This window comes from Mauremys reevesii, linkage group 1, assembly GCF_016161935.1.
Source record: "Mauremys reevesii isolate NIE-2019 linkage group 1, ASM1616193v1, whole genome shotgun sequence".
Taxonomy (NCBI): Eukaryota; Metazoa; Chordata; order Testudines; family Geoemydidae; genus Mauremys; species Mauremys reevesii.
In genome coordinates this window covers 86,398,942-86,653,528 of record NC_052623.1, presented here as the reverse complement: position 1 = coordinate 86,653,528, position 254,587 = coordinate 86,398,942, and the positions used below count along the sequence as shown (strand labels likewise).

Below are 254,587 nucleotides of genomic sequence, written 5' to 3'. Positions count from 1 at the left end.
GCTCTTCCATTTTAAGGCTGTGCAGCTGGCTAGCCCAGCTAGTGCACGGATATCCTTAAAGGGTGAAAGGCAGTGTCATGTGATTCTGCCAAAATAGTTTTTATTTTCAAAATATTGTTGTGTCTATACCAGGGATTGGCAACCTTTGGCATGCGGCCCGCCAGGGTAGGGTAAGCACCCTGGCAGGCTGGGCCAGTTTGTTTACCTGCCGCGTCCGCAAGTTTGGCCGATTGCGGCTCCCACTGGCTGCGATTCGCCGTCCCAAGCCAACGGGGGCGGCGGGAAGCGGCAGCCAGCACATTCTTCGGCCCGCGCCGCTTCCCGCCACCCGCATTGGCCTCGGACAGTGAACCGCAGCCAGTGGAAGCCGCGATTGGACGAACCTGAAGACATGGCAGATAAACAAACTGGCCCAGCCCCCCATGGTGCTTACCCTGGCGAGCCACATGCCAGAGGTTGCCGACCCCTGCGCTAAAAGTTCAAAAATATTTTTAAAGTGTTTAGCAAACAGCTGTATTTCAAAGAAATGCTCTACAGTTCTATAGCACTTCACATCTTCAGAATGCCTTGCAAATATCTAACTATATTTTAAAAGCTATTTAGCATCCAAAAGATATCACTCGATAACAATTATTATAAAAAAAGGATGAAGTGTGGGCCTAAATGCTTTTTAAAACATTACTTTAGAGTACTGTACATTATCAAAATCAACTTCGTTTACAGATTTCCCCCAAAAATTTTTAGAGATATTTCACGTACTCTTTGGGAAGAGTCTGCTGCAGCAGCTGCCATTGCTGCAGCTTTGGTTTTCTCTGCTTCATCATAAGTAGGAAGAGAGGTAGCTACACTATATGGAGGTGGTATAGGGTAAAATTCATTGTGTTTCTGTTTCTGTTAAAAACAAAAAATGAGATACATGCTTTGTGTATCCCAGAAAAATATCAACAAGAACCATAGACTACAGGAATCTTAGCGGCAGGTAAACAAACTGGCCCAGCCTGCCAGAGGGCTTACCCTAGCGGGCTGCGTGCCAAAGGTTGCCGATCCCTGGTCTATATATCTCACCACCACTGTCTGGTTTATATGTTCCTTTGGTTTTGCTTTTTACTTTTACATGTTACAGCATGTCATGGGCTAGTCCCCTGCTAAGTCTTGTCACACCCTGAGTGCAGACCACACCACTTCAGGTCTCCTTCACCATCACCATGTTTTATGTTGTTGTTGTTGTTGTTGCAGCAGGCCTCCTCCTGCAGTGCTATTTACAAGGCCCCACCAAATCCCCCAATTATGGGGTGGAGGAGCCAGCCAGCCTGCCAGTCCGCTGCCTGCCCGCATGCCCATCCCCTCCATTCTGACTCTTGACTTCCCCATTCCTTCCTCTGATTTTATCTGCTCCCAGCTGCTGGGGCTGGTTCTCCCACTAATTAATCCCTGTGTTGAACTTGTAGCTGCACTTGTGAATAGGTCTTCCAATAGGTCCAAATTAACCTCTATTAGTGGGGATTTGAGTGACAGAGTGGGCCGAGGGACTTACTGGCCGCCACTTCCAGCAGCTCCCATTGGCCTGGAGCAGCGAACCGCAGCAAATCGGCCAGACCTGCGGACACGGCAGGTAAACAAACTGGCCCGACCTGCCAGAGGCTTTCCCTACACAAGCGGCGTCCCAAGTTTGGGAAATACTGGTCTAGATAATACTTAGTCTTGCCATGAGTGCAGAGGACTGGACTAGATAACCTCTCAAGGTCCTTTCCAGTCCTATGATTCTATGATTATTTTAGAACAGAATAAGGAGATTTTACTTTGCTTTTTGCTGGCAAGATTATTACTTTTGAACTTAGCTCTTACTCATTTGTTGGCATGTTTTTCTGTCTATTGATAGTAATAGTTATTGCAATTCAGTATTACTGTTAAGGGGTGTTTTGTTCTAAATGCAGTTGACTTAAGGACACCATTCTGGTGCCTTGCATATTGCTGTAGCAACAGAAACATATGGTGGAAACTTTTATAAGTGATGTCATTGATTCTGCAGAGAAACTTGATTGTAACAGGAAGTCGCCTCTAAAGAGAATGGTTATTTGCAATTTGGAAGTGCATTGAAACCATCTGGGGCTTTCATTCTATTTCACTATTACTTAAAAAAAAACCTCACCTACATTAAAAGAAAGTTATAGTACCCAACTGAAGTGCTCAAAAGTTAGGAAATTCCAGTATTAAGTTTGCCTGTGCAACCTTAATTCAGCCCTCTGATGCAAATGCAGTATGATACAGTCCTTAATTCCATTATCATGTACTATTCCTTCCCAACAGCAAACTTGTCTTTGGTCACTACTGCTATGTCAATGGTGAGTAAAGAAAAATGTGCTAGCCTTAGAATCATAGAAGAATCATAGAAAATTAGGGTTGGAAGAGACCTCAGGAGGTCATCTAGTCCAACCCCCTGCTTAAAGCCTTATGTCTACACTTCCTTGTCTGTGTAAATTTAATTCAGATCTTTAATGCTGTTTTATCACAGCTCTTCTGAAATGGCTGGAGAGCAGAACTAAGTCCATTCTCTCTCCTAATAAACAGAGAATACTACACTGTTGTTACCATTACAATATAAGTACCTAGAGAGAGCAAAAAGCAACACACACTTCTTCCTCCATCCCCAAACACTCAACGATCACAAAAATAAAGGCGAAAAAACATTCCATTCTTCATAGCTTCATTTTGCATCCTAAGTAATACTGAAATTCAGACCTATTATACAAATACATAATACAACTGAGAAATAAATAAATTATTTGCTAGATCTATTTAACTAATTTACCCATGGAATGTTTTAAAGCAAGTCATGATTTCCCTGAAAGTACTTATTTGAATTTATTTGTTAAAATATTTTAACTTGAAATTTGAACTGTAGTAGCTACTGGCCATTGGTTATGTAAGTCTTGTATTGGTTCTGGTATCTGATTGGATCAACGTAACTACTGTTATCAGGAAGGGGGCTTGAAGAAACAACTGGGGCTTTGAATTTCTCATGAAGAACAGATAAACAAGACTAGACTGTTTTAGAAAGTTTTATATTTAGTTCCCCCCAGGCCATACAGACCTTGCCAAGGCCATCATTGCTAGGAAGCTGGAGTACTGTAAGATTTACTAGCAGGGTTTCAATTTAATTTCTCACCATATTTATGGAAAGAGAGAGAGAAAGGGAGCAAGAGAGAGAGACCCTAGCCGTATACCATCAGCACACAGTTTAAAGAAATCATTATAGAAGAACAGGAATGAGAAAGGTGTCTGCCAACAGATATGGCTATGTTTCAGGAAGATGCAAGGAGCCAGTCCTCACATTAGCACCAATTACATTACATTACAGCCTGGCATTTCTGCAAGAAAAAGCACAGCAAGGTCCCACAGGGAATTTGATGTTTTGCCAATTTCAGGGACTAGGCACCATTTTTGAGTCCACAGGACATAGTCTAGTTTGTCTAATCCAGTGTTTCCCAAACTTGGGATGCCGCTTGTGTAGGGAAAGCCCCTGGAGGGCCGGGCCGGTTCGTTTACCAGCCCTGTCCACAGGTCTGGCCGATCGCAGCTCCCACTGGGCGTGGTTCGCCACTCCAGGCCAATGGGAGCTGCTGGAAGCGGCGCGGGCCGAGGGACATACTGGCTGCTGCTTTCAGCAGCTCCCATTGGCCTGGAGCAGCAAACCGCGGCCCGTGGGAGCAGGGGCGGCTCCAGGCACCAGCACGCCAAGCGCGTGCCTGGGGCGGCAAGCCACGGGGGGTGCTCTGCCAGTTGCCGTGAGGGCGGCAGGCAGGTTGCCTTCGGCGGCATGCCTGCAGAGGGTCCGCTGGTCCCGTGGCTTTGGCAAACCTCCTGCAGGCGTGCCGCCGAATCCGCGGGACCGGGGACCTCCCGCAGGCAAGCCGCCGAAGGCATCCTGCCTGCCGTGCTTGGGGCAGCAAAATACCTAGAGCCGCCCATGAGTGGGAGCCACGATCAGCCTGACCTGCGGACGCAGCAGGTAAACAAACCAGCCCAGCCCGCCAGGGGCTTTCCCTACACAAGCGGTAGCCCAAGTTTGGGAAACACTGGTCTAATGAAAGGCTGAGGCAGATAATGTCAGTGTATTCTGGAGAAGAGGGTTCATCTGAGGATGGCATATTTCAGGGTTATTATACATGAGAAGGAAGAGCAAGTTGCTGTTGATGCAGAGTATCACAGAATGTTCTGTAAGTGGACAAGAAAAAGGGCTTAGCAGTAGTACAGTGCCTAGCATCTTGCTTCAACAGTGCAGAAAATGAAGTATGCATGCCATTGTAGAGATGGGAGAAGTTGGTAATGAACCAATTGCTGCTGCAGACATGTATAAATACATGGATGGGCAAGTTTTAAATTTGCTATTCTTAAGACTAACATCTGAGTTTAAAACTTCTTTCTGCAAGCATTCATGTCAGTAAAACATGATTGCTAAGATGTTTGTGTCAAGCAAATATGAAAGGAGCACAAGCATAGACAAAGCAAATGTATTTTTAAATTTGAATAAATACACATGGAATATTTTTGCAGTGTTTTCCCAGATGTAGAATGGGGGGGAGGGGGAAACTCATCTATATCAAAACCTAACCTGTCCACTTCTCCAGCATGTACTATCATAGCAATAACATTAATATAAACTAGATTGCTGTAGATCCCTGCACAGACACTTCAATTTAGCTGACTACCTTTCTGCAATGAAATGTACAAGTCAGGCAGACAGTCAGATACAAACAACCCCCATCCCCCAATGAAAACGGTTATTAACCTGTTCTATAACTGTTGTTTGAGATGTGTTGCACATCTCCATTTCATTCTTGGTGTTGGTGTGCCCAGTGCACGGCCATTGGAAAATTTCCCCTCAATAGTATCTGTTGGGTAGCTAGAGTTCCCTCAGCTGTTGCTCGCTACTGTGCATGGGTATAAAGGGCAGAGCACAGCTGCCCCTAGCCCCCATTCAGTACCTTCTTGCTGTAACTCTGATAGAGAGGGGAAGGAGGATGGGTCGTTGAATGGAAATGTGCAACACACCTCGAAGAACAACCATTATGGAACAGGATAGTAACAGTTTTTTTTTCTTTAAGTGATTGCACATGTGCATTCCACTCTTGGTGACTCACAAGCCAGAAGACTGGAGGCAGGATTGGAGTCCATTTCAATAAAAATTGGAAAACAACTCATCCCACTCTAGCATCATCTCTGGAATCTTGAGCCATAAATTTGTGGGAGGCAAATTTGTGGACAGAGGACCGGGCTGCAACTCAACAAATGTCTGCAATTGGAACTTGTGACAGAAAGGCTGCCAAGGCCGATTGTGACCTCATTGAATGAGCTGTGACTCAGCTGGATGGAGCAACATTAACCAAGTCATAGCACATATGTATGCAGGAATGAGATCCAAGAAGACATTCTCTGGGTGGAGACTCATTGACCTCTTCTCTGTCTGTCACTGCTACAAACTGCTGGGAGGACTTACAAAAGGGACTGATTCTGTCCATGTAAAACATGAAGGCTCTTCACATGTCCAAGATATGCAAACGCTCTTCCTTCCTGGTTGTATGTGAGTTTGGCTAGAAATGCAGGAAAATAAATTGGCTGATTGAAGTGGAAAGAGGAAACCATAAGACCATAAGAATGGCCATACTGGGTCAGACCACAGGTCCATCTAGCCCAGTATCCTGTCTTCCAACAGTGGCCAATGTCAGGTGCCCCACAGTTAATGAACAGAACAGGTAATCATCAAGTGATCCATCCCCTGTTGTCCATTTCCAGCTTCTGGCAAACAGAGGCTAGGGACACCATCCTGACTAATGGCCATTGATGGACTATTCTCCATGAACTTATCTAGTTCTTTTTTGAACCCTGTTATAGTCTTGACCTTCACAACATCCTCTGGCAAAGAGTTCCACTGGTTGACTGTGCATTGTGTGGAAAAAATACTTCCTTTTGTTTGTTTTAAACCTGCTGCCTATTAATTTCAATTGGTGACCCCTAGTTCTTGTTATGAGAAGGAGTAAATAAAACTTCCTTATTTACTTTCTTCAAACCAGTCATGATTTTATAGACCTCTATCATATCCCCCTTTAGTCATTTCTTTTCCGAGCTGAAAAGTCCCAATCTTATTAATTGTTCCTCATATGGAAGCCGTTCCATACCCCTAATAATTTTTGTTGCCCTTTTCTGAACCTTTACCAATTCCAATATATCTTTTTTGAGATGGGGTGACCATATCAGTGGTTTGAGCATTGACCTGCTAAACCCATGGTTGTGAGTTCAGTCCCTGAAGGGGCCACTTAAGGATCTGGGGCAAAATCAGTATTTGGTCCTGCTAGTGAAGGCAGGGTGCTGGACTTGAGGACCTTTCAGGGTCCCTTCCAGTTCTATGAGATAGGTATATCTTCAGATCTGCATGCAGTATTCAAGATGTGGGCATACCATGGATTTATATAGAGGCAATGTGATATTTTCTGTTGTATTATCTATCCCTTTCTTAATGATTCCCAACCTTCTGCTCACTTTTTTGACTGCCGCTGCACATTGAGTGGATGTTTTCAGAAAATATCCACAATGACTCCCAAGATCTTTCTTGAGTGGTAACAGCTAATTTAGATACCCTCATTTTATATGTATATTTGGGATTATGTTTTCCAATGTGCATTACTTTTCATTTATCAACACTGAATTTCATCTGTCATTTTGTTGCCCATTCACCCAGTTTTGTGAGAAACTTTGGGATGAACTACAGATGAGGACACAGGTAAATCTTGTCCTTAAAGAAGATTGCATATAGAGTTCCCAACATTAATTCCCACATTAACGCTCCGTTACTTTTCTGGCTGAGGTAATGGACACTGAAAATGTCACTTTCACTGATAGATGCACAAGCAGGTAGCCAAAGGTTCAAATAGGGGACCCATAAGTCTTGGCAATGCTAAGTTTAGATCCCACAGGGGCATGGGGTCTTGCACTTGAGGGTATAATTTGACTAAGTCCGTTATGGATATGTTACTGGAGAAAATAGTGATTGTCCAATTTAGGATGGAACACTGAAATAGTAGCCAGATGTACTTTGATCGAACTAACTGCAAAGTGTTTCAGGTATAATAAGTTGTCCAAAATATGAAGAACTAGTTGGTGATACTCCATATTGGCAAGATGACTAGATGAAGAAATACCTCCATTTAGTAAGGTAAGTAGCTTTCATAGAAGGCTTTCTACAGTTTAGCTGGACTTCTTAAATGACTTTCAAGCAAGCCTGCTCTCTAGTGTCTAGCCATGGAACATCCATGCAGTTAAGTGAAGGGTGGAGTAGGTGACTATGGTTGTGGGAGATTAGGGCTAAATCCAGTGAAAGTGAAATTGGAGGTTTCACCGACATTGATAAGAGAGTGGAGATCCAGTGCTGAAGGGCCCTTGCTTGGGCTATAAGTATGACTCTGGCTTGGTCCTGTCTCATCTTTTGCAATACCGTGTAAATAAATGGGAATGGTGAAAAAGCAGAGGAACCTGCCTGACCACATCAGTAAAAATGTATGTTCTGGAATCTGGGCTGTCACCCTGTAGGGAGCAGAACTGCTGATACTTTATGGGACTTTGTTGCAAGTAGGTCCACTTGAGAAACCCACCACCACCACTTTGGAAGACCCCACATATGGTGATTTGGAAATTATCTGCTCACATGGTCTACTGGATCATTCCATATGCCTGGCAGCTAAGATACTTCTAGATCTATTGAGTTAGCAATACAGAGTTTCCAGAACTGAGTCACTTCTTGAAAAAGTGAAGAAGAGGAGGCTTCCCCCTGCTTGGTGAGGTAAAACACTGCCCCCAGGTTGTCTGTGAGGACTAGCTGGCTGTTTCTTCTCATCGCAATAGAAATACTTGGCACGCCAGTCTAACAGCTTTCAGTTCTCTGACATTGATGTGAAAGACCCCTTAGGAACACAGACCTACTTTTGTAAAGAACCCAGGTGGGCTCCCCATCCCAGAGCTGAAGCCTGTCACTACCATGAGAATTGGCTGTGGGTGGGCAAACAAGAATGCCTACAAATACATTGGCTGGAGCGGTCCACCATCTAGGGAGGTGAAGACATGGGAGGTCACTCTTACTACCTGGAGTAATTGATGCCAGCCAGCCCTGCAGAGTTCTGAGGTGCAGTCTGGGGTTTTGAACCACATAGGTGCAAGAGGCCATGTGACCCACAAACCTCAAACAGTTGAGTGCTGTTGTGACCGGGGAGCCTTGCAATCTATAATAATTAATTGAATTGCCTGTGTCAAGCTGACCTACAGTGGCTCAAAAGCATGAGTACCAACCTCAGGACAGACTTAATAAGCAAGGCACAGACCCCAAATTGGCTGAGAGTTCTATAGTTAGATTTCACCAACCTAGTATCAAGTGTGAATTCCTCAAGCACTGTAACAACCTATACATGGAGTCACAGCCACAGTAGCATACAGGTGTTTGCATCATTTTCCTTTTAACTAGGGTTTGTCCACATCTCCTGTGAGATGTCCTGATGTGATTCAATCTGCACCAATCTTTCCGATGTAAATCAAAATGTGGTGGTTCCTTGACAGGGTCAATGATGATCAGTTTGTTTTGAGTGGTCAAAACGCTCCATCTGATTCTCCATTGAGCCTCAATGTCAAAGGTGCGTGTAAGGGTCTTGATATGGTTCCATAGAGGGTTGCAGGATTTTGGTGGGTTCTGCAGGTCATCGTGCACTGGGATCCTTGCGTTTGCATTGACATGGTTAAAAAAGCAAGATGTCTGAGCAGCTCTTCTAATTGTGGAGGATGGATGTGTGATAGGACCAGGAGCCAGTCGACTGGAGTAGATTTAAGCGTTCCTGACACTATGCGCATAGCATTATTGAGTTGAGTGTCAAGGAATTTAGTGTGACTGCTGTGAGACCACACTGGCGCACAATATTCAGCTGCAGAATATACCAAGCCAATTGTTGCAGTTTGTAAGGTCCGTGGACTGGAGCCCCATGATGTTGCGGCCAATTTTCTCTGAAACGACTGCTCAGTGTGAAGCAGCAGTCAAAAAAAGCTAACAGAATGGTAGAAATCATTGGGAAAGGGACAGGTAATAAAACAGAAAATATCATAATGCCACTACATAAATCCAAGGTACCCGGTCCATTGCAGACCTTATGGAATACTGTGTATGGAAAGACTGCCATGAGTACTTGTAATTTAATGGATGAGTAATGAGCAGTCTGCTATTGGGCTCAAATAGGGGTCCCATTAAACCTAGTAGGACCGCATTAGGTCCCAGGAAGGAGCTGGCTCCCTGACAAGGGACAAAAGAAGTGTAAGACCCTTTAGAAACCTAGCAACAGTCAGGTGGTGGTTGAGGAACTGTAGCCTCACATGGGGCAAGTGGGGAGGGTGATATGCTGATATGGCTGGCAAGTGAACTTGAACTGAGTTGATGGACAGTCCTGAGCATTTTCATGTCAGCAGATAATCAGAATAGGTGGAATTTGGGAGTCAGTGTTGCTCAGCCCAATTAAGAAATCTCTTACCCCTGGCAGCATGTGGTAGTCTGGTAGAATCCTTTCTACTTTGTTTTGGATGTGCAGAGAGCAGGATCTTCCTATGTCTATCGTCCAGCCAGCACCCATGCTGTCAGATGTAGGGAGATTGGATCCAGATGTTTTCATTGTCCTGAGATATTAAGAGGTAAGGGTTCTAGAGTGCAAGCTGACAAGACCATCAGATCTGGACACCAAGCTGTCTTGGCCAGGCAGATGTTATCATGATGATAGTGATCAAATCCTGTCTTATCTCTCTCAAGACAGATGGGAGAGTAAGCGTATATCATTCCTGGAGACCGTGGAATGAGGAATGCATCTCATAGGAATCCTGGGCTTAACCTTCCATCAAGCAGAACCGGAGGTATTTCTTGTTAGTGTCTCTTGCAAACAGGCCTACTGATGGTTGACTTCAATCCTGAAAGATGTTTTGGATAATGGAATCCTTGATTGCCCACCTGTAGTCCATAGAAAATTGCCTGCCTAAATGATCTGCTAGGATATTTTGCAGCCCTGAGAGGTATAGTACTATGCGGGAGACTCACTGGCTGATGCACCAATTCCAGAATCGAACTGCCTCCTTGCATTGGAAGTGGGGGCGGGAGGAGACTGGACTCCTCCCTGTCTGTTTATATAAAACATGGTCATTATGTTGTCAGTCATGATTTGTCTGGTTGGTGCTTGAATCATTGGTAGAAATGCAATGTAGTCTCAGTGTATTGGCCTTAGATTTATTACATGTATGTGCTGTCAATTCTCGATGCAGGCTCATAGACCTTGTGCCTGGGGGCATCATAAACATGTGACCCCCATCATAAGAAGGGTGCATCTGTCACTAACGTCTTGCTTGGAAGAGGTTAGGCGAATGATACACCCCTGCACTCTTGATTGGGATCCTTCTACCATTTCAATGACAAGAGAACCTCAGAGGGAACTTGCACTGACATGCCTACATGGTGTTTGTTTGGCAGGTACACAGACTTCAACTAGCTCTGCATGTAGTGAAGGTGACATCTGGCATGCTATGTGACACATATGCTGCAGCAGACTCAGGCACATTCTTACCATGGTGCATGGTTGTTTCTGTAAGGGTCTGTCGTGTGGCAGGTAGGTCTTGGCTGTGGTGGAGTCCAAAATGGCTCCTATGAATTCTATTCTCTGTGTAAGTGTTAAGGAGGATTTTGTTCTGAGTTTTAGGCTGAACTCAAAGAGTTGGAGAAATCAATGGATGGTCTCCTGAACCTGATCTGATGACTTCCATCAAACCCAACCACTCGTCAAGGTCTGGATACATTATTCTTAGTTTTCAAGGGTAAGCTGCTACTATGCCACAATTAATAGAAGGTACAAAATAAATACTACAACCAAAGAGATGGAAATGAATCTAAGAGTGTTTTTGGTAAATGCCTAGTGCAACAGTTTATAAAGCATATTAGGTACCTTTTATTCTGTAACAATAATTAAACACTTTTTCAAATGTGGTTCATAAAATCAGGCTTATCAAGATAGACAGAAAGTCCAGAATTAAGATATCTGATGTATAGAGTTCACAGTATAAACAAATCTCATTGACTTCAATAAGAACTTATAGTTATTTCTGCCTGGAAGATTCTAGAGAAGTCATAAATACACAGGAATGAACTTTTCCTCAAGCCCCATTTCTTTCCTGTGAATTTCTGCAGAATATAAGCAGATTTCCTGCAAAGCTCCCATCAACTTCAGTGGGAATAAAAAAAACAGTCCTTAATTACAGAGAAAAATGTTAAAAAACAATAATAGTACTTTACAGCTCCCTTAAGGGGTGGCCTATTTTCCCTGGCTCCTGCACCAGAGCTACAACACTGTGTAGTGTTTTCCTGAAGCAGTGTCCTTGTCTACCTAGAGACCAGACTAGATAGATTCCATTTGATCAAAAAGAGGCACAATTTCTAAGGACATATTAGTATTTGATTTATCTTTTTAAAAAATACCCTTTTGTCTGAAGTTTGGAAACTAACAGTAATGTACATTTTCCTGTTTCCTGGTACAGAAACACATTGATTTCACTCTTAATTCATTCCCCAAGTCATGCCATTATTTCCAGGGCCAGCTCTAGGTTTTTTGCTGCTCCAAGCAAAAAAAATTTTTGGCTGCCCCCTGTCCCAGCCCTGGGCTCTCCCCCTCACACACACCCCCTGCCGCCCCAGCGCTGGGCTTCCCCCTTTCCCCCCCACCAGTGCCCTCCCCTCCCCGCTGCTGCCCCAGCCCTGGGCTCCTTCCTTTCCCCACCAGTGCCCCCCCACCCCTCCTGCTGCCCCAGCCCTGGGCTCTCCCCCCGCACACCTGCACCCTCCTTCCGCCGCAGCCCTGGGTCACTGGTAACTCGCTCTCAGGGCGGGTCATTCAGCAGGAATTTTGCATGTGTACAAAACACAGACAGGATTGGTTCCCATATGGTTACAGAGCTGCAGTAAAGTGGAACAATTTTCAGCTTGTGTGATTGGAGGATATCTGAATACATATTATAAGACTGTCCTCCATAAATGAGGAAAATTTGAAGTGCTTTTATTATTCTTTTGTTCCACTCTTTCTTTGTATGGGGAATTTGCCAATGCAATATCACTGTCTTCCTTTTAAACAAACAAACAAACAAACAAACAAACAAACAAACAAACAAACAAAAAAAGGCAACGGCTGTTGAAAATAGCAATTCCAGTCCTAAAAACCACTGGGAAGCATTTCTTGCTCAATTTTGTCCTACTTTTTCTACAGCACATTACAGTGGATCAGTATATTTGATTTGGAAGAAATGAAGTAACAGCTGCCCAAATTGAGCTTGAGCACTCCTGAATTTTGAGGTGTTCAAATCTGGAAGGCAGGTGCTGGGTGTGTGTGTGGTGGTGGGGGCTGTGGGCTCCGCGGGGGAGCATGGCAGCATGTATGCAGCAGTGTGTCTGGAGCTGTGCGGAGCCAGACACGCTGGTCTGAGTGGCATGGTAAGGGGACTGGGGAGTTGGAGAAGGGGTAGGAGGTTCCGGGGCAGTCAAGGGCCAGGGGGCGGGGGGGGTTGGATGAGGTGGAGGTTTGGGGGGGCAGTCAGGGGCAGGGAGAAGGGGGTGTTGGTGTCACTAGGCATAACCCTAGGTAACTAGGGAGGATGGAAGACCACGAGTGTCGATGAAGCCCTCCTGCTCTAGGCCTAAGTGAACCAAAGCTCCCCCATGATGAACTTTAACCAACCTAAGTGGCTGCAAAACAGAATGTGTAACAGTTCAGTTATCAATTGCAACACAGCTCAAACTGGTCTCAAGATAACTGCAGAAGGAAAAATCACTAACGAGCTGCAGCTGCCAAGGTTGATGTAACTGCTACAGGGGGAAGGAGAGGGTGGGAATCAGCTTGGGTATAAAAAATGGGAAACTGCTTGTATCAGTGTGCTTGATTTGAGACGTGTTAGCCTCCTTGCACCCGCTTTGAGATCTCAAATAAACGTTGTCTGCTTCTCCACCCTGGTGTGTTCATTGGCGCGAAGCACACCGGGCAACGAACCCCGCTGTTGCCCCCTCGGGCCTTCTGTGCCAGCAACAGGGGGGTTAGATGGGTCAGAGATTCAGGGGGGCAGTCAGGGGACAGGCAGCGGTTGGATAGGCATGGGAGTCCCAGGGGTTTGTCAGGGGACAGGTAGGGGGTGGGGTCCTGGGGGGAAGTTGGGGGGGTCTCGAGGGGGCAGTTGGGGACAAGGAGAAGGGAGGCTTAGATAGGGGGTGGGGTCCTGTGGGGCAGTTAGGGGCAGCGGTCCCAGGAGGGGGCAATCAGGTGACAAGGACCAGTGGTGCTTAGATAGGGGGTGGGGTCCTGGGGGGCAGTTAGGGGCAGGGGTCCCGGGAGGGGGTGATCAGGGGACAGGGAGTGGGGTGGGGGGTTGGGGTTTCTGTGGGGGGCAGTCGGAGGGAGTGGATGGTGGCAGGGTGGGGGCTTCCCTCCCCCTGGAGTGTCCTGTATTTTGAATGTTAAAATAGGGTCTCCCTACCACTCTCCACTCACAGCACGGCTGCCGCATGAGGTCCCCCTCCTTCCTTTCCAGTTGGTAGTGGCCAAGGGAATGCTGGGAAATGTAGTTCTTTCCCTGCTCCAGGGCTGGCTCTATAGGCAGGGAGCTAACCAAGCAACTACAGCTCCCAGAGCCCCCTGTTGGTTCTCAGCTCCCATGCCGCCCCTGCAAATGGGCTTCCCCAAGCAGGTGCTTGCTTTGCTGGTGCCTAGAGCTGCCCCTGATTATTTCTGTCTGTTTCAGAAAGGTCTTTGATGTACAGTGGAATAATAGCTTCATTTGTAGAGATAGTTACTTTCACAACAGCTGGATTTCCTACAGTTAATATATGTATTTGATCTTCAAGGACCAGATCATCAAACCTGCTCCAATTGCTTTGAGATGCGTTAGTGGCACAAAATCATAAAGCCAGTGGCTACAGTCTCATGAGGATTTCCCCTATTTAGGGAGATCCTTGAGGGGCATAGAGTTACCATAGCACCACATCCTCTCCCAGTACACACGGCATTTCCAGGATAAAGTGGGCATGGCTATCCGTACATCCTGGCTGCCAGAATGGCCCCTCTGCATCATTGGCATCTAGTTAGTCAGAAAGCTGCGCTATTTTTATGCTAGGATCCAGCCTTGCCTCAGACTCAGGGGAGAGTAAAGATGGCTTAATGCGATTCTCCCCTTCTTCTCGCCCCTGCCATCTCAGTAATTGCACTGCACACAGCTCAGCCAAATCACAGGAGCTGGGGCCAAGCAAAGTCAGTCATAACAGTTGTTATGTTTCTCCTTATTCTAATCATATTCCAAACCACGTGCATTTTCTATTTAACTGTCTGTATTGCTCAACACATCCATGTAACACCTTCCTGGTGATATAAATGAAAAGTTCATATTGGCAACTAGCTCATTTGTGTACTGATAAATATAATCATTCACAGATTAGTAAACAATTTTAAAAGTACAGATCTCAGGCCTGGTCTACACTACAGGGTTAGGTCGAATTTAGCCGCGTTAGGTCGATTTAAAAATTAATGCGTCCACACAATCAACCCCGTTCCATCGACCTAAAGTGCTCTTAAATTGACTTCTGTACTCCTCCCCGGTGAGGGGAGTAGCGCTAAAATTGACTTTGCTGGGTCTAATTTGGGGTAGTGCGGATGCAAATCGACGGTATCGGCCTCCGGGAGCTATCCCAGAGTGCTCCATTGTGACTGCTCTGGACAGCACTTTGAACTCTGATGCATTAGCCAGGCACACAGGAAAAGCCCCGGGAACTTTTGAATTTCATTTCCTGTTTAGTCAGCGTGGTGAACTCAGCAGCACAGATGACTATGCAGTCCCCCCAGAATCATAGAGCATAGAATGTTTCTACGCTCCCCTTATCATCTCTGTCCCTGAGGTTATTGCAGATTAGAAGGTGAAACATGACATGACACTCGCAATGTCCTGTTTTCTGAGCTCATGCAGTCCTCCCGCACTGATAGGGCACAGCTTAATGCATGGAGGCATTCAGTGGCAGAGGCTAGGAAAGAATTAAGTGAGCACAAAGAGTGGAGGCAGGATACAATGCTGAGGCTAATGGGGGAGCAAACGGACATGATGAAGCATCTGTTGGAGCAGCAGGAAAGCCAACAAGAGCACAGGCCCTCGCTACATCCACTGTATAACTGCCTACCCTCCTCCCCATGTTCTATGGTGACCAGATGTCCTGATTTTATAGGGTCAGTCCCAATTTTTAGGTCTTTTTCTTATATAGGCTCCTATTACTCCGCACCCCCATCCCGATCTTTCACATTTGCTGTCTGGTCACCTTACCATGTTCCATAGCCTCCTCATCCAGATGCCCAAGAACGCGGGGGGGAGGTTCTGGACACCCAGCCACTCCACTCCAGAGGATGACCCAACCAACAGAAGGCTGTCATTCAAACAGTTTGATTTTTAGTCTGGCTACAATAAGCAGTGTGGCCTTGTCCTTCCCTCCTCCCCCACCCCACCCCACTCGGGCTACCTTGTCCGTTATCTCATATTTTTTTTAATTAATAAAGAGAATGCTTGGTTGCAAAGTAATAGTTACCTTATTTCAAAGGGAGGAGGATGGTTGGCTTACAGGGAATTAAAATCAACAAAGGGGATGGGTTTGCATCAAGGAGAAACACACAACTGTCACACCAAAGTCTGGCCAGTAATGAAACTGGTTTTCAAAGCCTCTCTGATGCGCAGCACACCTTGCTGTGCTCTTCTAATCGCCCTGGTGTCTGGCGTGAAACAATTGTCTGCCGTTGCTTTCACGGAGGGAGGGGCGACTGACGACGTGTACTCAAAACCACCCGGGACAATGTTTTTGCCCCATCAGCCATTGGGAGCTTAACCCAGAATTCCAATGGGCGGCAGAGACTGCAGGAACTGTGGGATAGCTACCCACAGTGCACTGCTCCATAAGTCGATGCTAGGCACGGTAGTGAGGACGCACTCCACCGACTTAATGTGCTTAGTGTGGACATACGCAATTGACTGTATAAAATCAATTTCTAAAAATCGACTTCTATAAAATTGACCTAATTTCGTAGTGTATACATACCCTCAGAACTGAAGAGGTTGGTTATATCTATCACAGAAAAAAAGTAAATCAAAGATGAAATGTAAGAACCATGACACCCTACCATTCAGGGCATAAATAAAGTACTAGATGGTGCCATGATTGCTTCTTGCATTGAATAATCTGCCATTGCAAAAGTGCTGTAGCAAATCATGGGTATTTTTCAAAGTTATACGTATAGCATCTTTTTAAGTAGGTTTCAACCCCACTTTACTAAAAGGTAGGCACAGACCGAAGGCAATATAATAGCAAGCTACAGACACCACTACAGCTCCAGAATGCTCTCCACCCCTGCTGGTTCTCTCCCCAACACAAAAGCCTCTTGTTCAGGCGTTCTGTGGGGGACCAAGATTTGGGCTTAAGGCCCATGATATGCTTCCAGCAGTACCGTATACTGTATTCTAATTGGGGTCCAAACAAGTCTTAATGCAAACTAATAATTCATATGGAAAATAATCACACATGTATGGCAATACAAGCTATTCATTTAAGGGCCATCTCAAATAATTTATAGCCACCTTAGGGGGTAATTTCTTATACTTAGGCATTGGCAGGATGACCTGTATGTACAGCAAACATTTCAAGAAGATTATATACCAGCTGCTGTCAGTTAATTTTTGTCTGTCAAAATACAAATATTGTCTGCTAGATTTAGAAACTGTTAAGGCTTTTTCCCCTTTAAATCTTATAATGAGATTTGTGGTTTTCTTCATGGTGAATAACACTGCATTGATTGCTGAAATAGCTTTTCCTTAGCAGACCACCAACTCAGAACCAGTAGCAGTAGCCAGAGTAACATACTGACATGGAAGATTACATGAGCTTTAAGCTCTCATGGGATAAGAGGGAAAGTCCTTCCATGGACTGGTAACTGGTTAAAAGATAGGAAACAAAGGGTAGGAATAAATGGCCATTTTTCAGAATGGAGAGAGGTAAATAGTGGTGTCCCCCAGGGGTATGTACTGGTACCAGTCCTATTCAACATATTCATAAATGATCTGGGAGAAAAAGGTAAACAGTGAGGTGGCAAAATTTGCAGATGATACAAAACTACACCTCTACCCCAATATAACGCTGTCTTCAGGAGCCAAAGAATCTTACCGTGTTATAGGTGAAACTGCATTATATCGAACTTGCTTTGATCCGCCGGAGCGCACAGCCCCACCCCCATGGAGCGCTGCTTTACCACGTTATATCCGAATTCGTGTTATATTGGGTCATGTTATATCAGGATAGAGGTGTACTCAAGAGAGTTAAGTCCCAGGCAGACTGTGAAGAGCAACAAAAGAATCTCTCAAAATTAGGTGACTGGGCAATAAAATGGCAGATGAAATTCAATGTTGATAAATGCAAAGTAATGCACATTGGAAAACATAATCCAAAATATACATATAAAATGATGGGGTCTAAATTAGCTCTTACCACCCAGGAAAGAACTTGGGAGTCACTGTGGATATTCTCTGAAAACATCCACTCAATGTGCAGCGGCAGTCAAAAAAGTGAACAGAAAGTTGGGAATCATTAAGAAAGGGATAGATAATATGACAGAAAATATCACATTGCCTCTATATAAATCCATAGTATGCCCACATCTTGAATACTGCATGCAGATATGGTCGCCCCATCTCAAAAAAGAGATGGTAAAGGTTCAGAAAAAGGCAACAAAAATTATTAGGGGTATGGAACAGCTTCCATATGAGGAATAATTAATAAGATTGGGACTTTTCAGCTCGGAAAAGAAACGACTAAGGGGGGATATGATAGAGGTCTATAAAACCATGACTGGCTTGGAGAAAGTAAATAAGGAAGTGTTATTTACTCCTTCTCATAACACAAGAACTAGGGATCACCAACTGAAATTAATAGGCAGCAGGTTTAAAACAAATAAAAGGAAGTATTTCTTCATACAACGCACAGTCAACCTGTGGAACTCCTTGCCAGGGGATGTAGTGAAGGCCAAGACTATAACAGGGTTAAAAAAAGAACTAGCTAAATTCATGGAGGATAGGTCCATCAATGGCTATTAGCCAGGATGGGCAGAGATGGTGTCCCTAGCTTGTTTGCCAGAAGCTGGGAATGGATCACTTTATGATTACCTGTTCTGTTCATTAACTGTGGGGCACCTGACATTGGCCATTGTCAGAAGACAGGATACTGGGCTAGATGGACCTTTGGTCTGACCCAGTATGGCCATTCTTATGTTCTTATGGTTATCTAAGTATCAAAAGGCAAAATTTGGCCCATACTGTTTACCAGTTACAAATATTTAAAAGGGAAGAAAAAAATTAATCAGTTGTAGGCTGAAAGCTGATGTTTCATCTTATATAGCTCAGTGGTTTGAGTATTGGCTTGCTAAACCCAGGGTTGTAAGTTCCCTATTTAGGTCCAGTAAAGAATAGAGACAACCATGCATTATTTTTATTATTGAGTCTACAAAAAACCACTACACAAATAAGTTACATTATCTGGACATGTGTATATATATGCATTTTTTTTTTCTAAAGTCAATCTAAGTACATCGACTTCAGCTATGTTATTCAAGTAGCTGAAGCTGTGTAACTTAGTTCGATCCCCTCCCCACAAAGTAGTGTAGACCAGCACTTACTCACACTCTGAGGCCACTAAAAAATTTCTTGTGAGACCCCCAGCAAGCAGATCCCCTTCTGCATCCTAAGGTGGTAATAGATCTCCCTCCCTGCCTAGTACTTTCTAAAATATTTAGGCCCAGGTTTTCAGCAGTAAGAACCTGAAGTTAGGCACTGAATCTATATTTTGTCTCCTAAGTGGCCAGATTTTTAGAAGGGCTGAACACCCAGAAATTTCCATTTACCTTATCACATGGCAGGGCTTCTCCCAGGCTTTCAAGCACACTGTCACACCCACTCTATGTTTACTGTGCAAACATAAGCGAATAAAAACAAACAGAAACAGTCCTTCAGCTCACCTTTTGTCCTTGGGTTTCATGACCTCCCCATCCATGGGTTGCTAGTGATCCTGCTTCTTGCAGCTTCTCAGTCCCATCCAGCTCAATTCCCTTTCTGCAACATCAGCCCCAGGGCTATCTTCCTGGACACCTGGCCCCTTGCTCCAGGGACTCACTCAGACACAGAGTGTCCCTGTAACTCCTGCCCTCTGACAGGTCTTCACAGCCTCAGGTATAGCCCTGTCCCCTTTAATTAGCTCAGTTGGGCCTACCTGCTCTGACCCAGGGGAGCTGGGTCTGGTCTACTCATAGAGACCAGCTACACTGTGGTACATCTCATTGAGAGTCAGGTGTTCAACAGTTACAATAATCAAACAGGTCCCTAAATATGGATTTAGGAGCCTACTGTTTGGATCCTCTTTTTCAAAAACATGGCCTAAACTTAAAATCCTACTTTGTTACTCTACAGAGATGAGGGAGAAAAGACCCTCCCAGCTGTCTCCCACATCCCCCACTGCACCTTCTGTGTTTTTTCACACCTCCCCCACTTGCCCAGGAGAGAGATGGAGCTGGTCCCCAGCATTTACTTCTGAAAAGTTATTATTTGATTGGTACATTGCTATAGATATGCTGTTCCATTTACAGTACTGATTTTTTTTTAACGTGCAGACTGTGATACCCTTACTCACATTAAGTGGTACCTTCCTCTACAAGTAGTCCATTGACTTAAATGTGACTACTAGGCTGTCAAGCAATTAAAAAAATTAATCGCAATTAATCACATGATTAAAAAAGTTAATCATGATTAATCACACTGTTAATAACAGAATACCATTTGTTTAAATATTTTTGGATGTTTTCTACATTTTCAAATATATTGGTTTCAATTACAACACAGAATACAAAGTGTACAGTGCTCACTTTATATTTATTTTTTAATACAAATATTTGCACTGTAAAAACAAAAGAAATCATATATTTCAATTCACCTAATACAAGTACTATAGTGCAATCTCTTTATCATGAAAGTTGAACTTACAAATGTCAAATTATGTACAAAAAATAAATGGATTCAGAAATAAAACAATGTAAAATTTTATAGCCTATAAGTCCACTCAGTCCTACTTCAGCCAATCGCTCAGACAAACAAGTTTGGTTACATTTGCAGGAGATAATGCTGCCCGCTTCTTGTTTACAATGTCACCTGAAAGTGAGAACAAGGGTTTGCATGGCACTGTTGTAACCAGCGTTGCAAGATATTTACGTGCCAGATGCGCTAAAGATTCATATGTCCCTTTATGCGTAAACCACCATTCCAGAGAATAAGCGTCCATGCTGATGATGGGTTCTGCTCGATAATGATACAAATCAGAGCAGACCGATGCATGTTCATTTTCCTCATCTGAGTCAGATGCCACCAGCAGAAGGTTGATTTTTTTTTTGGTGGTTCAGGTTCTGTAGTTTCCGCATCAGAGTGTTGCTCTTTTAAGACTTCTGAAAACATGCTCCCTCACCTCTTCCCTCTCAGATTTTGAACGGCACTTCAGATTCTTAAATCTTCGGTTGAGTGCTGTAGCTATCTTTAGAAATCTCACATTGGTACCTTCTTAGTGTTTTGTGAAATCTGCACTGAAAATGTTCTTAAAATGAACAACATGTACTGGATCATCATCCGAGACTGCTAATACATGAAATATATGGCAGAACGTGAGTAAAACAGAGCAGGGGACATACAATTCTCCCCCAAGGAGTTCAGTCACAAATGTAATTAATGCATTTTTTTTAACGAACATCATCAGCATGGAAGCATGTCCTCAGGAATGGCGGCCGAAGCATGAAGGGGCATATGAATGTTTAGCATATCTGGCATGTAAATACTTTGCAACGCTGGCTACAAAAGTGCCATGCGAATGCCTGTTCTCACTCTCAGGTGAAATTGTAAATAAGAAGCAGACAGCAGTATCTCCTTTAAATGTAAACAAACTTGTTTGTCTTAGCAATCGGCTGAATAAGAAGTAAGCCTGAGTGGACTTGTAGGCTCTAAAGTTTTACATTGTTTTGTTTTTGAGTGCAGTTATGTAATAAAAAAAATCCACATTTGTAAGTTACACTTTCACAATAGAGATTGCACCACAGTACTTGTATGAGGTGAATTGAAAAATACTATTTATTTTGTTTATTATTTTTTCAGTGCAAATATTTGTAATAAAAATAATATAAAGTAAGCACTGTACATGTTGTATTCTGTGTTGTAATAGAAATCAATATATTTAAAAATGTAGAAAAACATCCAAATTTATTTAATAAATTTCAATTGATATTCTGTTGTTTAACAGTGCAATTAATCACGATTAATATTTTAATCGTGATTAATATTTTTGATCGCAGTTAATTGTTTTAAGTTAATCATGTGAGTTAACCGTGATTAATCGATACCTTAGTGACTACTCATGATGGAAGGTAGTAGTACTTGATCTTTTCCATACAGTGACCCTATGTTTCAAGATAAATAATTTTGGGACTGCCCCTCTTCTCTCCCCATCTAGCTGTAATGAAAGAATGAGTGGCCACAATCTGAGAACTCACTGTGGAAGGTGTTATTCAATGTGAGTAGGGTATCACCATCTGGCCCAAAGTAGTTAAACACCAATACAACTAATATGGATGTTTGACTATAGTCTCAATGTTCCATAGTGTGTGTGTGTACACACACACACACACACACACACACAAAGAGTGAATTATGGGAAAAATTCAACCCTGGTGTAAAAAGATGGAATTCCTTTAGTTTCAATGGCCTGCTTATGCCAGAGATGAATTTGGTCCTGTGACTTTTTTAACGCTTTGTATTTGCATTGAAAGAATGCAGGAAAGCAAGAGTTGTGCTTTTAAACTCACATTGCTTTTCTGTGTTTTTTCACTCATGTATGCCAGCCCAGTCACAGGTATGCCACAACATTTTATACCAGCAGGAAGGCAGAGTCTTACAGAAACATTTTATGACGAGGGACACTGTCCCTAATTCACTTAGTTTTTTGTTTGTCCATCAGGTGAACATTTGAAGCTTTTCATCGCACATGACAACCTAATAAATCCATAAAAAGAGAAAAAAATAGATCAGAAGATTGGCTAGTAAATTGAAAAATAAAGACATTTATAGTAAGATGAGAAGCAGCTCTCAAAAAGGAAAAATATCAATCAAGTATTGATATCTTGCTCATGAACATTCAGCTATCTGACCAAGAAAAAAGTTTGTGAGTGTGGGCAGGTGTGTGTTTTGGAGGACAGAATTTGCTGTAGCTCTTCAAAAATAAACACTGTGAGTTACTTTAATTCACATAAAGACCTGATTTATCAGTAACACCTCAAATTGCTCAAGGCAAGAGAAAATATGCTTGAGAATTTAAAAATTGCTATCTTTATTATATTTATTTTATTTATGTTCTAATTTTCCTTAAAGATTCCAGTCACATAAATGGCCACTGAATAACAAGGAGAAAGTGGTGTGATATGGTCTCCTTTAAAAACGGTGACACTTATTATTAATGTTTCTAGTTCAGATTTGGATTGTTTGACCATTCTATAGTGAAAAATCTTTCATTAGATTATAGAAAGAAAGAAGACAGGGAAGCCTGGTATAGCGCTGTTAGCTTTGATGTCATTTAAGGGCAGAAGGTCCATTTAGATGAGCACTCCCAGCAGTAACACCTGGATTATATGAAAGGGCAACTCAGTAAACTGAATGCTCCAAACTTTAGTACAATACTTTAAATAACAATGGCTAGGAGTCTGATTATTTATTCAAATGTGTCTTTTAAAGATATATAGTCTGTTTTTAAAATAATAATAAAAACAAATTCATTCAGATTTCAAATTAGATTGTATCTGTAAGTAGGAGTAATATTAAGACCATCTGAGAAGAGAACAGTAATTTATCTGTATCTGAGTCTGCAGTTGTATGGTCCTCTGAAAAAGGCTGCAGAAGATCAGGACAAATATAATTCTTTTAAACCTGAAGATTTAAACCTAAATTATTCTAAATCTGAACCATTTAATAAAAAACAAGTTTCTGAACTGTCTGTTGGGATGCAGGCCAATAAGATTTATAAAAGGAGACCCAATTCCTTCTGACTCTTCAGCAATAGTATATTTTTCAATTTAACTTCTTCCTACGATGATATTGCTTAGAGGCTGGGACTATCCAGATAAGATCTTGAACATTGAATAGCTAGGCTTTATAAGATTCCAAAACAGAGAGCACCTAAATGGGCAACAATATCTAAGGCTTATGCACCAATTTCCTCCGTAAGTGAGAAGACATATTTCCCTGTTGAGAGCGTAGCATGACTCAGGAATCCTGCTGACAAAAAAATCGACACAGTTTTAAGGAGAAGCTTTCAAGCATCTGGCACAACTATTAGAGTTGTTACCTGTAGTGCTTACATCTCACTAGCCCTAATTGCTTGACTGCATCAACTGTGCAAAATGGCTTAAATAAGAAGTCAGGAAACATTTTATGTATTTTTCATTCTCCACTTCGCAGTAGTTAATCTAATGCCTGACATGACACATAGGGCTAAATTCCTCCCATGTATCACTTTGTCAAAATAAATAGAGTTGTACCAGAAATTAAATTTGCCCACAGTATAATAATGTTTATATTGAGGTAGTGCCCAGAGGCCCTATGCAAGTCAATGAGACTGCTCGCATGAGTAAGGAGTTCTCATGAGAGTTAGAACTGGTGAAAACTGGCTCCTATTTGCATGTCCCCAAAAAGCACAGAAGGTTTCACTAGATGTAAAATGTTGAACAAATTAATTCTGAAATCCCATTTCAAATAAGAGTGTCTGAAACCAATAAAAATAATAATACAATCAACAACATTTGGTTCAAGTGGGAACCATCACAAATAGATCCACAGAATTCTCACTTACATGTATCTATTTATTCTTTTTACAAGAAATATCCGAGGCTTGTAATCTCCAGAATGCATTTTTAATACCAGTTACCACCATTTGGGTGAGCCATAACTGCAAGTATATCCACAAAGGCAATGATATAATTTAGAGAACAGAAAAGCCACAGAATTCAATATTTAGAGATAATGGGCCAAATTTCATCCCTGGAGTAACTCCAATGACTTCCATTCCAGCACTGTGTAGCCTGATTTGGGGTGTGTTAGTAATGTTGATTCAATTTATTCATTTCATTTAATTTTATTTAATTAATTAACAATATTAATACTAATAATATTATTAAGAATAATGATTATGGATATTAATTAGTGTGGGTTTCGGCTCGCCAATTTATTTGATCAGAAGATAAAAGTTTGTCCTGAATCAGGCTTCACAGAGGTTATAAAAGGACCTTCAGTGATATGACAGGAAGCTTACACTGAAACAGTTACAGTCATAAAGACCTTTTATTAAAATCAATGAAACAATAAGCAAATGGTAAAACAGTTAGAATTACAGAGTTACAATTGTATTACTGTTATTCAAGAGATACATATGATAATACAATATTATGTGCTACAAATGTTGGTTAATACTCACACTCTGTTTTAATAACCTGGTGTTGGAAGATACGGGACCATGTCTGTGGCAGTTCCGTTTCACACCTCTGGCAGAGGAAGCTAATGCAGAGCTGTTAAAGCTGTTTACATTCTAATTTAACTTAATAAGCCTTAAACTAAAATAAAAAATAGGGAAACCAAGCTTAGCCTAGTCCCTTAAACTTACAGTTTGAAAAGAAATGAAGTACGGCCTATTAATAGTTAATAGCCATCGTAGATGAGTAGCATCGATATGTTGTTGAAGGTGGAGGCAATGAAGAGTAGACAGGAGTAGATAGGTGGGTAGATTTGCCTCCCTAATGGCGAGATGAATCCCCTTTTTATAGGGCATTGGTTGGAAATCCTTCCTCTTATGCCCAAATTTCATCCTTCCCCCACAGAAATGTTAGGGTATGTACATACGGATGACAGGTATGTACGCACTTGTGGTGTACTTGTTAGGTCTGTGGAAAAATCTCCATTTGCCATCCTTCATTCTTTATTGGTTTAGGCAAAAGGTCTCTAGACATCTGTGTGGGTGTTTTATCTATTTTTACTTTTCTGGGTAAGGGTCCCAAAATGTGCTAACTTTGCCTTAGTTTAACATACAGGGTTTTGGCCTGTAGGTCTCTTCCATTACAGCCAAACTTATTTTTAATATAAATCTGTAAGCCTATTACATCAAATACTCAAATTTGTAAGAAAAGATATATTTATACAAATAAGCAGATTAATCCTTAGGGCTACAACTGTGTTGGTAAATTGATCTCTGTGGTCTTGCGATATGGTGACAATGTTTTTTTAATCATGCATGATAACAATCACAATTGAAGTGGGATACGCATTACCTAAAACTGGTCAAATAATTCATCATGGTGAAAAATATGTGTTATAAATTTTGACAAATTTTCTATTGAATATTTATTTTGAATAAATTCTTCAATTATTTAATAGCTCTAATGGCAAGAACTACTTTAATGGTGACGTTTGTTCAATCCTACATCTATAATAATAATGCAAGCCTCAAAGGATGGGAGCACAGGGGATATTAAGAACCATTCAAAGTCATTGATCACTGACAGTCAGCACTACAGACTAATATTCTAGACATTAGAACAGTGCACCTAACATTAGTGCACTTCTGCTGACTGATTAATAAAACTCTTGCAAAGAAAATATGTGGTAGCCAAGTGACTGTCTCCTATAGCAAGCAACAGACAGATATTTAAAGCATGTCAGTGCAGAATGAGTGCTTGTCTGAACAGAAGAAATTACATAAAATCCTAGCGATGTAGAAGGTATAAGAGAAAATGTTATCAGATTATAAAACAGTAAAATTCGCAGAAAACTTTGAATAGCATTTGCTTTGTTAAGCAGGTAAACTGAGTAATACAATATATTTTTGGCATATGATAAAGCCTGCGTACTGATAACAGTGTTGCGGGGGAGGGGAGAATTACTTGTGGAAAAAGGACTCGTGTTCTTTCTAGAAGTTACTCAACAAGGCCCCAATCCTGGAAAGACTTATATACGTTTAATTTTACACACGGTGAGTAATCCTATTGGCATCAGTGAGGCTACTCACAGTGAGTAAAATTAAACACATCTAAAAGTCTTTGCAAGATCAGGGCCCAAAAATGGGGAAGAGACAACTTTTTGAAGAAGGATTTTTCTTATAGTGAAGAAAAGAACAGATTCTTCAGATGAGGATCTGGACAAATATTCTTCTCCAATCAGTCTTTTAAGATTAACTTTCTGATATTTGTTTATTTTTTTAACCTTTCATTTCTTGGCACTTTCTTTCTGCTCCCTCCCTCTCCCATTTATTCAAATAGGAATGAGCCCAAACCAAAAACCCAGATTCAAACACTCCCTAACTTTGGAAACATACATCTCTAGATCCAAATAACAATCCTGATTCTTTAAAATGCTGAGCACCTTCAGAAAAGTCCTGAGTGCTCTCAATTCCCATTGACTTCAATGGGACTACTTATGTAAGTATATACATAACTTTAAGCACATACCTTGCTAAATCAGGGGCTTACTTAATGGCACTAATTACATATTCAAAATTAAACATATAAGTTCTTAGGGCCTCACTATATGCAAACATATGTTATTTTAGTGGCTAATAAGTTGTTCTTCTGGTTTTGTTATTTATGAGGTGGCTTTCATATGACAGACTAGCAAACCTGATGCATAAACCTGACCAGATTGTAAACTAGAGTTGTCAGGCACAGTCTAGTACAGACTTCATCTATTAACATGTAATGAGTCTATTGTGTACAATAAACATGGAAACAGTTTGTAGATGTCTGTGAACTAGATGCAGAAAATAAATGGCAATTGGTCCTTGTTTCAGTGCTCAGAAATCTTAACTTTGCACCCTGTAGTGAATTAGAAATTCAAACAAACTTCAAAAGAAACTGTACATTCCCGGAGCTAAGGCATATGTCTGCCTGGGGGCAATAATGTTTGAAGACAGAATAGACCATGGAGTAGCAGAAATTGTGTCAGAAACACCTACACCTTTGAAGATAATATCAGATTTCTGCATTTAGTTGTTAATACAAACAATAATGTTGTTGCTTGGAATATAAAAGAGAAGGGTAATAATATTTAAAATAACTTAGAGAGACAGACAAAGAGCAACATAAGATAAGGTGACTGCAATTCCATAGAATGGAGGGGTATATAAATACATGAATAACGAATGTAAACTCAGTCATAAATTGCAAAATACTGATAAGGAACTGAGGTACTTGTGGATATAATTAAAGTTTTCTTCATAGTGCATTCATTTATCCGCCTAGAAAAAGAGATGCAAAACCTTGCCTAGATTATAAACTAGACTTTTCCAGGCACAATCTAAAATTATATTTCTACCATTTTATTAGGAACATAAATAAACAATCTTGAAGGTTTTTCTACAGATATAGAGTAGAAGTAGATGTTGATGATATAGATATACGAGAGATAAGGTGCGTAAGGTCTAACCTGAAGAAGAGCTCTGTGTAAGCTCGAAAGCATGTCTTTTGGACCAACAGAAGTTGATCCAATAAAAGATACTATCTCACCTGCCTTGTCTCTCTAATATCCTGGGAACAACATGGCTACAACAACACCGCATACATAGAACATCAAACAGTTATTGTTACATGAAAGATATAAAAAAATCATTACTATTTCAATGGAAATAACAAATATAGCCTCATAAATACTTATAAAGTATACAAAGAGAAATTTTTAATAATTTAAAACTCAAACCCAGCTCATTTACTTTGGCTATTAATGGAAAGTGACCTAACAGGAATACCTACATTGAGTTTTTTAGTTTTGCTGGTATTCAGGCAAAGCAGCAACAGGCATATAAGTATATCATTGAAAGATACAGAATTACATGCAGATATTATGTAAGGAGAATTTTAAAGTGTCTTTGAAGGAGGAAAGTTACATCCTTGAAATTCTGATGTTAGGTCAAAAGCATAGCCCCCTTGACAGTGCTGGGTTTTAATTTCTATATAATAAGAGTAGGACTATTGTAATGAGTCTTCTGGCAGCGGCATTGTGCTTCTGCCTATCAGAGAACATACATAAGAACGGCCATACTGGGTCAGACCAAAGGTCCATCTAGCCCAGTATCCTGTCTACCGATAGTGGCCAATGCCGGGTGCCCCAGAGGGAGTGAACCTAACACATAATGATCAAGTGATCTCTCTCCTGCCATCTGGGAAGTTTTTGGTGTCACAGCTAGCAGTGGCAAAAGTGGAGTCCATTTTGATCTCATTTTTTATGCTGATCTTAACACAGTATTTGAATTCTATCCAGCACTGGATTGGGGATCCAATAATGTATAAACTATTTCCTGGATAACATCAGTTATTTTAATTAAGAATCCATTCAAATATGTCATCACTTGGACATTAATATAGGTCACCATTTGTTTGTACAGCATACTTTTTACAATAATATTTCTTCAAAGTAAATCACGTTAGAACAAGCTTTTACATGCTTGACTGAACAGTTCTGATTACTCAAAATAGGCAAGACTTGATATTTAGCCAATAGTATAAGAAAAATAGGATCATATGTACTGCAGTGAATTGTAGGATAGGTGCTACATTCGTAGGGTCTGATTTGCACAAGTGAGTTCTCACTGGCATCAAATGGAGTGGTGGAAGCTCAGCACTTCTGAAAATCAGGTTTTGAGTGTCCATCCACACTAAGAAAATGATCCTCTGCTAACAACGGTTGTCTGCAATAGGTCCTTCCTGACCCATCTCCCCAAACCGTTGTTGAAAACCAACTGCTGTAAAACTATGTTCAGCATCATTATGGAAAGCATGAATGAGACTTAGACCTCATCTACCTAAAAAGTTAGATTGACCCACACTCTGGAGAAACACAGTTAAGCTGATCTAACCCCTGGTGTAGACAGTGCTAGATGAAGAGAAGAATTCTTCTATCAACCTAGCTACCACCTCCCGGGGAGATGGATTGCCTACAGTGACAGGAGAACCCCTCCTGTCAGTGTAGGTAGTGTTTACATTGTAGCATTTCATGTGTAGACAAGCCCTTAGGGGTACATTCTCTCAAACACATTTTCTCTAATTGTGTTGAAAATTGGTCCATTTACACTAGCAGTTGAACAGCTTTCAAGGCCGCTTGAGGAGAAGTAGAAATGGATCCTTTCCCTAGTGTACATGGGGGCCTACGAGTACAGTCCTTTAGCTGAGGAATGTCACTGAAGTTCTTTCTACTGGAGCTGGTGAAAATTAAAGATCCTATGGGACTTTTCAAAGAGTATGGGAAAAAACCCAGTGCCTTGGCCAATGTTCCCTCTCCCAGTTAAAAGAGGGAACATTTAAGGCTCCAATTCACCAAGCATTCCTTTTCAGGACTGCACTTAAGCATGTTCTTTCATGCTTACCTGAATATGGGCCTAAGTATGTGTTGAATGTATGGGCACTCCATTTGCCCACAGTTACTGCACTGATAACATGTAATTCATTCAGTACCTTGGGATATTTAGATCTAGAATATGAGACAATATGTAAAACTATTGTACAAATATCTCCTGTTAAGATTATATTACTCGTTTTTTTAAAATGTTTTCCTTTTCCACTCATGTTTCAGAGGTATTTAGAGTACACTTCCACTGTCTCGCATATGTATACAGGCTGTTTACCTGCATGACAGTTCTGCATTGGCTAAGCACCCATCTGCAAGACTTGCCTTTATTTTAAATCATATTTTTCCAACCCACTTCTCGATGTATCACTTTACCTAGGGTGCCTGGAGATGCTTTCTCAAAAGGATTACATCAGTAATATTGCTACAGGCTGTTGACTGGGCAGCAGGTACAGCATATGCAGAATTCAATTTTTTTAAATAATTTTGATGGGTAATATCAGTGCTAATTTTTAAGCAGTTTTATTTTTATCCATGAACATTTTCAAAGTTGTGCAAAATTATGGGTTTTAAGCATTTTAGATTTTTATCTATTTGAATGTTCACAATCATGGGAATTATAGGGAGGGTCGGACAATTATTTAATGACAAATGTTGAGATTCAAAAAATTAAAGCTTTATAAACCATCAAAGCACAAATTGTCAGCATCACGTCAAAATATACAAAGTAAATATCCTTAAATCAACATATCACAAATGTTTTTAATATTCATTCACTAGTTCATATGTAACAAGCCTAGTTCAAAGTTGACTTTAAGTTCTCAAGCAGTACTTTTCTTTCTTTGCCTACCTTTAAATTTTGATTATCAATGAAAATATTGTTTTGTTGATTTGTGTGTGCCTGGCGAAATTGATATTTTCCGATTAAAAACTGACTCCTTCTAAGCCTATATATACTGTACACAGAGGAAATCAGCCTTTCATAGGAATTAATTGCATTACCTCTTTGATTAACTTAGCCTTTGCTGGAAAAATCCTAGTATTCTGAATGTGTTCTAATAATGTGAGGGCTTACATCTATTTTAAACTAGTATAGAACTGCCAATTAAGTAATTTACTGATCATTTGCATCCTACAAACACACAAGTAAAGCTAGGTACATGTTGGATTTTGGCTTCAGAGGGACTACTTATGAGGGTTATGTTAAGCATGTGCAGAAGTGTTTGCAGAATAGGGGCCTTATTTTACATAGAACGCAGATGACTAATGGGGTTGCAATTGTGAGGATGCTCAAAAAATGTATCTAGCAACCAAATTTCTTGTAAGCTATTTTTACTGAATCTGTTAATCTTGCACAATCATAGTTTATATTTCTTAATTACTGGATTTTTCATGTTAATTCAAACAATTGGAGACAACAACCCAAAAGAAGGAAATTCACTAAAAAGATGTAATGAGACTACTTGTAAATAGTTGAAATCTCTTATCAATTAGTAAATAAAAAGGAGTGTAACTATGTGGTCTTAACTGCTGGAGAATTATTTGTTTTGTGAATCTGTGACTTTCAGAGATCTCTGTGACATTCTCTGCTTCAGCCCCTGGGGCTGTGGTACTCTGGAGGTGGCAGCCAGCAGGGCCCTGGCAGGGTTCCAATGACAGGTGACAGACTTTGGTTCCAGCAACGGGTTATAGCCTCATGAGAACGGAGGGTGTGGGGGGGAATGGGGACACACACCTCAGGTAAGTGGCTGCGGGTGTCCTGTTTTCTCTTTGGGAAATATGGTCATCCTGCAGCTCCCAGCCGCTGTGGGCAGAGGGGGAACCCCACAGCTTCCAGCCACCATGGTGGCAGGGGAAAGCATGGAGCCGCAGCAGCAAAAGTCACAGACAGGTCACGGCTTCTGTGAATTTTTGTTTATTGCCTGTGACCTATCTGTGACTTTTACTAAAAATAACCATGACAGAATCTTAGTCTTATTTATGATATCCACAAACATTTACAAAATATTAGGTTTAAATTTTAGCAAACATAGTTAGTCTATTTTAAAATCTTATAGCTTATAAACCATTACCAATTTATCTTAGTTTTAATTTCCACATTGTAACATTAGAACACAAAACAACCCCCCACAGGATAGGAGATATTTACTCTCATGCCAGTCAGACTGATAACAACATGTCAGCATGTGTTCTCATACCTGAGGTTTTAGTACATTATAATAGGATGAAATACAAGTCAGCTATTTACCACTCAGAGAGACTGATTAAACAGACTTAATCAAGAACAAAACTACTTAAGTCTACAGCTGATTTGCATTTAATTGAGATTCCATCATACATTCTTAAACTAAGACCAAACTGCACAGTAATGCTGCCGTTTATCTTTCAAAGCACAGCTGTGAACTCTTCCATTACCAGACTATCCCATATCCATTTCATCCATTTGGATTCATTTGGCAAGCTGCTTTACTTTCAGGATTGCATAATGATGTTTTCAGCCTTCTCCTGGATCAAATGACAACAAAAATCCTTGCAAAATTTCAGAGGAATATAAAGAAACAGACCAAACAGAAATAGTAGCCTAAATTCTCTGTATTGCCCTGTTTCCCCTGTGTGCAGAGAGGGTGTGTGTGTGTAGGAGGAAAGTGGTATCTCATTGATTCCCTGATTTCCTGGTCGATTCTGTGCTGACCATTGCTATGGCAGAGTTTAGAGCTATTTGGGGCTGAACTCAGCTGTGAGCTGGTAAAGAGGTTGAGATCATAACTAGAGTTCACAGAGCACTTTGTCCATTCTCCCTACAATAGGACTGTAGAGGGGGTGGCCCAGGAGCCAGGCTGTAGGGCAGAGTTCCCTATCTATGTTTGTTCATGCTTACTTATGCTTGTTTCACTTTTCACATTTGAATGTATTGTATTTGTATTAAAATAATTAGTTATAAGGCATTTTGGACAATGGAATCCATGTTTTAAAAGGGAGTCCAGTTTTGGTTGTTTACAACTCACCTTCGCTCCTTTTTTTTTGCAGGAAACAGGGTTTGCCACAGAAACTGCCTCTGAGGAGACTAGATCAAACCGGTCTGGACTCAAACTTTCATGACACAGAAGGCATAAAAGCACCGCACACCCCGTCAGCAGGGCTGTCCGTCTGAGAGGCAGCCAGTGACTGTCATGTTTGCGCAGGCATTGAAGACTTTGTTTTCAAAGAATTTCCCTCTCTAGTCTTCTGTTACCTACCTGGTCGGTGGGAAGATTTTAGTTAACTTACTCGCAAGGTGATTAGATACTGGTATTGCCAGTTGAAGAACCTGGCCCTGTTACCTGAGACCGAGTAACAAGGCATGCCAGCTTTCCACCCATTGAAGATATTTCTACAGCAAGGGAATGCCCAGTTGGGAATATGTAACTAATTTCCACTGCCCGAGTGCTGGGCAGAGAATCTGGCCCAGTATTCAAACCATGTAAGGAAAGAAGGATGGTTTTGTGGGTAAAACACTAGGCTGGGATTCAGGATATTTCAGTTGAATAGCCACCTCTGTCACAGACTTCCTGTGTGAATTGGAACATATTATTTAATCTCTCCATTTCTATTAATCTATGATTAAAATGGGTTTAATAGTACTCCTTTGATTAGATTGTGAGGTCTTCAGGGTCAGGATTGTTTCTTACTCTGTGTTTGTGCAGTGATGAGGACAATGGGGCCTTGGACACTGTTGGGGTCTCTAAGCACTAATGAAATAGAAACAATTTTTAAAAAGAAAGATGTTAATGTATAGCCAGGTCCAGCAACAACATTTATCTAACAGAATATTAGATGAAAATATTACTAGTGACAAAGAAGTCTGAATAGGTCAATATTTCCACCTTGAAAGACTTGAAGAACTCTTTTCTGGCCATATTTTCTTGAACAAGGGAGTGACAGAGAACTGAATATTTGTAAAGCAGGCATCAGCTACAATTGCATTATCAGTTTTATGTATGTTTCCATTACAAATGCTGCTGCCTATAATTTTGGAACTGCCTCCCATTTGCTACACACGCAATGATCTCCCTCTCTCCACTGAAATCTCATCTTAAAATACATCTCTTCTCTTAAACCTTTCAGGGATGACCTCTTTCTTTAACACCTCATGCGCATACCATCACTCCGAGTATCAGCTGTGTCTAAACAGTCTGGTCTGTGCTTAAACTAAACTGTACATTCTTTGGGAAAGGGCCACATTTCCTTACATCTGTATAGACCAAGCACAGACTTAGGGCTCAATAAATAATAAAATTGTGAGCACTGGCTTGCAAGCAACACCAAATTCACAATGACAAAGGCCTGGTATTGAGGATAATTTAGAGGACAGATTTGTTTGGCTCAGTAATTTTTTACTGTCCTGCTATTGCTTATTCCTTTTATTTCTTTTTTCAGCTCATTGACTTTTGGTGAAGTATCTCTCTTAAAATAATCTGACATGACTAGGCCACATCTTTGAGAATAGCTGCAGAAGATGCTTGTACATTAGTCTAATGGATGCTGTTTCTTTTATGATATTTCTCAAAGTGGTGGATTTGGAAAAAGAAATAGACACAGTATAATGTTGGTTTATCATTCTTTAGTTAGCTGTAACTCTTGATAAAGTCAAGTTAGATTATGTCTCCCAAGGTTGTACTGTGCTCTTGGATGATAATGCCAGCTGGCTTTGAATACTGACTGGCTTTAATGGGTCACACTTTAACGGGCATAGCCCATTTAGAGCTGGCCAGCCTTCAAAGCCAGCTGGCGTTCTCACTGCACTCCAAAGTTGAGAACCCTGAGTGCAATCCTTTAGGCTTTCCCACGGGTTCCCTCATCATTTGAAACTCCATTTATCCAAAGGTTTTGGGCATCCACTAAAACTTTTGGATAAATAAGGCTGTACAGTAGTTCAGATCCAAAGGACATTATAGCAGTTGTGGTAGGAGTCAAATTTTGATGCTTAAACAGTTGACTGTTCCTTTATAAATTTTTTTTGCTCACCAAAACAAAAAGGTGTCTGATATAATGACCCCTCTTGTACATTGGGTGCTTCTTAAACAAGTCCCAAGATTTTCTCTCTGCATCTGCTTCTTTGTAATGTGTGCTTATAAATTATAGATAAATAATTCATTGGCAATATGTTTAAAACTTCTGAAATATTCATTTTTCACACGTTAACTTTCCAGATTGTTCAGGTTCAGAAAAAGCTTGTTTTCCACATTTTTGATTGTTTCACACCTAGCTACTGTACCTACACCAAACCATTTCTGTTTACCTTCTCGCCCCCAATATATTTTTCTACAGTCATGAAGAGAGCTGGACAAATATAACAAAAAAGGATATATGACCATTCTTTCCATTTAAAGCTCTTTGTCCTAATAATGATAGTTTTCTTAAATGTCCTGCTCATTGTATTGATTTATCTATTTGTTTGAGGGCTTGTCTGCAAAAATAAAGAATTAAAAAAAATATTTGTGATGCCATTTACTCACTTCCCATATATATTTTTACAAGCATATTTTTGTATGCAGTGTCATGAGTACTACTGCAAATATTCATGGGAGTGTGTATTGGCAGGGATATTCACACTGAAAATGTTTGCTTGGCATTCTTGAAATGTCTTTCTTGGTTTATGGGTTGGAAGGTCATGCAGTTAGGGAACAGAACAATATAAAGTAACTTAAATGACCAAGTGAGTGACTGGCAAATATTGAATTCTCATGGTGCCTAGCCCATGAGCAATCAACAGGCTGAAATTTCTTCACACAGAATATTTTCCAAAATGTTGCAAATAGCAAACACGTTTATAAAAATCATTTTCTGATAGCAGAAACATGAAAAGGGCAAATAACATTAATTGTAAATTGTTCACGCAACTCCTAACTACAGCTATTATAGCCTGCATCTTCAAAAGTGACTAATGATTTTGAGTGCTGCAGGTTTTGGGTGCCCAACTTGAGATGCCTTAAAGGGGCCTGATTTCCAGAAAATGTTGCAATCAGAAATAACTGCATACCCATCTCTGAAAAATCAGCCCTCTTTAAGGTGTCTCCAGATGGGCAACCAACAACTGAAACACCCAAAATAACTAGTCTCTTTTTGAAAATGTAAGGCACTATTGGTGAAATCCTGACCTATTAAAGTCAACTGCCATTGACTTCAATGGGGCCAGGATTTCACCAACTCTTTAATGAATACATTTTACACAACTGTTATAGGACACTTGTAAAATATCTCTCTTTCTCAAATGTAATATTTTAACTGGCACATTAGCTTTCTTGTGACATTTCAACATGCTCCATTGCCTCACATTCAGAGCTCCGTTCTTTGGACTGTATATCTTCTTCACAAGATTACACTAAGCCACATGTATCTTAGTATATTAATAGGAAATATCTTCCCCTCATGGGACCCCTTCAATGAGGTAGGTAATTTATATTTTTAGTTGAACTATCTACTGAGCTCTAGTACAGGTGTTTAGTTTCAGATTTGTAACATAGTAGACTTTAAACAACCACCAACTTTCTGAGTATGTCACTGAGTGACAACAACATAGCATTTAGTTCAACATATATTAGTTTCAATTTTAGGTTTCTAAAATGCTGCCAATTTCATGTGTGTGTGTATACTTTTTTGTTTTATACTAAACAAACACAACAAAAGAAGAATCCACATTCATCAGAAAGAAGGTAATATCAGTCTAATGATCCCAACCTTCATGCCTCAGGCAAAAGTCTGGGAAAAGAGATTCTGTTCTATTCTCTTCAGGTTCTTTTACTATTCCCATCACCCTGGTATTGGAGTGCCATTCAGAAGTGCATTAACTGATGTGACTAGGATCTATCACATGTTCTTCTTTCTTTTCCCTTTGTCTCCCTAGGAGGGAAATTACGAGTTTTAAAGTTATTTTATGTCTCATGTGTTACATGTTTTACTGTTGAAGACCAAGTCACAGAAATGCACCTTGCAGTATAAACAGAATGCAACAAGATCTTTGGTGGTTCTTAGTTCCTGTAGGAGCTCCTGTGGGAGTTTACTCTTGGACCAGCACCGACTAAACTCTGTCTCTGGCATACATGATCTTTTCCCAATGCTTGAGAAGTGGAGTTGTTGATCATGGTCATTGTCCTTGATCTTTAGGCAATCTTTTAGGGAACCTGGGTTTGGGCCATTAACAGCCTTGAAGATAAAGACTGAGGCCTTAAATTTGACTTGATATTCTCTGGGAAGTGAATGTAGTGAATGGAGGACAGGTTTGATGTGCTCATGGTAACCATGCTGCACAATTATATACTAGTTGGTGTTTTCTAAGGGATGATGGCTTCACTACCAGGTGGCTAGTATTCCTGCAGTCCAGCTGGAAGCTGATGAAAACATGTATAATTTAGACCAGGTAGAATAGTTACTGTGTGAGAGCTCAGCATCAACAGAGCATCCAATAGTACTCCTAAACTACTGACTCAACTGACCAGTTGTGGATGTGTATTCTCAACCAAAAGAGACTACACTGTAGCTGCAGACTCCTCAAAATGTCTTCCTTTGTCCACTAACACAACCTCAATCATGCTTGGGTTCAGATTTGACTAGTGGTGCTCCATCTACGCATTGGTCTTAGCCAAGCACTGGGTGAGTTTGAAGACAGGGAATCTAATCATGACATTGACACTTGATAAGCAAGTAATATGTCCCCCTTTTATGGTGTTTTTAATTTTTTTTTCATGGATGGGGAGTGAGACAGGGCCAAGTTCATTCCTGGTGTAATTTCATTGCAGTAGAACTACAGCAGGGATGAACAGAGTCAAGAACAAATTCATCTTTGATGTAACCCCACTGGCTTTAGTGGAATTGCGCTAGTGATGAATTTGGCCCAGTGAATTTAACAAAGGTGAGGAAACAGTTTGTGAACATGTCTATTCTGCAATCTCATAGGAATATGACTGTCAACACATAGTTCATTAAATACCTTACACAAAATACAATACAAAGAACAAGTCCTCGAGGAACATCCTTTCTAACAGTCCCAGTGATGTCAACCAAAAGTCCTCTTTCAAATTGTTATTATTTATAGAGAGTACCTAGGCCATTGCCTTGAGGAGCTTACACACTAGACAAAACAAAAATGAAAACAAACAAACAAAAAACCCACATGATATTAACTTCAAATGACAATAAGGAGTATGGAGACATCACTGATTAGATCACCTGCAGAAAATATTGCAAAAGAAATTGACTACTAAAGTGCATCTGAGGGAGTAAGCCCAGCAGTCTTCAACATGTAGAGGTTGACATGAAAAAAGGCACAAAGCCAAAAGTGAGGGGAGATGACAAAGGGTGAAATCCTTTCTCCAATGAAGTCAATGGCAAAACTTCCATTGACTTTAATGGGCCAGGATTTCATCCATAGGGAGCAGTAAGGAGCAAGAATATGGAGAAGTTTAAGGAGAAAGAGAGGTAGTTAATTCTGATCATCCTAGGACAAGACAATGATCATAATACCAAACGTAACTTTCAAATATCCAATTTTGGAAAGAGTAGTCCATGGATGATTTTGGGTTCCAGTCCTGCAACCCTCATTCAGATGTCTAAGGGCTGCAGGAGCAGGGCTTTATGTTGCTGTCACTGTGCCTCAGAGCTGAGGATGCCAAATTCAGGACAAACTGCTGAGAAATAAGGCAGACACATTCCAAAGTGGTGGTTATTCTTCTACAAAATATACTAAGCCAGTAACACTGGTAACATACTGGTTACCAAGAAATCCAAACTGCAATCTCCTTAGGCATCCCAGCCCTTGTTTCACCACCCAGACACTAGACTTTATGATGAGTGTTTATTTAAAACCAATTTTAATCAAATATAAGGTCCTTCTAATCCCAAGAGATCAGCCACCGCCAGGTCAATAGATAACTCAGATCTTACCCAATAATTATACTATTGCTAATCCTTTAGTCTCTAATATCTAAAGGTTTATTTATAAAAGAAAAGAATAAGGAGAGAGTTAAAATGGTTAAGTATCAGAGGGGTAGCCGTGTTAGTCTGGATCTGTAAAAGAAGCATTCTCCCACGAAAGCTCCAATACATCTGTTAGTCTATAAGGTGCCACAGGACTCTTTGCTGCTTTTACAAAATGGTTAAGGAAATCATATACAGCGATCAGAACAGGAAAGAGGCAAAATGGGGATGCTTCCAGGGTCCTTTATATCTTTTCCCATGTGGAGGGGACTCTCTCAGTCTTAGTTTGTGGAAAATTATATGCAGAAGATGGAGTCTAAGGTCACATGAGATAGTCACATGTCCTTGTATGTTTTGATAACTCATAGGAGCATCCATTTCTCATAGTCTGGCTAAAAAGTCCATAGGAAGGCTAACAAGTTTCATCTATGGCCCATTGTGTTCTTCAATAGGCCATCAGCTTGAATGGTCCATTCACAGTGTGCTGGCTAGACTGGATGTAAACTACCTTGTGGCTGTTACTCCATGAGCAAACACATTTGAAATACTGCTGTATAGTCAATATTCATAACTTTAGAAGATACATGCATATGAACAGGATAATCATATTTGATAGATTTCAACATTTCCATTGTTACCTTACATGCCATACTTTGTACAAGCTTTGTTGCAATTGTCTAGCAGTGGCAATATTAATTATATAAACAGGGCCGGCTCCAGGCACCAGCCGACCAAACACATGCTTGGGGCGGCACCTTGGGGCGGGGCGGCGCTCAGTTGTTTTTTTTTGGTTCGGCCGGGTGGCGCTCGGAGGGGGGGGCGGGCTTCGGTGGCGTGGCGCTTGGGGGGACAAGGGGCTTCGGCAGCACGGCACTCGGGGGGGCGGGAACTTGGGCGGTGCGGCGCTCATGGTGGTTGGGGCCTTAGGCGGTGCAGCGCTCGGGGGGGAGGGGACTTGGGTGGCGCGGCGCTCAGTGGGGAGGGGCCTTGGGCGGCAGGGCGGCACTCGGAGGGGGCGGGGGCTGTTACGGCAGGGCGGCGCTCTTTTTTTTTGCTTGGAGCAGCAAAAAGTTAGAGCCGGCGCTGGGTATAAATGGTCATATTTCAATCATACAGCATCACAGTTGCTGTTTATTGTTCTATTCTTTTTTTGTATAATGCACAGAACTGAACCACTGTATAGTTCTCTAGCTTAGAAGACAATTCTGTCATCTTAATTACATAAAATAGTTCTTTACTCCATGAGTAATTTCAATAAAATATTATTCAGTCAGTATAAGGTAGGTTGAATATGGTCTTTAGTGAGCAAATTGTCTGCTACATAGAATGCACAGAATGGATTACACTTCAGAAATGTAACAGCTGATTTGATGGTTTGAAAGCTCTGTATGATAAATCTTATGAAAGAAAAAACAGGCTTGCCATAGTCAAAGACACACAGTGAATCTCTTTTCAACAGTTCAAAGGAGTCACATAGGTTATGTTTTTAATTTTGTTTAGGGAAGTCTTTATAAAGAAGTTTCACCGTTGTTAATGTTTATAACCTGTTATATGAAAATAATTGACTGGCAAAGAGTAGAGAAGATTACTGGCTCCACATGGAGTGTAGATAAGGATATATGAACATTGTTATAACCCTGATTTCAGACCCCTAATTTCTATCCTGGATTCAATGGGCTTAGGAGAGATGGCCAGTCACAGGATTTTAATTTGTCACAAATCCTCAGCAGATGACTTTTTGTAGAAGCATACCTCTGGTAGTATAAGAAGTTACAAAAACAATCATTCAACAGTTGGAGGATTTTGATATATTTTCCGTTATGTATTTAAAACAAAACAAAAATCACAATGGTTGTCAGTATGTATGTCTTGGAAAATCAGAACTATATTGAGTTAATTAAAAATCTGTAGTTTAAATTCAAGGTACAATAGCCCAGAATTGAAAGGGTTAATAACACATAGTAAAAGGTACCTTATTGTAATAGTTTAAGGTCAATAATACACACTTGTAGAGTAGTATTCTCTAATCCTTACAGCATCACCTCCTTATAACAAAACTGCAAACATTTGAAAATAAAACTATCTGATAAAAGTGAGAATTTTGTATTTGTACTGTCATCATGCGAGCCGTTCATTAAAAACGCCATCCGATTTTATACTTTATGAGGATACTTGCAGTTCTGCAATTTTGTCTCCTCCAACCACCAGTTTTGCCTAAAATATATTTTGTTATAATATGATGGAGGATGACTTCCAGATTTTTTTAAATACCTCACTGCTACCTTGCCTTTGAAAAACAAGTAAATAAACCCAGCAAGCATTATTGCATCACCAACAATAAACAACGTTTGATCTCCCTCTGCTGGCTCTGGAGCAGCAATTCACTAAGCAAACACTTTCCAGAGCTGTACTGGTATCACGAATGGGGCCTGTGCATAAATCAGAAAATAAACGTAAAGGGCCATGTTCATTTCAACTCTATTATAAATAAAGGGAAAAAAATAAAAGCAATATCAAATGAAAAGTGATAAAATGGCTTAAAAAATTACAAGCTTTGTTGAAGGTATTTCAAACACCTGAGAGTAAAAAAATATAACAAAGTGGATCATAAATTAAATTTTAAATATTTTTGTATCGAATCCAATGTAATGATTCTCAACAATTTTGAATAATGAACATAACACAAGAACTAGAAGTTACCCAATGTAATTAACAGGCAGCAGCTTTAAAACAAACAAAAGGAAGTACTTCTTCATGTAACGCACAGTTAACCTGTGGAATTTTTTGCCAGCGGATGTTATGAAGGCTAAAACTATTACAGGGTTCAAAAAAGAACTAGATACGTTCATGGAGGATAGGTCCATCAATGGCTATTAGCTAAGATGGGCAGCGATACAACATCATGATCTGAGTGTCCCTAGTCTCTGTTCGGCAGAAGTTGGGAGTGGATGACGGGATGGAACACTCGATAATTACCCTATTCTGTTCATTCCCTCTGAAGCATCTGGTATTATCCACTGTTGGAAGACAGGATACTGGGCTAGATGGACCATTGGTCTGACCCAGTATGGCCGTTTTTATGTAAAAATTAATTGCAATAATAAAAATGTTTAGTACAGAAATTCCCCAAGATAACGACCACTCAAGACAGCAACAAAGTGAGAGCACTACCTTTGAAAATAATGTATTTTAAAAATCTTGGCCTCCTAGGAAATGTATATTTATATCAGTTTCCCAGTCACAAATCTAACATTCTGGAGCAAAGTTACTAAACATATAGTCTAAGAAACAAATGTTCCTTTAACGTGCTCCCTCACTTCTCCCTCCACCACATCCCACTCATAGTTGTTGTCCTTGAGACCCAGAGTTCAGAGGTGCTTTCACGTGAGTTCACCTCCCATCCTGGAGGGGAAAAGGCACCTTGCTTGTTTCTCCAGCCACTCACCACTCACTCCGGCTGCTCGCTCGCTCTGGCTGCTGTTGTTTGACATGCCACCATTCATTCCACTGTTCTGTTGTTGATGGCCCTGCGCCATCATCTTCTGCAGCCACCTACCACTGTGACCTCTGAGAATCAGTCTCTTGAGGTTCCACCCAGCTCTCAGTGATTTCAGATCTCAGGAGGAAAACCTCACTGCTAGTGCATGCTGGGCTGTCTCTTCCACAGAAACACTATCCTGCATATGACACTGCACCCCATATTATTCAGTGATATTATTATATGATTATGATGTAAAGTGTAAAGCAAAATGAGAGGAGCACTCCTCATAAGCAGCAGAATTCTCACTACCCCTGGATGTCTGAAAGCTTGAGGAGGTATTGACTCCCAGGACCTGAATGCCTCCCAGTGATACCCTAATGCAGTGCAGCTACACATTACCCCTTACTTGACTGCCTCAAAGTCAGATCTAGCTGTGTATGTATGTACATTCCCGTGCTTCTCTTTCTCTGGCTGTACATCTTGGCACCTATGTGGTAAGTCACTTGGCCAGATCCAACTAGCTCAAGTTGTTGGGCTAGACGCAGTTATCACTCACTGGGTGAAATCTGTGGTCTCTATTATGCAGGAGGTCAGACCAGGTGATCCCTTCTAGCCTTAAAAATCTATTAATCTATGAATTCTCAATTGTGGTGCAGTTAAGGGATGTTAACTGCAGTAAGGGTGATTCGATTCCCCAGTAGTGTTGGACACGGGATTCTGTGCTATTCACCCTCTCTACTGCTTGAATAAAAGAAGAAAGGTGTATGGCTGGAGAAATAGGGGTGTGGTCAGAATGCCTCTATGCCAGGCTGATCTCAGGCTGCATTTCAGCTCCTGTGAGGCATACTGAAAGGGGCCTTTCTCCTCCTACCCCTCTATGGGACCCAAGCACATATGTGTTCCCTGAGCTAGCCCCAGCAAATGGGGGAGAGTGGGGTAGAAAGGAGGTGGACCACAACCCTGCCCCTATCCCACAGGTAAGGGGATGGCTTTCAGCACCCCCACTATTAAAAATGTTCCAGCACCACTGCCCATACTCCCTGTGCAGTCTACCTGTCACACAAGTAACAGCAATTGAGGGAGAGCACACTCTACAAGGCTGTTATACCCCAAAGCATCCAGATAAATGTGCCAGTCTGGGGAGTGGGCAAGGCCTGGATTCTGCCTTCCCTCAGCTGAGCTGGTGCAGAGGGAGAAATCTTTACAAGGTAGGGGTGGTGCAGATTATGTCCCCCCAGGAACAAGAGGGATACTCTGAGTTACAGTATGGTCCCTGGTCTGCTTCTGGGACATCGCAAACTATATAAAGCCATAATCTAGCCCCATTAAAACAAACAAAAAAACCAGGAGCTATCACAAACTGTACTTTGTTCATTTATTTCGAAACTACTATGTTACTTTTAAATACTGATTTTGTAAGTAATTGTTTAGTTGAAATGTAATACGGAGAAATCAGCAATCTTAAGTGACCTCTCAGAAGAGCAACATAAATCACTTTCTAGTGGATGCAACCAAGATATCCTACTATAGATGGAGGAGAACTATACCCAATACATTTAGGGATACTTTGGAAGATTCTCCATACCAGTCAAGATTTTATAGACCTCAGTCATATTCCCTCTAATTTTCTCTTTTCTAAGCTGAAAAGTCCCAGTCCTTTTAATATCTTCTCATCTGATCCATACCCCTAATCATTTTAGATACCCTTCTCTGTACCTTTCCCATTTCCAATATATCTGATTTCAGTTGGGGTGACCAGAACTGCACGCAGTATTCAAGATGTGGGCATACTACAGATTTATATAGTAAAACTGGAGGAACTTGGTTTGCCAGACCTATCAGCAAAGCCAATGATGACAACCTATGTGAAAAGGCTGCAAAACACCAAGCCTCTGAACTGCACTGACATGCAGAAAGCCTTATAAGATAGTCACTGTCAAAGCCAATTTTAGAAGTACTTAATGAGACTATTAAGAATGCTGAAGACACAACACAGTTTATGCAAACAAACATGGCTGTTGGATCATACTTTCTATTTAAGCAAGAGATACCATACGCTACAAGCTGGAGGCCAATGTTAAGTCCATTGTCACTTGTTAATCCTGAAGTTCAACATTGGTTCCCAACAAGACCAACAAATGCTCGCTATCTTTCTGCAAGAAACTTAGCTGACTGATTAGAAGCATGCAGTGCAACAGTAAAAGACTCAGCAGTTGAAAAAGTTAAGAACTCTCTCATCACATTAAAAAAAAATATGCCAACCTGGGCTGATGAATGCACTGATGCAAATGGGCATCAAGTATTAAGTCATTGTGTACATTATCTTGATGTCACTGGCAGGCCAGAAGATGCATTTCTAGATGTTCAGGTATTAGAAAACATATCGGCAGCACCTGTAACAACTCCCATCACAGAAGAGTTAAATGCTTGTAAACTGGACCCCAAACAGAGGGCTGCTTTTGCATTTGATGGAGCTGCAAACTTCTCTAGAAGACATAGTAGAGTACAAGCTTTGCTCAGAGAAAAGTGTAACCCTAATCTCTCCTATATACACCACAGAAGCCATCTACTCCAACTAGCACTAGTATGAGCTGCAGAATCTTCAAAAGACATTAAAAAAGCCATAGCTTTATCATCTTTGTTATATTTTTTTTTCAGCAAGAGTCCTAAGGAACTGAAAGTCTTGGGAAAAAATAGATGATACACTGGTAACTTCAAATTAGTCCAACCTGGCAAAACTTGCTGGCTTTTTCATGAGTGATCCTTGATTGTTGTCTTAAAATTACCTCAACCATTATTACTGGCTTTGCAAAGTATCTATCAAGATGGAACGGATCTAAGTAGTGAGGCTGGTGGACTACTTTTGCTCCTAAGTTCAGAGAAGATTATCGCCATTCTGTCTCTTGTAACTCTACTGTTGAAACCACTTGAGTCATTAAACAATGCATCTGCTACAACAGTAGTAGATCTTTGTCCAGCAATAGAAACCAACACTTGGATCAATCAGAGAGATGTCCATTGAAAATATACTGAAAGATGCAAAGACTTGGTTCAGAAGTTAATTAAGTAAGGCACTTATATTGACTCCTTAAGTGAAGAGGAAAAGAAGTGTTTGTTAAGCCATCTGAAAAAAGCAAACATACTTGATTCTTCCAAATCTACAACAGCAACTTCTGGATTCTACTCAACCTCTACATAGCTTTTGCAGATGACAGTCATAAAACACGGCTACCCCTCTTAAACTTATAAAACACTGACAGTTGAGCAGACTGAGGGCTGCTATGTGATCAGGGTAGAATAGAGAATTTGAACACAGAATGGAATATCATATGAGGAACAAATGAAGATTTGACTTCATCAACTTCTTTATCATCACTAGTGGGTCGACCCAATCTTTGTGCTATGTTTCCTGGGATGAAAGATGTAGGGATTAATCTCTTGCTACTCCCCATCACAACAGCTACAGTAGAGCGCTCTTTGTCCTCACTGAATAGAATTTTATATTCTGAAAAAAGTCACCTTCTGCCTGATCATGAGAATCTCATGAAGGACTTGAAACACCGGCGACCCGAGGAAGTCACCAAAGATGAAGGCACTGCATTTGAGAAGTTCATTAACAAAGTTGTGCAAAATTACAAGAAGGATGCAGCTGCAGTGCTTCACAACAGTCGGCTTGAGTAGCCAATTTTAATCTATGTGATAATCATAAAACATGAACTAAAACTAATAAAACGGCCGCAAAACACACTAGGGAGCCATACAGCTCCCCTTCACCCCCACCGGCTCACCCCTCCTTGGCCCTCACCCCTCTGTGTATTCAAACCCCGCCCCCCGCCATTTCAATCGCTGGAGGGTACCAACAAGACCCAGTCCCCGCCAGAGCCTAAGATCAACGCTTCCGCCAGCCGCAGGACCTGGGGCTGGGCCGCGAGACCCCAGCCACAGCGCGTGACACCAATGAAATTCAACCACCCCCCTCCCATCCCTCACTCTCACCCCGCCCCTCTGCAATCCCAGCGGCCTTTCCTTCCTCGCGAGGTTTTTATATTCTCGCGACATTTCAGGGCCGCCATCTTACCTGTTCGTGTTGCGGCTACGGGGGAGGGGCCGGGGCCGCGCGTTTGGGAGCCACGGTCCGCGCTCGGGTCCTTCCTTCGTCCGAGATTTTCCCCGTGTGGTCGGGATCTTCGGGGCTGTTGCGCCGGGCTCCCCGGGGAGGCTGCGGCGAGAGCGGGGGCCCGCAGAGCGCGGCCCGGCGGGTTCCGAGCCCTCCGCGGCGTCGGGCCCCTGTCCCGTCCCCGGGGATCTAGACAGAGCCGGGCAGGCAGCTCGGGCGAGGGGCGCGGAGGAGCCGGGAGCCGGGACCCGGCCTGCGGGCGGGGCGGAACCGCCGCTGCTGCTGCTGCTGCCAGGGAGGCGGGAGGCCCGGGCCGCTCTGGATGGTGGCGAAAATGATCATAGAAAACTTCGAGGCGCTGAAATCCTGGCTCAGCAAAACCTTGGAGCCCATGTGAGTAACCGGGGTAACCCTCCCCCGGGACACCGCTCCCCCCCCAATAGAGCCCGTGCGGGTAACGGAGGTAACTCTCCCACCTTCCCCCCACCCGGGACACCGCTCCCTCTCTGGAGCCTGTGAGAGTAACCGGGGTAACCCCCTGGGGTAATACCCTTCCTTTCTCCTCAGAGCCTATGTGAGTAACCAGGGTGACATCCCCTCTGTTACAGCCCGTGGGAGTAACTGGGTAAACCCTGCAGCACTCCGCACCCATCCCCTAAAGATCCTGTGGGAATTACTGGGATAAACCTCCTAAAACACTCCCATCACCTCCTCTGTGCTTTTACAAATGGGCAGCGGGTTTTACGAATTCTAAGTATAAGAGTTGTGGGCTGAAAGCTCATAGATAGAGGATAGTTCTTTAGCAGGACATATAGTTGTGTACTACAGGCAGCAACTTAAGCATAGAAAAGACTTAGAAACGTATCACTGTGGTTAAGATTTGTTGTTTTTATTTTTGAGTTAAGTTTTTCAAGAAGTTTAATTTTTAATTTAGGATTGGTTAAAAACTAGCTTTGAGTTATTTTATGTGTGAACATTTCTAAAAAAGGGGCAAAAGGCTTTGCTGGAGGAATGGTGCATAATTATATTATGAGGTGCTGTATTATATTTCCTATATGCACATAGAGGGAATTGCTGGAAGTCCTCTGAGGACTAGTGGCACTCAAGTGGTGCTACTGTATGTCCACAACACAAATGTAGTCGTGGGAGCAGCTGCTGAATTGTGCTACCTCAAGCTTTAGCCTGTACTCACTGACAAACTGTCCAACCGGAACTGAAATCACCAACACATGGTGATTAAGAGGTTATGTGTATGGAAAGGACTCAAGTTAAAGGCAATCAAGTTATAATTCAAGTTAATATTGCGATGAAGACACACTCTTAGACCTACAGGACTATCTAGTTATGCCAAAACTGTGGAGCTGCCTGGAATTTAGATAGTGCAAATGAGTTTTTAGAGTCATACTAGCCAAAAAAAAACAACCCCAAAAAACCAAACTCATCCCCCATAGCCCTGGGCTGTGGTGTAGGCAATATGAAGATGGAACTCTTAGGACACGTCTACACTACAGACTTATGTTGGTATAACTACACTGCTCAGGGGTGTGAAAAATCCACACTCGCTTCTCCCGTCAACATAGCTACCACTTCTCATGGTGGTGGGTCAACTACGTTTACAGGAGAAGCTCTCCATCAGGGTAGCACATCTTCACTTAAACACTGCCCATACGAGTGAAAGTGACCCAATAAAATAAATATTTTTATTAAAGCTAATGTTAAAATCATATAATACACAGGTTGAGAAAAGAGTGTCTGTGCATCTGGATATAATGCTTGGATTATCCACAAATACAAAGGACTTCCAGTAATTCCCTCTGTGTGCCCAGAAAGGACAGAAGTTCTCCCACAAGTCACTGGGGAAGAATTCATAGAGCATCTCAGCTTATTGCCGTGCAAAGAATGTACCATGGAATATCCTCCTAGAAGTCTTAGTGCCACACGTGAATTAGTGCTATGCCAATGTGGACACAGCAGCTCCAGTGTTGTTTCCCGGTGAGGCTGCTCTCACTCAAACTGGACTAATGAAGGGATTAACTTGGACATAGATAAATGGAGCTAACTGTAGTGCAGCCATACCCTGTGGTTAATGTAGCCTGTCTCCACCTGCTTATGAACTACAGCACCTCCTGTTATCTGTAATGGAAATACTGTGTCCCGGTCCCTGGCATATCTCCTACACAGGGCTTGCAAAGCTGCCTTCAGAAGACAACCTTAGGTCAGACATTTGCAGTTCCTGTGGTTGGAGAGTCTCCTCCCTAACCATATCTCTGGCCTTTAGAGACCCTTTATGCCACTCTGAACTATTCATTTTTTGTAAAGGGACTGAAGTGCAGGTGAGGATCTCATCATTAGTGTTTAACATCCACTAGAACCAAGTTCTGGTTTAGCAAAGGTCTAAGCAATTTTTATAGCATAAATATGTCATGTTTTAATTACCTTCTTGTAAATCAAAAATAATTAAAATCTTCTGTTGGCACATTGACTTTCCTCCATACATGGTTTAAGACTCACAGGTATTTAGTTTTTTTTTTCTTTTGGTTTTGGATCTTTGTGCAGGCTTATTTGGTTTGCTAATTCAGATTTATAGAAAAAATTTACTGTTCAAAATGTGAATTAAAGTAGAGTTTATATGCCATAAGGGCATAGCCTCATAAAAATGGAAAGTATTCCTTTCTCTGTACTATGGGATTTTGGTATTGTAACTACTTACTACAGAGGGAATAAAAAACAAATCGTTTAAACACCATTTCTAACTAATATATATAATACTTTTATTTACAACATTTCATGGCAAAGAATCTGTCAAAGCACTCTGACCATTATTAGTCTCTAAACAGTCTTTCCTTCTTTCCATCATTTTACTCTCATCCAATTCTATATTGTTAGCTTTTCTCAATTAACTGGACTCAAATTCTTGCTCAGTCCTAACTCTTTTGTAAATTTATAAATTAGGTGAGTGCTGTGGTCTGCCCTACTCTGTTCCTTAATAGAATTAGCAAGCCAACTGTTTAGTGACCATTAAGGTTGTGGCAGGATACCACCCAAAACATTAAACGATTGGACAATCTTAAAATGAAAGACTTGTGCATCCTTTCGACCTTTGTATTACCTACTATGCTATTAATTAACACTATCAACTAACTCTAGAATGCCACAAAGCTTTCGTTTCAATCTCTAATAGATACCGAAAAGCGATATGTACCCCATTTTCATCAAACTTACATTCTAACACAGGGTTCGGCAACCTTTCAGAGGTGGAGTGCTGAGTCTTCATTTGTTCACTCTAATTTAAGGTTTCACATGCCAGTAGTACATTTTAACAGTTTTGGAAGGTCTCTTTCTATAAATCTATAATATATAACTAAACTTTTGTTGTATGTAAAGTAAATAAGGTTTTAAAAATGTTTAAGAAGCTTCATTTAAAATTAAACTAAAATGCAGAGCCCCCCCGGACCGGTGGCCAGGACCTGGGCGGGCAGTGTGAGTGCCACTGAAAATCAGCATGTGTGCCATAGGTTGCCTACCCTTGTTCTAATGTAAACAGTGAATTTATATCAATACTAGCAACAGATCAGCACATCTGACTGTCTCAGGGCTTGTCTAGACTTGCTTCTATAGTGCTTCAGTGTAGGTAATCCACCTGCCCAAGAGGTGGTCATCAGATAAGCATAGAAATTTGTCTGTCGACCTAATGCTGGCCCGGGGCCTTAGGTTGTCTTAACTACATTGTTCAGGTGTGTGGATTTTTCACACTGCTGAGTGACGTAGCAGGGTTGAGCTAACTTTTTAGTGTAGACCAGGCCTCATACCCTGTAATGTTGGAAAATTATTGTACATGAACACTGTTGAGGTAACTGGACATTACTGGAGTGTGTCATGCTGCAATCTTAATTTCCATTAAACATAGTTTTTGTTTGCTAATTTCCTGGTTTTATATATCTCTTTTGTGCACCTCAGTGGACAGCTCTCTAGAATCAGGAAAAAGGGAGCTGTACCTACTTGGGAATCAAGGAGAAACTAGTGCTGCTACTGCTAGTTTCCCCTACTAAAGAGTGAGAGTGGCTGTTAAGTGATTTAGTAAATCCTTTGTTTATAACACTTTATCCCCATTTAAAAGTTTACTGAAAGTGAGTGCAACAAGAACAGCCCTGCACTTGAGCATTGACAACATAACTTGTCAATTGGAGAGAACGTTTGTGAAGGAATCTATCATTGCTCTTATACCAAAACACACTCGTGGATATCTTGAAATTGGATACAACTAAAAGTGGTTGCAGCAGCAGGTTGGGTGGTCCTGCATTACATTACCAGGTCTACCAATATGCCGAGCCCCCACACTTTTCCAGTATGATGCATACCTCTCTTACATTCCAAAGTACCAGTGTGGGTCATCTGCAAGGGTCATCTTGGCTGAAACTGGGGATTGAAACCATGATCGCCAAAGAGAAAAGCATGCATCTTTACAGCGTGTTACAGCCAGACTCTTAAGCTGAAAGCCACCACCGGAGTCTCATCCTCAGTGGACTGGGCACAGAGTGGTATGCATGTTGCATACGCTGAAAAGTGAGCCACTTTGTAGACCAGCTGCTGTGGGAGGATTGACACACTTTCCCAGTGTGTTACACACACATTTAGCAGTAGAATATTGCTGATCAGGAACTCCAGATTCTATCACTGGCTCTGGGAAAGTGTAGACTTACAGTGGTTATAGAGGTAGGTTAACTGAAACTGCTTTAGTGACTTTGAAAGAAAATCTGGTGCACTGGGATAAAATTGCCTTTTTCATGTTAGAGACCTGGGTTCTTATGTAACCTCTTTGATGGGATATGAATCGGCGTTCATGTCGCACTCCCCATCAGTTCCTGGCCTGGGCCGGGGAAACTAATGATCCATCCAACAGACCATCATGGGCCACCTTGAGGCACGTTGCGCCTACACTAAGAAGGCTAATTCAAAACATAATGGGGGCTGTTCAATAGCTGTTCCTTTTGTTCCTGAGTTGAGGTTCTTGACCTTAGTCAATAATAAAGATAGTGAATTGCATTGGAATTTTTAAAAAGTTACCTCTAGAGTTCAGGGGTATTTGGTGAAAGAATCCGTCGGTCTCTTCCCCAACTTTTCTAAGTGAATGACTGTGTTCATGCTGTGTTGTCAAAAGAAAATTAGGTTCAGTTTGGCAGATGTTTTCCATGATGGCTAAAAAGTTATAAAATATTTTGTAAACAAACAAAGTAATACTAGGAGTCGGCACAAGAATATAAGTAATTCTAGGAGTTGGCACAAGGAGCAACAGTGTGGCCAGATGGGCAGGTCCCAGAACATTAGATTTCTTGCAGAAGGGTACAAGAAAAGCGAGATAATCCAGTGAAAAATTGCCCCAAGAGGTGGTTTTCAAAGTCCTATTATTCTCGCTGTATCAATTTTGTTTTTTATCAAAACATCATAAATTTAAACAGTGTCCAAAATTTATATTCTGGTTTTAGTTTTTGCCATTTCCATGAGATCTTAACAAAATAAAGGTTGAGAGCTCCTGTTAAAAATGAACTTTGTACCAGCTACTGCTGCACCTTAATAACAGGTTTCCCTAAGTGCTGCAAGAACAAAACCAGGTAGATGAAGTTAAGGGGAAAATGAGGCTGTGGAAATTTTGACCAACAGATGAAAACTATTGATGTTCATATATTCAAATTTTGGGCAAATCGGAGATTGCCCAAAATGAATAATTTAATGAAGTGATGCTCTCTAGTGCGCACAGGCTGTGGAATTCAGAGGTGTTAACAGGTCTGTGACGATAAAGGCTGATGGTGACCCATTCCCCCTCTCCTTTACAGGTAGCAGCTGCAGTCTGAGATGGAAACTGAGAAAACATTCTTTCCATCTAAATGTTTCAGGCTTTTCTTCATGTAATGACTTAAATAGTAGCTTAAATGTTTCAGCTTGATACGTACATTGTCAGTTTCTGCGTCCTTGCCTCCCTCCATGCCGTGCCGGGTTAGAAAAAATTTGCTTGAGAAATAAAATTACAAAGGAATTAGAACAGTGCATTGTTCATTCTGCACAAGTACAGAATTAATCTTCCCTGCAGATTTTTTTTTTACCCCTGCAGAAAATAGATTCTGCTCTGGAGGTGCTGCAATTTACACCTTTCACCCACCAGGGGTTTCTGTGGCACCAGAAGAAAGGGGGTAGCAGCCTAAGGGTTGGAGCAGGCAGCTATGAAAAGGGAGGGAGCAGATGCTGCTTTCCTCACAGCACCTTGTTTGCAGGACCAGGTGAGGATATATGTGTGTGTGTGGAGGGGAATGGACAGAGTGGGACACATGGGGCTGCTAGGGTGTGTGTGTGTGTCACATAGACTGGGGTTCGGAAGGGCTAGTGGGAGGGGACAGAGAGGGGCAGAGGAGCTAGTGGGGTGACAGCTTTGAGCCAGGGGCTGAATGGGAGTGCAAAAACACATAGGAATGGGGAGGAGGAGGGGTGCAGGGACACACAGGGACAGGAGCAGATGTGCCTAACTGAATGGGAGAGGCTAGGGGGTCAGCCAGGATCTGCCTGGGGAGGCTCTCCAGCTCCCTAACAATCCCTTGCTCAATCCTCCCTCCACTCCCCCCCCCCCCCAAAACAAACCCCAAACAAACAAACCTGTTCTATACTTCCCACCCACACCCAACCACCTTCCAGGTTCACTCCCAGGCTCCTTCCAAACAATTACTTCCCTCTCCCTCAGCTCCTCCTTTACCCCTGACTCCCCCAAGCCTTTGCACTGCTGAGCGGTGCAGTAAATACTTTTCTGTATTGTAGTTTAAATGAATTATTACTCAGAGTTGTGTATTAATATGCTTAGTAAGGAATCTGTTTGTCAAAAATCATTTGTATGAATCCTTTTTGTAGTCTGTATTGTTACAGAGATACTTGCTGAAAGCTATTTTGAAATAAATTATCAAAATAATTGAAATTGGTATGATTCTGTTGTATTAGTTTGACAAAATATGCAGAATTTTAAATTATTGTGTACAAAATTTTTAATTTTTTGGCACTGAATTCCCCCAGGAGTAGTTACTGTCTGTAACAACCTTAAACATTCATCAACTGTATCCCCTTTTGTTGTAATAGTATAATCTAGACTTGGCACAACTGTTTTAATGGATGCATGTTTCACAGAATTATAGAAATGTGGGGCTGGAAGGGACCTCAAGAGGTCATTATTCCAGCCACCTTCATTGAAGCAGGACCAAGTATACCTAGACCATCCCTGGCAGGTGTCCAACCTGTTCTTAAAAAACTCCAGTGATGGGACTCTACAGCCTCCCTTATAAGCCTATTCCAGTGCTTAACTCTCTTTATGGTTAGAAAGTTTTTCCTAATATCTAACCTAAATCTCCCTTGCTGCAGATTAAGGTGATTACTTCTTGTCCTATCATCTGTGGATGTGGAGAACAGTTCATCGCCGTCTTCTTTATAACAGTCCTTAATATATTTGAAGACTCTTATTAGTCTCACCTCAGTTTTCTTTTTTCAAGACTAAACATGCCCATTTTTATTAAATTAAACTCTATAACAGAACCCTTTATCGCTCTTGACCCTTCCTGTATCCTGGTCGGTCCTCTCTAATTCCCTGAACTGCTTCCCTCACATCTTGCCTTAAGAATGCATCAGAGACACTCAACAGTCTGGTGGTCTTCCTATGGGGTCTTGGTGCCTACATATTCATAGTTTGTTTGTTGTGGGGCTTAGATTCCTGAAAGTTTGCAGTTTGCTGTATCCAGTCCAACAGAGGTTGCCAGACAAGCTGGTCCCTTTCTGAGGTATTCATTTTAAAATCAAGATTGGATATTTTTATAAAAGTTTTGTTTTAGTTCAGTGTTTCTCAACCTTTTTAGGTTTAATATAGGGTTGTAAGAGTTTAACCGGTTAACGGATAAGCTTGATGCTTATTGGTTTCTGGTAACGGTTAAACTCCGCCCAGGGTCTCCCACCTCCAGTTGCCAGTTATGACTCGAGAAACCATGGTCTAGCCCAGGGGTTGGCAACCTCTGGCACGAGACTCGCCAGGGTAAGCACCCTGGCGGGCCGGGCCAGTTTGTTTATCTGCTGCGTCGGCAGGTTTGGCGGACCGGGGCTCTCACTGGCCGTGGTTCGCCGTCCCAGACCAATGGGGGTAGCGGGAAGTGCTGCGGGCCGAGGGATGTGCTGGCCGCGGCTTCCCGCCACCCCCATTGGCCTGGGACGGCGAACCGCGGCCAGTGGGAGCCGCGATTGGCCGGACCTGCGGACGGGGCAGGTAAAAAAAACCAGTCCCGGCCCACCAGGGGCTTTACACAAGAGGTGTCCCAAATTTGGGAAACACTGGACTAGATGATCCTTCTGGCCTTGACATTTTTATATCTGGGAACCTGTATTTTTGTTTTGGTGAACTAAGGCAGGATCATTTGAATTCTGTGGCATGGTGAATCCAAATTTTGTGGCAAGAGTCTGGATTCTATAACAGTTTGTTAAAAATTGAGTATTCGTGAAGTAATATGAAAATGAATAATGCAGTCCAGTGTCCTGTATTTTGATAACTGAATTTATTTCACATTTTCCCCAAATTTTTAGTTGTTGGTGTGCTGCACAAGTTCTGTACTACCAGTGTTTAACTGCAATGTAGGAACAATCAGAGGAAACCTGGAGATTTTGGTAAATGGGTAAGGGACAGATGAGGCTTTTGTCACCTGGAAGGGCAGAGGAAGTATTTTGGTGTTGTGGTTAAACACGTTACTTGGATGCTTCTGAAAAAGTTAGCAGTGAAATAGTTAAGTGCTGACATTAAATAGTCTTTTTTAGGTTTCAGAGTTAACAGTCCAGTGAAATCAATGGAACAGTTGTATCTTTTAGAGCTATTGTTCCAGTGCTGTCTGCAGAGGGAGAGATTACTGCATGGTTTATGCTTGGTTCAAATTTTCAAAGTAACTTAGCTTTGTATCCATAAGGGCTAGAAATATAATAATAATAATAAATTAGGCCTGGGCTACACTTGAAACTTTTGCCAGTATAGCAGTGTTGGTTGGAGGGGTGGTGGTGGTAGTGGTGGTGTTTTGGTGACATTTCTATACAGGTAAAAACCCTTAGTGTAGATGCAGTAATACTAACACAAAAGTGCTTTCACTGGTATAGTTTATTTCACTTGCTGAGCTAGTATATGTTCTGGCAAAATAACTTTCTTGCTGGAATAAGCTTTCTCTCCACTAGGAAGGTTTACTGGTTGTTTGACAGGGTGGGCCTGCACTTGAAACAGGGAGCGAGGTCTAGGGCACTTGTAACGGATTACCTGCTGGCTATTTCATGTCTTGAACAGTACTGCCAAAAACCAAGCATTCAAAAACAGTGGGTCAGGTCCCCAAAAATCATGACTAAATTAATTTTTTTTAAACGTTGGGCTTATTATTTACCTTTGGTTTCTGAGTCTTTAGGGTACACCTGAGATACATTTTTCAGCTTTTCACTGCCACCATGAGAGCTAGAAAGTTACTTAAAAAAAAAATTGAAGCCAAGATGCTCACATTATGTCTTTGCTCCAGAAGCTTTAAGAAAAAAACTCTCAAGACTTGCAATAAAATTTGCAGGAAGTCAGGCAGCAGATCTTTTAAGCCTCTTAGACTGAACATAAGAATGGCTATTCTGGGCCAGACCAAAGGTCCATCCAGCCCAGTATCCTGTCTACTGACAGTGATCAATACCAGGTGTCCCAGAGGGAGTGAACCTAACAGATAATGATCAAGTGATCTTTCTCCTGCCAGCCACATCCACCCTCTGACAAATAGAGGCTAGGAACACCATTCCTTACCCATCCTGGTTAACAGCCATTAATGGACTTAACCTCCATGAATTTATCTAGTTCTCTTTTAAACCCTGTTATACTCCTAGGCTTCACAACCTTGTTAGGCAAGGAGTTCCACAGGTTGACTGTGCGCTGTGTGAAGAAGAACTTCCTTTTATTTGTTTTAAACCTGCTGCCCATGAATATCATTTGGTGTCTCCTAGTTCTTATATTATGGGAACAAGTAAATAACTTTTCCTTATTCACTTTCTCCACACCACTCATGATTTTATATACCTCTATCATATCCCCCCTTAGTCTCCTTTTTTCCAAGCAGAAAAGTCCTAGCCTCTTTAATCTCTCCTCATATGGAACCTGTTCCAAACCCCTAATCATTTTAGTTGCTCTTCTCTGAACCTTTTCTAATGCCAGTATATCTTTTTCGAGATGGAGACCACATCTGTATGCAGTATTCAAGCTGTGGGCGTACCATGGATTTATATAAGGGCAATAAGATATTCTCCGTCTTATTCTTTATCCCTTTTTAATGATTCCGAACATCCTGTTTGCTTTTTTTGACTGCCGCTGCTCACTGCGTGGACATCTTCAGAGAACTATCCACGATGACTCCAAGATCTCTTTCCTGATTAGTTATAGCTAAATTAGCCCCCATCATATTATATGTATAGTTGGGGTTATTTTTTCCAATGTGCATTACTTTACATTTATCCACATTAAATTTCATTTGCCATTCTATTGCCCAATCACTTAATTTTGTGCGATCTTTTTGAAGTTCTTCACAGTCTGCTTTGGTCTTAACTATCTTGAGCAGTTTAGTGTCATCAGCAAATGTTGCCACCTCACTGTTTACCCCTTTCTCCAGATCATTTATGACTAAGTTGAATAGGATTGGTCCTAAGACTGACTCTTGGGGAACACCACTAGTTACCCCTCTCCATTCTGAAAATTTACCATTTATTCCTACCCTTTTTTCCCTGTCTTTTAACCAGTTCTCAATCCATGAAAGGATCTTCCCTCTTATCCCATGACATCTTAATTTACGTAAGAGCCTTTGGTGAGATACTTTGTCAAAGGCTTTCTGGAAATCTAAGTACACTATGTCCACTGGATCCCCCTTGTCCACATGTTTGTTGACCCCTTCAAAGAACTCGAATACATTAGTAAGACATGATTTCCCTTTGCAGAAACCATGTTGAGTTTTGCCCAACGAGTTAATGTGTCTGACAATTTTATTCTTTACTATTGTTTCAACTAATTTGCTCGGTACTGACGTTAGACTTACTGGTCTGTAATTGCCGGGATCACCTCTAGAGCCCTTTTTAAATGTTGGCGTTATATTAGCTATCTTCCAGTCATTGGGTACAGAAGCTGATTTAAATGACAGGGGACAAACCATAGTTAATAGTTCCACAATTTCACATTTGTGTTCTTTCAGAACTTTTGGGTGAATGCCATCTGGTCCCGGTGACTTGTTACTGTTACGTTTATCAATTAATTCCAAAACCTCCTCTAGTGACGCTTCAAACTGTGACAATTCCTCAGGTTTGTCACCTACAAAGGATGGCTCAGGTTTAGAAATCTCCTTAACATTCTCAGCCGTGAAGACTGAAGCAAAGAATTCATTTAGTTTCTCCGCAATGACTTTATCATCTTTAAGTCCTCCTTTTGTATCTCGATCATCCAGGGGCCCCACTGGTTGTTTAGCAGGCTTCCTGCTTCTGATGTACTTAAAAAACACTGAGTTTCTAGTTTTGCTCTCTTCCCCTTTAAGCTTCTTCTTTTGATGTATGTGTATTTTATTTATTTAAATAAAACGAAGAAAATTTCATAAACTAATAAAAAAGTTAGTTGCGAAGTGAAACAGTTAAATCAGCAGTATAACAGTTAATTGGGAGTGTAGTCGTAACACTCCTCATGTATGTACAGTACATTACATTCTATACATTCTAATTATGTGATCATATACCATTTCTCATAGATTGTTTTGCATCCTAAAACATGTTCTTGTATTTTTAAAAAAATATGTAAGAATTGCCATACCGGCTCAGACCGGTAGCCCAATATCCTATCTTCTGGCAGTGGCCGTTACCAGATGGTTCAGAGGGAATGAACAGAATGGCAATTATTGAGTGAGCCACCTCTTGTCATCCAGTCCCAGCTTCTTGCATTCAAGAGGGGACATCCAAACTATGGGGTTGCGTTCCTGACCATCTTGGCTAATAGCCATTGGTGGACCCATCTTCTGTGAACTTATCTAACTCTTTTTCGGACTCAGTTATATTTTTGGCCTTCACAGCATTCCCTGGCAATTAGTTCCACAGGTTGACTGTGTGTTGTGTGAAGAAGTACTTCCTTATGTTTGTTTTAAACCTGTTGCCTATTAATTTAATTGGGGACCCATTTTTTGTGTTTTGTGAAGAGGTAAATAGCACTTTCCTATTCACTTTCTTCACAGCATGATTGTCTAAGGTTTTCTGGAAGTCCAAGTACCCTATGTTGACTGGGTTGCCCTTGTCCACATGTTTGTTGACACCTTCAGAGAATTGTAATAGATTAGTGAGGCATAATTTCCCTTTACAGAAGCTGTGTTGACTCTTTCACAACCTACTCTGATAATTCTCCTCTTTACTATTCTTTCAACCAGTTGCCTGGTGCAGAAGTTAGGCTTACCAGCCTGTACTTACCAGGATCGCCTCTGGAGCTTTTAAAAAAAAATCAGTGTTACATTGAGTATCCACCAGTCATCTGGTACAGAGGCTGTTTTAAGGAACAGGTTACATACCACTGTCAGTGGTTTTGCAATTTCATATTTGAGTTCGTTTAGAACTTTTAGGTGAATAACATCTGGTCTAGGTGACTTATTACTGATTAATTTATCAGTTTGTTCCAAACCCACCTCTATTGACACCTCAGACTGGGACAGTTCCTCAGCTCTATCTCCTAAAAAGAATGGCTCAGGTCTGGGAATATCCCTCACATCCTCTGCAGTGGATGTGAGGATCCAAAGAATTAACGTCTCCACAATGTTCTTGTGTTCCTTGAGTGGTCCTTTAGCAACTGGATTGTTCAGTGGCCCCACTGATTGTTTTGCATGCTTTCTGCTTCTGATATACTTTAAAAAAAAAACGTGCTGTTGGTTTTTGTGTCTTTTGCTAGTTGCTCTTCAAATTTTAACTAAGTCACTCACTTTATATGCCATTTTTGGAAAAATGTCTGTCTTGTAAAACTAAAAATATAAACATTAAAGCTATTTCATCTTTTCTAATTCTGTGTAAAAATGTTGTAACTTTATTAAGACTAGTGAGGATAGGTACTATTAAAGATAAAAAAAAATATTGTGGTGTGTTCCATATAATCACTAGACAGTTGTTTCTCTTAGGAGTAACTGGTATACACCTTTTGAAGAGGGAGGGACAAGAATCTTGCTTATATGTGAAGTGACATTATTAAAATTGCATTAAGGAACATTAAAATATTAATCTTGCAAAATCAAGCACTCCAAAGGTAGGAAATACTAGAATTAAGATTGCTTAGAGAAACCACATCTCCACCACTAGACTCCTCATTTGTGTAGGCCCACAAAGATCAGTTCTCCCTTTGGCCCTATTCAACATATGGATGCAGCCACTAGGTGAACCGGTCAGGTGATGTGGACTTAAGTGTCAGCAATGTTCAGATGAGATACAGCTCTACTTATTTCTCACCGTTACTCCTGAGGGCATTATACGCCAAAAAAATTAAAATTTTGCGTACAATATTTTAAAATTAGGCAAATTTTATTTGTCAAATAAACGTGGAGGCTCTAGCATGGCATTGGGGAGCACAGGCTACTGGCTGCACAGAGGTGGGAGGTTACTGAGCAGCTCCCCCCTTCCCAGGACATGGACTCATTGGTGAGGCTGCACCCAACTCTGACACAGCACAAGTACTATGCCTGCCCCAGAAACACCCCAGAGCACTGCCTCTCCATGCCAGGTGTGGGCAAGCAGGTTCAGCAAAGCAGGATCCTAATGTGGGGGGAATCCAGATGTGGGTTGAGAGGATTCTGTGTGGGGCAGTCTGGGTGTAGGCAGTTCAGTGGGGGATTTGGGCACGGGGGGATCTGTATGCACAGGGGCTTGTTGGGGAGGTTCTGGGTGCAACGGTAATGGGACTCTGCAGAGGGGGTCCACGTGAAGGTTGTTGGAGCTCAGTGGGGGGGGTCTGAGTGTGAGTAGGGATAGAGCTCAGCAGAGGGGTCTGGATGTGGGGGGTTCAGTGGGGGGTCCGGATGCCAGGGTAGTGGGGCTCAGTAGGGTTGGGATCCAGGTGCAGCTGTTTGGGGCTCAGGGTGGGGATCTGGGTGTGGGCTGCTCATCGGGGTGGTGCAGTGGGAGTGGGGCTTGTCGGGGGGTACACCATACCACTACAACCAAGCTGGCCCAATGCTTGGATCAGATCTGCTTATGAATGAAGAACAGCTGGTTGAAGGTGAATTGAAGCAAGATAGAAGTGATGCTGGTGCACAGAGTTGAAATTTGCAGCTACTATGCAGTCTCCTTTGGATGAAGGTACATAGCCACAATTAGTCAGTTCAGTCTGTAGTTTGGGAATGATCTGATTTCTCGCTGACAGGTTCTTAAGTATTAATGTCCTTCAGTAATACTTTCTGCCATCCCTGGCTGGCCGGGAGACTGTCCTGTCCTGGGAGACCATGACCTGGTCTCAGTTGTTCATGCCTTTGTTGCCTGAGGACTGGACTACAGCAATGCAATATACCTGGACATGAAGCCTTCAGCCCTTAGGAAGCTCCAACTAGCATAGAACACTGGAGCATGTCTTTTGAGCAACACAGGTTACTGTGGACACATCAGACCTCGCCTCCGCTCGTTACACTGGCTTCCTTTATAATACCGAGTCAAGTTCAAGGACTTGGTCCTTATTTTGAAGGCACTCAGTGCCCCGGGCCCAGCATATCTAAAAGTTTGCCTGATGCCTCAGAATGAAGACTGGAGTTGACACCTTCCTCTTCTGGCACAATGAGGGTAAGCTTATTCGGTGGGGGAGACAGAATTTTCTTGTGGGCAAGCTTGAAACTGTGAAACAAACTCCCCCGGTAACTAAGGACCACTACAAATCTCTTGATTGTTCACTGCAAGTGCAAGGCACATTTTTTTGACCTTGCCTTCTCCAATATGAGTAAAGAGGAACGTGTTTATATATGAGAAAAAACAAAAAAAACAACCCCAAAAATCCAACAGCAACAAAATACAATGCTCTACTGCAGTCGTTTTCAACCTGTGGTCTCTGGACCCCTGGGGGTCTGCAGAAGATGACTAAGGAGTCTGTGAAAGTTGGTCATTACCATAGAACGGTGGTTTTCAGTCTGTGGTCTGCGGACCCATCGGGGTTTGCAGACTGTGTCTGATTTCCAAAGGGGTCTGCACCGCTGTTAGAAACTTTTTAGGTGTCCGCAAATGAAAAAAGGTTGAAAACCACTGCTGTACTGTATACTTGTTTCCCCTTGGTGAAAGGATGAGAGAGCAAACAATAAATCACAGATGTTAGTCAACTCACTTAATATAATACTAGACAATGCTCATATCCTACAGTGATGTGTGGTATAAGAACCTACATATCTTAGTCTTAATTCAGCCCCATTGTGCATATGCATTATGATTGCCTTACCCAACATCATATAGAAAGTCTATGGACAAGCCTGGAAAACTATTAAACTCTCCCAAATGCCAAGCCAGATGTTTAACACAAGGGCATCTTTTCTTAATCACTGTCTATCCATTGAATGAAGGCGAGTTCTGTAGGACAAATAGTATGTTATAATGTAAATAAAGGCTGCATTGTTATGCATATGCATTGAGGGTACTGAATTAAATTTGCAGGAGCATCTTTAATTTTTGTAGTTCCCTATTTTTGAGTGCTTGATCATGCAACTCTAGCATCATTATTTCAGCTTAAGCTTTATGCATTTCCTTGTTTGTTTTTTTTTAAATTAAAAAACAAAACACAGATTTCATCATGTGGAACCATATTGACATCTCTTCCTCCACAGGTCATCCCTCCTGCCAAATTTCAAGTCCTTGCTCTAAAACATGGGGGCACTAGAGCATCTCAAAGAAACAGTTGAAATACATTTTTAATACTGACAATTTATTTTTCTCTAACCTCCTTCTTGGAAACAGATTAGCTTTTTTTTTTCTTTTTTTCTTTTTTCCCCTGAGTCTTTAAAATATGTATATAAAATCCACCTGATGTAGAGACTTGGCTGGGCTGGACATTGTGTGCAGATATCACAAACTGGGAGGAGCAAGCCACCACCAACCACACTGGCACCACATCCTCCCATCAGGCCGTGGCCCGCTTTGAGGAGAAGTGTCCTGCCCTCGAAGCTGAAAAGAGAGAAGGAAGGAAAAAGAAAGAACTTTCTCCCAGCAGGCAGCTGGCCGACCAGGAAATGTCTGTACCTACAGTGGGCGGATCTGTGTTTTCCAGGATTGGACTCCTGAGTCATTTCAGGACCCATATGTAAATCTGTGGTAGAGATCATCCTCAAATTGAGGGATCGCTGCTGCTGCTGCTGATCTACACTGGAGGTTATGTCGGCTTACCAACATTGCTCGGGGTGTGGATCTTTCAACGTAGCTGTGTCAATCTAACATATTTAGTATAGACCTGGCCTTTGAGTGCTTTGCTTGAAGGCCTGAACTTTTATCCTTTGTAGCCTTTGCATTAATGTTTTTGATTATTTTTGCCTCAGTGCTTCAATGCTTTTCCTTGAAACCTTCTCCCCGCTCTTTCCCCACCCTCCTCCGGCATTTTCAGATTTCATTGAAACTTGAACACACTTGAACAAACTTCAACACCTCATTTCTCCCATGTGTTGGTGCATTTGCCTTTATGTAATAATGGTGCATGAACACTGTTTCCAGGGGTTTTGAAAACAGATTTTTAACCAACTCAATCTGTTACCAAATACATGACAAAATAAGACTAGTTAAAGTGCTGGAAAATATAGGGTAGGGGTTCTCAAATTTATTTATAATGTAGATAATTTTAATACAATCTTATGGTGCCCCATTCTACCCATTTGTGATTATGCAGATCATCTCTCTTCCCATTCACTATTTGACTTTCCCTGTGGCAACTTCAGGAATTCCTACATGAAAAAGTAGGGAAGTTTATTGTGTTTTTAGTTTCCTTTAAGGCCATTTAGCAGCTGGAAACAAAGATCTGGTACAATGTTAACTGACTAACTCTGCACATTGCTACCAAGAGCTTTGTAGTCTACAGTTTAAGAACCTCTGCTCTAGGGAACAGTCCTCCTTTGGCAATGTGATGGAACTCAAGGATGTTAGAATACAAAGAATCTCTCCTGCTTTACACTTGCTACTCAAGACCAGGGCCGGCTCTAGACCCCAGCGCGCCAAGTGAGCACTTGGGGCGGCATGCTGCCGGGAGGGCAGCAGGCAGCTCCGGTGGACCTGCCGCAGGCATGCCTGCGGAGGGTCCGCTGGTCCCGCGGCTCGGGTGGACCTCCCGCAGGATGCCTGCGGATGCTCCACCGGAGCCGTGGGACCAGCAGACCCTCCACAGGCACGTCTGCAGGAGGTCCACTGGAGCCGCAGGACCGGCGACCGGCAGAGCGCCCCCCGCAGCGTGCTGCCCTGGTTGGGGCGGCGCAATTGCTAGAGCCGCCCCTGCTCAAGACAACATTTCTGTCTTCCTTACATTTGAAGAGGAGTGAATAGAACTTTTTTCACAGTGCCACTACTTAACTGACACAAGGTCTCAGTTGGATGGGAGGTGTTCTTTCTGGTATAGGGATCAAGAAGAGGATACTAGATATCAAGGGTGAAATCCTGGCACTATTGAAGTCAATGACAAAATTTCCTATAACTTCAGTAGCATCCATATTTCACCCACCAAAATTAACCTTTACTTGTCATTACAATTCATGTTGCCTTCCTAATTATGCACAAGTTTTTCACTTTAGTAACACTTCAACACTGATATCTAGATGGCAACAGGTCCAAAATAATGTTTGTGGTCAATGCTGAGGGGCAGTCTATGTTTTGTAGAGCAGGTAGAAATAGCAGCTATTGTTCATATCAGCATACTTCAGAAAAATTTACACTAACCAGGTGTAAGTTATTATCCTCTGCTGTAATCTTATGTTTTGAGATGAACTACAACATGGTGGTTAATATGTGTTGTCTACTGTGCATCAGTACAAGCGTGGCAGAAATGTAATATACATTCACTTCATTTTTCTATGAAGGAGGTTAAATGACATTATCTTCTTGTGTAACATAGGTAGATGAAGATGAATTGCTAATATCCAAAAGATTAAATATTTTAACATAACTTTGGGTTTTTTTGTGGCCCAATCTTGTCATTTCCTATTGAAATTGATTGGAAGTTTAATTGACTTTAATAGCAGCAGAATTGAGCCCTAGACGTGTGTTTTGTACAAGGTTCGGGCAGTCTTGAGTTTTTCATTACTGAATTCTATATTTTTATCAATTATTTACAGATGTGATGCAGATCCATCAGCCCTAGCTAAATACGTTCTTGCCCTGGTAAAGAAGGATAAAAGTGAGAAAGAGCTGAAGGCATTATGTGTTGATCAGCTGGATGTATTTCTTCAAAAGGGTAAGAAGTCTTAGCTGTGACTATAAAACTTCAGTGATTTGCTTTGCTTATTAATGTTTGTGTACTCAGCTTAATTTAGGATTAACTGCTATTTATCTTTTTTATGAGCCTTTGTTAAGTGCAGTTAATTCAGTTGCGTGCAGAAAATAATTTATAAAATTTAACAAAAAACAGCAGTATTGTACGATATCAGGATAATATATATCCTGGGTACAGCTTAAATTTTCCACCAACTATGTAAATAAGGACACTAAAGTTTTTTATTATAATAGATATACTGGAACTGAGTACATATTTGGGAGTGTGAAATATACGTTCCTTTACCTTCCCCCAAAAATTAAACTTGAGGTAAGATTGAGAGCATACATCACTAATTTTAGGGTAAATTGAGGTAAGATTGTAGTAATTAAAACAGTTTTGAAATACAAGAAAGTCATTAAGTTTAAATGTAAAGAAACACAAACATTTTTGATTATGGCAGTGCTGTTATAAGACCCTCCAATAACCTTCATTCTGTTCTTTCTCAGGACATGACTACAGAGGGCAACTCTGAGACAGTCTTATCCACTCATTTCAGTTTTTTTAATTTGTCCAAGTTTTCATCCTTTGTACTGCTTATGTGCCAACCTTTTAGCCTCCATTAAGGTCTCTCCTTAAACCAGACTTCTGTTTACCCATTCTTTTGTCAGTATGCTGTATGAGTTAGACGGTAAGATCTTTGGGGCAGGGACTACGTCTTCCTCTTCGGTATACATATGAGGGCATATTGTACTTACTGTACAATTAACAATAAGCCTTCTATTATTGCTTGCAAGTAGACTGGTAGATCACTAAGATTACATCATTTTGGGGATCATATTTCCATTGTGTGTTTGGCAGCGTAAGCACACTGTCTACTCCCCCTCTTATTACGAAAATACTTCTGATTTGGGGAAAAAATTAGCAGGAATACAAGGCTAGCTGTGTTAGTTGACAAGCCATCTTTAAAACTCCATTCCAAAATGTGTGTACCATGGGCCATCTTACATGGAGATGGACTTGCTAACATTTGGTAATTAATTTCACCATGTTGACTCATAAACGTCAATGTTATGATCACCTAGTCTGATGACCTGCACATTGCAGGCCACAGAACCTCACTCACTTCTGAAATGAACTCCTAACCTCAGGCTGAGTTACTGAAGTCCTCAAATCATGGTTTAAAGACTCCAAGTTACAGAGAATTCACCATTTACACTAGTTTAAACCTGCAAGTTTGACCTGTGCCCCATGCTTCAGAGGAAGGCAAAAAACCACCAGAGTCTCTGCCAATCTGACCTTGGGAAAAATTCCTTCCTGACCCCAAATATAGCTGTCAGTTAGAATCTGAGCATGTGGGCAAGACCTGCCAGACACATACCTGGGAAAGAATTCTCTGTAGTAACTCAGAGCCCTCCACATCTAGTGTTCCATCTCCAGCAGTTCAGGATTTTTGTTACTGACAGTCAGCAGTGGGCCACATGCCACTGTAGACAATCTCATCATTCCCCTCCATAAACGTATCAAGCTCAGTCTTGAAGCCAGTTAAGTTTTTTGCCCCCACTGCACCAGAACTTCATTCCTCTGATGGTTAGGGTTCATTCCTCTGATGGCTTGTCTAATTTCAAGCCTAAACTTGTTGAAGGCCAGTTTATAGAAGTTAGTTCTTGTGTCCACATTGGCATCTAACTTAAATAACTCCTCTCCCTCCCTGGTATTTATCCCTCTGATGTATTTATAGAGAGCAATCCTATGTCCCCATAGCCTTCTTTTGGTTGGGCTAAACAAGCCAAGCTCTTTGAGTCTCCTTTCGTAAGGTAGGTTTTCCATTCCTTGGATCATCCTAGTAGCCCTTCTCTGTGCCTATTCCAGTTTGAATTCATCTTTCTTAAACATGGGAGATCATAGCTGCACACACTATTCCAGATGAGGTCTCACCAGTGCTTTGTATAACGGTACTAACACTTCCCTGTCTCTACTGGAAATACCTTACCTGATGCATCCTCAGACCATATTAGCCTTTTTCATAGCCTTGTCACTTTAACGGCTTATAGTCATCCTGTGATGAACCAATACACCTCCTCCTGTCTTACTTCCCTAGCTTATAGCAAAAATTCTTGTTAGTCCATAAATGCATGACCTTGCACTTTGCATTATTAAACTTTATCTCATTTCTATTATGCCAGTTTACAAGATCATCCAGATCTTCTTGTAAGATATTCCAGTCCTCCTCTTTATTGGCTGTACCTCCCAGTTTTGTGTCATCCACAAATTTTATTAGCACACTCACTTTTTGTGCCAAGATCAGTAATAAAAATGCTAAATAAGATTGGTCCCAAGACTGATCTCTGAGGAACTCCACCAGCAACCTCCCTCCAGCCTGAAAGTTCATTTTTCTGTATGACTCTTTGTAGTTGCCCCTTTAACCATTTCCTTACCCACTTTTCAGTTCTCATAGTTAGGGCCCTACCAAATTCATGGTCCATTTTGGTTAATTTCACGGTCATAGGATTTTAAAAATCATAAATTTCATTATTTCAGCTATTTGAATCTGAAATTTCATGGTGGTGTAATTGTGGTGGTCCTGACCTAAAAAGGATTTTTTGTGTGTGTGGCAGGGGGAGGAGTGGGAGGGAGTTTGTGGTACAGCTGTACTTACTTCTGCGCAGCCGCTGCTGGCAGCACTGCCTTCATAGCAGGGCAGCTGAAGTGTGGCACCTGCTAGCTGGAAGTCCAGCTCTGAAGGCAGAGCTGCCACCAGCAGCAGCACAGATGTAAGGATGGCATGGTATGGTATTGCCACCCTTACTTCTGCACTGCTGCCTGCAGAGCTGTGCCCTTAGTTAGCAGCCACCACTCTCTGGCCACCCAGCTCTGAAGGCGGCAGCGCAGAAGTAAGGGTGGCATGGTATGGTATTGTCACCCTTACTTCTGCGCTGCTGCTGGTGGGGCGGTGCCTTCAGAGCTGGGCGCTTGGCCAGTAGCCGCTGCTCTCCAGCCTCCCCACCCTCCGAAGCTCTGATGGCAGTGCAGAAGTAAGAGTGGCAGTAGCGTGACTCTCTTAAAATAACCTTGTGACCTCCTTCAACTCCGTATTGGGTCAGGACCCCCAATTTGAGAAATGCTGGTCTCGCCTGTGAAATCTATATAGTATAGGGTAAAAGCACACAAAAGACCAGATTTCACGGTCTATGATGTTTTTTTTTTCATGGCTGTGAATTTGATAGGGCTCTCTACTCATAGAAATCTCCATCTTCTCCAATTTAATAATTTCCCATGTGGAACTGTATCAAATGCCTTACTGAAATCCAGGCAGATTAGATCTACTGTATTTCCTTTGTCTAAAAAATCAGTTATCTTCTCAAAGAAGGAGATCAGGTTGGTCTGGCATGATCTACCTTTTGTAAAACCATGTAGTATTTTATCCGAATTACCTTTCACCTCTATATCCTTAAATACTTTCTCTTTAAAAATTTGTTCCAAGACCTTGCATACAATTGAGGTCAAAGTAACAGGCCCGTAATTTTCTATATCACTATTTTTCCTTTCTTAAAAATAGGAACTGTATTAGTAATTCTCCAGTCATAAGTTACGATCCCTGAGTTTACAGATTTATTAAAAATCTTTGCTATTGTGTTTGCAATTTCATGTGCCAGTTCCTTTAATATTCTAGAACGGAGATTATCCGGCCCCCCTGATTTAGTCCCATTAAACTGAGGTAATTTCTAACTCCATATCCTTGTTGCCATTAGCTACAATGCCACTAATCCTAAACTCTTCATTAGCCTCATTAAAAACTGAGGCAAAGTATTGGTTTAGGTGTTGGGCCATCCTCAGTGCTTAGTGGTCCCACTTCTTCTTTCCTTGTTTTCTTCGTAGTTATATGACTATAGAACTTTTTACAATTGGTTTTAATTCCCTTTGCTAGGACCCACTCTGCTTGGCTTTTGGCAATTCTCACTTTATCCCTACATTTTCTGACCTCCAAGAAATAGCTGTCTTTGCTGATCCCTCCCATCTTCCAGTTCTTGTAGGCTTTTTGCTTTCACTTGTTTGAGATGCTTGCTCATCCAGCTTGGTCTGCAACCCTTCCCTGTTAATTTTTTCCCCTTGCTTGGCATGAAGGCTTCACATACCTTCTGCATCTTCAACTTAAAGTAACGCTAAGCCTCCTCCATGTTCAGATCCTTGAGTTCTTCAGTCCACTTTCCTAAAAATGTCCTTAATTTTTTTAAGTTAACTCTTTTGAAATCAAGGACCCTTGCTGCAGATCTATTTTTGTTTATCCTTGCATATTGTTTAAACTGAATTAACTCATGATCACTCAAACCAAGGTTGTCCTCTACTCACCAATACCACATCTAAAATGGCATCACCTCTTGTTGTTTCAGCACCTGTTTGTTGAAGAAATCCGTTAGCTATCACATCCAGGAAAATCTGGGTCTTACTATTATTAGTAGCACTTGTCCAATCTATATCTAGGAAGTTAAAGTGTCCCATAATCACATAATTCCCAGTAGTATTTATTTCATTCAGAATGTTAGAGGTGTCTCTGTCCATATCCAAATCAGATCCTGCTGGTCTGTAACACTCCAGTATCAGGGGAACCTTTAGTAGCTTTCTTCCCCAAAGTGATTTTGTCCAAAACAGACTCCGTTATCCATTCCATCACTTCTGATTTCTTTACTGTCTACCTCATTGTTAATATACAATGCTGCTCCAGCACCTTTGCCTTTATTTCTGGCTTTCCTGAACAGCACATACCCTTCAATACCTGTTCTCCAGTCATGACTACTATTCCACCATATTTTTGTTGTCCCTGTAATATATGGTTTCACTTCTTGCAGCAGTAGTTCTAGTTCCTCCATTTTATTACCCAGGCTCTTTGCATTAGTGTACAAACATCTTAACTGTTTTTACTTGGCTTCTCTCATGTTCCTCACCCAACTGGGTACAGTCATTCTACTGCCAGTATTGCCTATCTGACTGGTATCGGCAGTATCCTTCCTCTTAATGTCCATTTTCATACCCACTGCTGTTCCTTTCTCCATTGCTGCATCCATTCTTTCTTGATTTTCCTCCCTTTCAGTGTTAAAATCGGGTGTGGCGATTACATGAGCCTCTCCCAACAGTCTCCTCTGAGTTCCTAGTTTAAAGCTCTTGGAATGAATTGTGCCAACCTCCATCCCAGAAGTCGATTTCCCTCCCTACTTATATGGAGTCCATCCCACGAGAACTGTCCTCTATCCATGAATGCCTCCTCGTGGTCAAACATCCAAAAGCCCTCCTTAGAGCATGACTGCCTGAGCCACCTGTTGATCATCATAATCTTGTCTCACCTTCGTTTTCCTCCTCGAGGGACAAGCAGAATCCTACTGAAGATCACGTGAGCCTCCATTTCCTTAAGCATCTTCCCCAGCCTGGCATAGTCTCACATGAAGGGTAATCAGTGGATTCTTTCCTATTCCTGTTAGGCTCCTCTTCATCCTCAGGTCCACATCCGGTATCTAAGCTCCTGGTAGACAGCGTACCCTTTTGTTCTTTGGATCAGCTCTGGTGACAAGCCTGTCTGTTCTTAGTAGGGAGTCCGCAATCACTTAGACTAGGGATCAGCAACCTTTGGCATGCGGCCTGTCAGGGAAGTCCGCTCGCGGGCCGGGACAGTTAGTTTACCTGCAGCGTCTGCAAGTTCAGCCAGTCGCAGCTCCCACTGGCCGCGGTTCGCCATTCCAGGCCAATGGGGGCTGCGGGAAGCAGCGCGGGCTGTGGGATGTGCTGCTTCCCGCAGCCCCCATTGGTCCGGAATGGCGAACTGTGGCCAGTGAGAGCTGCGATTGGCCGAACCTGCGGACGCTGCAGGTAAACAAAACGTCTTGGCCCGCCAGCGCATTTCCCTGATGGGCCACGTGCCAAAGGTTGCCGATCCCTGACATAGACCTACCTTTTACTAGTGATGGTATGATTTGCTGGCCTTCCTCCTGTTCTTTGTGGCTGCAAGTCATCTTATCTTTTATTCTCCCTTGTAATCTTCTGCAAGTCATCCTGTATCCTCCTGTGGCTCTGAACTCTGGGTATCTCCTCTCAATACATCCAGCCAATCAGAGCAAAGAATTCAAACATCCCCTCGATCATTAAGTTTGGCTTTTCCCTTCTTCTTACAGGACTAGCTGTTCTACTCTTCTTCCTTGCCCTCCTTCCTTCAGTTGCAGCCTGCTGTGCTCCTTCTTCATTATCCAACTCAGCAAATCTGTTCCTGAGCTCTATTTCTCCTTCACTAACTGATCTTTTCCTCTGCCTGGTTCTTGTAGCCACATGCTTCCACTGACCAATTTCCTCACCCAATAGTCTCCCCTCTGAGTTCTTCAGTCCAGTTTGCACCTGCTAGTCTTGACTTTTCCTCTTGCCTTTGCTCCATCATTACTCAAAACTCAGCCATGCTTTCCACCTGCATCTCCAAGCCTTGAGTCTTCTCTTCCATCAGCTCTGTCAAGCAGCGCTTCATACAAACAAAGCTTTTTTTCAGGTACCTGCTCTAGGATCATGTACATCCTCCAGCTTCCACATCCAGTCATATTCATTGTCTCTTCCATGGCTTCAGTCACTACCACTGTACCTCTCAAAGCCTTCCTTACTAAATTCCTGCCATGGGGGAAAAATAAAAACCACCAAAGACCAAAACAAAACCAGAACACCACATACACCTCATTCCCACTCAGACTCCCCTGTTTACAGATCTGTTTGCTGCTCCTGAGCCACTGGCTGACTGTTTGGTTGCCTTTATAAGGCCCCTAACCATGGAAGCCCTGCCCCCTAATCAGGGTTCTGCTTCGCTCACAGCACACTGCCCCCTACCAGCCTCTACAAAATGAAGAGGAGGAGGAGGGGAAGCCACCCACACAAAGCAGAAAAAGACACACTACACCCACAAAAAACTCACTCGCTGCCCCTAAAGACCAGAAGCTTGTTTCCTCCCTTCTCCAACAGAACTACCATTCAAACTCCCCTATTGATAGCTCTGTTTGCTACACCTGTGCCACTGCTCTTAAACCAGTTGTATTTAAGATCCACTTTTAAAGTCTTTAATCAGAGTAAATGCCCTGGTGCAAAAATCCATCTCTAAATGTTTTGCAGTGCCTTCTTTAAAGTACCATGTGTATCTATGGTCCTATTAAAACCATATTTATGATCTTGATTCTATTTTCTTTGCCCCTTAGTTGTCCAGGAATGGAAGATATCCAAAACTGATCTTTAAATACATTTGCACTGCCTAAATTGTTCAGAATTTTAGAGAATTATGTTCTCTAGCAATTAAAGACAGAGGAAAAAAGCAGTCTGCTACATAATTATCTTCATTTAAGTTAAATAACTTTTAACGATGCAGTTTATACTGTTATGAAACAATTCCTGGTGAGCTATATATTTGGAAGATTAATCAGTATCCATTATTTTCATTGCCAATAAAAGCATAATACTTCTAACTAGTGTTCATTGGTTTGTAAATGTAAGCAAAGGGGAAAAGTTGCATTATATTTAAACGGACTGCAGAGGGTTGAAATAGCCAGATACTAGAAGAATTCATTTATGAATTCTTGGAATCTTTGTTTTTCCCTTAATCTTTAGAGACCCAGATATTTGTTGAAAAACTTTTTGATGCTGTGAATACAAAGAGCTATCTACCTCCGCCAGAGCAGCCATCATCAGGAAGCCTAAAAGTTGAATTTTTTCAACACCAAGAAAAAGACACAAAAAAGGAAGAGGTAAGAATTTAAATCATACTTTCGAGTGCAGTCCAGTCTCTATCCCTGAACCTGTAGCAGTTTTACAGGATACGCCACTCTACGCTGCTTCTCCTTATCAGTTTCTTATCAACAACTTCCCCTTATCAGTGCCAATTGGTGCTGCAGGCAGAGGAGCCTGAGCAGTAGCATTGTGAATCAAAGTTAGGTCAGCCTGTCATCACTAGACCTGTGTTAATTGGTTTTTTGGTTTGCTGTTAATTCCCTAATGAAACCAAAATTCATTTTGGGTTGACCTGAAAATGAATTTTTAAAAATTATAGCAAATCAGAAGGTCTCACACACACACACATATTGTTTTGACCTGGAACAAAACCTTAAGCTCTAACACTCCTGCCTGCCTTGGTGTCTCTCCCTTTGACAGTACCCATTTTATAACAGTTTTGACTAGGCAAAACTTGGCTACTCCTGAGTCAGACATAGTGTGGACATAGTCAAAGGGCAGACCTCCTAAACCTGTTCAATATAAGCATCTGATCTGAAGCAGTTCCCGCTATTCCAGTCCCAAACCCTGTGCCTCCCAACTCTGTCCAACCACCTCAGTCCTGACCTGCAGTGTTATTTCCGGACTCATTTCAAGCAATGGGATTGAAGTATGGAGATAAACTGGAGGGAGTGTCACAATGTTCCGCTAAATGGCCATTGTGGGAGTCAGGCTTTTCTGGTGGTTTTCCAGTTTCCAGCTGTCATCAAAATAATAGGGTTCTCCTATTGATGCTCAGAACATTCCCTGAAATTTTGGAATAGGTCGGGCACAGTCTTAAAAAGTTATCATGTTTCAGAGATGCCATCAAGTTGAGTGTTAGGCCTCGCTTCACTTAGCCAAAACTGAATTTCAGATTCTTTTATTCTAGTTATGTCTGTTTAAAAAAGCCTTGTGTGTTGTGCTTATCTTTGATTTCCTGTTTACACTTTAAAATCCAGATAATTAAAGAGGAAGAGCGAGAAAAAAAGTTTTCTAGAAGACTAAATCACAGTCCCCCTCAGTCAAGCTCTCGGTACCGAGAAACTAGGTAATTATAAACTTAGTTTGACTCTTGCATTATATCAAGAACCAATTATATTGGCTTAAATTTTGAAAGCTTTTTTTTTTTTTTTTGCAGTGCTGGCATATCAAATGTTTCATTTTTCTGCAGTGATATGCTTCTAAATGTTAATAGAGTACTTGTGAAGCAAGCTCTTTTGTGGATTGCTTTTTTTATATGCAATCTTGAGATAAGTACAGTTTACAAGCAACAATGAAGACTGTTCATATTTTTATTAACTAAAAATCATCAAAACTCAATTTAAGAAACGTTTACAAAGCAGATTTGAGTGTAAATGATTGGTTATATTACAACATAAAACCCATCTAATTTTGAAATTTAATCTGAATACTTTGTTTAATACAGCACTATCATTCTCTTCAGTAACTCTCAGTTGTTGTGATGCTGTTACCTTGGTGAAAATGCCCTACTGGGAAAGTAAGTCCTGGCACAAAAGCAATATTTTACCCACATTTTCTTGATATGGTGGTAGGCTTTTATACAACAAAAAATTACACAATCAGATGATTGAACAGGTTTTTTTTGGAGGAAAAGAGGACCGATAGTTAAAGATTTCATACTCTGTTAGAGGCATGCATTCAGAATGAATCAGAACTGCACAAAAGTCAATAACAAATGTAGCATCAGCTTCAGATGTGTATGTGCCAGTATTCTCTAGGAACAGGACTTTTTAATACCTACACTTATTACAGGTTTACATTACAGTGCAGAAAATTTCAATGTTTCATTTTCCTGTTTTAAGCACTTACAAATACTGGAAAAATTCTGTTCTTCGAATATGATTTTGATGAGATTTTAGTAGCCATTACAAGGTTTGAGTTTACATTTTAAATGATCTTTTCAAAATGTTCTTATTTTTAAATAACAATTAACTCCCCAACATTTAGAAGCCGCGAGGAAAGAAAAAAAGATGACCGTTCTCGCAAGAGAGATTATGACCGTAACCCTCCTAGACGGGATTCATATAGAGACAGGTACAACCGAAGAAGAGGACGGAGTCGGAGCTACAGCAGGAGTCGAAGCAGAAGTTGGAGTAAGGAACGATTGCGGGACCGGGATAGGGACAGGACCAGGAGCAGAAGTAGAAGCAGAACACGAAGCAGAGGTAGGTGTTTGTTTAGACTTTAAAAATATGGGTTGATGATCCGTATGAAAAACAATATTTATCTTGAAGTACAACAGCTTTTTACTGAATAAACTTATCTACAAGACTGTAGGTCAAAATGTTAAAACTTGGGTGCCTAAAGATAGGTTTAATAATCCTTATTTTAGGCACGAAATATCCTGATTTTTTTCAGAGCTCTGATGTACTTCAGCAAATACAGTATAAGTGAATGAGAGCTAGAGGTGTTCAGCACCTTTGAAATTCAAGTTACTTTTATTTATGTGCCTAAATGGATTTAGGAACCTAATTTTTAGGCACTAGGTTTGGGAATTTTGGCCAGAGCACAGGCGCCCATTTTTCTGGGAGCCCCCAAATTGGCCAGGGCCCCTGCGTTAATCTGTCAGGGGACTAGCAGCTTAGGAGCCTCCCATCTCTGGGAACCTCCTCTAGCTTAAGGAAGCTTGGTGGCTGCTGCCTTCAGATCTGGGCTCTGAAGGCAGAACAGAAGTGAGGGTGGCAATCCTGTGTCATCCCCTCACCCCCCCAACAACAACTTTCAACACTCCCCTTTTCCCCCTCCCCCCCCCGCCCATTATCCCATTTTGGGTTGGGACCCCCACAGTTACAACACTCTGAAATTTCAGATGTAAACATCTGAAATTGTGAAATTGACTCATTTAAAAACCCTCTGAGCGTGAAATTGACCAAAATGGTCCGTGAATTTGTTAGGGCCCTAGGCTTTATAAAGCTCTACTTGAAGTTCTGTCTTACGGTATTTGTGCACAAAACTCCCACTCCAACTGACAATTAAATTCTCCATTTAATGGTGTGTATCCTCATCACTTTATATAATGATTTTAGATCTAAAGCACCTTAACAAAGTGCTTCGATAACTTGAAAAATTTTTCTGATTGATAATTCTTTGAAAGTACTATGTATTTACTTTCCATATTTATTTTCTCTAGCATCATATACAGGTTAGACTTGCTCATGAGTGCTGGACTGTTGGTGGTGCATTTATTCCCTGACTACAAAAGTACATTGAAATTGTTCCTCCCTCTTTCTTCCTCTTCTCCCCCTCACCCCCAGGGTGGGGAAGAAAGAAACCGTATATAAAGAATTGTATGTATTTTAGGCCTGGTCTGCACTGGGTGGGGAATCGATCTAAGATACGCAACTTCAGCTATGAGAATAGCGTAGCTGAAGTCGACGTCTCTTACATTGACTTACTTCGCATCCTTGCGGCGTGGGATCGATGGCTGCCTCTCCCCCGTCGACTTCGCTTCCGCCTCTCACCTTAGTGGAATTCCGGAGTTGACGGGGAGCATGTTTGGGGATCAGTGTGTCTCGTCTAGACGAGACACGATACATCGATCCCCGATGGCTACCCACCGGTCCGGTGGGTTGTGTAGACATACCCTTATAGACACATACAAATCCAACAGTTAGTCTAATTTTGGAGCTTACAATCTTTGACATATTGTTACTTTTAAACAAGTATATTATTTTCTTACAGAAAGAGATTTGGGAAAGCCAAAATATGATTTGGATAGAACAGATCCATTAGAAAACAATTATACTCCAGTTCCGTCTGTAACAAACATTTCATCTGGCCATTACCCTGTCCCCACACTGAGTAGCACTATTACAGTTATTGCTCCTACTCATCATGGTAATAACACTACTGAAAGTTGGTCAGAGTTCCATGAAGAACAGTTGGACCACAACTCATATGGAAGACCTCCACTGCCAAAGAAACGCTGCAGAGACTATGATGGTAAGTTCAGATACCTTAAACATATATGCAACAATAGCGTCCAGGCACTGATGTAATTTTGCCCTTCCAAGCTGCATTGCCTCCTTCTTTTAGCACTCCCACCCCAAAAGCAGTCTCCTTCTACATCTCATTTTCAATCTTTTTTTCTAGCAAAATTCTTAAAAGCTAAACTTACCTTTATAATCACTTATCTTAACCAACCTCATTGTTTCCAGCATAGTTTCTGTCCCTGTCATATTACTGGCATTGCCCTTTTACATGAACTTATTGGTGGTGATTTCTTGTTTTACCTTAATTCTCTTACTCCGTATCACTCTCAAACCTAGTCCTGTATTTAATAGTTTGGAGCATAATCACCACCTTATGGTATGATCCTGTTCACGGAACTCTTGGACATTTTTTCTCTTGGTTTTACTCTTACCTATCTGCTTAATTTTTTCACTGGCAGTGACCTTGAACCTCACATTTTAGGCTCTTCTTCTCGGTGCACCACTTTACTGTCTTTTTTTAAAACTTACTAAGTGCTGTGTTTATACAGGCAATACTTTAAATCCGTGTCTTCTACACTATTGAATCATTTTGCACACTTTCTGCCTGTATCAAATCATGTTTCTGCCACCGTTGGCATTTGTCTCAGTGAGTCAGATTGATCCAAAGCAGATACCCTCTTAACCAGTAAGAACTGCATTTTTAGCCAGAGTTCTACAAGTCCCAGCTATTTTCTCATGTCAGATCTCATACTGGCAGTAGCTGTTGAGGATGTAGGTCAGGTTTACACTTAAAACTTTTCCCGATATAGTAATGTCTGTTATAGGTGTGATTCTTTTTTGCAACTTTTTTATATTGGCAAAAGCCTTAGTGTAGATGCAGTTATCCTGGCAAAGAATTGCTTTTGTAACTCTAAGCTGCTTCTAAACTAGGAGGGTTTGTCAGTGTAGCTGCTTTCTAGTGTGGACTATGCCCTAGAAGTTTGATTTGATCCCCTACTCAACATCCACATTTCTCAGGTGCATGAATTTTTATACTTTTATTTCTGAAGTATTTTCATCAGTTGCGATTGCTGAAAGCTAATTTTTTCTCTTTTCATTTTCTATTGTCACCTAGATATCACTTTACAAAGTTCAGTCTTCTGAAAATATAGTAGATAGTAGCCTAATCATTGTCTGAAAACTATCCTTAAAATCATCCTGTATTTTGTGCATTTCAAAACCTGATAGTAAGATCCCAGTCTTCAGAATCTTCCTTGGAGTTGTCTCCCTCTCTGTTCTAATGCTTGTTACCTACATTTCTCTCTCCTCCTTCAGTTGTTAGATTGTTCTGCTATACTGCCCTTACCACCTGGAGCAGCTTTTCTGCCTCTTTGAATCTAATTGACACCCTTATTAACTTTTCCAGACACATTTCTTCTCCCTAAACTACTTTAGTAAAACAGTGAAATCCTACTAACTTAGTTTTCCAGTTTCTGTTCTATCATTCTCCCTGAAACTAGGTCGGGCCACTGTATCCTCTTCTACTCTTATCTGGTAATGGTAAAGAATGAGAAGAATTAAAGCTTGTATCTCTTATTTTACCTGTGGATATCAACTGTTTTAGCAGGTGTTCCTATAATACTTATGGAGAATATTGCTAGACCCAGTAACATTGTACCTCCTAGTAAAAAGAGAATTACTATTTAAAACAAAAACAAAAAACCAAACTATTTTATTACTCTCTTGCATGTACAAGTGCAACAAAGAATGTTGATACTTTTGGATAAATATTGCAGTACAGAAATATTTTTATACATGGACCATTGACTAGTGCTGAGTAGTCAATAATTAGATACTAAATATTTTCAAAAGGAGATGTTTTGTCAATACCAGTTTCTTCTGCACTTAGCTAAAAAAAACCAAAAAAAACCCCACTAAGTTTGCATTGAACTTGCTGATCATGGAAAAATCCATGATTATACTTCAAAAATCTGAAACTTGCTCATTCCTAACACTATTTCATAACATCCAGGTTCCCCTCTTTTACCTCTTTGTTAGAAATAGGCTATGTTGGAGAAAGAGCCAATTTGTAAATAGAGTAGGTAGAAGTCGTGCTAAATGACCAGATGTTCACTTCCTAATTTTTAAGTAATTTATATTGTTATGCAAAAGTCTTACCTTTCTAACTGCTACGTTTATGTGCAGGATATTTAGTATCTGCTTATAGATCAAACATCAGCTGTTAAATGCTAGTAACATTTAATTGTGCTTTTCATTTCTCAGAAAAGGGTTTCTGTATGAGAGGAGACATGTGTCCCTTTGATCATGGAAGTGACCCAGTTGTTGTAGAAGATGTGAATCTTCCTGGCATCCTGCCTTTTCCAGCACAGCCCCCTGTTGTTGAAGGACCACCTCCGCCTGGACTTCCTCCCCCGCCACCAATTTTAAGTCCTCCACCTGTTAATCTTAGACCGCCAGTGCCACCTCCAGGCCCTTTACCACCTAGTCTTCCACCTGTTACAGGTAAAATAAATAAATAAATAAAATTTCTTAAAGATTTAAAATACCTTTATGTTGCTTGAATTGTATTCAGTATTGAATAGATTAAAATGGCCTTCAGTAGCTTTTTTTTTTCTAAAATGCTTTTAGGACTCTGGTTTGCACATCTTAACCAGTGAGTCCTGCAGTATATGTGTGTTAATATTGGTAAAATGGATTCTCTTCATGGCAAATTGTTTTAATTTCAAAATGTCTCTAATGATACTATCTCTGAAACATTTGATCTCCAAAGCTCAAGTGGACAGCTTCTGAGAAAACATTTAAATCCACAACAAATGGAGCTAACTCCTTTGAACTATCAAAGTTAAAGGCAACTTCAAAAATTAAACTTTTGTCTGAAAAACTTTGAACCTATTTTTTCTAGGGATGCCCAACATTATAGAATGGGAAAGGTGGTGGTAGGGAGGTGTGCATTTGGAAGTGCTTTGGCTGAGATTTTCAAAGCCGCGTAAGATTTTGATGCCTGTTTCTCTTTAATTTTAGTGGGAATGGGGTGTAGAAAGTGTTTAGACAGCTTTGAAATATTCAGCTTTGGCTTATTGTTGGTTTTGTGACTTTCCCTCTGTTGATGAATAAGAGAAAAACAGAACGAAGTACAAATCACAGTAATTTCGTAGAACTATTCAAGAACAATTAGTACCTGAAATTATATTAAACTCTTAAAATGTCTCAATTTTAAATTGATGGTGTAATTTTTAATGATAAATAAGCTTACTATTCCACTTTTTTTCAAAGATACCTTTTTTGGTGAATGTCTCTTTGCCAGATCCAATTTTTAATTCTAAAAATGAATGGATGGGCCAACATCATGTTACAACCATCCTCACTGGCACCTTAAGCTGTTAGAATCCACCTAGCAGAGAAAAGAATGTGAATAGCTTAATAAACTTTCAAATTTTGTTCCTCTGCATGTGTTCATAAGGCCAGACATTTATTGCCAACCCAGTATTACTTCATGTACTGAATCTTCCAAACATTATGTTGTATAAAAGAGAGAAAAGACAAGTTAGATCTTACAAATTCAGTAAAATAAAGCTTCTGTAGTCTGTATGGAACATAACAATTTGACTAGTCAAAAATTATTTTGACAGATATGAGGTACTGATTGCAGTTAAGGTTACTATATGCAATTCAATAGAATGTTTGAACTGTTCTTAACCCTTTCTTTCAAACATATTTCTTTGCAGATGTAGTTGTGACCTTGGATAGCTGAGTCCATTGTCAAGCAGATAAAAATATTAATGCGATATTTTTCTTTGTTTCTGGTTTGACAGGACCACCTCCTCCACTTCCACCTTTACAACCTGCTGGCATGGATGCTCCTCCAAACTCAGCAACCAGTTCCGTTCCCACTGTTGTTACAACTGGTATTCATCACCAGCCACCTCCTGCTCCACCATCACTGTTTGCAACAGGTATAGTACTGATACTTCGCCCACAATCAGAAATAACTTTCTAAATTTACTGCATTCAGTGTTTGCAAAATAGAATAACATTCATTGTTAATATAATCGTATGGTGATGCTAGACATTATACTTTTGTTTGGGAGGAGAGATTCTTACCTCTGAAGGTCACTTGACATCAATCTGAAACCCCTGCTTTTTATGTTAATTCTGTCCTGAAACTTTGCATTCAGGTTGTCAGGGTGGGAAGAATTTTTTAAATCTATTTTACAAAATTTTGACTTGACTATTTGCTAAAGTGCTATAATTATACAATTGTCTGTGCCATTTCTCATATTAATCTTAGCAAGCATTAAGCCATTGAGAACTTGGATTTTTATATTTACAGGTAATTTTAACTAAACAATTTCTTTATTATCAGAAACATATGACACAGATGCCTATAATCCTGAAGCTCCAAGTATAACGAACACTTCAAGGCCCATGTACAGGCACAGAGTGCATGCCCAAAGGCCTAATTTGATAGGACTTACATCAGGTGATATGGATCTGCCCCCCAGAGGTATTGCAAAAGATTTTCTTACTAGTGTTCTTGGTATTCTTGTGTTACTACAAATAGTGGTCACTAAATAGAATTATAATGTTAGAAATCATAACAATATTCTAAAGCTCTTTCTGTTTTTCTACTAAACACCAGTTTATAAATAGGTCATCAGTGAATAATCTAGACTTCAGTGTTACTGATCCATTATTTTGAAGGTTCAAGAAAGCTAGTACAATGAAACCTATTAAGATAATGTAGAGGTTTCACGTTTTTTGGCTGTTATACGTGTTCGCTTAATACATCATGAGACACATTCAGATAATTTTCTGGCATTTTACAACAAAAATAAACAAGTAAACTATTATGTACCACACATAGGAATGCACAGTTCTGGCCCTAAAGATCTTACAGTTCAATAAGACAAGGGAATACAAAGAATGAGAGGTGATGGATACAGTCCAAATTTAGATCTGTACATTTGGGGTGGGGTTGGGTTGGGGCTTCCCAGTCTGGCTCCTCTTCCATAGTTGCAAGTTCCACTCCCTTGCTGGTGCCTAGTTTTTTGGTGCTCAGTAGTGCCCCATTCACCATTAGCCCCTTCTCCAATCATCTGCTACCTCATAGTGTAATATAAGCTTCTACAAAAATAGTGGCAGGATCAGAGCAGTGCATAGAATGCTGTGAACAGGATGGGTCCAGTCTGTGGCAGATGCCTTCTGCCTCACTTAACCTTCATACAAAAATTTCTATAATAGGGGCAATATAGATGAGATTAGGTTCTTTATGATACAGTGATAAACTGAGATTAGGAGGAAACGTCCTGTATGGGCAGGATGAAATCTTTCCTTAATTGTCAGTGTGGAAATTAAACAGAATGCTGGATTAGTTGAGATCACTAGTTTGAACAAATACAGCAGTTATGATGTTCTAAAAATCAAAAGGCATCTTGTAATATCAGGGTGAAGTCAGGTAATTGTTAGGAACAACAAAAGTCTTACTACAACAAAATGCACAGAAAATATAAATGAAAAATTAATGCAGTCTCCCATTTGCATGCAGAAAAACCTCCGAATAAAAATAGTATGAGGATAGTGGTGGATTCTGAGTCCAGGAAAAGATCAATTGGCGCAGGGGATGGAGGAATTCCTACAAAGAAGGCTTGGTTTGACAAGTGAGTGCTCGTCATTAAAACTATGTTTAGTTTAATAATCCTGTTGAACTTTAGGGGAGTTCTTGTTTCCTGTTCTGAAATGAACTGGTTGGAATGTTCTTGGGCCTCTGAGGTAGCCATGTACTCGGTAGGCCTTCGAACTTGTACAGGTGGCGTAGAGGGTCATATATCTTAAAAATGAGGTAATTTAACATGACTCATGTTAGAGGGATGAGACACTAAGTGTGATAATCCAGCATGAGTTTTCATTTTATTTCCTTTAAGAATAACTGGCCTTTTAAAGGTGAGATAAAGTTGAGAGGTCTGAAAAGTTACCTGCCAAGTGGGATGCTCTTATTTACATATGTGATTTACATATCTAATTGATTACTATTGTTTTGACTTCAATATTGACTTGGGATGACAAGAGTGTAATAGTGTCAGATTCTTCATACATCAGTCAGGATTTTGATTTTACAAACTTGGGAGTTAAGGAATTAGACTAAAATATTTTGCATCTAGCCAATGATTCAAATTTTTTTAAACCATTTGTTGCTTAAAAGTCTATAAAGTGTCTTGAATTCTGGCTGACTTGATTTTTAATTTTATTGCAGGCAAAACTTTAACAGAACAAACAATCCTGGTTTTCAGAAGAAGGTGCAGTTTGGAAATGAGAATACGAAGCTTGAATTGAGGAAAGTTCCACCAGAACTTAACAATATCAGCAAACTTAATGAGCACTTCAGCAAATTTGGAAACTTAGTCAATTTACAGGTAAAAGCCACAAAATTCAGTGTTCTGTGATCACTTCTTGTATTAAAGGGATTCACAAATGGGAAGAAAGTAAGTGTGGGCTCTTTTTTTGCTGCTTTATAATTAACGAAGGCCTGAAAGCTTTTGCATTTTTTTCTGCCTATTTTTTTTTTTACTTTCAAATTATTATTAATATAAAGTCTTGTCTTTTGTTTTTGATGGAAATCTCCTTGAAAGTTCACAGATCTAAAATGAGAGCTTTCTCAGTCCTTAAATGAAGGTTTCAGGGCCTAATGTTTTAACTAAGATCTTCCTCACAGCTATTTTGTCTGGCACTTACGATAAATAATTTAAAACTCTTAAAACCAATCTGACCAAACATTTCTTTCCCTCCTCAACTGTTCAAGTTTCATACATGTCATAATCCAGCTATTTTCCCAACCTTCCACAGTTATTCAGGATAAACAGGGAGTATACAAGACCTGGATTTCTCAACTTCCATAATTAAGATATGGTTTCTTCTTGACATTGGCACGTACAGAGGACTGGTAGACTTTTTAACCAACCATATTTAAAAATTGAAAATATGAACAATGGAGTGTAGATATGTGATGAATATTCAAGTACTGTCACATCAACTGCTGCTTAGAAATATATATGTGAAGTTCAATCTTAACTTTGCTCTTGTACCCAATCTCAGAAACTAGATCAAAGGTGTGCTTACTGTTGCCCTCCATCATGTTTGACTGCACATCCAATGCATGGTACACAGACCATCCTCCAGTTAACCTGTGTTGCCAGATCTTTAGATGTACAGACACTCCCTTGCCCCAACTTCACATTGTGAAGAGACCACAACATACTGTGTCTTTTTATATATTAGTACCATTTAGAAAAAATAGTTGCATCTACCTGTCTGCTATAAGGACAGCCTAGTCTACCCTCTCCATCCTTCCAATACAGGAAACTCCACTGTAACATGCAGGTGCCTTTACCCTAACTCTCTCTTCCTTAAATCTTATACATCAGAGTCCCATAGTTTAAGCAAGTAGTATGATTCAGCAAGATGAATAACCAAAGTCTTTCTGGCTGCCCATGTTACTCCTGAAGACTTTGGCTTTTATTCTTCAAGGTGTGCAAAATGTATTTATTACTAAGATCTAAAATCAAACTGGTCTTATCTAGCCAGACATCAAAACCAGATAAAGAGATTGAGTTTCCACATAATTCCTGTAGTGACTGTGTATAGAATCTTCCTTACTCTGACGTAACCTCCCCATAGCCTTTCCAGTGGCTATGCTTTGTTTTGTACATTTATTTCAAACTGTGTGAAATATTAGGGTATTTGACTATTTAGCAACCTTCTCTGTTTTATTCAGTTTTTTAAAACAATCTGTGGTATGCATATATTTACTTCAGCTTTCAGGTAAAGTTGCTTCTTGACATTAAGGATGTTTATCTGTTGATTTCCTTGTGGCTTTCAAAACATTGGGCCGGAGTAGAGTTCCGAACTTCTGCAATGTCCACATCTCTCATTGGCCTGCAGTATGTAAGAGCTCTGAATAGTTGTAGGGTCCCCACACTTTTCCTTTCCACATGGCGCTTAGAAACTATTATGTACATGCTTTGCTGGCTTTGTCTGGCCTCTGGAAGCTTGTACAGTTCTTCAGGTTTTCTCAGGAGCCTGAATTCCACCATCATTACAAGGATTCCACTTCTCCTTGCCCTGTATAGTATTTATAAAATATAACTAGGCCTAATGCACATCATTATGCTGGACAAGGTAGACTTTTAAAACATTTTTTTTAGTTAAAGTTGGCCTATGCCTTACATTTTAACTGTTTAGTTGTATACATTTTTTCCAAATAAGCTGTTTTTAGGTAGACAGCAAAAACTTCTAACATTTCAAAATGTAACTTTAAACTAACTAATGTAAATTGTTTGAGCTATTAATTGCTTTCTTATTTCAGTGACTTAGAGTTATAAAATCTCCTATGCCTAGTGGCACATAAGGCAACCCAGTATTCCCACTCTTGTCTATCCAGCGCAAGATGTTTGATTCCATCGTAAGTTGTCTCCATGATGGCAGCATCATTTCTGATTTGTCCTGTATTAGTCATTCTTTGTCCTGCATGCTCTCTTTTCCCTCCAGGTGGAATCCAGTGTAAGACTTGCGTTGTATTTCTGCCACAGGGTAGCCTGATAACATGGCCAAGCCACCATAGCTGTCTAATTATTCAGAAGGCAGCCTACTGACATATGCAGCACAGCACTTCCACTTTGGTTTCACAGTCTCTCCGATAAATTCCCAGGATTCTTCTTAAATAAAGTTTGTGGAATATATTCAGCTTTCTGTTGTGTACTTTCACTATCTGCCATGTTTTTGAGGCATACTGTAGTATCAAAAGGACAGTAACTTTGTACAATATCATTTTAATGTGTAGATGTCATCTTACTCGCCAGATCTTTGACAGATGAGAAAATGATCCACCACTTTACCAATTCTTGCCTTCGCTTCTTTACTGCGCTGGCCATTAGCAGATATTGTACTTCCAAGATAGACAAAAGTCATCAACTCTTTTGTAGTCTTCTCCATCAGTCACACATCCACCAGTGTTGACAGTGTTCTCTCTTATCTTTGTGGTCTTGGTCTTCTGCATACTGAATGAAGTCCCACTTCAGCAGCTTCTGCTTTTATGCTCATTAACTATTCTTTTTATTCCATCCAAGTTTGTATCCAGCTTGACTATGTAATCTGCAAAACCTGAGTCTCGTAGCTTATCTCTCATCGGAACAATACCAGTGTCCTTGGCAGCAGCTGTTGCTCTTTTCGTCACAAAGTCTATGACAGTGCACCGTAGAAACAGGGATAGTATGCAACCTTGCTATCAGTAACAAATTTAAACTGTTCTGTCTCAATTTGTCACACAAAGCTTTTACTAAATTAATGATCTTTGCTGGAATTCCTTAGTGTCTCAGTATCCTCTAGAGGGCTTCTCTGTGGACATTATCAAATGCTTTCGTAAAATCAGAAGTTTAAAATCTTCTGGTATTCTAGGTCTTTCTCAATAGCTCTTCTCAAGGTGAAAATCTGGTCTGAACTCAAACTACCAGATTGAAATCTAGCCTGTCCCTGAGTACTTTTCAACAGCAGTTTTCATCCTATTCAAAATGGTAGTGCAAAACAGTTCTTCGGATGCTGGTAGGACTGTCACCTCTCCACAGTTATCACAAATAAGCTAGTCCCCCTTTTAAAGGATTTTATAGATGACATATCTTCTCCAGTCTTCAGGACAGATCTCCTTTTCCCAAACTATTCTATACAACCTATACATGTAATTCACCATAATTTTCTCGCCTGCTTTTAACATTTAATCATCTATCTTATAACCTGATGTTTTACCATTCTTCAGCTGGTTTATGACCTCAGTTACTTCTTCAAAGGCAATTACTTCTAGTGATATAAGTAAGTCTGCTATTTCTTCACGTCTCTGAGTGTGTTAATGGTTCTACGTGGGTGGGCGCAACCTGGAAATATTCTATTCAATGGGTTCACAATCCTTCCTCTCCAGTTAAAATTGTACCATCTCGAGCTTTCATGATGCCACAACAGTTTGAGAATTGTGATGTTGGTTGTTTATCTATTAGAAAAAGATTTTTAGAATACCCTGCCTTTTACACCACGTTGGCTTCTTTTGCTTCATTTTCCATCCATTTTCTTCTCTGTTCTGGCTGATCTTTTAACTTTCTTGTCTTTGTCTGCATGCTCTTATTGCAGGATAGCTCTTTTACTGCTGTCTCATTTGTGGTGAATTCTCTTCTTTAGTTCTTTCATCTCTTAAACTAGCCTCCATGTGTTTGGTTGGAGCCATTCTGCTTTCTTCGATCTTCTCATCTCCACTGTAGTCGTGGCTACATCCACACTTGATTTTTTGAAAATTTGCTTTTATAGTTTTCCACACACAGTTTTCTGATTATAACCATAATTATGAAGCTGCTACTGAATAAACACTATTATATCAGAAGAGGGAATAATTAATAATTTCTCTCAGCTGTTTGGAAGATATAGGATTTTTTGCTAAGTGTCTGCTCACTGGTCTACATGTTTATGTACACTGTGACCAATATATTAGTTTACTTTTATATTGCGATGTTGTGTATATATCTTGGGCATTACTAAGCTATATATACCGTAGAAACTTGGAATATTTCAATTCAGTGTGCTGGATATTTCAATTTAAAATACAAAAAATCAATCTTGGGAGGCGTGATGGTGCTGAAATTTTAATAATACATTGGGAAGATACTAATACAATTTCTCTTAGGCTTGATTTGTTGCACATAGATTTGTAATTGACTGAAATGAGACCAGGCTTGTTATCTCTGGGTATCCACACATACAAATATATATACAGAAACCACATTAAATCAGAGTGCTGATGTATATGAACCCCAAACTATTGTGTCCCATAAGCTTAGTTTGTACTTTTTTTGAAAAAATAATATATATATTTCAATAGCAAGAAGTCCTTATTGAAAATTAGTGCTATTTGTATATAAAGGTGTCTGGTTTAAAACTGGTGTTTTAATTTACAGGTATATAAGTGATCTCATATCTTTTCTTTGTCTCCCTATTTTTAATAACAGCCAAACTGACATCTGAAAACTGGAATATTAAAAATAAATCTTTTACGTTTAAAGTCACGAATACCAAATACCTGACTGATAGTGCATTTAAATTGGAAGCTTTTGAGTTTCTGAAAATAGTGGTTTAATGGTTATATTGACTGACGTCAGCTTGAGTATGTGTTGTAGGAACTGCTGTGTAAGTTTGACTTTTCAATATGAAATCTTAGGTTGCCTATCATGGTGATCCAGAAGGTGCCCTTATCCAGTTTGCCACCCACGAAGAAGCAAAGAAAGCTATATCAAGCACAGAAGCAGTATTAAATAATCGCTTTATTAAAGTCTATTGGCATCGAGAAGGCAGTGCTCCACAAATGTCAGCTCCCATGCAGAAGGTAAAGGAGTTAAGTCTGTGTACTGGAATTTTATCTAAATGTTGTTAAAATTGGTCATTGTAATTAAATTTACTGAAATGTAGACAAGTCAGTTTAATAGTATACATTTTAAAAACAGTAACTAATAATAGTTGTAATTGATTTTATTCAGAAGTTTTATAATAGAGCCTTGCTTTTGTGTCTCAGGTATAAGGTTCAAAAGCTGATTAGCAAAATATGAATTAAGCTCACATGATGGTTTTACCCAAGTGCTATTATGTGACTTGCTGGGGGGTAGGGAACTCAGGGTTGTGAGTTCAATCCTTGAGGGGGCCCTTTAGGGATCTGGGGCAAAAATCTGTCTGGGGATTGTTCCTGCTTTGAGCAGGAGGTTGGACTAGATGACCTCTGAGGTCCCTTCCAACCCTGATAGTCTATCATTCTATGCTTCTTTTGGTAGCAAGGATAACATATTATAATGGTAGAAAGGAAATAGAATAAATTTAAAAAGAGACAATAACAGCTTCATTGTACCTTTATTGGTCTACATAGGCAGCAGTCCCCTATTGTTAGTATGTTAGTGTCTTTGATTTAAACTTTTTTTTTCTTCTTTTGAAGGTAATACAGCCTTTAGTTCAGCAACCCAGTTTACCAGTAGTGAAGCAGTCGGTCAAAGAGCGATTAGGTCCTGTACCGGCAAGTAATATTGAGCCTGCAGAGGCTCAGAGTGCCAGTACAGAAGTTGCTCAGGTATGTATAGCTTGACTAGAGAAATGTCTGTGATAAGTAATTTAAAATAATAATATCTTTCCTCATGATATGTTTGTAATGTTTTCATAGCTCAAAAATGTATGCATAGAGATAATGTAGTTGTGGAGGACATCATATAAAAATGTGCATTTATCACATGAATGTATCTGTCATTTTGTACGAGTAACATTTCTGGAGAGTCTTTCTAAATCTATTGATATTTGGCTAGTTCTAATGTTTGGGTTTGCAACACTGCAAAGGAATAGTTCCTAGCTTTTCAATTAAATTTTCAAAAAACTTGAAAACATTTCTATCCATGTTAAATCTTTAATAAAGAAACTAGTTTTTTCATTATTTCGAAATTAGCTTTTATTTTTTTGATAAAAACCTAACTATCTTTCTTGCATCACTCTGAGTTGCGATATAGTGGTTGTTATGGCGGTGCCTCTGAACTCATTTTGAAGATCACTTTTTAGATGCTGAGGTACCTAATTTTTGTTTTATGTTGCTGTGTTGGACAGAGTAAATCTTGTCACAGTTCTGGGGCATGGGTTAAATTTATCGAGCTATTTCTACCTTCCCATTGCTAAAGCACTCAGGCACATCATGAAAAATAATCTTTCACAGAATAATAAAACAATAATATAAAGATTTCTCAACAGAATAATTTGCATATTATCAGGAAAAAACCCCACCTCTATTAAAATAGGTTAACCAAAAGCTTGACCAAATAAAGCTGTCACCTTTAAATTTCTAATGTTTTGGAGCAAACATAGGTCATCCAATTGATATCTTTTTATTTTGTTCTGATTGTACAAATATTTTCTTAATATTTGCATTAAATTGTGAAACAGCTAATACTTGCACAGTGTAGCATTTATTAAGAATTGTCACTTTAAACACTTTTGCTTCAATAGTCACTAATTTATTTTAGATGGCAAAATATGTGTTAGAAATCAAGATAAATAGGAAACCAAATTTACTTGTCCAGTCCATCTCCTAAATGTCAGTCCACTGCAGTAAAAGCTGTGGAAACTATTGAGTCCCATTTCTTGGAATTCATTGTACCTTCATAGAGCCCCGTTGACTTGCAGGGTTGGAGCCAAACTGTCTACATGAGCAAAATTTTAAACATATTAGTAAGGCTGTGTCTACACTATACAAGTGCGGCTTAGGATGACCTTACTGTGTTGCACGGGACATGAAATTTTTCACAGCCCTGAGCGACATAGTTAGCCTGATCTAATTTTCAAGTGTTGAGCAGGTCTAGGACAGCTACTTTCTCATTAAATAAGAGAACACAGTCTCTAGCGTGTATTCTCATTTTGAACCACATACACGGTACTCATACCTATGCAGGTTGGAAAAGAATGGGGCATCTTTGTTCCCCAATTTGAGTGATAATGCAGAATATTCTTAGCGGAGAAAGAGCTTTCCCAATGAAGATGGACTATTAGTGTTGCCAGCTTTCTTCAGTAACCATTATCTTTGATTTTAACTGTCTCCTCCTTCTGAAGTCACATACTTAGATTCTTGATGAAGATGGTTATCAGTAATTGCTCCTGTTGAACCTGCATTGTAAATGGTCTGAGGCGCTATCCTGCGATGGGTTTTGTCCTGTCTACCTTCACAGTTAATGTTTGGAGCACTGTTTCAGGGGACCAGTCATTAAGAGGTGGCAGAGATAGGTCAGATCCTAGTTCATATGGTGCTTAACTTGTCTGCAGAAGCAGTTAGAATCTTCACCTGCCAAAAATCAACAGATGTTTAATAGATGTTTCAGGCTTTTGACAGCTCTGCCAGCTCACCAGCAGCATTATGAACAGATGGTGATCTTGTGGTTTGGAAATGTTTCCAAGAATTTTACGTAACTCCTTAATACAAGGAGGCAAAGCACCATAGTACACACTATGATTCCTGAGAGATTTCAAGATGAATGTCTACCTTTAAATACTCTTCAGGTATTGGATCATGTCTATAAGTAGACATTTTCAGATTCGGACAATTATTTAACCCTCTGGCTACTCCAAAAGAGGAAGAAAACCTTAGTTTAGAATTTGCAAAATGCATAAGTCCTGAAAGTGCCTCATTTGCAATTGATATCTGGAAATTGCAGCTTATAATGTTCTGTCTTTAGCAGGATTTCCTTTTAAATTGTGATTTATTTGTAAGTGCCTACAGAGATACTCCTTGGTCTGCTAGTGTGAAACATACTTTTTCCACAGTAAGGCCCCTGATGCTACAGTTGGATGTGTTTGGGCAGATCCTCATGCCATGTCAATTCAATTTTGGAATCAGTGCCTATCTTACCAGACAGCTCTTACATTCAAGCATCTGATACCATTTTACCTAGATTGTCTCACTTAAAATCGGGTAATTTTTAGGTCTTAAAAAAGAAAAATCCTCCAGACTTTGCTGACCCCTTTTGTTATAGTCTGCATTCAGCATTGTACAGTTAAAACTTTAGTACTTAGTTATAATCTTATACAATTACACAGGATTAGAAAAGAACTACTTTTTTCTTCTTGTTGTTAGAATGTGACTAAATTATCGGTGAAAGATAGGCTGGGTTTCGTGTCAAAACTGCCTGCTCCAGCAACAGAGAAGGTAAGAAAATGCATGTTGCATTATTCTTTCTGCTCACGTTTGTCTATCAGCTGTATCCTTGATACAAAATTATTTTTTTATAATTTTGTTTGAACTTTGCCCTTATCATAAACATCTAATTGAAATACAATTAACTGCCAAAAATAGTCTCAGAGAAAATATACAGCAAGTATACTTTGCTTAATGAATGGTTAAATTGCAATAGGAATAAAATGCAATGGGGCATGTACTACTATTTCACATTTTGAACTTCAGATATTGGGTTGTATGCTTTCTACCACCAAAAATTTGTCTGAACTGAAATGCTTTTAGAGAATCTATTCTAGAGCCTAAATTGTTAGCACATTACTAGGTTGAACTTTCATTGCAAATACATTTTAAGTAATATTTAAGTAGTTTAGCTGGTCTCTCCTTTATTGTTAAATGGCTGCTGATTAATCTTTGTTTGTGTGTGTCATGGCAGTAGTAGCCAGAAATTTCAGGAGATAAGACTGGATTTAAGGCGAATATCAACATTTTTTTTTTCTTTCATTGGTTTCCTGCCTGTTTATGAAGCAGACTGTCCTGAAGTCATTTGTAGGAGGACAGTTTGCAGGAGTGTGGAATTTTTTGTAATATGTTAAAGCAACATTTCAGCTTATCTTTAATTAGCCCACTAAGGCACTTCTTTTGGGCTTTTACAATTGACATTGATAATAACACTTCGATTTTTTTCTACTCTCAACACATCCACTCTAGAAAATACTGTTCTAGTGGAAGGAGGAGAGGTAATAGTAGAATAAAGTTGTAAAGCCCTTTTTGTGATACATTTCAATTGTAAATCCCTCTTTGTAAGGGATTCATTCTAATTCATTTCTTTCTGCTGTTTCCTTCCTGTCACTTTTTTCTCTTGGTATCATTTTTTTATGGAGTACATGGCTGACCAGTGGATTCACCAGCAAGCTGCATGCAGCTTTTAATTTTAACTTTCTCCTAAGTTATATTGAAGCTATTTAAATGCCTATTATAGAAATGCAGTGGCCTCCTAATGAGGCAAGTAATGATTTTTGTGATATTTATTTAAACATGAGTGTGACAATTCCAAAGTAGCCTAACTGGCTAAAGCAGATAGTTGATGTAATGCTGCATTTTTCTTTATCATTTAACTCCAAGCTACTCCGAACTTGTTTGTTACTTTAATTTTGATATGGTAATGAATTATAATCAAAGAAGGCAAAAGGTGTCTATATTGTGGAAAAGCCAATGCATTTTGAAGCACTGAAAAAAATCTAAAAACTGACATAAAATGATTTCCTCTTATAGGTATTGTCCACGTCTACTGGCTTGACAAAAACTGTATACAATCCTGCTGCTTTGAAGGCAGCACAGAAATCTTTGCCTGTTGTTTCCACTTCCATTCTAGAGTCCAATGAAGCACAGAAGAAAAAACAGGTAAAGTAAATATGCTTCTTTATAAAACGGGTATAGTAAATTTAGGAGTTCTGCATTTGATAGAGACAGTGTCAACATATTTCCTCAGAACAGCATAGATGGAACAAGTTAATCAAATTATCCTCACTAATAACAGTGCAGTTGGTGTTGAAAGGACAAAAAAATGCTTTCAGAATTTGTTTGCACTGTTTACTTTTTTCAGTATATTTTCTATCAATATAAGTATATGGTTGACTTAAGATCCTATAGGAACTCAAAATCTGAAGCATCTTTCATGGAAATAGAATCTCCAGTTGGAGACACACATTGTCTCTTGGATAATTGTGAGAAGGGAGTACAGAACAACCCTAACTTTATCTTCCAAACCGTTTAAAACTGACTTGCGTTTTTGCTACATTCTGGATTCTTAGTGACCAAGTATATTCTCAACAGAAAACTGTCCTGCTGTTCGTCCTACAGTTTCTTGACTGCACTTTAGTCCAGAATCTTTTTTATTATTAAGTCAAACTGAATTTTGAGGTCCTCATAATTTTACTTTGAGATTATGGAAAATAAAGCAAAAAAGCATGCTAATCTCTGAATGGGTCAGACCATCTCAGCTAAAGTTAGGCTTAAAAAATGCTTTTGATTCCTGTAGTTAATTTTTCTAATTTATGTCAGCTAAATACAGAATAAATGTTGTTCTTCGAGTGGTTGCTCATGTCCATTTAACTTAGGTGTGTGTGCTCATCACATGCACTGCTGCTGGAAATTTTTTTACCTCAGCAGTATGCGTAGGGGACTGGCTCCAGCACCCTCTGGAGTGGTGCGCACATGCTGCGGTATACAGTGTGCTACCGGCTCCCCCCCACCCTCAGTTCCTTCTTTCCCTCACTGACAGTGCTGCTTCAGCTCGCACTGTTGCTTTGTCGTTCGTATTATAGTGTATATAGTTTTCTGTTAGTGTTAGTAAATCCCTTAGCTATAGTTAGAGACTTCGTAGGTCCCGAACGGGACTTTGCCTCCGGATGGGATATGCCCCGGTCCCAGGCTTTAAGCCCTGTGATCGCTGCAAGAGACCCAGGCCCGTTATTGATCAACCCAGCAGCCATCTGTGTTGCTTGGGCGAAGGGCACATTAATGAAAAGTGCAAGATTTGGAAGTCCCTCAAGCCAAGGACTAAGAAGGAGTGCGATATTCGTTTAATAATGCTTGTTATGGAGTCGGGCCTCACCCCGGCACCGGAGCAACGCTCTGACTCAGCGCCTAGCACCGAGACCTCGGTACACTGTCCAGCACCGGTCCCCATCTGTGGCTCTGACCAAGAACCCCAAGAAGACAGTGTGAGGTTTGTCTCTAGCTTCCCACAAGGGAAAGAATAAGACTGCGTGTGAGCAAGGTCCTGCGCTGGGCAACTCTTCACCCCCGTCGGTATCTCAGGCCCACGCTCTGGTTGAGTGGTGTAGCCCAGCCTGCTCCCCGCCGGCCACCCTGGTTAGTGGCAGAGGCTTCAGCCAGGTCCAGTTACCATCCGTGCCGGAGGCCCTGCATGCAGCGCAGGAAATCATGTACCTCCTGGTGCTGCGCACACCAGCACCTGTGGTTCCTGTTCATGAGGTAAACCCGCATTTGGACCGCCATGGTCCCCACTCATCGCGGGGGACGTCCCACCGGTGTTTGCCCTCTCATAGCCGCCATGCTCTGACCATGAAAAGACCTTGGCCATGGGCAGAGAGGCTCAAGGCAGCTTGCCGATGACTGGGTGCAGACCTCTGGAGGCACACGCCCCCTGGCAGGAGTACCGGTCCTGACACCCCGTATCTCTGTGACCACAATACTGCTTCAGGGACCCATCGAGGGATCGATGCTTCCATTTTTCGGACTGTCACCGATCACCTAGGAGGGCATCACTGTGTGTGGGCGCTTCCCGGCCCCAGGCCCATTCCAACTCCTGGTACCGCTCCTCATCTTGGTACGGTTCGTCAAGTGCGAGACATAGATCACTGGCTCCAGGCCATTGCAGATCCATTGAGCGCCACCGGTCCCCAAGACCCTGTTCCAGATCGGACTCCAGGCAGAGTGACCAGCATCAGTCGGGGCAGAGCCACCATTCCACTGTCTTCTGGTTGCCTGGGAGTAACCACTCAGGATCCAGCCCTGGTTCTGAGCGTGATTCCCTGACAGCAGGACAAGCTCTGGTACCAGCGATAGTGGCTACATTTTCAGCACTGAAACTGGCTCCATGGTCTCAGGCCTGGTGGCTGGCGCCGTGGTACTCATGGAACCTGTGGGGGTTCACCCAGCCTTTCCAAGCCACCCGCTCCATATCCGGAGCCTTGGAGAGACCAGCTGCCTCTCTCTCCTGCCCTCCTCTTGTGCACAAAGCCTCAGGCGCAAGGACCCTGCAGGTCCAAGAGGGAGCAGGGGAACAAGCCACTGGGCCACCATGGAGGACCCTACGGCACCGGCGTCTTCCTCGTTGTCGCCTGACGAGGCTATAATGGGTCTGTCGCCCCCGGATGACACTAAAGCGCACCAGGAGCTATTGAAGAGGGTTGCTGTCAATCTGGGCCATCAGGCGGAGGAGTTAAAGGAGCCCTTGGACTCTCTCTTTGATGTCCTCTGCTCCACAGCACCAGCCAGGGTGGCTTTGCCTCTTCATGAAGGGGTCTCGAAGATCACCAGTGCCCTGTGGCAAACTCCTTCCTCCCTGCCCCCTCTTGTAGAGGTGGTTAACCACAGGGAACGACACAGTGAACCTGAGGCTACCCCTAAAAATAAAGACACCAAGAGACTAGACTTGTTGGTAAGGTTTATTCATCCTCTAGTTTCCAGTTGAGGGTGGCCAACCATTAGGCCCTCCTGGAGTCCTTTGAGTTTAACATGTGGCAAGCCATGGCCAAGTTCGAGGGCTCCCTTCCTGAGGCTTCTAGGAAGGCGTTCCAGGCTATTATGGAGGAGGGCATAACTATGGCCAGGGCGATGCTCCAGGCAGTGTCGGATGTGGTGGACACTGCTGCCTGAACTGGTTGCTATGCACCGGACATCCTGGCTGCTCCTCTTTGGCTTATCCATGGAGGCTCAGCAGTTGATGCAAGACCTTCCCTTTGATGGGCAAGCCCTATTTGCGGAACAGACCAACAGTAAGCTCCATGGCCTCAAGGACTACTGCACGACCCTTAAAACGTTGGGCCTATATGTTCACGGCCCTGCCCACAAGCATTTCAAGCCACAGCAGCCTCAGGGCCAGGGAAGCCACCTTTGCCAGGAGCCTCCCCATAAGAAATCCAGAGGCTATAAGTGGCGGCCTAGTCACCAGGCTTTGCAGTCGAGCTCTACTTGCAATAAGCAGGCGGGCAAGCGTCCCCTACAGGACTGTTCCCAGGATCCTTCCTCCCCTATTTTTGCCTTTCTCCTTTCCTTCGTACGTGGCCATCTATAATATCAGACTGATGGGTCCTTAGTATGGCGGTGCGGGGTTAACACCCTTCAGTTGCTTCCTTCCCACCCTTTCTCCCGGTCCCTCCTCAGGGACCCTTCTCACGCGAGTCTCCTCGAGCAGAAGGTAGAGGGGTTACTGGAGCTACGTGCAGTGGAGGTCGTTTCTCCAGAGTACAGGAACAAGGGGTTCTATTCCTGCTACTTTTACGACCTATCCTGGACCTGCTAGACTTGAACCGCTTCCTAGCAAAGCTGAAGTTCCACATCGTCATCTCCCTGGGTCCGGAAGACTAGTACGCCGCCCTCGATCTGAAAGATGCATATTCTCACATCGCCATCTTCAAGGGACACAGATGCTTCCTCCGGTTTACTGTAGGTCCAAACCACTATCAGTTTGCGGTCCTCCCATTTGGCCTAGCAACAGCACTGCTGGTATTTACCTCAGCCTGTTGGTAAACGACAAAAAAACCACGTTAGTTCTGGTATAGAGGATAGAGTTCAACAAAGTGGTGCTCGACTTTACCTGTGCCAGGGCGTTTCTGCCACTGGAGAGATTCAGGGTATTGACGGACCTCGTCGCGGAACTCTGTTTCCCCTGACCACAGCCAGGGGTTGGCTGTGCCTCCTAGGTCACGTGGCAGCGTGTACCTGTGCAGTGCGCCACACCAGGCTCCAGATGTGACCCCTGCAGCAATCTATCTACTCCCAGTCCAGGGACCGCCTGGAAATGTTGTTACCATCCCCGCAGCAGTGCTTACCTCGCTGGGATAGTGGACCAACCCCAGCAAAGTCCTGGAAGAAGTTCCCTTGGTCAGCACTCCTCACTCAGTCGAGTTGGTTTTGGATGTCTCGGCGGAGGAGGGGGGCACCTCAGCACTCTCCAGACCCAGAGTATATGATCCCCAGAGGAAATGAGGCTACACATAAATGTCAAAGAGCTCAGGGCAGTGCGCAGTCCTCCTACCTCACCTGTCAGGCAGAGTGGTCAGAGTCTTTACAGACAACACAGCTTCAATGTTCTACATCAACAGACAAGAGGGAGCACGATCCTCTGCGAAGAGGCACTCCGTCTCTGGGACTTCTGCATCGACCATGGAATCCACCTAGAAGTGTCACCTTCCGGGTGCCAAGAACACTCTAGCAAATCACCTACGCAGGGACTTCTCCTCTCACCATGAGTGCTTGCTCCACCCAGAGGTAGCCGGCGTGATCTTCCAGAGGTGCGAAACTCCCCAAGTGGATTTGATCGCCACTAGGCAGAACAGGGATGCCACAGGTTTTGCTCCAGATGGAGTCTGGGTAAGGGCTCCCTCTCTGATGCCTTCCTCCCCAACATGGTGTCTACTTTCCATATGAGTCAGGACATCTTCCTTCCGGTCTTCTGCCCCAAGCCCCATAAGACTAGTGAAGAGAGGCACCTTCACGCTTTGGACGTAAGCAGGGCCCTGGCTTTCTACCTAGTTGGATAAAGCCTTTCCATAAGTCGACTCAGCTTTTCATTTCTACAGCTGATAGGATGAAGGGCCTCCTGGTGTCCACACAGAGGATTTCTAAGTGGATCACCTCTTGCATTCGGACTTGCTATGAGTTGGCGGGAGTCCCTCCACTGCCAATCGTCAGAGCCCACCCAACAGAGTGCAGGCATCCATGGCGACCTTCCTGGCACACTTCCAGATCCAGGACATCTGTCACACTGCAACATGGTCTTCGGTGAACACGTTCACAGCCTGTTATGCCATCACTCAACAGGCCAGAGATGACGCTGGGTTTGGCAGAGCTGTGTTGCAGTCTACATGTCCGTGAACTCCTACCCACCTCCACGGGGTACTGCTTGGGAATCACCTAAGTTGAATGGACATGAGCAAGCACTCAAGGAAAAGTTAGTTACATTTTTCCGTAAGTGGTGTTCTTCGAGATGTGTTGCTCATGTACATTCCACAGCCCGCCCTCCTTCCCCACTGTCGGAATTTCTGGCAAGAAGCAACTGAGAGTGGGAGGAGCCGACGGTGCCCTACATACAACAGCATGTGTGCGCCACTCCAGATGGCGCCAGAGCTGGTCCCCTACGGATACCTCTGAGGGAAAAAAACGTCCAGCACCAGTGTATGTGGCGAATGTACACACCTAAGTTAAATGGACATGAGCAACACATCTTGAAGAACACCAGTTAGGGAAAAAGGTAACTGTCTTTTTTCAGTTATAACAAATGAGTTGACTCTGTCCAATTTAGGTTCATAAAAAAGCATTGAAGATGACATAACTCCTGTATAGAGTGTTTAAGTTAATAAACACTAGCTATAGAGATCTTCAAATTTAACACATACACCTTTGTTAACTGCAAGCCACCTGTAATATGGGGTCAGATTTTCAAGTAGCCTCCAACATTATACAGCTATAACCTGACTTTTCAGAAGGCTTGAGCACCTGTAGCTTCCAGTGACTTCAGACTTATTGAATAAGTCTTAAAGATAAAGAGAAACAAGAAGTTTTGCCCTGTTGCTGGTTCACTTTTTTTGCTGCTCTTTGCTGTCTGAAGAGATGTATATTTATTATAATACAATACCTGTGAGAAATTCATGGCTCGTTGGGACTGATGTCAAATGTAGCTCCCCTCTCCTCTTCCTGTCTTCCTTTTAGTTTTCCCCATCTCCCTTTCCTCTCCTCATTCTCCTATGTTTATAATCCTCTATGGACTGCAGCCACTGGAGAACAGGATCACACACTATAGTAAATCAGATATTCTGAGCAGGCAGAAGTCAGGTTGATGTTTGGGAGGAGAGAGACACAAACATAGCTTAATATTAACATTAGTGTTTTGTAGCTGTCAACATATTTGTGTTCTGCATAAGGTAATTCGCCTTGCAGTCTGAGCCCAGCTGTTGGCTGACTTGGAAATGCTGACTCAGAAATGCACGTAGATTTTTATGTTCCTTCTTCCCCCTCATCAACTATGTTTGTATAAAATCCCTAAGCTCTTCTTGAAAAATATGCTGAATCATGAGCTTCTGCTCCCATTCTGTGCTATAGAGCAGGAAGTGATTGTTTTCTTTCCAGCAAGAAGCTGAATAGAAGCTCTGGCATCTCTTCCGCTCCCTCCTCCAAGTACAGTATTTTAGAAATAGAGTAATACAATTTTGAAATGGACAGATTTACATTTCATACTTCTGTATTCACAAATATGTGGCAAGATTCCACTTTTAAAACTTTGAGTTATGTTTCGTATAAGTTATTCTAGCCAATCATAATAAGGTTACTTTCCAGGTAGCAAGCTTTTGATGATATCAAAGTTTTTTAAAAACTTCCTATGAACTTTTGATTTTTGTGGCCTGAGACTGTACTATGAAATATAGCTAATCTATTGTAGGACTCAACATATGGTTGCTTCTAGGATACTTCCTTTACATGTCTGAACTTGTGCAATAAAATCATGGTTGCATTATAAAGAATACCAAAATTCCTCTGGTAATGTGGTAATAAAATTGTCTGCTTTTCACACTGGCGTAGTGATCTGTAAAATGATTACCCTAGTCCTAGGGATAACAAAGTTTGAAGCTTTCCTGGCATCTGTTTAACTAAGTCTGGTATCAGATTTACCACTAACCCTGATGTTTGATGATACATCCCTAAGGATAGCTTTGATAACCCTCTTTTTGTACATCAGATGAGCTTATTTCTATTACTAGAATTTATTTTTGTCAATTTTTTTGTAATCACTTACTACAGTAGGCAAACTGATTATTCTAGTTTATTCAGTGACAGAAAATTCTCTTGACGAATTCTTGATTCCAAAAATCTTAGGAACTTTCTGTAATTTAATTTTATGCCCCTAGGAAACACTAAGACTTCAACAAGATGTGAGAAAGAAAAAACAGGAGATCTTAGAAAAGCACATTGAAACACAAAAGGTAAAGTATTTAGATGCTCCCTGATTGGAGCTTTCTGCAGCGATAATAAAAGTAACAGTTGACATTATGAGTTGTAAAATCATTACAATAGTTTGTCATAATCATAAATTGCAATTATTGGTATGTAAATATATAACAATACTGTGCTTTTCATCCATAAATCTCAGTGCAAAAGAGGTCAGTATCACACAGTGTTCTGACTGCTGGTTCTCATGCTTCCCTCATTAGACACTGTGGGATTCTTTTATCTCTAAGATTTTTTGTTAGTGGGGGCCAGTGTTTGAGCTTCCTATGTTTTCCCTATCATGCACTGCTGATCCCTCAATCTCTAGAACCATCTAACCAGTTCCTTCTTGATTGTGTTCAGCAAAGGAGCCACATGTGGACTTCCAGCTGTTGCTGCTTCTGACCATCTTGCCAGCCTTGTCCTCTAGGTATCTTGTTCCTGGTGTCCTTCCTTGCAGTCAGCGCTGTAAAGAGAGAGAGGAAGAAATGCTGTTGTGCTTTTATTGATGCTCTGGTTTACTTATTTTTGAAGTGCCAAGTCTGTCTGCTCTTTTTTTTCGGTGGGCGGGGGGGTCTCCAGAGTTGTTTTGGTATTTTGTTCCAGTTGCTCAGTATATTGGAGTTCTGTATTCTGTATGCTAAGTTTTTCTTGTTGGCACTTCCATGTTTTTTTACTGCCTTGGCGCATTTTTGTTGGTGCTCAAGTGCCCTGGCACTGCTCCTCAGCACTTTGGCACATTTTTCTAATGGTGTATTTTTGTTCGAGGAGGATCATTTCCTTTGCTTCCTTCCTTCAGCTTTGGAAATTTTAGGATAGTGGTTCCGAGATACATGCTTGGGGCAAAAAATTCTAATACAGTTTAACCTGATTGCTGCATCTTTTACCTCACAATTGATCATGGCATGCAAGGATGTCAAGTACGCCTGGAAACTTCACCCAGAGCAGTCTACTTTTGTACAGGCCCCATCAAAAACCTCCTACTGGCACTCATGGGAAACATAAATTCAGCCAGCGCCAGGCTTTGGAATGCTTTAAAATGAAAGCCTGAGTATAGTCATTTTTGCTGAGCCCTGGGACTTGGTGTTGACACCTCCTGCATCATCACACCCCCATGTGATCATTTTCCATTGCTGTTGGGAAGGCTGAAAGGGAGTCTATTTGTAAACCAGGGGTACATCTTTTTTTTTTAAGCTATATTTACTGCAGACTTAGACGCTAGTGATCAAAGTTAAACTTGTTTTTATCTAAAATAGTTGTTTTCAAACACACAGAATCAGTAGATACAAACATGAGCTCTTGAGGTTAAAATGTAACGTGGTAGAAACTGGCATGTTCATTATAAATAGACCCTTGATCTACAGGAAAACTGAAGTAATAGGATATGTAATCTAAACCCTGACATTCACTAATGATGTGCATGGCACTACATAGAAACAGACTTAACACTTGTCTTCAGTATGAAAAAAAGGTGTGTTCTTAACTTGAGTTATCTAACTCAAGTTACAATACTGGTAAAAATCTAAGCAGTTCATAGTTTTTACTCAGGTTAGCTGGTTGAGTTAGATTAGTCTTCCCCATAGTCTTTAACTTGACCTACTATCTCATTTGCAAACTACAAACTGTCTTGTCTTCACTAGGATTTTAACTTGAGTTAGATAACTCAAGTTAAGAAAACACCTATTTTTGTGCTAATGGCATGGCCAAAGACAGTTCCTGCCCCTAAGAGCTGTTGAGATGAGCTGTCAAGGCAGAATCCCCACTCTGTCACTCCGAGTGCAGAAGTGGGGGCCGACAAGGATTTTAAAAATTAATACTTGCACTCCAGGCTTATATTACACTCACAAGGTTACAGCTTTTCTCTGACCTTGGCTTGGTAAATGCTGCCGCCACCCAAATGCAAAAAAAACCCTTTGAACCCAGGAAGTATCACTTGGGAACTTCTCCCTGAGGGTACCCTCAAGCCATTTCACACACCCCTCTGGGAAGAGCTGAGAAAGAAAACAAAGGAAATTAGCTGTGGCTAGCAGCTAATCAAACAACATGCACAAACCTCTTAGAACATCAAAAATCCAATCCAATGGTTCTTTTGGTCAGGTGCCCGCTTTTTTTTCTTTACCTGGGGGATTTTTTAACCCCTTACAGGTAAAGCAAGTAAAGTACAGCTACGAAGAGGGATTTTACAGCTAACTGTCTGGCTGGGTGTCCATCAAAGGGAGCTATCCCCCCACTTTATTTATCACATGAGCACAAGAAAAGATACATAGAACAGTTGGGGTAGAAGGTAAAAGGCAAAATCATAATTTAGGTTGGGTAGAATGCCTGAAAAACTTTCTGGTATGTTGAACTCTCTATTGCAGAATTTGAATTCCCTCTTAATAAGATTCTCTTTAATCATTACAAAAAGTAATAGTTAAATATACCTATTTACCTGAATATAAACTATATAAAAAACCATGTTGATCTTGAAAGCCAAGTCTGTTTTCTCTGTTATAGCATTTTAATCAACATATCTAGAAAAACCCACAATTACATCTAGAATATTAGATACATTAATCCTCCCAACGATAATAAAACTGGTTTGAATTGGACAGATGCTGATTTCAAAGCTGGAGAGGAATAAACCTATGATGAAGTCAGAAGACAAGGCAGAAATAATGAAAACTCTGGAGACTTTGACTAATAGCATTACCAAGTTAAAGGATGAATTAAAAGGTGTCTCATCTGGAGGTGCTCCTCTGAAAAGCTTGAAAACTAAGGCTCAGGTACTCAATTTCTGTTTGTTTTTATTAATGTTATATAATTGCATCATGTGCTGATGCCACTCAGTTAAAAAAAAATCCCACCACTTTGAGTCTACCAGTAAGTAAGATTATTTTGTTTCACTCACTTTAAAGGGATGCATTCAATTTAAAATCCAGGTAGCTGTCTGAAATTGTTTTTTACCTTGTATTGTTACTTGTATACCTAAATTTAGTACATCTGAAATATATCAGAAGAAAAATATTTTTCACTTTTTTTCTTTTCTCTTACCTTTGACAGGACTTTGTTAGTTTCACTGCTTCTCTTGAATAATCAATCATGTTCTCCTTTTCATTGTGGGTCTTTCAAGCAGCAGTGGGGGGGATGAATATTTTTTTAAACAAAAGGAAACTCACACTGTAAGGGTTGGATTTAGAATAAGAAACAACTACTTAAACTCACTAGATTTAAGTTGGTGTCCCTTCATGTTTTGATTGTGTTATACAGTGCTATCAACTAAATTGTCATTTGGGTGGGCCATTATAGTACTGCATTGAACTCTCACTGTGAACTTGACCCATATGCCATACTTTTTAGATTTGAGACAATGTCAGTGTATTTATTGTCAGTCTTTTGAATTCACTGGTCGTAATGAGGTTTTCGCTGGGAGAGAAGTTTCTCTTCAGTGGTTTCTTTTTGCTGCTACAGAAGGCTAATTACTCCCTTTGGTTGTTTCCAGAGTTAGACTTGATCGGTAAACCTTTGTTTTCTGACCCAATTACATGACCTTTTTATGATCCTGATATTTTGTTGTCTCTAGGACGATCTTCAGCCCCAGATTGGAGTGAATGAACAATTTTAAAAGCCCTGGAAAAGTAACAACATTAAGGAATTAAAATGATCCTCTAAACGTGTCATTCTAAACAAATAAATCACACATTTTCTGTTCTGCCTTACTAACAGACACAAAAACATAGAGGGGAAAAAAATCCAGGGAAGGTTTTTAAAAAAACAATACCTTGGTGTAGTGCAGAGTGTTTTATCAGATACTTCTCTGGAAGACCACAGCCAGTCTTTTTCTGTTCCAGTTTATGTTCAGAATGCCAGTCCCTTGGAATGTTTATTTCTCCCTTCTAAAGTTTTAGTTTTGGGATGTTACTCCAAAGACTTCATGACTTCACCTCAGACTGGATTTTAGGAAGGATCATCAGCTTTAAATTTGCAATCATATTTGAGAAAATACAAGGCAGCCTTACTTATTAGGCAGATTATAATGAAAAATAGTAACTATAAAATAATACACCGCTACCCCAATATAACGCCACCTGATATAACACGAATTTGGATATAGCGCGGTAAAGCAGTGCTTCGGGGGGGTGGGGCTGCGCACTCCGCTGGATCAAAGCAAGTTCAATTTAACACGGTTTCACCTATAACGCAGTAAGATTTTTTGGCTCCCAAGGACAGCCTTATATCGAGGTAGAGGTGTAATTGGGACTGGCAGTTGGACTTATGCTTCTGTGTGACTACTTCTAAAACACATCTTAGTTCTCACTTTGAAGTTCTTTCTATTAAACTCCTGAGATTGCTATATTAAGAAAAGGATTAATTTGGGTGCCGCTAGTTCTTGGATAGAAATTGTAGAACAGGGTTTTCCTAATCTTTTTCGAGCTGATGACCCCTTTCAGATCAAGAAATGTTTTATGACCTCTCTCCCCCAAAACCTCCTACCCCAATCATAGGATGAACTTTTTCATACCAGAAATAACTGAGCTTTTGCAAAGTGATCTCATTTATGGAGATAAATTACAAGAATATTTGTTAGATTGAATTGTATTGCTGATGAAAGATGTTCAATGAAGTTGAATTGCAGAAATAGTCTTGAATATTTTTTGTTGTGGTTGATACAGATAAGTATACCCAGTGGTCTGTGATGGGATGTTAGATGGGATGGGATCTGAGTTACTACAGAGAATTCTTTCCTAGGTGCTGGCTGGTGAGTCTTGCCCACATGCTCAGGGTTTAACTGATTGCCATATTTGGGATCGGGAAGGAATTTTCCTCCAGGGCAGATTGGCAGAGGCCCTGGAGGTTTTTCGCCATCCTCTGCAGCATGGGACACGGGTCACTTGCTGGAGGATTCTTTGCAGCTTGAGGTCTTCAAACCAAAATTTGAGTACTTCAGTAACTCAGACATAGGTTAGGGGTTTGTTATAGAAGTGGATGGGTGAGATTCTGTGGCCTGCATTGTGCAGGAGGTCAGACTAGATGATCATAATGGTCCCTTCTGACCTTAAAGTCTATGAGTCTATACCAGCACTGCTGGGGATTTTTTTGTTACTGCAGCTGAAAAACAATTTGACTAAAGCTTCAGAAAACAGCCAAAATCTGCTGAATTCCTGGCTATAAAATATCCTGTAATATTATAATATACTATAATATAATAACTATATACTATAATATAACATATTGTAATATTATAATATACTTTACTATATTATTATAATCTGACAGGAGAACTGTCAGTTTTTCTTGCACTGATTCAGTGAGTTCTACAAGTAGTTAAGAAGCTAGTCCTACACTTGGGGGGTAGGGGTGGCTCAGTGGTTTGAGCCATTGGCCTGCTAAACCTAGGGTTGTGAGTTCAATCCTTGAGGGGGCCATTTAGGGAACTGGGGTGTAAAAAAACAAACAAACAAACAAACAAAACACACTGTCTTGGAATTTGGTGGTGAAAGAAACCTGTTATCTGAGCAACTGGAGGTGAGGGAAAGGGAGAACCAGCATTCATTGTGTAGCCTTAGGTGAAGTTCACTACTTTGACTGCTTCATGAGGTCCCGGCCACAGGTTTTCAGGCATTTTTTGAACAATTAAAGCTTGGTAGTGTATGAAGTCCCGAAAGTATAATGCATGGTATATATGTGACCAGGCCGTAAATTTTATTTGTTCTTGCCTTGGTGCAATCTAAGGAGATTATAATACACTGCTCCCATTGAAATCTCTGTCTCCTTATATGTCAAGTAATCATTTTCTTCTTGAGGGAGTTGCACAGCTTTACAAAAGAATCTTCAATAGAAGCATCAGCAATATACCTAAGAAACTCCAGAAGTTATGAAACACCAGAGTTTCTGACTAAGGAATTTGAATTGCTAAATAATCACTTTTCATGAGTTTTGAAAGCAGTTGTTTTCAGACATCCACAGCCATGTTGCTGATACACTTGCAAAACAATATTTATCAAAAGCACTGCTTTTCAATTTGGTAATCACTGCATGACCTTTAACTTTGGAAACTATTTTCATTATTTGTGCATTTTATTTTTTCTTTGAGGCATGATTTGGAACATCTGGACATGGTCCTCTTCACAAAACCAGTCCATGTTTCAAAATCACCCCTTAATCAGAACCAAACTCCAGTGAAGATTGACGTATGCAACGTGATCATATGAAGCTCAGTCGTGCGCTCAGACCTTAGAAATTGCAGCCAATATGTGTGGATTTCAGTTCAGTGACACATTTTGTCATGATTTGTGAGCATGGGTACTTGCAATTGGTGTTGTATATAACATTTTTTTAATAGTTCATATACTGTGTTCTGGAAGGAAAAGCTACATACACAAAGAGGCTGACTTTTATTAAGAGAGGTGCTAGTAGTCTACTGCACATACCTGTGTCCTGCCTTAGTCTGCAGTGAACTACCATTTGACGTTCTCACATTACAAAAATATTTTGGTGTTAAAAGAACTTGCCATTAGAGTGTGTATTGTGTATTCATTGTCATTTAAAATGTACTGAATTGTGTTATGCAGAACTTTTTAGATTTTTGGGGCTCTTCCCACCATCACACAAGTTGCAACCCATTACTGGGGTAACTCCTGCTTTAAAAGAAGAAACACCAAATTTCATTATCATGGTTGGCTGTTAAATCAGTACTGGGGGCAATGACAATATAAAGTTTTTGGAGACTTCCCGTTATTAAACACTGAGTTTAACCTTCTAGTCTTAATCTCCTAACCTCATGCATAGTTCTTTGGAGGCTGCTCACAATACCCAATATAGTAGCAAGTACTCCTGCTAAGTAACAACAATAATATAATTTAATAAGCCAAAAATGAAAAGCCCATCATCTAGATTCCCAACCTTTTTCTTCTGTGCTTGGTTGCTCCATTTTCCAAGTACAGAGAGAAAGGGGAAACTTTCTGTTGCCGTAAGAGTCATCTAACTCACTTGGAGGCCCTGCTTATTTTTAAAATAGCCAGTCACGACTTCCCACTACTAGCAGTGTTGTTCTGGGCCATCAAAACCTTGGTCATTATCAGTGGAGTCTTTTCCCCATTAGGGAGTAAGGAATGTATAAACTAGTAACTTCACCTTGACAATTTCTTAGATGCAGAAAGAATTACTGGATACTGAGCTTGATTTGTACAAGAAGATGCAGGCTGGTGAAGAAGTGGCTGAACTAAGAAGAAAGTACACAGAACTGCAGCTTGAAGTATGTTTGTTTTTTATTTCTTCAGTTAACCACATATTACAAAAACTTTCGTTTAGTATATTTTGCTTAACTTGCATGTTACCTTACAGTGTAATCTGTTGTGCAATTAAAATAGTTTTTAAAAAATCTTCTTTTGGTAAGTAGTACACAACCCTTTTCTCTTAGAGTCAAGGTGGGTGAGGTGGTATCTTTCATTGGAATAGCTTCTGTTGTTGGACAAGACAAGCTTTTGAGCTACACAGGGCTCTTCAAATCTGCAAAAAGTAATCAGTGTTGCAGATAAATCCAAGATGGGACAGATTGTTAAGCATAACACGTTGCAGGAGACCAGTTAAAGGACACCTCTGCAGTCATGGGGCAGAGGAGAATTAGTGGGTTGTGCATTGGTGTAATGAGTCCTAAAACCAGTGTCTCTAAGCCTCTGAATTTTGGTATCTAGCAAAGTTATGAATTTAACTTCCCAGGCTCATCTTTTGATGGTGTTGTGCAGGTTTCGTTTGAGGACGAGGACTGAGAGTTCCAGTGTAGAGTGATCATTTTGTGAAAAGTGTTTGCCCACAGATGACAGGGTGTTTTTGTCTTTTATCATTTTTCTCTGAAAGTTTAATTATAGACAACTATATCCAAGAAACCCAGGGATCACCATGCTTACTTCCCTGGATCCAGGAACCACTCCAGACACTAAAAAAAAATCTCATCTACAGCCAGGCACTCAGCTACTGCAGCATATGCTCTGAGGAAAAAGCCCAGGATACACACCTTAACACCTTCACCAAACAAGGACACTCCACCAGAGGAATAGATCATATCATGGAACTGGCCACCCAAGTACCTCAATGGAGCTGGCTTCAGTATGGAAAAAACGCAACCCAACCACCACACAGTGGAACCCATATGGGGGATATCATCAAACAATTGTTGATTGTCTGTTTCACTTTAACTGGTCTCCTGCAACATGTTAATGCTTATGTTTAACTATCTGTCCCACCTTGCATTTATCTGTGACACTCTGATTACTTTTTCCAGCCCTGAGGGCAATCTCTTTGTCTCTTGAAAGCTCGTCTGTTCCACCAACAGAAGTTGGTCTAATAAAAGATATTACCTCACCCACCTTGTGTGTCTCATGTCCTGGGAGCAATGTGTCTACAACAACACTGCAAATGTTTCCTCTTAAGGTATTTAGCAGGGATGCTTCACCTCTTCAGTCTCTGGATAGTACTCAGAAATATGCCATTCTGGCTGTCTTCTATTTTGATCATTCAGCTGCTGAATGATCAAGATTTTTACACTCTAAAGATTTTTAAAGGGTATTGTCACCTGATACTTTATAGATTTGCAGTAGGTAACTTTTGTTAGCATGCATTTTAAAATTTTGTCTGTAGATGGTGCTGTGGGTGTTTATAAAGAAAGGCTAAAGCTGTCCTTACTTACTCTTTTCTTTAAAGGAACATCAGTCTGTTAAAAATAGCCTAATATTAACAAAAGTGTTAAATGTATTAGAGAGAAACAATGTTCTTCTCTAATAGTTGTTTTAAAAGGTTGTAGATTAACTCTTGTGCTGAGATTAAAATTCTGTTACAAAAACTATATGTAAATAGAATTTGTTCAAGAAATGTGCCATGTACAAAAATATATGCCTGCATTTTTTTTAGAAAGTCTTGTTTGAAAAAAAAAATACCAGCTTTAAAAAAAAGTCTGATTTTCATAGCACGCACTTTTAAGCAATTTTATGTGCCATTCAGGATTACTAATTAATAATTATTAAAATACTCTGGAATGTATAATATCTGTTTATTGCATATATTTATAAGATACTGTAATCTTTTCTTTACCATCAATTTATGGGGCCTAATTGTCTTCAATTAAAAATTAACTGAAAGTTTTGCTGATAGTGTGTGTATCGAGATGCAATATAGCTTGCTCTTTAACTATAGTTGCTGGGCAGTGCTGACAATTGATAACATGTCTTTCTGTAGTTACACTGAGCAGACCACACGGAAATGGTATACATTTTCAAACAATACATTTTCAAGTGTTAAGGAAAATAAATGTACTAGGAGTGTACATAAAAGCTGTGAAAGAAATTTCACATAATTCAACTGCTTACCAATATTCAAAATACTAGATTTTCATCAAAATGAAGGAGAAGTTATTGTGCTTAACTTGCATCTTGATTATTACTTCCTTGCTGACTAACATATGCTTTCCTTGTGGTGCTCTCATTTGCACTGTGTAAACTATTTCTGACAATTCCCTTTTGTTAAAATAATTTCTGTAACCAAAAAGAAAATTCGCATTTGTATGCCCCTTTTTAACTAATGCTGAGACAATACCGTTAATTCCTTACAGCATTTTTCTTTTCCAAATGGCCTTGTAATGCCTTGATGATAGGTTGTAAAACTTATACTTCTGAAATACTGTGGCAAAAATACTGTCACTTTTATTTACATTTCATATGAGAGATATGTGTGGATCTTATACTGCAAGATTTTGAGAGGCTTTTCATATGAATTTCAACAGGGAGGTGTAGTCTTAGGGAACAAAAATTATTTGCAATCTATAAAAAGAAACTTTCCCAAATAAGTTACCTTGAGGGCAGACATCTGGCATGGGAAATATCATCTTGACCATTTAAAAATTGGGAAAGTTAAAAGCTACTGAAAACAGGTTCTTATAATATGAAGTGTCAGACCACCTTTAGTGTTTGCAGTGCAACCAACTGCACCTATAATAGGCTTCTAAATTGCAGAGACCAATAAGATACACATTATGTCAGATATGTGCCTGTATACGTAATTACATGGCCATTTAACTGTTGATCTACTCCAAATATTTGGATTCACAAGCATGATTGGAATTTCTGGAGAAGAAAACTACACGTTTTGGCGTCTCAATCAGTATGAGTGGTTCTGAAGTTTTTCCTCCTTCAGGCAAAAGGAGGATATGTGATGCAGTTAACAATATTCCAGTATTATATGAGGAAACAAGGAATCACACTGTCTTCCTTGCTCAGCAGTGATATTTTAGGACTGGTGTATTAAGTTCAGATTTATCAAATAGCCCTCAAGTTGTCAGGGAAAGGCATTCTTATAGCTTGAGTCGCAAGCGGCCTTGTGATCCCTAAAAGACTTGGTAGTATAATCTCTATTCAGAAAGTGGAGTGATTGGTAAAGAGACTTGTGTTTCAAGGAACACTCAACGTATATCCTGTTCATGGCTTAAGTGAAGAGGGGTCCAGATTTCCTGAAGGATATCTTCCTGTTTGATTTGGTTCAGGACTTTCTATAAAGTTTATCTTCCATTACCCCTATTTCCACAAAGTCTGCAAGATGCTTGAAGCAATGTCTGTGTCTACTTCTGCGTTTGTATAGTGCCTAGTAAAATGGGGCTCCAGTGCTGATAAGGGTCCTCTGCGCTCTACTGAAATATGAATATTAACAATGAGAGATACTTTACTGGATTCCCTGGGTGTATTCTGGTATTCAGATCTTCTGGGCCTGTCATCAGTCTCTAATTCTTCCTATACTTCTGAATCTTCTGTCTAAGAGTAAGATCAAATTCTCTGTCATCATTGGGCTGTTTGGATCATGGTACCTTGTTAGAAATTAAGGTGTTCTCAGGAAGTGCACAACATATTTTTACACTCTCAAAAGGCATTTACAAGAAAATGTAGTGTTCTAAAATGAATGAGCTTTTCACTATGGATCTTGGCTGTCAAATTGTCACCTTTTGTCAACATCAATTCCTACATTCTTGGACTGCCAAAAAAAAAAAGAAAAGCCAAGACAGTCTTACTATTGTTAAGTGCACTTGGCAGCCATTTCTGCTTACCATCCATTAGTACAAAGCTTTTCTGCCTTCAGTCATTGTAGGATTACAAGATATTTGAAAGTGCTGATGTGTATACACCTGCTTCAGAATCTCCTCCATCTTGGGACTTCTGTATGGTGCTTATAAGATCTGTGTAAATTCTTACTCCGGCACCCATCACTGCTATGAGTACTTCACAAAATTATAAATTATACACAAATGTATTGTTAATTCTGTCAGTCTCTCCCTTTATGTCTCCAGAAATTGGACTCTATTTTGCAGGTTCAAGAGAATAGATTAGTGTTCAATACAAGAAGGCTAAAGTTGTGTGTTGCATCCTAATCTAAAGACAATGGTGTTCATATGGTCATGACTTCTGGCCCATAGAGTTGTACTTCCCATTTGTAATTTTCTGCATACACAAGTTTCACCCTGGACATTGATAATTCTGTTGTCTCAGTGGAACACAGCTGTTTCGGGAGGTCATAATCGTAGAAGGCCAGACCATGGAAGGATTTGAAGATAAGGACCGGAACTTGGAACTTCACCCTGTTTTCAATGGGGAAGCCACTACGGAGAGTGGAGGACTTTTTCTAGTGTCCTGTGTTTATCTGTAGGTTTTTTAGATTCAAGGTTTCATTCTTAGGTACAAGGAGTTACAATAATCATGCCTAGAGGCCATGGATGAATGAATCATTGTGGCTAAATTTAAAATTGACTGGCATGACTGTGACAGGATGTATTGAAATGAGGAATCGAGGTAAACACCAAAGCAGAAAAGTAGGGTTGAGGGTGATGTTATAATGGTGGCAAGTTTTTTGGAGTGCTTCCTTCATCCCATCATCAGTACCTTAATTTAATCTCTTCTGGATTCAGTTCTAGGCAGTTGTTAAATCACTTGCTGATTGCAGACAGGCCCTTTCCTTGGAAAACTCGTGTGGAGAGGTGTTGCTTGCATCTTATGTGCGCGTGGAGTAGAACTGGATGTCTTCTGCATATTACTCACATTTTAGTCCCTTCTATTTCGTGATCTCCCTTAGTGACTTAAGGACCCACAGGTGAGGGTTCTGGAGGCTGGGGAATAGAATCCCCCCCTTATTCTCAGGGTGAGTGGCATAAAAGCACATTTCATAGTCAGCTGTATCAAATACTGTAGATGTCCAGCAAAGAGTTGTCTGACATATGCCCGTGACCAGGAGATCATTCTGTAGAGTCACCAGTATGTTCTGTTCCATGTCTTGGCCTGACTCCTGATTAACAGGGCTGTAGCATATTGGCAGTATCTAAGACCATGTCTACACTACAAACTGTGGTTGACACAAGTTACATCAGCTTACATCTACCAAAGTTAGTATGTCACTTGTGTGTATGCGTATTTGGCTGCTTGCATCAGCCCTGCATGTACAAATTAGGAGTGCTTGTGTTGATGCAAAGAACGGTGCACCATGGGTACGTAACCCAGTGTGCCACATGCTGCCATCTGCATTCACAGTGTGGAATAGAAATGAGTCATGCAGGCATCTCTGGGAGCTAGTGGTCAAGTTCCAGCATGCAACTTTCTCCATCCCATAATGTCATCCATATACCATAATTTTTGTGCTTTTTTTTTTTTTTTTTGTATTCCACAAACCTGCATGGCACTTCTCAGTGTCCAATATCTTTGACGAGGAACATGGAGCCTGCAGAGTTATAAATTCTCATGAGCGTTGCAAATACAGGACTTATGCTTCTCTTGTACTTGCAGACCTGCAGGAAATTCTCCAACAATGGGGGGACATGACAATTAAAAACAATTCAAGTCTGTTGTGTTCATGGAGTAGGTGGAGGTGTGCCACTTCTATGACCAAGAAATGAGCATTGACTGGTGGGATCACATTGTAAGACAAGTTTGTGACAATAAGCACTGGCTGCAGAACTTCTAGATGCGAAAGAGATGCATTGACAGTGGAGAAGCGAGTGGCCATGACACTCTGGAACCTTGGAATGTTGGGTTGCTACTAGTTAGTGGGAAATCATTTTGGAGTTGGAAAATCCACAGCGGTGGTCATTGTCATGCAAGTGTGTAAGGCCATTAATTGTTTCGCTCAGCAATGTGCAGGACATAGTTGATGGATTTTCAGCAACAAGGTTCCCAAACTATGGTAGGGTGATAGATGACATGCACCTCCCTAGTTTGGCACCAGCCCACCTTGCCACAGACTACAACAACAACACTCTCAAGTTTCCTTCTTTCTTGTGGTTATCAAAGAATTATGAGCAGCAAAGAGTCTTGTGGCACCTTATAGACTAACAGACGTTTTGGAGCATGAGCTTTCGTGGGTGAATTATGAGGATCTGTGGGGTTAGTAAAGAAGCAGTAGATATTCCAGGGCCAGAATCTCTATAGCTTTCCTTGAGTGGTCAGTGACTCACTCGATTGACTTGCCATGAGGAAGATTAACTTGTAAGGATTCACTGTCGTTTACTGGGTACTGAAATGGATTACTGTGTTTGATGCTTCTTGTCTGGAGTCAGAGTGGATTCTAATCTTAGTTTCGATATGATAGTAGAAAACCCAAGATAGGGGGAATGTTTCATCTTTTCATTTCCAGTGTGATCAGCTGAGTGTGTTTAGTTCCTGAGATTGAGCAACCAAGAGTGCAAAGTGTGAAGCCATGGTTAAAGGCCATTATACTAAAGATGTTGTCACGATAGTAGCCGAGGTGTCCTAGGACAATAAGTCTTGGAAACTTTATAGATAAGTTCATAGAGGATAGGACAATCAATGGCTATTAGCCAGGGTGGGCAGTGATGCAAAACCATGCTATGAATTGTCCCTAGCCTCTGTTTGCCAGAAGCTGGGAATGGGCAACATGAGATGGATCACCTGATGGTTACCTGTTCTGTTACTTCCCTCTGAAGAACCTGGCCTTGGCCGCTGTCAGAAGACCCAGCTGACCCAGTATGGCCATTCTTATGTTCTTGTGTTTTTATGTTCAATGACATACTAAGAACATAAGAACGGCTGTACCGAGTCAGACCAAAGGTCCATCTAGCCCAGTATCTGTCTACCGACAGTGGCCAATGCCAGGTGCCCCAGAGGGAGTGAACCTAACAGGCAATGATCAAGTGATCTCTCTCCTGCCATCCATCTCCATCCTCTGACAAACAGAGGTTAGGGACACCATTCCTTACCCATCGTGGCTAATAGCCATTAATGGACTTAACCTCCATGAATTTATCCAGTTCTCTTTTAAACGCTGTTATAGTCCTAGCCTTCGCAACCTCCTCAGGTAAGGAGTTCCACAAGTTGACTGTGTGCTGCGAAACTTCCTTTTATTTGTTTTAAACCTGCTGCCTATTAATTTCATTTGGTAACCCCCTAGTTCTTGTATTATGGGAATAAGTAAATAACTTTTCCTTATCCACTTTCTCCACATCACTCATGATTTTATATATCTCTGTCATGTCCCCCCTTAGTCTCCTCTTTTCCAAGCTCAAGAGTCCTAGCCTCTTTAATCTTTCCTCGTATGGGACCCTCTCCAAATCCCTAATCATTTTAGTTGCCCTTTTCTGAACCTTTTCTAGTGCCAGTATATCTTTTTTGAGATGAGGAGACCACATCTGTACACAGTATTCGAGATGTGGGCGTACCATGGATTTATATAAGGGCAATAATATATTCTCAGTCTTATTCTCTATCCCCTTTTTAATGATTCCTAACATCCTATTTGCTTTTTTGACCCCCTCTGCACACTGCGTGGACATCTTCAGAGAACTATCCACGATGACTCCAAGATCGTTTTCCTGACTCGTTGTAGCTAAATTAGCCCCCATCATATTGTACTCTCCCAGCTTATCTAGGAAACTGGATTAAAAGGCTGTAAACTACTTGTCTCTGGGTTCATGGAATAATTAGAACATCATGTATTTTGCCCTATTCATCAGGCTATACACCACTGACATATTTAGAGACAGAAGGCCAGGGGTCAAAGTAATATTAAAAACCCGTGGCGGCCTGGAGCCCCAGGCCCTTTTAAAATACTGGCCCCAGGGCAGCTGCTCCTCCCCCCCCCCCCCATTCGGAAGCAGGGGCGAGGGAGAAAGGGGCAAAGACGTTCAAGCGCTACCCCACTGTTCTGTTCCTAACACTGCTATTTGTTGTGTTTGTGTGAAGGTCACATTAGGGAAAGGTGTGACATCTGTTGTTCCTTTAAAAAAAAAAAAGGACTCAAAAATTGAGAGAGCTTTGCCTGAGGGAGTACATGATGGACCAGTGTCTGACTCTGAATATATCTGGGGCGATCCCTCCCTTACCAGATCCAGAAAATCTTATTGGCCTACTTAATCTTTGGCGAGATGGTCGAGATCACGTAGCAGGTGAGCTTCTTGCTGTGTTTACTGCAAGAGTTGTCCTTGGGACTCATCTCAATGGCCACTTATGCCTTACTCTGTGGCCCTATTGGGCACCCTGAGGAGTCCATTAAAAGTGCACGACTTGTTCCATCTCAGCACAGATCTTCTCCACCCCATCCTGCTCCAGGGGCTTCTACGATTTCTCAGACCTCTCAACAGCTAGACCTTCCTGAGTTTGTCCTGGTCCAACCTGCAGACTAAAGTTCACATGGGAATCCATCCCATCAAGTAGAAGAGCTGTCCCCTCTTAATACTTTCTCTTCTCCTGATGAGGTACTACTTTGAATCCTTGTCACCAGCACCAGATGACTTTAAGACTTACCAAGATCTTATGAGAAAGGGTGGAAGCAGCTGTGGGAGTGAAAGCCGAGTTTGTGCTGGAGTCTGTCCTCAGCTTTGTGATATTTTGCAGTCCTCAGGTCCAGGCGGAGTAGACTGCCTCTTAATGAGGCACTGTAAGATTTTGCAGGCCCCTTTGGCAGACTGCAGCCACCCTTACCCTGACAACAAACAGATGCTATTAGGTACCTGTTCAGGGTTATGAGCTATTGTATTCACATCCAACCTTGGGCTCCCTGGTACTCAGCTGCAAATGAATATTAGTGCCACCGTCATTTTCACACTACACCATAAGAAACAGTGCTAATGAAACTAGATTTATTTGGCAGGAAAATATAGTTCTTCTTCGAGTGATTGCTCATATCCATTCCAGTTAGGTGTGTGCGTGCCGCGTGCACGTTCGCCGGAAGACTTTTACCCTAGCAACCCCAGTGGGTTGGCTGAGCGCCCCCTGGAGTGGCGCCATAACAGCACCGCATATATACCTCAGCCGACCCACCCGACCCTCAGTTCCTTCTTACCACCCGTGTCGGTCGTTGGAACAGTGGAGTGCAGCTTGTCTGACCTCCACTTCCCTAGCTTCCTCATAGTTTTTCTCTGTAAAAATTTGTACATAGTTAATATCTTAGCTTAGGTTTTCTTGTTTTTGATAGTTACATCAGTTTAGTGTTAGATAGTTAGCGGGTTCGGGGGTTAGCCCCACCTGCACCTGGGACCGGAGCGTATGCCCGGCTCCCCGGGTTTCAAGCCGTGCTCGGCCTGCCGCAGGCCTATGCCTACAGGAGATCCTCATAGCTCCTGTTTGAAGTGTTTAGGAGAGTCGCACTTATCTACTAAGTGCCCAATTTGCAAGGCTTTCAAGCTTTGCACTAAGAGGGAAAGAGACATTAGGCTTAAACAGCTCCTAATGGAGGCAGCCTTAACCCCTCCGGCCGCGGCACCGCCCGCTGTCCCTCTGGACTCTTGCAGCGCCGCCACGGCGCCGGGCCACTCTGCTGTGCCACCGAAAGCGCCATCGGCACCGAAACCGGCCCAAAGACGCTCTCTCTCGCCGAAGGCGAAGAAGGGAAAGGCCGCTGCCTCTACGTTATCGCCGGCTCCGAAGCACCAGAGTGCGCCCCGTCTGGACTGCCCGGCACCGAAACCTGCCGCGGCACCGGTTTCTCCGCCGCAGACGATTTTGCCGGCACCGGCGACTCCGGCCCCTCAAAGGCCGTCGAGCCCGGCACCTGTGACCTCCCCGGCTCCGGCCACGGTAGAGATGCCACTGCCGTCAACTCCGGAGACCTTCGTGGCGGCACGGGACCTTATCGCCTTGACAGACCCGGCTGTGGCAGCGCCCCTGGCGCTGCCAGTGCGGGCGCCCCGCTCCATGGGCAAGCCGTCAGTGTTTAAGCCACCTGCTGGCACCGACTCTGACGGGCACCACTCCCGTTCCCGGCACCGCTCACGCTCTCGACGCCGATCTCGATCTGGGCGCTGATCGCAACGCCGCTCTCAGTCCCGGCACCGCTCCACTACGCGGCACCGGTCAGACTCGCGGCACCGGTCATTCTCCAGGTCTCCTACTCGTCATTCCCGGCACCGCTCAAGCTCTCGGTACCGATATGGCAGCCGCTACTCGCGGAGTCGCTCCCGGCACCGGTCATGGAGATCCCGGTCAACCTCCCGGCACCGTACCGGTCGCAGGTCCCATTCTCGCTCCTGCTCGCGATATCGAGATGCCTCCCGGCTCCGGTCACCACACAGACGGGAAATGCGCTCCGTGGGCACTTCGGCGCAAGGGTTATCTGCCCCACCCTGGCCCTCTCGACATGCCTCGGCCTCTTCACACGCCGATAGCTACTACGTCGACGACCATGACCCTCAGGTCCCTTCGGGAGCTTTACATCAGTCCCATTACGCAGACCAGGACCCTCATCAATGGGGTTATTGGACCCCTTGCGCCTACCACCAAGCCCAGGGTGCTCCTCTACCCACTGCGCGGACCGTGCCACACGAGTCACGCATCCTGGAGGCTACAGTAAGCCGCCCCCCGGTTGACACTGAGGCACCATTGGGCGCAGAGGAAGGTATTCAGCCTGTTCAGGAACCTCTGGAGCAGGAAGCACTGCAGGTTCCAGACACTGACCAGGACGCCATCATGCCCGGAATTTCTTCTTCCTCCTCTTCCCCCGATGAGGCGGTGGCGGGGTCGTCATCGATAGGTCCCCCGCCAATTGACTTACGGGCGCACCAAGAGCTCCTTCGCAGGGTGGCACTGCGCATGGATCTCCAGGCTGAGGAGGTATCGGAAGTGAACGATCCGATAGTGACCATTTTGTCCGCGGATGCTCCAAACCGCATAGCTCTCCCCTTTATAAGGACTATCCAGGCGAATGCTGATACCATATGGCAGACTCCGTCCTCTATTGCGCCCACAGCCCGAGGGGTGGAACGCAAGTACATGGTCCCTTCCAAGGGATATGAGCATTTGTATGTGCACCCTGTCCCCTCATCGTTGGTGGTGCAGTCTGTCAACAACAAAGAGCGACACGGCCAGCAAGGCCCGGCTCCTAAGTCGAAGGAAGCCAGGCGAATGGACTTGCTTGGTCGCAAGGTCTACTCTGCCGGTGCCCTGCAGATCCGAGTGGCTAACCGGCAGGCCTTGCTGAGCCGGTACGGGCATGACACTTGGGCTGAGGTAGAGAAATACAAAGAGCTCCTGCCTCAGGATTCCCAACAGGAGTTCGCAGCCTTCGTAGAGGAAGGTAAAAAAGGTAGCGCGCACCTCGTTACAGGCCTCCTTAGACGCAGCTGACTCGGCGGTGCGTACTGTAGCCTCGGGCGTTACCATGCGCCGGATCTCTTGGCTCCAGAGTTCAACGCTCCCTCCTGAGGTTCAATACGCCATTCAGGACCTTCCTTTTGATTCAAAGGCGCTCTTCTCAGAGAAGACGGACTCCAGACTTCAAAATCTAAAGAACAACAGGGTTATCATCCGTACTTTGGGGATGCATACCCCGGCTACCCAGAGGCGTCCGTTCCACCCCCAGTTTAACCGCCCTTACTATATGCCTCGCTACAGGCAAGACTCTGGTCGGCGACGGGGTCGCGGGGGACGTAGGCGACAGCCTGGCAACCAACCGTCCCAGGGGCGAACCCCCTCGAAACCACCGGGGCCTAAACCATCTTTTTGAAGATGCGCCCGGGGACGGCATACCAGCTCTTTCTCCAAATTCCTCCTCCCTGCCTTTTTCCAACCGCCTTTCCTATTTCCTCCCAGCGTGGGCCCGGCTGACCACCGATGTCTGGGTCCTGCGCACTGTGGAACGTGGTTACCAACTCCAATTTGTTTCACCCCCTCCTTCCCAGTCCATCTTCAGGGACCCCTCTCACGAGCAACTCCTCTTACAAGAGGTGCACTCGCTCCTAGCCATCAGAGCGGTCGAGAAGGTTCCGGATGCGGAACGGGGCAAAGGGTTTTATTCCCGTTATTTTTTGATCCCCAAGTCCAAAGGAGGCCTTCGACCCATCCTCGACCTGCGAAACCTCAACGCATACATGCTGAAGATGAAGTTCCGCATGGTATCCCTCGGGACCATTATCCCTTCTTTGGATCCGGGAGACTGGGATGCCGCCCTCGATATGAAGGACGCTTATTTTCATATCGCTATCTTCCCACCACACAGATGCTTCCTCCGCTTCATAATCGCTCACCTACATTTCCAGTTTGCGGTACTCCCCTTCGGCCTCTCCACGGCCCCAAGGGTGTTCACGAAATGCATGGCCGTTGTCGCCGCCCGCCTCCGTCGGCGCGGCATCTCCGTTTTTCCCTACCTAGACGACTGGCTCATCAGGGGGGACTCGCAGGCCACGGTCCAGCAACATGTTGCAGAGATCAAGGACTTATTCACGTGCCTAGGCCTAGTTCTCAACATAGAGAAGTCCACCTTAGTTCCAACTCAGAGGTTGGATTTTATTGGCGCGACCCTGGACTCATCTCTAGCCAGAGCCTACCTTCCGCAGCTCCGGTTCCAGGCCCTTACGCAGCTAATCCGCGCCCTTCAGGCCTCTCGGGTGACCTCGGCCCGTGCTTGTCTCCGCCTCCTCGGTCATATGGCGGCTTGCACGCACGTCACTCCGTTTGCCAGGCTCCGCCTCCGCCTGCTTCAGCTGTGCCTCCACTCCAGATACCGCCCACACAGGGACCCTCTGGATACCCTACTCACCATTCCAGCGGGTGTCCTTCAATCCCTGGATTGGTGGCTGACCCCTTCCCACGTATGTGCGGGGGTCCCATTCCAGGCTCCTCAACCTTCGCTGTCCCTGACAACGGACGCCTCGTCCCTTGGATGGGGAGCCCATCTCGGCGATCTTCGTACTCAAGGCCTTTAGTCGCTGCAGGAATTGAACATGCACATCAACGTCGGGGAGCTCCAGGCAGTGCGCCTGGCATGCCAGGCGTTCCGAACTCGCCTCCACGGCCGTTGTGTCTCAATCTTTACAGACAACACAACGGCCATGTACTATATCAACAAGCAAGGCGGGACCCGGTCTTCCCCCCTCTGCGACGAGGCGATGCTACTCGATACATCTAGTGGCATCGTTCCTTCCTGGCGTCCAGAACACCATCGCGGATCGCCTGAGCAGGTCCTTTCTCTGCCACGAGTGGTCGCTGAGAGTAGACATCGCTCATGCCATTTTCCAACAGTGGGGATTTCCCCATGTAGACCTGTTTGCATCCTGATTGAACCGCAAATGCCAGGAGTTTTGCTCCTTTCAAGGCCTGGCACTGGGCTCTCTGTCGGACGCGTTTCTCCTTCCATGGACTCGTCATCTGTTCTACGTCTTTCCTCCGTTTCCCCTCATACACAAGGTCCTGCTGAAGCTCGGACGGGACAAGGCACGTCTCATCTTAATTGCGCCAGCGTGGCCCAGGCAACACTGGTTCACCACGCTGCTCCGTCTGTCGGTAGCCAGCCCAATTCCTCTGCCACTTCACCCAGATCTTATAACACAAGATCACGGCACTCTCCGTCACCCAGACCTGCCGGCCCTCCACCTCACGGCGTGGCTCCTGAGTGGCTAGACCAGACGGAATTGCGCTGCTCTGCTCCCGTGCAGCACGTTTTATTGAGCAGCAGGAAGCCTTCCACTCGATCTACCTACATGGCCAAGTGGAAGCGCTTCGCTTGCTGGGTTCAAGCGCGCGATGCTATTCCTTCGGAGCTCCCGCTTCCAATGGTCCTTGACTATCTCTGGTCGCTGAAACAGCAAGGCCTTGCACTGTCCTCTATCAAGGTGCACTTAGCGGCCATCTCCGCTTTCCACCCCGGTGAGGGAGGGTATACGCTGTTCTCTCACCCGCTCTCTACTCGTTTCAGGAAGGGCCTTGATCGTCTCTACCCCCAGGTGCGCCACCCGATTCCCACCTGGGACCTCAATCTCGTCCTCAGCAGGCTCATGTCCCCACCATTTGAGCCGCTGGCCACCTGCTCCTTGCTGTACCTGTCTTGGAAAACGTTTTTTCTAGTGGCTATCACATCGGCCAGACGGGTCTCTGAGCTCAAGGCGCTCGTGGTGGACCCACCGTACACCGTTTTTCATAAGGACAAGATGCAGCTACAACCACATCCGGCATTTCTCCCGAAGGTAGCGTCCACGTTCCACAATAACCAGGACATCTTCCTTCCAGTTTTCTTCCCAAAGCCTCACGCATCCCCGTGAGAGCAACGACTTCACTCCCTCGATGTTCGCAGGGCATTGGCTTTCTATGTTGATCGGACAAGACCGTTCCGCAAATCCCCGCAACTGTTTGTGGCGATTGCTGACCGGATGCGAGGTCTTCCTGTCTCGTCGCAGCGAATCTCCTCATGGCTCACAGAGTGCATACGCACCTGCTATAACTTGGCTAATGTCCCCTTGGCCCATCTCACCGCCCACTGTACCAGGGCCCAGGCGTCCTCCGCTGCCTTTCTGGCACAAGTACCTATACAAGAGATATGCCGAGCGGCGACCTGGTCGTCCGTCCATACTTTCGCCTCGCACTACGCCCTGGTCCAACAGTCGAGAGAGGACGCAGCCTTTGGCTCTGCGGTCCTGCATACCGCCACGTCTCACTCCGACCCCACCGCCTAGGTAAGGCTTGGGAATCACCTACCTGGAATGGATATGAGCAATCACTCGAAGAAGAAAAAACAGTTACTTACCTTTGTAACTGTTGTTCTTCGAGATGTGTTGCTCATATCCATTCCACACCCACCCTCCTTCCCCACTGTCGGAGTAGCCGGCAAGAAGGAACTGAGGGTCGGGTGGGTCGGCTGAGGTACATATGCGGTGCCGTTATGGCGCCACTCCAGGGGGCGCTCAGCCGACCCACTGGGGTTGCTAGGGTAAAAGTCTTCCGGAGAACGTGCACGCGGCGCGCACACACCTAACTGGAATGGATATGAGCAACACATCTCGAAGAACAACAGTTACAAAGGTAAGTAACCGTTTTTCCTTCTCGAATCTACAGTTGCACATTTGTAACTATGAGGCGCTTCTGTCTAAATATGATTATATGTATTGGGACTCCATGAGTAAATTCACCATAAGAAGATTGTTGTGGCTTCAGAATTTGGGCATACGTGCAGAAGTGCAACAGATCATTGAGGACTTGCCCTTTGAGGGATCTCTGGTCTTTTTTGTCAGATAAGAGAGGAGATGAGGCCTGACATAGCCTCAAGGACTCACTTGCCACACTGTTCACTAGGGATCTACATGCCAGCTCCCTGAAAGAAGCAATACAGACCACAGCAACAACTATGACAACCTTTCTACCAACCCAGATCTTCTTATTCTGTCAAATGGGGTCTCATGTCACAGAGGAGGCATCATTTGCTTCTTAGTCATTGACTATACAGCAACTAGCAGGATTGGACCAGTCAATTTGACTGCCCACGAAAGAGAAGAATACCAGTAATATAAGTTCTTCCTTTTTCTTCTCCTCCCTTTGGGGACAGATTCTGCCATTTTGTGGTGCTTGGGTATCCATCACCTCACACCACTGGGTCCTGAGTTCCATGAGGTTGGGGGCTTATGTACACAAACACCTAGTTTACAGTAAACTTGGTTGTAAATCTACCCCTCGCTAGCCTGCTGTGCACTGTGTGCATGTGGCCCCTGCTGCCATGCACTGAAGTTCCATAGAACTTAATCTACTCCTGTTTCAAAACAGAGTAGATTGACGTCACTACAGAGCATTCCACATCAGTATGTTGGAGCTGTGAGCCATACATAAAGCCTGTCAAGTCTTTCTACCTTGAATCAAAGACCAAACTATCCAAGTCCTCCAGGACAACATGACACCAATGTTTTATGTCAACAGGCAGGGAAGTGCCATATCCATACCGTTATGTCACAAGGCCATCCACCTATATAACTCTTGCATCCAGAATGAAATCACTCTGTCAGCATTTCACCTGGGAGCTCAGAATGTCCTAGCAGACCACCTTAGCAGGACTTTTCAGGAGGATCATGACTGGCATTGAAGCTCAGTATACTCAGATTTATTTTTTTGCAAGTGTGGGATTATCAGTATGAACCTGTTCGCAACAAGACAGAACAGAAAGTGCCATCAGTTCTATTTCAGAGCAAGTCTGAGCCCAGGCTCTCTTTCAGATGCTTTCCTCCTTCCCTGGAGGTCAACTCTGATGTATGAGTTTCCTCGAGTACCACTCATACACAAGGTCATACTCAAGCTATAACAGGATAGGGAGAGATTATACTGATTGCCCATTCTTGTTTGAGGCAATATTTTTTTCTCAGACCTGCACAGACCTTTCAATCAACATTAACATTTTGTCCAGACAGAGAAGGGGACATTCTGTATCCTCATTATGGTCAAGTACTTCACTCAAACCCCGACTTGAGTACCCTTAGCTGCTTTCTTTGCTATCCACCCTTCTATACAAAAGTGTTTGGTATTCTCTAACTCTATGGTGGGTTAGATTCTCTAAACGGGTAAACAGAATTTACTCTCCCCTTACCTCTCAGTTAAGCAGCTGGTTCCTCCTTGATACTTGAACCTTGTACTGTCAGCTTTTAATCAGACCTCTGTCTGAGCCTTTAACAACCTGCTCCTTAGCCTACCCGTCGGCCAGTTTCTTTCTTTTTGTCTATCTGCAAGAAGAGTAGGTGAGCTGCAGGCTTTAATGGTGGGACATCCCCGTTCACTGTTTTCTTTAAAGTCTCCATGAGGGCACATCCAAAATTTATTCCGAAAATGGTGTCCAACTTCCACCTTAATCAGGCTGTCTATTTACCCACCTTTTTTTCCTAAGTCTCATGCATAAGGGCAAGGAAAGGCTCCATTCATTAGACATCTGATGTGCCCCGTCCTTCTATATGGACAGGACTAAATCGTTTAGCTAATCTCCATGTCTTTTTGTGCAGATATAATGAAAGGGCAGATGACGTCAGCTCAGAGACTTTGTTACTGGATAACTGTGTATAACAAGAAGTTATGAGGTAACAAACACTTTAGCTCCTTCAAAGGTGTGAGCTCATTCCACCACAGCTCAAGCAACTTTCTTTGCCTTCTTGAGAGATCTGCTTGTAGCAGACATCTGTAAAACGGCAACCTGGAATTAGTGCATGCTTTTGCCAAGTAGTATACAATTATTGCTACCTGCAGAACTGACTCAAACTTTGGAAGAACAGTCCTGTAGTCTCTCTTCAAACAGACTCCTTGTTCCACCTCCACAGTGGGAGTCACTTAAGAGGAATAGACATATGCAAGCACTCAAAGAAGAAAACATGGTTACTTGTCTGTATTGTAATGTTCGAGATGCATTGCACATGTCTATTTCACAACCTTCCCTTCTTCATCTCTGCTTCACAATGTATTCATCACGATGCCACTGTGAAGGAACTGAAGGAGTATCAGGGCAGCTCTACCCTTTATACCTTCGGCATGAAGCAGTGCAGGGAGCATGCCCTGCCCTGACAGGTACTGCTACATAGAACTCTCTGGCTCAAATGCACTGAGCGCGTGCACACACTTAAGTGATTTGCAACACATCTCATATAACAAAGATAACCTTTTTTTTCAGAATCATAAAGGCATTCACAATGGTTCCTTAGGACAAGTCTGAGAGTTAGTTTACTTGAATTTTGAAGGTGATCATCTTAAAATGCTTAAATTTATTTGAAACAAAACCCACATCCACTTCTCTTGCTAGGAATAAGTCTCTAAATTTGACATTAACAAAGATTGTGATTGGAACATGATTGTATTTTAATTCAGTGAAAATAATGTTTAGCCCATGTGTTGTGGACTGAAGTTATGTTTAAACTTTTTAGGCTGCAAAACGAGGGATTCTTTCTTCAGGTCGTGGTAGAGGAATTAATGCACGAGGTCGGGGTGCATCACGTAGCAGAGGCAGAGGAATACGAGGCCGGGGTCGCGGAAGAGGGGTTCCAGTTCATGCAGTAGTGGATCATCGACCGAGGGCGCTGGAGATTTCTGCATTCACAGAAAGTGATAGAGAAGATCTTCTTCCTCATTTTGCGGTATGTAGTAACTTCAACATTTCTTCTCCTTGGATTTAGTAGTTTTGTGGTAGTGCAGGGAAAAACTTCCAAGGGGTGATTCTAATCAACTAGAATCCAGTATTTAATTAACCAAGGAGTTCTAAAGTAGGTTCTCTACCTTTAAAAAGAGCTTTCTGTTTCTAAACTATGGAAGGACTTCAAACAAGGTCGGGAAAGGAAAAAGGTGAACTTTTACTTAACTCAGGTGGCATTCTTTAGAAACAGCCGAATAAAGTATTAAGATGTGACAGGCAGAAAATAGTACAGACCAAAGTGCACCAATGCCCGGTGCCTCTTCAATGGCAGGGAACTGATTAAGTGAGATGTATCAAGATGATCTTGCAAAGTGACTAACACCCCATGCTGTAGATAGAGGTGGGCAAACTACAGCCCGCAGACCACATCCAGCCTGTGGGACCGTCCTGCCTGGCCCCGAGCTCTTGGCCTGGGAGGTTAGCCCCTGCCCCCTCCCCAGCTGTCCCCCTTCCCCACAGGCTCAGCTCGCTCACTCCACTGCCGGCGCAATGCTCTGGACGGCGGGGCTGTGAGCTGGGCAGCGCAGCTGCAGAGCCCAGCCTGAACCAGTGCTCTGTGCTGCACGATGGCAGTGGCATGGCCTGGCTGCAGCCAGGTGGCGCGACTAGTGCCGCCGGCCACCGGTGCTCCAGGCAGCATGGTAAGGGGGCAAGGAGCAGTGGGGGTTGGATAGAGGGCAAGGGAGTTTGGGGGGAGTGGTCAGAGGATGGGGGTGTAGATAGGGGTCGGGGAGAACAGGAGGTTGAATGGGGGCAGTGGTTCCGGAGTGGGGCAGTCAGGAAGAGGGCGGGGGAGGGGGGACTGGATGCAGTGGCAGGGGGTAGTCAGGGAAAGGAGTTCCAGGGGCAGTCAGGGGACGGAGAAGGGGGTGGTTGGATGGGGCAGGGGTCCCGGCGGGGCCATCAGGAATGAGAGGAGGGGTTGGATGGGATAGTGAGGGTCCAGGAGTGGGGGGGTGTAGATGGGGCAGGGGTCCCAGAGGGGCCGTCAGAGAACAGGGGGGTTGGATGGGGCAGGAGTCCGGGGGGTGGAATGGGAGGTGGGGGCCTGGCCATGACCCCCTCCCCTAACCGGTCCTCCATACAATTTATGAAACCCGATGTGGCCCTCAGGCCAAAAAGTTTGCCCGCCCTTGCTGTAGAAGGAGAAAAATCATCCAAAGTTACTGCCAAAGAAAAGGAGCATAGGAAAAGGGTGAAAGAATCATATGTGATGCTAAATTGTTCCCTGTTTGTTTACGTGGGTGTTGTGTACACCAGGGAGAGAATCTGAAGGTAAAATTTTCTATTTTCAATTATTCAATATCCTAGCATTCTACTGTTAGAGTGGTGGTAGTAGTAAGTCCTTGGGTAAAAATCATGCAGAACAACTGGTAATGGACATTTGCCAGAACTGGAGGAGTATAAGAATGAAAAGAAATCTTGGACCACTCCTCTAAACAACAGAATACCATATTCAAAAGAGATTAACAGACGTCTGTGTTGTAACAAAACAGGGTAATGTGTAAACAAACTGCCTTTTTGTAGATACACTTGCTTCAACTTTATTTATGCCTGACAGTCCTGTCTCAGTGAGTTATACCCACTTTTTTGAGTTTGAGAGTAGAGACCAGAACTGTACAACAACTGCAAGATCTTAGTACTACTCCCAGAAGTCTTTGTGTCCCCAAAATGGCACACGGACAAAGCCAGAATTCCCTTTTCCTAACTTCTTAATTTTAGGGCTGCAGTTCAAAATTTGATGCTGGGTTTATATTTGTCAGCAGTCCGTTATATTAGCATATAGAAAATCAAACAAGAGGCAAAAATTGCCTGATCTATATCTCTTCTCTTCAAGCCTGCAATGAAGGAGAAACCTATTCATTTTGCAGAGTGGATACTGGTGATGTTACAGAGCTCTCAAAAATAAGTTCAGGCTGTGTCACAATCAATTCTCTTGAGATTTAGCTCTTGTGGTTCTTACTGGTGGCTGAGAGAGTCCTGCACTGAGATTGTGGAGCAGTCAGTCAGGTCTGCCTTCTGTTTGTCTTTGAACATTCACCACAACAGGAGCAGCCTGTGTACCAGGAACAGGAATCAGTTGTGGCCCAACAGCTCTCAAGATGTGGTTGACTTAGAGGATAAGACATATAATCTTATGTCAGTTTTTATTCTTCTGTAGCAGTCACATTTCCAGCAGCAGAGTATGGCTATACAAATGGATGTATTGAAATGACTTTTTATTATTATTGGGAAACTTAAATAGTTATTATATGGACATTAGTAAGACTCTTCAGCCAACATTACATTTAGATTTTCAGTTAAAACAATATTTTAAACTCCTCTACTAGGCATTAAAATAAATGTAAATCAGAATTCATAATAATTATACTATTTTTAGTGTAAAGAGTTAATTTTCTGGAAAGTCAGACCTCACATTTAACCTGTGCATATATGTCAAGTCTGAATATTTGCTGATATTACTGAAGTTGTAATTAAAGTTGACCTCTGAAGCTTTTTTGTTTACTTTTTCAACTAATTTATGATCCATGAAGAGCTGCTTTTGCCTTTGCTTTTGACAATCTGTTTTCATCATAGTTAAAAAAAAACAAACAAAAAAAAAAAAACTAAATAGTGGCTTTGCCCCCTTCCTCTGAAGAAACCAGAGTGAGAAGAACTTGAGCTACAATCCTTCTTACATCAGTGCTATTTGCATAGCAAGCGGATGCAAATAATCTCTCTTAATTTGCACGCTGCTAGATTGTATTGTTAACATAGCTAAATTGCTGCCTCTTTGTACAGAGAGACTGAGAGGGGGCGAACTCAGACTGTAGTCAGTAATTAACATGTCTTTAAACATGGGTTTGGCATGTCACTTTCACAGAAAATAGTTACACAAATTGCGGAAGCAAAGGTGTGTGTTCAAAAACACCAACTTCAAGGCAAAATAAGAACTGGAAAAAAAGACTTTGGGGTTTTTTGTAAATATCTAGTAGGATTTTAAAACATAAGCTCACACTAGTGCCATTAAAAAATTTTTCCCAAAAACTTTGCAAGGTCACCTTTAAGATTTTGCATTCTACTATGAGAGAGGTTAATGTACTCTGTTTATTGTCTCCTTATCTGGAGACAGAAGGAAGCTCCTTGTGAAGAGACGGAGTCTGCATCTGTCAATGGAAACCTGCTGTGTGGGGATAGGTTTATGGTTATGACATCTCCCATAACTTGTCTTTTCCCTGTTTCCACAATTAAACTCTTTGATAGTGTTGCATTTAACTAATTTTGTCGTCTTAATAAAAGTGTTTGGGGACTTTGCGGGGTTGGGGAGGAATTTTCTCCCACATCAGATTGGCAGTGACTTTGGATGTTTTTTTTTCTTCTGCAGCATTGGGTCTGAGTCACTTGCCAAGATCATCTTGATATCTCTCACTTAATCAGTTCCCTGCCATTGCAGAGGCCTCGGGTATTGGTGCACCTTGGGCCCTACTATTTTCTGCCTGTCTCACACAATAGTTTAGTCTCCTGTGGACTATAATACTTTGGTCTAATTTTGGTTGAGTTTAATGCGCAGGTGGTGGTGCTGGGTTGGTGGCCCATGACGACATACGATTGGAAGGATTCGTTTTTTATCTGTAAATGTTGGTAAATGCCGATTTCACCATACATGCACAAACCAATGGAAAAAACCACCTTCCCTCGATAGAAATAAAAATATACACATAGGCAAAGTAAGAAAAATGCTACTTGAGAATTTTTGATTTAAGGATATTTACTTTGTATATTATGACAAGCCATGTTGACAGTTTGTATCTTAAGTTTTATAATCTCTTAATTTTTTTGACCCTCAACATCCACTATCAATAAATAATTTTCTGACCACCACCCTACCTGTAGTTTCCTGCAACTGTGACAATTTAAATTGATAAAAATTGGGGGGAAAAGCTTAAAATATATCTTTTGTGCAACTGATTATTTAAACGGATAAAAATTTAAAAATATCACACTTTAAATATAAACATCAATATTATGACACTTATCAACAAATTGATGCAGAAACCTCTGGCACTTCATCATGTGCCCTACAGAGTTCTACATCAGTGTTTGTTTTTAGTAGCTTTGCTCTTACAGTGTTTGCAACTATATTTCAGACCAAAATACTTCCAGTTGAGAGAAAATATGGTGAGATCATATTTCTCTTGCACAGCAATTTGAAAGAAGTTTGTCTTGGTTTGTATTAATATGTATATTATCTGCTACAGTTTAAAATATTTTATGGTCCTCTTCTGTAAAACCCTGAATGAGCTAGAGCTCAGTTATGACCACATCTCTCTGCACTCTAACTACGCAGATGTGATTGTCAGGGATGCTTGAGGTGATGGAGCCCAAGTATGCTCCATAGGGACCAGAGCAGAGCTTTCTTGGTAGAGGACCTTAAGCTCTGGAACTTGCTGTCACTGGAGATAAGACTGAATTTGAGTCTTGTCACCTTTTGGGCACATTGTAAGATTAGTCTTTCTGCAGACATTTTCCTGACAATGATGGAGTCAGTGGCTCTGAAAGAGAAGAGGAGAGCCATGATTCATCCTGATAGTATGCACTAGTAAATTTTTGCAAAAGGAGTCCAAATACTTCAGTGTTCAGTGTTTTAAAGTGCATATAAAAATTTATATAGTATTTCTCACAAAGACAAGTTAACCATTAAGGTCTCTTCAGTGTGTATCAATTCCAGTTCTATCTAATTTTCAAGTCCATGTGATTTTTTTTAGGGCTTGTCTACACTGGCAATTTACAGCGCTGCAACTTTCTCGCTCAGGGGTGTGAAAAAACACCCCCCAGAGCACAGCAAGTTTCATAACTGTAAAGCACCAGTGTAGACCAGCACTGGGAGCCATGCCCCTCGTGGAGGTGGGTTTTTTTTTTTTTTTTTAGAGTGCTGGGAGAGCTGCGCTGCGACCACACAAGCCATGTTAAAGCGCTACCGCGGCAGTGCTTTAGCGCTGCCAGTATAGACTAGCCCTTAGTACATAGAAGAGGAATCTTTCAATTAGTTTACATTTTTCTCTTATTGAAAGCAATATGGTGAAATTGAAGATTGCCAGATAGACGACTCTTCTCTCCATGCAGTGATTACTTTTAAGACTAGAGCAGAAGCTGAAGCTGTAAGTATATTCTTCATATTAAAAGTACTTTAAAAGGATATCTCGTATTAGCCATACTTAAACTGAACTAAATTTAAATGTAAGAATTAAGTATAATTTCAGAACAGTTGAATCTTATGTTGACTGCTTTTGAGTTGATTATCAAAGAGGAATCCAATAAACACACAGGTTTGATTTTAGATGAAATTAGATTACTGAGTAACATATTTTTTTCAAAAAATCTTTCAGACCAGCAGATTAACTGAATTCCTTAAGAGGAAGGAAATTCTGAGCTAGTTAAAAGTATTAAAGTATAACTTGCATGAGTCAAAGCAAGACATCCCCCCCATCCCGTCCCATGAATGGATGTCTTGCTTTGGCAGGACCCCCCTACAAGTTTATTGTTCTTATTTTTGCCCATGAGAGTTACCTCAATTCCCCATGGCTTGATTGTTTTCCCTTTCGTTGTAGTTTACATCAGAAATGCAGAATCGTGAAACAAGTTAATCAAAGGGTTTTCTTTATGTATTTTTTCATGTCCCTTATTTGTATAGAAGTTTGATTTCTTGGGAATTTGTAGGGTATATCAAGTCCTAGAAATTTGTTTTGACTATGTATCTTTAATTTCTCAATTCACCAACATTTCTAAGAGATGATATAGGTTGTGATTACTGAAATTTAATTTGGGAACGAATTCATTATTCTTTGGGTTTACTATGCAGTTATATTTAATTCATCCAAAGCATCAAGTTCACTTTGAAATAAAATTAGAGTGCTTGCTTATGGTATAATGTATCAGTATGAAACTTTCCCTAAATATTACTGCTTTCTAAACATTTAATGAAACTATTAAATGTTAATTTGTTAATTAAATGGGAGGAAGCATGCCAGTGCAGTGCTTTAATAAGTGGAACTCAGGGAAACTTGAGTTCAATTCCCTACTTTGTCACAAACTTCCTGTTTGACCTTGGACAAGTTGTCTGTGCCTCAGTTCCCCAGTGTAAAATGTGGATGACACTTCCTTACCTAACAGGTATTGAAAATAAATACATTAACGTTTGTGAGGCATTCAGATGCTATAATGGATCCATATAAATACATAGGACAGGTAAGTATGTTAGAATGTATAGGAAACTCACACTTAATCAGAGTAATGATCCCTGTATGGTTCCATGTGATGGAATTTAACTTAGTTTTTTCAAAAATTTAGGAAATTGCCTACAGACTAACTTTAAGCAAAGTCAAGCACTCAAAAATTAGGAATTGCCAGGTTTAAGGTTGTCCTTGGATTTTGCCCCTTTGCTATATGCAATTTGTGATGTTTTGGGAATCACTCAGACCAGTCCAGGGGCTCTTACCATCTGCTGTATAACTTTGTGTGCCTTAATGTTATGCTCTCAAGGCTCAGAACCTTGACACCAGTAGCCAGTTTACAGGCATAAAGGTCTCATCCTGGCTTCCTCCAGCCTAAATACTCATTGCAGGATGACTTCAACAGCCTTTCCAGTCTCAGGTCTCCTCAAATCTATCTACCCCGAGCTCTTAAGTACCAGACACTGACTTTTCCCATATGGTTTGTCAATCCCAAAGGAATGAAACCTGCACCCCAGTTATTACTTCATTTGGGGGACACACTACACACCATTTGCACAACAGAGACCTTTTGGGGTAAAAAATAAATAAAAGGTTTGTTTGAGGGAAAAATTACAGATTAAAAAATGAAATAATAAGGAAAGCAAACACCATACAAGTTATGGAGAAAATAAACATAGACGCAACCTTACACTTGCACATTTGAATCCCTTTTAAGACAGGTTACCTATTGCCTTTGCTCTGATTCCCACTTTATAGCATAGCCCTGAAGAGGGATGTAGGGTTCGTAGACAGCCCCCCACCTTTGAGACTATCCCTTAATTCTGGATCTATTTCACTTCAAATCCCTTTTCTTTTCACAATGTTTGCAGGGGTAGTTTTGTGTGTGTTAGTTTTTAAATTTCTCAGACTATGGTGATTCATAGTGGGGGAAATTCCTTCCTTTCTTAGTTTTCAAGACTGGGGTTTTCTTTTCAGCTGCAAGTTGTTTCAGTGTTTTCCCATTAATGTAATGGCCCATCACTTGTTTTTTCCTTGTTTTAAAAGATAGTAGGTGCTTGGAGCTAGCCCCTCCCTGCTGAGAGGTGGAGCTGAATGTTGCAGCACAGATTATGAGCACAGCTTTATATATACATCATTAAGTAAATTCATACCACAGTCTGTGTATACGTATCTCATAATGACCACCAAAGTCAGAACATTACAAGCTTTCATAAAAGACCTTGATATATTTTTGTTCACAATAACAGTGTGTACAACCACTTGATTCAATTGCTTATTCTTTGGAATTCAGACTCCTTCTCACCTTGAGGGTAAAAGTAAATATTGAATAGTTATCTATGTATTGAGTGCCATCCAAGCTGTCCACTGAACAAGGCAGGTGTTCTGTGGGGAAAAAAGCACATCATTGTGTAATTAAAGACTATCATAACGCGTACTCACAAGGGTGCCAAATTGTTTGCAACCTTAATTTTGGCATTTCATAACTTTTGAGTGCTTGACTTCGTAATGTTAATATTCTTTTAACACAAATTTTATATGTAAGCAATACAAAGTGTGTATAATGTTAATTGAAGAGAAACTCTACCTATACAGTAAACATCATGAAAGAGCCTTTTTCACTGCAAGCTCGTATGGCAATATTTTTTCATAATGATGGAGAGAAGACATTTGAACTTATTATGAAATAGGAATTTGCTATTACATAGTTTCCCTCCCACATTCTGGTATGACTTGTAAAACTAAATCTAAAACTTTGAAAGAAATCAAATTTATTTTATAATTCAAAACATGTTGGATTATAAATTGTTTGGTGCCTGTTAGTAAATCAGATTTTAAGAGTAGTAATTGGTAATGAAGATTAGTTGCAGAACTAGTTGAATCATAAAAGCTTTCTTTGGGGCTTATTCAGAAGAAAATGTAATATTTTACCTTTGGCTGAAAAAAGCTTAAGTTTTATGGTGGTGGACATTTTAGTCTGGAAGGGAGAGGAGGATTCCCTAGCTATAAAATGTTGCATTTTTATGTAACAGTAATTTCTTCAAAAGATTACAAGTTGTTTCTGAACCTAAATGTCATGTATAAGTACTTATAAAAATTCTAGTTGTGTGACATTGTGATGAGACCATGAACAAAAAACTCCTGAGCTGCATTTTAATAGGCATGGAATCTTTTAAATTTATCATAAATTTATATGTACAGATTTAAAATTTATACCTGGGGACTTTAATATCACACAATTCATGTTCAGATGTCATTGAACATGTAATTGTTTCTACATTTCACATTATGCTGTACTTTCAGATTGTACTATAAATCTTTTGTGACCGTGACAGTTATTTCGAAATGTTGCTAACGCTGATTTATGCTAGTTCATGTTACTTTAATTTGAACATACTATTTCCAAAGCAGCCACTTAATGCATCTGGTACTTAGAAAGGCATGAATATCCCATAAGTTAAAATTTTTACATTTCAATTACAAAGGGTTTGCAGGAAGTGGAGCATTTTCCAGTAGAATAAGTTATAATCACAAAGTTTAATTTTTGTTACATTGAATCATTTGTATTTGTGGGATGCTTGGTTCTTGTAGCAAGTAAATGTATTAAGTGTTTTTTCAATTTGTGTCCATCTTTCAAGGGTGTGAAACGCTGATCAAAATTCAGTAAGGTGTTCATGACAGTAAGTTAGTCATGTCATGAATTGATCCATGACTTACTAAGCTTATTTTCTTTACTTGCATTTTGATTAATACTGTATTTTTTACTTTTTGTAAACTCTTAGCTGAACAGCTATGTAAATGCATTTGATTATCAAGTCCTGAACTATATACACTGTAATGGTATGTTTAGTAAATTTATTTAGATTTTAAGATGTCCATAATAGCTCATAAATCAGTTTTACAAATGTGTAAAAATCACTTCCTCCACACACACACCCGCCAACCCCCCAGTAAAAGCTTAGTGTCTGTTTACTTTTGGTCTCTGATCAACTGTTGATTATTTTATTTCCCTTTCACAAAGAAATGTGAAACTAAGAACTTTCTAACTTGCTTCAGGCTGCTGTTCACGGATCTCGATTCAAAGGACAGGATTTGAAGTTGGCATGGAATAAGCCAGTTATTAATATGTCTGCTGTTGAAACAGAAGAAGCTGAACCAGATGAAGAGGAAGTAAGTTCCTTTTTCTTTTGATTTTCTGGCAAGATGAAAGAATATAGATTGTTTTTTCTAAAAATAGGTAACATCTGTTGATTCCCACTCTGTTCCTGTACCATATAGGGATTTGTAGTTTGATTACATAATGTATACTTTCTTGTCTGTGCTACTACTAAGCTTGCCTTCTCCATTCTTCCACTGTGAACTTATTGTTGATTCAAATCTTCCATCATATCCTATCAGGAGCATTGTATCTCTTTCACAACAAAGAACAAAACTGTGATGGTCCATTTAGTAATTTATCAAAACAGGAGTGTCTCGTACAAAGGTTGGGGGGGATTAGGGGGAGAGCGCGGCGCGGAACCCAGGTGTCATGTCCAGGACAATCAATGGAGATAATTGTAAATTCACTGAATTATAAAATAAAGTAGTCTCTTGTAAGTTTCTTTCCCTTGGTTTTCTAATGTTTTGATTTTTTTTTTAAACTGCAACATTTTTTTTTCCTTCAAATTGAATCAATCTCAACATTTCCACCAACTCAGGTATTTTTGTCTTGGATATTTCCCATTTCTGTTCTTTAGTATTCTGATATTTTATAATTCAGTGGATTTACAATCACAACTAAAAATTACTAATTGAGACTTGACTAATTTCTTTCCTACAGAACTCATTTATTGTGCAGAACTAGAATTTTTTTCCTACTGTAAAGGTGTACCTTTTTTTTTCTGTTTTTTTTTTTTTTTTTAACCTACATAGGGACAGTCCCATTTTTGGGAACTTTTTCTTATATAGGCGCCTATTACCCCCACCCCCTGTCCTGTTTTTTCACAGTTGCTATCTGGTCACCCTACCAATAGCCAGTTCATTCCTTAACATTAATGTGATCTTTCTCCAGCTCTCCATACTCTAAGCATAAAGGACTTGTAACTGTCAGTAAACTGATTCCTAATCTCCTCTCTTCAGTCCAATTGACAGTTTATCACATATCCATACTTTGTGACCTTTCTTCCTTCTGCATTATGTACTTCCAGCTCTGCACAATTGCTGTGCAGCAGTTTTCACTGTAGTTGTAACAGTTCTCTTTTTTTCTTAATTCCACTTAATTTCCAGGTTCAGTTTTAAATATGATCCAATTAATCTAAAGGATAAAAAGCACCTTCTTGAGTCATGTGTTCTGTTTCATGGGCCATAGAACCATTGATAGCAATAAACTTTTTGAGCAGTAGGTATGCCCAAATGCGTGTTGCTTCTGGAACCTAGAGGGTAAAAGAGAGATCCTGCTCCCTAGATATCAGCTGGTTCCTTTTTCCTTCAACCAGTACAATCACAGAATCAGCTCATGGTCGTTTTTTACATTTAGATTCTTTTTCCATAGGCCTGAAACCTTAATGAGAAATATCTCTAAAAGATTCCCCAAGATCTGTTTTTTACAACTTTCCAAGTAAATTGAACTTAAGCTAGGACAGTCCGAGATCGAAGCTCTCGTGGCGAGACCTTCTTATAAACTGTTTCACAGTTATAGCTGTACCCAACAGTTCTTCTATTTTCATTTGATACTAATTCATTTCTCTCTCCTTTTCCAGGAGAAGTCAGATTTACATATCAGATTGCTGTCTCTACATGTACTCGTTACTTAAACAGATGAAATCTTTTGAGATTTAGAAAAAGGGATAGACCAGGCCACTTCAGTTCAGACTGTGCCTTCTTGGAGCCTCCAAATTTGAAATTTGCAAATTGCCACTTAGATTTCAATTTATATTTTAATGAAGCATTGTTTTTTTTTAATTCTTAAAGCCAGATCAGATGCTTGAATATGGAAAGCAATGCTTCAGTCTTGGTTCTCTGTCTTCCTCCTGAAAGCAGTCACTGCTTGCTAGTTTATTAGTGGGGATCTGCTGAAGAAACTTCTTGAAGGAGCAAAAGTGAATTCTGGAGTTGTCTGGCTATATTACCCTGTAGATCAACAGTAATTGTATTCGCTTCTGAGAAAAAGAATAAAGGCAAGTGTAAAGTAAGCTACAATTTACATAGTGAGGGGGTGTAATGTCCTTTAAAAACACTGGAATAGAGGCAGGAAATTGATTCTCTCTTCTATAGATGGGCTGCAGTCAGTTTCATTCTACAATTCCTGCTGAAACATCAAGTCTGGAAATTGGGGCCTTCAGCTCTAGAGAGTGATGTGGGGTTGGGGGAGATACAAGTTGGGAGCAAAGAAGCAGGGTTTTGGATGTGATGAATGCCTTGGCAGAGGGAAAAACCTTTCAGTCCTGGAAAGAACTAGGTCCCAGAGACAAGAGAATCACTGCCTGCCTGGAAAAGGGACCTCTGATGGGGCTTCCTTGAGGGGAAGAGAAACTCAGTGTAGAGATTTTATCCACATAATGAGTCAGGTTTCCTTAATGTAATCGGGGAAAAAGTTTAGGGATCAACTAGCTACATGTTGGTGTTTTCTCTGTGAATGTAAATCACAAACTGTGTGAAACCTTGGTGAATGGGTGAGACTCCCCTGACTTTTCATAGTTGAAAGTGCAGAGGGTGTGATGCAGGATATTTGTTTCTCTGGGACTGGAACTGAAGCTGTAGCTTAGGAGTTAAGTTTTTGTTGATCCTTTGCATTATTGTTTTGATTAACTTTTTTTTCCCCTCCTACTAGCCATTTCGGGTCTGACTTTTGTTTTTGAGTCTTGTTATGGCCATCAGTCCAATGTGGCTCTTGTGGGAGGGAGGGTAGCGGCAGATTTTGGATCAAATCTGTTTTCGTAAGCTCTAGCAGATCATTGCTTTTGTATGCTTCCTAAAATCTTCTTCTTATTGTTGAAATAGTCTCTGAAATTTTACATTCAATGTCTTCTGATCATAATTATTTTTCCACCTGGGTGGATCTTTTATAGATGTCCTAATTATCTCCTTACCAGGATGATTTTGGTATATGTATGTTCAAGCAATCTAACTTCTTATGTCGTTTTTTCCTATCATATTCTTAACCATACAAGCTTATCGTTCCCTTTTATCTTGTTTACTTAACCAGGTTGCATTAATTTACATTCTCTCCAATGATTACTGAACTAGTCCCCTCTTTCCTTCAGTAAAGTCCCATACATAATGGATTTCCAATCAAAGTTCCTTTAAGACCATTTTGCATTTCTTAAATGTCAGCTTTTCCTTTAAGAGAACTTCTGTATTACTGCTAGCCCATGCACTCGTGAGTATTTGAAATATATACACTGATTTTAAGTAGACAAATTCTAGAACTGGTCAGCAGTCTTTGGCATGCGGCCCGTCTGTAATCCGCTGGCGGGCTGTGAGACATTTTGTTTACTTTGTCTGCAGGCATGGCCCTGCTCAGCTCCTAGTGGCCGCGGTTTGCTGTTCCTGGCTAATGGAAACGGTGAGCCACAGGGACGTGCTGGCCACCATTTCCTGCAGCTCCCATTGGCCAGGAACAGTGAACCGTGGCCATTTGGAGCTGCGAGGGGCTGTGCCTGCGCCAGTGGATTACCCTGATGGGCTGCGTGACGAAGGTTGCCGACCCCCAGTTTAGAATAACATTTCAGAAAATGCAGTGGTCATCAAATTGCATGAAAGAGAAATTCCACACTGATTCTTCCTTTCAGTTTTGGTTTTATCCCAGCCAGTATCCGTTTTTTTCATTGTTTCTATAATAAATGGTTCTGACTTTCATGCACGCTTCGCTTATAAACTGAAAATACCTGACTGCCTTAGTAGTGTCTGTGGACACTCAATTCACCAAAGTATTTGACTTTTTGTTTACAAGTTCCATTATCCATAAAAAACAGGTTGTGTGTTTGTATGGGCACAAGTAATACCCTAAGAGACAAAGAAGGTGGGCAGATAATTCAATAGATTGCACTCTTTCCTCTGAGGCTGTACTGAACCAATACCCCAGAATGGCAATAGGCATAGTTTCCAATAGTCCTAATCTATTGGCTGAGATTTAAATACAGATGAAGCAGGTTGTGGGACTAATAAAGATCATTTCTTTCCCTGCCAAATTCCTGTCGTTCAAAGTTGAGGGACTCTGAGGCAGAGGAAAATGGACATCAGCCACTACTGTTATCCTCTGATGGTGGCCCTGGGAACTGGGGCAGAGGATTGGCTCAGCGCCACAAACTTGGAAACTGACTGATCCGGGAAAACACTCCATTGCTCAACAATGGGCTTGAAAGAGCCTGGAACAGACTTGAGCTTACCATTGGAACTGTAGTAGCAACATCTGTTTTGGAGGGGTCTAGTAAGTGGGATATGGCACTGCTAACAGTGGCTGCCTTCTCCCACAGGTGCTGCTTCTGTTCTCATGCAGCTGGAACCAACATAGCTTTAGGTTCCTTGACTTTCCTGACAGGCTCTCTCCAGTGCCCTTGAAGCATTGGTAGCTTTCTCCAAAGGAGCAGAACTCTGCACAGATAGCGATCTGCACAACTTTGAAGTCTCCTTACTTAAGGAAGCCACTGAAGCCAAATCAGTCCTCTTCATTTGCAGAACCTCTGGAACTGGGCAGTTTAGTGGCCAGAACTTCTTTGAGCTACAGTACCTAAAGCCTGGTCTGCCTATCCTTACAAGTTCAGGAAGCTAGTCTGGCAAACGGAGCACCCAGAGGTGAATGTATCTTGCCCAGACATTTCAAAAGCCTCATATGCTTGTCCGACACCCAGAAAACAGCAGGGCACCAAGCAAATCTCAAAACTCAGGTTGTTTTTTTTTTCGGAGGTTCTGCCCTAACACAAAGGAACCTACCTTAATAAGCGTATGCACTATTTGTATGAAAACACTATTTTATACTAACTGTACTAGAAGTAAACTACTATAAATCTAACAAGGCACTTAGAATGCTCCTTATCTGAAGGACCAGGGGAGGTAACTTCTGTTTACCACGGTGGTTGGAGGGAACTGAGATGCTAGAGGGCACGGCACTGCTCACATAGCCTCCACCTCAGAACGTTCCCAGACACTGAGGGGAGAGGTGGGATGGAGCACACGTGCACTCCAGCAGGCACTGTTTGGAGAAGGCTCAACCATGAGGTGCCACCAGACAGCACAGTATCGATACATGGAAATGTGCAGAGCCACTTGAAGAGGAAAAGCTCTTAAATATAATTTATTTTAAAAAAAATGGGGGGGAGGAATGAAGCTGAACTTTCTTGATTGTAGAAAACATAAAAATGGGAGACTCTCTGAAGACCAGATGATGCGCATCTCATGTTTTAATAGTTCTTATGATTCTTCAATGTATTATACATGTCCAAGCTCTTATGGTGCCAGGAGCCTTAAAACAGTATACTGGAAAATAGTCTAACTCATATGTTCATAGTCACTTTGCCTCTTTACAACCAAAGGTACTTAATCTATCCCATTTGATATTTTTCCTCCTGCAAATCATAGTGTCTAAAATGAGACATTACACTTCAACAATTTACAATCAAGTTCAAAATTGAACTAGATAGGCATAGTGAATATGCCTACACCTAAAAATAATTACTAGGGTGTCTAAAAAGCTTTTCCTTTAAGAATCATGCATTTTTGCAGTTGAGACAAATGAATTCAACACTAGAGAAAAATTATGGGGAAGGAATGAACATATGTCCAAAACCACCTATTGTCTTTGTTTACCATAAGCTTACTTTCTTTCATTGTCTCTTCATTCTTCAACCCATTCTCTCTTTTTAAAATGTCTAATTATCCCAAACTCATTTTTACTTTCTGTAGCACAAGTCTAACTTGACAAATATTTCAATTTCTGTACACTGTTCCAATCACCTTGCCAGAATGCATTTCACATTGTAATGTTTTTTAATAAATTATCTGTTGGAATCATAGATTATCAGGATTGGAAGGGACCTCAGGAGGTCATCTAGTCCAACCCCCTTCTTAAAGCAGGACTAATCCCCAGACAAGGGAATCTTCAGCTTTTTAAAAAAATCAGTTTGATAACAGCAGATAAGGCGAGCATTAAGCGTAATACACTTAGTTGAAGAGGAAAGGTAATGTAAATCTCCTGAAGTTTCTGTTCATGAACTATGCAGATGATGTCACATTAATGTTGGAGAATTGAGCTGCTGTACAGAGGCAAGGTGCTGATTTTTATATTATATTTCACAATATTTTAAAAAGAAAATCTTTGTAGTACAAAATGAAGGATATTAAACAACTTTACACACTCTTAAAAGTTTCATTTATTTTCAGTGCTATAAGCTAACTCTGCTCTGAGGCAGAGCTTGTGGTGGGTGAGGTGGTATCTACATGGGATCTGAAGAAGAGCTTTGTGTAAGATGGAAAGCCTCTCTCTCTCTCTCTCTCCACAAGAGAAGTTGTTCCAATAAAAGATATTACCTCACCCACCTTTTCTTTCTAAAGTTCTGAGACCAACACGGCAGCAACCACACTTGTGTATTTTCAGTACTTGAGACAGATGAGCTTTTGGAAAAATTGAAGGAGACTAGCTCTAGTGTTCGTTGTCTGGGTCTCATGACCAGGAAGAGACCACCTACTCCATCATTTAGATACCAGAGACAGTATTACCCACAGTTGTCAGTCTTATTTTGTGTGTAGCCAGAGGTGTCAGCAGCAGCAATCCGTGTCTTCATTTCAGACTGAGCATAAGAAGGTCTTTCAGCTCTAGACCTAAGATGAGGCAACCAGCTCCCTTTTCTTCATCTTCAGCTAACACCATGCCTCAGATTTGATATCAAGATTTGAGGATCAAGAGTTGTTGACCAATCAGTGAGGATCATTCTCCTCTGTTATTCAGAGACAGACTAGCCTGATTTATCAACGGAGGGAGGCTGATTACATTGGATTTATGGGTACTAGACATTATAGAAAAAGCCTATGTCATTCAATTCATGAAACTGCCTCCTTTCAATTCCACCTACCTTTCCATTTTCAGGGACCCTTTTCGTGGGCTGATTTTGCTTACAGAAGTTCACAAGCTGCTCTAGGTAGGAGCTATCAAAGAAGTATCCAAATATCTTTGGGAACAGAGGTTTTATTGAAGTTATTTTCTGATACAGAAAAAAGATGGGCTTAAGTCCAATTTTAGACTTAAGAAATGTGAATACATACATTCGAAAATTCTACTTTAGGATGTTAACCATGGCATCTACAATTTCCTTGCTTACAGTTGTGGATTGGTTCACCACTCTTGATTTCAAGGACACACATTATTGCTATGTGGCACAGTCATCGAAAATACCTGTGGCTATTGGTGGCAAGATGCCATGTCCAATATAAGGTGATCCCATTCAGCCTGTCAGCAGCACCAAGAGTTGGGTTCCCCCCCCCCCCGGCCCCCCCCAGCGCCTTTCTGTGATACCCTGTTTTCTCAGATGTGTTGCTATTTTTGTTTACCTGCATTTGAGCAATTGGCTACTGAAAGTGACTACATGCAAGGTTCTCTTACTCGATGTTGAGGTTAAGATCTTGCTCTTTTCAGATCTGGGTCTGCTTCTCAATGTCAAGAAGTCAAATCTGTGCCCAACTCAGAGAATTCCCTTTATAGGTTGCTTACTGGACTCGGAGCTTGTCTACACTTAAAATGCTGCAGTCACGCAGCAGTGGCTTAGGTAATCCGCCTTCCCAGGAGGTGGTGGTGGCTGGATCAACGGGGGAATTCTCCCGTTGGCCTAGAACTGTCTATGCCAGAGTTTCGGTTGGTGTAGCTTTGTCATTCAGGGTTGTGGATTTTTCACACCTCAAGTGAGGTTATACTGACCTAATTTTCTAGTATAGACAGCACTTCAGTAGCAGGGAAAGATTTTCTTCCAGAAGATAGGTTTCTAAAAATAGAACAAGTGATTTTGTAAATTCAAGACTGTCAGTACGAGAAGGTGATGGAGGAACAAGTCTTTTCAGGGGTGCTCTGTTCAGTCCTCCTTCGCCTTCATTGACAAAAATGTCAGATGCTTCCAACGCTGGATGGGGGAGCCCATCTATAGCTCAGTATACAATCCAAGGTAGCTCTGTTTTTCAAGAGAAAAGTTTGCACATCAACATGTTGGAATTAAGAGTCATTCATTTCTCAAGTCATTCCTTCTTCATATACAGGGGAAGGTAGTCTAGGTAGCAATGGACAGTACAACCACTTTGTCTTACATGACCAAACAAGAGGGAACTCACTCACTCCAGTTATGTACTGAAGCAGTTAGGTTATAGGATTGATGCATTTGTCAGGAGCGCTATCCAGTAGCCCCACATTTAGCAGGGGAAGGCTGTTTGTTAGCAGATCATCTCAGCAGGGACAGCTCTCAGATTCACAACGGTCCCTGAAGGATCAGGTTGTCATGACATCTTTTCCCATTAGGATCAACCTGAAATGGACTTATTTGTGACAGAAATCAACAAAAAGCCTTCCTTCTACATTGGGGGAAAGGCTCTTCTGTATACTTTTCTCTTCTTTCCATTGATTCAGAAAGTAGTGAAGATTAGACAGGACAGGGAAAAAATTACATTGATTGCTCCAGCATGGCTGAGACAGTAGTGGTGCATGGGCCTGCTTCAGCTGTCGGATGGTATGTAAATCTTCCTCTGTCTCCAGATATTTTGTCACAGCTGCAAGATGGGATTCTTCATCCAGATCCACAGCGTGGGCCGTCATACTATGACTACTCATGAGCAACTATGTTCTTCTTTGGTACAAAATGTATGGCTTAACACTAGAAAACTGTCTACGAGAAAGTGTTACTAGTTAAAATGAACTAGATTTGTCTGGATGAAGGGAAAATCTGATTTGCCAGTGGTAGCTTCCATACCCTGTATTTGGAATATTTAATGTATTTGAAGACTTAAGGATCGTCCTTTAAAAGTTCACTTGACTGCTATTTCAGCTTACCCCATTTTGGTCGATGTTAGATCCCTTTTTGTATGATTCTGTGAAAAGGTTTGTGAAGGAGTTTGAGAGAATAACTGATGTTTTAGACCAAGGAGATGCAGTAGATCTAAGCTGCCTGGATTTCAGTAAGGCATTCGATACAGTTCCGTATAGGAAATTATTAGTTAAACTGGAGAAGATGGGGATTAATATGAGAATTGAAAGGGGGATAAAAAACTGGCTAAAGGGGTGACTACAACAGGTCATACTGAAAGGTGAACTGTCAGACTGTAGGGAGGTTACTAGTGGAGTTCCTCAGGGATCAGTCTTCAGGGACCAAACTTATTTAACATTTTTATTACTGACCTTGTCACAAAAAGTGGGAGTGTGCTAATAAAATTTGCGGATGACACAACGTTGGGAAAAAGAGGAGTCCTTGTGGCACTTTAGAGACTAACCAATTAATTTGGACATAAGCTTTTGTGGGCTAAAACCCACTTCATCAGATGCACTTCATCAGTTCCACTCCATGCATCTGATGACGTGGGTTTTAGCCCACGAAAGGTTGTGCCCAAATAAATTGGTTAGTCTCTAAAGTGCCACAAGGACTCCTCGTTTTTGCTGATACAGACTAACATGGCTACCACTCACAAACTTGTCACAAAGTTGAGAGGCATAGCCAATATGGAGGAGGACCGGAATATTGTACAAGAAGATCTGGACAACCTTGTAAACTGGAGTAATAGAAATGAAATGAAATTTAATAGTGCAAAGTCATGCATTTAGGGACAAACAACAAGAATTTTTTCTACAAGCTGGGAACTTATTAGTTGGAAGCGAGAGAGGAGGAGAAAGACCTGGTGTACTGGTTGATCACAGGATGACTGTGAGCCATCAGTGTGATGGCAGCCATGAAAAAGCTAATGCGGTCAAAGGATGCATCAGGTGAGGTATTTCCAGTAGATACCAGGACGTGTTGTTACCATTATACAAGTTATTGGTAGGACCTCTGGAATACTGGGCGCAATTCTGGTCTCCCATGTTGGAGAAATGAATTGAAACTGGAACAGATACAGAGAAGCTCTACTAGGATGATCCGAGGAATGAAAAATCTATCTTATGAAACAAGACTCAAGGAATTTGGCTTGGTTAGCCTAACCAAAAGAAGGCTGAGGGGAAATATGATTGCTTTCTATAAATATATCAGAGGAATAAATACCAAGGAGGGAGAGTTGTTGTTTAGGTTAAGTGCCAGTATGTACACAAGAACTAACGTCTATAAATTGGCCATACATAAATTTAGGCTAGAAATTAGATGAAGATTTCTCTACACCAGAGATGTGATTCTGTAACAGTTTTCCAAGGGGACCAGTGGGGGCAAAAACCTGACTGAACTTGATAAGTTTATGGAGGGGATGGTGTGATAAGATTGCCTACTATGGCATGTGATTCATTGGCAACTGCTAGTAGCAAAAATACCCAGCTATTGGAGACAGGATACTAGATGGGGAGGGCTCTGAGTTACTACAGAGAATTCTTTCCCAGCTATCTGCCGGGTGGTGTTTGCCCACATGTTCTGGTCTAACTGATGGCCATATTTGGGGTCGGGGAGTAAATGGTGAATTCTCTGTAACTTGAAGTCTTTAAACCATGATTTGAGGACTTCAGTAACTTAGCAATATGTTAGGGGTGTATTTGAGGAGTCGATAGATGAGGTTCTGTGGCCTGCAAATGTGCACGTGGTCAGACTAGATGATCACGATGGTCCCTTCTGACATTAAAGTCTGAATTATATAACATGTATCTTCCTCTATGGGATCCCGTCTATCTTGAGATCTTAATTTGGCCTCATCTTCGCCTATGAGGTCATTCTTCGAACCATGACGAAGTGTTCTTTATTTTACTTATCTATTAATGTGGTCTTCATCACTGATATCACAGCCAGAAGGTGAGTGAGTTGCATGCCCTGATAGCTGAGCTACCATTTACAAATTTTCTCAAAGATAGAGCAGTTCTTAAACTTGCTCCCAGATTTTTATGAAAATGTTTGAGATCCATTTCAATGAGACAGTTTCTTTCTGAAACCTCATGCTAATAAATGGGAGTCTGTTACATGCTTGATATCGGGGTTTCTCAAACAGGGGGTCGCTGCTTGTGTAGGGAAAGCCACTGGCGGGCTGGGCCGGTGTGTTTACCTGCCCTGTCTGCAGGTCCGGCCGATCGCAGCTCCCACTGGCCGTGGATCGCTGCTCCGGGCCAATGGGAGCTGCTGGAAGGTTCTATCCACGAGGTGGTGCACTACCATAAGTGTGAATATGAAGTCATCTTGAAGAACTTGGATTAGAAGTAACCTTCATTTTTTTCTGTTTCAAATTAAAAAGGGAATGTCCACATATAATCTTCGTCCTCATTAAAGTCTATGTAGCAGAAGTTTACTTTTTGTTTTTATCTTTTACATTCTCTGACCTTTTTTGAAATGGAGCCTAACACATTTTTCTTTTGAAGTTTCAGGAAGAATCCTTGGTGGATGACTCATTGCTTCAAGATGATGATGAAGAGGAAGAGGATAATGAATCTCGTTCATGGAGAAGATGATTCAACTGATCAGAGAAAGTGCTGGAACTGTACCTACATTGCATTAGTATTACCTAATGTACTTTTGCTTGTTTGTACTAAAAGGTTTTTGGGTAAATGTGATGAAGTTGGATTTCAGAAATAGACTAAAAAGCAGCTGATCAATCCTGTATTTTGCCAGATTCATGTTTGAGTTGTTTCAGTAAATGATTGCTAAAGACATCTTATTAGGAACATATGCAATGTTTTTATTACATACTTCTCCTGAAAGTTAGAGAATTCTTTGGATTCTTTGTAATTTAATGAATTGGTCAAAAAAAAGACCAAGAGTTGTTATAACATAGATAATTTTTGTTCTATTCCAGATATGGAATGAAAATTTGCATTTAAAATCTTTGTGAATGTTTTCAGAAATGAATAGATAACAGTACTAAACTGAAGTCTCTAAAGTTATGTATTCATAATATTGCATAGTAGTATGCTTAGGCTTTACTATGTACTAGCCTTTTGTTGGATTTGTGTACGTATTTTACGTATGGGTTTTAATGATACAGTGTATGACTGCTTTGCATATAAGTCCTTATGACTTTAAGATGTTTAAAAAAATAAATAAATGGAATGGTCTTTAAAAAAAAAAAAAAGAAAAGAAAAAAAAAAAGAAAAAAAGCAATAACCAAAAAAGCTAAGACAATGGCCCTTGAAAATGGAAAAAAATAAAAAAGGAAAGAAGAAAGACCATTCCAAATGGTGACCTCCCCACCCCCACCCCCATACTCACAAAAGGAGCTATAATCACTGTCTTTTTTTTTTTTTTTACATCAACGTCCTATTGAATATATAAAAAAAACTAACAACTTGAAATGTGAAGTCTCATTTTTAGGTGATATACAATTGTATTTTAGTATATGGTTTTGCTGCATAAAAGCCTTGGAAACCTATTTTAAATTTTAAAACTGATAACATAATTTAAGTCAAACTGCTTCAAATAGAATAACATTTAATGAATAAGAAGAACATTTGTATGCATATACTGTGGACCCACAGAAGAGAACTTGATCCCACAAAGATATATGCACTAAAGAAATATAACAGAAGAATACATTAAGAAAAGTGAATGGTAGGTATTCTAGTCTTTAGAACTTTGAGCCTATATATTAATATATCTCCTTTGTCCTCGCAAAGATTTTTTTTTCCATTTTAAAACTACATTTGGGAAAATGATCAGTCCATACTATGGTCTGTTCATTTAGTTACTTTTTAAAACTTATAAATGTGAGAAATGCTAATAGAACTGAGAGCTTGCAGAAATACTAAATACACACTTTTTCCACAGGGCACTATCTTCTACATTGGTTTCATAGGTTTGCAGTTCTTCTCTTTTTAGAAAAACCCTAAGATTTAGCCCTGTAGAAATAGAGAAACTCCTATACCCAAAAGAAAGTGTTCCATCTTCCTTAAAGTAGCATTCTGGCTCCTCCTCAGGTCTCTTGTAGGCATATCTGCTATTGGAGCCTTGTGTATCCATCAGCCCCCAAATAAGTGTAATATATATCCAATACACCTCTCATCAGACAGGTGCAGAGGTGGTAGTTGGATCTTGTAATATTTTTCTCTGTGCAGTCTTTATTTAATTGGGAGCAAATTACCACCTCCCCTTAAGTCTTTTCTTGGAACATTATTACTCTGCAGGCAGCCCTTTTATTCGTAAAATAGGAGATGAAGGGAAATGGAAGTAGTATCATCCCTGAGGTAAGAGGGTCCCTCAGAATAGCTTTCTAAATCGGTGGTCTGAAGGGTTTTTTGGTGTGTGTTCTGTAGTGTTCTAAATGAGCTATTCTGGTTCATTTAGTAAATACATACTTTTCAACTTTTTATTTTTTAATTATTTAGTACTTCTGAAGGGTGCCAGTTTGAAGGGTGCCAGACTGAAATGTTGGAGACTGAAGAGTTGTGTTTTTCCACACATCAGGTACTGCAGATGAGGACTGTGCATGCTCCATAGATTGAGTAGTTTGTTAGGGTGTAGGTTTTTATATGGGTCCATATTCAAAGAAGCTGAAACTAAGTCACTTCACCTAGATATCAGATAGTCACAACTTTTGGTGATTGCTCAGTTGTACTGACTTCAAACTAGTGACACAGCTGTGTGAGATTCCATTTCATATTAATCCCTTTACTCGTGGTCTTCCTACGAAAAACTTAAAATTATGTGCCTCCAAAATTAGGGTGAAAATGAAAACATTGTTGCTGTCATGTATTTTGTACTCTTTCTTGTCATATCTCTTCTAGTTACTGAAGAATACCAGGGTCACAATGCTTCAGCTCACTTTCTCACACATTAAAGAAACAAGCACAGCCATTTCCTCCCCCAGCTAGAGTGGGCCAGTGTTTGTGTTTAGTGCCCAGAGACCCCCCCCAGTTATAATAGTAATGATTGAGTTCTGTACAGCATATAGACCCTTCCACAATCTAAACTGGTTTCCCATTTACTTCTGAATCCTTTTCAAGCTGCCCTTTTTGGTTTTTAGACACCTTATGGTTTGCTCCAAACTACATGCCATGTATGTCTGCCATCTTCCTGGTTCCTTCCTATTGCCTAGCACCAGAGTCCTCTTTGTCCCTTCACACAGTCTGACCACTGTTGAAAGTCATCACTTGAAGTCTCTCTTGTGGAGCAGCCTTCTTTTTTTTTAATCTAACAATCCATACATCTCACAACTTTAATTTCCCTACTGAGTTGATCCCCCCCTGAATGTGATTCTGCTCATGTATGCATGTGTGCTTAGCTAAATTGCTCTGTTTTGTATCCAACAGTTCTGCAAATGAATTTTGCTAGTATGAAACACCAAGAATAGTTGCCTTGTTTTTTCAAGTAAACTTTTGCCGACTTCTAAGGAAAAAGGTAATTTTTTTTCTTTCTTTAAGATGGCCTTTTGTTAGATGTTGGATGATGAAGGACTTAAGACAGAAAAATACAAAGCTGTAACTCATTGAAAACGTTGAGTTAAAAGAAAATGATGGGAAAACTATCAAAGTTGTGGGGTAACAGGAAGAGAAAGTCAAAGAAATTGTAACTTGTCTTTGTCTCAAAAGCCATGTACAAAAGAGTGAGAATTTCTTTTAAATAACTCTTAAAGCCAGGGTTATAGAAATTGAGTCGGGGGGTGGGGGTTGTAAAATTAACAAGTGAAAATTTGGCTTAAAGAAACCGGGAGGAAACATAATTTCTTTTTCAAGTGATTGTTCATGTCCATTACACATTAGGTGTGCGCACGCCGCGTGCACGGACGTCGGAAACTGTTTCCCTTAGCGGCGCCCATCGTGCCGGCAGGGGGGGCCCACCAGAGCGGCACCCCGCTCTGGTGCATATATACCCCTGCCGGCCCGACCGTCCCTCAATTCCTTCTTACCGTCCGTGGCGGCGTTGGAACATCTCCTATCTCTTGACTGAGAGCGTCCCTTAGCATTGTTATCAGTTATCAATGTTAGTTGTTAGCAGTATCTTAGTAGATATTTAAGCTTCATTTGTTCTAGGTTTTAGCTAAATTCCGGCACCGGCCCTGGGCGGCGGGGCATGCCCTACGCCCAAGGCTTCAAGACTTGTGCCACGTGCCGCAAGCCTATGCCGATTAGCGATCCCCATGACTCGTGTCTCCATTGCCTGGGGGAATCACATCAGACAGAGCGCTGCAAAATCTGTAAGGCCTTCAAGCCAAGAACTAAAAAAGAAAGAGACTTTCGACTTAAGCAGCTGCTCATGGAGGCTGTGTTACAGCCCTCAACTTTGGACCGTCCCACGGCTCCAGCAGCCTCAGTGCGGAGTGCTCCAGCATTGGTTCGTGATCCGGCACTGGTGGGGTATCTTAAGCCTACGGCACCGAGACAACACGACCAGCCCCGGCACCGGTCGACTTCACCAACCCAGGCAAAGGGCCAACCCAAGGCCCGAGGGCGCTCCCCACATAAGAGAGCAGCGCCCATGAAGGACTCGAGTGCGCAAAAGGGCAGTGCTGCCCTGGGACAGACCCTGGTAGGCCTAAAGGCCCGTCGAGCCCCGGGGTAAGCGCCTTGAGTGAGGAGGAGGGCTGGAGGAGCTCCCAGAACAACCCTCCATGCCAAACACGTTTGAGGTGGCAAAGGGCCTCATTGAATTGTCTGTAGCGAGCCTCCTCCCGACCAAGGAGAAGCCTCCGGCACCGAGACTGCCATCCAGAGGCAAACCGGCAATGGTGCACCCATTGAGGTCACCATCCCGGCACTGCTCCCGGCGTCGGTCCCAGTCGAGCTCCACCTCAATAGACTCCAGGCTGCCCCTGACTCAGCAGGCCTCGAAGGCGTCTGGTCCCAGCCCGCACTCAGCACTGGCCCCGCCACCCCAGTGTTCCCCGGCTCCTTCTCCAAGCAGACACGGGAACGTTTCAAGGCCGGGCCTGACCGCTGGCCGTCATTCCCGGTCTCAAGTGTACTGGTACCGATCCCGGTCCCAATCTGCAAGGCGCCACTCCCGATCCCAGTCCTGGTCAATACAAGACCAGTCCCTGACTGGCACCGTTCCTCAGCACCGCCGCAGCCCTCGAGGTTGCCGTCCGTGGAATCCGAGGCGGACTTGGGCCGCTCTAGCTGTACCCGCAGGGCACCAACCAGCAGAGAGCACCAAGCCTCGTGGTACCCGCAGTGGGGCCCACCGGGGCAGTGGCCCTTCTGGACACCATGGGCCTACCACTAGCAACAAGGGTCCCCTCCAGAACCTCGAGGTCCGGCTTCTCAGGGCATCGGTCCCACTCCCCGCATGGGCGTCCCTCCTCTCACAAGGAGGCCATGGTTTCCAGACCACCAGATGCATCGGAGCGTGAAAGAGCTGGGATGGCACCGAGCCCGGTGCCGTCTCAAGCACGCTCGGTTGGGCAGACCCCAGAGGAGCCCCAGCCTGTGAGGAGTCACAGGAAGGGCTGGAGGATTAAGCGCAAAAGGTCTTAACTTCTTTGTCCTCGCCAGGTGAAGCCGTGGCGGGTACAGCGGTTTCAGGGCCTCCCCCGATTGATCACAGGGCACACCAAAAGCTGCTCTGCAGGGTAGCCCAAAATTTGGACTTGCAGGAGGATCTCATGGTGGACATCCTAAGCCCTGAAGGCCCCTCCAGAATCACGCTCCTGCTCATAAAAACAATACAGTCTAAATATAAGACAGTATGGCAAACGCCAGCCTCCAGTGCACCAACAGCAAAGGGCGTAGAGAGGAAGTACTTTGCTCCTTCCAAGGGGTTTGACTTCCTCTTCTGTCACTCGTCACCCTGTTTGTTGGTTGTATCTGCTGTCAACGAACGGGAACGGCATGGACAACAAGCCCCGGCCTCTAAGGCGAAAGAGGCGAAGATCTATTCATCTGGGGGCCTCCAACTGAGGATTACAAATCAGCAAGCGATCCTAAACAGACACAATTTTAATTCATGGGCTGCAGTCTCCAAGTTTAAGGACTCCTTGCCCCAAGGCTCACAGCCTGAGTTCACGGCCATCATGGACAAAGGGAAAGCGGTAGCCAAAACCTCCCTGCAGGCCTCACTTGATTCAGTGGATGCAACTGCTAGGACAATAGCATCGGGAGTGGTGATGAGATGCTCGGCGTGGCTGAAGGCTTCAGGCCTTCCATCAGAGATCCACCTCATCCTCCAAGACCTCCCATTCGAAGGGTCCGGCTTGTTCTCAGACCAAATGGATGCCAAGCTGCATAGCCTTAAAGACTCCCAGGTGACCCTCAAGTCATTGGGGATGCACACCCCGGCAACACAGAGAGAGCCTTTTAAACCCCAGTCGCCAAAACAAAGACAGTACCATCCTTGCCCCAGGCAGGAACCTTACCGCAGAAAGGGCAGTGAGAATAGGCATAGGCGAAATAACACACCTAGCCAAGGCCAGGGCCAGGGCCAGGGCAAGCCACAACCCGGCAACAAGCAGGGATTTTGAAGGTGCACCTGAGGACAGCGCACCAAGCCTCTCACCGGATCCTCCCCTCTGTTTCATGAACAGTTTGTCCCATTTCTACTGTGCGTGTCTAATATAACATCGGACCATTGGGTCCCGCGCACGGTGAAGGTGGGATACACGCTTCAGTTCTCTTCGCCCCCTCCCTTCCACCCCCCATCCCAGTCCCTCTTGAGGGACCCCTCTCACGAGCAACTCCTTATGCAGGAGATTCAGGCCCTTCTCAGGGCAGGGGCGGTGGAGGAGGTCCCTCCAGACCTAAGAGGGAAAGGGTTCTACTCCAGGTATTTCCTTATCCCCAAGCAAAGGGGGGTCTTTGACCCATTCTGGACCTACGCGGACTCAACAAATTTCTAGTCAAGGCCCGCTTCCGCATGGTCTCCCTTGGCTCTATTATCCCATCCCTGGATCCAGGGGATTGGTACACTGCCCTCGATATGAAGGATGTGTACTTTCACGTTGCCATTGACCCCGCTCACTGGCGGTTCCTGTGGTTCTCCAGCACCATTACCAGTTTATGGTCCTACCCTTCGGCCTGGCGACGGTCCCACGGGTGTTCATGAAATACATGTCAGTGGTGGCAGCATTTCTTCGAAAAAGGAAAATGCGGGTGTATCCGTACTTGGATGATTGGCTCCTTGCGGGCTGGTCCGAGGACGAGGTCTGTTCCCACGTGACGATGGCACTAGACTTTTTCCACAAGGTAGGTCTCCTAGTCAATCTGCCCAAGTCCTCGTTGATACCTACGCAAAGACTGGAGTTCATAGGAGCAGTCCTGGACTTGGTACAGGTGTGAGCAAGCCTATCGGTTCCCAGGTTCCTAGCCATTCAGTGAACCGTAATCTCTATGCAGCGGTTCCCCACAACTACAGTCAGATGCTGCATGCAGCTTCTGGAGCACGTGGCAGTGTGCAAACATGCCTGACTGAGACTCAGACTGATGCAACTGTGGCTAGCCCAAACATATCGTCCCGTCAGAGACCCCTTTGACCTTTTGTGACAATCCCGGCTCAATCAGCAGGTAGTTTGTGAAGGGGTCCCCTTCGCTACACCACAACCCACCTTGACGCTGGTAACAGACGCATCAGACCTAGGATGGGGAGCACGCTTGGGGGACCTGCAAACGCAGGGGTTGTGGTCCAGGGAGGAAATGTCGCTCCACATCAACGTAAAGGAGCTAAAGGCGGTCCACCTTGCCTGCCAGACCTTTCACGCTACCGTAGAAGGCCACAGCGTGACAGTTCTGACGGACAACACTACCGCCATGTTCTACGTAAACAAGCAGGGTGGTGCCCATTCCTCTCCCCTCTGCCGTGAAGCGCTTCTCCTGTGGGACTTTCGTATAGCTCACTCAGTCCAACTAGTGGCTTCATACGTTCTGGGGGTACAAAAGAAGCTGGCGGACCGCCTCAGCAGATCATATCAAGTGCACGAATGGATGTTATGAACAGACGTCTTGAGATCAATCTTCCGGAGGTGGGAATTTCCCCAAAGAGATCTCTTTGCCACCAAGGACAACAGCCACTGCCCTCAGTTTTATTCCTTCCAGAACCACAGCCCAGGCTCGGTGGCAGATGCCTTCGCAGTTCCAGGGGGCGGGAGTCTGAAGTATGCCTTCCCACCACTCCCACTCATCCACAGAGTCCTGCTCAAGGTCCGCAGGGACAAAGCGGTGATGATTCTCATCACAACGGCTTGGCCACGCCAGCATTGGTTTACGACCCTGCTGGAACTGTCAGTGACTGCCCCGATAGCCCTGCCCCTGCACCGAGATCTCATCACGCAGGACAGAGGTCGCCTGCTCCACTCGAACCTACAGTCTCTACATCTCATGACGTGGAATCTTTGTGGCTAAACGCTATGGAGAGTAGGTGCTCCCGCCAGGTCCAACAAATTCTCCTCGGTAGCAGAAAACTTTCCACAAGGGCGGCATACCTCCCCAAGTGGAAGAGGTTCTTGTACTGGTGCAAACCTAAGCTAATACAGCCTCTTCAGGCCTCTGTCCCATCCGTACTAGAATACCTACTGCACCTCAAACATCAGGGTCTCGCCTCCTCCTCAATCAGAGTACATCTGGCTGCCATATTGGCGTTCCACCCTGGGGAGTCTGGACATTCCGTGTTTTCCAACCCCACAGTAGTCCAATTTCTCAAGGGGCTGGAGAGGGTGTTTCCCTACTCGCGCCCACTGGTTCCCCCATGGAACCTTAACCTGGGCTTAACTAAGCTCATGGGACCACCTTTTGAACCCCGAGCCTCTTGCTCTCTCACGCACCTCTCATGGAAGGTGGCGTTTTTGGTGGCCATTACGTCAGACTGTGGTGTCAGAGCTGAGGGCCCTCACTTTGGAACCCCCATATACAGTTTTTTTTAAATAAGGACAAGGTGCAGCTGAGGCCACACCCTAAATTCCTCCCTAAAGTGGTCTCTCAATTTCACATGGGTCAGGTCATTTGTTTACCAGTATTCTTTCCGAAACCACACACGGACCCAAGTCACTGCAGCCTGTATACCCTAGATGTTTGTAGGGCTCTGGCGTTCTAACTGGAAAGAACCAGGCCTTTCCGCAAGTCGACACAGTTGTTTGTTGCCATTGCGGAGAGAATGAAGGGCCTCCCTATCTCGGCACAACGGATTCCATTGTGGTTCATGGATTGCATCCGCACATGCTGTGAGCTTGCCAAAGTGCCAGCCCCGACGATCACGGCTCACTCGACTAGGGCTCAAGCGTCCTCGATGACTTTCCTGGCGCAGGTTCCGCTCCAGGAGATCTGTAAAGCAGCCACCTGGTTGTTGGCGCACACATTCACAGCGCACTACGCAGTCCACCATCAGGCCAGAGAGGATGCGGCAGTCGGCAGGGCTGTGCTTCAATCAGTTGTTCCTTGACTCCTACCCTCCTCCTATGGTAAGCTTGTGAGTCACCTAATGTGTAATGGATGTGAACAATCACTCGAGGAAAAAATGGTTACCTACCTTTTCGTAACTGTTGTTCTTTGAGATGTGTTGTTCACGTCCATTACACTTCCCACCCTCCTTCCCCTCTGTCAGAGTCTCCAGCAAGAAGGAACTGAGGGAGGGTCGGGCCGGCAGGGGTATATATGCACCAGAGCGGGGTGCCGCTCTGGCGGGGCCCCCCTGCCAGCCCTACGGGAGCCGCTAAGGGGAAAAGTTTCCGACGTCTGTGCACGCAGCGCATGCACACCTAATGTGTAATGGACGTGAACAACACATCTCGAAGAACAACAGTTACGAAAAGGTAGGTAACCGTTTTTTATGTTGAAGAATGACATTTTGAAATCTTTTCAGTATTTAAACATTTTAAACTTTAATGAACATCTTTGTCCTCTAAGATCTTGTATGTACAGCATGAGCAACATCAGAGGAAGCCTCCTTGTACAGATCTGCCAATATATCTTAACCCTGTTGTGAAGGACCCACTCTTAGAGAGATGAAGTGGTAGCTTAATCTTCATAGATTGGCCTTTCGCATCTTTGCTCTGATTGCCAACAATAATGCTCCTCTAGTCAGTTGTGATGTTGGTTTTGTAACATGGATATTTGTCCACTAGGCAAAGCACATCCAAACGCCATCAGATACAAAGAATTTTCATCCTCCACTGATATGGCCCTGATGTAAATCAGTGACCTGGAAATGAAATGTCACACAGTTTATTACCAGTTCCCTGAGCCTTCTAATCCCCCTAAGGATCTAATAAAAATTATTCCCAAACCTGTTGTTAGTTTGCCTTTTTCTTTATAATGAGCTCACTTGATATCATTGACTGGGATTTTTGGATTTTCTCCTGGTATTTTTTCAGCCACAAAGTGATCACAGGAACTGGCATAAGTTTCCATCAGTACACCTCATTTACTGTATTACAGATTTGTCCAGGTGTATTGATTTTTTTCACCTTCCACCATCAGCTACTGGCCACTGGAGAAGGTAGCATGTTAGATGTAACCCAGTACTGCAGATCCTATGTTACTCTTGTTAACCAGTTAAATTACTGTGGTTAAAACAAATGAAATAAATAGCACAAGAATTTGAAGTTTCTTCAGAAAATACTGGAGTTAATTTAGAGATAAGAAATCATTACCCTGATTTTGGTTAATATTTAGCCTTTCGTTTCTTGAGTTGGAATGGTGTTGATTTTTACAGCAAGTGTGCTGCTGCGGTAGCATTCCCATTATCATCTTCACATGCAGCTATTTTATTAAGACAAAAAAGATTTCTCCTAGAAATTCTTCAAAAGAAATTTCAAGATGAATATGGTTTACTAGCTTTTCTTTGAAAAATCAAACAGATTATCTGATTCTTGGAAATTAGCTCTTTAAGCATTGTGAAACCCTGGTAGGGCTTATGCATGTATCTTCATAGGGTTTTTAATATGTTCAGCAGGATTGCTGCCCGGATACTATGTTTATTGGTGCTTTATAAGTATTCTAGATCAATTGTCAAGCAAACATTTTGCAAATCATTTATCTTTGTATATTTTCCCCAGTAGATAATTGCTTTGAAATTCATGCTGTCTGAGCTTTTAGCATTGTTATTAGATAATCAGAAATTATTTGAATGTTAATATTGCATTTTTTTCTTTTCTTTGTCCAGATGTGTCAGGATTTCGTTTTTCCAGTGGGCTTGTAATGCTGAGAGCCTATTGATGTCTTTGGAACTGCGTATTACCTGATCCTGTATTACTTTGTTACTGATGTGGTCATATGTTCCTGACCTCCACCGTACGCCAATAGAGTAATTCAGCTTTTTGCCTTTCTCTGACCAAGGTTGTGCAAGGTTACATCCTGCAATGTTAGCTGCACAGGTGTATGAACAGTATATTACCCTTTCCTATCAGCAGGTGGAGAGACATAAAATTGAGGAAGTCATTCTTAAGACTTTCTTCTTAAAATAGAAATCATGTATCTATTGTAGCAGTTTCCCTCATACTTCAGCCTTTTTGCGATATATATTGGAAAAATGTTTCTCATGAAGCCACTAATAATACGTACTTCATTTATTCAATACATTTTACAAAGACTAATTCTCAGAACACCCGTCTGTTGTAGGTGCTGGCTTGCATGTGAATTTTTGTTGGAAGCTTGTCAGCAATTTATTTTCTTATAAAAAGCAGATCTGTTTATATCACCAAATCTATTAAGAAAAAGGAGGATATTAAACTAGAGGTATAACCCCTCTTGATAAGCAATGGTAGGACTATCTTTAACAGCTCACTTTGAATATTAGATGTGAAATCCACTTCAGTCATTTGGAAGCTGGTTCTTTTCTGGTCTTGGATGGGCATCAAAGCAGTTCCTCTGTTTTATCAATAAATGGTGACTCATGCTTTTCATAGGCTTCCATAGTGCCCTTCTAACTGTAAAGGAAGAAGGAAGTACTATCAAATTTCTCCAAAATGTTTTCCTAATGATCTTCAGCTAGATGGAAGGTTGCTTTTCTCTGAGGCAAACTAAGCCTTCTCTCTATACAATAATTTGCTTTTTACAATCTATGAAACTTGTCTTATCTCACTAAAGACCACAAATTATTCTTCAATTTATATAGACTTCCGTTTAATAAAAAAATATTTGAGCCAAATTCTGTTTTCTGTGTGTGGAAATAGAAGACATTTGACAAATATGTATGTTGATATGCAGTCCATTCAGATTGCCTGTAAACGTCCATATTCTCATGCCAAGAGAATGCATCATCTTAATTCACATTCGCTATATGTGGGATATAGAAAAGTGCTGAAATGCCTTAAGGGCACAAGAATTCATCCTGCAGAGCTTCTAAGTTCTGTGGGACAGTGCTATATAAAAGCTGGGAAAGTATCATTTCCAATACAGCATCCTGTTTTTAACATGGGAAGAATGTCCTTTCAAAGCATTTTGAAGTCTCCTTCCTCTGAGGTTGTGAAACTTTTTTTTTTTTTTAAGGCTCAGATAAGGCACAGTGTTTTCTCTTTTGAATGCTAGAGGGCACTATGGGTACACAAGTGAAACTGCCAAAAATTGGAAGTAATGTGCTGCCATTTCAAGCTTTTCCTGCTCATACAACTATTTTCAGTTCTTGCAGAAGATAGTATCCATCGCTACCAGGGCAACAGAAATTCTATTTTTGTGAATGGACACTGGTTACACCTGCTTGTATTTAAACACCAATGATCAAATGTGGCCCTACACATTTAAATCTGGATAAGATTGAGAAGCATTCCCATCTTGCAGGATGCCTATTCTCCCCCCTCCCCACTCCCTGCCCTCTTCCTTTTTATAAATTAATTTATTGTATTTTTCTGAAGAGACCATGATGAAAACTGCAGTAAGATAATAGGGTAGGCAATTGCCTCCAGTTAGTCAAGGCTTTTTGTAAAGTAATTATTTAATCTGCTGTAAGCCAGCCCTGGAATTAGGTACATATGCAGTGAGTGCAGAACTAAAAGTCACATCCCAATCAGAAGTACGATCTGTCTGTATGTGCAGTTTTGTTGTAGCCATGTTGGTCTCAGGATATTAGAGAATCAAAGTGGATGAGGTAATATCTTTAATTGGACCAACTTCTGTTGGTGAGAGAGACAAGCTTTTGAGTTTACACAGAGCTCTTCATCAGCTCTGGGGAATGTGCTCAGGACCACAGCTAATATAAGGTGGAACAGATTGTTCGGCATAAGTAGTTAACGCACATTTCAAGGGATCATTCTAGGTGAAGTGGCCAGTTAACATCTCTCCAGTCAGAGGGGAGAAAGGAGATAAAGGATGCGGGGAAGGCTGGGAAGGGAGATTATAGATTGTAATAAACCATAAATCCAGTGTCTTTATTCGATCTATGATTTTTAGTGGCTAGCAAAGTTATGAATTTAGGCTCCCTTGCTCATCTTTTGAAGGTGTGCAGGTTTCTTTTGAGGATAAGCACTGAGAGATCACATATACATTGCTTTGTGAAAAGTGTTTTTATAAACCACGCAGAAGAAACAACAAGCCAGGCTACTAATATAGGTATAAAGGAAATTTCCATCAACGTGATCTTAGTTTTGTGGCAGACTGATATTTCTAATGCTTTGGTTTATTCTCTAGCTCCACCTGGTTTCAGGAACCCTACATGCTGGGACTGGTACAAAGCAATTTACAGGAACCAAATTTTCAGGTATAAAATACCCATTTTTTGAGTAGATGCAGCCTTGAATTCCACTTAGGGGTGTGCGTGCCCAGTGCACCGGAGCTGGAGAAGTTTCTTAGCAGTACCTTTAAGAGGTAGTGCTTATGCATCATGCTCATATACCCTCCTATGGCTATATGAGGTGGTGCCACCTTGACCTCCCCTCAGTTTCTTACCCACTCATGCCTGGAGTTGGAGCTCTCTATAGTTCCTAACCTCACAATCTCTATTCCTTAGTGCCTTTTTTTGAACTGTATATAGTTCATTAGTACCATTAGTATAGTATTAGTTAAATTTAGTTTAAGTATTTCCCTGGTGATGCCTCCACCAGGGTTTAAATATTGTCTGTCATGTAGAGGAGTGATCCCCAATAACAATCCCCACATCAAGAGCAGTGTTCGATTTGCAAATTGTTCATGAAATGGATTCAGGTAGTGAGGAATCTTCCATCTAAAGTAGCACCTTCTTGAACAGGCCATGCTGTCTGCTTTGGCACCTGCATAGGACTGGAGGTCACCCTCGAATTCTGGGAGTGCTGCTGTTTTGTGCTCTGGCTCCAGCACCTCTCCGAAGAGATGGAGTCATTCCCTGTCGCGTGTGCCAAGGAAAAAGTTTCATAAGACCAACTGAAGCCGCCCAGGTTGTGTGGGGACTTGTCTGCCTCCTCCAGAAGGAGTGTAGAATGGAACAATGTGAATGCTGACACACAGGCTGGAACAGGTCCTGTTAACCGCTGCCCCAGTACTGGGGAGATGGGAGGAGGGCAAGACCCTGCTTTGTCGATTCTGGTTCTGGCCCTGGGGTGTCCGTTGAGTTCAGTACCAATGAGAGTGATGCCAGCACTGGCTATTTCTGTGCCAGCAGTGTATCAGGAGGCAATGGACCTGCTTTTCTGTCCTGACCCCTCCCTGGGTCCAGGACTTTTCCAGGGCAGTGTCTTTTGTAGTGCCATTGTCTGGATGGACTTCTGAACCAGGGGTCTGTTGGCACTGCACACCAGTGTTTCCCTTCCAGTCAGTGAAAGTGGCACCGATGCCAGGCCCAAGGGACCACTTTAGCACTGGCAACTTCCTCAGCACCCTGCAGTTTGCGCTGCTGATGTTACTGTGACAGCACTCACCTCTCTCCATTTTGACATCATCAGTCACGTCAGTACCACTGCTGATTTCGGAGTCAACTGCTTCTGGCACCAAAAACAATGGATGTGTACTTGGTGCCGGCAGTACCGGTTCCACTATCAGTGCCAGTTCTCTCCATTCTAGGCTATGGATGAGGTAGACCAGTTGCTCATAGCCTCAGAGCTGGCTCCATCTTTTATTCTCTGAAGCATGGGGCTCCCTGTGTCCAGGTTGGGATCTTCTTCCTCCTGCTCTCTCATCACCTGACTCACATTGAGGACTATTCATGGAGCTCTGTGAGTACCAGCATTGGCAGTCATCTAGCATTCCCAGCAGGGGTCCCTGGCCGAGTGCCTAATGGCCACTAATGCCCAATCCATTCTAGTGATTTCCATGGCATCTAGGGGGATGCTCCTTGGTCATGGAAGTCCCACTCCTCAGCTTGCTCTTAGGCGGGATCTCAGAGTAGGTCAGTTTGCTGCAGGCCCAAGCACTGGTGAACCTTCCTTTGTAGAATCTTCAGAGTCTTCCTGTCCAGATATGTCAGTCCTGGACCAGGATCCAGCTCTGGCACAGTTACTGCTTTGTCTTCATCCCTAGAAAATTCTGCAATGCCTGGCTCTTCCTCTCGTTCAGTACAGGAGGGATTTCAAGGCATATGAAGACCATTTGCAGCATGAGACTGCTTCCCTGAGTATTCAAGTGGAATTCCTGCAGGAGAATACCCATACATTATTGAATATCCTACAGCCATCTGTCCGGGAGAGTCATCCTCCCTATTAACAATATGCTCCTACAGCCTGCTAAGGTTCTCTGGAGTACGGTGGCTTCAGTACCATCTACTGTGAAGCAGTTGGAGAAACACTACTTGGGTCTGGTGCACCCAACCCCAGATTCCTTGGTTGTAACAATGATGAACAATAGAGCCCAGCAATGAACATTTAAATCCACTCGTAAGTATAAAGCCTCTAAACAGATGAAACTTGATCAGTAAGAAGATGTACACCTCCTCTTCTTTTCAGGTGCAGATTGTAAATAACCAGGCATTGCTATCCAAACACAGCTTTGTGAACTGGACAGCAGTGTCTAACTTTGCAGACCAGCTGCCCAAAGCCTTGAGGGAGGAATGGCTGCTTGGTGGCTAACGTCATTGCAGTCCGCGCTGGACATCATGTATACTTCGGCCAGAATGATGGCCTCAGCAGTGACCAAGAGAAAGGCACCCTGGCTGCAGAATTTGAGCATTGTTCCCAATGTGCAGCAAGATAGATAGGATTTGCCCTTTGATGTCAGAGTGCATTTTTTGGACAAGATAGATGAGACTGCATTGCTTCAGGGATTCTAGGGCTACCCTACAGTCCTTGGACGTGTCCATGCAGGGAGTGCAGAGGTGCCACTGTAGTGGTCAGCAGCATTATGGTCTGCAGTGTACATTTGGGCAGTCTTTCCCTCCCCCAAGACAATTGAACTATCCCAGAAAGGTGCATAGGTCGCAGCTAAAGAGGCATTTGGGTACAGGGTTTGGCCAGTTGACATGCTTTCCCGCTGGCATCCCCCAAGTGCCCATTTTGATTCCCTGATCCAGAGCAGTGGTCTAGTCATGGCTCCCTTTTCCCCATCCCCTCCATTTGGGGACAGGCTGGCTTGCTTGCTTTCACAGTGCTTGGGTCTCAACCACCCCGGACAGCTGGGTCCTAAATACCATCAGATTGGGCTATGCCATCCAGTTCCTTTCCTTCCCTCCCTGTCCCTCTTCAGGGGCCCCTCTCATGAGATACTTCTCCTCAAGCAGGTCTGCTTTCTACTGGCTTTGGGAGCAGTGGAGGAGGTTCTGCTGGAACACCAGGGTCAGGGCTTCTATTCCTGGTATTTTCTGGTGTCCAAATCCAAGGGAGGAGTAAGACCAATTCTTGACCTTCATGGCCTCAACAGATGTATCAGATACATGAGATTCTGAATGGTCACGCTATTGACTGTCCTCACGACCTCAGAATGATTGTTTTGCTGTTCTGGGCCTTCAGGACACCTATTTTCATCCAGCCCTTACCAACCAGGTCTATTGTCATCAATGCTTCTTTGATGGGTTGGAGAGCACATCTGGGGTTGCTGAAAGTTCAGGGTCATGGTCAGAACAGGAGGCCTCACTGCATGTCAACATGCTGGAGCTTCAGGCCATCCGCAATGCCTGTCACATTTCTCTGGACCATATTGGGCTCAGTGGTTCACATACTTACCATCAATATCACCATGATGTATTATGAATAGGCAAAGGGGAGCATACTACAGGGTTCTCTGCCAAGAGGCAATCAGGTTGTGACAGTTCTATGTCGAGGAAAATATCACTCTGATAACTGATCACTTGCTTGGGGTCTAGAATCATCTTATGGACCATCTCAGAAAGAACTTTTTCCTGAGTCATAAATGGTCTCTGAAGCCAAGTGTCCTCTGGGTCATCTTGGGGTATTCCGATCGACCAGTTTGCTCCAAGGAACAGCAAGAAATGTCATCTGTTCTGCTCTTGGGGGGGGCCTGTCTGCCACTTTCCACCTTAGTTGACAGTTGACTGTCCTGTATGCTTCCCCCCCCCCCCCCAAAACCCTATCGTCCCACAAGTTGTTAAGATGGGGTGGATCAGGCTGAGCTCCTTGTCGTTGCCCTGGCATAGTTGAGGCATGGTTGATGTCTAGCCTTTTATCTGGGCAGGACTAAACTGTCGCATGCCTTGCCTGTTTGTGTCATATGCAGATTGCATGAAGGCTCAGTTGGTCTCTTCCCAGATCTCTAAATGGATAACATTCTGTATCAAGATTACATATAAAATCACTTTGGCTACACCTCAGCAGGTGCAAGCTCATTCTGTGAGAATGCAAGCAATGTTAATAGCATTCTTCAGTGGCGTCTCAATGTTGGACATTTGCAGGGCTGCTACATGGCCGTCCATACATACATTACGAACCACTATGCCATTACTATATCTGCCAGAGCAGATGCAAATTTTGGTAGAATGGTCTTGCAATCCTTCGTTAGACTCTAAGCCCTGCTTCCTCGGGTGGGTACCACTTGTGCGTCACCTATTTGGAATACACGGTTGCATCTACTTGAAAAAGAAGAAACCACATTTACTTACTGTTACTTTGATTTTTCTAGTAGTGTCCCTTTGTGTGCTCCACTCTAGGTGCGTTTGCAGCCTATGCTTCTCAGATCAGAGATTTTAGGTAGCACTGTCCATTTGGCCCACGCATGCGCTCTCCCTATCTCGTGCCCTTCACCAGAGCTATATAACGCTTCATGGATGAATCACTGTCAGGTCCTCAACGGCCTAAGCCTGAGACAGAGTTTGAGCAGCGTCCAAGTTAAGATTACATTAGCTGTATTTTTTCTCTTGTTTGTGGTAGTGTTAGTTCCTAGAGTTTCCATTAGTTGTTGGTAGTAATCCCTTTCATTTCTTTCTTTAGTTTATAAACAAAAATATGCCAAAATCTTTAAAAAAAATTCTTATTAGGATAGCAGCTGTTGCCCGTCCATCAATTTTTTTTTTAATTTGTTTATTCCCTTCAGGGGAATTGAAACTGGGTTTAATGGTTATCTTTCATGCCAAGAGGCTATCCTGGTCAGTGAGGGACATTCCCGCTGTATAGTCTCTTGGGGAATCACATGTCCCTCAGAAGTGTAATTTCTGCCTCAAATGACAGTTGAGGGCCAGAAAAAACCAGGAGCTGAAACCACTTCTACTTAGGATGGAGAGTTTGCTCTGACCAGCTTCTGACTGAGGGACCTCCCTCCTGCGCAACGACCCCTGACTAGGTCGACCATGTCAGGTTCCTTGGCACAACACTTGTCTAGAGATTAAAAGATGAAATCACTGGACTCCTCTCAAAAATACTCTAGGAAGTGGGCTTCAGATCCCTTGGGTAGAGAATTTACCACAAAGAGACAATCTCAGGCCAGATCTACCACCTCGGCACCCACTGGTCTCTGACTCCGTATCCACAAGGCTGAAGGCTTCTCAAGTACCTCTACCACCAGTAAGCCTAAGGACTCTGCGTTCAGGCTCTGGAAGATCAGTTAGCATCAGTTGAACAGAGATGGTAGAGAGGAAACCACAGTTACACTAAGTAACCATTTCTTAACTCTAGTGACACTTCTATTAGTGTTGCATTATGCGGTAACATGACATAAATTCATTGAGATGTTGCTGTTCTATGTAACCTGGCTCTCCACTGATCTCTACCCTTGGAGTTCCAAATATGTACCATGCAACATGAACTCAGAACCTTTGAAAACCTGTTTAGATCTACAGCACAGAGACTGTCTTTAAAGGAGTCATGACTGATCTCACCTTTCAGTTCCTGTTTTCTTACCTCTTGCTGTTGGACTTGAAATTGTTAATGTATCACCAAGGTGATATTTCTCTTGATCCAAATAAATCAGGTATGTGGAGCTTGGTGTACACATTCATTGAGCATTAGCAGTTTTCCAACGTGGCCTCTATGTTTCTTCATTAGTGGAATATATGCCCCCCAGGCTTCACTCCGCTTCAGCAAACTTCTATAAAAGCAGTGCCCTTTCTGGCAGCAAACAGTGAATGTATAATACACCACCAGTGCAACTGCACCAGTGATAGTAGGGATAGAAGCTGTAATATAAACAGGACTGAGGAGTTTTTTCTGCAATTTGATTTCCCTTAAGGAATCTCTGAGCTACTAGTTAATGTCTTCAAACTAGTCAGACTACTGTGCTCAAAGCAGTGTTAGATGATGTGGTAGAAGTACCCAACCCCTGTCAGCCACCTTTCCTGCCATATCCATCATTAGTGAAACAGAATCTCCTCTTCCCCGCTTATCTCATTTACCAAAATACAGGGATGAAATCTGGTATTCTAGTTTATATTGTAAGGCACTTTCAGTATGTTTTATCTGTTTTTTTACAGCATCCAGCACAGTATTTGGGTGCCTCGGTAATATGTTACTACTAATAATAAAGTTTGTGCTGCAAAAAGTTATCTCCATTTGGGTATCAAAGAGATGAATGTGTGGAATGTAACCGGATAGAAAATAGGGATATGAATAGACAGATCAAAAGGGAGGCCACAGAGGGAAAAAGCCATGGCCCGCTTTTCTCTCTCTTTTGTGAGATGGCAGCTTCCATGGTGCAATGCAAAAGCTACTCAACCGTGTAAAATTTGAAACCAACAGATTTCTTAGCTATTTTTATTTCTAAACTTCTCCGATATCCTGTGTTCATATACACTCATGTGTCCTTTGCTTTAATGTTTAATGTATAATCTTTGCCCTCTTGAGAACATAATAGACAAAAATGATGTAGCTCTTTGAAGGCAGAATAAGGAGCTTCCCATGTAATTCTTATTTCTGCTTATAAAGCATTTCTGTTCACTACAATGATATGTATTTGAGTTTTTTACCTGGCCCTAGTTGTTCCCAAAGACCCACCATAGATGATAAAATTAATCGTATGCAATGCAGCTGGAATTCTCTGAGGTCAATTCATTAGTTTCCCAATATTTTTTTTTCCCATTTTTGTGATCTTATGGTCTTTGCCATTTTAACTCTTACGTCTGGGATTCCTTATGGTAGTGTTTGTATTGCTGCTTAAGAGCCTCTTTCATGCAGTGTAAATAACTTCCTGTACAATCTCCCACAGACAAAGGTTAGTCTCTTCATGGTTCAGTAATTGCAGTCTTGAGGATCTTGGGAATAAATTGCTCATGCACATACAGTTGAGGAGAATGTTGAGTCGTACTTTAAATCTTGTAGCCTTAATTTTTGCCAGATCAGGAAAAAATCAAGGTAGCACAGTGCCAAAATTCGGTGCTCAATGAGACTGTCTACTGACCTGATAACTTATTGTATGGATCTGATGCCCAGGGCCATGGGTTCTCAGCCTGGAGGCCATGAGAATAGGTCCATAGGGGTCATGACCATCTTTTTTTTTTTCCTATGGCTAAATGGACAGAAGCTTTTTTCCTCTTTTGACATAGGATTGCAATATGAAAAAAGTTGAGAATCACTGACCAAAGCAATATTATGCCATACTTTTACTGTGATCTTAAACACAATTGAGATTGTTGTTGGCAGTATCAGTAAGCAGGCCAAGGATTAAGTTAATATGGATTCTGAACCTAGTCTTTAGACCTACTGGTAGTCTTTCAAAGTTGGTAAGACGCATTTATATGGAGAGAAGGAGGCTAGTACTGTTGTCTCCAAATAGAGTAATTCATCTTGTTTCTGAAAAATTAAAATTTGCATTAAAATGCTAAATATATTCTTGATGAGTGTCTTTCTGCCGTAAAGAAACCTAAGCACAGGGCTATGAACTACTGAATCTTTGCTTTTTGTCTCATAAAATTTCACTTTTGTCAATTGATAAAGCCCACCTGCATGGATTTTTAAATCTGATAACCTAGAAGTGGCACTTTTTTGCCTTTAAATTTGGATTTCCCAGTTTTTTAGAATCTGAGCCTCATGTTATGTATTTACGCTTGTTTTTTTACTAATAGAAGAAATTTGTGCTACCAGATTCTCCTTTTTCTAAAAATAAAGGGTGAAAGAGAAATCAGAGCAGTAGGTGTGGTACTGATTTCTGTCTTTTGTGATGGAGGTGATGGGAAGCTGGCCACTTTGGCTGATTACCAGACCTAGTGGTAGGAAGAGATCTGTTTCCTGCTCTGAATTACAGAAAAACAATTTTGGTGTAAGAAGCTATCCTCAACAGAATCTTTAAAACATGATAAAATGAGAGGTGACATTTTTATAGTTCAACTTTTTTATCCCAAAATGTAATTTACATGAGAGATCACCATTGCATTTTGTTACTATAATATGATTTACTTATACATTAGTATTTTCAACCTTGTATTAACAACTTACTGCAAAAATGCTTGGATCACTTTATTTTTATATTGGGATATTTGTTACTTTTTATATTAAAGAAATATTTAAAAGCTATGAAACTATTTCCACTGCATATTTTTGAAGTATAACTGTGTGTCCCCTATATAGTTTGTCCACATATGTCTTCGGTTTGTCACTACATCTTTCAGGACATTTTTTATTACTAGCACAGTTCCTTGCCTTCAGGAGATACTGATCGGTTTGTCTTCTTTTTTTCTTCCCTTCTCTTCCTCTTCTCTCCTTCTCCACCCCCCAAACCACTGAACTATATACTGAGTTTTACACGGTCTGCTTGTTATCTTAGAGAAATAAAAGGACTTGGAGAGAGAAAGAACTTTGGTTTTTATATGTTCTATTTTAAATAGGGTGTAAGCAAATAACATGGGAAAATGAAGTATGGAATATTTAAAAACTGACAATGTATGGGATGTCAGTGGCAGATCTTTATAAGATTGAATACTTAAAGTGCTAGGTGTAGATAAGCTTTTCAAAGTAATTCCAGTAGATAATTACTGGTGTTACAGTAGTCTGAGCCAGGTTTGATGGCAGTTTGATTGGCTGTAACAGTTACTAAAGTTCACATTTTATGACCTCCTTAAAAATATAAATGTAAAAGCTTGTGAATTGCTCTCTGGAGTCATCCTGAACTAACAAATACTGGGTGGTTATAGCTCCTTAAAATTTTTCCACTAGATTATTTCTATGCACCACCATCAAACTTAATAGTTTTTGAAAGAATTCATGTGTGGTTAGTGCAGACCCTTTCATAGCAGCACACTGGTTTGTCTCAAATTATTTTCAGGAAGTTGCTAGCTGCCATTCTGAAAACACTACTGGGATCCCTGGCCTTTTTTGTTTTGGAAGGTTGGTTAGGCAAATTTCTCTCTTCATGCATGTCTCTCAAGAGATATCTTGTTGCCTTCAGTCCCAGTCTTTCTGCGAACAGCAAAACTTGCAGCTCTCTGGATTTGTTCTTCCATTCTTTGTTTTTCTTCTCTGCTGTGGCTTCCCTCCTCCCTCTGACCTACAAGATCCAGCTGGTTGAGAAACAGAGGTTTTGCCACCTCTTTCCTCTCTCTCAATCAAATGTGAGTCTCTATTGAGTTGAGCATGGGACTTGCTAATTATTAAAGGGCTAATGTGTGGTAGTAAAAATGATTATGGGTTTAGTGATTTTGCAAGGGACTTAGCCTAGCTGTAAATTTAAAAAAAAAAAAAAAGATTTTTCTGAAGTTTAAATACACAAAAAATAAAGTTAAAGTATTTGAATATAACGAACTTGAATTTTGGAAAAATCCTTTTTTCATTTGCATGAAATTTCCTAATAGTTTCTTTTAATCACCCAAAGACACCAAATGTGCTTTGTGGGGAAAAAGCCAGCTAAATATTGACTTTAATGACTTGTTCAAATTAATTCTGCTCTTAGGACAGCCCTGACACATTCACAGAATGAAAATGGGAAATAGAAAATTGGAAATTCTGTCTGTAGACAGGAAAAATTAGAGAATGAGGGGGAAATAAGATTCATGTGAAAAGGTAACCAGAAGCTAAAACTTTACATCTGAGAAATCACTTAAGATCCAGTAGTTTTGGTGGTGATGACCAGGCTTCCTGATCTTCTCCCACTGGTTTCTTTTTGGTCCATTTATGGTTTGGACCTAATGGAGAGCTCAAAGTTCCCTTATAATGTGTATAAAAGTTCCCAAAGCCCATGGGCAAATACTTCCAGATACTCAAATGCCAAAGTTGTCTCCATGACACTGGGTACTTTTCTCTGCAGCCTTGGAGGCAGTCCAGACCTGTCAATCAGAAGCAGATGATGTGTGACTGCACCACCAAGGAACTGCCAGATTTTGTCAGCCTCTCCAGCTGCAGAGCAAATTTAAGGGAAGAGTTAAAAACAAGTTTAATCTCCAGGCTGTCAGGGTCTGCCTTTATCAGCAGAGAGGATTCCCTTTCAACTCATAGTCATCAGGACTCTGTGCCCCCATCTCATCAGTGGGAATCTAGCATGGCAGAGAAGGCTGAGAGGGAAAACAAGACACTGTCTCTTGCACCTCCCCTGCTGATTAAGTGTCTGCATAGAGATCAAAGCCTGATCTGTGAAGAACTAGGCCTCTCTCAACTGCTCAGGCAAGGCAGTGTTTCCTGTGGCCTCCCTGCCTGAGCAGGATAGCTCCCAGGAAGTATTGGCATAGTCTCAGCAGCAAATACAGTATCAAAGGGCCGGGGAAGCTTCCTGCCCAGCCACTGGGGCATGCGCTCACAGCCATGACTGCTGACCACAGAGTGGCTGCTCAGCTCCTCCCCCACACCTGCTGTGACAGCCTGGAGCTACTGACAGGACTCCAGAGACAGAGCAAGGTGAGACTGGTAAGGGGCTCTCAGGTCCAAACTCTCCTTCCACCCCCGTCAAGCTCTGCAGAGGCTCAGGGCTACTCCCTGCCAGCAATGTCAACCCATTGCTGCCTCCCATTGCAGCAAGCATGCCCAGGACCCTCTTTGAACCTGCACACTTGAAGCCTGGTGCCCTTGCAGTGGAATCAGAGTATCTCCAGGCCACATCCAAGAATCTCTTGAACAGAAATCCCTAGAAAGCCCTCTTCTGGAGTCCAGTCCAGCACAAACTCCACTTTGAATACCTTCTTTCTTAGAGCAAGAAAGCTTCCCAAAAGAATAACTACAAGATTTCTCTCTTTCCCCCCCCCCCCCCAAATCTGCAGAAGGTCTTCAGTCTAAAATTTCTCTCTCCCAATCTCAGGAAGATGGGGATTAAGAAGGAGGGGGGGGGGGGTCTCACAGATGTTCAGACCCCTCTAGTCACCCCAGTGTAATGCATTAAAAAATAGTTTTTGAAGAGTGTGGTGCAGGGGATTCCTCTAGGAGGTGCTCTAAGGCCTGGTCTACACTATGGGGTTAGGTCAAATTTAGCTATGTTAGGTTGATTTAAAAATGAATGCGTCCACACAACCAACCCTGTTCCATCGACCTAAAGGGCTCTTAAAATTGACTTCCGTATTCCTCCCCGGCGAGGGGAGTAGTGCTAAAATCGACTTTGCTGGGTCGAATTTGGGGTAGTGTGGATGCAAATGGACAGTATTGGCCTCTGGGAGCTATCCCAGAGTTTTCCATTATGACTGCTCTGGACAGCACGTTGAATGCCTATGCACTAGCCAGGTACACAGGAAAAGCAGGGGCGGCTCTAGGCACCAGCAAAGCAAGCAGCTGCTTGGGGCAGCCCATTTGCAGGGGTGGCAGCCATCCAGCCTGGTAGCTGAGAGCCAACAGGGGGCCCTGGGAGCTGTAGTTCCTTGGTTAGCTCCCTGCCTATAGAGCCAGCCCTGGAGCAGGGAAAGAACTACATTTCCCAGCATTCCCTTGGCCGCTATCAACAGGAAAGGGATGGGGAAGGAGTATGGTAGCTGAAACCTCATGCAGCAGCTTGCTGTGAATGGACAGCTCACTTCGAGAGCGGGGTGGCACTGTGAATGGGGAACAAGTGTGCCCAAGGAGTAGGCTTTGGTCCAGATATCCCCTTCAGAAGACATCCCCAGACTGGATTTGGGATACTGGTGTGACCTCACCTGGCAAGCCCCAAAGGAATTGGGTGGACTAAATGGACAGTGCCCCTCTCTATCTGAAGCCTAGCAAGGGAGGTGTGTGTATCCCACAAGAAATTAAAATGCAAACTAAGGGAGGGGAAACTCTACTGGACCTGGGCAGCTTTAGATACAGTACTGGGCATGTAGGAGGATTTCCACTTCTGAGTCATGGAAGCAGAAATTGACTTTTCCTTTCCAGATTTAGCTAATATTCAGAAAGGGAATCTAGCACCTGCCTTCCAGATTTGAACACCTCAAAATTCAGGAGTGCTCAAGCTCAATTTGGGCAGCTGTTACTTCATTTCTTCCAAATCAAATATACTGATCCACTGTAATGTGCTGTAGAAAAAGTAGGACAAAATTGAGCAAGAAATGCTTCCCAGTGGTTCTTAGAACTGAAATTGCTATTTTCAATAGACATTGCCTTTTGAGTTTTATTTGTTTAAAAGGAAGACATTGATATTGCACTGGCACATTCCCTACAGGAACAGAGTGGAACAAAAGAATAATAAAGGCACCTCAACTTTTCCTCATTTATGGAGGACAGTCTTATAATATGCATCCAGATATCCTCCAATCACACAAGCTGAAAATTGTTCCACTTACTGCAGTTCTGTAACCATATGGGAACTAATACTGTCTTGTTCTGTGCACATCCAAAATTCCTGCTGAATGACCCGCCCTGGGAGCAAGTTACCAGTGACCCAGAGCTGGGACAGCAGGAGGGTGCAGGTGTGGGGGAAGGAGACCCCAGGGCTGGGGTGGCCAGGGGGGGTAGGGGGAGCCCAGGGCTGAGGTGGCAGGGGGTGCGGGTTGGGGGGGGAGAGCCCAGGGCTGGGACGGCAGCGGGGTGCGGTGGGGAGCCTGGGGCTGGGGTGGGGGCAACCAACATTTTTTTTGTTTGGGGCGGCAAAAAACATAGAGTCGGCCTGAGGAAAAGCCCTGGGAACTTTGGTCAGCGTGGCGAACTCAACAGCACACGTGACCATGCAGTCCCTCCAGAATCGTAGAGCATAGAATGTTTCTACGCTCCCCCTATCATCTCTGTCCCTGAGGTTATCCCTGATTAGAAGGCAAAAAAAACCACACTCACGATGAAATGTTTTCTGAGCTCATGCAGTCCTCCCACACTGATAGGACACAGCTTAATGCATGGAGGCATTCAGTGGCAGAGGCCAGGAAAGAATTAAGTGAGTGTGAAGAGTGGAGGCAGGACGCAATGCTGAGGCTAATGGGGGAGCAAACGGACAGGATGAAGCGTCTGTTGTGGGGAGCAAAAGAACATGATGAAGCATCTGGAGCTGCAGGAAAGCCAACAAAAGCACAGACCCCCGCTGCTGCATCCACTGTATAACTGCCTACCCTCCTTCCCACGTTCCATAGCCTCCTCACCCAGACACTCAAGAACGCGGGGAGGAGGGAGGCTCCGGGCACCCAGCCACTCCACTCCAGAGTATTGCCCAGGCAACAGAAGGCTGTCATTCAAACAGTTTGATTTTTAGTGTGGCTACAATAAGCAATGTGGCCTTATCCTTCCTTCCTCTCTCACCCCACCCAGACTACCTTGTCTGTTATGTCATTTTTTTAATTAATAAAGAAAGAATGCATGGTTTCAAAACAATAGTTACTTTCTTTTGAGGGGGGAGGGTGGTTGGCTTACAGGGAATTAAAATCAACAAAGGGAGTGGGTTTGCATGAAGGAGAAACACACACAACTGTCACATGGAAGCCTGGCCAGTCATGAAACTGGTTTTCAAAGCCTCTCTGATGCGCAGTTTGTCTTGTTGTGCTCTTCTAATCGCCCTGGTGTCTGGCTGCTCAAAATCTGACACCAAGCGATTTGCCTCAACCTCCCACCCACCATAAACATCTTCCCTGTATTCTAACAGTTATTATGGAGCACACAGCAAGCAGCAATAACAATGGGAATGTTGGTTGTGCTGAGGTCTGACCAACTGCGCCAGCGCGCTTTTAAACATCCAAAGGCACATTCTACCACCATTCTGCACTTGCTCAGCCTATAGTTGAACTGCTCCTTACTACTGTCCAGGCTTCATGAACAGATCCCCTGAGCTTGTCGCTGGGGAGCACGGGAGCAGGAGAGCAGAGTTGCAGGGGCAGTGATGGAGCTGTACACCATGCTCTGGAGGATGCTAAGAGCCAGGCAGGGAAGACGTTCCCAGAACTCCCAGCCAAGCTACGTATCTGAGGATGGTTACCATTCCTACTACACCGTCTGCTGCCAGCAGCACCCAGGAGGACCAGAACAGATCCCCTGAACTCCTCGCTGGGGATCAGGAGAGCAGAGTTGCAGCAGAAGCGGTGGATGATGACGGTTAGCAGTCTTACTGCACCGTCTGCTGCGAAGGCAAGGAGCTGCAGAAAGCCTTTGACAAGGTCCCTCACCAAAGGCTCTTACGTAAATTAAGCTGTCATGGGATAAAAGGGAAGGTCCTTTCATGGATTGAGAACTGGTTAAAGGACAGGGAACAAAGGGTAGGAATTAATGGTAAATTCTCAGAATGGAGAGGGGTAACTAGTGGTGTTCCCCAAGGGTCAGTCCTTGGACCAATCCTATTCAATTTATTCATAAATGATCTGGAGAAAGGGGTAAACAGTGAGGTGGCCAAGTTTGCAGATGATACTAAACTTCTCAAGATAGTTATGACCAAAGCAGATTGTGAAGAACTTCAAAAAGATCTCACAAAACTAAGTGATTGGGCAACAAATTGGCAAATGAAATTTAATGTGGATAAATGTAAAGTAATGCACATTGGAAAAAATAACCCCAACTATACATACAACATGATGGGGGCTAATTTAGCTACAACGAGTCAGGAAAAAGATCTTGGCGTCATCGTGGATAGTTCTCTGAAGATGTCCTCACAGTGTGCAGAGGCGGTCAAAAAAGCAAACAGGATGTTAGGAATCATTAAAAAGGGGATAGAGAATAAGACTGAGAATATATTATTGCCCTTATATAAATCCATGGTACGCCCACATCTCGAATACTGTGTACAGATGTGGTCTCCTCACCTCAAAAAAGATATTCTAGCACTAGAAAAGGTTCAGAAAAGGGCAACTAAAATGATTAGGGGTTTAGAGAGGGTCCCATAAGAGGAAAGATTAAAGAGGCTAGTACTCTTCAGCTTGGAAAAGAGAAGACTAAGGGGGGACATGATAGAGATATATAAAATCATGAGTGATGTTGAGAAAGTGGATAAGGAAAAGTTATTTACTTATTCCCATAATACAAGAACTAGGGGGTTACCAAATGAAATTAATAGGCAGCAGGTTTAAAACAAATAAAAGGAAGTTTCGCAGCACACAGTCAACTTGTGGAACTCCTTACCTGAGGAGGTTGTGAAGGCTAGGACTATAACAATGTTTAAAAGGGGACTGGATAAATTCATGGTGGCTAAGTCCATAAATGGCTATTAGCCAGAATGGGTAAGAATGGTGTCCCTAGCCTCTGTTCGTCAGAGGATGGAGATGAATGGCAGGAGAGAGATCACTTGATCATTGCCTGTTAGATTCACTCCCTCTGGGGCACCTGGCATTGGCCACTGTCGGTAGACAGATACTGGGCTAGATGGACCTTTGGTCTGACCCGGTACGGCCGTTCTTATGTGTAGCAATGCCAGCTGCCGAAGGTGCTTCTGTGTCGAATGCTTGGAGGTCTGGGTAAGGCAAGGTACCCTGGCCAAGGCAAAAGAGCAAGAGCCCTGGAGCTGTTACATGTGTCAACCACAGAAGTGCTATGGGATGTTACAGCGCTGATCTGATTGGAATGTACGGCTGCAAGACTTCTTCACCAGCGACAAAGGACAGGAATATGATGCATCTAAAATCTAAAAAGGCCTGCACATTTCCTGGAGTCACTACCCTTGATAACAGAACGTCAATGATTGCATTGGCTACTTGGATCACAGAAGCCCCCACAGCAGACTTGCCCACAACAGCATGGTGATCGTGAGGTGAGCAGGCTCCATGCTTGCCATGGTATGGCAGCTGCACGGGTAACCCAGGAAAAAAGGCATGAAACAATTGTCTGTCGTTGCTTTCACGGAGGGAGGGGCGACTGACGACATGTACCCCAAACCACCCGCGACAATGTTTTTTCCCCATCAGGCATTGGGAGCTTAACCCAGAATTCCAATGGGCGGTGGAGACTGCAGGAACTGTGGGATAGCTACCCACAGTGCACCGCTCCGTAAGTCGATGTTAGCCATGGTAGTGAGGGCATACTCTGCCGACTTAATGCGCTTAGTGTGGACATACACAATCAACTGTATACAATTGATTTCTAATAATCGACTTCTATAAAATCGACCTAATTTTGTAGTGTAGACATACCCTCAGAGACACAAAGTGAAATCTGTTTCCCTGCCTTCAGCTGCATAAATCTGCAGAGTGCAGCAGGGCAGATAATCCTTGGTGCCTGGTTTCCCTGTTCACCTTTGCTGAATGCAGCATGAGATAATTATCAGTACTGGGTTGTCTTGCTCACTCTCATAGAGTGCAGCATGGGAAATCAATGCAGAAAAGATCAGGTCAGAGACATTTGCTGTTTCCTTTAGGTGTGCAAACACAATTGGAATTCTCCCTACGTAGGGGAGGAAGGCCAGCACTCCACATCAGAGCTCGAGACGCAAAAAGTAAAATATTAAAAAATAAAACTCACAGAGGATAGAGTTTCAGGCAAGCGTGTACTGAGTATTCTGAGTATTGAAACTACAATTTGTAGGTCTGCAGATGCCTTCGAAAAGCTGTAAGGTCTACAATAGTGTGATAGGGATTTTCCTGCCTTATCTAAAAGACAGGAGAATTATTGGGCTGTTGTCCTCAGCTGCTGCTGTGGGTTGCCAAGTCCTAACTATTGGTCTGCCATTCACAGCTGCTGCTCAAAACCTTGATGTCTTGGTTATTACTCTTTCTCTTGCAGGTTGCCTTGCCTTGCTTCCACCTCCTTCTCCCATCTTGCCAACAAGAATGAATAAATAAACAAAACAGAACTGCCACCTGAGGTGCTTGGTAGGTTTTCAGAAGCAGTGCTAGCATGGGTGGATGGTAGTGCAAGTGTGGTCCCTCTTAACCTGTTCAAAAAAATGAATTGCTTAATGGGTTTTCCCTGAGGAAGAAGAGGTGTCAGGGCACCCTTATCCAAGATCCATCCTAGATCTCCTATGAATGGAAGTAATAGAACTTGTTCCTCCTCTTCAGAGAAAACAGAGCCTTTACTCCATATGGTTCCTATTCTCCCCCACCATCCCCAAAAGTCAGAAGGCTAAAGAGCAGTTCTTGACATCAAATATTTCAACAGATCTGTTAAATCAAAATTCAAGATGGAAACCTCAAAATCCAAAGTAGCTGTCATCAGCAGAGGGAATGGGATAACATCAATAGATGTGAAAGATGCTGTGACAGATGGCAATTTCCTGCAATATCTTGCACAAACCTTACTGAATTAAGTTATGTATCTTAGGAGCTCTTGCATTAAAAATGCAGATGTTTGTGGTATGTAATGTGGTATGACTAATGTAAACCATGGTAAGTGTTACGCCTTCCAAGGACTCTTAAACAATGGGCCTAAGACAAGAAAGAACTGTTAGTTGAGTGGGATTCCTAGAAAATGCTTGCGAGGAGTGGAATGCAAATGACCATCCTTTTGAAGCTGTACCTTGAGTGGAAACCCATTGTCAGAAATCTATTTGCACTCTCTTTGAAGACCCAAACTAGATAAACAGAACAAGGAGTCCGCTGGCACCTTAAAGACTAACCGATTTATTCAGGCATAAGCTTTCATTGGTAAAAACCCCAGTTTTTCAGATGCATGGAGTGAAAATTACAGATACAGGCATAAATATATATTGGCACATGAAGAGAAGGGAGTTACATTACAAGTGGAGAACCAGTATTGAAGGCCAATTCAGTCAGGGTGGATGTGGTCCACTCCCAGTAATTGATGAGGAGGTGTCAATACTAAGAGAGGGGAAATTCCTTTTGTAGTGAGTCAACCACACCCAGTTCCTATTCACACCCAAACTGATGGTGTTAAATTTGCAAATAAATTGTAGTTCTGCAATTTCTCTTTTAAGTCTGTTTTTGAAGTTTTTCGTTGAAGAATGGCTACTTTTAAATCTGTTATTGAATGTCCAGGGAGATTGAAGTGTTGTCCTACTGGCTTTTGTATGTTACCATCCCTGATGTCTGATTTGTGTCCATTTATCCTTTTATGTAGAGACTGGCCAGTGTACATGGCAGAGGGGCATTGCTGGCACATGATGTCATATATCATATTAGTCGATGGCAGGTGAATGAGTCCCTGATGGTGTGGTTGATGTGGTTGGGTCCTATGATGGTGTCACAAGAATAGATATGGGGACAGAGAAAAAAACGGTGTTTGTTACAGGGATTGGTTCCTGGGTTAGTGCTTCTGTGGTGTGGTGTGTAGTTGCTGGTGAGTATTTGCTTCAGGTTCGGGGGCTGTCTGTAAGCAAGGACTGGCCTGCCTCCCAAGGCCTGTGAGAGTGGGGGATCGTTTTTCAGGATAGGTTGTAGATCGTTATTGATGCGCTGGAGAGGTTTTAGCTGGGGGCTGTACGTCATGGTCAGTGGTGTTCCGCTATTTTCCTTGTTGGGCCTGTCCTGCAGTAGGTGACTTCTGGGTACCCGTCTCGCTCTATCGATCTGTTTCCTCACTTCCCCAGGTGGGTATTGTAGTTTTAAGAATGCTTGATAGAGATCCTGTAGGTGTTTGTCTCTGTCTGAGGGATTGGAGCAAATGTGGTTGTATCTTAGGGCTTGACTGTAGACAATGGATCGTGTGATGTGTCCTGGATGGAAGCTGGAGGCATGTAGGTAAGTATAGCGGTCAGTAGGTTTCTGGTATAGGGTGGTGTTTATGTGACGATCACCTATTTGCACTGTAGTGTCCAGGAAGTGGAGCTCTTGTGTGGACTGGTCCAGGCTGAGGTTGATGGTGGGGTGGAAATTGTTGAAATCCAGATGGATTAGCATGCGTGTAGGTTCTTTCAATGTTTTTAAATGTTCTCTCTGTAGTACTTTAACCTTAAGAATAAACGTGCTTGCCTATAAAGAGCTGTGTGGTAGTTAACTGTGGCAATTACAGTATGTACCGCAAAGCAGGCCCTCTCAGGTAGTCTTTGCTGGGATGTTCTCAGTGTAGATAGGGAGCTGTGCAGCCTGGAAATACCCCAGTCAGGAGGGAGAGAGACAAATGTCTGTGCCCAAGAGATGTGACAGCTGGGGAGCTGGAAGCCTAAGAGTGAGTGCCCTTGGTGGATCATCGAGGGCGAATACAGGTGCAGTTGCTCTGCACAGTGACAGATGGCGCTCTCCCAATTCAGCAGTCTTGCAGATGCTTCCTCAGCTTTGCTCTCAGAAGACAACACTACGGTACAGGTCCTTGCCCTTTGATTTAGCAGCAGCATCACAAGTGTTACAAAAGTGCTGGAAGTGTTAATAGCTGCTCTCCAACAGGAAGGGGTCTATGATTACCCCTTCTTTGTGAGACCTCCGTATCAAAGCCTCATCTAGAGTTAGTCATAGACACTCTACCACTCCAGCAGTAAGGATGCTGCAGTGCCACAGTTTTATGAAAGTCAGTTAAGCATCAATTCTTGGATTAAGAACTGTCACTGTCCTCTACGAAGTTCCTTGCTTCAGGAAAAACCGGAGAAGTTGAGAAATGGTTTCTAAATTCCAAGTAGCGAAGATACTGTATCTCATACTTTTTTTTTACTTGCACGTGTCTAACTCCATCTTCCAATATCAGAGTTCACTCCCACAGAGCTGTGGCAGCTTGGTGGTCAGAAAGATCAAACCTCTCAGAAGAGGAAAACTGTAAAGCAGCCCCCTCACTACCTGTTCATACCACTTCATATTCTACAAGGTGGACATCCAATCCCAGTAACTGAGGAGAGGGTTAGCCCCTTTCACATCTGCACATAACTGTATGTGTGTCCCTGTCACTTCCTGCTCCTCTTCCCCTCCCCTTGAGGGGACATTGCTATGAAAATCCCAATGTCATGGATCTGTGGACCTCATTAGAAATAACAGGAAAAATTATCCATGCCTTACTTCAACATTAACTTTCTAGGAATAGTGAGGTTCAGAGATCCAACCCACCCTGAATGGTCTGTTAATTGGTAAAGGATAAGCAGGAGAATTGTTCTATTTAGTCTTAATACATAATTTTCCTAACTGATGTAGAATGGTTAGTTCTTCTTAGGCTATGGAAGCATCTCAACTAGTGGTTTCTAAGAGGGGGGGCCATCACCACTCCACCTCCGATTGACAGGTTTACTTTACTTGGAATCTCCTGCACCTAGTGGCATGTGAGGCAACCCCTTTTTCTTGCTGCTGTCTCTCAGGAGCAAGATTTTGACTCCATCGTAAGTTGTCTCCATGATGGCAACATCATTTTCAATCATCCTCTGATAGATAAGTCTTTTGTCCTCCACATTTTCTCTTCCCTCCAGATGAAATCAAATCTAAGCCATAGCTTGGTCTTCTGCCATGGAGTATCCTGATCTAATTGCCAAACCACCGTAGCTGTCTCTAATTTTTGAATCCTCAGTTTGCTGACCCATGTGGTGCAACACTTCCATGTTGGTTACATGATCTCTCCAGTGAATCCCGAAGATTCTTCTTAATACTGGTGGAATGCATTCAGCTTCCTTTGGTGTACCTCCACCATCTACCACATTATCAAGGCATACAGTAGTGTTGGAAGAACAATAGCATTGCACAACCTTATTTTAGCATGTAGATGTATCTTCTTATTCTTCCAGATGTTTGACAGATGGGAAAATGATCCACTAGTGTTACCAGTTCTTGCCTTCACTTCTTTAGTGAGTTGGCATATTATACTTCTAAGATAGTCAATTGATACATTTAGTCTGCCTTCTTGGCTGCATGTCATGGATCTGTGGACTTTGTTACTCCAAGGAAGGAAATTTACAGGTAAGGCATGGATAAATTTTCCTATTCCATTTTCAAGGAGAATGCTGTATTACAGTAGTACCCCAAAAGAGAGGAGTCAACAGTCATTTCCCCAGCAAATATCCTATCAAAATTGGATTTGTACCTCCAAATACTAGTGTACCCTTCTATTTCAAGACATTTATAGACTACTGTAGCAACTACTAACATTTTTAATGTCTCGGTTGCCATCATTGCTTGCCATCTCTGAATGGGACATTTTCAGTGGAAACCAGTTAGCAGTGATTGTGATAATTTCTGACTCCATTTTGTGCTTGTTTTCACCAACATCTAGTCATAATGGGTGAAATTTTCAAAAGTGCCTAAGTGATTTAGGCCTCAGCCCCATTATAAGTCAATGAGACTTAGGTGCTTCTGAATTTCGCTCAGTGAATTTATAGGACAAAATTACCACTGATAACTTTCTCATTATACCACCAAAATTAAAATACTGTGCAGCTAAACTTTCAGTGTTCCAGCAGCCATGTTTCTGCTCCTGCCTGCCACTGCTTGCATATGGACTTTGCAAAGTGAGAGCAATTGTCTGCAGCTGCTTTTATATCTTGATTTGATATTGTGTCTAATCTGCTGTCTGACCACTGCAAACATTTTTCCAATGTGTCCTTTCAGCTTCTGCTTTCTGCAGAATTCTTTGGCCACACAGATTCTTCCAGTATCTCATGCCCAGACTGAATGTCTGTATTCAGCCAGCCAATTGTGCTGTGTCTTCATAAGAGCTTCCTGTATGTCTTCCTGTCACTCTCTCTAGTAGCAGAGCTCAGGAGAGACAAAGGTTTATTCATCCTAATAGCCTCACTGGTTCAGACAAGTATGGTTTTTCAAGTGCCGGTCCCCATGTGTATTCTACACGTGTGTATGCTTGCTCTCTGTGCACCTGAGTCCAGAGATTTCTAGCAAGTAGTGTCCATTAGTCTGCACTTAAGCAGTTACTCTTTTAGTAAACAGTGTTCCTGTTTACACACCGAGCTTCCAATTCCCTGGTGGTGCAAGCAGCCCCTGAGAGGTTTAGGCTATAGCACCCAAGACAACACCCACGGACAGGGGTGATAATGCCTTGAACACTGGTATTTTCTTCTACCAGCCTTCAATTTGTAATTACTAATGACCAGGCCCCATTAGCAAAGTATGATTTCACCAATTACTCCAAATCCTTGGACTTCGAGGACAAGATCCACCAGGAGGACAGGGCCCAATTCCAAGCCCTCATAATAAGGGCAGCTAAAACATCTCATCAGGCTGCAATGGATGCTGCTGACACTGTTTTAAGAGGGATAGCTACCACATTTATGTGGTGCAAATCTTGGTTCCACTCCTCAGGATTCCCCAGGGACGTACAAAATACCATTGAGGATCTGCCCTTTGATGAGGCTAACTTCTTCAGTGGGCTTTTATACACTGGTTGCAAAGAGGAAACATGCTACAAGCAGGTGTACTGACAAAGACAACCCTCTCAGCTGTTCTATCATCCATGCCCTTACAAGCCACTGCACAAATGTCTTGAGGGTACAGAGACCCAGGTACACAGCTTTCTCCACATCTACTGCAGCAGTTCAACTCCACCCGTCGTCTAGGAGTTTCTTTTGATGGCATGTTCAAGAACCATGTTCCTTTATGATGCCATCCTAAACTGTGCTTCAAAATTTTGGTGGCTGCCTTGCCCACTTCACTCACAACTGGAGAGCAATACAATGGATTAGGAGGTTCTAGAAATAATTCATTCCAGCTTACACAATCAAGTTTGTCACCTCCCCATCACAAACCCCCTTTCTGGCTCCTTTTCAGGGACCACTCTCAGGCGATCCTCCATCAGAAGAGGGGCTACAGAGCACGTGCCACCTCACCGTCAAGGGAGAGGATTCTACTGCCCATATTTCCTAGTTCCTAAGAAAAACAGAAGAAGGAGACCAATTCTTGATTTATACCAACTGAATGTCATTATTTGAAAATCAAAATTCTGCATGGTCACATTGGCATTGATAATACTCTCTCTGAAGGAGGGCACATGGTTCAGGGCTTTCAACATGAAAGATGCTTACTGTCATGTGGACAGTCATCCATCCCATCCCACTGAAGGTTCCTCCGTTCAAACTAAATGGAAGGATAAACAAAAATAGATCTGTGACTAGGTTTTTGATTTCAAAAGGTCTAACTTCAAAAGATTAAGGAAATTAGTTAGGGAAGTGGATTAGACTGAAGAACTTGTGGATCTAAAGGCGGAGGAGGCCTGGAATTACTTCAAGTCAAACTTGCAGAAACTATCAGAAGCCTGCATCCCAAGAAAGGGGAAAAAATTCATAGGCAGGTGTTGTAGACCAAGCTGGATGAGCAAGCATCTCAGAGAGGTGATTAACAAAAAGCAGAAAGCCTACAAGGAGTGGAAGATGGGAGGGATCAGCAAGGAAAGCTACCTTATTGAGGTCAGAACATGTAGGGATAAAGTGAGAAAGCCCAAAAGCCATGTAGAGTTGGACCTTGCAAAGGGAATTAAAACCAATAGTAAAAGGTTCTATAGCCATATAAATAAGAAGAAAACAAAGAAAGAAGTGGGATCGCTAAACACTGAGGATGGAGTGGAGGTTAAGGATAATCTAGGCATGGCACAATATCTAAACAAATACTTTGCCTCAGTCTTAATGAGGCTAATGAGGAGCTTAGGGATAATGGTAGGATGACAAATGGGAATGAGGATATCATAGAATCTCAGGGTTGGAAGGGACCTCAGGAGGTCATCTAGATATGGAGGTAGATATTACCACATCCGAGGTAGAAGCCAAACTCAAACAGCTTAATGAGACTAAATTGGAGGGGAGGGGGGCGAGATAATCTTCATCCAAGAATATTAAAGGAACTGGCACATGAAATTGCAAGCCCACTAGCAAGAATTTTTAATGAATCTGTAAACTCAGGGGTTGTACCGTATGATTTGAGAATAGTAATAGGATGAAATTTAATAGTGAAAAGTGCAAGGTCATGCATTTAGGGCTTAATAACAAGAATTTTTGTTATAAGATGGGGACGCATCAGTTCGAAGAAACAGAGGAGGAGAAGGACCTCAGAGTATTGGTTGATCACAGGATGACTATGAGCCGCCAATGTGATACCGCTGTAAAAAAGCTAGCGCGGTCTTGGGATGCATCAGGCGAGGTATTTCCAGTAGAGATAAGGAGGTGTTAGTACCGTTGTACAAGGCACTGGTGAGACCTCATCTAGAATACTGTGTGCAGTTCTGGTTTCCCATGTTTAAGAAGGATGAATTCAAACTAGAACAGGTACAGAGAAGGGCTTCTAGGATGAGCCGAGGAATGGAAAACCTGTCTTATGAAAGGAGACTCAAAGAGCTCGGCTTGTTTAGCCGAACCAAAAGAAGGCTGAGGGGAGGTATGATTGCTCTCTATAAATATATCAGAGGGATAAATACCAGGGAGGGAGAGGAATTATTTAAGCTCAATACCAATATGGACACAAGAACAAATGGATATAAACTGGCCATCAGGAAGTTTAGACTTGAAATTAGATGAAGGTTTCTAACCATCAGAGGAGTGAAATTCTGGAACAGCCTTCCAAGGGGAGTAGTGGAGGCAAAAGACATATCTGGCTTAAGGACTAAGCTTGATAAATTTGTGGAGGGGATGGTATGATGGGATAGCCTAATTTTGGCAATTAATTGATCTTTGACTATTAGCGGTAAATATGCCCAATGGCCTGTGATGGGATGTTAGATAGGGTGGGATCTGAGTTACAACAGAGAATTCTTTCCTGGGTGGTCTGGCTGGTGAGTCTTGCCTACATGCTCCTGGGCGGATTGGCAGAGGCCCTGGGTTTTTTTTGCCTTCCTCTGCAGCATGGGGCACAGGTCACTTGCTGGAGGATTCTCTGCACCTTGAAGTCTTTAAACCACGAGTTGAGGACTTCAGTAGCTCAGACATAGGTTAGGGGTTTGATACAGGAGTGTGTGTGGGGGGGGTGAGATTCTGTGGCCTGCGTTGTGCAGGAGGTCAGACTAGATGATCATAATGGTCCTTTCTGACCATAAAGGCTATGATTCTATGAAATTCCTGGTAGGATAAGAGCCTTATCAATTCAGAGTGCTCCCATTCGGACTAGCTACAGCACCCAGGGTCTTCATAAAGGCCTTCTCAGTTGTGGCAGCCAGGATGAGACAGAATGTCTACACCATCTTTCTGTATCTGGATAACTGGCTCCTGAAGGGCAGATCAGCAAGGAGATCCGGTTAGTGACCCTATTCCTACTCCATCTATCTTCTTGGGAATCTATGTCAACAAAGAAAAGCCCTCTTTGTGGGTCTCAAAGACCCATAGACTTTATAAGGGAGACCGTAGAATTGACCATAGCAAGGGTTTTTTTCCTGTTAGAATATAGATATGCAGGCCTCCCTGTAAAGGCCTATACTTTAAGAACTTGGGTGTATTTTTATCACTTAGCTAGTTATAGAGGTATAAAACAAAGAATCAAAATCACAGTCTGCCTGTGAATGGACCTTTTCTCACCAAGATAGTCTGAGGCCTTCATCTTAGGCTAAGGCCTTTGGCTAAGCAGAAGAGGCAGCCATAAGCTGAGAAGCGTATGGTCACATCCTCACATTCCAAACAAGTCACATTGAAATAAGGTGGTATTGGGCTGTTAGGAATATAGTGTTATCCTGATAATGCCTATAACCACCAGATAACGAAAAGAAAACAGATCTTAAGATGGTTAACGAAAATTTAGTTTGATAGCATCCTGTCTGGCAAAAAATCACATCAGTGGTTCTGGTTGTGAAACCCTAATTTCTGTATGTTTTATCTTTATGGCCCCCACTTTTCTATTATGAATCTGTCTGGTTCTCTAATTGTTTGTGTCTCCTGTATAATTAATTTTGCTAGGTGTAAGTCAATTAGTGTAGTGGGATATAATTGGTTAGAGAATTGTGTTACAATATGTTAGGATTGGTTAGATAGATTTCAGTAAAATGATCGGTTAAGTATAGCTGAGAATATTGCTATATAAATTGTGTTCAAACAGGAAGTGGGTGGGAAATTGGAATCAAGCTTGCTGGAAGTTAACCCCAATAAACATCACATTATCTGCACTTTGGATTTCTGGTCTTTTGCTGCTTGCTGTCTGCGTGACAAGAACCAGGGAAGTGGGAGGGTGAAGGGAAAGCCCGTTAACAATTTCCCTATGTAAAAATTACACTCAGACTTTGGGCCACAGTCAATATCTGTCTTTCCTGTGACCTTGTGTGCTTATATAACACCATTTGCCATGCTGTACCTCAATTACATATAAACCTGGCTTCCATCTGTTTACTCACCAGACAGAGAGAGCAAGAATACTAGGGTAACAATTCCTGCCAAGTTCATGGCTTCTCTTGTTTGCTGGATGAACTCAGAACATGTGCATGTGGGAGTCCCTTTTCTTACACCCACACCTGAGGCGACCATTATCATGAACACATTCCTCATAGTGTGGGGATCCTACATGGATATTCACACTGCACAGGGCACTTAGACGCCTCAGGGAGCCAAGATGCATATCAGCCTACTGGAGCTGAGAGTAGTCCATCTAGCCTGCAATGTATTCCTTATACTCCTTTGCACCTGCCATATCCAAAGATAATGTCAGACAGCACAACTATTTTCCTGTATAGACAAGGTGGAGCAAAATCCCTTCCGCTCTGCATAGAAGTGGTCATCTTAGGGAATTGGTACACATAACACTCTCAGCAACATATATATCAGGTGTGCAGAACTCTCTCGTGAACTGTCTCAGCAGGCACTTCTTCACACCATGAATGGGAGATAAACAATTTTTTTGTGAATGACATCTTCACCCAGGGTGGACGCCATCCTAGGACCTGTTCACTTCCAGACAAACAAGAAATTTCCCCTGTACTGCTCCAGAGCAGCTTTGGGCTGGGGCTCCAAGGGCAATACCCTTCTTCTACCTTGGACAGACCACCTCAGGTATTCCTTTCCTCTCACTCTGCTACCACTACTAGTTCTATGAAAGATTCTCATTCACAGAGCTTTGATCATTCTCATTGCACCCAACTGGACCAGACAGTTTTGGTTTTCAGACCCTTCAGCAAATGTCAACTCAACCTACCATCAGAATACAATCCCTTCCTGGATTTACTGACTCAAGAGAAGAAGTGAGGCCAGACATCCCAGTCCTGGCCCTCTTCATCTCACAGCCTGGTATTTGGAAGGGCATCAGACCTAAACCATTCATGTGTGGAATTCATTCAGTCTATTCTCAAGGAAAGCACAAAGAATTCCACCTGAAAACGGTATATGGCCAAATGGAGACATTTCTCCACAGGGACACACAAGAACCAAATATCCTCAGAATTTACTGGAATTCCAGATATTTTAGACTATTTACTCCCTCTCAGAATGTCAGGCTTTCCATTAGCTTGCTGTGAGTGCACCTTGCAACAATCCATGCCTTCCATCCTCCAGTTGATGGCTATACTATTTTTACTTATCCAATGGCAATCAGATTCCTGAAGAGCCTCATTAGAACTTTCCCACTGGCGACTAAAACCAACAATGCAAGGGTATCTTAATCTTGTTGTTTTGGTACTTACCTGACCTCCCTTTGAACCTCTAGCCACTTGCTTCATGTCCTGTCTCTACATGAAGGTTGCCTTCCTACTTACCATCACATCAGTCAGAAGGGTGAGTGAACTGGGAACACTTATGGCAGATCCGCCATGTATCACAAGGCGAAGGTTTCTCTTTCCTCCACTCTAAGTTAATTTCTGAGATGCATATGAATCAATCTATTCACTTATTGATATTCTTCCCAAAATGTCATGTTCCTGATGAGAGAAGATTTCATTCTCTTGATGTCTGATGGGCCTAGGCATTCTATCTGCAGAAGTGTTTAAAATATAATCAGAATTTTGCTTTGGATACAAAATGTGCATAAGTATAACAATTTTCTATATATCACAAAGTATGAGTGAAATAATATTGAGGGTTAGGAATGTCACCCCTAACAGATCCAATCCATGATGCAATCTATATATTATGCTCATCTCTATGGAACAATCACTGTAATTTCCATGTCATCAGTAACCACTTTACATCCTTTATGATTGTCCCTACTAGTTCATAAGAAATATCTTCTTTTCATGCACCTAAGACCAGCCTGTTTTGTTGGGAGTTTTGAATGCACCTGGTTATTCAAATGCCTTTCTGTACGAATGTCTATATTTGACACTGCATCTCTCATGCTGTCATAAATGTTAAATTAATCTAGTGTTACTATATTGTCACTTTGCCATTCCGATTTAATACAGTTCTTCCAGCTAGATCAGGAGAGCCAAATATATGGCCCATGGGACAGATCCAGCCTGCGTGTTGGTAAGCTAGCCCACAGCACATATTCAGATTCTCAAAAATGTAAGCTGTAGGTTTCTTTAAAAAATAGAATTATGTTTCTAGCCCTCCTGGCTGCAGAGAGAACCTTCCACATGGGAACGGAGCGTAACTAATGCAGTCATGTCTGCCTGAGTCGTTAGAGAACCTAAAACTATTTCATACAGGTTTAAACTCCCCTGCCCTTTATTAATCCCATTGGATAGCAACTTTAAAGACCACTGATGACACTTGTGTGCTAGCATTAACTCTTAATTATTATTAATAATTATGGGAGAGAAGAACATTGGGTTGGGAATTGGGCCTGGTTGCAGGGAAGGACGTGCATGCAGAGAAAGCAGATTTTTAATGGCAAATCTGACAATAAGGCACTAAACAAATAACTAAACATTTGGTTATTACATAAAGGCTGTATATTCCCCTTCATCTATATGCAAACCCTCCCCTGACATAAATGGTTATTCCACTCTGCATTGGGGGAAATATACAGTCCTCAATATATAGCCTAACCCATGGGCAATTAAGAAACAGAATTAATCTCTGTTCTACAATTTAGTTTGACTCGTCTGATTTAGCTAACAGGGAATTCAACTTTGTTTAAAGTATGCTGAATATGTCATGCTTGCACCAGTTTAATTCCATTGACTTCAGTGGAATTATTCCCAATTTATATGACTGTAGGTGAGGGCAGAATCAAATTACTCCACATTAAAAAAAATTGGATTATGGACTTTTCATTTTGTGATTCACTATATTCTGATTGTCTAATTTTGAAACTGGGAATATTCACAACTACAGTAAAGTTTAATGGACATCGATAAGATTTTTTAATGTGCAAAGAGCAATTAGCCATGCAAACTGCTCAGAAAAGAAAATTATAACAATTATTGCACTTAATCAGAAATGTGAAGTAGGTTATGAACTCCTTGGAATTGGAATGAAAGAAGACTTGTTAAAGGAATTGTATGCAAGACTTAAACTTGAAGTGAAAACAACAAACCATTATATTTAAATAGTTCCATCATTACTTATGTTCTTAACATAAATCTTTGGCGGCCTCTCAAGTACAGCTGATGGGAAACAGTTTTCCCATTGCATGATAATTTTTAAGATTTCAGATGTTTTTCATCAGGATCAGCCTGATACTTTATTGAAGTTTTTCATTAAAAGATCAGACAGACCCCCACTCTCCCAGAAATTCCACCCTGGACCTAAGAAACCTTTTTTAGATAAAACTTCAATTTAAACTGGTGTGTTCCCATTAAAAGTTTGTTTCAATGAATCATTTTCCAAGAAAAAAGTTGGGAAATTCCTGACAATCTCTGCTCTTACACTATACTAGTGATCCACCCACTTAGATGGTATAACCAAGAAATGTCATGGGACATCTTTAAAATTCATCCAGCATGAGGAGATCAGTAGTGCACTCAGCAAGATTTCCTCTGAAATTTTTCTTTAAAAATTATTCACTACTGTGCAATTTCCAATTAGCCAACAAGAGGGAGCTATACATAGAGAATTCCTTCCTTTATGATTCTTTATCCCTTCATGTACAAGTATTCTTTCTGGCATTATGAGTCATTAAATTATTGTATCCTCTGGAGCACTGTAGAATTCACTGACCAACCCTTTCCTTTGCTAAGTCACTTGCACATACATGGTGCAAATGTATTCTGTGCTCATGCATGTGTTTCACTGGACACAATCCAGTAAATCAAAGTAGCACAAATGGTTTAATTGCTTAATATGCTTTCTGGGTCCTCTATGCATGTGAGAAAATTCCACAGTGAACAATATACACTTAGAGAGATGCATAAACAATTATTACAGGCAGTTCTCATAACTTTTTTTGTTTCCTAATGGGCAATAAGCATGTTGGGTTTAGCTAAATTATAAATGTGGGTATTTGTTGGTAGCAGTTTATGGGTTTTTTTCCTGTATATTTTACAGCGTAGGGTACAGTATATAAAGTATAATTTATGTTCTGGGCATCCTTCCTTAGAAGTTTTAAATCAGTTCATGAGGCTTTCAGCACTGCTCATGTCATTTATCCATCAGCACTCAGTCCATTTAATCCAGGCCTCTCAGCTGTACAGACCTAGCCCCTGTTGTGAGTGATCGGCCTGCATGAGTGCTCCCAGCTTCTCCTGTCACATCACATTTGCATAAAAGAGGACGGATAACCAAATTTGAGCACACAAATGAAAATGCTAAGCGCTGAACCTGTCACAGTTGTTGTTCAACTAATTGTGAAAAATTTGATTTGCTGGCTTTTCACTGTTTATCATGTGGGACCCCCTTCTCAAATTTGCCTTGGCTTCTGCTTCTGTACATGTAGCTTTTAAACTCTCTGCACAAACAGCCCACCCTGGGGATTACTTACCTCTCCTACCAGCTTTTAATGTTGGCTCATCTACTTGACTAAATTAGGCCACCATGGCAAACAAACACATAATTAAAAACCTGGGGAAGACAACTGCAGTTACACTCCTTAAATTGATTTTGCAGTCTTCTGCTGGCATATACCTTTGTATTTTGCCATCTTATCTTTCTTCCCATAACCCCTGAAAACGTGTATGATTTTGATTACATACAATTGCAACATACTTTGTAACAAAATAGAAAATGCTTCTTAGATTTTCTGTTTATAATTGCACAATATCTTAAAAATACATTCTTCTTCCTGGATAATTTATTGCAGGCTATTTCACAAGTGCTGTATTCATCTTAAATAGCAGTTTCTCAAATGAATGATCCCTTTTGAAGTGGTATGAAAGACCTTGGATGAAGTAGTTATATGTATTATCTAGTTTTTTGTTTTTTTTTTAAATTGTATTAGTTATTTGACTTCTGTCTTTCCAAACTTCCTTTAACTGCTATTGTCTATCTTTCCATTTTAATTCACTATATTGTAATTTACCTATGCATTTTGCTTCTCATAATTGTATGTTGCTGTGTCACCAATTAAAACTATCATTTTTTGTGCTGCAGTTATTTTTTAAAAAAAATTGAAATGTATAACAAACATGAGTAAAATATAGTAATCTGAAATTTACTATGTGAAAGTGCCATTAAACAAGGAAATTCTCTATAAAGGTTGTCTGACACCTCCCCCCCCCCACCGCCTTTTTGAATTTGAAGACTATTGTTGATCGCTACAATCTGTGTGTATTTGGCAAAATAAGGATTTTTATTTTTCTGTTTTGGCTTTGGAGAGTTGTACATTTCTACATTTTCCTTGTTTTGTTCTGCATTTTTAGCCTTCAACTCTTTTCTATTTTGTCCATTTTTAACTGTTTACATATGTACTTAAAGTTAAAGGTGCTGCTGGATAAATACCTTGTGTTTTATTGCTTTTGTAGATTTACATCTCCCTGACATTTTAAAATGTCTGTTTTATTTCTTCACCTGTGGGTTAGCTTAGCATAAGATTTTTTTTGTAATGTTTTCACTAGAGCTTCTTATACATTCTGACCTTATAATTGTGTGGTATATAATGTAAAAACGAATTCCCCACAAATGAGTGGTAATAGTTTGGTTGGACAGAAAGTAGAACAGAAGCTTTTTTATGATGTTATGTATTATTTTCTTCAATTCAAACCAGGGCTCAGAGGATCTAGTCCTTGGCCAAAGCTCCCAAGTAGGAGTTGTCTGAGGAAGAATTTCAGGATTAGGCCCATGTTGCAGAAAGAGCAGAAGAAAGCAAATCCAGTTAGCAATGATGGGGAACCTGTGCCCAGAAGCCTTTTAACCCCCCACAATTCAATTGTATGAACTGGGACAGTGGTCTCTAGTTGTGTCCTTCTTAGATCAGCTGCAACAGGCTAGTGGCATATAACACTTATTTGTTCCCTTTAGTCAGATGGCCCTTCATGTGCCACGTTGGTACCCCAGATTGCCTTCTCATAGAAATGTCTCTATCTTTCTTGTGATGTGCCATCCCCTGTGCCCAGAACACTTTCCTTGTCTATGGTGAATCATACAATATCAATTGTCTCCTTCAAATATCTCCTCAAAACTTATCACTTCTGAGTAGCCTTCTGTTGCTGGCCTCCACACCTGCCCTCTTTCTTGGCTCTACCACCTTGTTATAATATATTTACACAAGTGATTTTTGCAAATAATTCCTGGTCTGTAGAAATTCTGTTCTATTTAGGTATTTAAAAGGAACCAATCACCGTAGCATGTCAATGCCATAACAGGAAATTGAAGGGCATTAAAGAATTTGAGACAAGAACTAGAGAATGGAGGAACTCTGCCCTCTGCTTGGCAAGCTGTTAATACATTTCAGGCACATTTGACTTCATCTTCTCTGAGAAACTAGGAAGTGATGGATATTTTAGATCTCATCATTGTGGGAAGGCCGTGCACAAGAAGTTGGCTTGCATTTTTCCTGAGTATTAGATTTGGGATCAGTCTGATTTTCATTTGATAAGATGTTCCCTAGTCTAGCCTTTATACAGAGACTACCCTGATTCCCAGGTCTTCATAGCTTCAACCTGGCTCTTGATAATTGCAATTTCCTGAACAAACAAACAGTTCTCTTTGTGGGTCATGGATGAAGAGGTGGTATCTGAGCTAATGTATTCCCAGTCTGAAGAGCCTTTCAGATCAATACTAGGCCCATTTAATTGGATCAAGAAAAAGAATGGGGATCCAATGAAGTGTCTGCAGCTGATCTGTCCTGCAAAGCCCACGCCCCACTGCCTGCCTGGAGGGAGGGCGGAGGAGAAGGCTGACAACTGGAGCCCTGCCACCTGCCTGGGGGCAAGAGTCTGAGAGCCTGAGCCCAGCTGCCCGGGGCTAACAGCCGAAGTCACGGAGGGCACGAAAAATCACGGAATCTGTGTTTTCCGTGACAGACTCGTTGCCTTACCGATGAGTTCATTCTCCAGTCTGCAGTGTGGTTGTAACTGTGTTGGTCCCAGGATATTAGAGAGACAAGGTGGGGCCAGGTTCAGTCCCCAGGACTGCCATAGACTTAAGAATTTTTCTTTGTTGATGAGTCTAGGGATAGTAACCGCATTGTGTTAATGATGAGGGAGAGTGAATGCTCAGAGGTGGAGTAAGGTTATTCTCCTAGTAACAGACTTTTTTTTTTTCTTCTCACATTCCCAAGGAAACAGCCATTTACATGTTCCCCTGCTGTATTACCAGCTCAGTCGTAGCAGAGGGCAGAAATTCCATGGTTAGTGCTCAACTGCTTCTACGTAAAAACTAATTCCAATTGCTTGTTCCACTTCCTGTACCTTTCTCCTTAGGCCAGGCCACCCAGAGCTTCTTACAGTATGTCTACATTGTAATTAGACACACCAACTGACTTGGGCTTGGGGTGCCGGTCTGTTTAATTGTGAAGTAGACTTTTGGGCTTGGGCGACAGTCTGAACTCTGAGACCCTCCCACCTCACAAGGTCCTAAAGCCTGGGCTCTAGCCCAGTTCTGAATGTCTACACCACAATTAAACCTTAGCCTGAGACCCGCATCTTGAGTAAGCTGGCACAAGTCAACCATGGATTTTCAATTGCAGTGAAGATATACCCTCAGACTCCTTCTGAATCATTACAGGAAGGGAGCAAATCCACAGTGGTATGTTCCCTGCAAGATTAAATCTGGAGGAGAGTTTGTGGCCACAACTTTGTGCCAGGGGATCCTGAGGCAAATATCCAATTTGGAAGAGAAAATGGGAGGTTGGAATTTGGGGACAAATCTGGGAGCAATCATGAATGAGTCAAGTGGGGGACAAAAGAAATGTAGAGCTTGAGCTCCTTTCTGTTTGTTCCCTGGGTGGATGAGGATAGTACTTAGAATCAGGTTTTCAGAAAATATTCTACATTTTTTTAACCTATTTCCTTGAACATTCCTGCCTATAATCTTGCTAGACTATTTCCAGGAAAACCAATACAAAGATTTAGAACAAAGCCTAAAATAATTTAACATTTTGAACAAGTATTATTGGAAGATGTTTTGCAGCTTTCCCTTAGTGCCAATAAAATGTACAATTTTCATTTATCCTGCTACCAGATAGCTATTGATGTTTGGTTAACAACAATTCTTTCCCCTGCTTCTGTTAGCACCTTTGTGTATCTCAGGGATTTTCTCATTTTCTCAGGTCCACCTGGACAAATAACCATTGTCCCTTAGCTCAGTCTCTTTGGCTGGCTAGTAGAATAAACAAACTTCCATTAACTGCTCTTTTGTTTTGCTACAGATGATAAGTAACTAATTTCTTGGAAATTAATTAGTATGTAAAAGAAGAACAATTCCCCACCTTCCCCCACATACTCACTGGTATAAGGCCTTTTCCCCCCACTTGTGTATTTCTTGGTTACAGCTTAATCCAGAATGCAAAGGGGAAAAAAAATCATACATTCAAATATGCTGAAAAGATTATTACAGTATAGATTGGTCATATCTGTCATCACTGGATTTGTTATGCAAAGAAACAGATACGATATAATTGTCTTCACTTTTTGAAATTAAAGAAATGATTTAACAAATGTACCCTATGGATAAAATGTTTGTCAACAGATTTGTTTTGCATGAATCAGTTTTACTTTTTTTCCTCTCTGCTAAGTAATAAGGCAACTCATGTTGAGGGTATACTAAACCATACCTGTAAGTCTTTGAAATTCATAGAATATAAGGCAGACGGGACTGTTATGATTATCTAGCCTGACCTACTGCATAATGTAAACCAGGGGTTGGCAACCGTAAGCACCCTGGCGGGCCGGGCCAGTTTGTTTACCTGCCGCATCAGCAGGTTCAGCGGAACACGGCTCCCACTGGCCCCGGTTCACCGTCCCAGGCCAATGGGGGTGTCGGGAAGTGGCGTGGATGAGGGATGTGCTGGCCGCGGCTTCCCTCCACCTCCATTGGAACTGGGACAGCGAACCACGGCCAGTGGGAGCCACGATTGACCGAACCTGCCATCGCGGCAGGTAAACAAACTGGCCCAGCCCGCCACGGTGCTTACCCTGGCCAGCTGCATGCCAGAGGTTGCCGACCCCTGACATAAACCATAGAATTTCACCATCACAGAGTGATATTATTGTATTTAATGACAGAATGTACATGTTAACAATGGCTCAGTGCTCTGATTTTATAATTGTTCATTATAAATATCATGGTGGCATGTGAAATGTTCTAGACTGCTATGTCCAAATATTTAAAAAGTAATAATGCTCAAACACAGAATAGCAAATAATTTTGCTAAAATTGTGACTGTCTCTAGTAAATCTGATTCAGGACAATGGCTTCGAAACCAAGTTCCTACTGTAAACATAGTTGACAAAATAATCAAAGTAATTTATAGAGTGCCAATTTGTGTAGAATCTAAGCACTGAGAATGCTAAGAAAAGTAGAATGACTTACTATCCCTGTTGGAGTAATGGAACTATTTGAGGAGGATAGACCAAGGGGGGCAAACTAATTAAAACAAAACAAAAATTGGTATAACTTTATAGGCCTGATCCTGCCCTGTGCTAAGGTCCCTTTTTTCTCACCGATTGGCTGGGATGCCTCCTTAAATGGGCAGCTGGGGGATTCTCCCATTGTGCAAAATTCCCAGAGTGGTATGAACCTGGCATAGCTGGCTCTACTAGCCTCCCCTCTTGCAGAAGGCATGTTGGGGTCTGGTCAGACCCATACTGCATTAGAACAATCCCTGCCAGCATTCTCACAAGGGGCCGTTATGAACTGATATCATTTATAGCACCTTTATATGGGGACCTGGACCTGCTCTTCACATTCCAAGGATCAGGCAAGTACCAAGGTGGCATAGAGCCCTCTCCTTAGGTGTGTGAAGCACCTGGGGATCCAGGGTGTCTAAGCATGTGTATCTGTTTTTTCTGAACCAATACTGTCTCAGCTCTGCTATGTTTCCTTGTTTGTAAAACTGACACTCTCTCTTTCCTGCTTATGTAAGCAAGTACATGTAATATTAATAATTCTGGGTATACAAAACTAAAATATATGACTCTTAAGGTTGCATTTTCTAGATCTTACATGTATGGAAATGTTTCTCTTTATTTTCAGTGGGATACCAGAATAGACTGTGGAGCACACCCCTTGGAATATTCCTGTGCTCGTAAAAGTCCTGGTTGATCTGAGCCTGCTGTCTCCCACTGTTCACATCTTGGCATCATTTCATATTCTTGATATTTAAAGATGGGAATCTAGATCTCACCCATGTTTTTATTTGCTGCTGGGAAGGGAGCAATAAAAGAGCAATTAGCATTTCTCCAGATCATTGGTTAAAATGATTTAACCTGCCTCTTAACAAAGTAATAAAGGACACTAAAGTAATTACATCTTTTTGCTAAACATTAAGAATAATGAGATTAAACAGCAGAAATATCATTGGTCAACACTGTTTAGAAACATGTAGCTGAAAGATTGTTAAGCAAGACCTTGTAGTGAAGTCTACACAACTCAGGTTTGTTCTTTTGGTGGTTCTAAAAACACATACACGCAAAAACACATTTAGACAAAAGCCTCCTGCTCTTTCTAAAAGCAGATGAAGGGCTGGATTTTTCGTTTAGCAAAAACGTTTAGGAGCCAGTTATAATAATGGCATTTTTTGTGTGAAATGTGGAACGCTATATTTAAAGTCCTCTGTCAAACAGAAGTTGTGATAACCTTTGGTAATGAATGCAGAAAGACAGACCGTGTCTATGAAGTAAGAGGAGTGTATTTTCCCTGGGTTATCCATTCGCTAGTAAATTCTCCTACGGCCTGGATTATTACAGCATTTAGTTCAAAAAGGCTAGTTTTAAAGCAATTCTTAAAGATATTTCAATGAAGGGGAACTGAATAGGGATGAAGAGACCAATTAACCAATTTTTCTTGGCCTTTCCTTCACACACAGACACATTCTGTACAAACCCCAGTTTTGATGTATTATTTTAATTAATCCCAGCCTTTTGATTTCTGCAAAAAGAAGGTTAGCAAATGTAACAATGCTCGAGAGTTTCTTTATTGTAAAAGACACATAATTTCAAGCATTTAATAAGGTAGATTTATTCTGGGTAGTTTAGTTTGCACATTCACTCAAACAGCCCTCCCCAAAGACAACATTAAAAATGTGATTAGTTAGCTGCCATCAATAACACAAAATAGGAAAACACTCTCTGAAGGGACAGCTTTGTGGAGGGCACTGCACAGTGTGTAGTAAAAATATATGGCCTAATAAGTTTACATTTGCAGGCTCATTTGTTAAAACTCTTGAATTTCTAATTTGTGTCGGAAAGATAAATGGATGGGGCCTCAGTAAAGTGTGAGATTAATACTGATGGATGGGGATTCAGTTTTTTGCTAGCCTCTTACTTCCATACAACCCAGTAGGCAGTTTATGGGGAAAACCAAATGTAAATAAAAAGGAGCACCTTATTTACTTTGGTCAAGGCCAATTACCAGTTATATTGTTCTTTTCAACTTTATTGTCTAGATGTAAATTATCCTTATCTCATTATTGTTTAATGCATTTTGGTAATCAAGCCCTTACAAAGTGTAATTAGATGCTAAAAAGGATGGGCAGCCATCAGGTACTCTGAAATGGTTGCGATAGCCAAACAGTTGAGACAGAGGCCTTCGGAAACTTTTTTGTGTATAGGGTGGCAGAAGAAAGATAAAATGCTTAATTGTCTTGCACCTCAGAATCAAACTTTGCAGCTGGAAGGAATGTGAGAGCTGATAGCGTTTTTAAAATTAGTTCTGCACATATGTACCTAGTGCGGCTTTTTCAGCAACTGTAAATGCTCAATATCAGTACCTTATATGGGGGAACTGAAATATAATGTAGGGTATAATGGATATTGGGTTACATTGCTTAAACTCTGTACATCCTTGTTTTGGTGGCGTATTAGAGCTTTAAGGAGTTTTATTGTTTTACAGATAGACATCCTAATATTCCATGAAAATTGGTGGCCATGTCACTCTTAAAATGACCTTATTTGTGCATGGAGCAATGGCTGACAGATGCTCATTAATGAAGGGGAGAAAATGAACACTTTTTTTAGTGGAAAGGAACCCAAAATGTTCACACAAGGAATACTTCCATATGGCAAAGTAACTGTAGAGTCTGAGGTAAATATGGACCCTGTAGAAGACCTCAGCATGTTCAAACATATTTATTTTTATTGAAAATTCTGTAAAAAATTGCAATATCTTATCAAATGCAAAAAATAAAGAATCTTGAAACCCCATCTTTATAGAAGTATGCAGCGGTAGATCTAGTATTTATAAAGAGAGCAAGTGTCCCGCTGCACAAGAAAGGGATGGAATTGAGGGTATCCATTCCAGCAACTGCACTTTGAAGTGTAGTTATGGTCAGAAAAGTGACCTATGTAAAGCTGAAGTATTCTTACTCCACAGATTTGTAATGGATGTCTTTCTGTCCATATCTGGTTACCCTAGAGCCAAATACATTTGTACTAGCTTTAATATAGTTGTTAACAATGAATATAGTGATGGGAGTCTATTCTAGATTCTTCTCTGGCTCATGGATCATGAATAGAATATCAAATAAATTCTTATTGCAGGGTCTTTACCCTGAGCACACTTGCCCTAAAATACACCATAGCTGGTTCATCATGGATACGAGTGCTTCATGAGCTGAAAGAATACAGTTTAACTATCAAATCCCAGATCCAGCAGTTAGGGGAAAAAGTACTTGTGAATGAAGCAAATTTGAAATGGAAATCTATTGAAACAATAAATATAAAAGCCAATAATGTTGTTTTCAGTCACTTTTTTTGTCTCCAGCTGTGTCCAATCCCTGGTAGTTCAGAGGAAGGCAAAAAATACATAAAAAAATCTTAGAATATATCTGGCAAATTGACACCTTTTTAAAGTTCCAAGTATCCATATTGTTGGCTGGTGCCATATTCTGTTTGCACAAAGTAAATGTAACCAGTTCATGATCACTGGTACCTAAGCAATCACAAATTTTTAGGTCAATGATTAATTCTTCTTTTTCTGTCAGAATGAAGTGCAATATTGGATTACACCAGGCTGGGTAGAGGATTTTCTGTGTTAAGAAATTATCTATTAGTTTTAGAAGTTCTAAGGAAGTTTTGTTAACTGGCCTCATGAAATGTATAGCAAATGCACCCTCTCCTCACCTCCGCTCCTCCCCTTCCCCTCCACCCCTCCATCCATGATACGTTTTCCTTCCTAAACATTACAGACAGAAGCTTAAAGAGCAGTTCATCTTGATCTCTAGTGAGATTTGGTGGACTGTAACAGATGCCCACCATTACCCTATATTTACTAATTAGAACTTTAATCCATAAACATTTGTGGTACTGTGATTCTGAATCATCTCTGACTCAGTAATAGGTAATGGTGTAAGTGCAACTCCCACTCCTCCTTTTTTATCATTCTGTCCTTTCAGCACAAGCTGTAATAATAGATTTTAATGTTCCAGTCATATGACCCATCCCGCCAAGTTTCAGGAATACCACTGTATAATATTTCTTCTATACATGAGCAATTCCAACTCCTATTGTTTATTACCTAGACTCCTAACATTACTATATAGGCAGTTAAAATGTGTTCCTTACATACCCCGTTGTGCTTAGATTTGTCATGTATGTGATGCTTTAGGGCTGGTTTACATATTTGCGTGTTTGTACAATGATTTCTGTGATAACACCCTCTGCCTTTATGGTTAGCGTAAAGCCTCCCTACTACCCTAGCTAGTCTATCAACCAGGATATTGGTACCCTACTACTGAGATGAAGGTCATCAGAACCATACAACCTTTTATTTCCATAGCAGGTGACTCAATGTCCCATAAAACCCCAACCTTCCCCTTATACCACTTACCTAACCAACTGTTCCTCTCCAGTGTCTTCTGCCGTCTATCTTTTGTTCAGCAGACAGAAAAGATTCCCAAGAATATCTCTATATTCCTCTCCTTCAGACCCCTTCTCAGACCCCTGAAGTCTTCCAGGATCTGTGGAATGGTGCCTGTTATGGTGTCACTGGTGCCAATGTAGATCTGCCAAAGCCTTGTTTATTCTTGTGGTAATGTCCTTCATCTTTATTCCTGGACGTCAATGAACTATACTGCTACCCTTCTGTCCTTTTTGAAGAATATCCTGTCAACTCTTCTTAGCTTGGAGTGCCCAAAGAGGATTGTGTGGATTTTGGGGTGGTTTTTTTTTTTTTGGCCAGTTGTGGATGCTGTCATGGGTTTGGTGGTGGTTAGTGTGGTTTGAGCAGAGAAGCAGTTCTCTCCATTCTTTCCTTTCTGTCTGTAGATCCTTTTATCTGGTTGGTTCTTGCAGGTGGTTCTCTTCAGATGTCTTACTCAACACCTGCTTGTCATTTTATACTTCCAGCTGTGAAGATATCATTTGGGTTCTCCTACTTCTGCTGGTAATAAATTTCTAGTCATCATCTTTGTTTCCTTGTCTCCCCTTGTCACTTGTCTCCATTGCTTTCCCGGTAGAATTCTATCCTAGTTTTAAGTGATCGCTATCCTGCCTTCTGACTACATAAATCAATCCATAGGTATTATGCAGCATAAGGTATGTCTCAAAATTTGAGTTTCATCACTGTAATCATAAGCGCAATTATAGTATCAGACCTATGTCTCCACTTAATCCCTCATTTTATAATTTAATTTTAAAAATGGGAATGTCACCTGAGAGTCCCTCTGGATGGAGCAGTTGAGTGGTGGCCAGAGAATTAACCTTCCTTCATGGGAATAAGCTACTTCCTTCCCAATTCAGTTTTTGTTGTTGGCAGAAAAAGAAGTTGAGAGTTCTGGATCCCACTGAAATGCTGGAGCTAGGGAGAAAACAGAAAAGAGGAGGCAGAATTCAATGGAGAAAGATTCAGAACTGAAGCGTTGGGGGTAGTAGAGTTGTTAGCTTCATGTCTGTGTTGATATTTTGAACACTTCAAGAAGAACAGGAGAAGTAGGTCTGGTTCAGAGACGAATACAGGAAGGAAGGCTGCTGAGATGGGAAAGCTAAGGAGCTGAGGAACCAGGAATCTGCTGTATTGGCTTCAGGGTTGCATGGTGCATAAAACAAGACATGAGTGATTCATGACCTGGGCTGCACAAAGTTTTAAATATGAAGCTGATACGAGGGACAAAGTAAGCACGCCAGGGAAATTCAAAGGTGAAGCAAACAGGTAAAGTTAAGCTGCTATAAAAATAAATTATAAATTGTTAAATAAAAGTTTCCAGTATATTTTCCCTACTGTTTCTCTCTCAAACTTTCACTCTTTTCTATGTTGGGAAGAAAAGTTAGGGGGAAGTTTCAATAGTTGCAAACAATGGAAAATCCAAGAACTTTATTCTAATAGGATTTACACTTTACAAGGGATGGTTTAGTAACACATTACTATATGATGCTGGTGCAGCTTCATACCTCTTGATGTGCTAGCAGATGATAGACACCCGTCTTCCTAAAACATGCTTTATTTACATAACTTAAGTGTCTTTGTTACATATTCAGTATTTTAAAAAATGTACTAAAGATGCCAGTGTTTGGATTTAACGTAAGTAACCTAAATATTTATGTAAATTGAAGAATTGGCAGTAGTCGTCTCCTAATGGCTTAAATGGACGATGGCCTGATTCAGTTCTCTTGAGTTAATGTAGAAGGGGGAGTTTATTTCAAAAGAGAGACCGCAAGTACTCTTGTGCTTGAATACTTTGTCACACATCCAGACATGAAGTTTATTTAATTCCATTGACTTTTCTGAAGCTACTTGATTTAACTCAATCTGTGTTGAAATTGTCTGTGCCATTAAAACAGAAGTCAACATATTTACTATTTAAAATATTTTTATTTAAGAACAGAGAATAATTATATGTCAACTATTCTGAAGGCAAGGCTGACTTCTTAAATAAGATCCTAACTAACTCATTCATTGCTTTAATCTCCACCAGTTGGTTTTATGTAATGGCTATTGTTTGTACTTTGTTTTGAACACAAAAGGCACTGCATAAAAAGCACTGGAAAAAAAGCAAATGTTGTGGCAATATGTTAAAAATAAAAACAAGATAAACCTGGTTAACTATAGACCAATTAGCTTGATCTGAATCTCAGGCAAAATCATAGAAATTTTGATACGATGGGAACACAAACAGCAAAGAATTAAAGGATGGTAACATAATTAATGGCAATCGATGTGGTGTGATAGGATTTGGAGCTGCTCTGTAATTTATTAATACTGTGTGTTGACCTGGTAATTGAGATGTTTACTATATGAATATATTGGTTTAGTTCAATAGTAGGCTGCATAGAAATAAACAGGAAGGAAATAATGGCTCAAGGTAAGCCACCCTGTGATAAACACTTGAGACTTGTTGCAGGACCTGGGAGAGCCATTGGCTCTGAGGAGTATGGATTGACCTCCTGCTGAGCTTACCAGACTGGTTTGGTCCAGAAAGATAAAAGCCCTGTAACTGACAAGAACAAAGGAACTCTGACTGGGTTAAAAAACAACACCCTCTTTCCAGAGAAGGGGCAATTGTTGTGGAACTGTTTTGGGAAAGCGGACTGACACCCAGGACTTGCTGCAGTCTCTGAAGAAGTTAGGCCTTCCTAGGCTACCAGCAGGGAATAGTAAGCTGGTAGGTAACCTAGACATACCTGTTGACTGTTTTAAATTCATTTTTCTTTAAATGCGTTGCTCCTACTATTATAATTGAACAATAAGTTGGTTTTGAGAAAGCTGTCACTGTATTCACCACTAGTCACAAGCCTCACACCTAAAGAGGTGTAGTGAGAGAGACCAGGAAGGTGCAGATAACCCAGGTCCATGGAACTTCCGCTGTTAGCTGCTCACTAACAACAGAAATAACAGGCCTGATACCCATGATTTTAGGGAAAGCAAGTCTTGTCAAATAAGATTGATATTGTTTGTAGTTAGACTAAAAGTTTAGTTGATAGAGAGTTAACTGTGCTGACAGTTGGACTTCTGTAAGGCACTTGGCATAGTACCGTATGCCATTCTGATGAAAAAAATTAGCCCTATTCAGCATTAATGTAGTGCACATTACATGTGTTAAAAATAAGCTCAAAAAGTAATGGCAAAAATAGAGGAGGAGGAAAATGTAATGATGACAGGTCAGTTATGCAGACTGATCTGGTTTGCTTGGTACACTGAGCTAATTTGAACAACATGCATTTTAATGCAGCCAAATATGAGGTTAGACATCTAGGAAAAAATAATGTAGGTCCCACTTAGAACATGGGAGAATGTACCCTGGAAAGCAGTGACTCTGGAAAGGACGTATGAGTCAAGGTGAGTAACCAGCTGAATGTGAGCTCCCAGTGCAATGCTTTGTTCAAGGAAGCTAATGTAATCCTGACATGTTTAAGCAGAGAAGATGGAGTTGAAATATAGAGGTGTTATCACTATATACAGTGTGACTCTATTACTGGAATACTATTTCCAGTTTTGGTGTCCACACTTCAAACAGGATGTTGAAAAATTATAAAGTATTCAGAAAAGATACCTGAATGTTTGTGTGTGCATGCACATGTTATATCAGCTCCATCTTTGCTAAAAACCAGACATCTAAATTATGAAAGGGAAATATAATATATATATATATATATATATAATATCAAGAATAGCCAGAACATGTAGATGTGAATATTTAGTATCAGAAAAGAGCAGAATAGAATTAGATTAGAAGAAAAGGAAAATGCAGCATGTCATGACTGAACAAAATAGCTTAATTCTCATTTAAAATTGTAAATTTAGAGAACACACAGAGAGATAATGTATTCCTTAGTTTGATCTAAAGTCTAGTACTAATTAATCTTTTATTCTGGACAATTGAGATACCGGTTACTTATTATAGTTTTATTTTGAGATTTCTCCAAAAATATTTCACTTTAGAGTCTCTTGAGACAATTGATGCTGGTAAACTTTTATTGCTGGTAGCACATCAGGACCAAAACCACATATCCACTAGTTCAGTTCCTTTCCAATGTGAATTTAACTGAAGTTAACATTTATGCCCTCATTCATCAAAGAACCCAAACACACATTGATTGTTAAGCATGTAGTTAAGTCTCTTGGATTTCAATGGGATTTAAGCACGTACTAAAGTGCTTATTTATATTGGGGCCTTACTACCAAAATATATGTGTGTGTCTGTATAGAAAGAAAAAGTCCACAATTTGCACATCTTTAACATGTTAAATTAATTTTATTTAACAACCAGTTTTCATGGTGATTGTCACATGCTTTCAGATCTAATAAGGGAGATTCCTGTGCTTTGGTTCATTGCAATACATCCTTCTAATCTTGTTTATATCATTTTCAGAAATAATTGGTGAAAATGACTTGTTTGTCTGCTTTCTGTGTGGTGGTTTAATCAAAATTCTAGTTCTTGAGTGTAAGCAGGGTCTGAATGAACTTTCCTCTGACAGCTAGATGGGAGGGGGGAGAGATTTCAGGAACAAACTGTATTTACATGAACACGCCTACTCTGCTTAGATATCCAGCAGAGAGAGCGGTGTTGCTCAAAGTAATCAACTTTGGCTGGTGTTGGGTTACAAATCACTTTAGTATTGGATGCAGGGATAGTGAAATGCTGTTATCAGTGTTGTTGTCTTTATTGTTTGAATAAAGGGGAGCAGAACTGTGCTTAACCTGTCACCCACATCATTAAGCCAGGGCCTCGAATGGCAGACCCCTGTGAAAGCAAAAGGGGTGGAGACAGGTGTCCCAGCCAGGAGTTGTGGACTCTCCCGAAGAGTACCCGGTCTGGTTTGACCTGTTCCTCCCCACTGTTCAAAGATAGAGCTAAATAGGCTTTATTAGGAGCCTTTTGTTATGTTAAGTACTCAATGAGAGCTGAAATCACTTGTGGTGGGACAGTGTTTCTGCCCAGGCTGCTGAGAGCTAAAAGTCAGTAAGAGACTGACCTACAGAGGTCACAGCAGAGAAGCAGATGGCAGCAGGAGGTGAGTGATGGGTGGCTGGTGAAAGTAGTGAGCAGCTGACTGGCACGGAGGCGGCTGGCAGGGTGGCCAGGTGGTGAGGAACAGCGGCAGGCAGAGCGGCCAGGCAGAGCAAATGCTTAGATGGTGGAGCAAGCAAGGTGCCTTCTTCCCAGACAGGAGGTGAACTCACACAGATGCACCCTGAACCCTGGGTCCTGACTACCAAGGACGTCCACTGTGAGTGGGGTATGGTGAGGGAGCAGAGAGGGGCACAGAAAAGTAAATTTTGGTTGTAGGATTCAAGAACATGAGGCAGAAGACGCTGCCCCGTGCACTCCGGGATGGGTGTTCTGCTCAGAGTTTTATGATTATGAATCTTTTTTGTGGCATTTTCCCTAATTAATGTCGAGTGACTTCCCCCTTTTCATTAAAAATTTCTTGTCTACACTCAGACTCTGTGCTTGTGAGTGGGGAAGTATTGCCTCTCAGAGGCCCCCAGGGGTGGTGTGTAATTTTCCCAGGTAACTGGGTGGGGGCTGAAGCTGGTTCTCTGTTGTATTGTTGAAAAGGATCCCCTTTGATATTAACCCTGGCCCTGGTTGTTGCCGGCTCCACCTGGCAGAAGGTTACATGAGATTATTTTGCAAAAACAAATTATGTCTTTCTAGGATTCTCTAAACAATCTGACACTATGATCAGTTTAAACAGGATGCTGAGTGTAAAGAAACCCTGGTTTTCATATATGTAATTCATAAATATGTCTGGCTGAAACCTGTGTGCAAGTAGAATGAATTATATTATAAAAATAGAATGGATTAAAGAAATGCTATATGGTCCTTTAAGCAGAAATAAGGAATGTTGAAATATAGTTGTCAGGAAGAGAAACAGTAAGGTACGAAACAATGGGTCCACTTAAGCTAATGGTGGGACATTAACAGGAGATCGGTAATAGTTAGTAAGGAAATAAGATATGCATGTCTAGCCCAGGTAAACTTATCAGATTCTGCTTCCTTTTGTTATCTTGTTAAGTTTGCACCCTTTTATCTGTATAAATAAGATAATTTGAGTCTTGCATGGTGCTCACATTATCTGGGTGTATTAGCAGAGCGCTTTGTTAATAAACAGAGTGGTCTGATCAATTGTGAGTCCTGAATCTGACTTTGACACCTGTCACCTGTTTTATGGCTTGTAAATGAGAAGTGAATCTAGATGAGTATTACTTTATTCAGTAATATCACGGTGTTCACTAGGAATTAAACTCATGGAAAAATGTCAACCCAACCTCTAACCCAGCAGTTTTGCACATCTAAAGCTTTTTTCATCCCCATGAACTTGAACACATATGTTAAGGGCACATCTAGAAGCTTTTTGTCAAAATGTGGCTGTATGTGTAAGGCCCTTTGTATTTTGTAAGCTGGCCCTTTGCTCTCTGGCAAGGTCAATGTCAAGCTCGGTACATCCCTGATTTCTGCAGCACTGTCAAGCTGAATTCTGCTGTGATGTAAAGCCAATTCGAAAAATGGAAGTTTCATTAAATTAAGCATGAATAGATAATACTTGTGCATTGTACATTTTCTTTTTGTTATTAAAATCTGTTTATTACATGGTGGCTCCCTGCATTCGGTTTCCAGTGTCTCGCAGAATATTTTTTTTTATTGACAATGGATAACTGAATTGCTGGGGAAAGCTGGAGGTTTTGACCATTGTGAAGGTTTTTGGTACCAGCAAAAGTATGGGAGGAGCTTGGAAACAAGGCTTTTGGCACTGGAAGTGTGAGTGAGTCCTCTTCCCCTACCCTCATGTGTGCAGAGACGGAAGTGACTAGGAATGTTTTTGGATGTCTTGAAATCCCAATTTCCTGCTGCCTTTTGTGCTTAGGAAGACTATTGCCTTGGTTCACATTCAGTGTATAGCTGGAGGATTCTGTTTCCTAGGAATAGAATTGTTAGAGACGTACTGTAAAATAAATAAAAGCTTGGGTCAAGATTTTAAAAAATGAAGGGTGGATGTAAATTGTTGTAGCTCCATTGACTTCAAAGGGAGGCTCTGCCCCGGAATGTCTGAAGCTAGCTTTGTAGATTCATATTTGGGCACCTAGAAGGGCTGAGTGTCCAGCAGCACCTAATAGAGTCAGTGGAAGCTACTGTGTACTGTTCAGAGCTTCATTTTCAGTGCATGATAAGTAGTAGTTCTGTGGTCTGACAAAACACATCTTCCTCGGTGCTATCTACCGGTATCTTTATCTATCAACTAACTATTTACAGATATGTCAACATCTCTCATTTATAGAGCACTCCTATAGGTGCTCAGGATGTTTGAAAAATAAGGCCACTTTATTTAGGTGCCTGATTATGCATTTAGGGGCCTAACTTTAGGCTTTTCTTTATGAAAAACTTTGCCTTAGTTTCTGCAGCACAAATCTGTGCAGAGTTGGATTCAGCATGATTCATGACCGAAGAATAGATGTGAGTACAAGGGCCTTGACTCTACTCTGTGCTTGAAGAGAATAGTCAGTTACAAGATGGAGATTCTTTCCGAAATTTAAACCAATCATGAAACGGAATAGCGGCTTGTTGGGTATATTGTCTTCATGAATTTTATGCAAAGTAGTGATAAGTTCTGTAATGAATCCTTGTAAGGTTGCTTTCAACTCTTATCTGTGTTGATGACACTCTTGCATATGTACAGCCACATTTGTAGCTCAGACGGAGCGTTGCATTTGACATTTCAAAGACTAAAAAATGATCTAAAAAAGTAAACCTGGCTGCAATAATTTTGAAGGCTGATCAGCTGTTTAATGTGATGTCTGTTGACTGTTAGTTTGTAAATTAGGCAGCAATTTGATTCTTTATCAATTTTCAGTGGTGTTTAACATTACCTAACCCACGAAGAAGGTGGTATCGGAAGCCTGAAATTTAATGAACCTTTTATCTACTTGAGAAACAATGACAACTTAAAAAAAATTTTTTTGGATGATTTTAGTACTCATGAAAGAGCTGCTGATGGCATTAGTAATACAGACACAGCACAGATTCCATGTGTGAGCTTCCATGCACAGCTCTGACAAGTTCCCTCCATTCTGACAGGCAGCATTTCTGCTGTATTAGTAATGGGCATCTGCTGTCTTAGAACAGTGTGCCCAGTTCTGCCACCCTCGTTCCAGCTGGGGTTCCACCTCAGTCAGCGGGTGCTATTATTTATGGATGTATAGGTATTGTGGCAGTTCCCAAAGGCTCCAGTAAGAATTAGTATCTGATTTCTTAGGCATTGTGCAAACACATAGACAAGGGTCCCTGCCCCAAAGAACTTACAATCTAAAAAGTAAATAAAACAAAGAAAGGGCACATTGGACCACTTTATATTGTGCTTCTTACCCAGAGGTGAGCAAACTATGGTCCATGGGCCACATCCGGCCTGTGGAACCATCCTGCCCGGCCCCATGGCTCCTGGCCAGGGAGGCTAGCCCCCGGCCCCTCCCCTGCTGTACCCCCCTCCCCCACAGAACCACGCTGCCGCGTGCTCCTGCCAAGCAGAGCAGCAGCGTGTCTGGATCTGGCCAGTGCGGCAGCCAGACATGCTGCTCTGCATGCTCTGCTTGGCGTGGTAAGTGGTAACTGGGCTGGGGCCGAGGCCGGTGGGTTGTATAAGGGACGGAGGGTCCTGGGGGTTAGTCAGGGGACAGGGGGCAGTTGAATGGGGTGGAAGTTTGGGGGGGGCAGTCGGGACGGGAAACAGGGGGGTGGTATAGGCATGGGGGTGGGTGTGTGGATGGGGTTGGGTCAGTCAGAGGACTGGGAGCAGGGGGGTTGGATAGGGGTTGGGGTCCCAGGGGGTGGTTAGGGGCGGGGGGTCCTGGGAGGGGGCAGTTAGGGGACAAGGATCAGGGGGGTTTGGATGGGTCGGGGTTCTGAAGGGGGCAGTCAGGGGGTGGGAAGTGGGAGGAGGCACAGGCCAGGCTGTTTGGGGGGTCACAGCCTTCCCTACCTGGCCCTCCATCCAGTTTTGCAACCCCAATGTGGCCCTCAGGCCAAAAAGTTTGCCCACCCTTGCTCTAGCCAAACATGGATATGGTTACAAAGGTGGTTTGTGTGCACAGAGGTCACTGTTAACAGTTGGTTAACTGGTGACACCTGACCATGCCCCACCCATACTTGATGTGTAGACTGCACATGGTTTAGTTCCTATAACTAGTTACACCCCATTATTATTTTGCTGTGCGGGTGGCAGCCTAACCATGCCACTGTAACTGGTAAAGCTAGTTCTTCTTTGAGTGATTGCTCATGTGTATTCCACAATAGGTGTGCGTGCTCGCCACGTGCACTGGTGCCGGAAGTTTTTCCCCTAGCAGTACCCATAGGGGAGCGGCCCAGCGACCCCTAGAGTGGCACCTCCATGGCACAATATAAAGGGTGCTGTGCGTTCCCCCCGACCCTGAGTTCCTTCTTGCCGCCAGTAAAGGTGCTTTGGAACTGCTCTGCTCCAGCTTTGCTGCAGCTTGTCCCCAAAACTGCTTGTTCGTTCAGTGTATGGTACCCGTAGTTAGTTAGTTGTTCAGTTAGTTTAGTTTAGCTAGAGCGCCCGGGCTGGGGCATGCCCCATGCCTGGGGTTTTAAGTTGTGCAACACTTGTAGATGATCTATGCCACTGAGTGATCTGCACACGGACTGTCTGCACTGTTTGGGGGAAACCCATCTCAGCAATCGCTGCAAGATTTGCAAGTCGTTTAAGCCTCGGACCAAGAGAGAAAGGGACATTAGGCTCTGGGCTATTCTGATGGAGTTGGTGCTGTCTCCAGCACGCTGCTCCGAGTCAGCACCGGGCACTGCAGTGTCAGTACATGGTGACCCTTCGGAGCCATCGACTAGTCGGCACCACTCCCCGTCTATGGGGCATGCCAAGAAGGCTAGAAAGAGGCCTTCTCCACGGCACTGGAGTAAACCCAGGACAGAGGTTAGACCCATGTTGGGCAGTCCTAGATCCCCACTAGGCCTCCGACTCAAATCAGGCGGAGTAGCCCATTCGGAGAAGGCCTCTCCGGATATCCAGATAACCTCCACGCTGGAGGCCCTGCAGGCAACCTGAGATGTTATGTCCATGCTGGTACCAGGAGCACCACCAATGTCGGCCTTGCGCTCCAGAGGCAAGCCGCTGCTGGGATCTCCGCAGCCCCGGGTGTCAATTGCCACTGTCTCGCCATCATGGGTCCGCCTGCTGGAGCCTATCGTGGAGCAGCTTTTACCGACGGTACCGGTCCTCCATGTCGGGATTGCAGTCCTGTGGTCAGCACCACTCCTGGCGCTGCCACTCCCCCTGGTCCGGGGACAGCAGCAGGTCATATGTCAGTCTGGCCTCCCTCTGTAGTCATCCATAGATGGGCCAGGCCAGCCAGGCCAAACAGCTGGCTCCGCTGGTGCCACAGCAGGTACAGTGGCACTGGGTCCCATGGCTGGCCCAGTGGTATCAGTGGGCACCATGGCCTCTGAAGCAGCCTCTGGTGGGTGCTCGCTCAGTGGCTGGAGCCTCAGAAGGACCATCGGCCTATCTCTCCAGACCTCCGAGAAAGGAGTCGATGGGATGTACATCCTCGGCAACGTGCCAGGAGACTGACCAGGTGGTGGACCCTCTGGCCAGTGGACACCCAAAGTACAGCGCCGGCCTTCTCACCCTCCCTGGATGAGGCAATTATGGCCCCGCCTCCCTCCATTCCGCAGGAGGACTTTAGGGCCCACCAAGAACTCTTATAAAGGGTGGCATCAAGCCTCCACCTCCAAGCAGAGGAGATGGAGGAGCCCTCGGACTCCCTGTTTAATATGCTGTCCTCCTTGGCACTGGGCAGGGTGGCCTTGCCTCTCCATGAAGGGGTGGAAAAAATTTCAAATGCCCTCTGGCAAACACTGGCCTCATTGGCCCACATCTCCAAGAGAGTGGAACGCAAGTATTTTGTACCCACCAAGGGGCATGAATACTTATACACCCATCCTGGTCCTAACTCCCTGGTGGTTGAGTTGGTCACCCACAGGGAGCGGCAGGGCCAGCCTGCCCCTACCCCAAAAAATAAAGATTCGGGGAGGCTGGGCTGTCCAGCGAGGTTCAGACCTCCCTGCAGGACCTCCCATTTGACAGCAAAGCTCTGTTTGCGGAACAAACAGAAACAAAGATGCATGGCCTGAAAGACTCCCGCACAACACACCAGACTCTGCGTCTCTATGTTCCGGCTCTAGCTAAACCTAAATTCAAGCCGCAACAGAATCCCGCTCAGGCCACCCACCCAAAATATGAAACTGCGTATAAGAAGTCCCGGGACCATAAGAGGCACCCACAGAGGCAGTCTCGGCCTGCCCCACAGCCTGGGTCCTCTATGGGCAAGCAGGTGGAAAAAAGGTGGTTTTGAGAGGATGCCCAGGGTCGCCCTGCCAGTTGTCATCAGGGATCCACCCCCAATAAAGCTTCCCTTCTCCAATCGGTTGTGTGCTTTCCTCCCAGAGTGGTCACGGCTGACCTCGGACTGATGGGTCCTCAATTCCATCTCCCAGGGCTACATCCTCCTGTGGGGGACCCCGCACATGAGGCCCTGATCAAGCAGGAGGTGGGGCAGCTCCTGGGCCTAGGAGCAGTGGATGAGGTACCCGGGGAGTTTAATGGCAAGGGGTACTATTCCCGCTGTTTCCTTATCCCGAAGGCCAAAGGGGGGCTCAGGCCCATCTTTGACCTGAGAGACCTGAACCAGTACATGGTGAAGCTCAAGTTCTACATGGTTTCCCTGGCCTCCATCATCCTTCCCTGGATCCCAGAGACTGGTACACTACCCTCAATCTGCAGGATGCGTAATTCCACAGTCATATGTTCGAGGGGCACAGACACTTCCTCCATTTCACGGTGAGGCAGGAACACTACCAATTTATGGTCGTCCCATTTGGCTTGTTCACTGCCTCCAGGATATTCATGAAATGTATGTCGGTGGTGGTGGCCCACCTCAGGCACTGGGGGGTCCAGATCTTCCCCTATCTGGACGACTGGTTGGTCAAGGGCAGTTCCTGGTCACAGGTGTGGGATCATGTGGTGCTCCTTCTGTCCACGTGCACCACTTTGGGCCTGTTGGTAAACAACCCCAAGTCCACGATAGTCCTGGTTCAATGCATAAAGTTTATCAGGACGGTCCTGGACGCCTCGTTGGCCAGAGCCTCTCTCCCATTGGACAGGTTCGAGACCCTGAAGGGGCTCATCGACACAGTCACAAGGTTTCGGTGACAACAGCCAGAGCATGCCTCCAGCTCTTGGGTCATATATTAGTGTGCACATATGTGGTCCGTCATGCCAGACTCAGGGTGAGGCCCCTACAGCTCTGGTTGGCCTTGGAGTTCTCCTAGGCCAGGGACAGGATGGACAAAATCCTCACAGTACCTGAACCAGTGATCAGCTCCCTACGGTGGTGGTCCTCCCCGAGAAACATGTTCTAAGGGGCCCCATTCAGGGGCAGGGCCCTGTTGCTGGAGCTGGTGTCCAACGCGTCAGACCTGGGATGGGGAGCCCATGTGTGGAATGTTCAGACTCAAGGTCTGTGGTCAGCTCGGGAGCTGATCCTCCCCATAAACGTCAAGGAGCTCAGGGCAGTACGGCTGGCATGCATGACCTTCTGCTCGCACCTGGAGGACAGGGTGGTCAGGGTCCTCAAGGACAACACGGCCTTGATGTTCTACATCAACAGGCAAGGCGGGGCCCAATCCTCTGCCGCGAAGCCCTCAGGCTGTGGGACTTTTGTATAGCCCACGACATCTGCCTACAGGCCTTCCATCTGCCAGGTGCCTGGAACGCGTGAGCGTGAGCATTCCAGACACCTGTCAGATGGAAGGCCTGTAGGCAGATGATCAGGAACTTCTCCTCCCAGCCCAAGTGGTCTCTCCACCCAGAGGTGGTGTACAGACTTTTCCAAGTGTGGGGAACTCCCCGGGTGGACCTGTCGCATCTCGGCAGAACTGTCACTGTCCCCAGTTCTGCTCCAGGCTGGGGGTGGGGTGGGGGGCTATCTCCGATGCCTTCCTCCTGTCCCGGTCAGGCCAGTTTCTCTATGCCTTTCCCCCATTCCCACTGATCGGCAAGGTCCTGGAAAAGATAAAGATGGACAAGGCCTGGGTCCTTCTGATTGCCCTGGCATGGTCCAGGCAGCATTGGTACAGGACCCTCACAGGCCTGGTGGTTGCCCCGCTGTGGCCATTGCCATCCCACCTGGACCTGCTCTCCCAGGACCAGGGCCACCTCCTCCACCCCATCCTAGCGGCACTGCAGCTCACGGCATGGCTGCTCAATGGTTAGGTAGGGAGGAAAGGACATGCTCAGAAGGGGTTCAGCGCGTCCTCCTAGAAAGCAGATGACCCTTCATGTGCCAAGCCTACTTGGCAAAGTGATCTCGGTTTTCCAGATGGGTGGATGAGTGGGGCGTTTCCCCGGTGGCTGCCCTGATCCAGCTTATCTTGGACTACCTCCTTCACCTTGGAGCCCAGGGCTTGGCACCCTCGTCAGTCAAGGTGCACCTGGCAGCCATATAGGCCTTCCATCCGCCGGTGTAGGGCCACATGGTATTCTCCCATGCTATGACTGGCTGATTCCTTAAGGGTTTGGATCATCTCTTCTCGCATGTTAGGCCCCCTGTCCTGCAGTGGGACCTAAACTTGGGGGTGTTGGTCTGTCTCACGGGGCCCCCGTTTGAGCTGCTAGCCTCATGCTCCTGGTCACACCTCTCGTGGAAAGTGGCCTTCCTGGTTGTGATCATGTCTGCTAGGCGTCTCGGAGCTCAGGGCCCTGACCTCCGAGCCCCCGTGCACGGTGTTTCATAAGGATAAAGTCCAGCTCCCCCCATGCCCCTCGTTCCTCCCGAAGATGGTCTCCGCCTATCACATGGGTCAGGACATTTTTCTGCCGGTCCTCTGCCCCAATCCCCATGCGTCCAGTGAGGAGCGCCGCCTCCATACGCTGGATGTGAGATGGGCTCTGGCTTTCTACCAGGAGTGGACTAAGCCATTCAGAAATTCCTCACAACTGTTTGTTGCCTCGGCCGAGTGCATGAAAGGTTGGCCGATCTCCACTCAGCGGCTCTCTAACTGGATCATCTTGTGCATCTGTACTTCTTATGACTTGGCGGGAATCCCTCCGCCACCAGTTGTGAAGGCACACTCAACTCAGGGGCAGGCCTCGTCAGCTGCCTTTTTGGCCCACATCCCTATTTAGGACATTTGTAGGGCTGCCACGTGGTCTTCAGTTCACACGTTCACCTTGCATTATGCGATTGTCTCCCAGACCAGGGATGACGCCGGGTTCGGCAGGGCTGTGCTCCGTCCTGAGAATTTGTGAACTCCTACCCACCTCCAACAGATATAGCTTGGAATCACCTATTGCGGAATGCACATGAGCAATCACTCGAAGAAGAAAAGACGGTTGCCTTTTCTGTAACTGGTGTTCTTTGAGATATGTTGCTTGCGTCTATTCCACATCCCGCCCTCCTTCCCTTCTGTTGGAGTTTTCTGGCAAGAAGGAACTGAGAGTAGAGGGAGCACGTAGCACCCCTTATACCGCGCCATGGAGGTGCCACTCCAGGGGTTGCTGGGCTGCTCCACTATGGGTACTGCTAGGGGAAAAACTTCCAGCACCAGTGCACATGGCGAGCGTACACACCTACTGTGGAATGGACATGAACAACACATCTTGAAGAACACCATTTATAGAAAAGGTAACTGTCTTTTCTCCTTCCTCCAATCGCTGTCCAGCTAGAGGTCCCACCATGCGCTTTTCCCCAAGAAGAGGCTGACACACCATGTTTGTGGTCTCTGCAGACTGTATCCCCCCTGTAAAAGGTATCCCAAGGGATTTCCCCGAATATGTCACCGGCAAGCTACAGGCCAGTTTAAACTTTTGCATGACATGGTGTTCACAGCATTGGTCACTATATTGCTGTGGGGAAGTTGGAACAATGTGCATAGTCTGAAGGGGAGAGCAAGATCTTCCTTCATCTCTGAAGTGGGGAGATCATCCAGGCCAATCAGAATTTGGCAAAATGCTATCAGAAGTATCAGTGAATCTCAGATTGCCTTGTGGAGAGCAGTTCCAGTAGACTCTGCAGGGCCAGGGGGGGGAAATTGGGTTAGGAGGTTCAATACAGTCAAGTGAAGGATTCTAACATGATCCATGGGAACCGGCAGCAGTAACCTGTTCTTATTTAAAGGAGCTTGGATGTTTGCAGCCAGACCAACTAATGAACCAGTGAATCTTGTGAATAGTGGAGACCCCAACCAAAAAGAGAGCTGTTGACAGAACATTCCCTTAGGTTTGGAAGTTGTTCCCTTCCTTAGGTCCAGAATAACTAAACTTGGCTTCCGGACACACACTGAAAGGCTAATTATTTTAAAGGGGCTTTTGTTGTATGGGTTTTCCTTAAGGCATTTTATTGAAGAATAAATATATTAGTTTTATTAGGCTGGATTAACTATTGCTGTATGTGGTGGGAACTGCTGCAGGCCTCTGTCTGGGTTTCTGTGGTTTTAAATAATACATTTTTTTAGTTTTTAAATCCAAATACATAACCAAATAAAATAAGCCGTGTAAGGAGATTTGTTGGAATTAGCTCACTTTTGTCCAGGAAAAGGACTCTGGAGACTAGACAGTGGTTGGAACATTAACGAAGAAGTAATGTAACATTAGTTCGACTATAATATGTTTGAGAGGTTTGAAGAATGCCCTTGCTGAAAGAGGTATTTATTGCATCATTCAGGAGCGGCTAAGGCTTTCTCTGCTGACTTTTAGGTCTACTTTGCAGGTGATGGCACCAATTTCACTCAGCGCTTTTAGCAGCTCTGTCAACAAACTCCATCAGGGAGGCTGGTGCAAATGCATTTTTCTTTTCCAATTTTGTTTCCATGGAGGTAGACAGCCTGCCCTGGATTCACTTACTTTCCCCAGTAATGGAGGAGATATCCTTGCAGTAGGAGATAGTTGGGTTTGTAGTAGAGTATAAACAATTTTAGTTGGCTGAATGGATTCCATTTTAAAACAAAAAGGGTGGTTTGAAGTTTTGGGAATGTACATACAAAAAGAATATGTATGTAATTGGATCATTTGGCATACAGCCAAAGTCCACTGACTATAAGTTATGGACAATATTGGAGTTGATTGTTCTGCAGGAAGATGGTTAATGAGGGTCACTGAATTACTAACTCTATCTATCATGTTAATAGTTGTTAAGCCCCCTTTTTCATTAAAATTGGTGTACAGTATTCTAAGTTCCTAGGCTCCTGTGCCCATGTGATTAGACATTCTCCTCTTTCGCATAGAATCATAGACGTGTAGGACTGGAAGGGACCTCAATAGGTCATCTAGTCCAATCACCTGCACTCAAGGCAGCATTAAGTAATAACTAGACCATTCCTGACAGGTGTTTGTCTAACCTGCTCTTAAAAATCCCCAATGACAGAGATTCCACAGCTTCCCTAGGCAATTTCTTGCTTAACTACCCTGACAGTCAGGAAGTTTTTCCTAATGTTCAACTCTAAACCTCCCTTTCTCCAGTTTAAGCCCATTGCTTCTTGTCCTATCCTCAGAGGTTAATGAGAACAGTTTTTCACTCTCCTCCTTGTAACAACCTTTTATGTACTTGAAAACTGTTATCATGTCTCCCCTCAGTCTTGTCTCTTCTCGTCTCTCCTCTTCTCTGGATTAAACAACCCATTTTTTTCAATCTTTCCTCATAGGTCATGTTTTCTAGACCTTTAATCATTTTTGTTGCTCTCTTCTTGACTTTTTCCAGTTTGCCCACATCTTTCCTGAAATGTGGAACTGGACACAATACTCCAGCTGATGCCTTATCAGCATGGAGTAGAGTGAAAAAATTACTTCTCATGTCTTGATTACAATACTCCTACTAATATAACCCAGAATAAGGTGGGGGTTTTTTTGTTTTTGTTTTTTGCAACAGTGTTACACTATTGACTCATATTTAGCTTGTGATCCACTATAACCCCAGATCCCTTTCCACAGTACTCCTTCCTAGGCAGTCATTTCCCATTTTGTATGTGTACAATTAATTGTTCCTTCCTAAGTGGAGTACTTTGCATTTCTCCTTACTGAATTTCATCTTGTTTACCTCAGACCACTTCTCTAGTTTGTTCAGATCATTTTGTATTTTAATCCTATCCTCAAAAGCACTTGCAACCCCTCCCATCTTGGTGTCATCTGCAAACTTTATAAGTGTACTCTCTGTGCCATTATCAAAATCATTTATGAAGATACTGAACAGAACTAGACCCCACTCATTATGCCCTTCCAGCTTAATTGTGAACCACTGATAACTAATCTCTGGCAATGGTTTTCCAACCAGTTACGCACCCACCTTATAGTAGCTCTGTCTAGGCTATGTTTCCCTAGTTGTCTACCTTTGAAGATTGCTGTGGATGTTGTTTATGATATGTGGACCTTTTGGGAGAAAATTTATATTTTAAAAAGAACCCTATTGCACACCTTGTGAAAACAAAAGTTTGCTCTGATGCCATTGGCCAAAAGGGCTCCTCTGCCTCTTCTGTATTGTGCAGTTTGCTGCATGCCAGAAGTGGCTATCCTTCAATGCTGATATATGTACATGGTTTGTGAAATGTTTGGAGATATTTCAGGATGTAAGGAGCTATGTACGCATCGTATGTTAATTACATAAATTACTCCTGACCTCCATTTCAGAATTAATTTTTTTTAAAGTAAAGAGAAATATTCTTTTAGGATTGCATTAGTTGTTGTTCTACTATGCCAAATAATGTAATAGCTGCTTCATATTTTATCAGCAGCACTTATAGCAACTTACTCATGGATACAGTAGATATGTCATATACGTCATAGTGTGCAGTTTTGATTTCCAGGGACCAGTCTTCCTTCACTCTTCATAAGGGCTTTTAGTAGCAAACAGCTTGATTACTAGATCCATCTGCTCTCAGCCCATGCTGTTAGTAATTCTACTGAGACAGATTCTAATCTGTTACACCAGTGTAAATCCAGAGATCCACTGAGATCTGGTAAGAATGAATGAAGTAACTCCATAAAGGTCAAAGAAGTAAATCTGGATTTATAATGGTGTAACTGAGACCAGGATTTGCCCTATTGTGTGTAATGCTACGTCTACTTAGAAAGATAATTAATATACCGTGCCTGGGGCAAAGGACTGGCCATTGTGGGTACAATTTTAAAATTGCTAGCAAACACCTGAATGTACTTTCTCTTAAAATGGTGAATAATTACCTGAAGGTAGTGAATATTAGGTGCTATATGAGCAGCAAATAATTTACTACAGGTATTATCTAATAATTATCTCTAGATGAAAATGTAAGACTACAGTGTTTTTAGAGCCCATTTGGGGCCCCTAAAATATGGGTTAAAACCTCACTTTCCACCACAATCTTTTGTAATTATTAAGTACATGGTGGGAAAGTGCAGAGCAATCACCAGGAGAGGAAATCTCTTGACTACTGAAAAGAACTAACATTTCTAAAACTAATCAAAGAGAGAGAACAACTTGCCCAAAAGCTTGATACCCATCTCTCTTTATTCTCCAGTGTGCTAAGGTAAATGTAACTCACATCACTAGAAGCAGTTTCTACTTCCAAATGAATCTCATTTTGACTAAACGTCAGGGAAATGATTCTTTTCATAATACAGGAGACAGCAGGATTTACTATTTTGAGTCTGTTTTCTAAGAAGCCAATCTCCATTGTCAGAGATTATCATGTTTCTTGTGACTCAGGACTAAATTGGTCCAAGTGGTTTGGCCATTTTGTTATGGCACTAAAGTGAGACTCGGGAAGTGGCTTTGCTACAAACTTCCTGTGTGCACTTGGGCATGTCACTTAACCTCTCTGCTGCAGCTCCACCAAGATACTTAGGTGCCTTAATTCCAGATTTAGGTGTCCAAGTCCCAGTTTCAGGCACCAATGTGATCCACAACCCCCCAACTCAACTACCAATGAATCATATAGGTGCCTAAACTCACTCAGTGCTTACATTTTTCACCATAGAAGTTCCCTAGGTGCTTAAGTTTCTGCCTCTGAGCATGTGCACAATGCTTCACTTGAGGTGTCTGTACCCCTATCTACTGCCTAAATACCTGTGCGATCTACGAACTGGAGGAAAGTAGACAGAGTAATGCTTATCCCACCCATGAGGCCAGTGCTTAATTTGTGCCACGGCTTGCCAAGGCTGAGCCTCGGCTCTTCTGGTCTTGGCAGTTCGTAGCCCCGGCACCTCTGGGCTTGCCGCATCAGTTATGAAAGTAAAAAAATTGCTTGAGTCCCAGCACCTCTTTCATTACAAATTAAGCACTGCCTGGGGCCCAATCTGGAGGCATAAATAATTAGTCACTGAGAGAGAATGTGAGCATGACTCTTTAGCCTAGTGGATAGGGCACCCATGTGGGTGGTAGGAGACCCAACCTCCAGTCCCCCTGTTCCAATGACTTTTACATTATTTATCCAGAGCAGAACAGATTCAACAGGACTGAGGGAGCCCCACATCAGACTCTCCCATAGCTTAGTGGTTAGAGCAGTATTTTGAGAGGGGGAACCTCCTGCTTAAATTCTTTAGCTCCCTCCCCCCAGGTGGAAGGGTGAGCTGAATCTGGGTTTCCTACATCTCAGGTGAGTGCTCAAACCACTGAGCTAAAAGTTACAAGATAGGCACCACTGGCCATTTTGTGTGGTGTGAGACAGGTGCCTAACTCATTCTCACAAGAACAACTTAGGCATCTAAGCTGTTTGACTGCAATTGAGGGGTTCCTGGTTGTGCATCTAGCAGAGAGAGGCGCCTCCCTGTAGCTCTGACTTAGGCCCCTATCTCTATGAGAAGGGTGTGGCTTAGAACATACTCGTCTTGTGTGCATCTTCCATTGGCTAGCCTAGGCGGCTGCTCTCACCCCTCCTCCCCCAGTGTGCTGGCTTTTGTAGATCCCATGCAAAGGTGCCTATCTCTCCCCATTCATTGAATAGGGAGGCTAGGAGCCTGACTCAGACTTCGTGGATCACAATGTTGTTCCTGTGATTTTCTAGGCGCCTAGAGGTGAGGCATTGCAACACCATTTGTGGATCTGAATCCCTGTGCCTCCATTCCCCATCTTTATAATTCAGGTAGTATTACCGCTTCTTTGAGTAGCGCCCCTGTGGGTGCTTCATGGTAGGTGTGCTTGTCTCCCTGCGCTGCTGATCGCAGAATTTTGGTAACAATGTCCGTAAGCTGGCACATGTGCTGTCCCTCCTCGTGCTGCACTACAAGACTAGACAGCGCACATGGGCTAACCCCCCTCAGTTCCTTCTGTACTGCCCCTGGATAGAGATGGAGCTATTCTCGGTCAGTTAAGACTATTACTTTAATGTGCATTTCTGTAGTTACTTAGTCTCCTAGTTCCTAGTTTTTTCTCCTTTTTCCCTTTAAAAAAAGACATAACAAAGGGTTATGCCCAGTTTGCCAGGCTTCAAGAAGTGCCTTACTTGCAAGGAGGCAATCCTGATTCCAGACAAGCACTCCCAGTGCATTCGCTGCCTCATGGAAGGCCACATCCAGCAAAAGTCTGGTCTCTGCCAACAACTCCAGCCATGATCTAGCAAGCACAGAGAGCTCCAACAGAAGATGATTTTCATGGAGGTGGCGCTCAGGCATCCACAGGACCTGTGCCACAAGTCACCTGGCAGATGTGAATCTTCCCCACAGCCCTCTACATCTAAAAGTTGTGGGTTGAAGAAACAAGCTGATGACCCTGCCCACAAGTCATCTAAGAAGAGAGGTCCCCATAGTGAGCCCTGCGATAGCCGTAAGTGATCTCCATCACGTCTGGCATCTTCGACACCATTGGCACTGATACCATCTCTGTCCGGTACACGTAGCTCATGGAGACCAACAGTGGCCAGTACCGCTGACATGCCCATGGACTAAATGGGCCCAGGCACTGAACTATCAGCACCAAAGGATAGAAGTAAGCACTGCACTAAAAATGGGCTCCCAGTATGCGAGTCTACACCAGTACCATTATCGACATCTCACCCAGTACTGGAACGATTGGTACAGACAAGATCCCCATCCCTCCCGGCACCTCCACTGACACAGGGATGGTCAGTACTTTGGAATCCCACCACTCCAGAATACTGGATGTACCAAAGTCCCTGCCTCTCAGTACCGGGACCTCCACATCAAGCGTCCGCCTAGCCTAGCACAGGAATCATCCCCACTACTATGCCATGTTCCCCCACTCTCTAGTGAGCATTCAGACAGCAAGCCAGAGAAGGTAGCATCACAGTACTCCTCTCAGGACCCATATGGTGCTCAGTACCAGCAAAGCCCAAAAATATACCTGCAGTTGGCCTCACTCCCGCCATCCTGGTACAGCCACCCATGGGCACAACCACTGGGCTCTATGCCACCACCTCCCCAGTGTATCTATTAGCACCCTTGGGCAGCATATTTCCAGCAGACTCTCTGATTTCGAGCCTTGCCCAAGAACTCTGATCACACACTCCCTCAGCTGCAGCATCCAGAGCTTTGGATCCTACAAGACATCATAGAGGAGAAGGGTGATGCCATGGAAGAAGCAACACCGAGGACCATATCCTCCTCCTCCTGGGACGAAGCCATCATGCTTTCCGCACCATCTGTGACAGATGACTTTTTGTCTCTTCCAGGAGTTGGCAAAAAAAAGTTGCAGAGGCTCTCCAAAATACCAATGGAAGAAGTCAAGGACATTCTCCACTGACTCCTTGATGTCCTCCACTCCTCATCCTCCTCCTCAAAGATCATCTTCCTTATTAATTAAGCCATCTTAGACCCGGAAACAACTGTATGGCAAATCCCAGCATCAGTAGCACCTACCTGCAAGTGGACAGACAAAAAATACCATGTCCCTGCCAAGGAATCTGAATTCCTTTTCTCCCACCCACCACCCAAATCCATCCTGGTGGACACTGTCAACTCCTGAGGTTGACAACACCAGTCAAGGGCCACTCCATATGATAGGAATTGGAGGCCCCTAGACCTTTCTGGAAGGAAGGCGTACTCCTCAGCCACACTTCAATTCCACATCACTAACTACCAGGCCCTCATGGCAAAATATGATTATATAAACTATTCAAAACTGAATGACTTTATTGAATGGATGCCAGAGTTACATCATGACCAATTTAAGGCCATTGTCCAAGAGGGTCAGTTAGTGGCAAAGACATTGCTACAATCTGCCCTCAACGCAGCTGACACAGTGGCTAGGTCCATCTCCATGATGGTGGTGATGTGACGGGCATCTTGGCTCCATCTGTTAGGCTTCCTGAAGGAGGTAGATTCTACAGTTGAAGACCTCCCTTTTGAGGGCATGAAGCTCTTTGCAGAGAAAACTGATGCCTCCCTTCATACTTTGAAAGTCTCTAGGGCCATTTTCTGTTTACTGGGCATCTACACGCAAGGACAAAAAAGATCAGTTCCCAATCCCAACATAGACTACGCACATCTCAGTACCTGGCTTAACACCACCATGAATAGGAAAGAAAGAAGGGCAAATTTCTCAACTGCAAACCATCTGGCCCATAGTTGTCTTTGTCCCAGACCTCTATGTCCAAACATGTTTTCATGGGTGGGTCGAGGCGCTGTTAGACCAATCCCCTCAAATGATGCAGCCGACCACCGGTTTGGCTACTGACTGGCAGTGTTCTGCAGTGCCCGGCAATGCATAACATCGGACCGATGGGTCCTAGAGATAATTTGAACTAGGTACCCCATGCATTTTACCTCCCTACCACCTCCACAACACCCTTCCCATCTGTCTTCAGGGACCCTTCTCACCATAGGCGCTGACTCTGTGGGTGCTCCGGGACTGGAACACCCATGGCAGCTCCCTGCCCTGCTCCAGCTCACCTCCACCTCCTCCGCATGCCGCATGTCTGCTTTTTCCCCTTCTCTCCCTCCCTCCATCCCTCTCAGTGCCTGTGCTGCAAAACCGCTGTTTTGTGCAGCGGGGGTGGGGGGTGGGGGAGGGGGAACGTGGCGTGCTTGGGGAAGAGGTGGGGCTGAGGCAGGGATTTGAGGAAGGGGTCCAATAGGGGCAGGGAGGGGGCGGAGTTGGAGTGGGGACTTTGGAGAAGGGGTTGGAAGGGGGGTGGGGCGGGGCAGGGAAAGGGTGGGGGCGGGGCCGGGGCAGGGGGGGTGCGAGCACCCACCGGCGCCTGGGAAAGTTGGCGCCTATGCTTCTCACGAGAGTTTACTATGACAAGAGGTAGAGTGTCTCCTCCAGTTAGGACCCATAGAACCACTGCATCAAAATCTAGGTGACAAAATGTTCTACTTTTGTTATTTCCTAATATCCAAAAGGAAAGGAAGTTGGAGACCCATACTGGACCTCAGAGCTCTCAACAAGTTTGTCAAGGCTCAAAAGTTCAAGATGGTCACCTTATCAGAAATCGTTCCAGAATTGGAACAAGGAAACTGGTTTTTGGCTCTCGACCTTCAGGATGCCTTTTTTCATATCTCAATTCTGCTGACTCTCAGGCGATTTCTCAGATTCACTCTGGGACAAGACCACTATCAATACAGAGTGCTGCCCTTCGGCTTATCATTAGCTGCATAAGTATTTTCCAAAGTTCTCTCAGTGGAGTCTGCTCACTTATGCCCCCAAAGGATCATGATTTACCTGTACCTGGATGATTGCCTCCTCAGAGCCCAATCCTTCCAGGAGGCTCAGAGAGTTACCAGAGTTACAATGCACTTGTTTACAGAATTGGGCCTACAGATAAATATCCAGAAGTCAACCCTTTTCCCAGTGCAACACCTGGAATTCATAGGGGCTGACCTCGACTCATTACAGGCCAGGTTCCTCTTCTTGGTCATGCTCATAGAGACTGTTCAAAGCAGCCCGCAAATATCCGCCAGACTCAGCCTCCAACTCTTGGGGCATATGGCAGCAGGCAGAGTGGTGATACTACATGCCAGAGCTTCACATGCAATGCCCTCAGATGGGGTTCAGCTCAGTTTACAGACCAAACAGGGACAGACTGGACAAATCTATCACCACCCACCAGGATCAAAAATTCCTTAGATGGGTGGAAGGACCCAGCCAATATTTGAAAAGGGATCCTCTTGTAAACCACAACATCATCACTCCTCACCACCAACTCATCACATATAGGGTGGGATGTGCATTTAAACAGTCTCATGACACAAGGCAAGTGGTCACCTACAGAATTAGCCCCTTGGGTTTCTATGTTATCTATGGTGTTGTCAGAGGAGTAAGAGAACAGGCCAAATAAGAAGCAGCAGAGAGATCTGGGGTGCTTCAAACATATCTGGGTCCCTTTATGAAGTTGTTTGCTTGGGTCCTTATTTGCAGCAAGAAAGATTCAATATGTGCTGACTTGCTTTCACCCACTCCTACAGACTGTACCATAAACTGGGGATTGTGCACCCAGGGGGATTAAGTATAGAATACGTCTGGGATTTTCAAAGGAGACTAAAGGAGTTGGGCCTGCACTCCCATGGAACGTCGGAACAAGGGCCTTCCTGTGCAGCAGAAGTAACAATGGTGTTCACTGTGTAGCAATCCTTCCCAGACAGGAAGGCACCTGGTACTTTTAGCTCTGTAGGAGGAGTGCAGCCAAGTGATAAAGTGTAGGAAATTAAGCTCAGGATGGATATCCCCTGGCCCCATCTAGAAAGGCAGTATCCATTATTAACATGAAGAGGTGCTGTCACTGTCCAGTAAAATGTAATGGGCAGGTTTCGTGGAGGAGAGCTGGCTTGTGGTACTGGATGCCAGTTCCTTCTCTTGTGACGGCATATGTTATGTAGCTGGAGAGCAGAAAGTGGAAGGCAGAAAGAGGGATCTCCAGGTAGGCCAGAGCCAATGGTGATGCATGAGCAGCCATTGGCAGGCCCTTCAGCTGCATCAGGGGAAGGCTGTATTTACTTTTGGGAGAGGTGGCTCATGCAACTTCCTCTTTTGCTTGCTTCTGAGGCAGCTTCTGTTGTGAGGGCTGTATCTTACAGCCACTGGGAACAGCCAGCCCCTCCCCAGCAAAATGGGAGAATTGTTCAGTTGGTAAGACTTCCTGTTTGTTCAAGTGTGTGTGGGGGCAAGTGGGACAACATTGTTTGAATTCTTTTTGTGTTATAATTCGTTTGCTAAAATGATTGCAAATCAAATCGTCTGGGAACTGAGCTGATTTTAGGTAATGGAAACCAATTTTGATTTAGTCCAGAATGTATAGCAGACAGAAAAGCGTGAGCATAGTTCTCTGCTGCATTTTTAGGTGTGTGGGTATTTTTATTAAAACATTTGGGGAACCTTGTTTTATTGGCAAAAAGCAAAAGGAAATCTGATATCTGCAGCTTTCCTTAGTTCTCCAGCCAATATCCTGACAAGACCTCGTGACCTTTTTTTTATGGCACTATAAAGCAGAACCTCCATGCAGATGGGAGGGAGGAAGTTCCACACTCCAAACTCTCTTAATTTCTTCCCATCTGAGTGGTGAGAGCAGGCTTCCCGACTAGAATCCATGGCCACTGCAGTACTGTCAACCACAAATCATCTCTCTAATCATTGCATGACTCCAGAACGGGGGCTTGAAGCAAAACACCAAATATTGCAGGACTCAGGGCTGGTCTACACTGGGGGAGGGGGGGGAACGATCTAAGATACGCAACTTCAGCTACGTGAATAGTGTAGCTGAAGTCAAAGTACCTTAGATTGAATTACTTACCATCCTCACGGCGCGGGATCGACGTCCGCAGCTCCCCATGTCGACTCCGCTACCACCATTCACGTTGGTGGAGTTCCAGAGTCGACAGGAGCTCGTTCGGGGATTGATATATCGCGTCTAGATGAGACGCAATATATCGATCCCCGAGAAATCGATTGCTACCGGCCGATACGGCCGGTAGTGAAGACGTACCCTCAGAATAAAATCGTGAGAGCTGGCAGCTCCATGCACTACTTGTGTGTGTACTGGAAAGTAAAGGTCAGTCACCCCTGGACTATGCAGAGGCAGCACAGGGGTAGGATTACATGAGGCACTCATGTTTCAACACCAAGTGTTTTTAATAATAGTGTTCATAATTTTTTAAAAAAAGGAATGATTCATATGTGATTAAAATCCATAGAAACAGTGTGGTATGTTGTGGGAGAGGGAGTAAGGGGGAACCCTTATTCTTGCTGTCACTGTGACACAAATGCCGTGAAAATAGGACTTCAGTGGCCTCACTGCTATTTTTTGGAAGTGATTGTGCATCGGTTGTTGGTTTAAATATCACTTGCCAGCAGCAATTTGCCAGCGGCTTGTAACTTTTCCTTTTGCTACTCCTAGTTTCATCAGGAGCTGTAAAAACTCCCAATTAAGCTTTCTGAATAAAATATAAACATTTAAAAGCAGTTCTACTCAAGCACTGTTGAAACAGTGCACGCAGGCGAAAACTGCTGCTGCCTGTTGGTCAGTTGAGAGTTCCTGCTTGGCTCTGTGTGCACGGGTTTGTGGGGAGGGAGGTGGGCAAAGGGAGGATTTAGCTGGATAGTGAGAGCTTCTCCAGCCACCCTTATCAACTGCCACTTCCTTCACTGCCTCTTTCCCTCTTCACTTGCCTGATATGTCATCCTCCTCCTCTTAGTCTTTCCCAGGGATGATTCAATGATTTGAGGCCCCATACAGACCTGTTTTAGTGGGCTAGCTACAGGGCCCAAACCTCTCCATCTCCCCAGATTCCTATTTTCAGACAGGTGGGGAGGGACGGAGGGGCAGGGAAGAGGGGTAGAGTAGGTGATGTGTCCAGAACTGGTGACTATGTATTTGTCCACTTTGGGAGGATGTTAGACTGGTAAATATGAGGAGTGGGAAGCTTGCAACATGCAACCAGACAGAAACACAATAAAATGAAGGCAGCCTGGTTGCCTCGAGACTCTGTTGTAACAGAGTTCTTGTGCTTTGTGTGGAAGGGAGGAATAAGCACGCCTGAGGAAGCTGAACCGAACTTTATTGCACTAAGACAAAATACTCTTTACTGTGGCATCTCCTGATGCCTCCTAGTTTTTTCTGGGCAGGGCTCTCCTTTCCACACAGAGCTGTTCTAAACTTTGATTTGCCCTGAACCCTCTTTGGATTGAGCTTCTCTGACTGGCTAATAGTTTATCCACTAACACAGAAGAGTCTCCTGGGCGTGATGAAAGCCCCATTGCTTCCTGGGGTGGTGCTGATGGCCAGCCTCAGTCAACAGCAACCTCACCCTCCTCCCTGAAGTCCTCTTTGGCACTCTGTCCTCCTGCTTTCCCTCGGAATGAAATGTCCCATTTACCATTGTTTTAAACATGCTTTAGGATAGAAACATCACTGAACTTTACATCTACATCAATGCCAGGACCAAAAGGATAGCGTCACTCTTCCACAGACCTACCCTCTCTGCACAAAGAAACTGATGCTTAACACCGTGGCGCTCTTGAATGGAAGCACTAAACCTCACAATAGCATATTTACCTGTTTAGTTGGGGAAGGCAGCGGGGGGAAGAGCCTCTGACCCCAAAACTCTGGCTTCAGGTGTTATCTTATTGTCTTAATTGGCCCTGCTCCTCTCCCTAGTGAAAGGCACGTTTCCTGTCCACTTATTCCTGCCTTCACTAGTCCCTTCACTTCATATCCTGTTCCTGTCTATTACCCTACCCTCCTCCCACCTTCCATCTCTCTGAACAAGTCCCTCTCCCTCCTCCCCAAACTGTGCTGCCAGTGGGCTGACTATCTGCTCCCACTCTGGAGCACAGTCAGGTGCTGATCGGAATGAAGTCTGTTCAGCATTCTTCAGCTACAAAGCTGGCTCGCTGTGCTGTGCTGGCAGAGACATGTTCCCTCCCTTCCCTCTTCACTTTATGTGCCCATTAAAAGTATCCATGACCAAATCAAAAATCGTGCAGCTGTTTCAATAGCTGCAAAACTGCTTAGAACTGGGATCCTGAGTGCAGAAAAGGAGACCTTTGTGAATTGAACACTCTCTGAACTAAGTTGTTTGTGCAAACCCATGTATAATTAAAGCCTCTCTTGTTAGTGAATGGAGCCATAGTTACATACTCACAATGTATATCTTTGCTTCCAGCTCAAATCTTTTTGGGGACTTTGCCCACGATGTGTATTATCGGGTGCCAGCTATTTTAGTGCATCATCATCATCATCATTCAAATGGTGGAGCACTCTGCTGCATTGTGGGGAATGTTACCTCGAAAATGTTTCTTTATAGAATGCAGTGTAGCCAATCCAGACTTGATCTTGCTAACAAATGGATGTCATGCTTCCTCTAAAGGCAAGGTCCTCTGTCCCCTTGCAAGTGGAATGCCATATAATTCAGATACGCGCCCTTACTCGTAATGTGCCAAGATACAAAATAAACAGCAACTTTCATTCCAAACTCTTCCCTTTCCTCATCCAAAAAGTCAAGTTCCAAAGAAAATGTTTACCCACAATATTTCCCCGAACAATCTGGATAATATTTTAATGGACCATTTACTTAGTTAGTATCTAATTAAATTTTGCATCATGAATAACATATTCAAATTGCTGTAGCATTATGAATAAGGATTCAATAAAAATATACAGGATAAAAGAAATCTGCAAAATAACCGCCATTAAACTAATGAGTAAAAATTCAGCAGCTATAGGAAAATCCACCGGAGAACAAACAAACTGCAAACAACCATATTACCAAACAATATTAGTCAGTTTTCAGCCTGCTCCCTCATGTCTGTAACACAGAAGGGGGAAAAAAAAGAAATACTCAGAGGAAAATATTTTGATGAAAGCAAGGCCAAACACATACATAGAGATATGCAGTAAACACTAGCAGCTGTGTGGCTAATGGTATCAAATAATATCAAATCTTTTAATTAAAAATGAATTAATTGTTCCAAGGTTCTTTCTCTTGACAGAGAACGCTTGCAGTTGTGCAGATTGTAGCTCTTAACACATTTTAAAAATCTGAAGGCGATCTTGAAAATGTAAATAAATAATTTAAAAAAATCACCTGACTTTAGTTTAAAATGTTCTTGTCAAGCTTCACCTGGATCATATAAATACTTGACTAAAGGCTGCTTGTTCTTTATAAGCCTCTCTGACCCAGATCCAGCAATGCACAGGCATAACTTTAAGCTTATGTTGCTCCATTGAAATCAATAAGTCTACTCATGCTTAAATGTTTTGCTACGTAAGGGCCTAGATGGCTACAAGAATGTTGCTCTATCACACAGTCTAGAGTATTGCCCTGCTGCATAATACAGCACTGAAAATATTATCTGTTCTGTATATAACAGTAGTGGAGTAGCCCACTTAGGGGATATTCATGAAACTTTTGCACATTATTTACTGAAGAATTTAAACATAAATGCAGTCAAATAGAAAAGCACTTTTTATTGCCACCTCCTGCTCTTACGTGACTATTTGGCATTGGCTTAACTCGTAGGTAAAATAAGTAAAATTGTGTGATCTCACAAAGATGAACCAGTTCCTAACTTGAAACCCATGAGTAGGCTTATTGACTTCATTGGTACTACTGGTGCTTAAAGTTAAACAAGCAGGTGCAGGATCTTTTCAGGAACAGAATCTTTTATTTCTAATTCCATTAGGTTACCCAGCCTACTTCTACATGACTTGTGTTAGAGTGAAATATAGGGAGACCTGCGATATTCAAGACCTCTTACTAGTGCTTTTTGCTCCAAATGAAGTTGTTTTCATAGAATTCCACTTACTTACATTGACATATGACTTACATTTTTATGGTTTCATTTTTAAACAAAATGTAAGAGATGGGGGCATAGGTGGCCTGGCCTACTGGTTACTTCTGGGCTGGTGTTGCCAAGTCAAAGATTCGCCACAAGACGGTGATTGGTGAGCAGGGGTCAGAATAGTTGAGAGCTAAAATCAGTAGGTAAGAGAGTCAGGGTCAGAGTCAGGCTGGGATTGGAGACCGTGGGTTAGAAGTAGTTATCAGGCTGGAGTCAGGAGGCAAGAGTCATGGTCGCAGTAAGGCTGGGGTCAGACACTGAAGATCGGATAGCAAGGCAAGGTCAGGAGCCACCACAAACCAGACGTCTGCATAGTTGTCCACACAACTTCCCGGGGCACCTTCAAGGGTTAAATCGTGAGCATAGGCCAATCAGAAGGCATCAGAGTGCTGTTGCTCTGGCCCCTTTGGGCAGTGCTTCCCGTGGCACCTAATTTCCACAGTGCTCCTGGGATGTGGCTCTGCATAGCCTCATGGTTGTGATGTGGGAATGTCAGTTGCCCCAGAGTCTGCAGACCCAAGTTCTGGTCCTGCAGATCTTTATACAGGGTTCCGAATAGCCATAGGTTGGTGGCATGAATTTATGCACTTATGCTGTGTGGTGAACCTTGTGTTGCTGAAGATAAGGGCCACTAGTGGTGGATTAATTCTACAATTAAAATGTATATTTTGTACATTTTGTTTTGCATACATAACACTGAGAAATTTTCACTAAAGTATATTGAAAGGTCACTGTGTGGTAGCTTTTTGCTAGCATTCAGGATCCATTTAAAAAGTCAATTTAGTACAAATTAATATCCAGTGACAACCTTACTTAAGTAATACAGCCTATGGACAGTATGATTACTGTATGGTAGATTGGCTTTCCAGTTAGTAGTATTAGATATTTTTTGAAAAATATGATAGCATAAAGAAAGAGACCTTATTTTAAGGCATATGCACAAGAAGGTGGAGTTAAGATTGAGTAGTCATTTGGAATTTGGGTTCTTGATTTCTATTTTAATGCTGTATTAGCACTAGTTATTTTGCCTGGAATTTCTTTGCTTTTAAGTGGTGGTGGTGTGGTGGAGGGGGGGGGGTGAGGAGGGGGTGAGAGCTATTCAGCTAATAAATTCCTTGAGCAAGGGCTTTTTGACTTAACATTTCCTGTATGCAGCCATCTCTAACAAAAAGCTTACCTTGAATTACTGATTGTTAACTTTTGCTATGCCTATGCACATCTGAGGAAAGAACCAGTCACAACTAAACAGCGCTGGACAAGCCAGTGCATAAACTTAGACACTACCAGTGTTTTAAGCTACTGTACTTTAATGGTTTCTGCAGGCCTATGCTTCAACCCTTCTTATGAGTAGCTGCATTGTCGTCAATTGTAGCCAATTAGTTCATTTTATTGTCTATTTATCATTGTATTATGTGATATTATGGTCAATTCATATGCTATTTCATATACAATCAATGTATGCTAAATAGATTTAAATTGTAGGATTATAGAAGGTATAGGATTGATAAGTATTTAGGATTTCTGAGTGCATATGAGGTATGCAAGTAAAGCATCACTGGAATGCAAGGCCTACTGGCTGAGACTAGTAAGATGTTAGCTTAGTCATACTAGGCTAAGAACGCTTGACATGAGCGGTGACCTAGGAATAATCCTGTGCCAGTAAGTTCACAAGGTTACAGCATAAAATGTGCCAATAGGTGATGTTATGGAAAAATGGACTGCAATAGACTGCAATGTGTATTGTCCAAGACCACAAGACACCTGACGGTAATATTTTTGAATGTCTGTCTTGACCACAGCGTACATGTCAAGTGTAAATGCTAATAAGAACAAGAGTAACTATGAACAGCCTATGAAAAATGGGAATATTTGTGGGATGTGGAGGCACAGATAAGGAAAAGAGAGTTGACATCTTCATGCATATGCATAAGATATTAAGTGTAGTCAGAATTACAACATAAAAGAGGGTTCCCTGGTTGGGTAAGAGAGGGAAGATGAAAGGAACAACCCCAAAGGAAAGCCCAGCAGGAGCCATCTGTCTAGCAATGATCATCTATTGAGAGGTCCATCGGACCCTAGAATATCTTTGAGGATGTGAGTATAACTACAGTTATAATTATTGCATACATATTTGTAGGATTTCTATTTTCCTGGGTAATTTTAACATTATTGATTTAATACAACTCATAGTACAGATAAGACTTTATACTTCTGATTGGGTTTGTGGTCATTATCCTTGGACTTCATGTCTTCATAGAGCCTCCAAGTTTGAGAAAAGCACCAGAAGCAATTTCACTCCACTGAGCTTGAGACTGTAGCAACCGGAGCCAAATCCATGGTGGCATAATACATCATTATTAAATTCACTCTAAATCAAATAAAAGGCTAAACAATGTAAGTTCCAAACAAAGGAGAGGTTGAGAGTACTGAGCGTGCATGAAAGGACAAGCTAGAGCAGCATTTTTGGGCTGGCGACGCCTATGGACTTAAAAAAATATTGTGACCCCTCTACTAAGACTTGAAAAAGGTAAGGGGCTGAAGTCGCCTGAGCCCTGCCACCTGAGCCCCACCGCATGGGGCTGGGGCTGAAGCTAGGGCTGCCAGAGCCCCATTGTGTGATATTGGGAGTGGGGCTGGGGCTGAAGCTGATAGCACCTCATTGGGGCTGAAGGCACCCCAGCCTCACCACTGCCCGGTGCTGAAGCATGTTGCTGGGCCCCCTGTGGAATTCCCCCAAACCTGTCCCATGATCCCCAGGTTGAGAAACACTGATGTAAAGTGAAGCGGTGCTGAATCCAGGCTTAGCTCAGACTTACATCTGCATATAGACCCCAATGAATTTCCTACTTGAAAAATACCGGTCATATTACTGTGCCAGCGGAGCCTCTTATTTGAATAGATGCAGAGATAAATGTGCTAAGGTGTGTGCTATGTAAAGAGTTGCCAGAACTAGAAGCTGAACTCCAACAGAGGACCCCAGTCCTGGAATCTGATTGATAGAACTCTGAGGGTCCTGACTGGTTCCGTACTTGTATTTAAACCAAGTACAGGAGCTGGAAGTTATCCATGCAACTGGGTTTCCCACTGCTCCTACTGCCTGAGTCTGATTTCTTGGTAATCTTGACCATTCCTGCTTCCTGACACCAATTCTGATCTGGTATTTGACCTGGCCTGGCTTCCAGCTCCCGTTCCTACCACTAAGTCAGTTCATCCACATCCTGGTCATGACAATAGAGCCACTTATTCTTGGATGTAATAGACGACAGCTTTCTTCATCAAACTGTCACCAAGCCAACAAAACGTGTGTAGTTTTAGACTTGGTTTTAGTAAAGAGAAAGGACATCTTAGAAAAGCTGGTTATAGGAAATAGCCTTGGATTGAGTACTCATGAATTGATTCCATTTAAATTAAATGGAAGGATAATCACAACCAGGTAGTCAACTGTGATTTTTGATTTCAAGAGGGCAGACTTCAGGAAATTGAGGGAATTAGTTAAAGAAGTCAACTGGACTCAAGGACTTAAACACGAAGGAGGCTTGCAATTTCTTCAAATCAGCTGTACAAAAACTAGCTGAAATTTGCATTCCAAGCAAAATGAGAAAAACTGATTGGGAAAGGCTCCAGATCCAGCTGGATGAATAACCACCTCCAAAAGAAGGAAGCAGAGAGCCTATAGGAAATTGAAAAAGGGGTTGATTAGCAAAGAAGGCTACATTGCGGAGGTTAGAAAATGTTGGAATAAAGTGAGAATTGCTAAAGTCAAGCTGAATTAGCTCTTGCCAAGGGAATTAAAATAATGAGGTTTTTTTTAGTTCTATAAATTCAAAGAGAATAAGGAAGAATGATATTGGGCTGCTATGCAGTGTGGATGGGAAGGAGCAGAGGGAGAACTATTAAAGCATAGTGATATTAGGAACTGACTGGGTTCTGTCTGTCCCCTTCACATAGTGCCAGTTTCACTAACATTGCTCTCTAATATCTACACAGCAATGTAAATCTAGGGTTAATGGGTCAGCTGACCTGTGTCAGGGAACCCTGGGCTTGATCATCTACACTGCATTTTAATCCTAGGTTAAGGAATTTCTGACTCATGCTCGAACCTAGGGCCCTGGTGTCCACACTAGTGCACAGGTCCGAGTCAAAGTAACCGTGTTCCAGAGTGTGCAGTGTCCCCAACTCCCAGTGTCCCCAGTACACCTTGGCTGCTTTGCACTGTTCTGGAGATGCAAATCAGCTGTAACCTCCCCTTATATGCCAGTGCATTCTGGATGCTTTGTGCTGCTCCTTTGTATCAGTGAACTTGCCTTTAAAATGTAATGCCATGTGGAGGGGGAAAAAGCAAACAAAAACAACCTCTAATTTCTGCTTAAGTTTAATCAGGGACACCAAACTCCATGATGTATTAATTACAACCATCACATTATTGCATGGTGTCAGCCTAGGGCAAAATTAAAGTTGCTTGGATGCATTAACTGTATATTTCCACACCTTAATGTGCGTGGATTTTTTTTTTTAGTGTAACCTTAGCTCTGAATTTCCTGGATTTATAATATTTGATTTTGGGATGATTACTACATCCCTGTAATTTCTTTACCCTTTTATTACTCATATGTATGCACTACCTTAACTCCATCTTAACATTTGTTTTTTGCCTTTGACTTTCTTTAATACAAAAGGTAAACTGATAACACCATGCACCATTCAGTAGACTCAAAGGTCTGCCCGGACTCAGAACACAAAACCCAGCCTCCATAATAACAATACTCATCAACAAACCCTGACATCGATCAAATGCCTGAGAAAAAATGTGAACTTTGCAGTTTGCCCTACGGACTAACAGATCTGGGGCTCTGGTAATTAAAGAGGATTAGGGAACAAACTTTTATCTTGGCTTTTGGTTTTTCTGTAACTCAAAAATAATCAAATGGATCCCAAAACTGTATTAAAAATATCTTGGGGGTGCTTACATACAACCCACTGGCATCAGCAGGTATCAAATTTGGGAGCTTCAGCACCTGTGTGACTTCAGCTGATGCAAAGCTTATTTATGGAGAGAGTAACCAGCTAGATGATTGCTGGGTCTGGCCACTAGAGGGAGATATGGTCAATCACACTAGGTAGTTTATTGCACAGGTATTGTGTAACCAAGGGTAATTGCCATGCACCTGCAAAATGTGGGGCTTGGGGAATGTGTCTCTATTTTTGTTGGGTGCATGATGCCAAATGGAAAGATGCGGAGTTTGCTTTCATTGAGATTCTTTTCTATATTATTTTTTGGTTTGGAAGATGACTAAATGTAGACATCCAAGTTCAAAGTATTTGCCCTTTTTGACATGATAAAGGCCACCTTGGAAGGTCACTGTCCTTTGCTTAATCCTTATATCAGGGATGGGCAACTGGTGGCCCAGAGTGTATATCTGGCCCACCAGATAACTTGACTTGGCTCGCTACAGCTTGGGATAGGTAATCTGGCAGCACCAAGACCAGGAAGTGTGAGGGGTGGAGCAGGGATGTGGTGGGCAGAGGGCCGCACCTGCACGCAGATGCTTGTTGACTTGACATGGTGAAAGCAAATGGGCTGGAGCAAGAAGCCAGGCCCAGCCCTGTGGGAAGAATCCGCTGCTGCAGTGTGAATGTGGGGTGGGCTCACTCCCCAACTACACCACCCGGTAGGACCTCTATCCCCACTACCCCAGGGGGCAAGACTATACAGTCCTCCACACCCTGCACAGCACACCCCCTTGGAGCAGGACCTGACACCTCCCCATATCACACCCACCAGCCCTCCAAAAGTTTTAGTGGATTTTGTGGCTCTCTTGTACCTTAAAATTGCCCAACCTTGCCCGAGGCCATTCTGTGCTTCATACTATTGAGGGGAGCCCTTTCTTGTGACCAGAAGACAGGATTGATACTCCACAGATACACTGGATCCAATGTAGTCAGTCAGCTGGTAGAGAACATGTAGAAGTTCTGATGCCATCAGCTATAGCCTGGCAGCACTGGTTCCTATAATAGATTTGGGTGTCTTCCTGAAAACCAAGAGGCCTATGTTTTTTTTTTCTCACAACCTAAAGGCCAGTACTGTGGCTTGGGGAGGAAATAACCCGTGATCATTAAGACAAGTCTGAGCCCAGCTTTCAAGCCTCTTATATTTTTGAAAGGAAAAGAAAAGAAGACATACTGTTTATTTAGAAACTGAGATTCTTCTTTACATTTGTAGGTCTCTGAATTTAAGGGGTGGGGGGGGGGGCTGGCTGTAAGATTTGCAGACCTGTGAAAGCTGGCTCTGTGCTGAAGGCCTTTGCAGAGAAGAGAATGGTACCTTAGGAGAGAGAACCTAAACATCTGTCTCTCCCCTCCCGTCGCTGCTGCAGCCAAGCATGCACTGATAAATTCAAATTACAGTAGACGATCAGCAGTGAGCCACTAATGGGATAACTTACATCTCCCTTCATTCACCGTATGCAGCTGACGTTGAAGCAAGTGATGAGACAATGCAGCCAAAACCAAAACAAAACAAAAACCCACCACCACCCAAAGCAAAACCCTGAAACCACACACCTAGGAAAAGCAGGGTAGAAAGGGCTAAATTAAATAAAAGTTAAATCAAGGCTGAGAAACAGACATCACGCCTCTACTGCACATACCAAAATCTCCTCTATATTGTCTGGATTTTTGAAAGCACTAGAATGGCATGTTAACTTTAATGCAACATTGTTTCGACGCTGTTCATTTTCATAGTTAGTCACATCACAGAAAAGCTAAGGGGGTGTCAATCACACGTGGTGCATTTGCCTGGGAAAGAGCTCCCTTCACAGTTACATCTGTCAGCATGCACTCCTTATTTATTATATTTTTAGTAAGGCATGCTATCTTGTTCATGTGTGAGAAACTGTAATGCATCTTTCACATTTAAAGTGCCCTCTGAAGCTTTCTGCTTCACAACCTCCTACCTACTTTCACTGTTACCACTAAATTTTTAATACGTCTTGAGCATCTCTGAAAGAATTGCAAATTCCAGATAGAACATGATTAATTTAACACTGTCGTCTCCTACAATATAGTGTACAGCCGTCCATCCTTCTGCAGCAGTGCTACATCTTATCTCGGCTCTTAGTGAAAAAGTAAATTAAGGCAAAGGCTCAAGTCGGTCATGTGTGCTCCTTTTAAAATTAATTTTTACTGACAGTCACAGAGTCAAAAGCATGTACTTGCATTATGAAAGGCAGAACAGAGATTAAAATGTGTATTTTTGTTATTCCAGGAAAGAGACTCTGTTGTTGCTCCTTCTACATTAGTCAGTTTCCCCAAGGAATCCACATTCTTCATTATTTGGGCGAGTAAAAGTCAAAACACAGGTCTCTTTTTCCACTTGCTAAAGAATTCTGCTTCTTACTTTGTTTAGCTCTTTACACATCTCCCCTGTGTTTTCAGTAGCAATGTTTTCTCTTCGGGGGGAGGAAAAGGAGGAAGAGAAGTGGTACATTTTCCATATTATGGGCCTGATTCGCCAATATATTACATCGTTTTTGCCAGTGCAACTTGGTCAGAAAGCCGGTGCAAAGCAGGGTAGACTCAGTTCCTGTAAGCCCTTGTTCACCACTCTACAAAGCAGAACTGCCTATGTTGGCCATATTCTAGACTGGCCAGTTTCAGCTAAGGCTGTTGAAATAGGCCAACAATCCTGAATTCAGAGACTGATTCAGAAGCAGTTTGCTCATCTATGATGTGGGATGTTTTGTATGGTGCATTATGGTTTTCTGTAACAAAGACCAACAGTAGATTGTAGTCTGACCTTTTTTCATGGTGACAAGAATAAGGGTAACCCTTTGTGATATATTTGGAGAGTAAGTATCCCGTCTCTTTCAGGATGCCACAATAAAAGCAAGTTCCCTTCAGTATATTTTTGAATGTTGAGTGTGATGTGCTATCAAGCAAATTCCTAATGGTACAAACATCAAACCAAGTGGTTGGAGAAATGAGCAGACAGGCAATTTTCTTATGGATCTATCACAAATTCAGGGTAACTGTACCTTTTAGCCTCTCCATGATGAGGTCTAAGTATGCCCATTGAGGTCTTAGGCATCTAGCCTTCACCTCTCTGTGGGCAAGGACCCATGTCCCTTCTCTCTTAAGATTGGGGTTTTAGGCTGCAGTCCTCTGCAGTTCAATGTGATAGCCTCAGCAAGCCAGTTTGTTCATGGGCCAGCACCTACGCTTTGCTTTCTCTCTCAGGACAATGACAAATGATTTACCAGTGACCACCCAGCTCTTTCTCAGCAGATGATATCTATTTAGGATAAAAAGCATACAGTGAAAACACATAAAAAGGCAATAAAAGGATCTACACTTTTACTTAACATACCCATCAGCCTTATGGGACCCTGGCAAGCCAACATACTTCCAGCCCTTCAGCAAGGGTTGCCCTCACCCCCTTAAACCAAAGGTTATGTCATTTTGCTGCATCAGAAAGAAGGCCCTGAATCTGTTTTAAACTCAGCATTTGGGGGCATAAAATTGTTTTTGTCTTGACTCTCCTCTGGGCTGCCTTAATTCAGTATGTGTGAACCACCATCTCTCTGGTGCTGTTGTTAAGCCCAGGAACTGTAGTAGTCACCGCCCAGGGTGCCATATGAACACCCGTTCTCACTTTCAGGTGACATTGTAAACAAGAAGTGTCCAGCGTTATCTCCTGCAAATGTAAACAGACTTGTTTGTCTTAGTGATTGGCTGAACAAGAAGTAGGACTGAGTGGACTTTCTAGGCTCTAAAGTTTTACATTGTTTTATTTTTGAATGCAGTTTTTTTGTACATAATTCTACATTTGTAAGTTCAACTTTCATGATAAAGAGATTGCACTACAGGACTTGTATTAGGTGAATTGAAATATACTATTTATTTTGTTTTTTACAATGCAAATATTTGTAATAAAAATAAATATAAAGTGAGCACTGTACACGTTACCTGTGTTGTAATTGAAATACAAATATTTGAAAATTTAGAAAACATCCAAAATATTTAAATAAATGATTTTCTATTATTGTTTAACAGCACGATTAATCACAATTAATTTTTAATGGCTTGACAGCTCTAATTGCAAGGATTCCAAGAAGACTGGTCTTGAAGAAGTTTCTTGAGGAAAGGAGGCTTGGAAGGTTCTTGGTGCACATAATGGCAAGGAGGCTATTTAAGGCATCTTAGGCAGCTAAATAAGGCACAAAGGTGAGACTAGGAGAAGAAGGAAAGTGCAGTAATAAAGGCCAGTTTTGGGGGGGATGCTCTATATAAAGAGATTGCTTAGTTAGAAGTGGCCACTAAGAAAATAGAGCAGAGACCTTTATCTCTGTACCTTCTGTTATCTTGAGTGGGAACTCCACACACAGAAGCCATGCAGGATTGGGCCCCAAAAGAAGAAATAACTTGTGTCCAATAAAAATATTTTGCAAAGATTTCAGTGTGTAGATATGGGTGTTGCCAAACTCAAATGGGGATTCATACACCAGTAGAAAGTGGCATGTTGCTCCTGGGGTGTGGAAAATGAAAAACACTGAGGCTAAGACAGACAAACTTTGCAAAGGAAGTGAGACACTTTAACCAGTGATCCTTGGGAATTCTCCAAATGACAATTGCTTGTCAAGGGGTAAGGTCTTGTGGCACAAATGACTGCTTTGGTTGCAAAGATAACTCCCTGAATGACCGATCTAGAATTTTAATAACTTCAAGTCACAAAAGCATGAAATTAGATTTGACTGGAAAATGCTGGTTGGTTTTCATGAGGAATTTTGATCTTTTTTCTTTTATTCAAAATTTCCTGCAAAAGTTCTTTCTTTGTTTTTTCTATGAAAAACCAAATCTGAGAACTGGGGGGCGGGGGGAAGTTCTTGGGCCAAAGTGGAGTCATTTTTTTTATCATCTAGTTTAGAAGTATTTGAGACATGAGCTTTTAAAGTGCAATGATATTAACGTACTATAATGTATTATATATGTATTATAATCTGTCATGTTGTACCAGGTATGATATTATTTAGTGCTTTGAAAACATGAGGCCAGATTCTTAGCTCCATGGAATTTCATGGAGCAACTTTGATTTACATCACCCCTGTGAGGGAGGTGATATTATTCTAATTTTAAAGATGAAGAAGCTGAGGGTGAGAGGTTAAGTGACTTGCCCAAAGCCATAGAGTGTTGGTATTATGGAATTTAGGACAGCTGACTTTCAGTCTTCTGGTTTGACCACTAGACACAAAGGTAAGATTTTCAAAAACACTTAAGTCTCATACTGCACATAGCAACCTAAAAGCTTGTCTACATGGGAGGAAATTGACATACAAAACTATGTTGGAATAATTATTCTGGTATAGCTATGCCAGTATAATCCCCCCATGTGGACTCTATTCCAAAATAAAAGTAACATTATTCTGGTACTAATTACAATGGAATAATGTCACTTTTATTCTGGATAAGTATGTCCACATCAGGAGTTACACCAGCCTATATATAGTGTTATAATTACTGTACTATAGCTTTGCACATCACTTTCCTCGTGTAAACAAGCCCTGAATCTCATTGAGCTTTAGGATCCTAAGTCATTTAGGCACTTGTGAAAATTTTAACCCATATCTCTTAAACTCAGTATAGAGAGTTATGTGCACTAAGCCATATATAAAAAAGTTGTAATTCTATCAGAGTTTGTGATAAAGAAAATGGGAGAAAAAGAAAAACTCCACTGGGGTTTAAGTATCTCTCAGCTGAACTTTCAAAAGAATGAAAAAAATAAATTAAAATAAACTGCTGCCACAAGCAAGCACAATAGAAATTTCTGCCAGGGTACCAAATTCATCTTTAAATGGCTTTCTATAACCCCCTGTCTCTATCCCTATTCTTCTCTCATGGTAAACAGCTATATAAGAGGAAATATTGCTGGGTTACCCACTGATTTTTGTTTCTCTGTCCCATAAAGAAAATGTTCTAAATGACAAATTGTCTAGAGTGAATTAAGAGTCGTATTTGCACATTTTCCTTCGTGGGGTTCATATTGTTTCTTTGGGAATAAGCTATCCGTTTTTAACACTCCCTTTCCCTTATTCTCCAAGCACTGCATCACTTGCTTTCACACTTTCTCCTGTTTTATCTTTGCAAGAGAGAGGGGATAAGTTAATTTTGCTCCAGGGATAGAGATGTGTAGGAAGCAACATTTCCAAACTTCTAGTTAGGGGCTGGGGAAACTAAGGGATCCTCTTTGTCCCAGGATTAAAGGACTGAACAATGTCTGCAGGTTTCTGGCTTACTATATCTTGTACCTAAAGTCTATCATTGAAAATATTGGCACCAAATATATTGCTTTTAAGATCTTGAGACACTGGAACATTTCCGCCCCCCACACACACCTGAATCCATATGCAGATCTTCTACTGTCCAGGTGGAAGGGATCTCAAGTGCAAATGGTACCTACATTTATTGGGGGAAGTTCTACGGCCTGTGTTATACAGGAGGCCAGACTAGATGATCACAATAGTCCCTTCTAGCCTCGGAATCAATTAATCTAAATTACCTCTTGGGTACCATATACCTTACTCCTTGGAGAGAGCTATTGTGACATGTTCCATGTAGCTAGGCACAAAGGCAATGAGGAGATGGTGCAGAGGCAGAGAGACTCTTAGTAGATTTTGCTGGTGTCCATCAGCTCCCCTGAGCCCTGTGGGCTAATCCCCTTCCTGTTCCCACCACCTGAGAGAACAATCTGGTAGGAATTTTGCAAGATCAACTTTGGGAGTTTCCTGTTCCCCGGTTGGGCCTCTCCATGTTAGGGACCAATCTGGTTCATTTCTTCCTCTTCAGTATTTATTTTTGCTGCATTATGTCATCGGTGTCTATAGGCTGAAAATCAGAGATGGGCCTGAACCAAACACTTGGGTCTAAACCCTCCTGAACTTTGCAATTTCTGAATCCTAGATCCACATCTGGGGCTCGTACCCATCTCTGTGAGGTCAGGCACCCATGGAGAATCAGGTTGTGCCACTGAGACATAGATATGCATTGTGGGTGCATTGAAGAATTGCTTGTGATGGATTCTGCCCTAGGCATAATATCGCTTAATATGCAGGCAAATGTGCATGGTGCAATACCCATTAGAAAGGTATGCAGCATGCACCTTCCTCTGTGGCTGACTTCACCTGGATGGTGCAGGAAGGGCAGTGGGGCCATGGCATCACCACCTCCTCCCTTCCCCCCCCACTTTCTTTGTTGGCTAGTATCTGGGGCGGGGTTGTAAGAAGGAGAAATCCTTACCCCTTGTGCCATGTTCTGCCCATCCCTGGGTGCACCTTCACAAGGACCAGCCACATCCTGGTCCAAAATGTCAAGCATGGGTATTAAGGATAAGTGATCAAGATACCCACAGCTTATCTGGAATGGCAGAGAGGGACTTGTTTGGTTGCATTCATATCACTACAACAGTGACACTCACATGAGGTACCTTCCTCCCAATCTGGCTAAAGTATTTCAAAAATTAATATGGAGATGATATTGCTTGGCTCATATTTTAAAAATGAATCTGTAGGTAATAGCTTTCAGCTTGCCACTGAGGGAATGCAGGAATCCTGAGTGGATAAGAGAGGAAACTCAAACCATAAAAGTAGGAACTGTGCCAGGAGATGGTGCCGTCTCTGGAAATGAATCCATTATTGCTGAAGCAGCCGCCGATAGCCCTCATCTCATTACAACTAACAAAATGCTAAGTAAAGTATCAGCCAATGATTGTGATGACATTTCCAGTCTGCCCTGTGGTTGAGGGATAGTGTGTGCCCTTAGGCACCATCATTAGAAAGTGGCGGTAGATGTCAAGCTGCAGCCAGAGGCCCCAGGACAAATGGGGGCTGACATCACCAGAGTTCCTTCTGGGCAGCATGGGCTAGCATGGCAGCTATGCCACCTTTTGAAAGGGTGCAAAGTCTCCCTGCTGCATGAGCTCAGCTGGTGGGTAATTACTGTTGTTTGTGTTACAGGAGTGTCTAGAGGTCTCATTGTGCTAGGCTCTATATGAGTGTCATGCAAATCAGTCCCTGTCTTGAAGAGCTTACTATCTCTAGGCTAAGAAGAAAGCAACTGGTGGGTGAACCAATGGATAGATGTGGGAAAGGGTGAGGTAGCAGTGTTTTCACATAAACTAGCTGCACAATGTAGCTTGCCACCTGCCTAGATGTGATAAACTGGCATTGTTCTGTAGGAATCACCGCGGGCTGAGTCTTACTAAGGGAGCTGAAGAATGATAAGGTGGTGGCTTTGCAGACTTTGATGGGGAGTCTTCTATTTCTAAGGGTGGTGGTGGCACTCCTTTGACTCCAGTGGTAGAACCAATGCTTTTGGTACTGAAGTTCCTGCATTTAAACCTGCTGGTGATCCATGGAGGGGGCCATTACCGTTATATTTAATAACTGGTGCTTATATTAATATTTATAACACTTGGTTTGTGCTACTGAAAGTGTTGTTTGATGTCTCAAAGGTCATTAAAATTTGTTGTAATTGCTCCATAAAAATAATGAAAAAACCCAGGGCAGGGATGGTCTCTTTTCTGTGTTGGTGCAGCACCCAGCACGATGAGGTCCCAAACTCTACCGAGGCCTTTGAGCGCTATCATAATACAGAGTTTTCCTACAAATAACAACGTAGATGATGACATAACTGAATATTACTACAGTACATTCATCTCCCTTTTCCTTTAGAAAGAAGGAAGACTGAAACAGAGGGGTCTATGAGCACTAAGCACTGTGCTTGCGGGTTCAGTTCTGCCCCTCCTTCTGAAGGGTCTGCAAAGCCAGAGATTCCTTTTGGCCATTGATCACTAAAGAAGTTGCCTGGTGCTGTTTTAGCAGGTGAGTTCCCTGAGCCAAACTCACTGCTGGTGTAAATGGGTTCAACTCCATTGACTTCAGTGGAATTGTTCACTTATGCCAGCAGTAAATTAGGCCTCTTGTGTCCTATCCGAGGAATCTTCCAGCGGGTAATTACCCAATGATCATCTGGTAATTGCTTGTTGGTAAAGGCATTTCTTCATAGGATCTCAAAATATGGAAATAGGATAACATTTGTGGCAACAGTGCAATTTGATATCTAAATCCCTACATTTTTAAATCATTCATGAAATATTATATATTATAGATTTATTTTTTAAACCTTAGGCCTGGTCTACACTAGGAGGTTATGTCGAATTTAGCAGCTTTAAATCGAATTAACCCTGCACCTGTCCACACAACGAAACTATTTAGTTCGACATACAGGTCTCTTTAGTTCAATTTCTGTACTCCTCCCCGACAAGGGGAGTAGCGCTAAATTCGAGATGGCCATGTCGAATTAGGCTAGGTGTGGATGGAATTCGACACTAATAGCTCCGGGAGCTATCCCACAGTGCACCACTCTGTTGACGCTCTAGACAGCAGTCCGAGCTCGGATGCTCTGACCAGCCACACAGGAAATGCCCCGGGAAAATTTGAATTCCTTTTCCTGTCTGGCCAGTTTGAATCTCATTTCCTGTTTGGACATCGTGGCGAGCTCAGCAGCACTGGCAGCGATGCAGAGCTCTCCAGCAGAGGTGTCCATGCAATCTCAGAATAGAACAAGGGCCCCAGCATGGACTGACCAGGAAGTCTTGGATCTGATCGGTGTGTGGGGCGATGAGTCTGTGCTTTCAGAGCTGTGCTCCAAAAAATGGAATGCAAAGACCTACGAGAAGGTCTCCAAAGCCATGACAGACAGAGGATACAGCCGGGATGCAATGCAGTGTCGCGTGAAAATCAAGGACCTGAGACAAGGCTACCAAAAGATCAAAGCAGCAAACGGACGCTCCGGATCCCAGCCCCAGACATGCCGCTTCTATGAGGCACTGCATTCCATTCGAGGTGCGGCCGCCACCACTACCCCACCACTGACCGTGGACTCTGACGATGGGATAGTGTCGACGGCCGGTTTCTCGGAGATGTTCGTGGACGGGGAAGATGAGGAAGCAGATGAGGAGGACGAGGCAGTCGACAGCGCTTACAACGCTGATTTCCCTGACAGCCAGGATCTCTTCATCACCCTCACTGAGATCCCCTACCAACCCTCCCCAGCCATTAACCCGGACCCTGAATCAGGGGAAGGATCAGTCGGTATGTGCTTTAAACATGTAAACATTTATTTTTAACAGAGCAGGAATATTAACTATGTGAAAAGAAGGTCAATATATATGGGGATAGAACAGAAATCCTCTTGGCAGATTTCCACGAAGCTCTCCTGGAGGTAATCGAAAAGCCTCCACAGGAGGTTCCTGGGGAGAGCGGCCTTATTGGGTCCTCCGTGGTAGGACACTTTCTGCGCCAGGCTATCAGCAGGTACTCTGGGAGCATTGCCTCGATGAGCATGGCGGCATAGGCCCCTGGTTTGTGCTGGCTTTCACGCAGCATGCGGTCTCTATCTCTGTCAGTGATCCTCCTCAGAGTGATCTCGCTCAGGGCGTCCTGCTTTGAATTAGGGGAATGTTAGTATTGGGAATGCTTGACTGTTCCTTTACATAACAATAAGCGTCGGTTTACAGCCACGAAAGAAAAGGACACGGGACGAGATGTTCTCTGAACTTATGGGCTGCTCCCAAGCTGAGGTGGCACAGCAGACCCAGTGGATGGAGAACATGTCTCAGTACCAGCGCTCACACAGCGAACGGGAGGACAGGTGGCGGCAGGAAGACCAGCAGGCGACTCAAACGCTGCTTGGACTAATGAGGGAGCAAACGGACACACTCCGGCACCTTGTGGATGTTCTGCAGGACCGCAGGCAGGAGGACAGAGCCCCACTGCAGTGTATCTCTAACCGCCCTCCCCCACCACAAAGTCCCATACCCCCCTCACCCAAAGTAACAAGAAGGAGAGGCGCCAGGGGCCGTGAAAACTGTCACTCCACCCCTGCAGAGTGCTCAATTAACAAAAAGCTCTCATTCCCTAAATTTTGAGAAGTCCTTTCCTTCCTGCCTCACCCAAGCCCCCATCCCAGTTTCATCCCCTAACTGTCTAGGTGATAATAAAAAAGACTTTTCTGTTAATTACTGTTTCTGACATGTTCTTTTAGAGGAGACTGTGTTTCAAGGGGGGAAGGGGGTTGGTAATTGGACAGGTCAGTCACCTTTACCAGGGTACAGACACGGGGGCAGGTTTAGCAGCAGGTCACACACACAGTGCAGTCACTAGGCACCCTGGTCAGTCTGGGAGGTGGATTTCATGTTCTGTGTGTGTGGGGGGGGGCTATGTGACTTTGTGGCGGGGGAGGGTGGTTAGAGATCTTATGCAGCGGTCCTTCTCTGGACCACTGAGCCACGCAGCAGCTGATCTGTAACCGTCCTCCCCCGCCACAAAGTCACATAGCCCCCACACACAGAGTCCTGAGAAGGAGGGGTGGCAGGCTCCATTGAAACAACCAGTCTGCCAACGTGCACCGCTCTAGGAGCAGGAGCCTGTCATTCCTTGAGTTTAGAAGCGGTCCTTGCAGCACTACACACCCTACCCACCACAGTCTGCGTCCCAGTTTTAACCCTTTACCGCGAAATCAGTACTAAAGAAAACAGTGTTAATTAACAAAGTTCTATGTATTTTATTTTTAAACGTATGTTGGAAGGGGGGGAACGGGGTGAACGGGGTATGTAACTGCAGAGGATAGTCAACATTAATTGGGTAAAGAAATGGGGGCAGGTTCAGCTTCTCTGTAAACAAACTTAATAGTCACAGGTTACCCTGCTCACTGAGGAACCTAGCTTTCAAAGCCTCCCGGATGCACAGCGCTTCCCGCTGGGCTCTTCTAATCACACGGCTGTCTGGCTGGGCGTAATCAGCAGCCAGGCTATGTGCCTCAACCTCCCATCCCGCCATAAAGGTCTCCCCCTTGCTCTCACAGAGATTGTGGAGCACACAGCAAGCTGCAATAACAATGGGGATATTGGTTTCGCTGAGATCAGAGCGAGTCAGTAAGCTTCTCCATCCCCCCTTGAGACGTCCAAAAGCACACTCCACCACCATTCTGCACTTGCTCAGCCGGTAGTTGAAGAGTTCTTTGTCACTGTCCAGGGCACCTGTATAGAGCTTCATGAGTCAGGGCGTTAGCGGGTAGGCTGGGTCCTCGAGGATCACTGTAGGCATCTCCACATCCCCAACAGTTATTTTGTGGTCCGGGAAGAAAGTACCTTCTTGCAGGCGTCTAAACAGACCAGAGTTCCTGAAAACACGCGCGTCATGAACCTTGCCCGGCCACCTGACGTAGATGTTGGTAAAACGTCCCCTATGGTCCACCAGTGCTTGCAGCACCATTGAAAAGTAGCCCTTTCGGTTAATATACTGGCTGGCCTGGTGGTCCGGTCCCAGGATAGGGATGTGAGTTCCATCTATAGCCCCACCGCAGTTTGGGAATCCCATCGCGGCGAAGCCATCTATGATGACCTGAACGTTTCCCAGGGTCACTACCTTTGAGAGCAGTAGCTCAACGATTGTGTTGGCAACTTGCATCACAGCAACCCCTACGGTAGATTTGCCCATGCCAAAGTGGTTCGCTACTGATCGGTAGCTGTCTGGCGTTGCAAGTTTCCAGAGGGCTATGGCCACTCGCTTCTGCACAGTCAGGGCTGCTCGCATCCGGGTGTCCTTGCGCTTCAGGGCAGGGGACAGCAAGTCACACAGTTCAAGGAAAGTGCCCTTACGCATGCGAAAGTTTCGCAGCCACTGTGATTCATCCCAGACCTGCAGCCCTATGCGGTCCCACCAGTCTGTGCTTATTTCCCGGGCCCAGAATCGCCGTTCCACAGCATGAACATGATCCATTGCCACCATGATGTCCACGGCTCGGGGTCCCATGCTTTGTGAGAGGTCTGTGCCACTCTCACACTTGATGTCCTCACCGTGCTGCCGGAGCCTCCTCGCCCGATTTCTCAGCATCTGACTGTGAAAAAGGTGGACGATAAGGTGCGAGGAGTTGACAACGGCCTTAACTGCAGCGATGATCGCAGCGGGCTCCATGCTCGCAGTGCTGTGGCGTCAGCGCTGTCACTGACCAGAAAAGTGCGCGAACAGATTTCCTGCTGGCGCTTTCATGGAGGGAGGGCGGGAGTGATGGTTGAATGATGACAGTCGACACATATTTTCCCCCAGCAGGCATTGGGGGCTCGACCCAGAATTCCAATGGGCAGCAGGGACTGCGGGAACTGTGGGATAGCTGCCCACAGTGCACCGCTTCCAATGTCGACGGTTGCCCCGTTAGTGTGGACTCACAAAGTCGAATTACTGTCCTTAGTGTGGATACACACGTTTGACTTTGTAAGGTCGGTTCCACAAATTCGAGTTAAGTAAAATCGAACTACTCTGGTAGTGTAGACATACGCTTAGAGATTGAATTGGTAGCTCTTCAGATGGCTGTAGATTTTCAGGATGGGACAGATTTAGCTGTTTAAAAATAAAATACCAAGTACCTTTCCACAAGGAAATGTTCTGCATTTGGAAGAGAACTCTGTGTCCTGGACTGTTTGCTTTAGTTCTTCCTTTGGGAAGATTGACTTTGAAAACGCCCCTTGGTGTCGGTCATGTCTAGTGTTTGAGGGAAGCAGTACTGTGTGTAAAAGATCCTTTTCTGTGGTGGTAGGCCTCAGGCTGCATTAATATAATAGTTTAGGAGCTAAATCTTCCAGGAATTGTTACAAGTTAATTTGTATTGCTCAGAGCAAGAAGAGCCGGGAGAGGCAGGTGCATACTTAATACCTATCTGGGTGAGAGCTGATCCAGTTGTGACAGACATTAGAAAAGAACTACTGCATTAGACTGAGCTCATCACTAACACACAAGGCTAGATTCACACAGAGATTTAGGTGCCTACCTGCCTCATTAGATACTTAAGTCCAAAATCTAGATCTTCAAAACTCCTCCATTCAGCGGCTGCCTAATCCTGCAATTCCTAAAAGTCCTCAGTGCTTGAATTTCTGTCAGTGGGCATATGCACAGCTGTATAAATCCTGATCCCTGGCACCTAACTCTCACTGCAGAGGGATCTTCAAGTTAGGTGTCCTGCGGGCCCTAATCCAGTAGGCATGCTCAGAGCACAACTACAGGATCAAGCCTCACATAAAATACAACCAGAGGAGGTGGTGGTGCTGCTGCGTCCCTGGTAACCTTTATGCCCCGTGGTTAGAACACTCACTCAGGATGTGTGTGTGACGCTGGCAGACCAGATGCCAGCTCATGCCTAGGCCCATAAACCTCACTGAACACTGAAAAATGCGTGGCTAGAAACCAGTGTGGCTCACCTGTCTGTTAGAACTGTTAATGTAGGTATTAGATTTTAATCCATGTATTATATTTTAGGTTGTTATTTGTAAAATAGATATTAGATTTTAATTCTTTTTTTCCATTCAGCACATTTCTTTATAATCTCCGCATGATTGTTGGGTTATGCCCTAAAACGTAAAGATTTCTATAACCATAAGAACATAACTGCTATAATGGGTCACACCAATAGTCCATCTAGCATAGTATCCTGTCTCTGACAGTAGCCAGTAGCAGCGCTTCAGGGGCAGTGAACAAAACAGGGAAATTGGCATGATCCACCCGTGTCTTCTCCTCTTAGCTACTGATAATCAGAGGTTTAGGGTCACCCCGAACATGGGGTTGCATCCCTCACTATCTTGGCTAATAGCTATTGATGGACCTATTCTCCATGAACTCATCTAGTTCTTTTTTGAACCCATTTATATTTTTGTCCCATGTCAATGAGTTCTACAAGTTAATTGTGCATTATGTGAAAAAACTACCTGCTGCTGGGTGACCAGTGGTTTTGTGGGACCAGTGGGAAAGGATAAATAACACTTCTCTATTTACTTTTTCCATCCCTCTCATGACTTTGTAGACTTCTATCATATCCCACCATAATCATCTCTTTGCTAAGCTGAACCACCTGAATCTTTTTTAGTCCCTGCATGTATAGAAGAGACTAAAAAAGGGGGAGGGATAGCTCAGTGGTTTGAGCATTGGCCTGCTAAACCCAGGGTTGTGAGTTCAATCCTTGAGGGGGCCACTTAGGGATCTGGGGCAAAATCAGTACTTGGTCCTGCTAGTGAAGGCAGGGGGCTGGACTCAATGACCTTTCAAGGTCCTTTCCAGTTCTAGGAGATTGGTATATCTCCAATTATTACCTTTATGGAAGCTGTTGCATACCCATAATCACCATTGCTGCTTTTCTCTGAACATTTTCCAGTTCCCCTATATCCTTTTTGAGCAAAGTGTGTGCGCAACATAGATTTAGATGGCGACATTATGATATTTTCTGTTTTATTGTTTGTCCCTTTCCTGGTAGTCCCTAACATTTTGTTAGCCTTTTTGACCCCTGCTGTGCATTGAGCTGAAGTTTTGAGAGGACTATCCAAGATCTCTTTCTTGAGTGGTAAGAGCTAATTAAGAACCCGTCATTTTATATGTCTGGTTTGGATTTCCAATGTAATTGTGGATGTTTTTGTCCATATACCCATCTAATCCTTTTTTGGATTAATAAGATTCTGGCCTCATTGATATCTAGTGGCAGTGAGTTCCACATTTTACTTGTAGTAGGTTTTTTAAAATGTTTCTGTTTATCTGTCTTAAATTTTTTCCCTTTCATGTGGCAATCTGGTTTAGTGGATCTTCTTGAGAGAAGAGAGAAAGGAAGGAATTATCATTAAAGGTTGCAAATATACCAGTGCTGCAGTCACTTTCATATTGGTTGACTGAATCGTAGGTAGGAGCTCCATGACTAAAAATGCCTAGGGAGCCAGAGAAAGTCAGCAGCTGTAGACTCTAAATTAGAGTAACACTCCATTCTTAACTGTGTATCTATTCAAATATATAAGGTACAGTCACTGGTTTTACTTTGAAAGTACAATATTTCTCTATGTGCAGTAATTCACACTGATAGAGATGTGCTCATCTACCTCATAGTTTCAGTAATGTTTCCAGGCCTCTGTAGGCAATCCAGTTTGACTTGTCTCCTTAACACCCACTCCCATAAATGTATAATCACTTCAGGTGCTAACAGGGTTTCTCCCTGGATGGTGTTCAGCATCACAGTGTCCTGAAAAATTACTTACTTCTCTAAGATTACTTTTGGATCAGTGATTACTTGCTTACATAAGTCCTCTGAAATGTAGTGGGGCGGGGAGGCGGGGGGGGGAATGCTACTCAGATACTTTCACATTAAAAGTAACCAAAAGACCATGGTGACTAAGTAGTCATCCAGGAAGCATTGTTTTCTGAAGAGTGTAAAACACTGTTTCATGATGAGTTTTCCCCATGGCTCAGGTGGTCATAGTCCAAACAAAAATAGTCATGAGATTGGCTATTTCTAGGATGTAATGAACATGATAATATATATCCTTTTGCACTTAGATCCTCAGATGAAAAGTTACTATATATCGTAGGTATGTATATAACCACCATTACCATATTACCCAAGCTCCTCACAATCTGTAATGTATTTACACTCCCAATCACCCCTGTTAGGTAGGTAGGTAGGTGCTCTTATCCCTTATCTTACAGATTAGGAATTTAGGTACAAACAGCTGAAGGTGACTTGTCCAAGTCACATAAGAAGTCTATGGTAGGCACAGAGGGCAGAGAATTGAACCAAGGCTTCTCGTGTTCCAGACTACCAGCCTAACCCAAACCCATTCTTCCGCCACCCACTTTTCAAACAACTCAAATCACATCACAATATGCTTACAAGGCAGGTAAGTATTGTAATACCCATTGTCCAAATGGGTAAACTGTGGCACAGCAAAGTGAAGTCATTTGTGTAAGGCAGGGGTTCTCAAACTTCACTGCACTGTGACCCCCTTCTGACAACAAAAATTACTACAGGACACCAGGAAGGGGGACCGAAACCTGAGCCCACCCAAGCCCCACTGCCCAGGGTGGGGGCGCCAAATCCAAAGCCCAAGGACTTCAACCCCAAGCAGGGGAGCCTGTAACCTGAGCCCTGTCACCCAGGGCTGAAGCCTTTGGGCTCGGGCTTTGGCCTCGGGCAGTGGGACAGGGGTTCAGCCCTGGGCCCCATCAAATCTAACTCCAGCCCTGGCGACCCCATTAAAATGGAGTTGCAACTCACTTTGGGGTCCAGGCCCACAGAACTGCTAATTAAAGGTGTCTCACTGAAGCAGTGGTAGAGGTATGAATAGAATCAATGCTGATTTCCATCCCCATGCTCTAAACCAGGGGTAGGCAACCTATGCCATGTGAGCTGGTTTTCAGTGGCACTCACACTGCCCAGGTCCTGGCTGCTGGTCCAGGGGGCTCTGCATTTTAATTTAATTTTAAATGAAGCTTCTTAAACATTTTAAAAACCTTATTTACTTTACATACAACAATAGTTTAGTTATATATTATAGACTTATAGAAAGAGACCTTCTAAAAATGTTAAAACGTATTACTGGCATGCAAAACCTTAAATTAGAGTGAATAAATGAAGACTCGGCACACCACTTCTGAAAGGTTGCCGACCCCTTCTCTAAACACTCTACCACTTGAATGAAGTGATAGTCTATTTTCAGTACTGAATGGTATGTGAGCAGCTAAATTCTTCCCTCCTTGGTGAAGGCTTTAATAGGTATATCTCCATTAACTTTAATGGGAGTTATGTGCATAAATCCATGTTCACAGAGGGGAGAACATAGCCCACAAAGTGTCTGTTGCAAGTATATTAAATTACTGAATATTTTAAAATGTGCTTGCTGATTTCATGCAGAGTAGGGTTATTAAGCATGTCTTTAATTGCTTAAATGCCTCAGCTGTGATTTAAATACATTAGCAATTATTTGTATGAGTGATATGTTTGCAGTATATGTGGTTGATGCGCCTACCCATCAAAGAATTTCCATATATCTTAATATATTTTGAAGTATTTATCATTGTATAATACTTGTAGCCATGACGTCTTTATTTTTGTTTGAAATTTCATTTTGAATACAGGGTCTCATGATCTCTCTAGTGTATATCAACCATTGTCCCCCTAGATCTAACAGTGTTAGTCTGTTTTCAGCATGCTGTGTATGTCTTTCTACTGTTTCTAATAGCTTTTAACTTTCCTGGGGTACTTGTAGCTCGTACAATTTTACTGTGGTGACTTAATATGGTGAATAAATGCTATTAAGTATTTTTATTTAAAAAAAAACACCATCTGGAAGAACCCACAATTGATGGTATAAATGAGAGGGAGAGACTTTGGGTTTAGACTGAAACAGCAGATGACTATTTTGAGCACACAGGACTAGGAGAAGTTTAAAAACAAAATAAGAGAGAAAAATGAAACATACACAAGCCTCAGAAACTAAATTAAATTTCCATGCACAGCATTTGTTAATCTAGAGATAAGTTTTCTAGACTGAATATCTCAACACCACAAACTGTGGGAAAAACAAGGAAGTATAAGCAGTTAAGTCAATGGATACCCATTTAAACACCACTCATCAGTTCTTTTTCTCAGTCTTAGGTTTGGTCTACACTTAAGTTCTGTCAGCATACTTATCTCAATCAGAGGTGTGAAAAAACACACCCTTGACTGACATAGTTATGCCAACAAAACCTGCAGTGTACACCCAGCCATTTTGATGAAAGAGGGCTTCTGTCCCTGTAGCTAACGTTGTTTGGGAAGATGGTATTCCTACACCAACAGAGGGTATTTCCATAGTACCAAATTTGGTCGACATAAGTTATGTTGGCTTAAGCTGCTGACTTTTGTACGTTGCTTGGGCACGTGCACACACGCTTTTTGCATTGGCACTGAGTGTATACTCCACAAGTGATTATGTCACTAGAAAAAAAGGTGGGGCATCATAGGTAGATATACCAGTGTGCTCTGTGCTGCCATGTGGTGCAATGCCTTGTGGGACATTTTTGCAGTGCTTTGTGGGAAACCAGCAATTTGTCCAGGGGTTTCTGGGAACTAGGTATCAAGTTTCCACAGTCCCACTTGGTCCATCCAATAATGCCTATTCCATCCCATAATTTTCATGCCATTTTTAAAATTTCCACAGGGGTGCACATCACTTTTCATTCTCTGCCATCTCTTTGCTAGAAGTATGGACCCTGCATAGCTCAGCACAGTTTTCATGACCATTGCCAATACAGGATGCTTGACTACTCCTGTAGCTGTGGAACTTCAGTGACTACAACCAGTGGCATGGTGAGAAGTATGAGATGCTTGAGGATGATGAATGGATGATGGATACAGTGAATACAAATACTTGTTGCTAGCATTTACAGAGCAACTCCACAAGGTGAGTAGGTGTTTCTGGGCCTGAGAAACAAGCATCGAGTGGTGGTATCACATTATAATGCATGGATCTTGCAAGACTTGATTGATTCTTGGCAACCTGCAGGAAATAGTGGATGGATTTGCAGAAATGATTTTCCTGCACTGCAGTGAGGCAATAGATGCACATCCCTAGTCTGGCACTATCCCTGTAAGAACTTGTGGAACTACAACCTGGGACCATGAGGGTTTTGGGCCACTGATGCTTCTACATAGCTATGGGAAGCTTAGGCTGGATTTCTGCTGGAGGACTTTGTGAAGCTAGACAGTGGTGGGAGTACTGCCTAGTAGGGCCTGAGTGTCAGTCCCCCACAGCCCACTGATTGGCTCATGCTAGTATATAAACCAGAAAGCCATCATGAGTTGCCTGAGCAATAACGCAAATGTCCAGCTGGCTTCCACTCCACACTTTGCCTGCTGTGGACCCTAGACTTTGGCTTCTGACCCTGGTTTGTCCCTACCTCTGCTATGTGCCAGCTGTCTGTTACCTGGTGCCTGACCCCGACTCCCTGGTATTCTGACCCAGTTTGACCCCGACCCTGCTACTCATTTCCTGACCGCAGCTTGGTAACTGATCGGTTCACACAGGCTGTCCTTGGCTCGGCTCTATCAGTTTGCCCAGACCACCATCAGGTCCCCCCGATTTCCTCCACAGATGACGGAAAAGGTGGGTTGCCCTCTGACAAACAGCTCCTAACAGGTCTGGGACTTGCAAGACCAGGTCACCCATCTGCAGGCAGAGAACCTCATGCTACAGGCTCAAGTGATGCAGCTCACTGTTGAAAGCACAAAGTCTGTGCGAGCAGCTAACACACTCACAGAGAGAAGCAGCTACGCTACATGCCTGGACAGACCACCCATCATCCAAACTGACTCCCTCTGCCTGAATGGTTTGTCGGGATTGTCGGAAATTCTGGGGGTTCCTGAACCAATTCAGGCTGCTCTTCCTGTTCCTCCCCAAAACATACCCCACAGACCAGACAAAGGTGGGTCTAGTAATCAACCTGCTTACCAGTGAAGTGCTTGATTGGGCTTCCCCCCTATTGGAGCAGAAGAGCACAGTGTTCTCTGACTGGGATGCCTTCCTGCATGCCTTCTGACCAAACTTCGATGACTCATCGCTTCCTCTTCAAAGAAACTGCCCTGTGGAAGCTTTGCCAGGGCCAAAGGCCGGCCACCTCCTATGCTGCTCACATCTCATAGACTCATAGACTCTAAGGTCAGAAGGGACCATTATGATCATCTAGTCTGACCTCCTGCACAACGAAGGCCACAGAATCCTACCCATCCACTTCTATAACAAACCCCTAACCTATGTCTGAGTTATTGAAGTCTCCAAATTGTGGTTTGAAGACCTCAAGCTGCAGAGAATCCTCCAGCAAGCGACTCATGCCCCACGCTG

At 42.6% G+C, this 254,587-nt stretch overlaps 1 protein-coding gene and 2 long non-coding RNA genes across 4 annotated transcripts; 1 reads left to right on the top strand and 2 right to left on the bottom strand.

Moving 5' to 3' along the window:
• Positions 1-46,338: 46,338 nt before the first annotated feature.
• LOC120398512 lies at positions 46,339-52,463 on the bottom strand. The gene is made up of 3 exons (XR_005594489.1): positions 52,070-52,463; positions 51,186-51,264; positions 46,339-46,439 (listed from the first exon to the last, which is right to left on the bottom strand). It is a non-coding gene; the product is annotated as an uncharacterized LOC120398512 (long non-coding RNA).
• On the top strand, positions 46,393-162,694 carry RBM26 (RNA binding motif protein 26). Of its 2 annotated transcripts, XM_039525985.1 has the most exons (25): positions 46,393-46,514; positions 64,469-64,587; positions 72,226-72,362; positions 73,326-73,414; positions 74,335-74,552; positions 76,069-76,329; positions 78,582-78,821; positions 80,132-80,272; positions 80,683-80,823; positions 81,865-81,976; positions 82,570-82,729; positions 87,565-87,729; positions 88,327-88,458; positions 90,994-91,065; positions 92,368-92,496; positions 99,747-99,821; positions 102,420-102,590; positions 106,955-107,059; positions 124,931-125,140; positions 130,248-130,334; positions 134,463-134,576; positions 145,891-147,076; positions 147,850-147,928; positions 148,774-148,861; positions 156,548-162,694. In XM_039525985.1, exons 1-22 carry the CDS (start codon positions 46,444-46,446, stop codon positions 145,978-145,980), a joined length of 3,039 nt encoding a protein of 1,012 aa, XP_039381919.1. In that variant the 5' UTR covers positions 46,393-46,443; the 3' UTR covers positions 145,981-147,076; positions 147,850-147,928; positions 148,774-148,861; positions 156,548-162,694. The 2 variants fall into 2 exon arrangements, with proteins under 2 accessions (XP_039381919.1, XP_039381924.1); XM_039525990.1 differs by lacking the exons at positions 124,931-125,140; positions 130,248-130,334; positions 134,463-134,576; ... (2 more) ...; positions 148,774-148,861; positions 156,548-162,694 and adding an exon at positions 107,764-108,846.
• A 58,558-nt stretch (positions 162,695-221,252) lies between these two features.
• Positions 221,253-247,974, bottom strand: LOC120395157. Its single transcript, XR_005592498.1, has 3 exons — positions 247,729-247,974; positions 236,886-237,142; positions 221,253-221,507 (listed from the first exon to the last, which is right to left on the bottom strand). It is a non-coding gene; the product is annotated as an uncharacterized LOC120395157 (long non-coding RNA).
• Between the last annotated feature and the right edge of the window lie 6,613 nt (positions 247,975-254,587).

What these genes read in the sequence shown, in the direction of transcription:
- RBM26 (XM_039525985.1), top strand. Translation starts at nt 46,444, where the DNA reads ATGGTGGCGAAAATGATCATAGAAAACTTCGAGGCGCTGAAATCCTGG. An exon ending in CCAGTACAGAAGTTGCTCAG is followed by an intron (nt 88,459 to 90,993) that starts GTATGTATAGCT and finishes TCTTGTTGTTAG; the next exon opens with AATGTGACTAAATTATCGGT. An exon ending in CTGAACCAGATGAAGAGGAA is followed by an intron (nt 134,577 to 145,890) that starts GTAAGTTCCTTT and finishes TTTCTTTTGAAG; the next exon opens with TTTCAGGAAGAATCCTTGGT.